The sequence below is a fragment of the Vidua macroura genome, chromosome W (genome assembly GCF_024509145.1).
Source record: "Vidua macroura isolate BioBank_ID:100142 chromosome W, ASM2450914v1, whole genome shotgun sequence".
NCBI lineage: Eukaryota > Metazoa > Chordata > Aves > Passeriformes > Viduidae > Vidua > Vidua macroura.
In genome coordinates this window covers 3,332,575-3,620,932 of record NC_071610.1, presented here as the reverse complement: position 1 = coordinate 3,620,932, position 288,358 = coordinate 3,332,575, and the positions used below count along the sequence as shown (strand labels likewise).

Sequence of the window (288,358 nt, the reverse complement as noted above, 5' to 3'; positions counted from 1 at the left end):
AAGGGGGCTTGGCCGGAATTCGAGTGTAAGGCTCGGCAGGACGTACGACCTTACCTCGGCAGGGAGACCAAGCTTGCCAAGCCTAGTAGGAGAGTCAGGCAAGGGGGCTTGGCCGGAGTTCGAGTGTAAGGCTCGGCAGGACATTTGACCTTACCTCGGCATGGAGACCAAGCTTCCCAAGCCCAGTAGGAGAGTCAGGCAAGGGGGCTTGTCTGGAGTTCGAGTGTGAGGCTCGGCAGGACATTAGACCTTACCTCGGAGGGGAGACCAAGCTTCTCAAACCTAGCAGGGTCAGGCAAGGGGGCTTGGCCGGAATTCGAGTGTAAGGCTCGGCAGGACGTACGACCTTACCTCGGCAGGGAGACCAAGCTTGCCAAGCCTACGGGGGCCGGCAAGGGGGCTTGGCCGGAGTTCGAGTGTAAGGCTCGGCAGGACATTTGACCTTACCTCGGCAGGGAGACCAAGCTTCCCATGCCTAGTAGGAGAGTCAGGCAAGGGGGCTTGGCCGGAGTTCGAGTGTAGGGCTCGGCAGGACGTTCGACCTTACCTCGGCAGAGAGGCCAACTTCTCAAGCCTAGGGGGGCAGGCAAGGGGGCTTGGCCGGAGTTCAAGTGTAAGGCTCGGCAGGACGTTCGACCTTACCTCGGCAGGGAGACCAAGCTTCCCAAGCCTAGTAGGAGAGTCAGGCAAGGGGGCTTGTCCGGAGTTCGAGTGTAAGGCTCGGCAGGACATTCGACCTTACCTCGGAGGGGAGACCAAGCTTCTCAAACCTAGAAGGGTCAGGCAAGGGGGCTTGGCCGGAGTTCGAGTGTAAGGCTCGGCAGGACGCTCGACCTTAGCTTGGCAGGGAGACCAAGCTTCCCAAGCCTAGGCGGGGCAGGCAAGGGGGCTTGGCCGGAGTTCGAGTGTAAGGCCCGTCAGGACTTTCGACCTTATCTCGGCAGGGAGACCAAGCTTCCCAAGCCCAGTAGGAGAGTCAGGCAAGGGGGCTTGGCCGGAGTTTGAGTGAGAGGCTCGGCAGGACGTTTGACCTTACCTCGGCAGGGAGACCAAGCTTCCCAAGCCTAGTAGGCTCAGGCAAGGGGGCTTGGCCGGAGTTGGAGTGTAAGGCCCGGCAGGACGTTCGACCTTACCTCGGCAGGGAGACCAAGCTTCCCAAGCCTAGTAGGAGAGTCAGGCAAGGGGGCTTGTCCGGAGTTCGAGTGTAAGACTCGGCAGGACGTTCGACCTTACCTCGGCATGGAGACCAAGCTTCCCAAGCCCAGTAGGAGAGTCAGGCAAGGGGGCTTGGCCGGAGTTTGAGTGAGAGGCTCGGCAGGACGTTTGACCTTACCTCGGCAGGGAGACCAAGCTTCCCAAGCCTAGTAAGCTCAGGCAAGGGGGCTTGGCCGGAGTTGGAGTGTAAGGCCCGGCAGGACGTTCGACCTTACCTCGGCAGGGAGACCAAGCTTCCCAAGCCTTCTAGGAGAGTCAGGCAAGGGGGCTTGTCCGGAGTTCGAGTGTAAGGCTCGGCAGGACGTTCGACCTTACCTCAGCAGGGAGACCAAGCTTCCCAAGCCTAGTCGGAGAGTCGGGCAAGGGGGCTTGTCCGGAGTTCGAGCGTAAGACTCGGCAGGATCTTCGACCTTACCTCGGCATGGAGACCAAGCTTCCCAAGCCCAGTAGGAGAGTCAGGCAAGGGGGCTTGGCCGGAGTTCGAGTGTAAGGCTCGGCTGGACATTCGACCTTACCTCGGCAGGGAGACCAAGCTTCCCAAGCCTAGTAGGAGAGTCAGGCAAGGGGCCTTGGCCCGGGTTCGAGGGTAAGACTCAGCAGGACGTTCGACCTTACCTCGGCAGGGAGACCAAGCTTCTAAAGCCTAGGCGGGGCAGGAAAGGGGGCTTGGCCGGAGTTCGAGTGTAAGGCTCGGCAGGACGTTCGACCTTACCTCGGCAGGGAGACCAAGCTTCCCAAGCCTAGTAGGAGAGTCAGGCAAGGGGGCTTGTCCGGAGTTCGAGTGTAAGACTCGGCAGGACGTTCGACCTTACCTCAGCAGGGAGACCAAGCTTCCCAAGCCTAGTCGGAGAGTCGGGCAAGGGGGCTTGTCCGGAGTTCGAGTGTAAGGCTCGGCAGGACATTCGACCTTACCTCGGAGGGGAGACCAAGCTTCTCAAACCTAGCAGGGTCAGGCAAGGGGGCTTGGCCGGAGTTTGAGTGTAAGGCTCGGCAGGACGCTCGACCTTAGCTCGGCAGGGAGACCAAGCTTCCCAAGCCTAGGCGGGGCAGGCAAGGGGGCATGGCCGGAGTTCGAGTGTAAGGCCCGGCAGGACGTTCGACCTTCCCTCGGCAGGGAGACCAAGCTTCCCAAGCCTAATAGGGTCAGGCAAGGGGGCTTGGCTGGAGTTCGAGTGTAAGACTTGGGAGGATGTTCGACCTTACTTCGGCATGGAGACCAAGCTTCCCAAGCCTACTAGGGTCAGGCAAGGGGGCTTGGCCAGAGTTCGAGCATAAGGCTCGGCAGGACGTTCGACCTTACCTCGGCAGGGAGACCAAGCTTCCCAAGCTTAGAAGAGTCAGGCAAGGGGGCTTGGCCGGAGTTCAAGTGTAAGACTCGGCAGGACGTTCGACCTTACGTCGACAGGGAGACCAAGCTTCCCAAGCCTAGTAGAATCAGGCAAGGGGGCTTGGCCGGAGATCGAGTGTAAGGATAGGCAGGACGTTAGACATTACTTCGGCAGGGAGACCAAGCTTCCCAAGCCTAGTAAGAGAGTGAGGAAAGGGGCCTTGGCCCGGGTTCGAGGGTAAGACTCAGCAGGACGTTCGACCTTACCTCGGCAGGGAGACCAAGCTTCTAAAGCCTATGCGGGGCAGGCAAGGGGGCTTGGCCGGAGTTCGAGTGTAAGGCCCGGCAGGACGTTCGACCTTACCTCGGCAGGGAGACCAAGCTTCCCAAGCCTAGTAGGAGAGTCAGGCAAGGGGGCTTGTCCGGAGTTCGAGTGTAAGGCTCGGCAGGACGTTCGACCTTACCTCAGCAGGGAGACCAAGCTTCTCAAACCTAGCAGGGTCAGGCAAGGGGGCTTGGCCGGAATTCGAGTGTAAGGCTCGGCAGGACGTACGACCTTACCTCGGCAGGGAGACCAAGCTTGCCAAGCCTACGGGGGCCGGCAATGGGGCTTGGCCGGAGTTCGAGTGTAAGGCTCGGCAGGACATTTGACCTTACCTCGGCAGGGAGACCAAGCTTCCCATGCCTAGTAGGAGAGTCAGGCAAGGGGGCTTGGCCGGAGTTCGAGTGTAGGGCTCGGCAGGACGTTCGACCTTACCTCGGCAGAGAGGCCAACTTCTCAAGCCTAGGGGGGCAGGCAAGGGGGCTTGGCCGGAGTTCAAGTGTAAGGCTCGGCAGGACGTTCGACCTTACCTCGGCAGGGAGACCAAGCTTCCCAAGCCTAGTAGGAGAGTCAGGCAAGGGGGCTTGTCCGGAGTTCGAGTGTAAGGCTCGGCAGGACATTCGACCTTACCTCGGAGGGGAGACCAAGCTTCTCAAACCTAGCAGGGTCAGGCAAGGGGGCTTGGCCGGAGTTCGAGTGTAAGGCTCGGCAGGACGCTCGACCTTAGCTCGGCAGGGAGACCAAGCTTCCCAAGCCTAGGCGGGGCAGGCAAGGGGGCTTGGCCAAAGTTCGAGTGTAAGGCCCGGCAGGACGTTCGACCTTACCTCGGCAGGGAGACCAAGCTTCCCAAGCCTAGTAGGAGAGTCAGGCAAGGGGGCTTGGCCGGAGTTGGAGTGTAAGGCTCGGCAGGACATTTGACCTTACCTCGGCAGGGAGACCAAGCTTCCCAAGCCTACGAGAGTCAGGCAAGGGGGCTTGGCCGGAGTTCGAGTGTAAGACTCGGCAGGACGTTCGACCTTACCTCGGCATGGAGACCAAGCTTCCCAAGCCCAGTAGGAGAGTCAGGCAAGGGGGCTTGGCCGGAGTTTGAGTGAGAGGCTCGGCAGGACGTTTGACCTTACCTCGGCAGGGAGACCAAGCTTCCCAAGCCTAGTAGGCTCAGGCAAGGGGGCTTGGCCGGAGTTGGAGTGTAAGGCCCGGCAGGACGTTCGACCTTACCTCGGCAGGGAGACCAAGCTTCCCAAGCCTAGTAGGAGAGTCAGGCAAGGGGGCTTGTCCGGAGTTCGAGTGTAAGGCTCGGCAGGACGTTCGACCTTACCTCAGCAGGGAGACCAAGCTTCCCAAGCCTAGTCGGAGAGTCGGGCAAGGGGGCTTGTCCGGAGTTCGAGCGTAAGACTCGGCAGGATGTTCGACCTTACCTCGGCATGGAGACCAAGCTTCCCAAGCCCAGTAGGAGAGTCAGGCAAGGGGGCTTGGCCGGAGTTCGAGTGTAAGGCTCGGCAGGACATTCGACCTTACCTCGGAGGGGAGACCAAGCTTCTCAAACCTAGCAGGGTCAGGCAAGGGGGCTTGGCCGGAGTTCGAGTGTAAGGCTCGGCAGGACGTTCGACCTTACCTCGGCAGGGAGACCAAGCTTCACAAGCCTAGTAGGAGAGTCAGGCAAGGGGGCTTGTCCGGAGATCGAGTGTAAGGCTCGGCAGGACATTCGACCTTACCTCAGCAGGGAGACCAAGCTTCCCAAGCCCAGTAGAAGAGACGGACAAGGGGGCTTGTCCGGAGTTCGAGTGTAAGGCTCGGCAGGACATTCGACCTTACCTCGGAGGGGAGACCAACCTTCTCAAACCTAGCAGGGTCAGGCAAGGGGGCTTGGCTGGAGTTCGAGTGTAAGGCTCGGCAGGACGTACGACCTTACCTCGGCAGGGAGACCAACCTTCCCAAGCCTAGGGGGGCCGGCAAGGGGGCTTGGCCGGAGTTCGAGTGTAAGGCTTGGCAGGACATTTGACCTTACCTCGGCAGGGAGACCAAGCTTCCCAAGCCTACGAGAGTCAGGCAAGAGGGCTTGGCCGGAGTTCGAGTGTAAGTCTTGGCAGGATATTTGACCTTACCTCGGCAGGGAGACCAAGCTTCCCAAGCCTACGAGAGTCAGGCAAGGGGGCTTGGCCGGAGTTCGAGTGTAAGACTTGGCAGGACGTTCGACCTTACCTCGGCATGAAGACCAAGCTTCCCAAGCCCAGTAGGAGAGTCAGGCGAGGGGGCTTGGCCGGAGTTCGAGTGTAAGGCTCAGCTGGACATTCGACCTTACCTCGGCAGGGAGACCAAGCTTCCCAAGCCTAGTAGGGTCAGGCAAGGGGGCTTGGCCGGAGTTCAAGTGTAAGGCTCGGCAGGACGTTCGACCTTACGTCGACAGGGAGACCAAGCTTCCCAAGCCTAGTAGAATCAGGCGAGGGGGCTTGGCCGGAGTTCGTGTGTAAGGCTAGGCAGGACGTTAGACATTACTTCGGCAGGGAGACCAAGCTTCCCAAGCCTAGTAGGAGAGTCAGGCAAGGGGCCTTGGCCCGGGTTCGAGGGTAAGACTCAGCAGGACGTTCGACCTTACCTCGGCAGGGAGACCAAGCTTCTAAAGCCTAGGCGGGGCAGGCAAGGGGGCTTGGCCGGAGTTCGAGTGTAAGGCCCGGCAGGACGTTCGACCTTACCTCGGCAGGGAGACCAAGCTTCCCAAGCCTAGTAGGCTCAGGCAAGGGGGCTTGGCCGGAGTTGGAGTGTAAGGCCCGGCAGGACGTTCGACCTTACCTCGGCAGGGAGACCAAGCTTCCCAAGCCTAGTCGGAGAGTCGGGCAAGGGGGCTTGTCCGGAGTTCGAGTGTAAGGCTCGGCAGGACATTCGACCTTACCTCGGAGGGGAGACCAAGCTTCTCAAACCTAGCAGGGTCAGGCAAGGGGGCTTGGCCGGAGTTCGAGTGTAAGGCTCGGCAGGACGCTCGACCTTAGCTCGGCAGGGAGACCAAGCTTCCCAAGCCTAGGCGGGGCAGGCAAGGGGGCTTGGCCGGAGTTCGAGTGTAAGGCCCGGCACGACGTTCGACCTTACCTCGGCAGGGAGACCAAGCTTCCCAAGCCTAGTAGGAGAGTCAGGCAAGGGGGCTTGTCCGGGGTTCGAGTGTAAGGCTCGGCAGGACGTTCGACCTTACCTCAGCAGGGAGACCAAGCTTCCCAAGCCTAGTCGGAGAGTCGGGCGAGGGGGCTTGTCCGGAGTTCGAGTGTACGGCTCGGCAGGACATTCGACCTTACCTCGGAGGGGAGACCAAGCTTCTCAAACCTAGCAGGGTCAGGCAAGGGGGCTTGGCCGGAGTTCGAGTGTAAGGCTCGGCAGGACGTTCGACCTTACCTCGGCAGGGAGACCAAGCTTCACAAGCCTAGTAGGAGAGTCAGGCAAGGGGGCTTGTCCGGAGATCGAGTGTAAGGCTCGGCAGGACGTTCGACCTTACCTCAGCAGGGAGACCAAGCTTCCCAAGCCCAGTAGAAGAGACGGACAAGGGGGCTTGTCCGGAGTTCGAGTGTAAGGCTCGGCAGGACATTCGACCTTACCTCGGAGGGGAGACCAACCTTCTCAAACCTAGCAGGGTCAGGCAAGGGGGCTTGGCTGGAGTTCGAGTGTAAGGCTCGGCAGGACGTACGACCTTACCTCGGCAGGGAGACCAAGCTTCCCAAGCCTAGGGGGGCCGGCAAGGGGGCTTGGCCGGAGTTCGAGTGTAAGGCTTGGCAGGACATTTGACCTTACCTCGGCAGGGAGACCAAGCTTCCCCAGCCTATGAGAGTCAGGCAAGAGGGCTTGGCCGGAATTCGAGTGTAAGTCTTGGCAGGATATTTGACCTTACCTCGGCAGGGAGACCAAGCTTCCCAAGCCTACGAGAGTCAGGCAAGGGGGCTTGGCCTGAGTTCGAGTGTAAGACTTGGCAGGACGTTCGACCTTACCTCGGCATGAAGACCAAGCTTCCCAAGCCCAGTAGGAGAGTCAGGCGAGGGGGCTTGGCCGGAGTTCGAGTGTAAGGCTCAGCTGGACATTCGACCTTACCTCGGCAGGGAGACCAAGCTTCCCAAGCCTAGTAGGGTCAGGCAAGGGGGCTTGGCCGGAGTTCAAGTGTAAGGCTCGGCAGGACGTTCGACCTTACGTCGACAGGGAGACCAAGCTTCCCAAGCCTAGTAGAATCAGGCAAGGGGGCTTGGCCGGAGTTCGTGTGTAAGGCTAGGCAGGACGTTAGACATTACTTCGGCAGGGAGACCGAGCTTCCCAAGCCTAGTAGGAGAGTCAAGCAAGGGGCCTTGGCCCGGGTTCGAGGGTAAGACTCAGCAGGACGTTCGACCTTACCTCGGCAGGGAGACCAAGCTTCTAAAGCCTAGGCGGGGCAGGCAAGGGGGCTTGGCCGGAGTTCGAGTGTAAGGCTCGGCAGGACGTTCGACCTTACCTCAGCAGGGAGACCAAGCTTCCCAAGCCTAGTCGGAGAGTCGGGCAAGGGGGTTTGTCCGGAGTTCGAGTGTAAGGCTCGGCAGGACATTCGACCTTACCTCGGAGGGGAGACCAAGCTTCTCAAAGCTAGCAGGGTCAGGCAAGGGGGCTTGGCCGGAGTTCGAGTGTAAGGCTCGGCAGGACGCTCGACCTTAGCTCGGCAGGGAGACCAAGCTTCCCAAGCCTAGGCGGGGCAGGCAAGGGGGCTTGGCCGGAGTTCGAGTGTAAGGCCCGGCAGGACGTTCGACCTTACCTCGGCAGGGAGACCAAGCTTCCCAAGCCTAGTAGGAGAGTCAGGCAAGGGGGCTTGGCCGGGGTTCGAGTGTAAGGCTCGGCAGGACATTTGACCTTACCTCGGCAGGGAGACCAAGCTTCCCAAGCCTACGAGAGTCAGGCAAGGGGGCTTGGCCGGAGTTCGAGTGTAAGACTTGGCAGGACGTTCGACCTTACCTCGGCATGGAGACCAAGCTTCCCAAGCCCAGTAGGAGAGTCAGGCAAGGGGGCTTGGCCAGAGTTTGAGTGAGAGGCTCGGCAGGACGTTTGACCTTACCTCGGCAGGGAGACCAAGCTTCCCAAGCCTAGTAGGCTCAGGCAAGGGGGCTTGGCCGGAGTTCGAGTGTAAGGCTCGGCAGGACGTTCGACCTTACCTCGGCAGGGAGACCAAGCTTCACAACCCTAGTAGGAGAGTCAGGCAAGGCGGCTTGTCCGGAGTTCGAGTGTAAGGCTGGGCAGGACGTTCGACCTTACCTCAGCAGGGAGACCAAGCTTCCCAAGCCCAGTAGGAGAGTCAGGCAAGGGGGCTTGGCCGGAGTTTGAGTGAGAGGTTCGGCAGGACGTTTGACCTTACCTCGGCAGGGAGACCAAGCTTCCCAAGCCTAGTAGGCTCAGGCAAGGGGGCTTGGCCGGAGTTGGAGTGTAAGGCCCGGCAGGACGTTCGACCTTACCTCGGCAGGGAGACCAATCTTCCCAAGCCTAGTAGGCTCAGGCAAGGGGGCTTGGCCGGAGTTGGAGTGTAAGGCCCGGCAGGACGTTCGACCTTACCTCGGCAGGGAGACCAAGCTTCCCAAGCCTAGTAGGAGAGTCAGGCAAGGGGGCTTGTCCGGAGTTCGAGTGTAAGGCTCGGCAGGACGTTCGACCTTACCTCAGCAGGGAGACCAAGCTTCCCAAGCCTAGTCGGAGAGTCGGGCAAGGGGGCTTGTCCGGAGTTCGAGCGTAAGACTCGGCAGGACGTTCGACCTTACCTCGGCATGGAGACCAAGCTTCCCAAGCCCAGTAGGAGAGTCAGGCAAGGGGGCTTGGCCGGAGTTCGAGTGTAAGGCTCGGCTGGACATTCGACCTTACCTCGGCAGGGAGACCAAGCTTCCCAAGCCTAGTAGGAGAGTCAGGCAAGGGGCCTTGGCCCGGGTTCGAGGGTAAGACTCAGCAGGACGTTCGACCTTACCTCGGCAGGGAGACCAAGCTTCTAAAGCCTAGGCGGGGCAGGCAAGGGGGCTTGGCCGGAGTTCGAGTGTAAGGCTCGGCAGGACGCTCGACCTTAGCTCGGCAGGGAGACCAAGCTTCCCAAGCCTAGGCGGGGCAGGCAAGGGGGCTTGGCCGGAGTTCGAGTGCAAGGCCCGGCACGACGTTCGACCTTACCTCGGCAGGGAGACCAAGCTTCCCAAGCCTAGTAGGAGAGTCAGGCAAGGGGGCTTGTCCGGAGTTCGAGTGTAAGGCTCGGCAGGACGTTCGACCTTACCTCAGCAGGGAGACCAAGCTTCCCAAGCCTAGTCGGAGAGTCGGGCGAGGGGGCTTGTCCGGAGTTCGAGTGTAAGGCTCGGCAGGACATTCGACCTTACCTCGGAGGGGAGACCAAGCTTCTCAAACCTAGCAGGGTCAGGCAAGGGGGCTTGGCCGGAGTTCGAGTGTAAGGCTCGGCAGGACGCTCGACCTTAGCTCGGCAGGGAGACCAAGCTTCCCAAGCCTACGAGAGTCAGGCAAGGGGGCTTGGCCGGAGTTCGAGTGTAAGACTTGGCAGGACGTTCGACCTTACCTCGGCATGGAGACCAAGCTTCCCAAGCCCAGTAGGAGAGTCAGGCAAGGGGGCTTGGCCGGAGTTTGAGTGAGAGGCTCGGCAGGACGTTTGACCTTACCTCGGCAGGGAGACCAAGCTTCCCAAGCCTAGTAGGCTCAGGCAAGGGGGCTTGGCCGGAGTTCGAGTGTAAGGCCCGGCAGGACGTTCGACCTTACCTCGGCAGGGAGACCAAGCTACCCAAGCCTAGTAGGAGAGTCAGGCAAGGCGGCTTGTCCGGAGTTCGAGTGTAAGGCTCGGCAGGACGTTCGACCTTACCTCAGCAGGGAGACCAAGCTTCCCAAGCCTAGTCGGAGAGTCGGGCAAGGGGGCTTGTCCGGAGTTCGAGTGTAAGGCTCGGCAGGACATTCGACCTTACCTCGGAGGGGAGACCAAGCTTCTCAAAGCTAGCAGGGTCAGGCAAGGGGGCTTGGCCGGAGTTCGAGTCTAAGGCTCGGCAGGACGTTCGACCTTACCTCGGCAGGGAGACCAAGCTTCACAAGCCTAGTAGGAGAGTCAGGCAAGGGGGCTTGTCCGGAGATCGAGTGTAAGGCTCGGCAAGACATTCGACCTTACCTCAGAAGGGAGACCAAGCTTCCCAAGCCCAGTGGAAGAGTCGGACAAGGGGGCTTGGCCGGAGTTCGAGTGTAAGGCTCGGCAGGACGTTCGACCTTACCTCGGAGGGGAGACCAAGCTTCTCAAACCTAGCAGGGTCAGGCAAGGGGGCTTGGCCGGAGTTCGAGTGTAAGGCTCGGCAGGGCGTTCGACCTTCCCTCGGAGGGGAGACCAAGCTTCTCAAACCTAGCAGGGTCAGGCAAGGGGGCTTGGCCGGAGTTCGAGTGTAAGGCTCGGCAGGACGTACGACCTTACCTCGGCAGGGAGAGCAAGCTTCCCAAGCCTAGGGGGGCCGGCAAGGGGGCTTGGCCGGAGTTCGAGTGTAAGGCTCGGCAGGACATTTGACCTTACCTCGGCAGGGAGACCAAGCTTCCCATGCCTAGTAGGAGAGTCAGGCAAGGGGCCTTGGCCCGGGTTCGAGGGTAAGACTCAGCAGGACGTTCGACCTTACCTCGGCAGGGAGACCAAGCTTCTAAAGCCTAGGCGGGGCAGGAAAGGGGGCTTGGCCGGAGTTCGAGTGTAAGGCTCGGCAGGACGTTCGACCTTACCTCGGCAGGGAGACCAAGCTTCCCAAGCCTAGTAGGAGAGTCAGGCAAGGGGGCTTGTCCGGAGTTCGAGTGTAAGGCTCGGCAGGACGTTCGACCTTACCTCAGCAGGGAGACCAAGCTTCCCAAGCCTAGTCGGAGAGTCGGGCAAGGGGGCTTGTCCGGAGTTCGAGTGTAAGGCTCGGCAGGACATTCGACCTTACCTCGGAGGGGAGACCAAGCTTCTCAAACCTAGCAGGGTCAGGCAAGGGGGCTTGGCCGGAGTTCGAGTGTAAGGCTCGGCAGGACGTTCGACCTTACCTCGGCAGGGAGACCAAGCTTCACAAGCCTAGTAGGAGAGTCAGGCAAGGGGGCTTGTCCGGAGATCGAGTGTAAGGCTCGGCAGGACATTCGACCTTACCTCAGCAGGGAGACCAAGCTTCCCAAGCCCAGTAGAAGAGACGGACAAGGGGGCTTGTCCGGAGTTCGAGTGTAAGGCTCGGCAGGACATTCGACCTTACCTCGGAGGGGAGACCAACCTTCTCAAACCTAGCAGGGTCAGGCAAGGGGGCTTGGCTGGAGTTCGAGTGTAAGGCTCGGCAGGACGTACGACCTTACCTCGGCAGGGAGACCAACCTTCCCAAGCCTAGGGGGGCCGGCAAGGGGGCTTGGCCGGAGTTCGAGTGTAAGGCTTGGCAGGACATTTGACCTTACCTCGGCAGGGAGACCAAGCTTCCCAAGCCTACGAGAGTCAGGCAAGAGGGCTTGGCCGGAGTTCGAGTGTAAGTCTTGGCAGGATATTTGACCTTACCTCGGCAGGGAGACCAAGCTTCCCAAGCCTACGAGAGTCAGGCAAGGGGGCTTGGCCGGAGTTCGAGTGTAAGACTTGGCAGGACGTTCGACCTTACCTCGGCATGAAGACCAAGCTTCCCAAGCCCAGTAGGAGAGTCAGGCGAGGGGGCTTGGCCGGAGTTCGAGTGTAAGGCTCAGCTGGACATTCGACCTTACCTCGGCAGGGAGACCAAGCTTCCCAAGCCTAGTAGGGTCAGGCAAGGGGGCTTGGCCGGAGTTCAAGTGTAAGGCTCGGCAGGACGTTCGACCTTACGTCGACAGGGAGACCAAGCTTCCCAAGCCTAGTAGAATCAGGCGAGGGGGCTTGGCCGGAGTTCGTGTGTAAGGCTAGGCAGGACGTTAGACATTACTTCGGCAGGGAGACCAAGCTTCCCAAGCCTAGTAGGAGAGTCAGGCAAGGGGCCTTGGCCCGGGTTCGAGGGTAAGACTCAGCAGGACGTTCGACCTTACCTCGGCAGGGAGACCAAGCTTCTAAAGCCTAGGCGGGGCAGGCAAGGGGGCTTGGCCGGAGTTCGAGTGTAAGGCCCGGCAGGACGTTCGACCTTACCTCGGCAGGGAGACCAAGCTTCCCAAGCCTAGTAGGCTCAGGCAAGGGGGCTTGGCCGGAGTTGGAGTGTAAGGCCCGGCAGGACGTTCGACCTTACCTCGGCAGGGAGACCAAGCTTCCCAAGCCTAGTCGGAGAGTCGGGCAAGGGGGCTTGTCCGGAGTTCGAGTGTAAGGCTCGGCAGGACATTCGACCTTACCTCGGAGGGGAGACCAAGCTTCTCAAACCTAGCAGGGTCAGGCAAGGGGGCTTGGCCGGAGTTCGAGTGTAAGGCTCGGCAGGACGCTCGACCTTAGCTCGGCAGGGAGACCAAGCTTCCCAAGCCTAGGCGCGGCAGGCAAGGGGGCTTGGCCGGAGTTCGAGTGTAAGGCCCGGCACGACGTTCGACCTTACCTCGGCAGGGAGACCAAGCTTCCCAAGCCTAGTAGGAGAGTCAGGCAAGGGGGCTTGTCCGGGGTTCGAGTGTAAGGCTCGGCAGGACGTTCGACCTTACCTCAGCAGGGAGACCAAGCTTCCCAAGCCCAGTAGAAGAGACGGACAAGGGGGCTTGTCCGGAGTTCGAGTGTAAGGCTCGGCAGGACATTCGACCTTACCTCGGAGGGGAGACCAACCTTCTCAAACCTAGCAGGGTCAGGCAAGGGGGCTTGGCTGGAGTTCGAGTGTAAGGCTCGGCAGGACGTACGACCTTACCTCGGCAGGGAGACCAAGCTTCCCAAGCCTAGGGGGGCCGGCAAGGGGGCTTGGCCGGAGTTCGAGTGTAAGGCTTGGCAGGACATTTGACCTTACCTCGGCAGGGAGACCAAGCTTCCCCAGCCTATGAGAGTCAGGCAAGAGGGCTTGGCCGGAATTCGAGTGTAAGTCTTGGCAGGATATTTGACCTTACCTCGGTAGGGAGACCAAGCTTCCCAAGCCTACGAGAGTCAGGCAAGGGGGCTTGGCCTGAGTTCGAGTGTAAGACTTGGCAGGACGTTCGACCTTACCTCGGCATGAAGACCAAGCTTCCCAAGCCCAGTAGGAGAGTCAGGCGAGGGGGCTTGGCCGGAGTTCGAGTGTAAGGCTCAGCTGGACATTCGACCTTACCTCGGCAGGGAGACCAAGCTTCCCAAGCCTAGTAGGGTCAGGCAAGGGGGCTTGGCCGGAGTTCAAGTGTAAGGCTCGGCAGGACGTTCGACCTTACGTCGACAGGGAGACCAAGCTTCCCAAGCCTAGTAGAATCAGGCAAGGGGGCTTGGCCGGAGTTCGTGTGTAAGGCTAGGCAGGACGTTAGACATTACTTCGGCAGGGAGACCGAGCTTCCCAAGCCTAGTAGGAGAGTCAAGCAAGGGGCCTTGGCCCGGGTTCGAGGGTAAGACTCAGCAGGACGTTCGACCTTACCTCGGCAGGGAGACCAAGCTTCTAAAGCCTAGGCGGGGCAGGCAAGGGGGCTTGGCCGGAGTTCGAGTGTAAGGCTCGGCAGGACGTTCGACCTTACCTCAGCAGGGAGACCAAGCTTCCCAAGCCTAGTCGGAGAGTCGGGCAAGGGGGTTTGTCCGGAGTTCGAGTGTAAGGCTCGGCAGGACATTCGACCTTACCTCGGAGGGGAGACCAAGCTTCTCAAAGCTAGCAGGGTCAGGCAAGGGGGCTTGGCCGGAGTTCGAGTGTAAGGCTCGGCAGGACGCTCGACCTTAGCTCGGCAGGGAGACCAAGCTTCCCAAGCCTAGGCGGGGCAGGCAAGGGGGCTTGGCCGGAGTTCGAGTGTAAGGCCCGGCAGGACGTTCGACCTTACCTCGGCAGGGAGACCAAGCTTCCCAAGCCTAGTAGGAGAGTCAGGCAAGGGGGCTTGGCCGGAGTTCGAGTGTAAGGCTCGGCAGGACATTTGACCTTACCTCGGCAGGGAGACCAAGCTTCCCAAGCCTAGGAGAGTCAGGCAAGGGGGCTTGGCCGGAGTTCGAGTGTAAGACTTGGCAGGACGTTCGACCTTACCTCGGCATGGAGACCAAGCTTCCCAAGCCCAGTAGGAGAGTCAGGCAAGGGGGCTTGGCCAGAGTTTGAGTGAGAGGCTCGGCAGGACGTTTGACCTTACCTCGGCAGGGAGACCAAGCTTCCCAAGCCTAGTAGGCTCAGGCAAGGGGGCTTGGCCGGAGTTCGAGTGTAAGGCTCGGCAGGACGTTCGACCTTACCTCGGCAGGGAGACCAAGCTTCACAACCCTAGTAGGAGAGTCAGGCAAGGGGGCTTGTCCGGAGTTCGAGTGTAAGGCTGGGCAGGACGTTCGACCTTACCTCAGCAGGGAGACCAAGCTTCCCAAGCCCAGTAGGAGAGTCAGGCAAGGGGGCTTGGCCGGAGTTTGAGTGAGAGGTTCGGCAGGACGTTTGACCTTACCTCGGCAGGGAGACCAAGCTTCCCAAGCCTAGTAGGCTCAGGCAAGGGGGCTTGGCCGGAGTTGGAGTGTAAGGCCCGGCAGGACGTTCGACCTTACCTCGGCAGGGAGACCAATCTTCCCAAGCCTAGTAGGCTCAGGCAAGGGGGCTTGGCCGGAGTTGGAGTGTAAGGCCCGGCAGGACGTTCGACCTTACCTCGGCAGGGAGACCAAGCTTCCCAAGCCTAGTAGGAGAGTCAGGCAAGGGGGCTTGTCCGGAGTTCGAGTGTAAGGCTCGGCAGGACGTTCGACCTTACCTCAGCAGGGAGACCAAGCTTCCCAAGCCTAGTCGGAGAGTCGGGCAAGGGGGCTTGTCCGGAGTTCGAGCGTAAGACTCGGCAGGACGTTCGACCTTACCTCGGCATGGAGACCAAGCTTCCCAAGCCCAGTAGGAGAGTCAGGCAAGGGGGCTTGGCCGGAGTTCGAGTGTAAGGCTCGGCTGGACATTCGACCTTACCTCGGCAGGGAGACCAAGCTTCCCAAGCCTAGTAGGAGAGTCAGGCAAGGGGCCTTGGCCCGGGTTCGAGGGTAAGACTCAGCAGGACGTTCGACCTTACCTCGGCAGGGAGACCAAGCTTCTAAAGCCTAGGCGGGGCAGGCAAGGGGGCTTGGCCGGAGTTCGAGTGTAAGGCTCGGCAGGACGCTCGACCTTAGCTCGGCAGGGAGACCAAGCTTCCCAAGCCTAGGCGGGGCAGGCAAGGGGGCTTGGCCGGAGTTCGAGTGCAAGGCCCGGCACGACGTTCGACCTTACCTCGGCAGGGAGACCAAGCTTCCCAAGCCTAGTAGGAGAGTCAGGCAAGGGGGCTTGTCCGGAGTTCGAGTGTAAGGCTCGGCAGGACGTTCGACCTTACCTCAGCAGGGAGACCAAGCTTCCCAAGCCTAGTCGGAGAGTCGGGCGAGGGGGCTTGTCCGGAGTTCGAGTGTAAGGCTCGGCAGGACATTCGACCTTACCTCGGAGGGGAGACCAAGCTTCTCAAACCTAGCAGGGTCAGGCAAGGGGGCTTGGCCGGAGTTCGAGTGTAAGGCTCGGCAGGACGCTCGACCTTAGCTCGGCAGGGAGACCAAGCTTCCCAAGCCTACGAGAGTCAGGCAAGGGGGCTTGGCCGGAGTTCGAGTGTAAGACTTGGCAGGACGTTCGACCTTACCTCGGCATGGAGACCAAGCTTCCCAAGCCCAGTAGGAGAGTCAGGCAAGGGGGCTTGGCCGGAGTTTGAGTGAGAGGCTCGGCAGGACGTTTGACCTTACCTCGGCAGGGAGACCAAGCTTCCCAAGCCTAGTAGGCTCAGGCAAGGGGGCTTGGCCGGAGTTCGAGTGTAAGGCCCGGCAGGACGTTCGACCTTACCTCGGCAGGGAGACCAAGCTACCCAAGCCTAGTAGGAGAGTCAGGCAAGGCGGCTTGTCCGGAGTTCGAGTGTAAGGCTCGGCAGGACGTTCGACCTTACCTCAGCAGGGAGACCAAGCTTCCCAAGCCTAGTCGGAGAGTCGGGCAAGGGGGCTTGTCCGGAGTTCGAGTGTAAGGCTCGGCAGGACATTCGACCTTACCTCGGAGGGGAGACCAAGCTTCTCAAAGCTAGCAGGGTCAGGCAAGGGGGCTTGGCCGGAGTTCGAGTCTAAGGCTCGGCAGGACGTTCGACCTTACCTCGGCAGGGAGACCAAGCTTCACAAGCCTAGTAGGAGAGTCAGGCAAGGGGGCTTGTCCGGAGATCGAGTGTAAGGCTCGGCAAGACATTCGACCTTACCTCAGAAGGGAGACCAAGCTTCCCAAGCCCAGTGGAAGAGTCGGACAAGGGGGCTTGGCCGGAGTTCGAGTGTAAGGCTCGGCAGGACGTTCGACCTTACCTCGGAGGGGAGACCAAGCTTCTCAAACCTAGCAGGGTCAGGCAAGGGGGCTTGGCCGGAGTTCGAGTGTAAGGCTCGGCAGGGCGTTCGACCTTACCTCGGAGGGGAGACCAAGCTTCTCAAACCTAGCAGGGTCAGGCAAGGGGGCTTGGCCGGAGTTCGAGTGTAAGGCTCGGCAGGACGTACGACCTTACCTCGGCAGGGAGACCAAGCTTCCCAAGCTTAGAAGAGTCAGGCAAGGGGGCTTGGCCGGAGTTCAAGTGTAAGACTCGGCAGGACGTTCGACCTTACGTCGACAGGGAGACCAAGCTTCCCAAGCCTAGTAGAATCAGGCAAGGGGGCTTGGCCGGAGATCGAGTGTAAGGATAGGCAGGACGTTAGACATTACTTCGGCAGGGAGACCAAGCTTCCCAAGCCTAGTAAGAGAGTGAGGAAAGGGGCCTTGGCCCGGGTTCGAGGGTAAGACTCAGCAGGACGTTCGACCTTACCTCGGCAGGGAGACCAAGCTTCTAAAGCCTATGCGGGGCAGGCAAGGGGGCTTGGCCGGAGTTCGAGTGTAAGGCCCGGCAGGACGTTCGACCTTACCTCGGCAGGGAGACCAAGCTTCCCAAGCCTAGTAGGAGAGTCAGGCAAGGGGGCTTGTCCGGAGTTCGAGTGTAAGGCTCGGCAGGACGTTCGACCTTACCTCAGCAGGGAGACCAAGCTTCTCAAACCTAGCAGGGTCAGGCAAGGGGGCTTGGCCGGAATTCGAGTGTAAGGCTCGGCAGGACGTACGACCTTACCTCGGCAGGGAGACCAAGCTTGCCAAGCCTAGTAGGAGAGTCAGGCAAGGGGGCTTGGCCGGAGTTCGAGTGTAAGGCTCGGCAGGACATTTGACCTTACCTCGGCATGGAGACCAAGCTTCCCAAGCCCAGTAGGAGAGTCAGGCAAGGGGGCTTGTCTGGAGTTCGAGTGTGAGGCTCGGCAGGACATTAGACCTTACCTCGGAGGGGAGACCAAGCTTCTCAAACCTAGCAGGGTCAGGCAAGGGGGCTTGGCCGGAATTCGAGTGTAAGGCTCGGCAGGACGTACGACCTTACCTCGGCAGGGAGACCAAGCTTGCCAAGCCTACGGGGGCCGGCAATGGGGCTTGGCCGGAGTTCGAGTGTAAGGCTCGGCAGGACATTTGACCTTACCTCGGCAGGGAGACCAAGCTTCCCATGCCTAGTAGGAGAGTCAGGAAAGGGGGCTTGGCCGGAGTTCGAGTGTAGGGCTCGGCAGGACGTTCGACCTTACCTCGGCAGAGAGGCCAACTTCTCAAGCCTAGGGGGGCAGGCAAGGGGGCTTGGCCGGAGTTCAAGTGTAAGGCTCGGCAGGACGTTCGACCTTACCTCGGCAGGGAGACCAAGCTTCCCAAGCCTAGTAGGAGAGTCAGGCAAGGGGGCTTGTCCGGAGTTCGAGTGTAAGGCTCGGCAGGACATTCGACCTTACCTCGGAGGGGAGACCAAGCTTCTCAAACCTAGCAGGGTCAGGCAAGGGGGCTTGGCCGGAGTTCGAGTGTAAGGCTCGGCAGGACGCTCGACCTTAGCTCGGCAGGGAGACCAAGCTTCCCAAGCCTAGTAGGGGCAGGCAAGGGGGCTTGGCCAAAGTTCGAGTGTAAGGCCCGGCAGGACGTTCGACCTTACCTCGGCAGGGAGACCAAGCTTCCCAAGCCTAGTAGGAGAGTCAGGCAAGGGGGCTTGGCCGGAGTTGGAGTGTAAGGCTCGGCAGGACATTTGACCTTACCTCGGCAGGGAGACCAAGCTTCCCAAGCCTACGAGAGTCAGGCAAGGGGGCTTGGCCGGAGTTCGAGTGTAAGACTCGGCAGGACGTTCGACCTTACCTCGGCATGGAGACCAAGCTTCCCAAGCCCAGTAGGAGAGTCAGGCAAGGGGGCTTGGCCGGAGTTTGAGTGAGAGGCTCGGCAGGACGTTTGACCTTACCTCGGCAGGGAGACCAAGCTTCCCAAGCCTAGTAGGCTCAGGCAAGGGGGCTTGGCCGGAGTTGGAGTGTAAGGCCCGGCAGGACGTTCGACCTTACCTCGGCAGGGAGACCAAGCTTCCCAAGCCTAGTAGGAGAGTCAGGCAAGGGGGCTTGTCCGGAGTTCGAGTGTAAGGCTCGGCAGGACATTCGACCTTACCTCAGCAGGGAGACCAAGCTTCCCAAGCCTAGTCGGAGAGTCGGGCAAGGGGGCTTGTCCGGAGTTCGAGCGTAAGACTCGGCAGGATGTTCGACCTTACCTCGGCATGGAGACCAAGCTTCCCAAGCCCAGTAGGAGAGTCAGGCAAGGGGGCTTGGCCGGAGTTCGAGTGTAAGGCTCGGCAGGACATTCGACCTTACCTCGGAGGGGAGACCAAGCTTCTCAAACCTAGCAGGGTCAGGCAAGGGGGCTTGGCCGGAGTTCGAGTGTAAGGCTCGGCAGGACGCTCGACCTTAGCTCGGCAGGGAGACCAAGCTTCCCAAGCCTAGGCGGGGCCGGCAAGGGGGCTTGGCCGGAGTTCGAGTGTAAGGCTCGGCAGGACATTTGACCTTACCTCGGCAGGGAGACCAAGCTTCCCATGCCTAGTAGGAGAGTCAGGAGAGGGGGCTTGGCCGGAGTTCGAGTGTAGGGCTCGGCAGGACGTTCGACCTTACCTTGGCAGAGAGGCCAAGCTTCTCAAGCCTGGGGGGCAGGCAAGGGGGCTTGGCCGGAGTTCAAGTGTAAGGCTCGGCAGGACGTTCGACCTTACCTCGGCATGGAGACCAAGCTTCCCAAGCCCAGTAGGAGAGTCAGGCAAGGGGGCTTGTCTGGAGTTCGAGTGTAAGGCTCGGCAGGACATTAGACCTTACCTCGGAGGGGAGACCAAGCTTCTCAAACCTAGCAGGGTCAGGCAAGGGGGCTTGGCCGGAATTCGAGTGTAAGGCTCGGCAGGACGTACGACCTTACCTCGGCAGGGAGACCAAGCTTCCCAAGCCTACGGGGGCCAGCAAGGGGGCTTGGCCGGAGTTCGAGTGTAAGGCTCGGCAGGACATTTGACCTTACCTCGGCAGGGAGACCAAGCTTCCCATGCCTAGTAGGAGAGTCAGGCAAGGGGGCTTGGCCGGAGTTCGAGTGTAGGGCTCGGCAGGACGTTCGACCTTACCTCGGCAGAGAGGCCAACTTCTCAAGCCTAGGGGGGCAGGCAAGGGGGCTTGGCCGGAGTTCAAGTGTAAGGCTCGGCAGGACGTTTGACCTTACCTCGGCAGGGAGACCAAGCTTCCCATGCCTAGTAGGAGAGTCAGGCAAGGGGGCTTGTCCGGAGTTCGAGTGTAAGGCTCGGCAGGACATTCGACCTTACCTCGGAGGGGAGACCAAGCTTCTCAAACCTAGCAGGGTCAGGCAAGGGGGCTTGGCCGGAGTTGGAGTGTAAGGCTCGGCAGGACGCTCGACCTTAGCTCGGCAGGGAGACCAAGCTTCCCAAGCCTAGGCGGGGCAGGCAAGGGGGCTTGGCCGGAGTTCGAGTGTAAGGCCCGTCAGGACTTTCGACCTTATCTCGGCAGGGAGACCAAGCTTCCCAAGCCCAGTAGGAGAGTCAGGCAAGGGGGCTTGGCCGGAGTTTGAGTGAGAGGCTCGGCAGGACGTTTGACCTTACCTCGGCAGGGAGACCAAGCTTCCCAAGCCTAGTAGGCTCAGGCAAGGGGGCTTGGCCGGAGTTGGAGTGTAAGGCCCGGCAGGACGTTCGACCTTACCTCGGCAGGGAGACCAAGCTTCCCAAGCCTAGTAGGAGAGTCAGGCAAGGGGGCTTGTCCGGAGTTCGAGTGTAAGACTCGGCAGGACGTTCGACCTTACCTCGGCATGGAGACCAAGCTTCCCAAGCCCAGTAGGAGAGTCAGGCAAGGGGGCTTGGCCGGAGTTTGAGTGAGAGGCTCGGCAGGACGTTTGACCTTACCTCGGCAGGGAGACCAAGCTTCCCAAGCCTAGTAGGCTCAGGCAAGGGGGCTTGTCCGGAGTTCGAGTGTAAGGCTCGGCAGGACGTTCGACCTTACCTCAGCAGGGAGACCAAGCTTCCCAAGCCTAGTCGGAGAGTCGGGCAAGGGGGCTTGTCCGGAGTTCGAGCGTAAGACTCGGCAGGATCTTCGACCTTACCTCGGCATGGAGACCAAGCTTCCCAAGCCCAGTAGGAGAGTCAGGCAAGGGGGCTTGGCCGGAGTTCGAGTGTAAGGCTCGGCTGGACATTCGACCTTACCTCGGCAGGGAGACCAAGCTTCCCAAGCCTAGTAGGAGAGTCAGGCAAGGGGCCTTGGCCCGGGTTCGAGGGTAAGACTCAGCAGGACGTTCGACCTTACCTCGGCAGGGAGACCAAGCTTCTAAAGCCTAGGCGGGGCAGGAAAGGGGGCTTGGCCGGAGTTCGAGTGTAAGGCTCGGCAGGACGTTCGACCTTACCTCGGCAGGGAGACCAAGCTTCCCAAGCCTAGTAGGAGAGTCAGGCAAGGGGGCTTGTCCGGAGTTCGAGTGTAAGGCTCGGCAGGACGTTCGACCTTACCTCAGCAGGGAGACCAAGCTTCCCAAGCCTAGTCGGAGAGTCGGGCAAGGGGGCTTGTCCGGAGTTCGAGTGTAAGGCTCGGCAGGACATTCGACCTTACCTCGGAGGGGAGACCAAGCTTCTCAAACCTAGCAGGGTCAGGCAAGGGGGCTTGGCCGGAGTTTGAGTGTAAGGCTCGGCAGGACGCTCGACCTTAGCTCGGCAGGGAGACCAAGCTTCCCAAGCCTAGGCGGGGCAGGCAAGGGGGCATGGCCGGAGTTCGAGTGTAAGGCCCGGCAGGACGTTCGACCTTCCCTCGGCAGGGAGACCAAGCTTCCCAAGCCTAATAGGGTCAGGCAAGGGGGCTTGGCTGGAGTTCGAGTGTAAGACTTGGGAGGATGTTCGACCTTACTTCGGCATGGAGACCAAGCTTCCCAAGCCTACTAGGGTCAGGCAAGGGGGCTTGGCCAGAGTTCGAGCATAAGGCTCGGCAGGACGTTCGACCTTACCTCGGCAGGGAGACCAAGCTTCCCAAGCTTAGAAGAGTCAGGCAAGGGGGCTTGGCCGGAGTTCAAGTGTAAGACTCGGCAGGACGTTCGACCTTACGTCGACAGGGAGACCAAGCTTCCCAAGCCTAGTAGAATCAGGCAAGGGGGCTTGGCCGGAGATCGAGTGTAAGGATAGGCAGGACGTTAGACATTACTTCGGCAGGGAGACCAAGCTTCCCAAGCCTAGTAAGAGAGTGAGGAAAGGGGCCTTGGCCCGGGTTCGAGGGTAAGACTCAGCAGGACATTCGACCTTACCTCGGCAGGGAGACCAAGCTTCTAAAGCCTATGCGGGGCAGGCAAGGGGGCTTGGCCGGAGTTCGAGTGTAAGGCCCGGCAGGACGTTCGACCTTACCTCGGCAGGGAGACCAAGCTTCCCAAGCCTAGTAGGAGAGTCAGGCAAGGGGGCTTGTCCGGAGTTCGAGTGTAAGGCTCGGCAGGACGTTCGACCTTACCTCAGCAGGGAGACCAAGCTTCTCAAACCTAGCAGGGTCAGGCAAGGGGGCTTGGCCGGAATTCGAGTGTAAGGCTCGGCAGGACGTACGACCTTACCTCGGCAGGGAGACCAAGCTTGCCAAGCCTAGTAGGAGAGTCAGGCAAGGGGGCTTGGCCGGAGTTCGAGTGTAAGGCTCGGCAGGACATTTGACCTTACCTCGGCATGGAGACCAAGCTTCCCAAGCCCAGTAGGAGAGTCAGGCAAGGGGGCTTGTCTGGAGTTCGAGTGTGAGGCTCGGCAGGACATTAGACCTTACCTCGGAGGGGAGACCAAGCTTCTCAAACCTAGCAGGGTCAGGCAAGGGGGCTTGGCCGGAATTCGAGTGTAAGGCTCGGCAGGACGTACGACCTTACCTCGGCAGGGAGACCAAGCTTGCCAAGCCTACGGGGGCCGGCAATGGGGCTTGGCCGGAGTTCGAGTGTAAGGCTCGGCAGGACGTTCGACCTTACCTCGGCAGAGAGGCCAACTTCTCAAGCCTAGGGGGGCAGGCAAGGGGGCTTGGCCGGAGTTCGAGTGTAAGGCTCGGCAGGACATTCGACCTTACCTCGGAGGGGAGACCAAGCTTCTCAAACCTAGCAGGGTCAGGCAAGGGGGCTTGGCCGGAGTTCGAGTGTAAGGCTCGGCAGGACGCTCGACCTTAGCTCGGCAGGGAGACCAAGCTTCCCAAGCCTAGGCGGGGCCGGCAAGGGGGCTTGGCCGGAGTTCGAGTGTAAGGCTCGGCAGGACATTTGACCTTACCTCGGCAGGGAGACCAAGCTTCCCATGCCTAGTAGGAGAGTCAGGAGAGGGGGCTTGGCCGGAGTTCGAGTGTAGGGCTCGGCAGGACGTTCGACCTTACCTTGGCAGAGAGGCCAAGCTTCTCAAGCCTGGGGGGCAGGCAAGGGGGCTTGGCCGGAGTTCAAGTGTAAGGCTCGGCAGGACGTTCGACCTTACCTCGGCATGGAGACCAAGCTTCCCAAGCCCAGTAGGAGAGTCAGGCAAGGGGGCTTGTCTGGAGTTCGAGTGTAAGGCTCGGCAGGACATTTGACCTTACCTCGGCAGGGAGACCAAGCTTCCCATGCCTAGTAGGAGAGTCAGGCAAGGGGGCTTGGCCGGAGTTCGAGTGTAGGGCTCGGCAGGACGTTCGACCTTACCTCGGCAGAGAGGCCAACTTCTCAAGCCTAGGGGGGCAGGCAAGGGGGCTTGGCCGGAGTTCAAGTGTAAGGCTCGGCAGGACGTTTGACCTTACCTCGGCAGGGAGACCAAGCTTCCCATGCCTAGTAGGAGAGTCAGGCAAGGGGGCTTGTCCGGAGTTCGAGTGTAAGGCTCGGCAGGACATTCGACCTTACCTCGGAGGGGAGACCAAGCTTCTCAAACCTAGCAGGGTCAGGCAAGGGGGCTTGGCCGGAGTTGGAGTGTAAGGCTCGGCAGGACGCTCGACCTTAGCTCGGCAGGGAGACCAAGCTTCCCAAGCCTAGGCGGGGCAGGCAAGGGGGCTTGGCCGGAGTTCGAGTGTAAGGCCCGTCAGGACTTTCGACCTTATCTCGGCAGGGAGACCAAGCTTCCCAAGCCCAGTAGGAGAGTCAGGCAAGGGGGCTTGGCCGGAGTTTGAGTGAGAGGCTCGGCAGGACGTTTGACCTTACCTCGGCAGGGAGACCAAGCTTCCCAAGCCTAGTAGGCTCAGGCAAGGGGGCTTGGCCGGAGTTGGAGTGTAAGGCCCGGCAGGACGTTCGACCTTACCTCGGCAGGGAGACCAAGCTTCCCAAGCCTAGTAGGAGAGTCAGGCAAGGGGGCTTGTCCGGAGTTCGAGTGTAAGACTCGGCAGGACGTTCGACCTTACCTCGGCATGGAGACCAAGCTTCCCAAGCCCAGTAGGAGAGTCAGGCAAGGGGGCTTGGCCGGAGTTTGAGTGAGAGGCTCGGCAGGACGTTTGACCTTACCTCGGCAGGGAGACCAAGCTTCCCAAGCCTAGTAGGCTCAGGCAAGGGGGCTTGTCCGGAGTTCGAGTGTAAGGCTCGGCAGGACGTTCGACCTTACCTCAGCAGGGAGACCAAGCTTCCCAAGCCTAGTCGGAGAGTCGGGCAAGGGGGCTTGTCCGGAGTTCGAGCGTAAGACTCGGCAGGATCTTCGACCTTACCTCGGCATGGAGACCAAGCTTCCCAAGCCCAGTAGGAGAGTCAGGCAAGGGGGCTTGGCCGGAGTTCGAGTGTAAGGCCCGGCAGGACGTTCGACCTTACCTCGGCAGGGAGACCAAGCTTCCCAAGCCTAGTAGGAGAGTCAGGCAAGGGGGCTTGTCCGGAGTTCGAGTGTAAGGCTCGGCAGGACATTCGACCTTACCTCGGAGGGGAGACCAAGCTTTTCAAACCTAGCAGGGTCAGGCAAGGGGGCTTGGCCGGAGTTCGAGTGTAAGGCTCGGCAGGACGCTCGACCTTAGCTCGGCAGGGAGACCAAGCTTCCCAAGCCTAGGCGGGGCAGGCAAGGGGGCTTGGCCAAAGTTCGAGTGTAAGGCCCGGCAGGACGTTCGACCTTACCTCGGCAGGGAGACCAAGCTTCCCAAGCCTAGTAGGAGAGTCAGGCAAGGGGGCTTGGCCGGAGTTGGAGTGTAAGGCTCGGCAGGACATTTGACCTTACCTCGGCAGGGAGACCAAGCTTCCCAAGCCTACGAGAGTCAGGCAAGGGGGCTTGGCCGGAGTTCGAGTGTAAGACTCGGCAGGACGTTCGACCTTACCTCGGCATGGAGACCAAGCTTCCCAAGCCCAGTAGGAGAGTCAGGCAAGGGGGCTTGGCCGGAGTTTGAGTGAGAGGCTCGGCAGGACGTTTGACCTTACCTCGGCAGGGAGACCAAGCTTCCCAAGCCTAGTAGGCTCAGGCAAGGGGGCTTGGCCGGAGTTGGAGTGTAAGGCCCGGCAGGACGTTCGACCTTACCTCGGCAGGGAGACCAAGCTTCCCAAGCCTAGTAGGAGAGTCAGGCAAGGGGGCTTGTCCGGAGTTCGAGTGTAAGGCTCGGCAGGACGTTCGACCTTACCTCAGCAGGGAGACCAAGCTTCCCAAGCCTAGTCGGAGAGTCGGGCAAGGGGGCTTGTCCGGAGTTCGAGCGTAAGACTCGGCAGGATGTTCGACCTTACCTCGGCATGGAGACCAAGCTTCCCAAGCCCAGTAGGAGAGTCAGGCAAGGGGGCTTGGCCGGAGTTCGAGTGTAAGGCTCGGCAGGACATTCGACCTTACCTCGGAGGGGAGACCAAGCTTCTCAAACCTAGCAGGGTCAGGCAAGGGGGCTTGGCCGGAGTTCGAGTGTAAGGCTCGGCAGGACGCTCGACCTTAGCTCGGCAGGGAGACCAAGCTTCCCAAGCCTAGGCGGGGCAGGCAAGGGGGCTTGGCCGGAGTTCGAGTGTAAGGCTCGGCACGACGTTCGACCTTACCTCGGCAGGGAGACCAAGCTTCCCAAGCCTAGTAGGAGAGTCAGGCAAGGGGGCTTGTCCGGAGTTCGAGTGTAAGGCTCGGAAGGACGTTCGACCTTACCTCAGCAGGGAGACCAAGCTTCCCAAGCCTAGTAGGAGAGTCAGGCAAGGGGCCTTGGCCCGGGTTCGAGGGTAAGACTCAGCAGGACGTTCGACCTTACCTCGGCAGGGAGACCAAGCTTCTAAAGCCTAGGCGGGGCAGGCAAGGGGGCTTGGCCGGAGTTCGAGTGTAAGGCCCGTCAGGACTTTCGACCTTATCTCGGCAGGGAGACCAAGCTTCCCAAGCCCAGTAGGAGAGTCAGGCAAGGGGGCTTGGCCGGAGTTTGAGTGAGAGGCTCGGCAGGACGTTTGACCTTACCTCGGCAGGGAGACCAAGCTTCCCAAGCCTAGTAGGCTCAGGCAAGGGGGCTTGGCCGGAGTTGGAGTGTAAGGCCCGGCAGGACGTTCGACCTTACCTCGGCAGGGAGACCAAGCTTCCCAAGCCTAGTAGGAGAGTCACGCAAGGGGGCTTGTCCGGAGTTCGAGTGTAAGACTCGGCAGGACGTTCGACCTTACCTCGGCATGGAGACCAAGCTTCCCAAGCCCAGTAGGAGAGTCAGGCAAGGGGGCTTGGCCGGAGTTTGAGTGAGAGGCTCGGCAGGACGTTTGACCTTACCTCGGCAGGGAGACCAAGCTTCCCAAGCCTAGTAGGCTCAGGCAAGGGGGCTTGTCCGGAGTTCGAGTGTAAGGCTCGGCAGGACGTTCGACCTTACCTCAGCAGGGAGACCAAGCTTCCCAAGCCTAGTCGGAGAGTCGGGCAAGGGGGCTTGTCCGGAGTTCGAGCGTAAGACTCGGCAGGATCTTCGACCTTACCTCGGCATGGAGACCAAGCTTCCCAAGCCCAGTAGGAGAGTCAGGCAAGGGGGCTTGGCCGGAGTTCGAGTGTAAGGCTCGGCTGGACATTCGACCTTACCTCGGCAGGGAGACCAAGCTTCCCAAGCCTAGTAGGAGAGTCAGGCAAGGGGCCTTGGCCCGGGTTCGAGGGTAAGACTCAGCAGGACGTTCGACCTTACCTCGGCAGGGAGACCAAGCTTCTAAAGCCTAGGCGGGGCAGGAAAGGGGGCTTGGCCGGAGTTCGAGTGTAAGGCTCGGCAGGACGTTCGACCTTACCTCGGCAGGGAGACCAAGCTTCCCAAGCCTAGTAGGAGAGTCAGGCAAGGGGGCTTGTCCGGAGTTCGAGTGTAAGGCTCGGCAGGACGTTCGACCTTACCTCAGCAGGGAGACCAAGCTTCCCAAGCCTAGTCGGAGAGTCGGGCAAGGGGGCTTGTCCGGAGTTCGAGTGTAAGGCTCGGCAGGACATTCGACCTTACCTCGGAGGGGAGACCAAGCTTCTCAAACCTAGCAGGGTCAGGCAAGGGGGCTTGGCCGGAGTTTGAGTGTAAGGCTCGGCAGGACGCTCGACCTTAGCTCGGCAGGGAGACCAAGCTTCCCAAGCCTAGGCGGGGCAGGCAAGGGGGCATGGCCGGAGTTCGAGTGTAAGGCCCGGCAGGACGTTCGACCTTCCCTCGGCAGGGAGACCAAGCTTCCCAAGCCTAATAGGGTCAGGCAAGGGGGCTTGGCTGGAGTTCGAGTGTAAGACTTGGGAGGATGTTCGACCTTACTTCGGCATGGAGACCAAGCTTCCCAAGCCTACTAGGGTCAGGCAAGGGGGCTTGGCCAGAGTTCGAGCATAAGGCTCGGCAGGACGTTCGACCTTACCTCGGCAGGGAGACCAAGCTTCCCAAGCTTAGAAGAGTCAGGCAAGGGGGCTTGGCCGGAGTTCAAGTGTAAGACTCGGCAGGACGTTCGACCTTACGTCGACAGGGAGACCAAGCTTCCCAAGCCTAGTAGAATCAGGCAAGGGGGCTTGGCCGGAGATCGAGTGTAAGGATAGGCAGGACGTTAGACATTACTTCGGCAGGGAGACCAAGCTTCCCAAGCCTAGTAAGAGAGTGAGGAAAGGGGCCTTGGCCCGGGTTCGAGGGTAAGACTCAGCAGGACATTCGACCTTACCTCGGCAGGGAGACCAAGCTTCTAAAGCCTATGCGGGGCAGGCAAGGGGGCTTGGCCGGAGTTCGAGTGTAAGGCCCGGCAGGACGTTCGACCTTACCTCGGCAGGGAGACCAAGCTTCCCAAGCCTAGTAGGAGAGTCAGGCAAGGGGGCTTGTCCGGAGTTCGAGTGTAAGGCTCGGCAGGACGTTCGACCTTACCTCAGCAGGGAGACCAAGCTTCTCAAACCTAGCAGGGTCAGGCAAGGGGGCTTGGCCGGAATTCGAGTGTAAGGCTCGGCAGGACGTACGACCTTACCTCGGCAGGGAGACCAAGCTTGCCAAGCCTAGTAGGAGAGTCAGGCAAGGGGGCTTGGCCGGAGTTCGAGTGTAAGGCTCGGCAGGACATTTGACCTTACCTCGGCATGGAGACCAAGCTTCCCAAGCCCAGTAGGAGAGTCAGGCAAGGGGGCTTGTCTGGAGTTCGAGTGTGAGGCTCGGCAGGACATTAGACCTTACCTCGGAGGGGAGACCAAGCTTCTCAAACCTAGCAGGGTCAGGCAAGGGGGCTTGGCCGGAATTCGAGTGTAAGGCTCGGCAGGACGTACGACCTTACCTCGGCAGGGAGACCAAGCTTGCCAAGCCTACGGGGGCCGGCAATGGGGCTTGGCCGGAGTTCGAGTGTAAGGCTCGGCAGGACATTTGACCTTACCTCGGCAGGGAGACCAAGCTTCCCATGCCTAGTAGGAGAGTCAGGCAAGGGGGCTTGGCCGGAGTTCGAGTGTAGGGCTCGGCAGGACGTTCGACCTTACCTCGGCAGAGAGGCCAACTTCTCAAGCCTAGGGGGGCAGGCAAGGGGGCTTGGCCGGAGTTCAAGTGTAAGGCTCGGCAGGACGTTCGACCTTACCTCGGCAGGGAGACCAAGCTTCCCAAGCCTAGTAGGAGAGTCAGGCAAGGGGGCTTGTCCGGAGTTCGAGTGTAAGGCTCGGCAGGACATTCGACCTTACCTCGGAGGGGAGACCAAGCTTTTCAAACCTAGCAGGGTCAGGCAAGGGGGCTTGGCCGGAGTTCGAGTGTAAGGCTCGGCAGGACGCTCGACCTTAGCTCGGCAGGGAGACCAAGCTTCCCAAGCCTAGGCGGGGCAGGCAAGGGGGCTTGGCCAAAGTTCGAGTGTAAGGCCCGGCAGGACGTTCGACCTTACCTCGGCAGGGAGACCAAGCTTCCCAAGCCTAGTAGGAGAGTCAGGCAAGGGGGCTTGGCCGGAGTTGGAGTGTAAGGCTCGGCAGGACATTTGACCTTACCTCGGCAGGGAGACCAAGCTTCCCAAGCCTACGAGAGTCAGGCAAGGGGGCTTGGCCGGAGTTCGAGTGTAAGACTCGGCAGGACGTTCGACCTTACCTCGGCATGGAGACCAAGCTTCCCAAGCCCAGTAGGAGAGTCAGGCAAGGGGGCTTGGCCGGAGTTTGAGTGAGAGGCTCGGCAGGACGTTTGACCTTACCTCGGCAGGGAGACCAAGCTTCCCAAGCCTAGTAGGCTCAGGCAAGGGGGCTTGGCCGGAGTTGGAGTGTAAGGCCCGGCAGGACGTTCGACCTTACCTCGGCAGGGAGACCAAGCTTCCCAAGCCTAGTAGGAGAGTCAGGCAAGGGGGCTTGTCCGGAGTTCGAGTGTAAGGCTCGGCAGGACGTTCGACCTTACCTCAGCAGGGAGACCAAGCTTCCCAAGCCTAGTCGGAGAGTCGGGCAAGGGGGCTTGTCCGGAGTTCGAGCGTAAGACTCGGCAGGATGTTCGACCTTACCTCGGCATGGAGACCAAGCTTCCCAAGCCCAGTAGGAGAGTCAGGCAAGGGGGCTTCGCCGGAGTTCGAGTGTAAGGCTCGGCAGGACATTCGACCTTACCTCGGAGGGGAGACCAAGCTTCTCAAACCTAGCAGGGTCAGGCAAGGGGGCTTGGCCGGAGTTCGAGTGTAAGGCTCGGCAGGACGCTCGACCTTAGCTCGGCAGGGAGACCAAGCTTCCCAAGCCTAGGCGGGGCAGGCAAGGGGGCTTGGCCGGAGTTCGAGTGTAAGGCTCGGCACGACGTTCGACCTTACCTCGGCAGGGAGACCAAGCTTCCCAAGCCTAGTAGGAGAGTCAGGCAAGGGGGCTTGTCCGGAGTTCGAGTGTAAGGCTCGGAAGGACGTTCGACCTTACCTCAGCAGGGAGACCAAGCTTCCCAAGCCTAGTCCGAGAGTCGGGCGAGGGGGCTTGTCCGGAGTTCGAGTGTAAGGGTCGGCAGGACATTCGACCTTACCTCGGAGGGGAGACCAAGCTTCTCAAACCTAGCAGGGTCAGGCAAGGGGGCTTGGCTGGAGTTCGAGTGTAAGGCTCGGCAGGACGTTCGACCTTACCTCGGCAGGGAGACCAAGCTTCACAAGCCTAGTAGGAGAGTCAGGCAAGGGGGCTTGTCCGGAGATCGAGTGTAAGGCTCGGCAGGACATTCGACCTTACCTCAGCAGGGAGACCAAGCTTCCCAAGCCCAGTAGAAGAGACGGACAAGGGGGCTTGTCCGGAGTTCGAGTGTAAGGCTCGGCAGGACATTCGACCTTACCTCGGAGGGGAGACCAACCTTCTCAAACCTAGCAGGGTCAGGCAAGGGGGCTTGGCTGGAGTTCGAGTGTAAGGCTCGGCAGGACGTACGACCTTACCTCGGCAGGGAGACCAAGCTTCCCAAGCCTAGGGGGGCCGGCAAGGGGGCTTGGCCGGAGTTCGAGTGTAAGGCTTGGCAGGACATTTGACCTTACCTCGGCAGGGAGACCAAGCTTCCCAAGCCTACGAGAGTCAGGCAAGGGGGCTTGGCCGGAGTTCGAGTGTAAGACTTGGCAGGACGTTCGACCTTACCTCGGCATGAAGACCAAGCTTCCCAAGCCCAGTAGGAGAGTCAGGCGAGGGGGCTTGGCCGGAGTTCGAGTGTAAGGCTCAGCTGGACATTCGACCTTACCTCGGCAGGGAGACCAAGCTTCCCAAGCCTAGTAGGGTCAGGCAAGGGGGCTTGGCCGGAGTTCAAGTGTAAGGCTCGGCAGGACGTTCGACCTTACGTCGACAGGGAGACCAAGCTTCCCAAGCCTAGTAGAATCAGGCGAGGGGGCTTGGCCGGAGTTCGTGTGTAAGGCTAGGCAGGACGTTAGACATTACTTCGGCAGGGAGACCAAGCTTCCCAAGCCTAGTAGGAGAGTCAGGCAAGGGGCCTTGGCCCGGGTTCGAGGGTAAGACTCAGCAGGACGTTCGACCTTACCTCGGCAGGGAGACCAAGCTTCTAAAGCCTAGGCGGGGCAGGCAAGGGGGCTTGGCCGGAGTTCGAGTGTAAGGCCCGGCAGGACGTTCGACCTTACCTCGGCAGGGAGACCAAGCTTCCCAAGCCTAGTAGGCTCAGGCAAGGGGGCTTGGCCGGAGTTGGAGTGTAAGGCCCGGCAGGACGTTCGACCTTACCTCGGCAGGGAGACCAAGCTTCCCAAGCCTAGTCGGAGAGTCGGGCAAGGGGGCTTGTCCGGAGTTCGAGTGTAAGGCTCGGCAGGACATTCGACCTTACCTCGGAGGGGAGACCAAGCTTCTCAAACCTAGCAGGGTCAGGCAAGGGGGCTTGGCCGGAGTTCGAGTGTAAGGCTCGGCAGGACGCTCGACCTTAGCTCGGCAGGGAGACCAAGCTTCCCAAGCCTAGGCGGGGCAGGCAAGGGGGCTTGGCCGGAGTTCGAGTGTAAGGCCCGGCACGACGTTCGACCTTACCTCGGCAGGGAGACCAAGCTTCCCAAGCCTAGTAGGAGAGTCAGGCAAGGGGGCTTGTCCGGGGTTCGAGTGTAAGGCTCGGCAGGACGTTCGACCTTACCTCAGCAGGGAGACCAAGCTTCCCAAGCCTAGTCGGAGAGTCGGGCGAGGGGGCTTGTCCGGAGTTCGAGTGTACGGCTCGGCAGGACATTCGACCTTACCTCGGAGGGGAGACCAAGCTTCTCAAACCTAGCAGGGTCAGGCAAGGGGGCTTGGCCGGAGTTCGAGTGTAAGGCTCGGCAGGACGTTCGACCTTACCTCGGCAGGGAGACCAAGCTTCACAAGCCTAGTAGGAGAGTCAGGCAAGGGGGCTTGTCCGGAGATCGAGTGTAAGGCTCGGCAGGACGTTCGACCTTACCTCAGCAGGGAGACCAAGCTTCCCAAGCCCAGTAGAAGAGACGGACAAGGGGGCTTGTCCGGAGTTCGAGTGTAAGGCTCGGCAGGACATTCGACCTTACCTCGGAGGGGAGACCAACCTTCTCAAACCTAGCAGGGTCAGGCAAGTGGGCTTGGCTGGAGTTCGAGTGTAAGGCTCGGCAGGACGTACGACCTTACCTCGGCAGGGAGACCAAGCTTCCCAAGCCTAGGGGGGCCGGCAAGGGGGCTTGGCCGGAGTTCGAGTGTAAGGCTTGGCAGGACATTTGACCTTACCTCGGCAGGGAGACCAAGCTTCCCCAGCCTATGAGAGTCAGGCAAGAGGGCTTGGCCGGAATTCGAGTGTAAGTCTTGGCAGGATATTTGACCTTACCTCGGCAGGGAGACCAAGCTTCCCAAGCCTACGAGAGTCAGGCAAGGGGGCTTGGCCTGAGTTCGAGTGTAAGACTTGGCAGGACGTTCGACCTTACCTCGGCATGAAGACCAAGCTTCCCAAGCCCAGTAGGAGAGTCAGGCGAGGGGGCCTGGCCGGAGTTCGAGTGTAAGGCTCAGCTGGACATTCGACCTTACCTCGGCAGGGAGACCAAGCTTCCCAAGCCTAGTAGGGTCAGGCAAGGGGGCTTGGCCGGAGTTCAAGTGTAAGGCTCGGCAGGACGTTCGACCTTACGTCGACAGGGAGACCAAGCTTCCCAAGCCTAGTAGAATCAGGCAAGGGGGCTTGGCCGGAGTTCGTGTGTAAGGCTAGGCAGGACGTTAGACATTACTTCAGCAGGGAGACCGAGCTTCCCAAGCCTAGTAGGAGAGTCAGGCAAGGGGCCTTGGCCCGGGTTCGAGGGTAAGACTCAGCAGGACGTTCGACCTTACCTCGGCAGGGAGACCAAGCTTCTAAAGCCTAGGCGGGGCAGGCAAGGGGGCTTGGCCGGAGTTCGAGTGTAAGGCCCGGCAGGACGTTCGACCTTACCTCGGCAGGGAGACCAAGCTTCCCAAGCCTAGTAGGAGAGTCAGGCAAGGGGGCTTGTCCGGAGTTCGAGTGTAAGGCTCGGCAGGACGTTCGACCTTACCTCAGCAGGGAGACCAAGCTTCCCAAGCCTAGTCGGAGAGTCGGGCAAGGGGGTTTGTCCGGAGTTCGAGTGTAAGGCTCGGCAGGACATTCGACCTTACCTCGGAGGGGAGACCAAGCTTCTCAAAGCTAGCAGGGTCAGGCAAGGGGGCTTGGCCGGAGTTCGAGTGTAAGGCTCGGCAGGACGCTCGACCTTAGCTCGGCAGGGAGACCAAGCTTCCCAAGCCTAGGCGGGGCAGGCAAGGGGGCTTGGCCGGAGTTCGAGTGTAAGGCCCGGCAGGACGTTCGACCTTACCTCGGCAGGGAGACCAAGCTTCCCAAGCCTAGTAGGAGAGTCAGGCAAGGGGGCTTTGCCGGAGTTCGAGTGTAAGGCTCGGCAGGACATTTGACCTTACCTCGGCAGGGAGACCAAGCTTCCCAAGCCTACGAGAGTCAGGCAAGGGGGCTTGGCCGGAGTTCGAGTGTAAGACTTGGCAGGACGTTCGACCTTACCTCGGCATGGAGACCAAGCTTCCCAAGCCCAGTAGGAGAGTCAGGCAAGGGGGCTTGGCCAGAGTTTGAGTGAGAGGCTCGGCAGGACGTTTGACCTTACCTCGGCAGGGAGACCAAGCTTCCCAAGCCTAGTAGGCTCAGGCAAGGGGGCTTGGCCGGAGTTCGAGTGTAAGGCTCGGCAGGACGTTCGACCTTACCTCGGCAGGGAGACCAAGCTTCACAACCCTAGTAGGAGAGTCAGGCAAGGGGGCTTGTCCGGAGTTCGAGTGTAAGGCTGGGCAGGACGTTCGACCTTACCTCAGCAGGGAGACCAAGCTTCCCAAGCCCAGTAGGAGAGTCAGGCAAGGGGGCTTGGCCGGAGTTTGAGTGAGAGGTTCGGCAGGACGTTTGACCTTACCTCGGCAGGGAGACCAAGCTTCCCAAGCCTAGTAGGCTCAGGCAAGGGGGCTTGGCCGGAGTTGGAGTGTAAGGCCCGGCAGGACGTTCGACCTTACCTCGGCAGGGAGACCAATCTTCCCAAGCCTAGTAGGCTCAGGCAAGGGGGCTTGGCCGGAGTTGGAGTGTAAGGCCCGGCAGGACGTTCGACCTTACCTCGGCAGGGAGACCAAGCTTCCCAAGCCTAGTAGGAGAGTCAGGCAAGGGGGCTTGTCCGGAGTTCGAGTGTAAGGCTCGGCAGGACGTTCGACCTTACCTCAGCAGGGAGACCAAGCTTCCCAAGCCTAGTCGGAGAGTCGGGCAAGGGGGCTTGTCCGGAGTTCGAGCGTAAGACTCGGCAGGACGTTCGACCTTACCTCGGCATGGAGACCAAGCTTCCCAAGCCCAGTAGGAGAGTCAGGCAAGGGGGCTTGGCCGGAGTTCGAGTGTAAGGCTCGGCTGGACATTCGACCTTACCTCGGCAGGGAGACCAAGCTTCCCAAGCCTAGTAGGAGAGTCAGGCAAGGGGCCTTGGCCCGGGTTCGAGGGTAAGACTCAGCAGGACGTTCGACCTTACCTCGGCAGGGAGACCAAGCTTCTAAAGCCTAGGCGGGGCAGGCAAGGGGGCTTGGCCGGAGTTCGAGTGTAAGGCTCGGCAGGATGCTCGACCTTAGCTCGGCAGGGAGACCAAGCTTCCCAAGCCTAGGCGGGGCAGGCAAGGGGGCTTGGCCGGAGTTCGAGTGCAAGGCCCGGCACGACGTTCGACCTTACCTCGGCAGGGAGACCAAGCTTCCCAAGCCTAGTAGGAGAGTCAGGCAAGGGGGCTTGTCCGGAGTTCGAGTGTAAGGCTCGGCAGGACGTTCGACCTTACCTCAGCAGGGAGACCAAGCTTCCCAAGCCTAGTCGGAGAGTCGGGCGAGGGGGCTTGTCCGGAGTTCGAGTGTAAGGCTCGGCAGGACATTCGACCTTACCTCGGAGGGGAGACCAAGCTTCTCAAACCTAGCAGGGTCAGGCAAGGGGGCTTGGCCGGAGTTCGAGTGTAAGGCTCGGCAGGACGCTCGACCTTAGCTCGGCAGGGAGACCAAGCTTCCCAAGCCTAGGCGGGGCAGGCAAGGGGGCTTGGCCGGAGTTCGAGTGTAAGGCTCGGCAGGACATTTGACCTCACCTCGGCAGGGAGACCAAGCTTCCCAAGCCTACGAGAGTCAGGCAAGGGGGCTTGGCCGGAGTTCGAGTGTAAGACTTGGCAGGACGTTCGACCTTACCTCGGCATGGAGACCAAGCTTCCCAAGCCCAGTAGGAGAGTCAGGCAAGGGGGCTTGGCCGGAGTTTGAGTGAGAGGCTCGGCAGGACGTTTGACCTTACCTCGGCAGGGAGACCAAGCTTCCCAAGCCTAGTAGGCTCAGGCAAGGGGGCTTGGCCGGAGTTCGAGTGTAAGGCCCGGCAGGACGTTCGACCTTACCTCGGCAGGGAGACCAAGCTACCCAAGCCTAGTAGGAGAGTCAGGCAAGGCGGCTTGTCCGGAGTTCGAGTGTAAGGCTCGGCAGGACGTTCGACCTTACCTCAGCAGGGAGACCAAGCTTCCCAAGCCTAGTCGGAGAGTCGGGCAAGGGGGCTTGTCCGGAGTTCGAGTGTAAGGCTCGGCAGGACATTCGACCTTACCTCGGAGGGGAGACCAAGCTTCTCAAAGCTAGCAGGGTCAGGCAAGGGGGCTTGGCCGGAGTTCGAGTCTAAGGCTCGGCAGGACGTTCGACCTTACCTCGGCAGGGAGACCAAGCTTCCCAAGCCTAGTAGGAGAGTCAGGCAAGGGGGCTTGTCCGGAGTTCGAGTGTAAGGCTCGGCAGGACGTTCGACCTTACCTCAGCAGGGAGACCAAGCTTCCCAAGCCTAGTCGGAGAGTCGGGCAAGGGGGCTTGTCCGGAGTTCGAGTGTAAGGCTCGGCAGGACATTCGACCTTACCTCGGAGGGGAGACCAAGCTTCTCAAACCTAGCAGGGTCAGGCAAGGGGGCTTGGCCGGAGTTTGAGTGTAAGGCTCGGCAGGACGCTCGACCTTAGCTCGGCAGGGAGACCAAGCTTCCCAAGCCTAGGCGGGGCAGGCAAGGGGGCATGGCCGGAGTTCGAGTGTAAGGCCCGGCAGGACGTTCGACCTTCCCTCGGCAGGGAGACCAAGCTTCCCAAGCCTAATAGGGTCAGGCAAGGGGGCTTGGCTGGAGTTCGAGTGTAAGACTTGGGAGGATGTTCGACCTTACTTCGGCATGGAGACCAAGCTTCCCAAGCCTACTAGGGTCAGGCAAGGGGGCTTGGCCAGAGTTCGAGCATAAGGCTCGGCAGGACGTTCGACCTTACCTCGGCAGGGAGACCAAGCTTCCCAAGCTTAGAAGAGTCAGGCAAGGGGGCTTGGCCGGAGTTCAAGTGTAAGACTCGGCAGGACGTTCGACCTTACGTCGACAGGGAGACCAAGCTTCCCAAGCCTAGTAGAATCAGGCAAGGGGGCTTGGCCGGAGATCGAGTGTAAGGCCCGGCAGGACGTTAGACATTACTTCGGCAGGGAGACCAAGCTTCCCAAGCCTAGTAAGAGAGTGAGGAAAGGGGCCTTGGCCCGGGTTCGAGGGTAAGACTCAGCAGGACGTTCGACCTTACCTCGGCAGGGAGACCAAGCTTCTAAAGCCTATGCGGGGCAGGCAAGGGGGCTTGGCCGGAGTTCGAGTGTAAGGCCCGGCAGGACGTTCGACCTTACCTCGGCAGGGAGACCAAGCTTCCCAAGCCTAGTAGGAGAGTCAGGCAAGGGGGCTTGTCCGGAGTTCGAGTGTAAGGCTCGGCAGGACGTTCGACCTTACCTCAGCAGGGAGACCAAGCTTCTCAAACCTAGCAGGGTCAGGCAAGGGGGCTTGGCCGGAATTCGAGTGTAAGGCTCGGCAGGACGTACGACCTTACCTCGGCAGGGAGCCCAAGCTTGCCAAGCCTAGTAGGAGAGTCAGGCAAGGGGGCTTGGCCGGAGTTCGAGTGTAAGGCTCGGCAGGACATTTGACCTTACCTCGGCATGGAGACCAAGCTTCCCAAGCCCAGTAGGAGAGTCAGGCAAGGGGGCTTGTCTGGAGTTCGAGTGTGAGGCTCGGCAGGACATTAGACCTTACCTCGGAGGGGAGACCAAGCTTCTCAAACCTAGCAGGGTCAGGCAAGGGGGCTTGGCCGGAATTCGAGTGTAAGGCTCGGCAGGACGTACGACCTTACCTCGGCAGGGAGACCAAGCTTGCCAAGCCTACGGGGGCCGGCAATGGGGCTTGGCCGGAGTTCGAGTGTAAGGCTCGGCAGGACATTTGACCTTACCTCGGCAGGGAGACCAAGCTTCCCATGCCTAGTAGGAGAGTCAGGCAAGGGGGCTTGGCCGGAGTTCGAGTGTAGGGCTCGGCAGGACGTTCGACCTTACCTCGGCAGAGAGGCCAACTTCTCAAGCCTAGGGGGGCAGGCAAGGGGGCTTGGCCGGAGTTCAAGTGTAAGGCTCGGCAGGACGTTCGACCTTACCTCGGCAGGGAGACCAAGCTTCCCAAGCCTAGTAGGAGAGTCAGGCAAGGCGGCTTGTCCGGAGTTCGAGTGTAAGGCTCGGCAGGACGTTCGACCTTACCTCAGCAGGGAGACCAAGCTTCCCAAGCCTAGTCGGAGAGTCGGGCAAGGGGGCTTGTCCGGAGTTCGAGTGTAAGGCTCGGCAGGACATTCGACCTTACCTCGGAGGGGAGACCAAGCTTCTCAAACCTAGCAGGGTCAGGCAAGGGGGCTTGGCCGGAGTTTGAGTGTAAGGCTCGGCAGGACGCTCGACCTTAGCTCGGCAGGGAGACCAAGCTTCCCAAGCCTAGGCGGGGCAGGCAAGGGGGCATGGCCGGAGTTCGAGTGTAAGGCCCGGCAGGACGTTCGACCTTCCCTCGGCAGGGAGACCAAGCTTCCCAAGCCTAATAGGGTCAGGCAAGGGGGCTTGGCTGGAGTTCGAGTGTAAGACTTGGGAGGATGTTCGACCTTACTTCGGCATGGAGACCAAGCTTCCCAAGCCTACTAGGGTCAGGCAAGGGGGCTTGGCCAGAGTTCGAGCATAAGGCTCGGCAGGACGTTCGACCTTACCTCGGCAGGGAGACCAAGCTTCCCAAGCTTAGAAGAGTCAGGCAAGGGGGCTTGGCCGGAGTTCAAGTGTAAGACTCGGCAGGACGTTCGACCTTACGTCGACAGGGAGACCAAGCTTCCCAAGCCTAGTAGAATCAGGCAAGGGGGCTTGGCCGGAGATCGAGTGTAAGGCCCGGCAGGACGTTAGACATTACTTCGGCAGGGAGACCAAGCTTCCCAAGCCTAGTAAGAGAGTGAGGAAAGGGGCCTTGGCCCGGGTTCGAGGGTAAGACTCAGCAGGACGTTCGACCTTACCTCGGCAGGGAGACCAAGCTTCTAAAGCCTATGCGGGGCAGGCAAGGGGGCTTGGCCGGAGTTCGAGTGTAAGGCCCGGCAGGACGTTCGACCTTACCTCGGCAGGGAGACCAAGCTTCCCAAGCCTAGTAGGAGAGTCAGGCAAGGGGGCTTGTCCGGAGTTCGAGTGTAAGGCTCGGCAGGACGTTCGACCTTACCTCAGCAGGGAGACCAAGCTTCTCAAACCTAGCAGGGTCAGGCAAGGGGGCTTGGCCGGAATTCGAGTGTAAGGCTCGGCAGGACGTACGACCTTACCTCGGCAGGGAGCCCAAGCTTGCCAAGCCTAGTAGGAGAGTCAGGCAAGGGGGCTTGGCCGGAGTTCGAGTGTAAGGCTCGGCAGGACATTTGACCTTACCTCGGCATGGAGACCAAGCTTCCCAAGCCCAGTAGGAGAGTCAGGCAAGGGGGCTTGTCTGGAGTTCGAGTGTGAGGCTCGGCAGGACATTAGACCTTACCTCGGAGGGGAGACCAAGCTTCTCAAACCTAGCAGGGTCAGGCAAGGGGGCTTGGCCGGAATTCGAGTGTAAGGCTCGGCAGGACGTACGACCTTACCTCGGCAGGGAGACCAAGCTTGCCAAGCCTACGGGGGCCGGCAATGGGGCTTGGCCGGAGTTCGAGTGTAAGGCTCGGCAGGACATTTGACCTTACCTCGGCAGGGAGACCAAGCTTCCCATGCCTAGTAGGAGAGTCAGGCAAGGGGGCTTGGCCGGAGTTCGAGTGTAGGGCTCGGCAGGACGTTCGACCTTACCTCGGCAGAGAGGCCAACTTCTCAAGCCTAGGGGGGCAGGCAAGGGGGCTTGGCCGGAGTTCAAGTGTAAGGCTCGGCAGGACGTTCGACCTTACCTCGGCAGGGAGACCAAGCTTCCCAAGCCTAGTAGGAGAGTCAGGCAAGGCGGCTTGTCCGGAGTTCGAGTGTAAGGCTCGGCAGGACGTTCGACCTTACCTCAGCAGGGAGACCAAGCTTCCCAAGCCTAGTCGGAGAGTCGGGCAAGGGGGCTTGTCCGGAGTTCGAGTGTAAGGCTCGGCAGGACATTCGACCTTACCTCGGAGGGGAGACCAAGCTTCTCAAAGCTAGCAGGGTCAGGCAAGGGGGCTTGGCCGGAGTTCGAGTCTAAGGCTCGGCAGGACGTTCGACCTTACCTCGGCAGGGAGACCAAGCTTCACAAGCCTAGTAGGAGAGTCAGGCAAGGGGGCTTGTCCGGAGATCGAGTGTAAGGCTCGGCAAGACATTCGACCTTACCTCAGAAGGGAGACCAAGCTTCCCAAGCCCAGTGGAAGAGTCGGACAAGGGGGCTTGGCCGGAGTTCGAGTGTAAGGCTCGGCAGGACGTTCGACCTTACCTCGGAGGGGAGACCAAGCTTCTCAAACCTAGCAGGGTCAGGCAAGGGGGCTTGGCCGGAGTTCGAGTGTAAGGCTCGGCAGGGCGTTCGACCTTACCTCGGAGGGGAGACCAAGCTTCTCAAACCTAGCAGGGTCAGGCAAGGGGGCTTGGCCGGAGTTGGAGTGTAAGGCCCGGCAGGACGTTCGACCTTACCTCGGCAGGGAGACCAAGCTTCCCAAGCCTAGTAGGAGAGTCAGGCAAGGGGGCTTGTCCGGAGTTCGAGTGTAAGGCTCGGCAGGACGTTCGACCTTACCTCAGCAGGGAGACCAAGCTTCCCAAGCCTAGTCGGAGAGTCGGGCAAGGGGGCTTGTCCGGAGTTCGAGCGTAAGACTCGGCAGGATGTTCGACCTTACCTCGGCATGGAGACCAAGCTTCCCAAGCCCAGTAGGAGAGTCAGGCAAGGGGGCTTGGCCGGAGTTCGAGTGTAAGGCTCGGCAGGACATTTGACCTTACCTCGGAGGGGAGACCAAGCTTCTCAAACCTAGCAGGGTCAGGCAAGGGGGCTTGGCCGGAGTTCGAGTGTAAGGCTCGGCAGGACGCTCGACCTTAGCTCGGCAGGGAGACCAAGCTTCCCAAGCCTAGGCGGGGCAGGCAAGGGGGCTTGGCCGGAGTTCGAGTGTAAGGCTCGGCACGACGTTCGACCTTACCTCGGCAGGGAGACCAAGCTTCCCAAGCCTAGTAGGAGAGTCAGGCAAGGGGGCTTGTCCGGAGTTCGAGTGTAAGGCTCGGCAGGACGTTCGACCTTACCTCAGCAGGGAGACCAAGCTTCCCAAGCCTAGTCCGAGAGTCGGGCGAGGGGGCTTGTCCGGAGTTCGAGTGTAAGGCTCGGCAGGACATTCGACCTTACCTCGGAGGGGAGACCAAGCTTCTCAAACCTAGCAGGGTCAGGCAAGGGGGCTTGGCCGGAGTTCGAGTGTAAGGCTCGGCAGGACGTTCGACCTTACCTCGGCAGGGAGACCAAGCTTCTAAAGCCTAGGCGGGGCAGGCAAGGGGGCTTGGCCGGAGTTCGAGTGTAAGGCTCGGCAGGATGCTCGACCTTAGCTCGGCAGGGAGACCAAGCTTCCCAAGCCTAGGCGGGGCAGGCAAGGGGGCTTGGCCGGAGTTCGAGTGCAAGGCCCGGCACGACGTTCGACCTTACCTCGGCAGGGAGACCAAGCTTCCCAAGCCTATTAGGAGAGTCAGGCAAGGCGGCTTGTCCGGAGTTCGAGTGTAAGGCTCGGCAGGACGTTCGACCTTACCTCAGCAGGGAGACCAAGCTTCCCAAGCCTAGTCGGAGAGTCGGGCGAGGGGGCTTGTCCGGAGTTCGAGTGTAAGGCTCGGCAGGACATTCGACCTTACCTCGGAGGGGAGACCAAGCTTCCCAAACCTAGCAGGGTCAGGCAAGGGGGCTTGGCCGGAGTTCGAGTGTAAGGCTCGGCAGGACGCTCGACCTTAGCTCGGCAGGGAGACCAAGCTTCCCAAGCCTAGGCGGGGCAGGCAAGGGGGCTTGGCCGGAGTTCGAGTGTAAGGCTCGGCAGGACATTTGACCTCACCTCGGCAGGGAGACCAAGCTTCCCAAGCCTACGAGAGTCAGGCAAGGGGGCTTGGCCGGAGTTCGAGTGTAAGACTTGGCAGGACGTTCGACCTTACCTCGGCATGGAGACCAAGCTTCCCAAGCCCAGTAGGAGAGTCAGGCAAGGGGGCTTGGCCGGAGTTTGAGTGAGAGGCTCGGCAGGACGTTTGACCTTACCTCGGCAGGGAGACCAAGCTTCCCAAGCCTAGTAGGCTCAGGCAAGGGGGCTTGGCCGGAGTTCGAGTGTAAGGCCCGGCAGGACGTTCGACCTTACCTCGGCAGGGAGACCAAGCTACCCAAGCCTAGTAGGAGAGTCAGGCAAGGCGGCTTGTCCGGAGTTCGAGTGTAAGGCTCGGCAGGACGTTCGACCTTACCTCAGCAGGGAGACCAAGCTTCCCAAGCCTAGTCGGAGAGTCGGGCAAGGGGGCTTGTCCGGAGTTCGAGTGTAAGGCTCGGCAGGACATTCGACCTTACCTCGGAGGGGAGACCAAGCTTCTCAAAGCTAGCAGGGTCAGGCAAGGGGGCTTGGCCGGAGTTCGAGTCTAAGGCTCGGCAGGACGTTCGACCTTACCTCGGCAGGGAGACCAAGCTTCACAAGCCTAGTAGGAGAGTCAGGCAAGGGGGCTTGTCCGGAGATCGAGTGTAAGGCTCGGCAAGACATTCGACCTTACCTCAGAAGGGAGACCAAGCTTCCCAAGCCCAGTGGAAGAGTCGGACAAGGGGGCTTGGCCGGAGTTCGAGTGTAAGGCTCGGCAGGACGTTCGACCTTACCTCGGAGGGGAGACCAAGCTTCTCAAACCTAGCAGGGTCAGGCAAGGGGGCTTGGCCGGAGTTCGAGTGTAAGGCTCGGCAGGGCGTTCGACCTTACCTCGGAGGGGAGACCAAGCTTCTCAAACCTAGCAGGGTCAGGCAAGGGGGCTTGTCCGGAGTTCGAGTGTAAGGCTCGGCAGGACGTACGACCTTACCTCGGCAGGGAGACCAAGCTTCCCAAGCCTACGAGAGTCAGGCAAGGGGGCTTGGCCGGAGTTCGAGTGTAAGGCTCGGCAGGACATTTGACCTTACCTCGGCAGGGAGACCAAGCTTCCCATGCCTAGTAGGAGAGTCAGGCAAGGGGCCTTGGCCCGGGTTCGAGGGTAAGACTCAGCAGGACGTTCGACCTTACCTCGGCAGGGAGACCAAGCTTCTAAAGCCTAGGCGGGGCAGGAAAGGGGGCTTGGCCGGAGTTCGAGTGTAAGGCTCGGCAGGACGTTCGACCTTACCTCGGCAGGGAGACCAAGCTTCCCAAGCCTAGTAGGAGAGTCAGGCAAGGGGGCTTGTCCGGAGTTCGAGTGTAAGGCTCGGCAGGACGTTCGACCTTACCTCAGCAGGGAGACCAAGCTTCCCAAGCCTAGTCGGAGAGTCGGGCAAGGGGGCTTGTCCGGAGTTCGAGTGTAAGGCTCGGCAGGACATTCGACCTTACCTCGGAGGGGAGACCAAGCTTCTCAAACCTAGCAGGGTCAGGCAAGGGGGCTTGGCCGGAGTTTGAGTGTAAGGCTCGGCAGGACGCTCGACCTTAGCTCGGCAGGGAGACCAAGCTTCCCAAGCCTAGGCGGGGCAGGCAAGGGGGCATGGCCGGAGTTCGAGTGTAAGGCCCGGCAGGACGTTCGACCTTCCCTCGGCAGGGAGACCAAGCTTCCCAAGCCTAATAGGGTCAGGCAAGGGGGCTTGGCTGGAGTTCGAGTGTAAGACTTGGGAGGATGTTCGACCTTACTTCGGCATGGAGACCAAGCTTCCCAAGCCTACTAGGGTCAGGCAAGGGGGCTTGGCCAGAGTTCGAGCATAAGGCTCGGCAGGACGTTCGACCTTACCTCGGCAGGGAGACCAAGCTTCCCAAGCTTAGAAGAGTCAGGCAAGGGGGCTTGGCCGGAGTTCAAGTGTAAGACTCGGCAGGACGTTCGACCTTACGTCGACAGGGAGACCAAGCTTCCCAAGCCTAGTAGAATCAGGCAAGGGGGCTTGGCCGGAGATCGAGTGTAAGGCCCGGCAGGACGTTAGACATTACTTCGGCAGGGAGACCAAGCTTCCCAAGCCTAGTAAGAGAGTGAGGAAAGGGGCCTTGGCCCGGGTTCGAGGGTAAGACTCAGCAGGACGTTCGACCTTACCTCGGCAGGGAGACCAAGCTTCTAAAGCCTATGCGGGGCAGGCAAGGGGGCTTGGCCGGAGTTCGAGTGTAAGGCCCGGCAGGACGTTCGACCTTACCTCGGCAGGGAGACCAAGCTTCCCAAGCCTAGTAGGAGAGTCAGGCAAGGGGGCTTGTCCGGAGTTCGAGTGTAAGGCTCGGCAGGACGTTCGACCTTACCTCAGCAGGGAGACCAAGCTTCTCAAACCTAGCAGGGTCAGGCAAGGGGGCTTGGCCGGAATTCGAGTGTAAGGCTCGGCAGGACGTACGACCTTACCTCGGCAGGGAGCCCAAGCTTGCCAAGCCTAGTAGGAGAGTCAGGCAAGGGGGCTTGGCCGGAGTTCGAGTGTAAGGCTCGGCAGGACATTTGACCTTACCTCGGCATGGAGACCAAGCTTCCCAAGCCCAGTAGGAGAGTCAGGCAAGGGGGCTTGTCTGGAGTTCGAGTGTGAGGCTCGGCAGGACATTAGACCTTACCTCGGAGGGGAGACCAAGCTTCTCAAACCTAGCAGGGTCAGGCAAGGGGGCTTGGCCGGAATTCGAGTGTAAGGCTCGGCAGGACGTACGACCTTACCTCGGCAGGGAGACCAAGCTTGCCAAGCCTACGGGGGCCGGCAATGGGGCTTGGCCGGAGTTCGAGTGTAAGGCTCGGCAGGACATTTGACCTTACCTCGGCAGGGAGACCAAGCTTCCCATGCCTAGTAGGAGAGTCAGGCAAGGGGGCTTGGCCGGAGTTCGAGTGTAGGGCTCGGCAGGACGTTCGACCTTACCTCGGCAGAGAGGCCAACTTCTCAAGCCTAGGGGGGCAGGCAAGGGGGCTTGGCCGGAGTTCAAGTGTAAGGCTCGGCAGGACGTTCGACCTTACCTCGGCAGGGAGACCAAGCTTCCCAAGCCTAGTAGGAGAGTCAGGCAAGGGGGCTTGTCCGGAGTTCGAGTGTAAGGCTCGGCAGGACATTCGACCTTACCTCGGAGGGGAGACCAAGCTTCTCAAACCTAGCAGGGTCAGGCAAGGGGGCTTGGCCGGAGTTGAAGTGTAAGGCTCGGCAGGACGCTCGACCTTAGATCGGCAGGGAGACCAAGCTTCCCAAGCCTAGGCGGGGCAGGCAAGGGGGCTTGGCCAAAGTTCGAGTGTAAGGCCCGGCAGGACGTTCGACCTTACCTCGGCAGGGAGACCAAGCTTCCCAAGCCTAGTAGGAGAGTCAGGCAAGGGGGCTTGGCCGGAGTTGGAGTGTAAGGCTCGGCAGGACCTTTGACCTTACCTCGGCAGGGAGACCAAGCTTCCCAAGCCTACGAGAGTCAGGCAAGGGGGCTTGGCCGGAGTTCGAGTGTAAGACTCGGCAGGACGTTCGACCTTACCTCGGCATGGAGACCAAGCTTCCCAAGCCCAGTAGGAGAGTCAGGCAAGGGGGCTTGGCCGGAGTTTGAGTGAGAGGCTCGGCAGGACGTTTGACCTTACCTCGGCAGGGAGACCAAGCTTCCCAAGCCTAGTAGGCTCAGGCAAGGGGGCTTGGCCGGAGTTGGAGTGTAAGGCCCGGCAGGACGTTCGACCTTACCTCGGCAGGGAGACCAAGCTTCCCAAGCCTAGTAGGAGAGTCAGGCAAGGGGGCTTGTCCGGAGTTCGAGTGTAAGGCTCGGCAGGACGTTCGACCTTACCTCAGCAGGGAGACCAAGCTTCCCAAGCCTAGTCGGAGAGTCGGGCAAGGGGGCTTGTCCGGAGTTCGAGCGTAAGACTCGGCAGGATGTTCGACCTTACCTCGGCATGGAGACCAAGCTTCCCAAGCCCAGTAGGAGAGTCAGGCAAGGGGGCTTGGCCGGAGTTCGAGTGTAAGGCTCGGCAGGACATTCGACCTTACCTCGGAGGGGAGACCAAGCTTCTCAAACCTAGCAGGGTCAGGCAAGGGGGCTTGGCCGGAGTTCGAGTGTAAGGCTCGGCAGGACGCTCGACCTTAGCTCGGCAGGGAGACCAAGCTTCCCAAGCCTAGGCGGGGCAGGCAAGGGGGCTTGGCCGGAGTTCGAGTGTAAGGCTCGGCACGACGTTCGACCTTACCTCGGCAGGGAGACCAAGCTTCCCAAGCCTAGTCCGAGAGTCGGGCGAGGGGGCTTGTCCGGAGTTCGAGTGTAAGGCTCGGCAGGACATTCGACCTTACCTCGGAGGGGAGACCAAGCTTCTCAAACCTAGCAGGGTCAGGCAAGGGGGCTTGGCCGGAGTTCGAGTGTAAGGCTCGGCAGGACGTTCGACCTTACCTCGGCAGGGAGACCAAGCTTCACAAGCCTAGTAGGAGAGTCAGGCAAGCGGGCTTGTCCGGAGATCGAGTGTAAGGCTCGGCAGGACATTCGACCTTACCTCAGCAGGGAGACCAAGCTTCCCAAGCCCAGTAGAAGAGACGGACAAGGGGGCTTGTCCGGAGTTCGAGTGTAAGGCTCGGCAGGACATTCGACCTTACCTCGGAGGGGAGACCAACCTTCTCAAACCTAGCAGGGTCAGGCAAGGGGGCTTGGCTGGAGTTCGAGTGTAAGGCTCGGCAGGACGTACGACCTTACCTCGGCAGGGAGACCAAGCTTCCCAAGCCTAGGGGGGCCGGCAAGGGGGCTTGGCCGGAGTTCGAGTGTAAGGCTTGGCAGGACATTTGACCTTACCTCGGCAGGGAGACCAAGCTTCCCAAGCCTACGAGAGTCAGGCAAGAGGGCTTGGCCGGAGTTCGAGTGTAAGTCTTGGCAGGATATTTGACCTTACCTCGGCAGGGAGACCAAGCTTCCCAAGCCTACGAGAGTCAGGCAAGGGGGCTTGGCCGGAGTTCGAGTGTAAGACTTGGCAGGACGTTCGACCTTACCTCGGCATGAAGACCAAGCTTCCCAAGCCCAGTAGGAGAGTCAGGCGAGGGGGCTTGGCCGGAGTTCGAGTGTAAGGCTCAGCTGGACATTCGACCTTACCTCGGCAGGGAGACCAAGCTTCCCAAGCCTAGTAGGGTCAGGCAAGGGGGCTTGGCCGGAGTTCAAGTGTAAGGCTCGGCAGGACGTTCGACCTTACGTCGACAGGGAGACCAAGCTTCCCAAGCCTAGTAGAATCAGGCGAGGGGGCTTGGCCGGAGTTCGTGTGTAAGGCTAGGCAGGACGTTAGACATTACTTCGGCAGGGAGACCAAGCTTCCCAAGCCTAGTAGGAGAGTCAGGCAAGGGGCCTTGGCCCGGGTTCGAGGGTAAGACTCAGCAGGACGTTCGACCTTACCTCGGCAGGGAGACCAAGCTTCTAAAGCCTAGGCGGGGCAGGCAAGGGGGCTTGGCCGGAGTTCGAGTGTAAGGCCCGGCAGGACGTTCGACCTTACCTCGGCAGGGAGACCAAGCTTCCCAAGCCTAGTAGGCTCAGGCAAGGGGGCTTGGCCGGAGTTGGAGTGTAAGGCCCGGCAGGACGTTCGACCTTACCTCGGCAGGGAGACCAAGCTTCCCAAGCCTAGTGGGAGAGTCGGGCAAGGGGGCTTGTCCGGAGTTCGAGTGTAAGGCTCGGCAGGACATTCGACCTTACCTCGGAGGGGAGACCAAGCTTCTCAAACCTAGCAGGGTCAGGCAAGGGGGCTTGGCCGGAGTTCGAGTGTAAGGCTCGGCAGGACGCTCGACCTTAGCTCGGCAGGGAGACCAAGCTTCACAAGCCTAGGCGGGGCAGGCAAGGGGGCTTGGCCGGAGTTCGAGTGTAAGGCCCGGCACGACGTTCGACCTTACCTCGGCAGGGAGACCAAGCTTCCCAAGCCTAGTAGGAGAGTCAGGCAAAGGGGCTTGTCCGGGGTTCGAGTGTAAGGCTCGGCAGGACGTTCGACCTTACCTCAGCAGGGAGACCAAGCTTCCCAAGCCTAGTCAGAGAGTCGGGCGAGGGGGCTTGTCCGGAGTTCGAGTGTACGGCTCGGCAGGACATTCGACCTTACCTCGGAGGGGAGACCAAGCTTCTCAAACCTAGCAGGGTCAGGCAAGGGGGCTTGGCCGGAGTTCGAGTGTAAGGCTCGGCAGGACGTTCGACCTTACCTCGGCAGGGAGACCAAGCTTCACAAGCCTAGTAGGAGAGTCAGGCAAGGGGGCTTGTCCGGAGATCGAGTGTAAGGCTCGGCAGGACGTTCGACCTTACCTCAGCAGGGAGACCAAGCTTCCCAAGCCCAGTAGAAGAGACGGACAAGGGGGCTTGTCCGGAGTTCGAGTGTAAGGCTCGGCAGGACATTCGACCTTACCTCGGAGGGGAGACCAAGCTTCTCAAACCTAGCAGGGTCAGGCAAGGGGGCTTGGCTGGAGTTCGAGTGTAAGGCTCGGCAGGACGTACGACCTTACCTCGGCAGGGAGACCAAGCTTCCCAAGCCTAGGGGGGCCGGCAAGGGGGCTTGGCCGGAGTTCGAGTGTAAGGCTTGGCAGGACATTTGACCTTACCTCGGCTGGGAGACCAAGCTTCCCCAGCCTATGAGAGTCAGGCAAGAGGGCTTGGCCGGAATTCGAGTGTAAGTCTTGGCAGGATATTTGACCTTACCTCGGCAGGGAGACCAAGCTTCCCAAGCCTACGAGAGTCAGGCAAGGGGGCTTGGCCTGAGTTCGAGTGTAAGACTTGGCAGGACGTTCGACCTTACCTCGGCATGAAGACCAAGCTTCCCAAGCCCAGTAGGAGAGTCAGGCGAGGGGGCTTGGCCGGAGTTCGAGTGTAAGGCTCAGCTGGACATTCGACCTTACCTCGGCAGGGAGACCAAGCTTCCCAAGCCTAGTAGGGTCAGGCAAGGGGGCTTGGCCGGAGTTCAAGTGTAAGGCTCGGCAGGACGTTCGACCTTACGTCGACAGGGAGACCAAGCTTCCCAAGCCTAGTAGAATCAGGCAAGGGGGCTTGGCCGGAGTTCGTGTGTAAGGCTAGGCAGGACGTTAGACATTACTTCGGCAGGGAGACCGAGCTTCCCAAGCCTAGTAGGAGAGTCAGGCAAGGGGCCTTGGCCCGGGTTCGAGGGTAAGACTCAGCAGGACGTTCGACCTTACCTCGGCAGGGAGACCAAGCTTCTAAAGCCTAGGCGGGGCAGGCAAGGGGGCTTGGCCGGAGTTCGAGTGTAAGGCCCGGCAGGACGTTCGACCTTACCTCGGCAGGGAGACCAAGCTTCCCAAGCCTAGTAGGAGAGTCAGGCAAGGGGGCTTGTCCGGAGTTCGAGTGTAAGGCTCGGCAGGACGTTCGACCTTACCTCAGCAGGGAGACCAAGCTTCCCAAGCCTAGTCGGAGAGTCGGGCGAGGGGGTTTGTCCGGAGTTCGAGTGTAAGGCTCGGCAGGACATTCGACCTTACCTCGGAGGGGAGACCAAGCTTCTCAAAGCTAGCAGGGTCAGGCAAGGGGGCTTGGCCGGAGTTCGAGTGTAAGGCTCGGCAGGACGCTCGACCTTAGCTCGGCAGGGAGACCAAGCTTCCCAAGCCTAGGCGGGGCAGGCAAGGGGGCTTGGCCGGAGTTCGAGTGTAAGGCCCGGCAGGACGTTCGACCTTACCTCGGCAGGGAGACCAAGCTTCCCAAGCCTAGTAGGAGAGTCAGGCAAGGGGGCTTGGCCGGAGTTCGAGTGTAAGGCTCGGCAGGACATTTGACCTTACCTCGGCAGGGAGACCAAGCTTCCCAAGCCTACGAGAGTCAGGCACGGGGGCTTGGCCGGAGTTCGAGTGTAAGACTTGGCAGGACGTTCGACCTTACCTCGGCATGGAGACCAAGCTTCCCAAGCCCAGTAGGAGAGTCAGGCAAGGGGGCTTGGCCAGAGTTTGAGTGAGAGGCTCGGCAGGACGTTTGACCTTACCTCGGCAGGGAGACCAAGCTTCCCAAGCCTAGTAGGCTCAGGCAAGGGGGCTTGGCCGGAGTTCGAGTGTAAGGCTCGGCAGGACGTTCGACCTTACCTCGGCAGGGAGACCAAGCTTCACAACCCTAGTAGGAGAGTCAGGCAAGGGGGCTTGTCCGGAGTTCGAGTGTAAGGCTGGGCAGGACGTTCGACCTTACCTCAGCAGGGAGACCAAGCTTCCCAAGCCCAGTAGGAGAGTCAGGCAAGGGGGCTTGGCCGGAGTTTGAGTGAGAGGTTCGGCAGGACGTTTGACCTTACCTCGGCAGGGAGACCAAGCTTCCCAAGCCTAGTAGGCTCAGGCAAGGGGGCTTGGCCGGAGTTGGAGTGTAAGGCCCGGCAGGACGTTCGACCTTACCTCGGCAGGGAGACCAATCTTCCCAAGCCTAGTAGGCTCAGGCAAGGGGGCTTGGCCGGAGTTGGAGTGTAAGGCCCGGCAGGACGTTCGACCTTACCTCGGCAGGGAGACCAAGCTTCCCAAGCCTAGTAGGAGAGTCAGGCAAGGGGGCTTGTCCGGAGTTCGAGTGTAAGGCTCGGCAGGACGTTCGACCTTACCTCAGCAGGGAGACCAAGCTTCCCATGCCTAGTCGGAGAGTCGGGCAAGGGGGCTTGTCCGGAGTTCGAGCGTAAGACTCGGCAGGACGTTCGACCTTACCTCGGCATGGAGACCAAGCTTCCCAAGCCCAGTAGGAGAGTCAGGCAAGGGGGCTTGGCCGGAGTTCGAGTGTAAGGCTCGGCTGGACATTCGACCTTACCTCGGCAGGGAGACCAAGCTTCCCAAGCCTAGTAGGAGAGTCAGGCAAGGGGCCTTGGCCCGGGTTCGAGGGTAAGATTCAGCAGGACGTTCGACCTTACCTCGGCAGGGAGACCAAGCTTCTAAAGCCTAGGCGGGGCAGGCAAGGGGGCTTGGCCGGAGTTCGAGTGTAAGGCTCGGCAGGACGCTCGACCTTAGCTCGGCAGGGAGACCAAGCTTCCCAAGCCTAGGCGGGGCAGGCAAGGGGGCTTGGCCGGAGTTCGAGTGTAAGGCCCGGCACGACGTTCGACCTTACCTCGGCAGGGAGACCAAGCTTCCCAAGCCTAGTAGGAGAGTCAGGCAAGGGGGCTTGGCCGGAGTTCGAGTGTAAGGCTCGGCAGGACATTTGACCTCACCTCGGCAGGGAGACCAAGCTTCCCAAGCCTACGAGAGTCAGGCAAGGGGGCTTGGCCGGAGTTCGAGTGTAAGACTTGGCAGGACGTTCGACCTTACCTCGGCATGGAGACCAAGCTTCCCAAGCCCAGTAGGAGAGTCAGGCAAGGGGGCTTGGCCAGAGTTTGAGTGAGAGGCTCGGCAGGACGTTTGACCTTACCTCGGCAGGGAGACCAAGCTTCCCAAGCCTAGTAGGCTCAGGCAAGGGGGCTTGGCCGGAGTTCGAGTGTAAGGCTCGGCAGGACGTTCGACCTTACCTCGGCAGGGAGACCAAGCTTCACAACCCTAGTAGGAGAGTCAGGCAAGGGGGCTTGTCCGGAGTTCGAGTGTAAGGCTGGGCAGGACGTTCGACCTTACCTCAGCAGGGAGACCAAGCTTCCCAAGCCCAGTAGGAGAGTCAGGCAAGGGGGCTTGGCCGGAGTTTGAGTGAGAGGTTCGGCAGGACGTTTGACCTTACCTCGGCAGGGAGACCAAGCTTCCCAAGCCTAGTAGGCTCAGGCAAGGGGGCTTGGCCGGAGTTGGAGTGTAAGGCCCGGCAGGACGTTCGACCTTACCTCGGCAGGGAGACCAATCTTCCCAAGCCTAGTAGGCTCAGGCAAGGGGGCTTGGCCGGAGTTGGAGTGTAAGGCCCGGCAGGACGTTCGACCTTACCTCGGCAGGGAGACCAAGCTTCCCAAGCCTAGTAGGAGAGTCAGGCAAGGGGGCTTGTCCGGAGTTCGAGTGTAAGGCTCGGCAGGACGTTCGACCTTACCTCAGCAGGGAGACCAAGCTTCCCATGCCTAGTCGGAGAGTCGGGCAAGGGGGCTTGTCCGGAGTTCGAGCGTAAGACTCGGCAGGACGTTCGACCTTACCTCGGCATGGAGACCAAGCTTCCCAAGCCCAGTAGGAGAGTCAGGCAAGGGGGCTTGGCCGGAGTTCGAGTGTAAGGCTCGGCTGGACATTCGACCTTACCTCGGCAGGGAGACCAAGCTTCCCAAGCCTAGTAGGAGAGTCAGGCAAGGGGCCTTGGCCCGGGTTCGAGGGTAAGATTCAGCAGGACGTTCGACCTTACCTCGGCAGGGAGACCAAGCTTCTAAAGCCTAGGCGGGGCAGGCAAGGGGGCTTGGCCGGAGTTCGAGTGTAAGGCTCGGCAGGACGCTCGACCTTAGCTCGGCAGGGAGACCAAGCTTCCCAAGCCTAGGCGGGGCAGGCAAGGGGGCTTGGCCGGAGTTCGAGTGTAAGGCCCGGCACGACGTTCGACCTTACCTCGGCAGGGAGACCAAGCTTCCCAAGCCTAGTAGGAGAGTCAGGCAAGGGGGCTTGGCCGGAGTTCGAGTGTAAGGCTCGGCAGGACATTTGACCTCACCTCGGCAGGGAGACCAAGCTTCCCAAGCCTACGAGAGTCAGGCAAGGGGGCTTGGCCGGAGTTCGAGTGTAAGACTTGGCAGGACGTTCGACCTTACCTCGGCATGGAGACCAAGCTTCCCAAGCCCAGTAGGAGAGTCAGGCAAGGGGGCTTGGCCAGAGTTTGAGTGAGAGGCTCGGCAGGACGTTTGACCTTACCTCGGCAGGGAGACCAAGCTTCCCAAGCCTAGTAGGCTCAGGCAAGGGGGCTTGGCCGGAGTTCGAGTGTAAGGCCCGGCAGGACGTTCGACCTTACCTCGGCAGGGAGACCAAGCTACCCAAGCCTAGTAGGAGAGTCAGGCAAGGCGGCTTGTCCGGAGTTCGAGTGTAAGGCTCGGCTGGACGTTCGACCTTACCTCAGCAGGGAGACCAAGCTTCCCAAGCCTAGTCGGAGAGTCGGGCAAGGGGGCTTGTCCGGAGTTCGAGTGTAAGGCTCGGCAGGACATTCGACCTTACCTCGGAGGGGAGACCAAGCTTCTCAAAGCTAGCAGGGTCAGGCAAGGGGGCTTGGCCGGAGTTCGAGTCTAAGGCTCGGCAGGACGTTCGACCTTACCTCGGCAGGGAGACCAAGCTTCACAAGCCTAGTAGGAGAGTCAGGCAAGGGGGCTTGTCCGGAGATCGAGTGTAAGGCTCGGCAAGACATTCGACCTTACCTCAGAAGGGAGACCAAGCTTCCCAAGCCCAGTGGAAGAGTCGGACAAGGGGGCTTGGCCGGAGTTCGAGTGTAAGGCTCGGCAGGACGTTCGACCTTACCTCGGAGGGGAGACCAAGCTTCTCAAACCTAGCAGGGTCAGGCAAGGGGGCTTGGCCGGAGTTCGAGTGTAAGGCTCGGCAGGGCGTTCGACCTTACCTCGGAGGGGAGACCAAGCTTCTCAAACCTAGCAGGGTCAGGCAAGGGGGCTTGGCCGGAGTTCGAGTGTAAGGCTCGGCAGGACGTACGACCTTACCTCGGCAGGGAGACCAAGCTTCCCAAGCCTAGGGGGGCCGGCAAGGGGGCTTGGCCGGAGTTCGAGTGTAAGGCTCGGCAGGACATTTGACCTTACCTCGGCAGGGAGACCAAGCTTCCCATGCCTAGTAGGAGAGTCAGGCAAGGGGGCTTGGCCGGAGTTCGAGTGTAAGGCTCGGCAGGACGTTCGACCTTACCTCGGCAGAGAGGCCAAGCTTCTCAAGCCTAGGGGGGCAGGCAAGGGGGCTTGGCCGGAGTTCGAGTGTAAGGCTCGGCAGGACGCTCGACCTTAGCTCGGCAGGGAGACCAAGCTTCCCAAGCCTAGTAGGAGAGTCAGGCAAGGGGGCTTGTCCGGAGTTCGAGTGTAAGGCTCGGCAGGACATTCGACCTTACCTCGGAGGGGAGACCAAGCTTCTCAAACCTAGCAGGGTCAGGCAAGGGGGCTTGGCCAGAGTTCGAGTGTAAGGCTCGGCAGGACGTTCGACCTTAGCTCGGCAGGGAGACCAAGCTTCCCAAGCCTACGAGAGTCAGGCAAGGGGGCTTGGCCGGAGTTCGAGTGTAAGGCCCGTCAGGACGTTCGACCTTACCTCGGCAGGGAGACCAAGCTTCCCAAGCCTAGTAGGAGAGTCAGGCAAGGGGGCTTGGCTGGAGTTGGAGTGTAAGGCTCGGCAGGACATTTGACCTTACCTCGGCAGGGAGACCAAGCTTCCCAAGCCTACGAGAGTCAGGCAAGGGGGCTTGGCCGGAGTTCGAGTGTAAGACTTGGCAGGACGTTCGACCTTACCTCGGCATGGAGACCAAGCTTCCCAAGCCCAGTAGGAGAGTCAGGCAAGGGGGCTTGGCCGGAGTTTGAGTGAGAGGCTCGGCAGGACGTTTGACCTTACCTCGGCAGGGAGACCAAGCTTCCCAAGCCTAGTAGGCTCAGGCAAGGGGGCTTGGCCGGAGTTCGAGTGTAAGGCCCGGCAGGACGTTCGACCTTACCTCGGCAGGGAGACCAAGCTACCCAAGCCTAGTAGGAGAGTCAGGCAAGGCGGCTTGTCTGGAGTTCGAGTGTAAGGCTCGGCAGGACGTTCGACCTTACCTCAGCAGGGAGACCAAGCTTCCCAAGCCTAGTCGGAGAGTCGGGCAAGGGGGCTTGTCCGGAGTTCGAGTGTAAGGCTCGGCAGGGCATTCGACCTTACCTCGGAGGGGAGACCAAGCTTCTCAAAGCTAGCAGGGTCAGGCAAGGGGGCTTGGCCGGAGTTCGAGTCTAAGGCTCGGCAGGACGTTCGACCTTACCTCGGCAGGGAGACCAAGCTTCACAAGCCTAGTAGGAGAGTCAGGCAAGGGGGCTTGTCCGGAGATCGAGTGTAAGGCTCGGCAAGACATTCGACCTTACCTCAGAAGGGAGACCAAGCTTCCCAAGCCCAGTGGAAGAGTCGGACAAGGGGGCTTGGCCGGAGTTCGAGTGTAAGGCTCGGCAGGACGTTCGACCTTACCTCGGAGGGGAGACCAAGCTTCTCAAACCTAGCAGGGTCAGGCAAGGGGGCTTGGCCGGAGTTCGAGTGTAAGGCTCGGCAGGACGTACGACCTTACCTCGGCAGGGAGACCAAGCTTCCCAAGCCTAGGGGGGCCGGCAAGGGGGCTTGGCCGGAGTTCGAGTGTAAGGCTCGGCAGGACATTTGACCTTACCTCGGCAGGGAGACCAAGCTTCCCATGCCTAGTAGGAGAGTCAGGGAAGGGGGCTTGGCCGGAGTTCGAGTGTAAGGCTCGGCAGGACGTTCGACCTTACCTCGGCAGAGAGGCCAAGCTTCTCAAGCCTAGGGGGGCAGGCAAGGGGGCTTGGCCGGAGTTCGAGTGTAAGGCTCGGCAGGACGCTCGACCTTAGCTCGGCAGGGAGACCAAGCTTCCCAAGCCTAGTAGGAGAGTCAGGCAAGGGGGCTTGTCCGGAGTTCGAGTGTAAGGCTCGGCAGGACATTCGACCTTACCTCGGAGGGGAGACCAAGCTTCTCAAACCTAGCAGGGTCAGGCAAGGGGGCTTGGCCAGAGTTCGAGTGTAAGGCTCGGCAGGACGTTCGACCTTAGCTCGGCAGGGAGACCAAGCTTCCCAAGCCTACGAGAGTCAGGCAAGGGGGCTTGGCCGGAGTTCGAGTGTAAGGCCCGTCAGGACGTTCGACCTTACCTCGGCAGGGAGACCAAGCTTCCCAAGCCTAGTAGGAGAGTCAGGCAAGGGGGCTTGTCCGGAGTTGGAGTGTAAGGCTCGGCAGGACATTTGACCTTACCTCGGCAGGGAGACCAAGCTTCCCAAGCCTACGAGAGTCAGGCAAGGGGGCTTGGCCGGAGTTCGAGTGTAAGACTTGGCAGGACGTTCGACCTTACCTCGGCATGGAGACCAAGCTTCCCAAGCCTACGAGAGTCAGGCAAGGGGGCTTGGCCGGAGTTCGAGTGTAAGACTTGGCAGGACGTTCGACCTTACCTCGGCATGGAGACCAAGCTTCCCAAGCCCAGTAGGAGAGTCAGGCAAGGGGGCTTGGCCGGAGTTTGAGTGAGAGGCTCGGCAGGACGTTTGACCTTACCTCGGCAGGGAGACCAAGCTTCCCAAGCCTAGTAGGCTCAGGCAAGGGGGCTTGGCCGGAGTTCGAGTGTAAGGCCCGGCAGGACGTTCGACCTTACCTCGGCAGGGAGACCAAGCTACCCAAGCCTAGTAGGAGAGTCAGGCAAGGCGGCTTGTCTGGAGTTCGAGTGTAAGGCTCGGCAGGACGTTCGACCTTACCTCAGCAGGGAGACCAAGCTTCCCAAGCCTAGTCGGAGAGTCGGGCAAGGGGGCTTGTCCGGAGTTCGAGTGTAAGGCTCGGCAGGGCATTCGACCTTACCTCGGAGGGGAGACCAAGCTTCTCAAAGCTAGCAGGGTCAGGCAAGGGGGCTTGGCCGGAGTTCGAGTCTAAGGCTCGGCAGGACGTTCGACCTTACCTCGGCAGGGAGACCAAGCTTCACAAGCCTAGTAGGAGAGTCAGGCAAGGGGGCTTGTCCGGAGATCGAGTGTAAGGCTCGGCAAGACATTCGACCTTACCTCAGAAGGGAGACCAAGCTTCCCAAGCCCAGTGGAAGAGTCGGACAAGGGGGCTTGGCCGGAGTTCGAGTGTAAGGCTCGGCAGGACGTTCGACCTTACCTCGGAGGGGAGACCAAGCTTCTCAAACCTAGCAGGGTCAGGCAAGGGGGCTTGGCCGGAGTTCGAGTGTAAGGCTCGGCAGGACGTACGACCTTACCTCGGCAGGGAGACCAAGCTTCCCAAGCCTAGGGGGGCCGGCAAGGGGGCTTGGCCGGAGTTCGAGTGTAAGGCTCGGCAGGACATTTGACCTTACCTCGGCAGGGAGACCAAGCTTCCCAAGCCTACGAGAGTCAGGCAACGGGGCTTGGCCGGATATCGAGTGTAAGACTTGGCAGGACGTTCGACCTTACCTCGGCATGGAGACCAAGCTTCCCAAGCCCAGTAGGAGAGTCAGGCAAGGGGGCTTGGCCGGAGTTCGAGTGAGAGGCTCGGCAGGACGTTCGACATTACCTCGGCAGGGAGACCAAGCTTCCCAACCCTAGTAGGCTCAGGCAAGGGGGCTTGGCCGGAGTTCGAGTGTAAGGCTCGGCAGGACGTTCGACCTTACCTCGGCAGGGAGACCAAGCTTCACAAGCCTAGTAGGAGAGTCAGGCAAGGGGGCTTGTCTGGAGATCGAGTGTAAGGCTCGGCAGGACGTTCGACCTTACCTCAGCAGGGAGACCAAGATTCCCAAGCCTAGTAGGAGAGTCGGACAAGGGGGCTTGTCCGGAGTTCGAGTGTAAGGCTCGGCAGGACATTCGACCTTACCTCGGAGGGGAGACCAAGCTTCTCAAACCTAGCAGGGTCAGGCAAGGGGGCTTGGCCGGAGTTCGAGTGTAAGGCTCGGCAGGACATTAGACCTTACCTCGGCAGGGAGACCAAGCTTCCCAAGCCTAGGGGGGCCGGCAAGGGGGCTTGGCCGGAGTTCGAGTGAGAGGCTCGGAAGGACGTTCGACATTACCTCGGCAGGGAGACCAAGCTTCCCAAGCCTAGTAGGGGCAGGCAAGGGGGCTTGGCCGGAGTTCGAGTGTAAGGCTCGGCAGGGCGTTTGACCTTGCCTCGGCAGGGAGACCAAGCTTCCCAAGCCTAGTAGGAGAGTCAGGCAAGGGGGCTTGGCCGGAGTTCAACTTAAAGGCTCGGCAGGACGTTTGACCTTACCTCGGCAGGGAGACCAAGCTTCCCAAGCCTTGTCAGGTCAGGCAAGGGGGCTTGGCCGGAGTTCGAGTGTAAGGCTTGGCAGGACGTTCGACCTTGCCTCGGCAGGGAGACCAAGCTTCCCAAGCCCAGCAGGAGAGTCAGGCAAGGGGGCTTGGCTGGAGTTCGAGTGTAAGACTTGGCAGGATGTTCGACCTTACCTAGGCAGGGAGACCGAGCTTCCCAAGCTTAGAAGGGTCAGGCAAGGGGGCTTGGCTGGAGTTCGAGTGTAAGGCTCGTCTGGACATTCGACCTTACGTCGACAGGGAGACCAAGCTTCCCAAGCCTAGTAGAATCAGGCAAGGGGGCTTGGCCGGAGTTCGAGTGTAAGGCTAGGCAGGAAGTTCGACATTACTTCGGCAGGGAGACCAAGCTTCCCAAGCCTAGTAGGAGAGTCAGGCAAGGGGCCTTGGCCCGGGTTCGAGTGTAAGGCTCGGCAGGACGTTCGACCTTACCTCGGCAGGGAGACCAAGCTTCTAAAGCCTAGGCGGGGCAGGCAAGGGGGCTTGGACAGAGTTCGAGTGTAAGGCTCGGCAGGACGTTCGACCTTACCTCAGCAGGGAGACCAAGCTTCCCAAGCCTAGTAGGAGAGTCGGGCAAGGGGGCTTGTCCGGAGTTCGAGTGTAAGGCTCGGCAGGACGTTCGACCTTACCTCGGAGGGGAGACCAAGCTTCTCAAACCTAGCAGGGTCAGGCAAGGGGGCTTGGCCGGAGTTCGAGTGTAAGGTTTGGCAGGACGTTCGACCTTACCTCGGCAGGGAGACCAAGCTTCCCAAGCCTAATAGGGTCAGGCAAGGGGGCTTGGCTGGAGTTCAAGTGTAAGACTTGGGAAGATGTTCGACCTTACTTCGGCATGGAGACCAAGCTTCCCAAGCCTACTAGGGTCAGGCAAGGGGGCTTGGCCAGAGTTCGAGCATAAGGCTCGGCAGGACGTTCGACCTTAGCTCGGCAGGGAGACCAAGCTTCCCAAGCCTAGTAGAATCAGGCAAGGGGGCTTGGCCGGAGTTCGAGTGTAAGGCTCGGCTGGACATTCGACCTTACCTCGGCAGGGAGACCAAGCTTCCCAAGCCTAGTAGGAGAGTCAGGCAAGGGGGCCTTGGCCCGGGTTCGAGGGTAAGACTCAGCAGGACGTTCGACCTTACCTCGGCAGGGAGACCAAGCTTCTAAAGCCTAGGCGGGGCAGGCAAGGGGGCTTGGCCGGAGTTCGAGTGTAAGGCTCGGCAGGACATTTGACCTTACCTCGGCAGGGAGACCAATCTTCCCAAGCCTACGAGAGTCAGGCAAGGGGGCTTGGCCGGAGTTCGTGTGTAAGTTTCGGCAGGACGTTCGACCTTACCTCGGCAGGGAGACCAAGCTTCCCAAGCCTAGCAGGATAGTCAGGCAAGGGGGCTTGGCCGGAGTTCGAATGTAAGGCCCGGCAGGACATTTGACCTTACCTCGGCAGGGAGACCAAGCTTCCCAAGCCTAATAGGAGAGTCAGGCAAGGGGGCTTGGCCGGAGTTCAAGGGTAAGGCTCGGCAGGACGTTCAATCTTACGTCGGCAAGGAGACGAAGCTTCCCAAGCCTAGTAGGGTCAGGCAAGGGGGATCGGCCGGAGGTCGAGTGTAAGGCTTGGCAGGACGTTCGACCTTACCTCAGCAGGGAGACCAAGCTTCCCAAGCCTAGTAGGAGAGTCGGGCAAGGGGGCTTGTCCGGAGTTCGAGTGTAAGGCTCAGCAGGACATTCGACCTTACCTCGGAGGGGAGACCAAGCTTCTCAAACCTAGCAGGGTCAGGCAAGGGGGCTCGGCCGGAGTTCGAGTGAAAGGCTCGGCAGGACGCTCGACCTTACCTCGGCAGGGAGACCAAGCTTCCCAAGCCTAGGCGGGGCAGGCAAGGGGGCTTGGCCGGAATACGAGTGTAAGGCCCGGCAGGACGTTCGACCTTACCTCGGCAGGGAGACCAAGCTTCCCAAGCCTAGTAGGAGAGTCAGGCAAGGGGCCTTGGCCGGAGTTAGAGTGTAAGGCTTGGCTGGACATTTGACCTTACCTCGGCAGGGAGACCAAGCTTCCCAAGCCTACGAGAGTCAGGCAACGGGGCTTGGCCGGAGTTCGAGTGTAAGACTTGGCAGGACGTTCGACCTTACCTCGGCATGGAGACCAAGCTTCCCAAGCCCAGCAGGAGAGTCAGGCAAGGGGGCTTGGCCGGAGTTCGAGTGAGAGGCTCGGCAGGACGTTCGACCTTACCTCAGCAGGGAGACCAAGCTTCCCAGGCCTAGTAGGAGAGTCAGGCAACGGGGCTTGGCCGGAGTTCGAGTGAGAGGCTCGGAAGGACATTTGACCTTACCTCGGCAGGGAGACCAAGCTTCCGAGGCCTAGTAGGGGCAGGCAAGGGGGCTTGGCCGGAGTTCGAGTGTAAGGCTCGGCAGGACGTTCGACCTTATTTCGGCAGGGAGACCAAGCTTCCCAAGCCTACTAGGGTCAGGCAAGGGGATTTGGCTGTAGTTCGAGGGTAAGGCTCAGCAGGACCTTCGACCTTACCTCGGCAGGGAGACCAAGATTCCCAAGCCTAGTAGGAGAGTCGGGCAAGGGGGCTTGGCCGGAGTTCGAGTGTAAGGCTCGGCAGGACATTCGACCTTACCTCGGCAGGGAGACCAAGCTTCTCAAACCTAGCAGGGTCAGGCAAGGGGGCTTGGCCGGAGTTCGAGTGTAAGGTTTGGCAGGACGTTCGACCTTACCTCGGCAGGGAGACCAAGCTTCCCAAGCCTAATAGTGTCAGGCAAGGGGGCTTGGGTGGAGTTCGAGTGTAAGACTTGGGAAGATGTTCGACCTTACTTCGGCATGGAGACCAAGCTTCCCAAGCCTAGTAGAATCAGGCAAGGGGGCTTGGCCGGAGTTCGAGTGTAAGGCTCGGCAGGACATTTGACCTTACCTCGGCAGGGAGACCAAGCTTCCCAAGCCTACGAGAGTCAGGCAACGGGGCTTGGCCGGATATCGAGTGTAAGACTTGGCAGGACGTTCGACCTTACCTCGGCATGGAGACCAAGCTTCCCAAGCCCAGTAGGAGAGTCAGGCAAGGGGGCTTGGCCGGAGTTCGAGTGAGAGGCTCGGCAGGACGTTCGACATTACCTCGGCAGGGAGACCAAGCTTCCCAACCCTAGTAGGCTCAGGCAAGGGGGCTTGGCCGGAGTTCGAGTGTAAGGCTCGGCAGGACGTTCGACCTTACCTCGGCAGGGAGACCAAGCTTCACAAGCCTAGTAGGAGAGTCAGGCAAGGGGGCTTGTCTGGAGATCGAGTGTAAGGCTCGGCAGGACGTTCGACCTTACCTCAGCACGGAGACCAAGATTCCCAAGCCTAGTAGGAGAGTCGGACAAGGGGGCTTGTCCGGAGTTCGAGTGTAAGGCTCGGCAGGACATTCGACCTTACCTCGGAGGGGAGACCAAGCTTCTCAAACCTAGCAGGGTCAGGCAAGGGGGCTTGGCCGGAGTTCGAGTGTAAGGCTCGGCAGGACATTAGACCTTACCTCGGCAGGGAGACCAAGCTTCCCAAGCCTAGGGGGGCCGGCAAGGGGGCTTGGCCGGAGTTCGAGTGAGAGGCTCGGAAGGACGTTCGACATTACCTCGGCAGGGAGACCAAGCTTCCCAAGCCTAGTAGGGGCAGGCAAGGGGGCTTGGCCGGAGTTCGAGTGTAAGGCTCGGCAGGGCGTTTGACCTTGCCTCGGCAGGGAGACCAAGCTTCCCAAGCCTAGTAGGAGAGTCAGGCAAGGGGGCTTGGCCGGAGTTCAACTTAAAGGCTCGGCAGGACGTTTGACCTTACCTCGGCAGGGAGACCAAGCTTCCCAAGCCTTGTCAGGTCAGGCAAGGGGGCTTGGCCGGAGTTCGAGTGTAAGGCTTGGCAGGACGTTCGACCTTGCCTCGGCAGGGAGACCAAGCTTCCCAAGCCCAGCAGGAGAGTCAGGCAAGGGGGCTTGGCTGGAGTTCGAGTGTAAGACTTGGCAGGATGTTCGACCTTACCTAGGCAGGGAGACCGAGCTTCCCAAGCTTAGAAGGGTCAGGCAAGGGGGCTTGGCTGGAGTTCGAGTGTAAGGCTCGTCTGGACATTCGACCTTACGTCGACAGGGAGACCAAGCTTCCCAAGCCTAGTAGAATCAGGCAAGGGGGCTTGGCCGGAGTTCGAGTGTAAGGCTAGGCAGGAAGTTCGACATTACTTCGGCAGGGAGACCAAGCTTCCCAAGCCTAGTAGGAGAGTCAGGCAAGGGGCCTTGGCCCGGGTTCGAGTGTAAGGCTCGGCAGGACGTTCGACCTTACCTCGGCAGGGAGACCAAGCTTCTAAAGCCTAGGCGGGGCAGGCAAGGGGGCTTGGACAGAGTTCGAGTGTAAGGCTCGGCAGGACGTTCGACCTTACCTCAGCAGGGAGACCAAGCTTCCCAAGCCTAGTAGGAGAGTCGGGCAAGGGGGCTTGTCCGGAGTTCGAGTGTAAGGCTCGGCAGGACGTTCGACCTTACCTCGGAGGGGAGACCAAGCTTCTCAAACCTAGCAGGGTCAGGCAAGGGGGCTTGGCCGGAGTTCGAGTGTAAGGTTTGGCAGGACGTTCGACCTTACCTCGGCAGGGAGACCAAGCTTCCCAAGCCTAATAGGGTCAGGCAAGGGGGCTTGGCTGGAGTTCAAGTGTAAGACTTGGGAAGATGTTCGACCTTACTTCGGCATGGAGACCAAGCTTCCCAAGCCTACTAGGGTCAGGCAAGGGGGCTTGGCCAGAGTTCGAGCATAAGGCTCGGCAGGACGTTCGACCTTAGCTCGGCAGGGAGACCAAGCTTCCCAAGCCTAGTAGAATCAGGCAAGGGGGCTTGGCCGGAGTTCGAGTGTAAGGCTCGGCTGGACATTCGACCTTACCTCGGCAGGGAGACCAAGCTTCCCAAGCCTAGTAGGAGAGTCAGGCAAGGGGGCCTTGGCCCGGGTTCGAGGGTAAGACTCAGCAGGACGTTCGACCTTACCTCGGCAGGGAGACCAAGCTTCTAAAGCCTAGGCGGGGCAGGCAAGGGGGCTTGGCCGGAGTTCGAGTGTAAGGCTCGGCAGGACATTTGACCTTACCTCGGCAGGGAGACCAATCTTCCCAAGCCTACGAGAGTCAGGCAAGGGGGCTTGGCCGGAGTTCGTGTGTAAGTTTCGGCAGGACGTTCGACCTTACCTCGGCAGGGAGACCAAGCTTCCCAAGCCTAGCAGGATAGTCAGGCAAGGGGGCTTGGCCGGAGTTCGAATGTAAGGCCCGGCAGGACATTTGACCTTACCTCGGCAGGGAGACCAAGCTTCCCAAGCCTAATAGGAGAGTCAGGCAAGGGGGCTTGGCCGGAGTTCAAGGGTAAGGCTCGGCAGGACGTTCAATCTTACGTCGGCAAGGAGACGAAGCTTCCCAAGCCTAGTAGGGTCAGGCAAGGGGGATCGGCCGGAGGTCGAGTGTAAGGCTTGGCAGGACGTTCGACCTTACCTCAGCAGGGAGACCAAGCTTCCCAAGCCTAGTAGGAGAGTCGGGCAAGGGGGCTTGTCCGGAGTTCGAGTGTAAGGCTCAGCAGGACATTCGACCTTACCTCGGAGGGGAGACCAAGCTTCTCAAACCTAGCAGGGTCAGGCAAGGGGGCTCGGCCGGAGTTCGAGTGAAAGGCTCGGCAGGACGCTCGACCTTACCTCGGCAGGGAGACCAAGCTTCCCAAGCCTAGGCGGGGCAGGCAAGGGGGCTTGGCCGGAATACGAGTGTAAGGCCCGGCAGGACGTTCGACCTTACCTCGGCAGGGAGACCAAGCTTCCCAAGCCTAGTAGGAGAGTCAGGCAAGGGGCCTTGGCCGGAGTTAGAGTGTAAGGCTTGGCTGGACATTTGACCTCACCTCGGCAGGGAGACCAAGCTTCCCAAGCCTACGAGAGTCAGGCAACGGGGCTTGGCCGGAGTTCGAGTGTAAGACTTGGCAGGACGTTCGACCTTACCTCGGCATGGAGACCAAGCTTCCCAAGCCCAGCAGGAGAGTCAGGCAAGGGGGCTTGGCCGGAGTTCGAGTGAGAGGCTCGGCAGGACGTTCGACCTTACCTCAGCAGGGAGACCAAGCTTCCCAGGCCTAGTAGGAGAGTCAGGCAACGGGGCTTGGCCGGAGTTCGAGTGAGAGGCTCGGAAGGACATTTGACCTTACCTCGGCAGGGAGACCAAGCTTCCGAGGCCTAGTAGGGGCAGGCAAGGGGGCTTGGCCGGAGTTCGAGTGTAAGGCTCGGCAGGACGTTCGACCTTATTTCGGCAGGGAGACCAAGCTTCCCAAGCCTACTAGGGTCAGGCAAGGGGATTTGGCTGTAGTTCGAGGGTAAGGCTCAGCAGGACCTTCGACCTTACCTCGGCAGGGAGACCAAGATTCCCAAGCCTAGTAGGAGAGTCAGGAAAGGGGGCTTGGCCGGAGTTCGAGTGTAAGGCTCGGCAGGACATTCGACCTTACCTCGGCAGGGAGACCAAGCTTCTCAAACCTAGCAGGGTCAGGCAAGGGGGCTTGGCCGGAGTTCGAGTGTAAGGTTTGGCAGGATGTTCGACCTTACCTCGGCAGGGAGACCAAGCTTCCCAAGCCTAATAGTGTCAGGCAAGGGGGCTTGGCTGGAGTTCGAGTGTAAGACTTGGGAAGATGTTCGACCTTACTTCGGCATGGAGACCAAGCTTCCCAAGCCTAGTAGAATCAGGCAAGGGGGCTTGGCCGGAGTTCGAGTGTAAGGCTCGGCTGGACATTCGACCTTACCTCGGCAGGGAGACCAAGCTTCCCAAGCCTAGTAGGGTCAGGCAAGGGGGCTTGGCCGGAGTTCAAGTGTAAGGCTTGGCAGGACGTTCGACCTTACTTCGGCATGGAGACCAAGCTTCCCAAGCCTACTAGGGTCAGGCAAGGGGGCTTGGCCAGAGTTCGAGCATAAGGCTCGGCAGGACGTTCGACCTTACCTAGGCAGGGAGACCAAGCTTCCCAAGCTTAGAAGGGTCAGGCAAGGGGGCTTGGCCGGAGTTCGAGTGTAAGGCTCGGCTGGACATTCGACCTTACCTCGGCAGGGAGACCAAGCTTCCCAAGCCTAGTAGGGTCAGGCAAGGGGGCTTGGCCGGAGTTCAAGTGTAAGGCTCGGCAGGTCGTTCGACCTTACGTCGACAGGGAGACCAAGCTTCCCAAGCCTAGCAGAATCAGGCAAGGGGGCTTGGCCGGAGTTCGAGTGTAAGGCTAGGCAGGACGTTCGACATTACCTCGGCAGGGAGACCAAGCTTCCCAAGCCTAGTAGGAGAGTCAGGCAAGGGGGCCTTGGCCCGGGTTCAAGGGTAAGACTCAGCAGGACGTTCGACCTTACCTCGGCAGGGAGACCAAGCTTCTAAAGCCTAGGCGGGGCAGGCAAGGGGGCTTGGCCGGAGTTCGAGTGGAAGGCTCGGCAGGACATTTGACCTTACCTCGGCAGGGAGACCAATCTTCCCAAGCCTACGAGAGTCAGGCAAGGGGGCTTGGCCGGAGTTCTTGTGTAAGGTTCGGCAGGACGTTCGACCTTACCTCGGCAGGGAGACCAAGCTTCCCAAGCCTAGCAGGATAGTCAGGCAAGGGGGCTTGGCCGGAGTTCGAATGTAAGGCCCGGCAGGACATTTGACCTTACCTCGGCAGGGAGACCAAGCTTCCCAAGCCTAATAGGAGAGTCAGGAAAGGGGGCTTGGCCGGAGTTCAAGGGTAAGGCTCGGCAGGACGTTCAATCTTACGTCGGCAAGGAGACGAAGCTTCCCAAGCCTAGTAGGGTCAGGCAAGGGGGATCGGCCGGAGGTCGACTGTAAGGCTTGGCAGGACGTTCGACCTTACCTCGGCAGGGAGACCAAGCTTCCCAAGCCTAGTAGGAGAGTCGGGCAAGGGGGCTTGTCCGGAGTTCGAGTGTAAGGCTCAGCAGGACATTCGACCTTACCTCGGAGGGGAGACCAAGCTTCTCAAACCTAGCAGGGTCAGGCAAGGGGGCTCGGCCGGAGTTCGAGTGAAAGGCTCGGCAGGACGCTCGACCTTACCTCGGCAGGGAGACCAAGCCTCCCAAGCCTAGGCGGGGCAGGCAAGGGGGCTTGGCCGGAATACGAGTGTAAGGCCCGGCAGGACGTTCGACCTTACCTCGGCAGGGAGACCAAGCTTCCCAAGCCTAGTAGGAGAGTCAGGCAAGGGGCCTTGGCCGGAGTTAGAGTGTAAGGCTTGGCAGGACATTTGACCTTACCTCGGCAGGGAGACCAAGCTTCCCAAGCCTACGAGAGTCAGGCAACGGGGCTTGGCCGGAGTTCGAGTGTAAGACTTGGCAGGACGTTCGACCTTACCTCGGCAGGGAGACCAAGCTTCCCAGGCCTAGTAGGAGAGTCAGGCAAGGGGGCTTGGCCGGAGTTCGAGTGAGAGGCTCGGAAGGACGTTTGACCTTACCTCGGCAGGGAGACCAAGCTTCCGAGGCCTAGTAGGGGCAGGCAAGGGGGCTTGGCCGGAGTTCGAGTGTAAGGCTCGGCAGGACGTTCGACCTTATTTCGGCAGGGAGACCAAGCTTCCCAAGCCTACTAGGGTCAGGCAAGGGGGCTTGGCCGGAGTTCGAGTGAGAGGCTCGGCAGGACGTTCGACCTTACCTCGGCAGGGAGACCAAGCTTCCCAAGCCTAGGCGGCGCAGGCAAGGGGGCTTGGCCGGAGTTCGAGTGTAAGGCTCGGCTGGACATTCGACCTTACCTCGGCAGGGAGACCAAGCTTCCCAAGCCTAGTAGGGTCAGGCAAGGGGGCTTGGCCGGAGTTCAAGTGTATGGCTCGGCAGGACGTTCGACCTTACGTCGACAGGGAGACCAAGCTTCCCAAGCCTAGTAGAATCAGGCAAGGGGGCTTGGCCCGGGTTCGAGGGTAAGGCTCGGCAGGACGTTCGACCTTACCTCGGCAGGGAGACCAAGCTTCTAAAGCCTAGGCGGGGCAGGCAAGGGGGCTCGGCCGGAGTTCGAGTGCAAGGCCCGGCAGGACGTTCGACCTTACCTCGGCAGGGAGACCAAGCTTCCCAAGCCTAGTAGGAGAGTCAGGCAAGGGGGCTTGGCCGGAGTTAGAGTGTAAGGCTCGGCAGGACGTTCGACCTTACCTCAGCAGGGAGACCAAGCTTCCCAAGCCTAATAGGGTCAGGCAAGGTTGCTTGGCCCGAGTTCGAGTGTAAGCCTTGCCAGGACGTTCGACCTTACCTCGGCATGGAGACCAAGCTTCCCAAGCCCAGAACGAGAGTCAGGCAAGGGGGCTTGGCCGAAGTTCGAGTGTAAGGCTTGGCAGGACGTTCGACCTTACCTCGGCAGGGAGACCAAGCTTTCCAAGCCTAATAGGGTCAGGCAAGGGGGCTTGGCTGGAGTTCGAGTGTAAGACTTGGCAGGATGTTCGACCTTACTTCGGCATGGAGACCAAGCTTCCCAAGCCTAGTAGGGTCAGGCAAGGGGGCTTGGCCAGAGTTCGAGCATAAGGCTCGGCAGGACGTTCGACCTTACCTCGGCAGGGAGACCAAGCTTCCCAAGCTTAGTAGGGTCAGGCAAGGGGGCTTGGCCGGAGTTCGAGTGTAAGGCTCGGCAGGACGTTCGACCTTACCTAGGCATGGAGACCAAGCTTCCGAAGCCTAGTATAAGAGTCCGGCAAGGGGGCTTGGCCGGAGTTCGAGTGTGAGACTTGGCAGGACATTCCACCTTACCTCGGCAGGGAGACCAAGCTTCCCAAACCTAGTAGAGTCAGGCAAGGGGGCGTGGCCAGAGTTCGGGTGTAAGACTTGGCAGGACGTTCGACCTTACCTCGGCAGGGAGACCAAGCTTCCCAATTCTACTAGGCTCCGGCAAGGGGGCTTGGACGGAGTTCGAGTGTAAGGCTCGGCAGGACGTTCGACCTTACCTCGGCAATGAGACCAACCTACCCAAGCCTTCTAGGAGAGGCCGGCAAGGAGGCTTGGCTGGACTTCGGGTGTAAGTCTCGGCAGGGAGACCAAGCCTCCCAAGCCTAATGGGACAGTCAGGCAAGGGGGCTTGGACAGAGTTCGAGTGTAAGGCTCGGCAGGACGTTCGACCTTACCTCAGCAGAAAGACCAAGCTTCCCAAGCCTAGTAGGACAGTGAGGCAAGGGGGCTTGGACGGAGTTCGAGTGTAAGGCTCGGCAGGACGTTCGACCTTACCTCGGCAGGGAGACCAAGCTTCCCAAGCCCAGTAGGAGAGTCAGGCAAGGGGCCTTGGCCGGAGTTCGAGTGAGAGGCTCGGCAGGACGTTCGACCTTACCTCGGCAGGGAGACCAAGCTTCACAAGCCTAGCAGGAGAGTCAGGCAAGGGGGCTTGTCCGGAGTTCGCGTGTAAGGCTCGGCAGGACATTCGACCTTACGTCGACAGGGAGACCAAGCTTCCCAAGCCTAGTAGAATCAGGCAAGGGGGCTTGGCCGGAGTTCGAGTGTAAGGCTAGGCAACACGTTAGACATTACTTCAGCAGGGAGACCAAGCTTCCCAAGCCTAGTAGGAGAGTCAGGCAAGGGGCCTTGGCCCGGGTTCGAGGGTAAGGCTCGGCAGGACGTTCGATCTTACCTCGGCAGGGAGACCAAGCTTCTAAAGCCTAGGCGGGGCAGGCAAGGGGGCTTGGCCGGAGTTCGAGTGTAAGGCCCGGCAGGACGTTCGACCTTACCTCGGCATGGAGACCAAGCTTCCCAAGCCCAGAACGAGAGTCAGGCAAGGGGGCTTGGCCGAAGTTCGAGTGTAAGGCTTGGCAGGACGTTCGACCTTACCTCGGCAGGGAGACCAAGCTTTCCAAGCCTAATAGGGTCAGGCAAGGGGGCTTGGCTGGAGTTCGAGTGTAAGACTTGGCAGGATGTTCGACCTTACTTCGGCATGGAGACCAAGCTTCCCAAGCCTAGTAGGGTCAGGCAAGGGGGCTTGGCCAGAGTTCGAGCATAAGGCTCGGCAGGACGTTCGACCTTACCTCGGCAGGGAGACCAAGCTTCCCAAGCTTAGTAGGGTCAGGCAAGGGGGCTTGGCCGGAGTTCGAGTGTAAGGCTCGGCAGGACGTTCGACCTTACCTAGGCATGGAGACCAAGCTTCCGAAGCCTAGTATAAGAGTCCGGCAAGGGGGCTTGGCCGGAGTTCGAGTGTGAGACTTGGCAGGACATTCCACCTTACCTCGGCAGGGAGGCCAAGCTTCCCAAACCTAGTAGAGTCAGGCAAGGGGGCGTGGCCAGAGTTCGGGTGTAAGACTTGGCAGGACGTTCGACCTTACCTCGGCAGGGAGACCAAGCTTCCCAATCCTACTAGGCTCCGGCAAGGGGGCTCGGACGGAGTTCGAGTGTAAGGCTCGGCAGGACGTTCGACCTTACCTCGGCAATGAGACCAACCTACCCAAGCCTTCTAGGAGAGGCCGGCAAGGAGGCTTGGCTGGACTTCGGGTGTAAGTCTCGGCAGGGAGACCAAGCCTCCCAAGCCTAATGGGACACTCAGGCAAGGGGGCTTGGACAGAGTTCGAGTGTAAGGCTCGGCAGGACATTTGACCTTACCTCGGCAGGGAGACCAAGCTTCCCAAGCCTACGAGAGTCAGGCAAGGGGGCTTGGCCGGAGTTCGAGTGTAAGACTTGGCAGGACGTTCGACCTTACCTCGGCAGGGAGACCAAGCTTCCCAAGCCTAGTAGAATCAGGCAAGGGGGCTTGGCCGGAGTTCGAGTGTAAGGCTAGGCAGGACGTTAGACATTACTTCGGCAGGGAGACCAAGCTTCCCAAGCCTAGTAGGAGAGTCGGGCAAGGGCGCTTGGCCGGAGTTCGAGTGTAAGGCTCGGCAGGACGTTCGACCTTACCTCGGCCGGGAGACCAAGCTTCCCAAGCCTAGTAGGGGCAGGTAAGGTGGCTTGGCCGGAGTTCGAATGTAAGGCTCGGCAGGACGTTCAACCTTGCCTCGGCAGGGAGACCAAGCTTCCCAAGCCTCGTAGGGTCAGGCAAGGGGGCTTGACCGGAGTTCGAGTGTAAGGCTCGGCAGGACGTTTGACCTTACCTCAGCAGGGAGACCAAGCTTCCCAAGCCTACGAGGGTCAGGCAAGGGGGCTTGGCCCGAGTTCGAGAGTAAGCCTTGCCAGGACATTCGACCTTACCTCGGCATGGCGACCAAGCTTCCCAAGCCCAGAAGGAGAGTCAGGCAAGGGGGCTTGGCCGAAGTTCGAGTGTAAGGCTCGGCAGGACGTTCGACCTTACCTCGGCAGGGAGACCAAGCTTCCCAAGACTAGTAGGAGAGTCAGGCAAGGGGGCTTGGCAGGAGTTAGAGTGTAAGGCTCGGCAGGACGTTCGACCTTACCTCGGCAGGGAGACCAAGCTTCCCAAACCTAGTAGAGTCAGGCAAGGGGGCGTGGCCGGATTTCGGGTGTAAGACTTGGCAGGACGTTCGACCTTACCTCGGCAGGGAGACCAAGCTTCCCAATCCTACTAGGCTCCGGCAAGGGGGCTTGGACGGAGTTCGAGTGTAAGGCTCGGCAGGACGTTCGACCTTACCTCAGCAGAAAGACCAAGCTTCCCAAGCCTAGTAGGACAGTGAGGCAAGGGGGCTTGGCCGGAGTTCGAGTGTAAGGCTCGGCAGGACGTTCGACCTTACCTCGGCAGGGAGACCATACTTCCCAATCCTAGTAGGAGAGTCAGGCAAGGGGGCTTGGCCGGAGTTGGAGTGAGAGGCTCGGCAGGACGTTCGACCTTACCTCGGCAGGGAGACCAAGCTTCCCAAGCCTAGGAGGCGCAGGCAAGGGGGCTTGGCCGGAGTTCGAGAGTAAGGCTCGGCAGGACGTTCGACCTTACCTCGGCAGGGAGACCAAGCTTCCCAAGCCTAGTAGGAGAGTCAGGCAAGGGGGCTTGGCCGGAGTTAGAGTGTAAGGCTCGGCAGGACATTTGACCTTACCTCGGCAGGGAGACCAAGCTTCCCAAGCCTACGAGAGTCAGGCAAGGGGGCTTGGCCGGAGTTCGAGTGTAAGACTTGGCAGGACGTTCGACCTTACCTCGGCAGGGAGACCAAGCTTCCCAAGCCTAGTAGAATCAGGCAAGGGGGCTTGGCCGGAGTTCGAGTGTAAGGCTAGGCAGGACGTTAGACATTACTTCGGCAGGGAGACCAAGCTTCCCAAGCCTAGTAGGAGAGTCTGGCAAGGGCGCTTGGCCGGAGTTCGAGTGTAAGACTTGGCAGGACGTTCGACCTTACCTCGGCAGGGAGACCAAGCTTCCCAAGCCTAGTAAGGGCAGGCAAGGGGGCTTGTCCGGAGTTCGAGTGTAAGGCTCGGCAGGACGTTCGACCTTACCTCGGCAGGGAGACCAAGCTTCCCAAGCCTAGTAAGGGCAGGCAAGGGGGCTTGGCCGGAGTTCGAGTGTAAGGCTCGGCAGGACGTTCGACCTTACCTCGGCAGGGAGACCAAGCTTCCCAAGCCTACTAGGATCAGGCAAGGGGATTTGGCTGTAGTTCGCGGGTACGGCTCAGCAGGACCTTCGACCTTACCTCGGCAGGGAGACCAAGCTTCCCAAGCCTAGTAGGAGAGTCAGGCAAGGGGGCTTGGCCGGAGTTCGAGTGAGAGGCTCGGCAGGATGTTTGACCTTACCTCGGCAGGGAGACCAAGCTTCCCAAGCCTAGTAGGGGCAGGTAAGGTGGCTTGGCCGGAGTTCGAATGTAAGGCTCGGCAGGACGTTCAACCTTGCCTCGGCAGGGAGACCAAGCTTCCCAAGCCTAGTAGGGGCAGGCAAGGGGGCTTGGCCGGAGTTCGAGTGTAAGGCTCGGCAGGACGTTCGACCTTACCTCAGCAGGGAGACAAAGCTTCCCAAGCCTTCTAGGGTCAGGCAAGGGGGCTTGGCCCGAGTTCGAGTGTAAGCCTTGCCTGGACGTTCAACCTTACCTCGGCATGGAGACCAAGCTTCCCAAGCCCAGTAGGAGAGTCAGGCAAGGGGGCTTGGCCGAAGTTCGATTGTAAGGCTCGGCAGGACGTTCGACCTTACCTCAGCAGGGAGACCAAGCTTCCCAAGCCTAGTAGGAGAGTCAGGCAAGGGGGCTTGGCCGGAGTTCGAGTGTAAGGCTCGGCAGGACGTTCGACCTTACCTCGGCAGGGAGACCAAGCTTCCCAATCCTACTAGGCTCCGGCAAGGGGGCTTGGACGGAGTTCGAGTGTAAGGCTCGGCAGGACGTTCGAACTTACCTCGGCAATGAGACCAACCTACCCAAGCCTTCTAGGAGAGGCAGGCAAGGAGGCTTGGCTGGACTTCGGGTGTAAGTCTCGGCAGGGAGACCAAGCCTCCCAAGCCTAACGGGACAGTCAGGCAAGGGGGCTTGGACAGAGTTCGAGTGTAAGGCTCGGCAGGACGTTCGACCTTACCTCAGCTGAAAGACCAAGCTTCCCAAGCCTAGTAGGACAGTGAGGCAAGGGGGCTTGGCCGGAGTTCGAGTGTAAGGCTCGGCAGGACGTTCGACCTTACCTCGGCAGGGAGACCAAGCTTCCCAATCCTAGTAGAAGAGTCAGGCAAGGGGGCTTGGCCGGAGTTGGAGTGTAAGGCTCGGCAGGACATTTGATCTTACCTCGGCAGGGAGACCAAGCTTCCCAAGCCTAAGAGAGTCAGGCAAGGGGGCTTGGCCGGAGTTCGAGTGTAAGACTTGGCAGGACGTTCGACCATACCTAGGCATGGAGACCAAGCTTCCCAAGCCCAGTAGGAGAGTCAGGCAAGGGGCCTTGGCCGGAGTTCGAGTGAGAGGCTCGGCAGGACGTTCGACCTTACCTCAGCAGGGAAACCAAGCTTCCCAAGCCTAACAGGAGAGTCAGGCAAGGGGGCTTGGCCGGAATTGGAGTGTAAGGCTTGGCAGGACGTTCGACATTACCTCGGAAGGGAGACCAAGCTTCCCAAGCCTTGTCGGGTCAGGGAAGGGGGCTTGGCCGGAGTTCGACTGAAAGGCTCGGCAGGACATTCGACCTTACCTCGGCAGGGAGACCAAGCTTCCCAAACCTAGTAGAGTAAGGCAAGGGGGCGTGGCCGGAGTTCGGGTGTAAGACTTGGCAGGACGTTCGACCTTACCTCGGCAGGGAGACCAAGCTTCCCAATCCTACTAGGCTCCGGCAAGGGGGCTTGGACGGAGTTCGAGTGTAAGGCTCGGCAGGACGTTGGACCTTACTTCGGCAATGAGACCAACCTACCCAAGCCTTCTAGGAGAGGCAGGCAAGGAGGCTTGGCTGGACATCGGGTGTAAGTCTCGGCAGGGAGACCAAGCCTCCCAAGCCTAATGGGACAGTCAGGCAAGGGGGCTTGGACAGAGTTCGAGTGTAAGGCTCGGCAGGACGTTCGACCTTACCTCAGCAGAAAGACCAAGCTTCCCAAGCCTAGTAGGACAGTGAGGCAAGGGGGCTTGGCCGGAGTTCGAGTGTAAGGCTCGGCAGGACGTTCGACCTTACCTCGGCAGGGAGACCAAGCTTCCCAATCCTAGTAGGAGAGTCAGGCAAGGGGGCTTGGCCGGAGTTGGAGTGTAAGGCTCGGCAGGACATTTGATCTTACCTCGGCAGGGAGACCAAGCTTCCCAAGCCTACGAGAGTCAGGCAAGGGGGCTTGGCCGGAGTTCGAGTGTAAGACTTGGCAGGACGTTCGACCTTACCTAGGCATGGAGACCAAGCTTCCCAAGCCCAGTAGGAAAGTCAGGCAAGGGGCCTTGGCCGGAATTCGAGTGTAAGGCTCGGCAGGACATTCGACCTTACCTCGGAGGGGAGACCAAGCTTCTCAAACCAAGAAAGGTCAGGCAAGGGGGCTTGGCCGGAGTTCGAGTGTAAGGCTCGGCAGGACGTTCGACCTTACCTCGGCAGGGAGACCAAGCTTCCCAAGCCTAGGCGGGGCAGGCAAGGGGGCTTGGCCGGAGTTCGAGTGTAAGGCCCGGCAGGACGTTCGACCTTACCTCGGCAGGGAGACCAAGCTACACAAGCCTAGTAGGAGAGTCAGGCAAGGGGGCTTGTCCGGAGATCGAGTGTAAGGCTCGGCAGGACGTTCGACCTTACCTCAGCAGGGAGACCAAGCTTCCCAAGCCTAGTAGGAGAGTTGGGCAAGGGGGCTTGTCCGGAGTTCGAGTGTAAGTCTCGGCAGGACATTCGACCTTACCTCGGAGGGGAGAACAAGCTTCTCAAACCTAGCAGGGTCAGGCAAGGGGGCTTGGCCAGAGTTCGAGTGTAAGGCTAGGCAGGACCTTCGACCTTACCTCGGCAGGGAGACCAAGCTTCCCAAGCCTAGGCGGGGAAGGCAAGGGGGCTTGGCCGGAGTTCGAGTGTAAGGCCCGGCAGGACGTTCGACCTTACCTCAGCAGGGAGACCAAGTTTCCCAAGCCTATTAGGAGAGTCAGGCAAGGGGGCTTGGCCGGAGTTCGAGTGTAAGGCTCGGCAGGACGTTCGACCTAACCTCGGCAGGGAGACCAAGCTTCCCAAGCCTACTAGGTTCCGGCAAGGGGACTTGGCCAGAGTTCGAGTGTAAGGCTCGGCAGGACGTTCGACCTTACCGCAGCAATGAGACCAACCTACCCAAGCCTTCTAGGAGGGGCAGGCAAGGAGGCTTGGCTGGACTTCGGGTGTAAGTCTCAGCAGGGAGACCAGGCCTCCCAAGCCTAATGGGACAGTCAGGCAAGGGGGCTTAGACAGAGTTCGAGGGTAAGGCTCGGCAGGACGTTCGACCTTACCTCAGCAGGGAGACCAAGCTTCCCAAGCCTAGGCGGGGCAGGCAAGGGGGCTTGGCCGGAGTTCGAGTGTAAGGCCCTGCAGGACGTTCGACCTTACCTCGGCAGGGAGACCAAGCTTCCCAAGCCTAGTAGGAGAGTCAGGCAAGGGGGCTTGGCCGGAATTGGAGTGTAAGGCTTGGCAGGACGTTCGACCTTACCTCGGCAGGGAGACCAAGCTTCCCAATCCTACTAGGCTCCGGCAAGGGGGCTTGGACAGAGTTCGAGTGTAAGGCTCGGCAGGACGTTCGACCTAACCTCGGCAGGGAGACCACGCTTCCCAATCCTACTAGGGTCAGGCAAGGGGACTTGGCCAGAGTTAGAGTGTAAGGCTCGGCAGGACGTTCGACCTTACCTCGGCAAGGAGACCAACCTACCCAAGCCTTCTAGGAGGGGCAGGCAAGGAGGCTTGGCTGGACTTCGGGTGTAAGTCTCGGCAGGGAGACCAAGCCTCCCAAGCCTAATGGGACAGTGAGGCTAGGGGGCTTGGACAGAGTTCGAGTGTAAGGCTCGGCAGGACGTTCGACCTTGCCTCGGCAGAAAGACCAAGCTTCCCAAGCCTAGTAGGACTGTGAGGCAAGGGGGCTTGGCCGGAGTTCGAGTGTAAGGCTCGGCAGGACGTTCGACCTTACCTCGGCAGGGAGACCAAGCTTCCCAAGCCTACTAGGCTCAGGCAAGGGGGCTTGGCCGAAGTTCGAGTGTAAGGCTCGGCAGGACCCTCGACCTTAGCTCGGCATGGAGACCAAGCTTCCCAAGCCCAGTAGGAGAGTCAGGCAAGGGGGCTTGGCCGGAGTTCGAGTGTAAGGCTCGGCAGGACGTTCGACCTTACCTCGGCAGGGAGACCAAGCTTCCCAAGCCTACTAGGCTCAGGCAAGGGGGCTTGGCCGAAGTTCGAGTGTAAGGCTCGGCAGGACGCTCGACCATAGCTCGGCATGGAGACCAAGCTTCCCAAGCCCAGTAGGAGAGTCAGGCAAGGGGGCTTGTCCGGAGATCGAGTGTAAGGCTAGGCAGGACATTCGACCTTACCTCGGAGGGGAGACCAAGCTTCTCAAACCTAGCAGGGTCAGGCAAGGGGGCTTGGCCAGAGTTCGAGTGTAAGGCGAGGCAGGACGTTCGACCTTACCTCGGCAGGGAGACCAAGCTTCCCAAGCCGAGGCGGGGCAGGCAAGGGGGCTTGGACGGAATTCGAGTGTAAGGCCCGTCAGGACGTTCGACCTTACCTCGGCAGGGAGACCAAGCTTCCCAAGCCTAGTAGGAGAGTCAGGCAAGGGGGCTTGGCCGGAGTTAGAGTGTAAGGCTCGGCAGGACATTTGACCTCACCTCGGCAGGGAGACCAAGCTTCCCAAGCCTACGAGAGTCAGGCAAGGAGGCTTGGCCGGAGTTCGAGTGTAAGACTTGGCAGGACGTTCGACCTTACCTCGGCATGGAGACCAAGCTTCCCAAGCCCAGTAGGAGAGTCAGGCAAGGGGGCTTGGCCGGAGTTCGAGTGTAAGACTTGGCAGGACGGTCGACCTTACCTCGGCAGGGAGACCAAGCTTCCCAAGCCTACAAGGGTCAGGCAAGGGGATTTGGCCGTAGTTCGATGGCAAGGCTCGGCAGGACGCTCGACCTTAGCTCGGCAGGGAGACCAAGCTTCCCAAGCCTAGTAGGAGTGTCAGGCAAGGGGGCTTGGCCGGAGTTCAAGTGAAAGGCTCGGCAGGACAATCGACCTTACCTCGGCAGGGAGACCAAGCTTCCCAAGCCTAGTAGGAGAGTCGGGCAAGGGGGCTTGTCCGGAGTTCGAGTGTAAGTCTCGGCAGGACATTCGACCTTACCTCGGCAGGGAGACCAAGCTTCTCAAACCTAGCAGGGTCAGGCAAGGGGGCTTGGCCAGAGTTCGAGTGTAAGGCTCGGCAGGACCTTCGACCTTACCTCGGCAGGGAGACCAAGCTTCCCAAGCCTAGGCGGGGAAGGCAAGGGGGCTTGGCCGGAGTTCGAGTGTAAGGCCTGGCAGGACGTTCGACCTTACCTCAGCAGGGAGACCAAGCTTCCCAAGCCTAGTAGGAGAGTCAGGCAAGGGGGCTTGGCCGGAGTTCGAGTGTAAGGCTCGGCAGGACGTTCGACCTAACCTCGGCAGGGAGACCAAGCTTCCCAAGCCTACTAGGGTCAGGCAAGGGGACTTGGCCAGAGTTCGAGTGTAAGGCTCGGCAGGACGTTCGACCTTACCTCGGCAATGAGACCAAGCTACCCAAGCCTGCTAGGAGGGGCAGGCAAGGAGGCTTGGCTGGACTTCGTGTGTAAAGTCTCAGCAGGGAGACCAGGCCTCCCAAGCCTATTGGGGCAGTCAGGCAAGGGGGCTTGGCTGGAGTTTGGGTGTAAGGCTCAGCATGACGTTCGACCTTACCTCGGCAGGGAGACCAAGCTTCCCAAGCCTAGTAGGAGAGTCAGGCAAGGGGGCTTGGCCGGAGTTAGAGTGTAAGGCTCGGCAGGACATTTGACCTCACCTCGGCAGGGAGACCAAGCTTCCCAAGCCTACGAGAGTCAGGCAAGGAGGCTTCGCCGGAGTTCGAGTGTAAGACTTGGCAGGACGTTTGACCTTACCTCGGCAGGGAGACCAAGCTTCCCAAGGCTACTAGGGTCAGGCAAGGGGATTTGGCCGTAGTTCGATGACAAGGCTTGGCAGGACCTTCGACCTTACCTCGGCAGGGAGACCAAGCTTCCCAAGCCTCGTAGGACTGTGAGGCAAGGGGGCTTGGCCGGAGTTCGAGTGTAAGTCTCGGCAGGACATTCGACCTTACCTCGGCAGGGAGACCAAGCTTCCCAAGCCTACTAGGCTCAGGCAAGGGGGCTTGGCCGAAGTTCGAGTGTAAGGCTCGGCAGGACGCTCGACCTTAGCTCGGCATGGAGACCAAGCTTCCCAAGCCCAGTAGGAGAGTCAGGCAAGGGGGCTTGGCCGGAGTTCGAGTGTAAGGCTCGGCAGGATGTTCGACCTTACCTCGGAGGGGAGACCAAGCTTCACAAGCCTAGTAGGAGAGTCAGGCAAGGGGGCTTGTCCGGAGATCGAGTGTAAGGCTCGGCAGGACATTCGACCTTACCTCGGAGGGGAGACCAAGCTTCTCAAACCTAGCAGGGTCAGGCAAGGGGGCTTGGCCAGAGTTCGAGTGTAAGGCTCGGCAGGACGTTCGACCTTACCTCGGCAGGGAGACCAAGCTTCCCAAGCCGAGGCGGGGCAGGCAAGGGGGCTCGGACGGAGTTCGAGTGTAAGGCCCGGCAGGACGTTCGACCTTACCTCGGCAGGGAGACCAAGCTTCCCAAGCCTAGTAGGAGAGTCAGGCAAGGGGGCTTGGCCGGAGTTAGAGTGTAAGGCTCGGCAGGACATTTGACCTCACCTCGGCAGGGAGACCAAGCTTCCCAAGCCTACGAGAGTCAGGCAAGGAGGCTTGGCCGGAGTTCGAGTGAGAGGCTCGGCAGGACGTTTGACCTTACCTCGCCAGGGAGACCAAGCTTCCCAAGCCTACTAGGGTCAGGCAAGGGGATTTGGCCGTAGTTCGATGGCAAGGCTTGGCAGGACCTTCGACCTTACCTCGGCAGGGAGACCAAGCTTCCCAAGCCTAGTAGGAGTGTCAGGCAAGGGGGCTTGGCCGGAGTTCGAGTGAAAGGCTCGGCAGGACAACCGACCTTACCTCGGCAGGGAGACCAAGCTTCCCAAGCCTACTAGGGTCAGGCAAGGGGGCTTGGCCGGAGTTCGAGTGTAAGCCTTGCCAGGACGTTCTACCTTGCCTCGGCAGGGAGACCAAGCTTCCCAAGCCTAGTAGGAGAGTCAGGCAAGGGGGCTTGGCCGGAGTTCAACTGAAAGGCGCGGCAGGACGTTCGACCTTACCTCGGCAGGGAGACCAAGCTTCCCAAGCCTAGTAGGAGAGTCAGGCAAGGGGGCTTGTCCGGAGATCGAGTGTAAGGCTCGGCAGGACATTCGACCTTACCTCGGAGGGGAGACCAAGCTTCTCAAACCTAGCAGGGTCAGGCAAGGGGGCTTGGCCGGAGTTCGAGTGTAAGGCTCGGCAGGACGTTCGACCTTACCTCGGCAGGGAGACCAAGCTTCCCAAGCCTAGGCGGGGCAGGCAAGGGGGCTTGGACGGAGTTCGAGTGTAAGGCCCGGCAGGACGTTCGACCTTACCTCGGCAGGGAGACCAAGCTACACAAGCCTAGTAGGAGAGTCAGGCAAGGAGGCTTGGCTGGACTTCGGGTGTAAGTCTCAGCAGGGAGACCAGGCCTCCCAAGCCTATTGGGACAGTCAGGCAAGGGGGCTTGGCTGGAGCTCGGGTGTAAGGCTCAGCATGACGTTCGACCTTACCTCGGCAGGGAGACCAAGCTTCCCAAGCCTAGTAGGAGAGTCAGGCAAGGGGGCTTGGCCAGAGTTCGAGTGTAAGGCGAGGCAGGACATTCGACCTTACCTCGGAGGGGAGACCAAGCTTCCCAAGCCGAGGCAGGGCAGGCAAGAGGGCTTGGACGGAGTTCGAGTGTAAGGCTCGGCAGGACATTTGACATCACCTCGGCAGGGAGACCAAGCTTCCCAAGCCTACGAGAGTCAGGCAAGGGGGCTTGGCCGGAGTTCGAGTGTAAGACTTGGCAGGACGTTCGACCTTACCTCGGCATGGAGACCAAGCTTCCCAAGCCCAGTAGGAGAGTCAGGCAAGGGGCCTTGGCCGGAGTTTGAGTGAGAGGCTCGGCAGGACGTTCGACCTTACCTCGGCAGGGAGACCAAGCTTCACAAGCCTAGTAGGAGAGTCGGGCAAGGGGGCTTGTCCGGAGATCGAGTGTAAGGCTCGGCAGGACGTTCGACCTTACCTCAGCAGGGAGACCAAGCTTCCCAAGCCTAATAGGAGTGTCGGGCAAGGGGGCTTGTCCGGAGTTCGAGTGTAAGTCTCGGCAGGACATTCGACCTTACCTCGGAGGGGAGACCAAGCTTCTCAAACCTAGCAGGCTCAGGCAAGGGGGCTTGGCCGGAGTTCGAGTGTAAGGCTCGGCTGGACGTTCGACCTTACCTCAGCAGGGAGACCAAGCTTCCCAAGCCTAGGCGGGGCAGGCAAGGGGGCTTGGCCGGAGTTCGAGTGTAAGGCCCGGCAGGACGTTCGACCTTACCTCGGCAGGGAGACCAAGCTTCCCAAGCCTAGTAGGAGAGTCAGGCAAGGGGGCTTGGCCGGAATTGGAGTGTAAGGCTTGGCAGGACGTTCGACCTTACCTCGGCAGGGAGACCAAGCTTCCCAATCCTACTAGGCTCCGGCAAGGGGGCTTGGACGGAGTTCGAGTGTAAGGCTCGGCAGGACGTTCGACCTAACCTCGGCAGGGAGACCACGCTTCCCAATCCTACTAGGGTCAGGCAAGGGGACTTGGCCAGAGTTAGAGTGTAAGGCTCGGCAGGACGTTCGACCTTACCTCGGCAAGGAGACCAACCTACCCAAGCCTTCTAGGAGAGGCAGGCAAGGAGGCTTGGCTGGACTTCGGGCGTCAGTCTCGGCAGGGAGACCAAGCCTCCCAAGCCTAATGGGACAGTGAGGCTAGGGGGCTTGGACAGAGTTCGAGTGTAAGGCTCGGCAGGACGTTCGACCTTGCCTCGGCAGAAAGACCAAGCTTCCCAAGCCTAGTAGGACTGTGAGGCAAGGGGGCTTGGCCGGAGTTCGAGTGTAAGGCTCGGCAGGACGTTCGACCTTACCTCGGCAGGGAGACCAAGCTTCCCAAGCCTAGTAGGGGCAGGAAAGGTGGCTTGGCCGGAGTTCGAGTGTAAGGCTCGGCAGGACGTTTGACCTTACCTCGGCAGGGAGACCAAGCTTCCCAAGCCTAGTAGGAGAGTCAGGCAAGGGGGCTTGTCTAGAGATCGAGTGTAAGGCTCGGCAGGACATTCGACCTAACCTCGGAGGGGAGACCAAGCTTCTCAAACCTAGCAGGGTCAGGCAAGGGGGCTTGGCCAGAGTTCGAGTGTAAGGCAAGGCAGGACGTTCGACCTTACCTCGGAGGGGAGACCAAGCTTCCCAAGCCGAGGCGGGGCAGGCAAGAGGGCTTGGACGGAGTTCGAGTGTAAGGCCCGGCAGGACGTTCGACCTTACCTCGGCAGGGAGACCAAGCTTCCCAAGCCTAGTAGGAGAGTCAGGCAAGGGGGCTTGGCCGGAGTTAGAGTGTAAGGCTCGGCAGGACATTTGACCTCACCTCGGCAGGGAGACCAAGCTTCCCAAGCCTACGAGAGTCAGGCAAGGAGGCTTGGCCAGAGTTCAAGTGTAAGACTTGGCAGGACGTTCGACCTTACCTCGGCATGGAGACCAAGCTTCCCAAGCCCAGCAGGAGAGTCAGGCAAGGGGGCTTGGCCGGAGTTCGAGTGAGAGGCTCGGCAGGACGTTTGACCTTACCTCGGCAGGGAGACCAAGCTTCCCAAGCCTACTAGGGTCAGGCAAGGGGATTTGGCCGTAGTTCGATGGCAAGGCTTGGCAGGACCTTCGACCTTACCTCGGCAGGGAGACCAAGCTTCCCAAGCCTAGTAGGAGTGTCAGGCAAGGGGGCTTGGCCGGAGTTCGAGTGAAAGGCTCGGCAGTACAATCGACCTTACCTCGGCAGGGAGACCAAGCTTCCCAAGCCTACTAGGGTCAGGCAAGTTGGCTTGGCCGGAGTTCGAGTGTAAGGCTCGGCAGGACGTTCAACCTTGCCTCGGCAGGGAGACCAAGCTTCCCAAGCCTAGTAGGAAAGTCCGGCCAGCGGGCTTGTCCGGAGTTCGAGTGTAAGGCTCGGTAGGACGTTTGGCCTTACCTCAGCAGGGAGACCAAGCTTCCCAAGCCTAGTAGGAGAGTCAGGCAAGGGGGCTTGGCCGGAGTTCGAGTGTAAGGCTCGGCAGGACGTTCGACCTTACCTCGGCAGGGAGACCAATCTTCCCAAGCCTTGAAGGGCCAGGCAAGGGGGCTTGGCCGGAGTTCGAGTGTAAGGCTTGGCAGGACGTTCGACCTTACCTCGGCATGGAGACCAAGCTTCCCAAGCCTAGTAGAATCAGGCACGGGGGCTTGGCCGGAGTTCGGGTGTAAGGCTAGGCAGGACGTTCGACATTACTTCGGCAGGGAGACCAAGCTTCCCAAGCCTAGTAGGAGAGTCAGGCAAGGGGGCTTGGCCGGAGTTCGAGTGTAAGGCTCGGCAGGACGTTCGACCTTACCTCGGCAAGGAGACGAAGCTTCCCAAGCCTAGTCGGGTCAGGCAAGGGGGATCGGCCGGAGGTCGACTGTAAGGCTTGGAAGGACGTTCGACCTTACCTCGGCAGGGAGACCAAGCTTCCCAAGACTAGTAGGACAGTCAGGCAAATGGGCTTGACCGGAGTTCGAGTGTAAGGCTCGGCAGGAGGTTCGACCTTACCTCGACACGGAGACCAAGCTTCCCAAGCCAAGGCGATGCATGCAAGGGGGCTTGGCCGGAGTTCGAGTGTAAGGCTCGGCAGGACGTTCGACCTTACCTCGGCAGGGAGACCAAGCTTCCCAAGCCTAGTAGGAGAGTCAAGCAAGGGCGCTTGGCCGGATTTCGAGTGTAAGGCTCGGCAGGACGTTCGACCTTACCTCGGCAGGGAGACCAAGCTTCCCAAGCCTAGTAGGAGAGTCAGGCAAGGGGGCTTGGCCGGAGTTCGAGCGTAAGGCTCGGAAGGACGTTCGACCTTACCTCGGCAGGGAGACCAAGCTTCCCATGCCTAATAGGAGAGTCAGGCAAGGCGGCTTGGCCGGAGTTCGAGTGTAAGGCTCGGCAGGACGTTCGACCTTACCTCGGCAGGGAGACCAAGCTTCCCAAGCCTAGTAGGGTCAGGCAAGGGGGCTTGGCCGGAGTTCGAGTGTGAGACTTGGCACGACGTCCGACCTTACCTAGGCATGGAGACCAAGCTTCCCAAGCCTAGTAGGAGAGTCCGTCAAGGGGGCTTGGCCGGAGTTCGAGTGTGAGACTTGGCAGGACATTCGACCTTACCTCGGCAGGGAGACCAAGCTTCCCAAACCTAGTAGAGTCAGGCAAGGGGGCGTGGCCGGAGTTCAGGTGTAAGGCTCGGCATAACGTTCGACCTTACCTCGGCAGTGAGACCAAGCTTCCCAAGCCTCATAGGAGAGTCAGGCAGTGAGGCTTCGCCGGACTTCAAGTGCAAGGCTCGGCAGGGAGACCAAGCTTCCCAAGCTTAGTAAGCGTGTCAGGCAACGGCGCTTGGCCGGTTTTCGAATGGAAGGCTCGGCAGGACGTTCAACCATGCCTCGGCAGGGAGACCAAGCTTCCCAAGCCTAGTAGGAGAGTAAGGCAAGGGGGCTCGGCCGGAGTTCGAGTGTAAGGCTCGGCAGGACTTCGACCTTACCTCGACAGGGAGACCAAGCTTCCCAAGCCTAGTAAGTCAGTCAGGCAAGGGGGCCTGTCCGGAGTTCGAGTTCAAGGCTCGGCAGGACGTTCAACCTCGCCTCGGCAGGGAGACCAAGCTTCCCAAGCCTAGTAGGAGAGTCAGGCAAGGGGGCCTGGCCGGAGTTCGAATATAAGGCTGGGCAGGACATTCGACCTTGCCTCAGCAGGGAGACCAATCTTCCCAAACCTAGTAGAGTCAGGCAAGGGGGCTTGGCCGGAGTTCGAGTGTAAGGCTCGGCAGGACCTTCAACCTTGCCTCGGCAGGGGGACCAAGCTTCCCAAGCCTCATAGGAGAGTCAGACAAGGACACTTGGCCGGACTTCAAGTGTGAGGCTCGGCAGCGAGACCAAGCTTCCCAAGCATAGTAGGCATGTCAGGCAAGGGGGCTTGGCTGGTGTTCGAATGTAAGGCTCGGCAGGACGTTCAACCTTAACATGGCAGGGAGACCAAGCTTCCCAAGCCAAGGAGGAGAGTCAGGCAAGGGGGCTCGGCCAGAGGTCAAGTGTAAGGCTCGGCAGGACTTCGACCTTACCTCGGCAGGGAGACCCAGCTTCCCAAGCCTAGTAGGACAGTCAGGCAAGGGGGCTTGGCCGGAGTTCAAATGTAAGGCTCGGCAGGACGTTTGACCTTACCTCGTCAGGGAGACCAATCTTCCCAAGACTCGTAGGAGATTCAGGCAAGGCGGCTTGGCCGGAGTTCGAGTGTAAGGGTCGGCAGGACCTTCAACCTTGCCTCGGCAGGGAGACCAAGCTTCCCAAGCCCAGTAGGAGAGTCAGGCAAGGGGGCTTGGCCGGAGTTCGAGTGTATAGCTCGGCAGGACGTTCGACCGTACCATGGCAGGGAGACCAAGCTTTCACAGCCTACTAGCAGGGTCAGGCAGGGGGGCTTGGCCGGAGTTCGAGTGTAAGGCACGGCAGGACGTTCGACCTTACCTCGGCAGGGAGACCAAGCTTCCCAAGCCTAGTAGAACAGTCAGGCAAGGGGACTTGGCCGGAGTTCGAATATAAGGCTGGGCAGGAGATTCGACCTTGCCTCAGCAGGGAGACCAAGCTTCCCAAGCCTAGTAGGAGTGTCAGGCAAGGGGGCTTGGCCGGAGTTCGAGTGAAAGGCTCGGCAGGACGTTCAACCTTGCCTCGGCAGGGAGACCGAGCTTCCCAAGCCTCATAGGAGAGTCAGGCAAGGGGGCTTGGCCGCAGTTCGAATGTAAGGCTCGGCAGGACGTTCGACCTTACCTTGGCAGGGAGACCAAGCTTCCCAAGCCGAGTAGGAGAGTCAGGAAAGGGGCTTCGGCCGGACTTCAAGTGTAAGGCTCGGCAGCGAGACCAAGCTTCCCAAGCACAGTAGGCGTGTCAGGCAAGGGGGCATGGCCGGAGTTCGAATGTAAGGCTCGGCAGGACGTTCAACCTCGCCTCGGCAGGGAGACCAAGCTTCCCAAGCCTAGTAGGAGAGTCAGGCAAGGGGGCGTGGCCGGAGTTCGAATATAAGGCTGGGCAGGACATTCGAACTTGCCTCAGCAGGGAGACCAATCTTCCCAAACCTAGTAGAGTCAGGCAAGGGGGCTTGGCCGGAGTTCGAGTGTAAGGCTCGGCAGGACCTTCAAACTTGCCTCGGCAGGGGGACCAAGCTTCCCAAGCCTCATAGGAGAGTCAGACAAGGACACTTGGCCGGACTTCAAGTGTGAGGCTCGGCAGCGAGACCAAGCTTCCCAAGCATAGGAGGAGAGTCAGGCAAGGGGGCTCGGCCAGAGGTCAAGTGTAAGGCTCGGCAGGACTTCGACCTTACCTCGGCAGGGAGACCAAGCTTCCCAAGCCTAGTAGGACAGTCAGGCAAGGGGGCTTGGCCGGAGTTCGAATGTAAGGCTCGGGAGGACGTTTGACCTTACCTCGTCAGGGAGACCAAGCTTCCCAAGCCCAGTAGGAGAGTCAGGCAAGGGGGCTTGGCCGGAGTTCGAGTGTATGGCTCGGCAGGACGTTCGTCCGTACCATGGCAGGGAGACCAAGCTTTCACAGCCTACTAGCAGGGTCAGGCAGGGGGGCTTGGCCGGAGTTCGAGTGTAAGGCACGGCAGGACGTTCGACCTTACCTCGGCAGGGAGACCAAGGTTCCCAAGACTAGTAGGGCACTCAGGCAAGGGGACTTGGCCGGAGTTCGAATGTAAGGCTGGGCAGGACATTGGACCTTGCCTCGGGAGGGAGACCAAGCTTCCCAAGACTAGTAGGGTCAGGCAAGAAGGCTTGGCCGGAGTTCGAGTGTAAGGCTCGGCAGGACGTTCGACCTTGCCTCGGCAGGAGACCAATCTTCCCAAACCTGGTAGAGTGTCAGGCAAGGGGGCTCGGCCGGAGTTCGAGTGTAAGGCTCGGCAGGACGTTCGACCTTACCTCGGCAGGCAGACCACGCTTCCCAAGCCTAGTAGGAAAGTCAGGAAAGGGGGCTTGGCCGGCGTTCGAGTGTAAGGCTCGGCAGGACATTTGACCATACCTCGGCAGGGAGAACAAGATTCCCAAGCATAGCAGGAGTGTCCGGCAAGGGGGCTTGGCCGGAATTCGAATGTAAGGCTCGGCGGGACGTTTGACCTTACCTCGGCAGGGAGACCAATCTTCCCAAGCCTCTTAGGAGAGTCAGGCAAGGGGGATTGGCCGGAGTTCGAATGTAAGGCTCGGCAGGACGTTCGACCTAACCTCGGCAGGGAGACCAATCTTCCCAAGCCTCGTAGGAGAGGCAGGCAAGGGGGCTTGGCCGGAGTTCGAGTGAGGGGCTCGGCAGGACGTTCGACCTTACCTCGGCAGGGAGACCAAGCTTCCCAAGCCTACTAGGGTCAGGCAAGGGGACTTGGCCAGAGTTCGAGTGTAAGGCTCGGCAGGACGTTCGAACTTACCTCGGCTAGGAGACCAACCTACCCAAGCCTTGTAGGAGAGGCAGGCAAGGAGGCTTGGCTGGACTTCGGGTGTAAGTCTCGGCAGGGAGACCAAGCCTCCCAAGCCTAATGGGACAGTCAGGCAAGGGGGCTTGGACAGAGTTCGAGTGTAAGGCTCGGCAGGACGTTCGACCTTACCTCGGCAGGGCGACCAAGCTTCCCAAGCTTACTAGGCTCAGGCAAGGGGGCTTGGCCGGAGTTCGAGTGTAAGACTTGGCAGGACGTTCGACCTTACCTCGGCAGGGCGACCAAGCTTCCCAAGCCTACTAGGCTCAGGCAAGGGGGCTTGGCCGGAGTTCGAGTGCAAGACTTGGCAGGACGTTCGACCTTACCTCGGCAGGGAGACCAAGCTTCCCAAGCCTAGTAGGGGCAGGAAAGGTGGCTTGGCCGGAGTTCGAGTGTAAGGCTCGGCAGGACGTTTGACCTTACCTCGGCAGGGAGACCAAGCTTCCCAAGCCTAGTAGGAGAGTCAGGCAAGGGGGCTTGGCCGGAGTTCGAGTGAGAGGCTCGGCAGGACGTTTGACCTTACCTCGGCAGGGAGACCAAGCTTCCCAAGCCTACTAGGGTCAGGCAAGGGGATTTGGCCGTAGTTCGATGGCAAGGCTTGGCAGGACCTTCGACCTTACCTCGGCAGGGAGACCAAGCTTCCCAAGCCTAGTAGGAGTGTCAGGCAAGGGGGCTTGGCCGGAGTTCGAGTGAAAGGCTCGGCAGTACAATCGACCTTACCTCGGCAGGGAGACCAAGCTTCCCAAGCCTACTAGGGTCAGGCAAGTTGGCTTGGCCGGAGTTCGAGTGTAAGGCTCGGCAGGACGTTCAACCTTGCCTCGGCAGGGAGACCAAGCTTCCCAAGCCTAGTAGGAAAGTCTGGCCAGCGGGCTTGTCCGGAGTTCGAGTGTAAGGCTCGGCAGGACGTTTGGCCTTACCTCAGCAGGGAGACCAAGCTTCCCAAGCCTAGTAGGAGAGTCAGGCAAGGGGGCTTGGCCGGAGTTCGAGTGTAAGGCTCGGCAGGACGTTCGACCTTACCTCGGCAGGGAGACCAATCTTCCCAAGCCTTGAAGGGCCAGGCAAGGGGGCTTGGCCGGAGTTCGAGTGTAAGGCTTGGCAGGACGTTCGACCTTACCTCGGCATGGAGACCAAGATTCCCAATCCCAGTAGGGGAGTCAGGCAAGGGGGCTTGGCCAGAGTTCGAGTGTAAGGCTCGGCAGGACGTTCGGCCTTACCTCAGCAGGGAGACCAAGCTTCCCAAGACTAGTAGGAGAGTCAGGCAAGGGGGCTTGGCCAGAGTTCGAGCATAAGGCTCGGCAGGACGTTCGACCTTTCCTCGGCAGGGAGACCAAGCTTCCCAAGCCTAGTAGAATCAGGCACGGGGGCTTGGCCGGAGTTCGGGTGTAAGGCTAGGCAGGACGTTCGACATTACTTCGGCAGGGAGACCAAGCTTCCCAAGCCTAGTAGGAGAGTCAGGCAAGGGCGCTTGGCCGGAGTTCGGGTGTAAGGCTAGGCAGGACGTTCGACATTACTTCGGCAGGGAGACCAAGCTTCCCACGCCTAGTAGGAGAGTCAGGCAAGGGCGCTTGGCCGGAGTTCGAGTGTAAGGCTCGGCAGGACGTTCGACCTTACCTCGGCAGGGAGACCAAGTTTCTAAAGCCTAGGCGGGGCAGGCAAGGGGGCTTGGCCGGAGTTCGAGTGTAAGGCCCGGCAGGACGTTCGACCTTACCTCGGCAGGGAGGCCAAGCTTCCCAAGCCTAATAGGAGAGTCAGGCAAGGGGGCTTGGCCGGAGTTCTAGTGTAAGGCTCGGCAGGACGTTCAATCTTACATGGGCAAGGAGACGAAGCTTCCCAAGCCTAGTCGGGTCAGGCAAGGGGGATCGGCCGGAGGTCGACTGTAAGTCTTGGAAGGACGTTCGACCTTACCTCGGCAGGGAGACCAAGCTTCCCAAGACTAGTAGGACAGTCAGGCAAATGGGCTTGGCCGGAGTTCGAGTGTAAGGCTCGGCAGGAGGTTCGACCTTACCTCGGCAGGGAGACCAAGCTTCCCAAGCCAAGGCGATGCATGCAAGGGGGCTTGGCCGGAGTTCGAGTGTAAGGCTCGGCAGGACGTTCGACCTTACCCCAGCAGGGAGACCAAGCTTCCCAAGCCTAGTAGGAGAGTCAGGCAAGGGGGCTTGGCCGGAGTTCGAGCGTAAGGCTCGGCAGGACGTTCGACCTTACCTCGGCAGGGAGACCAAGCTTCCCATGCCTAATAGGAGAGTCAGGCAAGGCGGCTTGGCCGGAGTTCAAGTGTATGGCTCGGCAGGACGTTCGACCTTACCTCGGCAGGGAGACCAAGCTTCCCAAGCCTATTAGGAGCAGGCAAGGGGGCTTGGCCGGAGTTCGAGTGAGAGGCTCGGCAGGACGTTTGACCTTACCTCGGCAGGGAGACCAAGCTTCCCAAGCCTACTAGGGTCAGGCAAGGGGATTTGGCCGTAGTTCGATGGCAAGGCTTGGCAGGACCTTCGACCTTACCTCGGCAGGGAGACCAAGCTTCCCAAGCCTAGTAGGAGTGTCAGGCAAGGGGGCTTGGCCGGAGTTCGAGTGAAAGGCTCGGCAGTACAATCGACCTTACCTCGGCAGGGAGACCAAGCTTCCCAAGCCTACTAGGGTCAGGCAAGTTGGCTTGGCCGGAGTTCGAGTGTAAGGCTCGGCAGGACGTTCAACCTTGCCTCGGCAGGGAGACCAAGCTTCCCAAGCCTAGTAGGAAAGTCCGGCCAGCGGGCTTGTCCGGAGTTCGAGTGTAAGGCTCGGCAGGACGTTTGGCCTTACCTCAGCAGGGAGACCAAGCTTCCCAAGCCTAGTAGGAGAGTCAGGCAAGGGGGCTTGGCCGGAGTTCGAGTGTAAGGCTCGGCAGGACGTTCGACCTTACCTCGGCTAGGAGACCAACCTACCCAAGCCTTGAAGGGCCAGGCAAGGGGGCTTGGCCGGAGTTCGAGTGTAAGGCTTGGCAGGACGTTCGACCTTACCTCGGCATGGAGACCAAGCTTCCCAATCCCAGTAGGGGAGTCAGGCAAGGGGGCTTGGCCAGAGTTCGAGTGTAAGGCTCGGCAGGACGTTCGGCCTTACCTCAGCAGGGAGACCAAGCTTCCCAAGACTAGTAGGAGAGTCAGGCAAGGGGGCTTGGCCAGAGTTCGAGCATAAGGCTCGGCAGGACGTTCGACCTTACCTCGGCAGGGAGACCAAGCTTCCCATGCCTAATAGGAGAGTCAGGCAAGGCGGCTTGGCCGGAGTTCAAGTGTATGGCTCGGCAGGACGTTCGACCTTACCTCGGCAGGGAGACCAAGCTTCCCAAGGCTAGTAGGGGCAGGAAAGGTGGCTTGCCCGGAGTTCGAGTGTAAGGCTCGGCAGGACGTTTGACCTTACCTCGGCAGGGAGACCAAGCTTCCCAAGCCTAGTAGGAGAGTCAGGCAAGGGGGCTTGGCCGGAGTTCGAGTGTAAGGCTCGGCAGGACGTTCGACCTTACCTCGGCAGGGCGACCAAGCTTCCCGAGCCTAGTAGGGGCAGGAAAGGTGGCTTGGCTGGAGTTCGAGTGTAAGGCTCGGCAGGACGTTTGACCTTACCTCGGCAGGGAGACCAAGCTTCCCAAGCCTAGTAGGGGCAGGCAAAGGGGCTTGGCCGGAGTTCGAGTGTAAGGCTCGGCAGGACGTTCGACCTTACCTCGGCAGGCAGACCACGCTTCCCAAGCCTAGTAGGAAAGTCAGGAAAGGGGGCTTGGCCGGCGTTCGAGTGTAAGGCTCGGCAGGACGTTTGACCATACCTCGGCAGGGAGAACAAGATTCCCAAGCATAGCAGGAGTGTCAGGCAAGGGGGCCTGGCCGGAATTCGAATGTAAGGCTCGGCGGGACGTTTGACCTTACCTCGGCAGGGAGACCAATCTTCCCAAGCCTCTTAGGAGAGTCAGGCAAGGGGGATTGGCCGGAGTTCGAATGTAAGGCTCGGCAGGACGTTCGACCTAACCTCGGCAGGGAGACCAATCTTCCCAAGCCTCGTAGGAGAGGCAGGCAAGGGGGCTTGGCCGGAGTTCGAGTGTCAGGCTCGGCAGGACGTTCAACCTTGCCTCGGCAGGGAGACCAAGCTTCCCAAGCCTAGTAGGGGCAGGAAAGGTGGCTTGGCCAGAGTTCGAGTATAAGACTCGGCAGGACGTTCGACCTTACCTTGGCAAGGAGACCAAGCTTCCCAAGCCTTGTAGGAGAGGCAGGCAAGGAGGCTTGGCTGGACTTCGGGTGTAAGTCTCGGCAGGGAGACCAAGCCTCCCAAGCCTAATGGGACAGTCAGGCAAGGGGGCTTAGCCGGAGTTCGGTTGTAAGGCTCAGCATTACGTTCGACCTAACCTCGGCAGGGAGACCAATCTTCCCACGCCTACTAGGCTCAGGCAAGGGGGCTTGGCCGGAGTTTGAGTGAGGGGCTCGGCAGGACGTTCGACCTTACCTCGGCAGGGAGACCAAGCTTCCCAAGCCTACTAGGGTCAGGCAAGGGGATTTGGCCAGAGTTCGAGTGTAAGGCTCGGCAGGACGTTCGAACTTACCTCGGCTAGGAGACCAACCTACCCAAGCCTTGTAGGAGAGGCAGGCAAGGAGGCTTGGCTGGACTTCGGGTGTAAGTCTCGGCAGGGAGACCAAGCCTCCCAAGCCTAATGGGACAGTCAGGCAAGGGGGCTTGGACAGAGTTCGAGTGTAAGGCTCGGCAGGACGTTCGACCTTACCTCGGAAGGGCGACCAAGCTTCCCAAGCCTACTAGGCTCAGGCAAGGGGGCTTGGCCGGAGTTCGAGTGTAAGACTTGGCAGGACGTTCGAGCTTACCTCGGCAGGGCGACCAAGCTTCCCAAGCTTACTAGGCTCAGGCAAGGGGGCTTGGCCGGAGTTCGAGTGTAAGACTTGGCAGGACGTTCGAGCTTACCTCGGCAGGGCGACCAAGCTTCCCAAGCCTAGTAGGGGCAGGAAAGGTGGCTTGGCCGGAGTTCGAGTGTAAGGCTCGGCAGGACGTTTGACCTTACCTCGGCAGGGAGACCAAGCTTCCCAAGCCTAGTAGGAGAGTCAGGCAAGGGGGCTTGGCCGGAGTTCGTGTGTAAGGCTCGGCAGGACGTTCGACCTTACCGCGGCAGGGAGACCAAGCTTCCCAAGCCTAGTAGGGGCAGGAAAGGAGGCTTGGCCGGAGTTCGAGTGTAAGGCTCGGCAGGACGTTTGACCTTACCTCGGCAGGGAGACCAAGCTTCCCAAGCCTAGTAGGAGCAGGCAAGGGGGCTTGGCCGGAGTTCGAGTGTAAGGCTCGGCAGGACGTTCGACCTTACCTCGGCAGGGAGACCAAGCTTCCCAAGCCTAGTAGGGGCAGGAAAGGTGGCTTGGCCGGAGTTCGAGTGTAAGGCTCGGCAGGACGTTTGGCCTTACCTCGGCAGGGAGACCAAGCTTCCCAAGCCTAGTAGGAGAGTCAGGCAAGGGGGCTTGGCCGGAGTTCGAGTGTAAGGCTCGGCAGGACGTTTGACCTTACCTCGGCAGGGAGACCAAGCTTCCCAAGCCTAGTAGGGGCAGGAAAGGTGGCTTGGCCGGAGTTCGAGTGTAAGGCTCGGCAGGACGTTTGACCTTACCTCGGCAGGGAGACCAAGCTTCCCAAGCCTAGTAGGAGAGTCAGGCAAGGGGGCTTGGCCGGAGTTCGAGTGTAAGGCTCGGCAGGACGTTCGACCTTACCTCGGCAGGGCGACCAAGCTTCCCGAGCCTAGTAGGGGCAGGAAAGGTGGCTTGGCTGGAGTTCGAGTGTAAGGCTCGGCAGGACGTTTGACCTTACCTCGGCAGGGAGACCAAGCTTCCCAAGCCTAGTAGGGGCAGGCAAGGGGGCTTGGCCGGAGTTCGAGTGTAAGGCTCGGCAGGACGTTCGACCTTACCTCGGCAGGGAGACCAAGCTTCCCAAGCCTAGTAGGGTCAGGCAAGGGGGCTTGGCCGGAGTTCGAGTGTGAGACTTGGCACGACGTTCGACCTTACCTAGGCATGGAGACCAAGCTTCCCAAGCCTAGTAGGAGAGTCCGTCAAGGGGGCTTGGCCGGAGTTCGAGTGTGAGACTTGGCAGGACATTCGACCTTACCTCGGCAGGGAGACCAAGCTTCCCAAGCCTCATAGGAGAGTCAGGCAGTGAGGCTTCGCCGGACTTCACGTGCAAGGCTCGGCAGGGAGACCAAGCTTCCCAAGCTTAGTAAGCATGTCAGGCAACGGGGCTTGGCCGGTGTTCGAATGGAAGGCTCGGCAGGACGTTCGACCTAACCTCGGCAGGGAGACCAAGCTTCCCAAGCCTAGTAGGAGAGTAAGGCAAGGGGGCTCGGCCGGAGTTCGAGTGTAAGGCTCTGCAGGACTTCGACCTTACCTCGACAGGGAGACCAAGATTCCATAGCCTAGTAAGTCAGTCAGGCAAGGGGGCCTGTCCGGAGTTCGAGTGCAAGGCTCGGCAGGACGTTCAACCTCGCCTCGGCAGGGAGACCAAGCTTCCATAGCCTAGTAGGAGAGTCAGGCAAGGGGACCTGGCCGGAGTTCGAATATAAGGCTGGGCAGGACATTCGACCTTGCCTCAGCAGGGAGACCAATCTTCCCAAACCTAGTAGAGTCAGGCAAGGGGGCTTGGCCGGAGTTCGAGTGTAAGGCTCGGCAGGACGTTTGACCTTACCTCGTCAGGGAGACCAAGCTTCCCAAGCCCAGTAGGAGAGTCAGGCAAGGGGGCTTGGCCGGAGTCCGAGTGTATAGCTCGGCAGGACGTTCGACCGTACCATGGCAGGGAGACCAAGCTTTCACAGCCTACTAGCAGGGTCAGGCAGGGGGGCTTGGCCGGAGTTCGAGTGTAAGGCACGGCAGGACGTTCGACCTTACCTCGGCAGGGAGACCAAGCTTCCCAAGCCTAGTAGAACAGTCAGGCAAGGGGACTTGGCTGGAGTTCGAATATAAGGCTGGGCAGGAGATTCGACCTTGCCTCAGCAGGGAGACCAAGCTTCCCAAACCTAGTAGAGTCAGGCAAGGATGCTTGGCCGGAGTTCGAGTCTAAGGCTCGGCAGGACGTTCAACCTTGCCTCGGCAGGGAGACCGAGCTTCCCAAGCCTCATACGAGAGTCAGGCAAGGGGGCTTGGCCGGAGTTCGAATGTAAGGCTCGGCAGGACGTTCAACCTTACCTCGGCAGGGAGACCAAGCTTCCCAAGCCGAGTAGGAGAGTCAGGAAAGGGGCCTCGGCCGGAGTTCAAGTATAAGGCTCGGCAGGACATCGACCTTACCTCGACAGGGAGACCAAGCTTCCATAGCCTAGTAAGTCAGTCAGGCAAGAGGGCCTGGCCGCAGTTCGAGTGTAAGGCTCGGCAGGACGTTCAAACTCGCCTCGGCAGGGAGACCAAGCTTCCCAAGCCTAGCAGGAGAGTCAGGCAAGGGGCCTTGGCTGGACTTCGGGTGTAAGTCTCGGCAGGGAGACCAAGCCTCCCAAGCCTAATGGGACAGTCAGGCAAGGGGGCTTAGCCGGAGTTCGGTTGTAAGGCTCAGCATTACGTTCGACCTAACCTCGGCAGGGAGACCAATCTTCCCATGCCTACTAGGCTCAGGCAAGGGGGCTTGGCCGGAGTTCGAGTGTAAGGCTCGGCATGACGTTCGACCTTACCTCGGCAGGGAGACCAAGCTTCCCAAGCATACTAGGGTCAGGCAAGGGGACTTGGCCAGAGTTCGAGTGTAAGGCTCGGCAGGATGTTTGACCTTACCTCGGCTAGGAGACCAACCTACCCAAGCCTTGTAGGAGAGGCAGGCAAGGAGTCTTGGCTGGACTTAGGGTGTAAGTCTCGGCAGGGAGACCAAGCCTCCCAAGCCTAATGGGACAGTCAGGCAAGGGGGCTTGGACAGAGTTCGAGTGTAAGGCTCGGCAGGACGTTCGACCTTACCTCGGAAGGGCGACCAAGCTTCCCAAGCCTACTAGGCTCAGGCAAGGGGGCTTGGCCGGAGTTCGAGTGTAAGACTTGGCAGGACGTTCGAGCTTACCTCGGCAGGGCGACCAAGCTTCCCAAGCTTACTAGGCTCAGGCAAGGGGGCTTGGCCGGAATTCGAGTGTAAGACTTGGCAGGACGTTCGTGCTCACCTCGGCAGGGCGACCAAGCTTCCCAAGCCTACTAGGCTCAGGCAAGGGGGCTTGGCCGGAGTTCGAGTGCAAGACTTGGCAGGACGTTCGACCTTACCTCGGCAGGGAGACCAAGCTTCCCAAGCCTAGTAGGGGCAGGAAAGGTGGCTTGGCCGGAGTCCGAGTGTAAGGCTCGGCAGGACGTTTGACCTTACCTCGGCAGGGAGACCAAGCTTCCCAAGCCTAGTAGGGGCAGGCAAGGGGGCTTGGCCGGAGTTCGAGTGTAAGGCTCGGCAGGACCTTCAACCTTGCCTCGGCAGGGAGACCAAGCTTCCCAAGCCTCATAGGAGAGTCAGGCACGGGGGCTTGGCCGGAGTTCGAGTGTAAAGTTCGGCAGGACATGCGACCTTGCCTCGGCACGGAGACCAAGCTTCCCAAGCCTAGTAGGAGAGGCAGGCAAGGACACTTGGCCGGAGTTCGAATGTAAGGCTCGGTAGGACATTCGACCTTACCTCGACAGGGAGACCAATCTTCCCATACCTAGTAGGGGCAGGCAAGAGGGCTTGGCCGGACTTCGAGTGTAAGGCTCGGCAGGACGTTCGACCTTACCTCGGCAGGCAGACCACGCTTCCCAAGCCTAATAGGAAAGTCAGGAAAGGGGGCTTGGCCGGCGTTCGAGTGTAAGGCCCGGCAGGACGTTCGACCTTACCTCAGCAGGGAGACCAAGCTTCCCAAGCCTAGTAGGGTCAGGCAAGGGGGCTTGGCCGGAGTTCGAGTGTGAGACTTGGCACGACGTTCGACCTTACCTAGGCATGGAGACCAAGCTTCCCAAGCCTAGTAGGAGAGTCCGTCAAGGGAGCTTGGCCGGAGTTCGAGTGTGAGACTTGGCAGGACATTCGACCTTACCTCGGCAGGGAGACCAAGCTTCCCAAACCTAGTAGAGTCAGGCAAGGGGGCGTGGCCGGAGTTCAGGTGTAAGGCTCGGCATAACGTTCGACCTTACCTCGGCAGGGAGACCAAGCTTCCCAAGCCTCATAGGAGAGTCAGGCAGTGAGGCTTCGCCGGACTTCAAGTGCAAGGCTCGGCAGGGAGACCAAGCTTCCCAAGCTTAGTAAGCATGTCAGGCAACGGGGCTTGGCCGGTGTTCGAATGGAAGGCTCGGCAGGACGTTCAACCGTGCCTCGGCAGGGAGACCAAGCTTCCCAAGCCTAGTAGGAGAGTAAGGCAAGGGGGCTCGGCCGGAGTTTGAGTGTAAGGCTCGGCAGGACTTCGACCTTACCTCGACAGGGAGACCAAGCTTCCCAAGCCTAGTAAGTCAGTCAGGCAAGGGGGCCTGTCCGGTGTTCGAGTGCAAGGCTCGGCAGGACGTTCAACCTCGCCTCGGCAGGGAGACCAAGCTTCCATAGCCTAGTAGGAGAGTCAGGCAAGGGGGCCTGGCCGGAGTTCGAATATAAGGCTGGGCAGGACATTCGACCTTGCCTCAGCAGGGAGACCAATCTTCCCAAACCAGGTAGAGTCAGGCAAGGGGGCTTGGCCGGAGTTCGAGTGTAAGGCTCGGCAGGACATTCGACCTTGCCTCAGCAGGGAGACCAATCTTCCCAAACCTAGTAGAGTCAGGCAAGGGGGCTTGGCCGGAGTTCGAGTGTAAGGCTCGGCAGGACCTTCAACCTTGCCTCGGCAGGGGGACCAAGCTTCCCAAGCCTCATAGGAGAGTCAGACAAGGACACTTGGCCGGACTTCAAGTGTGAGGCTCGGCAGCGAGACCAAGCTTCCCAAGCATAGCAGGAGTGTCAGGCAAGGGGGCTTGGCCGGTGTTCGAATGTAAGGCTCGGCAGGACGTTCAACCTTAAACATGGCAGGGAGACCAAGCTTCCCAAGCCTAGGAGGAGAGTCAGGCAAGGGGGCTCGGCCAGAGGTCAAGTGTAAGGCTCGGCAGGACTTCGACCTTACCTCGGCAGGGAGACCAAGCTTCCCAAGCCTAGTAGGACAGTCAGGCAAGGGGGCTTGGCCGGAGTTCGAATGTAAGGCTCGGCAGGACGTTTGACCTTACCTCGTCAGGGAGACCAAGCTTCCCAAGCCCAGTAGGAGTGTCAGGCAAGGGGGCTTGGCCGGAGTTCGAATGTAAGGCTCGGCAGGACGTTTGACCTTACCTCGGCAGGGAGACCAAGCTTCCCAAGCCCAGTAGGAGAGTCAGGTAAGGGGGCTTGGCTGGAGTTCGAGTGTATAGCTCGGCAGGACGTTCGACCGTACCATGGCAGGGAGACCAAGCTTTCACAGCCTACTAGCAGGGTTAGGCAGGGGGGCTTGGCCGGAGTTCGAGTGTAAGGCTCGGCATGACATTCGACCTTACCTCGGCAGGGAGACCAAGCTTCCCAAGCATACTAGGGTCAGGCAAGGGGACTTGGCCAGAGTTCGAGTATAAGACTCGGCAGGACGTTCGACCTTACCTCGGCTAGGAGACCAACCTACCCAAGCCTTGTAGGAGAGGCAGGCAAGGAGGCTTGGCTGGACTTAGGGTGTAAGTCTCGGCAGGGAGACCAAGCCTCCCAAGCCTAATGGGACAGTCAGGCAAGGGGGCTTGGACAGAGTTCGAGTGTAAGGCTCGGCAGGACGTTCGACCTTACCTCGGAAGGGCGACCAAGCTTCCCAAGCCTACTAGGCTCAGGCAAGGGGGCTTGGCCGGAGTTCGAGTGTAAGGCACGGCAGGATGTTCGACCTTACCTCGGCAGGGAGACCAAGCTTCCCAAGCCGAGTAGGAGAGTCAGGAAACGGGCCTCGGCCGGAGTTCAAGTATAAGGCTCGGCAGGACATCGACCTTACCTCGACAGGGCGACCAAGCTTCCATAGCCTAGTAAGTCAGTCAGGCAAGAGGGCCTGGCCGCAGTTCGAGTGTAAGGCTCGGCAGGACCTTCAACCTTGCCTCGGCAGGGAGACCAATCTTCCCAGGCCTAGTAGGAGAGTCAGGCAAGGGGACTCGGGCGGAGGTCGAGTGTAAGGTTCGGCAGGACTTCGACCTTACCTCAGCAGGCAGACCACGCTTCCCAAGCCTAGTAGGATAGTCAGGAAAGGGGGCTTGGCCGGCGTTCGAGTGTAAGGCTCGGCAGGACGTTTGATCATACCTCGGCAGGGAGAACAAGATTCCCAAGCATAGCAGGAGTGTCAGGCAAGGGGGCTTGGCCGGAATTCGAATGTAAGGCTCGGCGGGACGTTTGACCTTACCTCGGCAGGGAGACCAATCTTCCCAAGCCTCTTAGGAGAGTCAGGCAAGGGGGATAGGCCGGAGTTCGAATGTAAGGCTCGGCAGGACGTTCGACCTAACCTCGACAGGGAGACCAATCTTCCCAAGCCTCGTAGGAGAGGGAGGCAAGGGGGCTTGGCCGGAGTTCGAGTGTCAGGCTCGGCAGGACGTTCAACCTTGACTCGGCAGGGAGACCAAGCTTCCCAAGCCTAATAGGAGAGTCAGGCAAGGGGACTTGGCCGGAGTTCGAGTGTAAGACTCGGCAGGACGTTCGACCTTGCCTCGGCAGGGAGACCAAGCTTTCAAAGCCTACTAGTAAGGTCAGGCAGGGGGGCTTGCCCGGAATTCTAGTGTAAGGCTTGGCAGGACGTTTGACCTTACCTCGGCAGGGAGACCAAGCTTCCCAAGCCTAGTAGTGTCAGGCAAGAGGTTTTGGCCGGAGTTCGAGTGTAAGGCTCGGCAGGGTGATCAACCTTGCCTCGGCAGGTTGACCAGCCTGCCCAAGCCTAGCAGGAGAGGCAGGCAAGGAGGCTTTGCCGGACTTCACGTGCAAGGGTCGGCAACGAGACCAAGCTTCCCAAGCATAGGAGGATTGTCAGGCAAGGGGACTCGGCCGGAGTTCGAATGTAAGGCTCGGCAGGACATTCGACCTTACCTCGGCAGGGAGACCAAGCTTCCCAAGCCGAGTAGGACAGTCAGGCAAGGGAGCTTGGCCGGAGTTCGAGTGTAAGGCTCGGCAGGACGTTCGACCTTGCCTCGGCACGAAGACCAAGCTTCCCAAGCCTAGTAGGACAGTCAGGCAAGGGGGCTTGGCCGGAGTTCAAGTGTAAGGCTCGGCAGGCCGTTCAGCCTTGCCTCGACACGGAGACCAAGCTTCCCAAGCCTAGTTGGAGAGTCAGGCAAGGGGGCTTGGCCGGAGTTCGAGTTCGAGGCTCAGCGGGACTTTCGACCTTACCTCAGCAGGGAGACCAAGCTTCCCAGGCCTAGAAGGAGAGTCAGACAAGGGGGCTTGGCCGGAGTTCGAGTGTAAGGCTCGGCAGGACGTTTGATCATACCTCGGCAGGGAGACCAAGCTTGCCAAGCCTAGTAGGAGAGTGCGGCAAGGGGGTTTGGTCGGAGTTCGAGTGTAAGGCTCGGCAGGACGTTCGACCTTACCTCAGCAGGAAGACCAAGCTTCCCAAGCCTAGTCGGAGAGTCAGGCAAGGGGGCTCGGCCGGAGTTGGAGTGTAAGGCTCGGCGGGACGTTCGACCTTACCTCGGCAGGGAGACCAAGCTTCCCAAACCTAGTAGGGCAGTCAGGCAGGGGGTCTTGGCTGGAGTTCGAGTGTAAGGCTCGGCAGGACATTCGACCTTACCTCGGCAGGGAGACCAATCTTCCCACGCCTAGTAGGGTCAGGTAAGAGGGTTTGGCCGGAGGTCAAGTGCAAGGCTCGGCAGGACGTTCGATTGTGCCTCGGCAGGAAGACCAAGCTTCCCAAGCCTAGTAGGAGAGTCAGGAAAGGGGGCTTGGCCGGAGTTCGAGTGTAAGACTCAGCAGGACGTTTGATCTTCCCTCGGCACGAAGACCAAGCTACCCAAGCCTAGTAGGAGCGTCAGGCAAGGAGGCTTCGCCGGACATCAAGTGCAAGGCTCGGCAGCGAGACCAAGCTTCCCAAGCATAGCAGGAGTGTCAGGCAAGGGGCTCGGCCGGAGTTCGAATGTAAGGCTCAGTAGGACATTCGACCTTACCTCGACTGAGAGACCAATCTTCCCAGGCCAAGTAGGACAGTCAGGCAAGGGGGCTTGGCTGGAGTTCGAGTGTAAGGCTCGGCAGGACGTTCGACCTTACCACAGCAGGGAGACCAAGCTTTCAAAGCCTGCTAGAAGGGTCCGGCAGGGGGGCTTGGCCGGAATTCGAGTGTAAGGCTCGCCAGGACGTTCGACCTTACCTCGGCAGGGAGACCAAGCTTCCCAAACCTAGTAGGACAGTCAGGCAAGGGGGCTTGGCCGGAGTACGAGTGTAAGGCTCGGCAGGGCGTTCGACCTTACCTCAGCAGGAAGATCAAGCTTCCCAAGCCTAGTCAGAGAATCAGGCAAGGGGGCTTGGCCGGAGTTCGAGTGTAAGGCTCGGCAGGACGTTCGACCTTACCACAGCAGGGAGACCAAGCTTCCCAAGCCGAGTAGGAGAGTCAGGCAAGGGGGCTTGCCCGGCGTTCGAATATAAATCTCGGCAGGACGTTCGACCTTGCCTCAGCAGGAAGATCAACCTGCCCAAGCCTAGGAGGAGAGGCAGGCAAGGAGGCGTGGCCGGACTTCAAGTGTAAGGCTCGGCAGGGAGACCAAGCTTCCCAAGCCTACTTGTAGGGTCAGGCAGGGGGGCTTGGCCGGAGTTCTAGTGTAAGGCTCGGCAGGACGTTCAACCTTACCTCGGCAGGGAGACCAAGCTTCCCAAGCATAGTAGGAGTGTCAGGCAAGGGGGCTTGGCCGGAGTTCGAGTGTAAGGCTCGGCAGGACGTTCGGCCTTACCTTGGCTGGAAGACCAAGCTTCCCAAGCCTAGTAGGACAGTCAGGCAAGGGGGCTTGGCCGGAGTTCGAGTGTAAGGCTCGGCAGGACTTTCGACCTTACCTCGGCAGGGAGACCAAGCTTCCCAAGCCTGGTAGGAGGTTAGGCAAAAGGCCAATTAAGCATTTGGGCGGGACTTAGCAGTGGTCCAAGCCTAGAAAGTCCATCAAGAAATTCGAAACTTAAGCCAAAGTGCAAAAGGACAGGAGACAGTAGATGGGAGTGTGACTAGTGATTGTTCTGGCCAAGAGACAATGTAAAGTGCCAAGAAGGTAGGACCAAGAGTGGGAATTTAGTTAGAAGTGATTAAGTTTAGTCAACTGATTGAAAATACTGAGTTGGGAGGGGCCACGTGAGCTTTAGCTGCCGATCAGTATATTCCATTTTAGATAGGAGCACCATTTAAGGTATATATTTTTTTTCTTTTTGAGGCCTGTAAATGGGAAGAGGTTATAGTAAAGGAGCAAATCCTTCCAAAGCAAAAATAATTCCCCCTAACAGGCCCTTGGGGCAACTGTTAGACTAATGGGATTCTCGGGAGACCACAAAGGGTCTAGACAAGGGTAAGATGATACATTACAGTATAGAAGTATGGCTGAAGTTGGAATTACAGGGGAAGTGGCCATGCTATGGAACCCGAGATCAGTGGATGTGTAATCAGTTAAACCAACACAAAAAACCAAAAGAAAAAAAAACCAACAAAAAAACCACACAAAAAAAACCAACCCCCCCCCAAAAAAAACAAAACAAAAAAAACCCCAAAAACAAAAGCAAAAACAAAACAAACCAATAATGAGACTGAGAATATGCAAGTTACAAAGAAATAGAAAGGAAGACAAAGAGAATAAGAATAGAGAGGGGGAGACTAGAAAGGAATGGGACTCCCTTGATTGCCTGCCCCCTTCTGCTCCTGTTACTTGTCCAACAGTTTCCCCACTTGGTCCTTCAGCCCCTCCTATTGAGTCCCTGATTCCTTTCCCCTGTTTTCGCACCTCTGTTCCATCGTCCCTTCCCCTAGTTTCCTCAACCATCTCCCCAACTCCCTCTTCCCCTTCTCCAGCTGGAGTTTCCTTGCCTCCTCCCACTTGGGAGCTGAAGCCACTCTTGCCCAGTGTTGGTTCACCACCCGACATGCCCCCTGGCCTCCAGTGTCTGTCTCCACTACTATTTCCCTGCCTGGTGTCTTAGAAAAAGGGCCGTATTGTAGCACCCAGTCCAAAGCACCAAGGGTGGAGGGGCTCTTTCCCCTTAGAGGGGTTCCTGTGGGTAGAGCAGCTGGGGGAGTTAGGTTTGTGGATGCACCTTTGGCAGCTTCCGAAGTCTGGGGATTTGGGAAAGAGCTAAGAAATTTAGTGGAAGACCCCGTTGGAATATCTAGCCAGTTGGACCAATTTCTAGGGCTGAGTATTTGTACCTGGGGAGACCTGAGCTATTCTAAGCATTCTGTTCTCTCCGAGAGAGGTCCAGATGATCTGAGCGGCAGGGGTGAAGATATGGGAAAGAGAGGGTGGATTGGGGCCCCCAGGGAACCAGGGGATGCCCTTGGTTGGACCCCAACTGGAGTCCCAGCCAGCAAGAAGGTAGGCAAAATATGAGAGACTATAGGTCCCTCATGATAAGAGGTATCAAAGAGTGTCCCTAGGGGAAGCAACACAAAATTGGCCTTTGATGGTACTCAGGAGAAGGATGAGACCCCGGCAATTTGGCTTAACCGACTAAAACGAAATTTCCAGTTATATTCAAATATAGACCCAGAGAGCCCAGAGGGTCAAGTCCTCTTAAAGGTCTAGTTTGTCACCAAATCCTGGCCCGATATTAGGCAAAAACTAGAAAAGATAGAGGACTGGCAAGAAAAGAACATGAATGAGTTGCTCAAAGAAGCCCTAAGAATGTATTTGAGTGGGAAAGAAAAAAAAAAAGCCAATAGCCTACCTCTCAAAATTACTAGACCCAGTAGCCAGAGGATGGCCAACTTGCCTGCAAGTAATCGCAGCAGCAGCAGCTATCCTGATAAAAGAAGCCCAAAAGTTGACCCTGCAAGGGAAAATTAAAGTACAAACATTTACTAGTGATCGTAGATCACCTCACTCACTGGGTGGAGGCTTTCCCAACCAAAAAGGAAACTGCGCAGGAAGTTGCAAGAATAATCTTAGAAAACATCATACCACGATATGGGCTAGTCAATAACATTGACTTGGACCAAGGTCCACATTTTGTCGCTCAGACTTTACATCAAGTAACAAAAGCCCTGGGGATAAGGTGGAGGTTGCACACACCATGGCATCCTCAAAGCTCTAGAAGAGAGGAAAGGATGAATAGAACTCTTAAAAATGTGTTAACTAAATTAATTGAAGAAACAAAGATGAATTGGCTCAGGTGTTTACCTCTCGCTCTCTTGCGCATCAGAACCAGACCTCAGTCTGACATAGGGGTCTCTCCCTATGAAATAATGTTTGGACTCCCTTTTTTTTATTCACCCCTTTCAGTACAGCAGATTATCTGGAAGGGGAGGCAGCAACTCAGAAATATTTAGAGGTCATAGGAAAATCCCTAGAAGGCCTCCGAAAGAAGGGGTATCTCTCCCAAACTTCCCCTCTGGACGCCAATGCCCACAACATCAGTCCTGGGGATTGGGTGTTGATAAAGTCCTGGAACACCACCACTCCATTAATCCCCAAATTCGAAGGACCTTTCCAGGAGCTACTCACCACACACACTGTGGTGCGGGCCCAAGAAAAAGGTTGGACCCACGTCACCAGAGTCAAAGGACCTGTCCCACCCCTGGATGCCAGACCAGACCCAACCGTGTCACCCGCCTCCTCTTGTGCATGGACAGTAATGAAGAAACCAGAGGACCTAAAATTAACTTTAAAGAAGACTTGCTAGAGACTGATATACAGTAAGGTGTTAATAACTGTTTCTGAGTTAAAGTACCATAGTAAAGGTTTAAGTACTTGGTAATTGTTTAATAAGACTAAGTGTTCTTTAGCCAAAGGAGTTAAGTGAAAAAAATTTAATTAGAATATTATTAAGTCTTACTTGCTTTCCAAAGAACAGGAGAATTACCATCAGACATAAGTAAAAGCATACAAATGCCAAAAGAAGTTAGCCCTCAAAAGCCAAAGACTGTAAGTTGATGTGGGCTTAAGCCCGATCAAAGAAATAGAGGAGGGATTTGTAATGAACAGTTTCCACGTGTTCCCCAGAGATGCGGGCAGGGCCTTCTTAGTTCCCATGGCAACGCTAAAAAAAACTACTAACTCTAGCTAAGTACCGATATTGAAATACTAATTAGCTAATTGCTCTGTTTGTTTTCTCTAAACTACCTGGAGATAACTGGCCTCCCACCCCTCCACGCTGCCATTCTGGGACTAACATGCAAATAAAAAAACCCTTAAGATCATGGGAGTATTTTTAGGAGATAAAAAGGACTATAAATCAAAAACTGAACACAGTAGAGGAGTCTAGACAAATGCCCTAGCTGAGGAAGAGGGAAACACATCCCCTGATTGACTTTTAACCGTCGCCATCACCTAAGAAAGAATAGACTAGGTTAGGCTATGAGAAGCAGTGAGACAGAGACAGAGAGAGAGCCCTGGTGCTGCCACCAGGGAAGGAGCGGGGACAGCTGTTGTTCTGGACTTCAGCAACAGACTCTGCACGCCATGCCTCCTCACCCTCTGGCCACCGGTGTGCCACAAGGAAAGAAGAAGGGACAGCTGCTGCTCTGGACTTCAGTGACAGACTCTGCACGCCTCCTTCCTTTTGGCCATCTGGGAAAGCTACAACCGCGGGGGCGAGCTCCATGTCTTGCCCTCTGTCCAGCTGATCTTTTTAATAAAGAGCTGAACATTAATAAAGGCATTAGCCCTGTTCATTTCAGTGGGGAGGGTGTTTGCTTTAAATACAGAGGATCGCTTGCTGTGTTGTTTCCTTTTTTCTCTCTCTCAGCCATGTGGTCCAGAGATGGGACTCTGCCATCTTGTCTTTTGTCCTCTGGGCCACATGGGCTGCCTGGGTGGCTGCCACCTTGTTTTCTTTGTTTCTGGGGGAGGCACGTGACTCAGCACCTTTGTATAGATTGGTTATTGCTATTTTATTTTAGTAAACTGTTATTTTTTCACTCATATATTTCCACATTTGTCTCTCCTCATTGGTAGAGGAGAGAGGTTGAAAACTAAGGGGAGGTAACTTATTTCAGAGTTTCCGCCTCATAAAATTGTCTAAAATTAAGACAAGAACATAATCTCCCCCCTTCCTTGTGGTGTTTTGGTTTTAAAATACCACTGATACTTTGAGAACATGGCAGACAGAATTTTTGGAGGAGTAAATTATTTCATGAATAAGTTATTTAAGGAATAAATTTCTACCTTTCTAGAAATCTCTGACAACTGGGCACAAGTTTAATCAAATGTGATAAACACATAGTTTTGACTTTCACAAATATTAAAGTGGATGCTATGTGCTGTGCATTATAATATAATGTTAACTCTTGCAGAAGTAGCTATAGTTGTGAAATAATTAATTGTGAAAAATGCATATTTTATGATTGGCTCTTTGCAAATATTAAATTGAATACCATATGTATTATGGAGGGTTATTTTGTAATACTGTATCCATCCTTTTTAAGTAGTGTGTTAAATATAGCTTTAGGTTACAACATAATGTTAAAATAGAAACTCTGCGATGTAAGATATTTTTTTACTAGCTCAAGAAAGAGATGAGATAATCAAGAAACTCTTCACACAGAGATAACAGCAACACAAAACCTGAAGAGTTACAGCCTCCTTATCAGAAAGGCAAACATTCTTCCACCTTCTCTCCGTCTTTATGGAACCATGAGGATTAAGGGGAAGAAGTTGACAAAAACCAGAAAAATTCTTAATTTGCAAGGAATTTATGCATCATGTATGAGATATATGAATATGCAACAGGCTATTGCTTTTAAGGGTTATTCCTTTGTTCACAAGGCATGTTTTTGGCAGCTTAGTGCCCAAAAACATCCGGATGTCCGTAATTCTTTGCTTTTTCTTGTCTCGTAGTGTCCTAATCCTCATTGTCCAAATTTTTATTACTCTAATTTTATTACTATTTTTAATAACTATTTTATTACTAATAAACTTTTAAGATTTTAAAAAACAAGTGATTGGTGTTTTTCACACTAATGCTTTTATTTTTGTAGCTAACTGGCAATAATTAAAATAACCCAGACATATTTGTAAAGTAGCTGATGTTGATTTAGAGTACTTGTGGTTAACTTGCAATAACTGAAATAGCTAAACTGTCTGCGTGGTCAGATAACATTTGAGGAACCGGCGTGATGAGGGCCCCTGCTACTGACACTTCAGCTATCAACAACTCTCACCTGCTGAAACCATGGAACAGGGGGCCATTGTGGGGGGTGACACATGACCCTCAAAACCACATCCAAGATTACTGCACATGCTCTAAAAAGGCAGCTCAGAGGAGGGGCCATGCTAAAGAGTTCCTGGAACATGTAAACGAGTTCAAAGAAATGTTTGAATATGCATAATCCTTATGAATATGTATTTGACCAATGAAATAGAAAGGGTCTATAAGAAGGGTTGCTATGGTTAGCTGGTGTGCCTCTGGCTACAGCTACGCACCCAGCGCTGTGACTTTTGCTTTATTGATTTTGTCCCCTATTGTCCTTTATTAATTTTTTTAAAATTCAACTTAAGTGTGGACTTCATTTCTCATATCAAATAATCACAAATGGTGATGGATTCTAAAATATTTTTTTTTGGTTAAAATTTTGAGTTTTCTGACCTACTACCAAGCTGGTTGGAACAAAGAATTTTATAAAATGTGTAAATATTCCTATGTTCATTTTTATTTCCAACCAGTAGTTTTGGACAGTGTGGCAGGACCTTTCACCCCCTGATACAGCAAAACCTTATCTCCCCACCACATATGGCTAAAATCAGACTGGAATGGTTTGTCATGTGATGAATTATCTCTGCTGAGAACCTCCTTAGCCAGCAATACACATCCTGACTTGAATGGTGAGAAAGGAAAAACTAAAATTAGTGACTGCAGAACACAAGCATTTTTACAACTATAAAAGACCACTATGATTTTCATGAAATCAGAAATCTCTTCTACACTCTCTGAGTGTTAGAGAATTCTTCTTGATGACAAAGACAGTCACATCAAGTTACTTCCCCGGGGGATTGAGAGAAATTAGGAGATTCTCTGCACACCGCTATCATTTGTTGATAAGTGACATTGACTCTTAATCTATACTATTTCTTTACTAGTTGTAACATAAGGTACCTCTATAATCGTGCACTGTATCTTTACTAGTAGTTCTTTTTGTGCTATCCTGTGTAGTAAGTCTGTCTAAGTCTTATGTCCGTTTTCCTTGGTCTATTCAATAAATCATGTTGTAGTAGGCCTGATAAGTCATTATTAAGAACTTGTGAGCAAGAGTGGTTTTGGGGTGCTGGACGCCTCAGTAAAGCTACTGTCTCCTGCCAGAGGCATGGACTTGTCCAAGCTCTCTCCTCTCCCTTCATAACAGACAGCAAATAAAAAGAAGAGATGAGTTATGGGTATTCTCAGTTCAGTCAGAGAGAAAGAGAGAGGTTTCTAACCAGGCTGGGCCTGGGAAAGTGTTTCAAAGGAATGTAAATAATTCTCTATCTCTCTTGTTGTTCACATTGTTTATAGATATGTTCTGCCACCGTGCGTCATTCAGAGCGCACCAATGGTGTGAGATGTTTTTACTTTAAGAACAATGAAATTGGTCTGCACGATGTTCCCTATAAAAGAGCGGTGCATTTGAAATAAATCAGTTCATTTCTTGCCTTCTGAATTGGAGTCATTCTGTTTCCATCCTGCCTCAACGGTGACAATGAGTCATGCAAAACACAGAGAATTTAGTACTACTTGAATCTGACCTATTGTTTTCTATGTAGATTAAGTGGTACTGTTCAGAACTGCAGGGATGCATCAGATGGGAGATGCTCAAGGCTGACATTGAATTTGAAAATTCATCTCCACATAGAACTCTTCAGAATAAAAAAATTCTCATGAATATGAAACAAATTGATTTTCTCAAGGAATTGCACTTTCTTTGCCTGTGCTCAAAGACCACATTTAGTCTAAGCAGGAAGCACAAATCCATTAAATTTCTTCTCTACATATGTATTTCTGGCTTATAGCCATTTAAGTGCCATTCAGGTTCTGAATTTTTTCTGTACTAGCAGAAACCCTTACAAGAGAAGTAAACAAGTAAAAGAGAGATAGAAGGCTGTTGTCCAAATAATGGATAATTCTTCAGTCTGTACTTCTGTACTTATTAAATCAAAATAAGAAAGAGATGAGTCCCTGTATGGTTTCTTAAAACTAACTGTAGTGACAGACATGGGTTATTTCCAACAAATTTTGTAGTCTTCTATAATTGGGTAGAGTACTGCAAATAAGGGAAAGGTAAAAAAAAAATGCAGAAGATATTTTGGAGGAAGAGCAAGAAGGAAGTGCTTTGAAAATGAACTGACAAAAAAAAATGTGGGGGGGTTTCTATCCAAACCTGGCAGTCAAAGCCATGTGAAATGGTTTAGTGCTCATAACTACAGCTTCCAAAAGACAGGCTACCTTACAAACACAGAAGTAGGATTCTGTTTAATAGTCAATCCCGTGGGGAGGTAGAAATCAGTTAAATCACTGTTCTAGCTTTTAGGAACTAGGATACCTTTTTTTCAAAACAAAAATATGTGCCTTTCAGCACAGCTTCACTAAGTATAGTTATGGAGAAAAGCTCTTTTGAAGTCAAAACAATTTTTTAAAATAGTCACTGAAATACTGATAAAGACTTGCCATTCCATTTTTGTATTTGTCATGTTGATATTTCAGGGATGTTTTCATTATTGCTGAACAGCACTTACATGGATCCAAGGCTTTTTCTGCTCCTTGTACAGCCAAATTGGGGAGGAGACTAGGAGTATGTGGGAGGTTGGGAGGGGACACAGCCTGGACAGGTGACCCCAACTAACCAAAGGGATATTTCAGACTATGTGACATCATGCTTAGTATATATAATGGGGGGAAGAAGGAGAAAGGGGGGGACATTTGGAGTGATGGTGTTCGTCTTCCCAAGTCACCGTTCCACAGGATGGGGCCCTGCTCTCCTGGAGGTGGCTGAACACCTGCCTGCCCTTGGGAAGGGCTCAATGAATTTCTTGTTTTGCTTTGCTTGTGTGTGCAGCTTTTGCTTTCCTCGTTAAACTGACATTCTCTCAACCCAGGAGTTTTCTGACTTTTACCCTTCTGATTTTCTCCCCATTACACTCAAGGGAAAGTGAGTGAGCATCCATTTGGGCTTAGTTAAACCATGACAACGAGGCTCTTCAGTGAGTGGAAGAAAATTTGTGCCTTGGGTTCTTGCTATTTCTATCACATGAGACTTCGGAGTGCTGGGCACATAACAAAAGTGCTTGAGTTCAACTCCATTAATATCTGTCTGTGGGTCAGAGTTAAAATGTTTTATCTTTACAGTAAGGATCAATTGAACTGATCCATTCATTACCTTAGAGCATTAACACCTGCATTTAGGCAGAACATCCTTCTGTTTCACTAACACCAGATGAGTCAGACCCGATCACAATTTTTTTTTGTCATGAGCCACAAATACATTTAAGGACTATTTCAGTCTTAAAAGGTACTTTGTGTTGGAGCTAATGTTTAGCAGAATCCAATTATTTCACAGTGACAATATTCTCACTGGTGACACAACAGCAAAACAAAGGGTCCAGTTTATTTAAATTTTAAATAGCTTTTTAATGGCCACACCTCACTAAAATACTTATGCGAAATATTGTCTACGCCTACCTTTATACATGTTGGGAGCCGTTAATATAAGCAATAGAGAACTTAAAAAAATACAGAAGGGCATACTGAATCATTTATAAAAATACTTATTTGTAATTAGTTTTGTCATAATTGTGTTTTTTTAATAGCTGCAGATAATGAAAATAATAATTATTCTGCAATTTTACAGCACTGAAGTGGAAGATTTGAGATAATAATTATTATTTATTTAGATTGTGGAATTGTCTGTCTTTTCTTAAAGAGTACAATATGGTTAGTGTTAATTCTAAAACCTTGAAAATATCCCTTTGTTAGGTAAGCTATTGCAACAAGTTTCCATGTACAGAACTTGTACTCAAAGACAAAAAAACCCAATAATTTTTATAGTTATGTATGTAAAAATCTATAGCCATACAGTGAAAAAAATACTATAAGGCTATGTAAACACAAAGGGGTAAAATGTTATTGTGTCAATTACTGCAATGCAGCACTTTTTTAAAAATCTTTTTTTTATGTTAAAACCCCCCTAATCTTGGTATGTGCTGCTGTCAACAATGTGGTTCATGTTGGTAAAATCCACGACTGCTACTCAGAGACTGAGCGCGCTGCATAGATTACAGCTGCAGCCTTGGGCTTTCTATTTCAAATCTCTGAAAATAATCAGCCCATGTTATACATAGCTAACAGGAATTTGATTTGCTTCCCAAAAATTAACTCTGCTGCATTTTTTTTCCACAGCAAGTAATCTGAATGCTTGTGATAGGCAAAACAAAGTTAGATATTACTCTGGGTAGTACAGAAGGGGAAAATTCAACTCTTAACTAGTGAAAATATTATTCAATAGTCTAGAGTTAATTTTATAAGTTTATATTATTTAGTATAGCTAACAGATACTATCAAGGAGCATGTATGCCCTTTGACATATTACACAATATAGTAATTGTCCAAATCCTTTCAACTAAGACAGCTTTAGACTTCAGGTTTCTATTGTTTAATTATAATTTATTTCTGATAATTTTATTCTAATAAATACCAAACAATTTGAAATAAAAAGCCACTCTTTGCTATTGGGAAAGTCACATGACCAGGAAACAAATTGTTTATGAACAAGGAAACATCTGTATTACCTATTAAAAATAAGATTCTGTAATATAAATAGCATCAGAAATGTCTAACAGACTAGTGACAACGTCATTTTAGACTGCATCTGTTTGAAATTCTTTTTCTTAATCATTGAGTAGTTTCCTTGTGAAGTATTTTTAACTCTTCCTACTAGTAATGTGACATATCGTACGACATATTCTCAAAGTATGAAATGCCCACTATAAAAGCTGCTCCTAGCCCTGAGAAATACAGTGTTTCATCGTTTGGTACAAAAATGTCCTGCTTCCAGAACTGCAGGGGTAACATCTGTTTTTTCTGCTTCTCCCTACTTTAAGAACCTCCATTTTAGCATAAGATGTGGCTTTTTGCACGGTGAAGAAAACACCATTAATTGTGAAAACAAAATGGAGAGAAAATATTTCTGTTTAGAAAAATTTCAGTGGTGAAACAGTAAAAAGGCATTTCCCATGGGGACAATTACTAACTAGATTCTGAGGAGTTATTAATCAATTAGGTTTAATGCTTTTTCTGTACATGAGAATATTTTGGAATACTGATACTATTCCTCACAAATTGAATAATGTATTAGAATTCCGCAAGCTAGTTTAATTAAAAGTCTCCTACCACATATTAAATTCATAAAAGAAAATAAACATAAGAGAAAGCTTTACTTAATAAGGAACAACTGTTTTAGATAAACATATTTGAAAACACAGCAGGGTTTATATGTCCCTAGAAAGTTCAGTTGTTTTAGATTTTTTTGTTTGAAAATCTGCTGGTTTTGTTACTCTCTGGATAGGCAAACTGCTTGTGAAAGGCTTGTGGCAACGTAGTCAAAACAAATGCTTCTGAAAGCTTTCAGTAGTACTTTTTCAATTTACAAAATGTGAGAGCATCTTTCAATTAGTAAAAAAAATAGGCTAATATACAAACATTTTTTTAAAAAATTCATTTGTGAAGGAATGTAACATAATTGCCCAGACTCATACCCATTCACTCCTCAGATACTGGTAGCTAGCTCTTCTTGACACAAGCCTCTCTATATTAACCCAGAGAAATGCGTACATGGCCAGTTAGCCTAAGCAAAATAGTCATTCAGCTTTCCCCAAATTTAAACTATCATAAATTACCATTTGGACAGCATTAGAAAGAAATTGAAGCATACAAGGAATAAACTATATTTTCTTTTCATATCAAAATGTACTCTTGAAAATGTGTTTGGCACAGTGCTAAATCATATAGTTAATACTAAATACTGCAGGATACAATAAATCCCTGGAGTTAACTTGTGTTTACACCCTTTAAGGGATAAAAATAAAAAGATATCAGTTATTCAGAAAGCCTATAAAACTGTATAAACAATATTTTGTCTTGTTTTGAAAACCACTAATATAGTAAATTTTACATAAAAGACCGCAAAATAATATAAATGGATTTAAACAGATCTTTACAATAAGAAATTCAAATGGAAACAGACAAGTAACAAAGAGAAGTAAAAAAATTTATTGCAGTATGCATTCCACCAGATTTGCTGGGGATCCCTTTTCTTGTATTATTTCAGGGTGACCTAATACATCAAAATCTACATTTACAAAAACTCCTCCTGCAGATAGGTCATAGATACTGCATGCGGGTTTTTTTTCCCTCAACAGAAAAAATTATATATCCGGGAGATTCTGCCAGTTTACAGCCTGTAAAAACAATGCTTCCCTGGAAACTGGGCTACGCTAAAGAAAGCCATCCGCTGCTAGGTTAAACTCCAAGAACACTTTATTAAGAACATTAACAGACTAATTTCCAACATTCACTTGTTTATTTTTTTTAACAGAAAGGTTTTTTTCAAGGTATAAACAATTTTTTAAACTATAATACAGTGGGAGTAAAAATGAACTGAGAAGTTTCTGCTGCACAACAGCGAAGGAAGCTCCCACATAAATGTTTACCAAATATTTCCTTCTTTTTTCTTGCGTCCCAGATTCCATTCTTACTCTTCATTTAACTGATTTTTTTTTTTTTTTTTTTTTTTTGCCAGAAAGTTGATATCTCAAGTTTTTCTGTTATTTCAATTCTTGTAAATTTGGCTGTGTGTACAAATTCATTAGCTGGTAGTTCCATCCTTGGCAGCATACAGCGATCGTAAATTTTGAACAACTTTATTAGTCAGCTTATTAGCACTCGTTAGAGCAATTTTTTTGTAAATAATGTCTGACTCTTTAATAGTGTCTACCCAAGGCACCAGTTTGCGGCCATCACGGCGCTTAGCCTCAGTCCAGGAGCCACTGTAGGAGCCTGCCATCCACTGAACACTGAAGCCATTGCTGGTTTTCTGTACTACTCTTGCAATTTGTGGTCGGTCTTTGTACTTTGGACAGCAAATAGCGATGACATCCATGACATCAACACTTTCATTCATCTGTGCTGCCAACTCTGTAGAGTCTGAATTTCGTTTTGACCTTCTCAATGACTAAAACATTGGGGGGAAAAAAGACCAAGTGTTACACAAAAGAACTTTAGTGAAATTATTGCTTTTATTGCTTTTAATCCCTTGACGCCGGGAGTTGGGATTCCCCGGCACACATTCCATTGCCGGCAATGAGACGCACCGCGACCGCCAGCGCCAAGGGGTTAACATATCCTTGTAAAACCACATACTCTTAATTTGTACCCGTGTCTTTATCTCTTATTGATATATAAAATTATATATACACACGAATCATAAAGCTACATAAAAACTTGGCAACAATAAAAAGGATAACACACAGTACATTCCAAAGGAAAATTAATAAATTTTTATATGGGATAAATCTCATTTTCTAGTTTGTGTTTTTTTTATTGTCTTTTCTGTTAAACTTTCTACAAAACTTGTATAAATGGTTAAGTAGAGAATCTCTATCTACAAAATGCTTTTTTTCATGTTGATTACATTACTTGGTGTACATTTAATATAATAGACTGACATTTATAATCACATAAAAATAATTTTACGTAATACGCTGTGAAATACGTTGACTCCTCCTCCGCCTCACCCCTGAAGTGCCTCCTCCTCTATCCTCCCCATCACTTTCATCATCCTCTGTCTCAGCTGCATTGTTTTTAGGGCTGCCTCCTCCAAGAAGTGAGGTAATTGCTTTGTTCCGAGCATTTGTGCTAGCTGACACCTCTCCATCTTCTTCCTCTTCATCAGGATCCAAATGTTCCATAAGGAGCTTGAACTATTAAATAAACCCCCCAAAAAACAGAGAAGTTTACATTCAAACTTTAGAACCAGACATTCATATCACATGACATTAAATAAAAAACAAATGAAAAGTTAAAGAAACAGTGTAAAACAAATGGCAGAAAATGTCCAACTTCAACAGCTTGTGTTTTGTTCTACAAATATTTTACTTTCATTTTCTAGTAGATATGTAAAACCTTTCTTCCTGTGTTTCCAAAATTGCAAGTTTTCTCTAGTTAATATTTTAAAGAATTGGAAAAGAAAAAAGAAAAAAAAAAAGGGTAAATACACTAGATCTAGTCTCTGTTCCTATGACAGAAACAGTCAGGGATAAAGTGAACAAGTTATATGGTAGAGTTATACAAGATGGATACCAGAAATTAGAAAATACTCTGCAAAGATAAATATCCTTCAGTTTAAATTAAGTTTTATTGTGTTTAACTTTATTAGAATACTTTGAAAGGTAATATTGTTAAACATCCTGAAAGGAAATTGCGAGTTATCATAGATCCATCACAAAAGATTACCAGAAATGTAACATTTTGAAATCTTCTTCCAATACATCAGCATCTACTTTCAAGTTTACACTGTTACCTAGTTTGAAAGGATTTCAGATTTTCTGCAAAGCAACTTTACTTACATCTAAGTACTGTTTTACTATACTCCTCTTCACTTCTTCGGTGATCTTAGAATTAGCCATATCACTCCGCAGAAAATCCAGAGTTTGTTTTGGATGGAAATGTACTCCTGTCTTCCTGTTTATAGCTTTATCATACACTTTTGCAGATTCAGATGGAGAATATTTCTGAATTTTACTGTTTAAAGAAAACAAAAGGGAAGAAAGAGCTTTTAAGCAAAGTCCAAAATTATTTCAAGGAAAAGTTTTTTAAAATATTCAATATAAGTAGTTATATTTTAACCATTCTGTATGTAATAGACATCCTGGTAAGAAATGAAATCATTACGTTTTCTAAGCCAGTTTCATTACATCCAACCAATTCTATTTATGTTTTTCTCTTATACAAATCTACTGCAATTATTAACAATCAACTAAACACCTCCCTCCAACTTCTTCCAAACTTAATCCTTACAAAGAACTCACTAGATAACAAGACGGCCTATTGTCTAAATATCCTTACCTATCAGAGAATCCACAGAGGTTCTTTAAATGCTGTTTCAGCATCAAAAGTAATAATATGCCTTGGGAGACATTTGCAAATTCAATTAAAGGAGCTGAATTTTCTGGTAAACATTTCATCACAGCATTTATATCATTTTCTTCATCAGAATCTGAATCAGAGTTTACTCGTTTCCGTAACCTCCGAGGCTTAGAAGCTTCCTCCTCACTTTTGCTCTCACTACCACTGTTACTGTCACTGTCAGTCTCCTCGTCTGATGAAGGCTTTCTTTCCTTTTTTTTGTCTTTCACCATAGACTGTGAGACAGAGAAGTTAACACACATTCCAAAATTAGGGTAAGTAGCATCATGTACATTTCTAAAAAATCATTATTGACTTAAATTAGGAAAAATTCCCTGAACAATGTTATTAATTCATAACTTGATTTTCATAACTTTATATTCAAAGATTAAAATAATTTATGACAAAAAAAAAGCTGAATTCAAGGTCCCTGAAAAATTGATCCAAAGTCCACTTTTTTTTGCAAGGTGGTTACAGAAAGAACTGAAGCAAGAAGTACTCCACTGGTATGTTATTCTTAAAAAGACTGCTCAAGTTTGTTATCGGAGACAGTAAAATGAAGTAAAAGCCAAATAAAATAAATCATGAAGAAAATTTCTTTTTTTTTCACCTGAATATAATTTTTGCATGTTACATATATTTCCATATGTACATTGGTACAAACTAGTCCAAGCTAGTTTTAATCCTAGTCTCTGTTAAAATCCTATGACACTAATTACACTGCTGACCAGAGAGCCCCTCAAATCAGCATATACAGTATTAATAATATCCAGTTCTACTACTTGTAGAGCTACAGAATTTCACACCTGCATTATTACTGCACATAGTATGCTTTTTCATAACACAGAACTTAAGATGTCCCAAGCAGGATTTCATCCTCTACATACTGGTCCCCCATCTAAAAGATGTGCTGTCTTTTTCTAGCAAATTAAAAATTGACTTTGGTAGGGTGAGAATTCAAAGCAGTGTTCTTTCCAGGTATCAACTCTGACTTGTACTTACTAGTCAGATTCGAAATTCTAGAAATGGGTTTGTTTCCTGACAGTTTGGACCTTCTACTGTTAAAGTTGTCCAGGAAATGAAGACACTGAAGTCTTTAAGAATCACAGAATAAGGTCCCCTGACAGATGACTTCTCTTGAGGCTGAACAGCCCCAACTCCCTCAGCCTTTCCTCATAAGAGAGGTACTCCAGTCCCTTAATCATCCTCACAGCCTCTGCCGGACCCACTCCAGGAGCTCCATATCTCTCCTGTCCTAAGCAGCCCAAAACTGGACACAGTACAAGAAACAAAGGCCTTTTTCTTACAGGATTGTGTATTGCCATAGCAACAGATGCTATACCATTATTGGGGTTCTTATATGCTACCTTAAGAAAATACATATTGCATACTCTTTTCTTGCAATAAATAATGTATTTAAATTCTCCTAGGTGACACACGTGGCACTGCCATCAGCTACTTGACAACAAAAGAAAAAGAAAATGGGATTTTGTTATTAAAATTATGCATGCAATTATTATTAATTCCAATTCAGAAATATTAGGGAATTATATAATTTAATATTAATATCTCAAAAAATGTCATTCATTTTTAATAACATAAGCAGCAATATAAGGAAAAATTTCAACTAGTGTCTGCCAGATACAGGTCAGAACAGAAAGGGTTGGTTTTTAACTACCAGTTACAAACTAACAATACTGGTCCATATCATAATAATGGTACTGTATTCACTGAAAAATTGACCAAATTATATAGAAGCTTATGCTGCCACCATAATAAATATACTAAAATATAAATGCACATACCTCTTTAAATGACTGTAGTAGGTTGCTACCAGAAACTGATAATGTAATGTCTATATGATGCATTATAAACAGTGGCTCTTCCTGTGTTTGATAAGGAAAACAGGCTAGATTGTCTGCTATATACAAGAGCATATTCACCTCTGTTTTCTGGAAGTTAAAAAAAAGTACATATAAATATACATACAAATATCTTATTATACACTTATCCTGTGTTCCTAACAGTTTAAAACAAAACAAACAAACAAAAAACATCACAAATTTTATTCTACATTCCCCCCAAATGCACTCTAAACAACATATATATATGTGCAAAATTTAATCATACCTAAAGATACATTATTCCTAAACAACCTAAACTGAGTACAGAAAGATATTGAATGATGCAAAAGTGAGTAATGCATTCTATTAGGTAAATACCTTATATTATAAAGCAAAACAAAGTACCTTAGAGAAATAAAGCTATCAATAATTATGTCATAAAAATATATTACAAAAGGAGAATTTAAGCTTGCAATGGTATTTTTTTAAGTGAAGGAAATGTGGTGCTTACTGCAGTATCATCAAAGAGGTTGAGTAAGGAAATGAGAAATGCTCGTCTGTGTTGACGGTTCCCTCGAATCATGGAGTATAGGTGTGAACACAATGCATTGGATGATTCATCATGTCTAAAACCTCTCACAGGATCCTGTGGGCAGGTATTGATTGCCTGTTGTACCTGGTAAGACATCTTCATACCAGCCACTGCTTTCATCTGAAATGGAAAAGTACTTATTTTTATTTAAATCATTGCTTTCAAGCAGTAACACTGAAAGTGGAAAGTAAACAAATGACAGACAACAGAAACTTCTAGCCACTTTTTAATCTTTTTTCCCTTTAAGTGGTTCCTCATCTGAAGTTTAACTTTTAAACACACACTGATGTGCCTTTTGAGAAAGCATACAGATTTAAACAGAATTTGTGGTAGAGATCAAAATGTATTGTGAACTGCTTCTGTGTTAGAAACATACAGATGATCTGTTTACCAACTACAGCCAGGTACCCAAATTTAAAGAATTTTCAAGAATCATAGATTCATAGAATATCCTGAATTGGAAGAGACTCACAAGGATCATCAAGTCCACCTCCCGGCCCTGCACAGGACACCCCAACAATCCCACACTGTGCCTGAGAGTTTGTCCAAACAGTTCTTAAACTCTGGTAGTGTTGGGGCCATGACGACTGCTCTGGGGAGCCTGTTCAGTTCCTGACCACCCTCTGGGTGAAGAACCTTTTCCTACTATCCAACTTAACCTTCCCCTGACACAGCTCCAGGTCTTCCCTTAAGTCCTGTCACTGGTCACCACAGAAGAGAGATCAGTGTTTGCCCCTCCTCTTCCCTTAATGAGGAAGTTGTAGACTGCAATGAGGTTTCCCCTCAGTCTCCTCCAGCTGAACAGACCAAGCGCCCTCAGCTGCACCTCATATGGCTTCCTCTCAAGGCCCTTCACCATCCTTGTGCCCTCCTTTGGATGGTCTCTAATAGCTTTATATCCTTATATTGTGGTGACCAAAATTGTCCCCAGGACTTAAGATGAGGCTTCCCCAGTGCAGAGCAGAGTGGGACAATCCCCTCTGACCTGCTGGTGATGCTGTGCCTGATGCCCCCCAGGACACAGTTGGCCCTCCTGGCTGCCAGGGCACCGCTGACTCATATTCAACTTGTCAACGATCAGGACCCTCAGGTCCCTTCCCACAGCTGCTCTCCAGCCTCTCATTCCCCAGTCTGTCTGTACATCCACAGTTGCCCCATCCCAGGAGAAGAATTTGGCACTTGCCCTTGTTAAACTTCATATGGTTGGTGACTGCCTAGTCCTCTAATTGGTCAAGGTCTCTCTGCAGGGCTTCCCTGCCTTCAGTGGGGTCAACAGTTCCTCCCAGTTTTGTATTGTCTGTGATCTTGCTCAGTATCCCTTCCAGTCCTGTGTCCAGGTCATTAATGAAGATGTTGAAGAGCTCAGGGCCAAGGATAGAGCCCTGTGGAACCCCACTAGTGACAGGCCGCCAGTCTGATGTCACTCCATTCACTATAACCATTTGTGCCCCACCCGTGAGCCAGTTGCTCACCCAACCGCATGATGTGTTTATCCAGCTGGGGTCTGGACATTTTGTCTAGAAGGATCCTGGGAGAGACAGTATCGAAAGCTTTGCTCAAATCCAAAAAGATTATATCAACTGGCTTCCCTTGATCAACCAGGTGGGTTACCTTGTCATAAAAGGAAATCAGGTTTGATAAGCAGGACTTTCCCCTCATGAAGCTGTGCTGGCTGTGACTGATGACTGCACTGTCCTTCAGGTGCTTTTCAATACCTCCCAGAATAATCTCCTCCATAACTCTACAAGGCACTGAAGTGAGACTGACAGGCGAGACTGGAGGCCTCCTTCTTGCCCTTCTTGAAAATCGAGACAACATTCCCCAGCTTCCAGTCAGCTGGGACCTCTCCAGATTCCCAAGACCACTCACAAATCATTGAGAGAGGTTTTGGAATCACATCAGCAGCTCTGAGTAGCCTGGGATGAATCCCATCACACCCCATAGACTTATAGGGATCCAGCTGGAACAGCAGAACCCACACATTTTCAGGGTTGACTGGGAGTTGATCATTCTCACAGTCATGGTCCTTCAGCTCAGGGCACTGGGACCCCCTTGGTCTGTCACTGGTGTTGAAAACAGAGGCAAAGAAAGCATTAAACATCTCTGTCTTGTCCATGTCCCTGTTTGTGAGGTGACCATTCTCATAATGGAATGGGCTGATGTCATTTTTGCGCTGCCATTTACTACTGACATTTAAAAGGGCTCTTTTTACTGCCCCCCACAATCATGGTTTAAGCCCAGCTGGAAACTAAGCACCATGCAGCTGCTTGCTCAACCCCTCTCTCCACCCCCACCCTGGTGGAATGGGAAGGAGAATCAGAAGGGTAAAAGCCAGAAAACTCCTGGTTAGAAAGAAAGTCAGTTTAACAAGAAAAGCAAAAGCCACGCACACAAGCAAAGCAAAACAAGAAATTCATTGAGCCCTTCCCAAGGGCAGGCAGGTGTTCAGCCACCTCCAGGAGAGCAGGGCCCCATCCTGTGGAACGGTGACTTGGGAAGACGAACACCATCATTCCAAATGTCCCCCCCTTCCTCCTTCTTCCCCCCACTTTACATACTGAGCATAATGCCATATGGTCTGGAATATTCCTTGGGTCAGTTGGGGTCACCTGTCCAGGCTGTGTCCCCTCCCAACTTCCCATTCATCCCCAGCTCCCTCCCCAGCGTACAAAGAGCAGAAAAGGCCTTGGCTCTGTGCAAGCTCAGCAATAACAAAAACATCTCTGTATTATCAACTCTGTGTTCAACACAAACCCCAACACAGCCCAATGCCAGCCTCTGGGAAGGAAATTAACTCTACCCCAGCCAGAACCAGCACAACTGTCCAACTCCAGTTGAGCTTTGGCCACAAAGATTTTCTCCCTACAGTGGCGAGCAGCATCTCTGTATTCTTCCCATACCACCTGACCTTGCATCCACTGGGTACACACCTTCCTTTATAGCCTTATTTCCAAGAGAAGATTCCTGTTCAGCCACGCTGGCCTTCTGCCTTGCCTGCCTGACTTCTGACATCTGGGAATTGCCTGCTCCTGTGCCCTTAGGACGAGATGCTTAAAAAGTGAGCAGCACTGATGGACCCAGCACCTGCAAAAGTATTTTCCCAGGGGACCTTACTTGATATTTCCCTGAGCAGCCCGAAGTTTGCTCTCCTCATGATTAGAGTTGAGGTTTTGCTGGCACTTTCCCTCCTGGCAACAGAGATTTTAAACTTGATTGCTGAGTGGTCATTGTGGCCAAGATGGCCGCCAATCACCACTTAATTCACAGAATCACAGAATATGGTGAGTTGGAAGGGACTCACAAGGATCATCGAGTCCAACTCCTGGCCATGCACAGCACCATCTCCAAGAATCACATCATGTGCCAAGAGAGTTGTCCAAATGCTTCTTGAACTCTGTCAGGCTTGATGCTGTGACCAGTTCCCAGTGGAGCCTGTTCCAGTGCTTGACCAGCCTCTGGGTAAAGGACCTTTTCCTGATATCCAACCTAAACCTCCCTTGACATAGCTCCAGCTGTTCATTCGAGTCCTGTCACTGGTCACAAAGAGATCAGTGTCTGCCCCTCTTCTTCCCCTCACAAGGGAGTTGTAGACTGTGATGAGGTCTGACTTCAGTTAGGTATCTCTTTAGATGCCATGAACAATGCAATGCTCAAATTTCAGTGGAACACAATTAGATTTATAAAGTCCCACAATGTAGTATACACACTGAACTAAGACTGAGGCCTTCTGAAATAAGGAGGGGGTGCTGCAACTCAATTTCAGATCTTTAGCAGAACTATCGTCACCATGCCACAACTCCATAAGTCTTCACTTATCCCTCAGATTTTCCTTTCAGCAAGATCCCTCAGTTCTTAAAATCTTCCTATGTTCCTTCTGCTTAGATTATAATTTATAAAGCATTGATGTCTTAAAGTTTTAATACATATATATATATACTGACCTCTACTTTTACAAAGTGCTCTCTCTTAATACAGGAAAATCATTGCTAAACATTATGAAACAGCTGTCCTTATCTCTTATCAAATAAATGCTCTTAACATACTATTCAGTGAGGAAAACACTACTGTGGATTATAAATTAAAGGAATTTTTAGACTGGAAGAGATGCTTCAAATTATTATATCCTTTCTATTTCTACAAACAGAAATCTCCAATCAGGGGAAAGAGCTGGGATCTTCTTTACAACTGCTTATAGTTATTGTTATTCTTTGTTATTTATATTATTTTTCTGCAGCTGAGGCCTATCCAAGTGTTGAGTCACCAGAGAATGCAACAGTATTTTGTAAAATGATAAAAGAATTACTTACATGAATGAACCCAGCATACTTTTTGTCTATTTCCACCAATTGCTGGTCAGCTTTGTTTCGCATAGAAGGCTCTGGATCTGTGCCCATAGCAATTAAGTACGGCACACACTTGAAAAAAAACCAAATGAAATTATTATTTAGAGTCATTGTATCTTGTCTTTCTCACTCTTTGCTCTTTTATTACAGTATTTTTTATGTTATATTCTGACTACTGCAGAAACTAGAATAGGAAGCTTTATGCAACTTACTACCTGACTACTTTTTTCAAGCAAATAGTACAAAATACACAAAATACCAGTGTTATCATAGAATCATAGAATAGTTTGGGTTGGAAAGGACCTTAAAGGTCATCTAGTTCCAACCCTCTGCCATGGGCAGGGACACCTTCCACTAGACCAGGTTGTTCCAAGCCCCGTTCAACCTGGCCTTGAATGCTTCCAGGGATGGAGCAGCCACAGCTTCTTTGGGCAACCTGTTCCAGGGACTCACCATCCTCATAGGGAAGAATTTCTTCCTAATAGCTAATCTAATCCTACTCCCTGTCACTTTGAAGCCATTTCTCCTCATCCTTTTACTATATGCTCTTGTAAAAGTCCCTCTCCATCTTTCTTGTTAGCTCCCTTCAGGTCCTGGAAGTTCACAGTTAGGTCACCCCAAAGCTTCCCTTCTCCAAGCTGAACAATCCCAATTCTCTCAGCCTTTCCTCATAGCAGAGGTGCTCAATCCCTCTGATCATCTTGGTGCCTCCACTGGACTTGCTCCAACAGGTCCATGTCCTTTCTCTGTTGGGGACCCCAGAGCTGGAGGCAGCACTGCAGGTGGGGTCTCACCAGAGCAGAGGGGCAGAATCCCCTCCTTCTCTGCTCCCCACACTGTGGGATCAGTCCAGCCCACAGGGGGTTTCTGAGTGCCAGCACACACGGACGAGGCATGTCCAGACTCTCACCAACCAGCACCCCCAAGTCTCTCTCCCCAGGGCTGCTCTCGATCTGTTCATCCTCCAGCCTGGATTGATCCTGGGGATTGTCCGACCAAGGTGCAGCACCAGCACTCGGTCTTGTTAAACCTCATGAGATTCCAATGGGCCACTTCTTGAGCTTGTCCAGGTCCCTCTGGATGGCCCTGTCCTTCAGGTGTGTCACCTCCACCACTCAGCTTCATGTCATCTGCAAACCTGCTGAGGGTACTGTCAATCCCTTTGTATGTGTCATTAATGAAGATATTAAATAACACTGATCCAAATATAGACCTCTGAGAGACACCACTGGTCACTGATATCCATTGAGACTTGGAGGCATTATAAGTGACAGAAGTTGTGTGAAGTTTCAGGTAGTATTTCCAGTTCTCTCAAACTCTAAAGTCAATTTACACTACAAAAAATGCCATTTAAAAAAAACCCAAACCACACACCACCAGTTATGACTGAACATGTACAATGGTTGTGTTATAAACAAATAATTACAAAAATATTATGTAAGCAAAGAATAATGGTGATGATAACTCAAGTTCTGACATTGACTCTGGAATTCCATAGTGTTTGGAGGACATGGGAATTGAGGTGGAGACAAGCTGTCACAGTTTTCAGGATAAAGAATTAAAGAAAAGAGCTTGGCATACACATGAAATTCGTAACAGAAATATGCTCCAATGTACATTTGCACATGCACTTCAGGCACTCGCTGGGCTTTTAGATCTTGATCCAAAGACAAGAAAATACAGCATTTGGAATCTAAATTTCAAAATATGCTTTCTGTAAAGGCCCCTTGCTACAATAAGAGATTACTGTAACATAGCTGCAAGAGAAAAACTAAATATATATCTAGCAAGTGTAAAAAGCCCTGAAACCTGAAGACCAAAAAAAAAAAAAAATCCACATCATAAAAGGTTACCATACCTGAACAGGATGGATGAGACCCTGGTTTAATGTCAATGCAATGACATTTAGAGCAAAGTGGCGTACACTGGACTGGGTATGAAAGAAAGCCTCAAGGACCTGTTTGAGATATAGCTGCATGATGGAACTACTCATCCCTGAGGAAATATCACCCATTTCTTTCAGATCTTCCTGCTTTGCTACTTTTTTCCCTGTAAAAAGGATGAAAGCAATAGCACACTCACCACAGTATAATAATTTACTTTGCTATTATTTGATGCATACTTATCGTTAAGCTTTATAATACAAAGACATTTCAGCCATCTTAGAATGGGTTTATGATCTCATGAAACATAAAGCAGTCTGATAGCAAATATACTTAAAAAAATTAAAGTCACACAAATTTAAAGTCTCGTTCCTCGATAAAGGTTTTATTTTTTACAATTTCTTATTTTGTATCTGCTAATTAACCTTAGAGAATATTTTGATAAAAAGTATTACTACCATCATTACAGCAATTATGCATTCTGGATTGCTTTCAGGATTTATACATCCTGAAAGTAAATAATAAGCTACATACCTCAATATACCTATGGACATAATGAATTCTTGAAAATTATTCTAAGATATCTTGTGTACAATATTACTAATTAGATAACAAATTACTCAGTTCATGTATATAGTAATTGTATGCAAGAAAGTTAGATTTTGCCTGCCTCAGCACAGAAGAACTCAGCACTTACAGTCTCTGTCTGCCTGCTGCATACGTGTATCCTCCTCCTGCAAGTAGGTCTGAAGGTTTTTTAACACCTGGATTTTTAAGTTTACTGAACAGTTCTTGTCTGAAAGAATGCTGTTGTACAGGGTCTTCACTTCCTGTTCAAACATTAAACTTGGGTGTTGTATAAATGCAAATCCTAAGGGTGGAAGAAAAAAGGAAATATTCCATATTATTAACTAGAAATTGTATTTCTGCTTCTTAAGTCTTTCTTCAAAATAGAGGTATGAAATTTATCTCCTCCCAAGTGTAGTGCTAACAAACAATATTGCTTTTTCATATGGACACCATTCTAAACTTATAAGGAGTTCTATTATCTGTCTGATAGATAAAGATGGGGTCTCAACCCAGGGCAGTTGAACTAAGAGTTATATAGGTCTGGAAGCATGTCCAGTGTACTGGTCTGCATCTCAATGACTAGGAGGTCTCCCAAGAGCAAGGGAGGAACATTGCTAAAATATTACTCATTGTTTTTCTAACACATTTGGAGAAAAACATTGTGCTGAAGCTATGAAGAGTTATTCATATGGAGACAGAGAAAATGTGGAAAAATTTCTAAATATCCTGGGTATTTAAACAATAAAATCTTAAAAGAAAAAATATACCAAACACAATAAAATAAAATTTAGACCTCTCGCTGTTATTATTCATATACCTATAAAGGTCTTGTCTTGAAAATTACCTGAAGCATTCCCAAGACTACATCTGTTAGAAGATACACACTATAGAACTGCTTTTAGCTGCAGCCTTACCCTTGACAAAGAACTGGTTATTCTTAGTCAGGGAAGTCTTTATTTCATAAAAAGTTTGATCTAAATATGTAACAGCATATATAATTTTAGATCACATATGTAGATTTAGGAGTGCTGCCAACAGACTCTTATAGAGTATCATAAAAAACGGTAATGGGAACATAACTTCCCAATTTAAACTATATTTAACTACTTGATTAATTTTTTTAAGACTGTGAGAAAAGCAAATATTAAGTGTATTTTTCATGACCATAGGAAACTAAGATTCTGAATGAACACACAGAAAACATAAAGATAAACATAAAAGAAGAATGGGGGAAAAATGAAAGCAAATAAAATTATGTGAAAGCAATGTATAAAAGTGGGTGTAACAAAGGGAAGACTGAGTCAGGTTTTTAAAACTGGCTCTGTGCACACAGAAAAGACAGTGTAGGTAAAGGCTAAGTCTAGGGCAAGACCTAAGTGCATTTAAGATCTCATTTCAATTTCAAAACAGGAAAAGGAAAGAAGGCAGGGGAGATGGAGGGGAAAGAGGTGAAAGCAAAAGGAATGATGTTCCTCTTTGAAGTACGTAGTATAATTGTCCACTCTATACAGGTGTATTTTGATGTTTATAACTTGACCACCTCTGAGAAAGTCCAATCAATTTCTTAAGTTTAATTTTGAAAATGGAAAGCACTTGCATGTATGTGTAACAATCCATAACTCTCTTTCTTTCATTCACTTATTTAAAAGAATCTAAAACCACCAGTACTCTTAGGGAAATTATTATTTTTCCATCCCCTGTAAGCAGGGAAGAAATTTTACTTGGCATAAGAATTTGTCATAGGGGATGGAAAAAAGGCAACTGCTGTGTTCATTTAAGGACTGACTTCACATCTTGGGGCTGCTCTCACACAACTTCTCTTCATACCTTTGTTTTCACTCTGTTAAGGTTAAGCACTGAACTTGGCTGAGTAAGACATTACCTGTTAGCTACTAACAAAATTTTTTATCCTCAATCTGCCTTGCAAGTACACATCTGGAAGAGAAGCATAACCATAACACTTTATGGTTAAACTCAATCTCTCAACAGCAGTGACACATCCCAAAGCAAAGGTTAAAACTGTTGAGTGTCCTTACTGTAAGGACACACTAATAATTACCAAAAGGAAAGTACACACTCTTCATCTGATGCCTTCAGTGTGTATAAATTTTGAATTAGCTTGTTAGTAATTTTCACCTTATTGCTGCACATAAATGTTGAATGCATTTGACAACTTGATTCAGTATTACCAGCCTGTAAAACAGAGCTTTGCACTGCCTACTACATCTCTGTAAACCCAAGCAGCTACCTTCAAAGTGGAACCAGTACTTAGATGAGACTAATATATCACTGAAAACAGTTGCCTGAGGTTTAATTAAGATAAAGACTGACATGTTTACAGGCAGAGAAAAAAGAATTAAAAAATCTGAAGAATGCCTACTGATAGTCACTTCTGTTTTCTCCTCTTCCCCAAACTGATCACAGTTCAGTCTGTAATTCAGGAACATTTCTGATGAATACAACACTCAGCCTCCATGAGTAAAGCAATCATGTCTATGGTTAGGAAGGCAGCCCCTATCCCATGTGCAATATTTTGTATAGAACAATTAAATTAGAATGGACTACAGTAAGTGTTGTGCATCTTGATACAATGCCTAGAAAAACCTCCAGCTAGTTGTTAGCACCATAGCACTGTTCCTGCAACAGAGGCAACTCTAAAGCCATTAATCCCACTCAGCTGTCGGCAATGGTTTCCTCACAGAATATCAAATCAAGATTCAGTCTCAGTCCTTATCCTCAGTCCTCCCTAGCCTGAACTGTACCAGGCTATCTAAAAAGTCACCTAAACAGCGGCATAAGGAGGAAAATTAACAGTTAAACCATACAATGCAAGCTCACACACATAGGAGACAACTTTCTTTAGACTAAGCCATAACCATGAACTGAACTCTTCCAGAAACCAAGGCCTACCTGTCCAAACAAGATGCTCTTACATGTACAGTTTTGGTCCTTGAGCAGAGGATGAACATGATACACACCACTCAATGTCAGTTCATGCATTACTGTAAGTCACTGAGATACTATACTAATGCCTTCAGACAAAGAATCTATTTAAAATTGAAATACTGCCAAAGACCCAAAATAAGCCACAATATTTAGACTATGGCATCATCTCAATGCGTCATGAAATTTCACAGAGCATCTCTCAGTTGGTATAAACTGCCAGAGCTTCCTCAATTTCTGTGGAATTTCTGCCCCTGCACTTAAAATTCTCAAAGTTTTTCCATCATTTTTTCTAGTTATTCTTTAACCATACCTTGAGGACTGAAAAACAATATTTGGAGTTACAACATATTTGCATATGGGAAAAAAAACCCATCTCCATTTACTTTGGAAACTTGATGCTTTTTAAGACTCGGTCATACATCAAAAAGGTATTCACTGTCAAAAGCATCCACTCCGCTGCAGAAGTATGCAACTTCCAAGTATCCCTTTCACTACATTCCTATAGCCAGGTCTCAAATAAAACATGTGGTGAACTTTGATTTTAAACAAACTTCCCTGCCACTACACAAATAAATGCATGGATTTCTACAACAGCAGAATAATAAAAACTATTAATATTTCTTACCAAGGCCAATAATGGCTTTTGTCTGTACTTCTTCATCTGAATGCTTTGTAAAATACATCAGCAGTTCGAGTACTTTATCCTTAATGTTAACCTGAGGAAATTAAAACACAAATAATAGCTATTTGAAGATGAAACAGATATTTTTAATCTCTTATAAAAAGCATATATATCAAAATGGAGAAGCACAATCTTACTGCATTGTCTTTGCAAAACCATGTATTTACAACCCAAAAATGATACCATATGTATTATGAAGAAATGCATAGCTTTGAGGGCCTAGGAATACTGTGTTCTCAAATTGAAGTGGAGCATTCAATAGACACAAGGCATGGAGAATAAATACAAGTTATTTTACCTTACTGTTGCCCTTAAAATCTTCTTGATCAAAATCAAAATGTCGACACAGTGCTCCAACAGTGAAAAGTGATCTAAGGAGTGCTGGTTTATTGGCAGTAAGTATTGTACTGTTGGGGTCTTCTTGGTGTTGACTTTTTAATTTTGAAAGCGCACCTACAGTAAGATAAAAGTTTTGATCACAGTATTTAATCATGGTGTACCCCTAAAATAAGACTTGTAGGCGAAACTGAAGAGTGACATCTACATCTTGTGATTTTACTTACCATAGTATCTATTAAAACAGGCCCACACAAATTTATAGTTCTGAGTGACCTTGTTCACAACAGCCCCAAGACAGCTCACACAATGCTGAACAACCTAGGTGCAAAAAAGAACAAATGAATTATATATTTAGAATTTAAACCTGAGACTTTTGTGATGTTATGCAGGGAAAAGGTATGTAGAACTAAAAGTAACTATCTAACAGATGCAATGTCCATCTCCTAGACTGCTCTGAAAACATGCCCAAACTTATAATTGTTAAAATATAGCAACAACACATACAAACACAAGTAAACCAAGAACATTGATTTTTCATGGCTCAAAAGTTATCTTCATAATGAAGACAGACTTTCTTTAAACCAAAACTATCTATTTCACAATGTGAAATGGAATTAACCGAATAGTAGCAATTAAAAGCTTACTGTCATGCCATATTTGATGATGAGTTTCATAAGGTCTTCCTCAATAGTGGCAAGAAACGTCTCACTTGGGTGTTCCATTAGTGGCACTACAAGTTCTAAGATTTTTGCAACATTGCAGATCACCATGAAATCATTCTGGGTCTGAAACAACAGCATTTATAGCATTTAACATTTCTGGCTGTGTTACCTCTAAGTATTATTAATATGTATTATGCAATACATATATAATACATATTAATATAATACAATTACATAATAGTATGATACAATTATGTATCTTATGCAAGTTATTTGGTAAAGATTTTAAATAATATATAGTTTACATCTGCTTTTAAGTTACATACTATTTTGAAAGCAAGTTCTTGTTTTCTACAGAACTTTTGTAAAAAAAAAAAAATCAGTAGAAGCAGAATTCACCTGTCATCAAGGCTGTGACAGACCCGAAAACTTTTGGTCATGAAAATTTTTTGGAGTCCTAAAACAAATTGAGGAACTCTTCCTGACACACACACAGTACAGAATGCACAACACCTGGCAACAGGTATTGGCAGCAAGTAAATAATCAGATAACCTTTTCCTATACTGTTTGATCAGAAGCAGCTCTACGTCTGTTGTAGATATGCCTAGGGAATGCTCTAGGGCTGAAACTGTAAAATTCTAGTCTATACCTGCAAGCTAAGCTGATAACAAGCATTCTCAGGCCTGCTCTTCCCTGGGCAGCTGACCTAATGTAATGGATTGCTGCGCCCCACTCAGTCAAGCTCCTTCTTGAGCCATGGCTGCATGATCCTGCTCTGCTCCTGCCAGATGAAGGGTTCATCACAACTTTCACTGAGTCAACTGTGCTAATCAAAATAGAAGAAAGCAATGCAATGTTTCAGAGGAGGGGGCCAATTTCCTGGACTGGGGGGATTCAGCACTGTAGCTCTCTATCATTTCTGTGAGCTAAATTGTCTTACAGAGAAATACAAAAACACCAGAGCTAGGGTAGAGAGAGGTGAACTGCTGAAGAGGATAGAGCAGGACATTTTCCTTCTAATATTTATGCTATATATTAAATCACTCTATCTTATGGAACCATACCTTTAGTCTTAAGATTCATTTATTAAATCTTAACTACTTTTAAGACTGTGACTATAAAATAAAACAATTTTAAGAACTTATTTCATAACAGGTGGAAAACTGTGTTTTAGTCTTTAAGAGAAAGAAGTACAGGTTTCAGTTTCATTTGAGTGTAAAATGTGAAGGCAGAGGGTGAGGAACAGCATCTTGGAAGCTATAGAGATCATCAAAGGACCTAATATCTTTAGAAGATATGATCATGAATCATAGAAACATAATTTTTATTTCTCTTTTCCTACCTTCAATTTCATCAAGCATACAAGACAGCCATTAATTTCCATGCTTAATTATCTGGGAGAAAGAAAAGACTGATTTTCTAATTTTCTCTACTTACACTACATTTAGTGGTCAGGTATGGCTGCATGGTCATGGCATGTTTGACCATTAGCTGGGGCCTGATTTTGCTGAATAAGAACAAAGTGGTTATGCAAGCAACCAAGCGACCAGAATTCACACCTTTGTTGTCAGAATCTGCAAAAAAATTAGAAAATACAAACCGTAATGTTTGAGCAATGAAAAACATATAGCAAAAACATCATATGAATATCTCATATCTTTCAAGATCAATACAGAATATTATTATTAGATTAGAGATGAGAACATAATGTGCTAACATTTGTATGTGATCACAACATATGTAAAATAAGCAAAGATGCTTCAAAAATATCACTAGTTTTTAACCTAATTACTGTACACAGAACACTGGCCTAGCCAATGATTCCTATTACAACTGTAGAATGTATTAATACAAATAAAGCTTGACATATTTGTTTTGTTTTTAGTGATCTAGAAGTCTGAAAAAGTTATTTTAAAATTAGCTCTGTTATTGTGATTAGCTAGAGAAAATTAGGAAAGCTTTATTATTACACAGTGCTCAAAGGTTCACAATCAAAATAAATGCAATAACTCATTACCATCAGTTTTGTAACAGGAATTCTGTAACAGTCACTTTACACAATAGTCATTTGAACCACCACTGTTACAGTATCATAAAATTCAAAGAAGCTACTGGGTTGTAAACACTATTACCTGACAAGGATTCCTCATATTTAAGAATGTGCTCAACCAAATTGTCAACAAGTTGAGTACAGGCTTTCTTCACAGGTTTATATGAGGCGTCCTCTTCTGACTTCAACAGCTTTAGCAGATTAAACAGAAAATTATTTAGTATTCAGGGTGCATTCATTTACATTGGATATGTACTGGTTTTATAAAAATTACTACAGATACACAAGGATTTTGCACTACAAAAATATTTAACTTCTCCATAAAAGTTACACCAGTGGAGAATTAAAGAAAGGTCAGATGTTTAAAGGGCATGGATTGAATTTGTTTACTGTAAAGGACTGGTCTTGCAGTCTCCCTTCAATATGTTTTAGTACCAAAAGAATTTTTAAAATTCTTACAATGATTGTGCCATACATTCAAAATTCATTACTTACATTTTGAAGAAGCTGTTCAAACCAATCATAGCCAGTATCTCTACAAGCTGCAACCTAAAAGTAGTTTTGAGAATAAACTGGTTAAAAAAGGCATCTGAAGAAAAATTACTTCAATATAGATGCCATCTTAAAAGATCAGTAAACATGCTCAGATATATTTTCATAAATATTTGGTACGATATCTTTGGAGACCAGAAACTTTTTCCTGCATTTGAAAAAGAGTTCTCACCATTTAAATGATCTCAGAATTTGTATCTCATATAATACAAGGCCTATACATTTTCCTGGAGATTGCTACCTCTAATGACAACCACATTTTTGGTTCATAGAACATTTTGTACAGATTAAAGCACAAATACAAGTCTGACATATTAAAAATGAACATATATATATATATATATATGCATGAACATATTTTTATATAAACAAACTAAGCCTTCACTGGTATCATGCGTCAGGAACAGCTCAGAGATGCTCCAAAAAAGAATTGGCAGGAGAACTGAGAATTAAACTGAAGTCAAATAAAGTGACTGGTCATTCTGGAAAAATGCACAATACACTACAATTTAGTAAAAATATTAAAAAGCAGTTTTAACTCATATCTTTAAGTCATGAGGAGAGTACTTTTATTTGATATTTACATCTTGGTATAATTTATATTAAAATACCTTTTCAGTAAAGTGGCTTTATCAATACATTTTCACTACAAATGCAAAAGCATTTTATTTGAAACAGATTTTTGAGACATGCAATTTAATTTGCTGCTCCTAAAAAGTAGATAACATTATGCAGATACTGGTTTACCTTGGGTGAGAACATGACCTTGCATTTGATGAAACAGCTTGATAACTTTTCAAAATAAATGTTATCAAGTGCGGAAATTTTTCTTTTAAGAGACTACTTCTTAGTTAGGGTTAATTATATGCTGCTACTAGCATTTCCTGGAAAATGTTAAATATAACAGAAACTTGTGGTGGTTTAACTGAACAAGTATTTTCCACAACCTGAATATAATGTGGTCTCAGTTATCACCGCCAGCAGATTAGTGAGCATTTAAAGTTTCTTATAGCCTGTTCCATCAGATTAATAATTCTAGCATGTATTCAATGTCAGGAGACATATAAAAAATTAATCTGATAATTAAATTACTTGTATATTTCTAAAATACTACAGACAATATTCCAAAGATAATAAAAACATAATGAATTTTTACATGCAACTTAATTAAAATTTGTTTAACATACCACATCAGTGATGTTTAGTATTTTCCTAGTCATTGCTTCTTTGTCATGATGTAGAGTTGGAGTGAACCAAAGTTTCTGGAATGTCTCATTTACTAATTTCTGAAGGAAAAAAAAAATTAGCAGAAATAAATATTTTTATCTTTTCACATAGGTATTATTACTAATACATCCGTACAATAAATTTTTTTACAATATGTGTCCGTAAGGAATTATTCAACCTATGTGATACTGTTGTAGAGAATGTTATCTGAGATAGATCCAGATTACTATTACAGCAGTTATACTGGTCTCTAAGCAAGCTTCACTAAAATGATCACTGGGAAAGTGATGCTACAGGAAATAGAGTTACCATTTTCCTGCGCTAATCTGCATTCCTCAGGAAAGCATAGTACCCCTGAGAAACTGACAACTGAACACAAGACTACAATTTCTAGAGCAGAATTAGCAGCAATTGTAGATTACTTTGGCATTTTCAGAACAGCTGTGACAAGGCAAAGAAGAGAGAGAAGTCAAGTCTCTCTACCCAAACATAGGAAGTTGGATCCCTGACAATGTTTTTGTATAGAGGAAAAGATGGAATAGAATGAAAGTGAACTATTCCCAAATTACTTATAAAGCATATGCTTGTAGGAAGCATTCCTCATCCATGGAGACTTAAAAAACCCATTGCAGATACTGCCTCATCTTTATGAGGTTGTTGGAAAGGCAAGGGAAAGGTCATCCTCCTTTCCTAGCAGCATCTTAGATCCAGCTGTTCATGTACTTCTTGATTAACAGTCTGCCCTGAAAGCCACTTGGCATTAACATATCTCAAGTGGTAAAATTATATGTTGCAGCTTTAAAGTTCCAGACTTCAAATCCCACTGAAAGTGTGATACAAAATTATTACAGGTGTATTCTTAATTACCCAACAATTTAAAAATTATTTTTGCCAAATCAAACAAAAAACATCAGTGTCAGGTTTATGATTCAACACATAATCTTAGGTTTTTACCCTTCTGCATATACATCACACAAAGATAATATGATGACATAAGTAACATTTTAGGGGGAATAACTGATTCATTAAACATACAGAATTAATGCAAAAGTTTCACAGATTAATACTTTATATTTTTTATATGCAGAACTTATAAATCTGGCATATAATAACATCAAGTACTTAATTTTGACTTAAAGTTTATTTTGTTTTCAGAAAGGAATTTTATATACTAATTTTACTTGTTAGAAAAGTATCAGAGACAATACTTGCAAAGAGAAAAAACCCCAAAACTCTAGATAACAACTTTTAAAAATCCTTTGAGTGTCAGCAAGAACTTGAAGAAAATAGAAGAAAGAAAACCAAGTCAGACAGCAATGTAGAAAGCTATTTGCTCTTAAAAATTAAAAATAAATAAAAATAATAAAAATTACAAAGGAGCAATGAAATACTCTTTTGATTGTTTTTGCATCAAAATATAGAAACCAATTATGATAATTTAAATCCTGAAGGATATGTTTCATTCTACCTTAATGCCTTCTTCATCATTGACTCTCCGAATCATTTTTACACACATCTCAGTAATTTTGGGAAATGTTGGTTGTTCAATGCAGATATCCCTAAGTATCTTTATGACTCTTTTTCTGACACTGATACCAGTATCCTGTGAGGAGAAAAACGTTATGCTCTTGAAAAGAAATCAGACATATTATTAATGTATTATATAAATTATATTTGAAGATCACATAATCTGACCTGAAAAATGCATTCAGAAAATGCAGGTAAAATATTCTGGAGTATATTTATATGAAAGGTCAGCATAATTTTATTTGCAACAATCCTAAAGGTTTGGGCTGAGTCCTCAAAACATTGAAACACTTCCTCCATTTATATAATCCCAATTAGGAACTCATGATGTTGCAAATGTATAATGCCATTTCTTAATTCAAGATCTTACAAGCTAGATGCGCTGATGCTTTAGCTACTGTTTATGAACACCCAAGACACTTTGTAAGTCTGGACTGTAATACTTCAAAAGCCTTTGAATAAAGCTTATGGATGATATGTGCAGCAAATATTTTCCATTTTCCTAGGCATCATCTAAGGAGAAGGATGAGTAGCTTCATTTCATATTACTTAATTCAAAATATGTTTAATCTAAATGCCAGGATGAGCGCCTTTATGCATGCTCATATGGACATTTCCAAAACACATTACAAACATGTTTTATCATGTAACGCTAGCAAATGAGTAGTATTTGACTAAAAACCTAACATGAATGCTAAAAGCTAGTGTTATCTTAAATTAACACAGTATTTTATCTGATCATTCAGGCAAAACCCACTTTTTATACAAAAACTCTAATAAAAAGCCTTTTAAAGCACTAAAACATAGCATAAAAAAACAAAGTAGTTTTATCTTTTATTTTGTTTTGGATTACAAATGGCAACTTTAAATTACTATGTTATAGACTCTTTTCATCACCCACACTACTGAACTGCCCTCAATAACCCATATCTGAGACTTCAGAGATGTGGCAAAATTCCTCATTTCATCTAATCTGTGCCTCAATAAAGGAACAAAAAGGAATATAATTCTGGTTCTGTTGCAGTACAACTTTCTATGTATATTTACTTATTGATGTATATGCTGGTTCTGGCTGGGGTAGAGTTAATTTCCTTCCCAGAGGCTGGCATTGGGCTGTGTTGGGGTTTGTGTTGAACACAGAGTTGATAATACAGAGATGTTTTTGTTATTGCTGAGCTTGCACAGAGCCAAGGCCTTTTCTGCTCTTTGTACGCTGGGGAGGGAGCTGGGGATGAATGGGAGGTTGGGAGGGGACACAGCCTGGACAGGTGACCCCAACTGACCCAAGGAATATTCCAGACCATATGGCATTATGCTCAGTATGTAAAGTGGGGGGAAGAAGGAGGAAGGGGGGGACATTTGGAATGATGGTGTTCGTCTTCCCAAGTCACCGTTCCACAGGATGGGGCCCTGCTCTCCTGGAGGTGGCTGAACACCTGCCTGCCCTTGGGAAGGGCTCAATGAATTTCTTGTTTTGCTTTGCTTGTGTGCGTGGCTTTTACTTTTCTTGTTAAATTGACTTTCTTTCAAACCAGGAGTTTTCTGGCTTTTACTCTTCTGATTTTCTCCCCAGTCCTGATGGTGGGGGTATTAGTGAGCGACTGCGTGGGGCTTGGCTGCTGGCTGGGGTGAAATCACAACAGTGTAACAAAGCCTCACTGACAACAAGCAATGCATTTTAGAAGGTTGGTCTTAAAAGCATGATGCTCCCCATTAAAATAATAACATATATATAACATACTCTTGGAATCATCATTCCATATTATTAAACATCTAAACTCAGTTGAAAATAAATTTTCCAATGACACATCATACATAAGCCACCATACCAATATTCTTTCAATCAGCATATCATAATACTGCTCAGCAAGCTGAGGACGACAGAGCACAAATCGGCCAAGAAGCTCCACTGCTGCTTCTCTTACACTAGTGGAGTTATCCATTAGCCGCCCATGAACTCCTCGTTGCATATCCAGCTAAAAAGAAACAAATAAAACACAAATCCAAAATAAGAATTAAAGATTTGTTTTAAGTGTGACAGAAGAATGCATATACGTGATGGATATTTCAGATTTTTTTACCCTGGCTAGAATACTGGGGTCTACAGCAACAACCTCAGACAGACACTTCATGGCTTTTGTTCGAACAGCAATTGCATTTTCACCAAGTACACGCAGAATCTAGAAGAGAACAAAAACAAAGATTCATTTGCTTTGGGAAGGTAGCAAATTGTTTAACAGGCAACAATGCAGCAGAATAACATGCAAATGAAGTAACTAAAATAAGAAGTCCCTTAATTTTAAACTCTACTTTTGCCATTCACTTGTGGCTTTTCATAGTTCTTTCAATGGAAGAGGTGGATTTGGGCACTATCATTTTAAGAATGGTTGTGTATGCAGATCACTATAAGCAACAGAACCTAAACTAAGCTAAACCAAACCAGTACTGGAGTCCAAACATGTTGCCATGACAACACATTAGTGCTCTTCTCCCAGAAAAAGGAAAGAAAACACACTGGTTAAACAACAGCTTCCAAAGTGACAGTAACATGCATGGCAAGCAAGTAGCTAAGCTGGCTTGTATTTTCAAATTAAGATCAATTTAATGAGTTAATATCACCAGATGAGCATGCATTTGGCAGAAATTGTAAGAGATTTCAACATTTTGCAATTATTTTTTTACTGTGTACATCTAAGATATTGATTTTGCCATCTACATCCATTAACAAATAAAATAATGCACGTACAATATGACATATAAAATGTATGCAAGAAAAAGAAACATAAGCACTTATGTCATTAATACAGAAAGCACATGGTGTTATTGTGGCCTGTTAAATACCCATGCTCAACAATGAACAGATATGGCACACTACCACAAAAGTGTTTGGAATCAGAAACCAACTGCATTTCACTGTACTAAGACTTTCAGCACAGTTTACCTGTGTCAAATAAATATCGAAGCTCTGGGCAAATGGCCTCATAGAGGCCAAGTAGCGAACAATCAAACATGCATCTTCATAGTCCACAGTATCAGAATTCATCCTGCAACAAATTCAAAGTTTTAATTAGGACATGTTTATCAAAAACTATTAAAAATGTCAAATGCATGTTTAATAAAGCACCGGTGCTCAAACGTACTTTAATGTACTGAACTGAGATGGAGCAGTTTTAATGATGCTGCGAAGAAATGTTTTGCGGCTTTCCGCTCTATGCATGATCTGCCCCGTGGTCTCAACATCTTTTGCATGATGAGTTCCTTCAGATGAATCCTCATCCTTCTGAGATTTAATTGCTTTCTCTGTCTCCATAGTTGTATCACGGAACCACTGAGCTATATAAAACTTCCGAGAAAACTGGAGAAATACAGCAGGATACACAAAAAACAAAAACAACAGAAGTAGAAGAGTGAAATTAATGGATATATGAGATTGAGTTTAATGCATCAATCATATTTCAGAAAACACAACCAACATTATACATTAGGGTGACAATTTAATTGAATCTCTAATATGCATGACCAAAAATAGTTTTATTCAGTGCATGTTACTAAAATTATTTTTATATAAATTTGACATCAGAAAGCTGAAATTTACCACTAAGGATGCATCAGTTTCTGTGTTCTCATCTAGATAATCTAGCAAAGCCTTTTGCAGCTGTTGAATTTCATCTTCTCCTCCTGAAACCTATCGGAAATAGAAAGATAGTTTTAAAATAGAATATTGCACAGTGGTGAATATCATCTGAAAATCTGTATGTCCACATATAAAATACACTGAAGTTAATGTTCTGCAATTATAAATATAGCTAATAATTTTTTAATCAATTACTTCTAAACTTTATAGAGACTAAACCAAATTAGACTGTAGCTCCAAAGTCAAAAAAATATTAGCGGCAGAATAAGACATGTTTTAAAACAGACTGACTGATTTGATTAATGTTCATTCTATGATCTTGGGTGAAGATCCTCTGTTCCCAAGGAAAAACAAAGGGCTGAAATCACACATAGTAGACTGAAAAAAGTTTTAACCTATAAAAGACATCATTAGCTCTCTCAACAATATTAAACACTGAAACAATTACTTTATAGGTGAACAAGGGATAAAAGGCAAAAAAGTCAAATGAACATAAATATGAAACACAGACAACAGTAAAAACATATGGGAAGTGTCAAAGAAATAAAAATAACTTATCCCTCTGCAAAATATTTGGTATAACTGTTTTCAGGTTTAAAGCATCGATACAGAGAAAGTGCAGCAAGTATGCTCAATTTATTTAGCAAAGAACTTACAGAGGTTATTCCCAAACACCCCTGAACTCTAGCACTAAAGAATCATACTCTCTGAGACTCAATTAAGTTTCTATCAGGTCAAAAACCTTGAGAACAAACATACATTTTATAAAAATTCCACTTAGTGCATAAAGTCTATCTACAGAATAGGACAATATTAATTTTCCTGTGAAGCACTTTTAAGATGCACAAAAAGGATTACATATGAAATATTATTCTGAGAACTATGCATCAGATTTGTAAATATCTAAAATGTATGAATGTTAAAACCAGAATATTTTTACAAGAGGCTATTTTATAGGAAATATGTATATCCTGATCTCTTAAATAATTCTAGCCTATGTAAATTGAACAATGATTTTGTATATGACCATCAGACAATGTACTTTTCCCCATATAGAGGTTAGAGATCAAATCAGTATCAATTAACTTGTTAATGAATCAGAAATTAACTTTCTCAACACCTACAAGACAGCATAAACCCAAAACCATAAGCCACTCTTTTTTCCTTAGTATTATACTGAAATGTGCAGGTCCTTGCAATCACTGATGCTACAGCAAAAAAAAAAAGGGGTTTTTTTTTCCCCTCAAATTAATGAGTTCAAGAATTCAAAACACGTCTACAGTAGACATAATGCTAATGTAGGTTTATTAATTTATATTTGGCGCCCTATGACATGTACAAATTGTGGTTTGAAAGTCTGGCCTTCAACCAATGTTAAATTCTGTGGATAAAAAGGCTGAGAAAGTTGCTTGATGAACCTTAACTGCCAAATTATTTTAAAAAGTAAAAAACCCAGAACAAACAGAAAGAAACTGTGAAGCCCACAACAAATCATATTCAATACTGATAATAAAAGTAGAAGAATCATTTCTGGCTTAAACTTCTTCAGCTACAAAACATTTTTCTTCTTCAGCAATAAAACCTATAACTTCTAACCATCAACTTCTGTATGAACAGCATAGATTGAGAATCTTGTCACAAATGTAGCACACAATATAGCTTGCAAACAACAGCAAGTGGAAAAAGGTACAAGTCCAGAAGATCAGGATATCAAGAGATAAATTAATGAAAACCATGCACAAGTGTTCAAATCAACTTGACAATCTATGACAGATGTCTATGAAAAAAATCTGTTAAAAAATGTCAAAACAGAACAGATTTTCTCTTAAATCTAATTATATAATTCATGAGTCCAAAGCACAACAGACAGAGTCATAAGCACTCATTGATCATTGGGGATTATCCTGGTAATGATATCAGAGGGTAGAAGGAAATATCCAACAGTCGAAGTATTCAATTCAGCAGGAAAGAAAAATCTGTAGAGATATATGTTCATTTCTGAATGAAAGGAATAATTTAAGATATTTCTAATGACTAAAGCGGAATATGTCTACCAATGGATCTTATTTTCTTGCCATTTGAGCAACAAAGTGAAGCTTAGGTGTCATGCACATTTTCAAGTAGTTATTTGTTCGTATGTTACAAATAATTTATAAACAACACAGTCTACCCTGAGTGATTGTACTGTATAATATACACTTTTCACAATGCCATCATTTATCTTAAGCTTCCTGAGTAACTGAAAAAAGCTTTTAGTGCTCAATTGCCCACAGCTATTTTATTTTCTGCGGATGCCAATGCCTAGTTTCTGCCTGATCCTGTAAAAAACTCAAAACAAATAGAAAAATTCAGGTCACCACTCAGGTATGTATCTTTTTAGAATATCTTTCAATATTATTAAATAACTTGTGGAGATAAGGAAAGAGAAAAGGATTCTTCTAAAATATTTCCCTATGAAGTCTAATGTACAATTGTCAAAATCACTGCAAACGGAGAATTACACCCCCTTAGCACAAAGAAGTATAAATTATAATAAGCCATGAACATAAAGATTTGACACTATACATAGTAAAATTTTCCAATTGACAAAAGTCATGGGAAGTATCAGCCTCATGGAGTAGATGAATTTTGATTCTTTATCTGAATGCCTGTAAATTGCACGAGTTTTACCTTCAAAATAAGTCTGTAACAGTCACCATAAAATACATATAGTAGATCTGGAGTCTTTTCAGGTTTTCAGGGAAACCAACGTGATATGACTACTCAACTTTAGATCTCACCATGCTGAGAACAATTAGTAGTTCAGAAAGAAAAGTATTGCATCCATAAGAAATGTAAAAGTTCACATTTTTAAAAATACCCATAAGGCCCAAGATTTTCTTAATGTACTATAGAGAGCTCAAATGCACATACTGCTTTGTTAATTGCTGCCAATCTTGCAGATTTGGAAACATTTTGATAAGGAGCATTAACAGAAATGCAAATATGTATTCTCCAATGAAAGATATATGCAATTCCAGTAAAAAAAACCCACAAAAATAACAACTCCCCCTACACACACAACCAATACCAGTTCCATCACATAAAAACTAACCTTATAGGCCTAACAGTTTAACTCTCAAAAGTCTCTATATGAGTGCCATAAGCTCAATTACCATTTTGCAATAGCAAATGCACATACATGCATACACACACATATATATTTTAAGGCCTCTTAAGATATAATCCAACTGTCACTCCATTATTTCATCTACATCCTCACCAGAAAATTGGTTTCACCATTTTAATTAACCATTTAAAATGATCACTAGGAAGATGGTGTGAGAAAGACATGAATTAACAAATGTGATACTTATAAACTGAGTATATTTGATTCAGAAATCTGAACAACAATGAAAACTCATTCCCCATAATGCCAGTTTTTCACACATCTTTAAAATGTTTAGGCTTTTAAATAGATACATCTCAATCCAACTGGCATGGGATCTTTCACACACCTGTTTGAGTATTCTGGCTATAGAACCTTGATCCATTTTGCTAGTGACTGCATCTTTCCTGAGCCTTGCAGCTACAGTTCCAAGATAGTCAAGCGATGCAACTCTTAATGCCATTTCTGTAGATTTGTTACTGAACTGGTGAACCTAAGAAAAGCAGAATAAGCTGTTATAAAAATTATTTATTTCTGCAACTGAGATTCTTCTTACAAGACAGTTTGACCTTATTAAAAAGTCCACCTAATTTCCATGCTGCTTAAAGTTATGTAATTTACTATTACATCACAGATACAGTCCTTACTTTACAATAATGTTTTTTTCCTTTATTGAGTATTTTGCTTTACAAATATGCCTGTTATATATATTTTTAAAAAACTAAAATAAACCAGACATCTAGTAAAGCAGATATCCTTTGCAATAGCATAGCACCATAATACATCTTCCTCATTATTCACACAAGTATAAAGAAAGCTACATTTTACCAGGAACATGACCAAACATATTTTCCAAATAAAAAGCTCAAAGTACTGTATTAATTGCATTTTAATACTGAAGAACAACTCTCAAAAAAAAATTACTACAAAAATATTCACATTCTGTAAAATGTCACAATCTGTAAGTAAATGTACCACTTTAAGACCAAATTTATAAAAGACCAAACTACTTAATTGTTTTCAGGTTCTGTGCTAAAGGAATAGTCCAGAGAAGTATGGGACTGGGAGAGCAAAGTCCCTCCCATTCTAAGTGAAGATGAGGCTCATGACCACCTGAGGCACCTGAATGTCCATAAAACCTAAGAGAACCTTCCAGTTCCTGAAGAGGGCCTATAAGAAAGCTGGAGAGGGACTATTTGCAAGGGCATGGAGTGATAGGACAAGGGGGAATGGCTTCCCACTGCCAGAGGGCAGGGTTAGATGGGATATTGAGAAGAAATTTTTCGCTGTGAGAATGGTGAGGCACTGGCACAGGTTGCCCAGAGAAGTTGTGGCTGCCCCTGGAAGTGTTCAAGGCTAGGTTGGACAGGGCTTGGAGCAACCTGGTCTAGTGAAAGGTGTCCCTGCCTGTCCACTGCAGGGGTGTGGAATGAGATGAGCTTTAAAGTCCCTTCCAACCCAAACCATTCTATGATTCTATGAATAATTACAAGTATTAGTCTGACTTTATTCCCAATGAATATGAATGAAACTATTGGATAGCATCCAAAGGAGGGTAATGAAGATGGTGAAGGGTTTAGAGGGGAAGCTGTACAAGGAGTGGCTGAGGGCATTTGGTCTCTTCAGCCTGGAGAAGAGAAGACTGAGGTCAGACCTCACTGTGGTCTACAACTTCCTTGTGAGGGGCAGTGGAGGGGAAGACACTGATCTCTTCTCTGGTGACCAGTGACAGGACCTGAGGGAATGGTTGGAGCTGTGTCAGGGAGGTTTAGGTTGGATATCAGGAAAAGGTTCTGTCCTCAGAGGGTGGTCAGGCACTGAACAGGCTCCCCAGGGAAGTGGTCACAGCACCAAGGCTGCCAGAGCTCAAGGAGTGTTTGGACAATGCTCTCAGGCACAGGGTGGGATTGCTGGGGTGTCCTGTGCAAGACCAGGAGTTGGACTCAATGATCCTTGTGGGTCCCTTCCAGCTCAGCATATTCTACGGTTCTATGAATATATGAACTTATTAGATGCTATAGAATGGCATTTTTTAATGTGGAAAAAGTCATGGAGTATTAGAAGAGGACATTAATGAGAAACTGTATACATATGACCTTTACTAAGTTCCATATCAATGATCTTCTGACCTAAATTTTATTTTCCATGCATTACGTAATAGTGATACATGTAAGAATATCCTTACATGCTGCATGCATGTGTCAACAATCAGAAAACACTCCCGCAATAGTTTGAGCTGAAATAAATACGTTTCATTGTAATAAGAAATAAATTAATATAATAGTTAAGAACAAGTATCCCTTACCAATAGCCTTCCTAATAAGCTAAGTAGCAACTCTGCAGCTGGCCATTCTGGTTTATTGACTGTGGAAAGAAGATCTTGAATAAAGTTCTCAAACAGTGGTCTGTAATCTTCTTCTCCTTGTTTACTGCCACACCTGTTTAAATCAAAATGCACATTTGCAAGTGAATTTAAGAGGCATTTAAGCTTTTCTTCTGATGCAAAGAGAACTAATCCTATTTTTAGCCAGAAAAACAGTTTTATGCGATTAAAAAAAAAATCCAAAAAATTAGCAGAATTTTTTTTTTCCATTTACAGACAAATAATTCAAACATTTTATCACTCCGAGTTGCACTGCAAGTAAAGCAGTTAATCCAGGGTAGTAGAATTTTGTTCCTAAGTTTTTTTATTTATTGTTTTGAGGTAAAGTCTGCATTAACTTGGCTAAACAAAGAAAGTAAAATTTCAAAGCTCAAGTGAGAGTGGGGTATTTAGAAGGTATTGTGTCCTTAAACCTGGTCTGACTTAACTCACAGTGATAAGGCATCTCAGTATTATGTTCCAGAAAGGTTAAAATGAGAATGTTAAAAAAATCAAAAGATAACATATGTGATAGTGTTTCACCTATATGTGGCATCCCTAACTTTAATTATACTAGAAGTATGCAGAGAAATGGCTAGATAGCTCATAAACAGCATTTTGACTTAACAACAGAAATCAACATAATAAAAACCTCAGGACTTCTTACAAATCCTTTGGTTATTCAGGTTTGTTGGTTTTTTTTTTCCTGCTGAGCTATTGACATTCCTAACTTTATCTAAATGAAAGTAATTTTAGGGTTTTTATATTTTGGTCATTTTGATGACTGAAATAATCTGGTTTCATCACTTAAATATTTACTCAGCCTTCTCCTCCATGTTTCAAATTAGTAAAAGATCCCTGATAAAAGGATCCTATATAAATTATCAGACAAATTCTTAAATGTGTTCTTAAACTCTGCAGACTGTTACATAATTTTTTTTTCCAGACAGGTAGCTCTCTCAGAGATCTATAAAATATATTGTTATAAGTAACTTTATTAGTAGTCGTTTAGGATTGCAAAGTGGTTTGGTTTGTCTTAAGGTGTGACATTTTATTTGGAGTTGGCTTCATCAATACACTAAAGAATGCAACAGTACTTACTTCTTAAGGAAAATAGAAAGGAAGTTTTGTGCTGTTCTCATGGCTGTTTCATATGAGTTAGTCATAAGCACATCTTGATCCACCTAAAAATAACAAGATGTATTTTTCTAATATTTTAGCATGCACAGAAATATAATTTCCAGACCAGCATTTCTCATTCATCAAATAATTAGAGTTGACATAAAATTAAAAGGCTTGATTAGTAGAGCACCATCATAAAATATTATACCTACAAAGTAATTCCTGTAGCAAAAAAAAAATAAATTATGGCTCTTTAAAAAAAAAAAAACTTACTTTTTTGTTTGATTCCTCCTCTGAATTGGAATCTTTTTCTGTTGATGGCAAATGTACCACACACTGAATAAGCTGCAGAACTAGTGCTGTTACCATCTGAATATACATAGGCTCTCCATCAGTGTCACTGCTGTTTAATCTGTTAATAAGACAGCATTAGCACTAAAACTAAACAAAAAAAAAACCCTAGAAATTTTTTGTCCTAAATAACATCTTTCTAAAATAATAATCAAAGCTAGGAATCTGTGTTATACACATTTATCTTGTCATTTGCTTCTCTCTTATGCAGTGAAAGATTTGGTCTAGCTAAAATGGTAAGCAGTATTCTCAGTCCAAAGAGATGAACTGAAACAGCTCACAGAAGGGACATCAGAGTGTCTGTGAAGTTCAGCAGCAGAAAAATCTTCAGAAATATTTAATAAATCAAACACATCCATGCAAAGGCACTTACTAATAGGCTTATTCTATATAATGCCATATCCATTTCCAACACAACATTAAAAAAATAGACCAAGTTTGTAATAATAATTTATTACTTATAGATTATTTCATGTATCTTAAATGTGCAGGAATTTTAAATGAGAAATTAGTGACCATGACCTAGACTGGCTTCTACAAGAGTTATACCTATGGTAATCTCAGGTAGTGCAACAGACAATAAACTTCAGCATGTAAGACTGCCTTTTAAGTTGGTATGACCAGCGTGAATACATTCTACGTCACATTTCTCCCTTTCCAAGTGATTTAACCTGATAAATAGTGTGGTGTTTACTACCCATATGTACATCAACACAACTTAATGCTGCCTTTAACAATATGAAAAGGTGATAATCTCTGACATCATTCTCCCTAAATTATCAAAATAATAACTAGACACAAAACAGATTGCAATTATTATCTTTATGAAGTTATCTCTAACTACTTGTACAGAGAGAATATTTTCCTATAAAATTTTAGGTAAGCTGCACCCTTCATGACTATAGCCACAGACAGGGAATGTCCTTCAACAAGTTAGAGCTAGGACTCTAGAGATAAGCAGTGCAGTCACGGCCTTGAGACAGTAACTTCCTTATAGTAAGGGTCTCAATTCAAAGAGGGTATCTACCATTTATGCTCCTATGCCTAACACCTTCCTATTTACTAGGTCTATCTGATGTCTATAAACAAAACAATAGGAAATACTAGGAATAAGCACTCATGTTAACATTAGAATTGCTGAATTCAACTTCAAAGTTTCCATGAATTTATTTTCCTGGATATTTCCTGTTCATCCACCCTGGGTCAGACAACCTATTTCATTGACAACTTGTCTGTCTCCAGGGAAAAGACGTATGGAAGCAAGGAAAAAAATCAATAGTAAAACCAAATGTTTTAGAATAATTTGCAGTGTCCAACCTCAATTTTAACTAAAATCCATCCCAGGTCAGGTTCTTTCTCTAATTTAACCTCAATCTACACTATTATTCAGAAGATGAACTGAAGTCCAGCTGAAGCACTTAAAAGACAGTTAAAGCGAACTGAGTAGTTTCTAAATGAGACTCATTCAAAAGAGTATTAGATTGATTTCATGGAAAGAGTGCTCTGAGCATGTCCTCAAAGAAATTCAGCCAGAATTTTCCTATTAAGCTTTAGCAATGACATTGTTTAAAATCTATATAAACAGAACCAAAGAATTTTCCAATAAAAAACGTTTGAATTCATAATAACATTACAGTCATTTACATACTTAGATAAGATATTGCAATTAGTTTGTCTTGGGGTTTAGGATTCTTCTGTTTCTTTCTCGAGAACTTTTCCCCATATGTGTTGCTAGGAGACAATAACGACCGTGTACTTAAGAGAGACAAAAGAAGTGGCCACAGATCAGGGTAGGGGTGGAGCTGGCTACTCTCTCTTTTTACCTGGGGGTTTCTCTGAAAAGGGTAAGAGATACCGCGAGAATCGGGGTGGGGAAAAGGGGTTGGGTGCAGCCCCTAGCTCTCTTGTGCTCTCGGCATTCGGGGGGGAGAGAGGCTGCTGTTGCTGTGGGAGAATTCGTCACCACTGCGGGGTTCCGTCTCCTGCTGCCTTTCTTCTACTGTGAGTGGAGCTCTGCTTGTAAGAGTGGCCCCTTGCACTGGGACCTCATTAACACTCTACTTCACCAAACAAAGGACCCCTCACTATCTGCTCAGGTGCCTCAGGGGAAAACCTGGGATCCCCGAGCCCCTTCCCCCCCAAGGGAGCCTGCTGTGCTCAGGAGCGGGGCTGTTGCTGCCCAGCCCCCTGCCGTATCTTTGCCACTGCTTCAGGTTTTTGCTACACTGTAGCCCCCGCATCCCCTGCCTGCCAAGACGTCCCAGCTACAGCTGCGGAGTTTCTGATACATCTCATCTACCACCCCGGGATTTTGCTTGTTCCTGCCGTGTCAACTTGCTACTTCCGAGAGTCCTGCTGGGGCACCGGGATTGACTGCTCCTGGGGGTTTGTAAAGCAAGCCCCTCTCCCATCCCTTCCCGTCTCGGTCAAGCCGCCATTACTCGTGTGGTCTCCAAGCTCGCATCACAGCGCCCCCTGCAGCCGCGGGGAAATCATCACATCTGCCCTGCCCACCGGGAGCCACCAGCGCCCCTGCCGGCTGTGACCAATACTACACCAAAGGGGAAATTGTTTAAAGAGCAGGGAAGAGACAGTTTATTGGGTTTTCTGTTCTTGTTTGTTGTTGTTACCATTGTTGTTGTTTGTTTGCCTTGTTATACATATACATATTAGTAAAGAACCGTTATATTCCTTTTCCCATATCTTTGCCCAAAAGCCCCTTAATTTCAAAGTTATAATAATTTGGAGAGAAGGGAGTCATATTTTCCATTCCAAGGGAGGTTCCCACCCTCCATGGCAGACACCTGTCTTTCAAACCAAGACATTTTGGAAGCAGGCATAAATATGATGGCATAAGAAAGTGATTATTACAAAATACATTTGTCAGACAATTCTGCTCTCACTGTAGAGGTTTTGAAATATCAACCTCTAACAAAACATAGCTCATGTAGTCACAGATTTTTAAAGAACAAGTTAATACTGAAGCCTAAAATCCTACATCTAAAAAACTGTAAATGTTGCTGTCTACAAATTATTAATCTATGTCAGAATTTACCTGAAATTTCTCAAACTCCTCTTGCTGGTTGGTAGTCTTGCGAGGGAAGTGAAAATTTCTTCTAGTATTAGCTGTCTATGTTTTTCATACCTGGAGAACACCTATTTAACAGTATCAGAATTGTTAAAAAACTATTTGTTGTTACATAAAATATCACTTGTTAAACAGATTTTAAAATTATATATAGAAAAATACTGTTTACGTGACATTTAAATAAATTATATTTAATGCATACGTTGCTTTAAATGCATTGCTTTGTTTTTTCAAAGCAAGCATTTCTTTATAAAATACATAAAACCCTTTTCAAATATAGCTTTTTTAATCTTCAAATAGCATAAATGTGTAATAGCTCTTAAAAATATAATGTGTTTTAAATTTTGCCGCCAATAGTACAATACACTGAAAGTCAAACAGTGTAAGGCTACACTATCAGACTCCAGTATAGAGCAAAAGTCTGTGGTAACATACATTATATGTGAACACATGTATAGTTTTAGAGCACATTTGAGAAAACTAAGCTTTGATGTTTGCCTGACATGAAATATTAATTCATTTTATGGGGTCAAGATTGTAGAGTTTGCTTCTCCTTCTGTTCAGGCAGAATTACTTTTATAAATACTGGAGTACATAATCCTTACAAAGATGAAAAACTTTCACTTGAACAAACACATCTGTGTTGCACTGCAGTTTTCCTGAAAAAATATTTTATTTGCCCCATGAATTTTTCACATAGCCACCTCTTCTGAGGAAAAGGACTTGTTCTATTATATTTTTTATAGAACTATCCTACTAGTTCTATGGCTTATACCATCACATAAACTAATCTTAACAAAGGAGGTAAGAAAAATCACACTGTTAAGATTTCTTAAGACAAGAAAGAACAGGTAAGAGGAAGGGGTTTGTGTTTACACTTTAAACGGCATAATCAAAATTAAGTAAATTCCTTGGCTTATATAGGCTATTTCTTCCTATAGAGTACTCTGCAAATGGGAAAAGCTCAAGTAGCTTTAATATTGTTCCTAGATTTTGATACCAAACTGTAAAAACATGCAAGAATAAAATTAGTTCTAAGCTCCAATTCTCTATCAACAAAAATATAGCCTATTTAAATGCCCTAATAACTCTCAGAAGAACATGAAACTACTGCAAATTAAAAATTACTTACTGCAGTCACTAATTTGATGGCACATAGCTGTAGTTCACTGACATTTTCTACAAAGAAAGGTGTTATTCCCATAGATGATATCTATCAACAGAAACAAGTTATTGTAAGTATATTTGACTATTAAACTGTTATTTATGCATTTTCACAAGTAGATTATTCATTCATCAGGTAAGGTATTCAACAACATGTATTCAATCATATGGTTTACAAATAAAATTATTAAAGGATATTTTAATACGATCAGATTCAACTTTTCTTAAGTGTACAATAAAAGCTATTTAAGATGTGAACATTACTACAGAACAAACTAGTCACTGCTGTTAATAATTCAAAAGTTTGTACTGGTTTCATATTTCATGTCATTGAGACAATTACACTTTACAGTCACTCTGGAAAAATAAAAAATTCTCAGACAAAATTTTTTCTGATAAAACTTACTTGAAGAATAGTTGTATCAGTGAGAAGCTGTATCTCTAGCAATTCTGACAAACTGCTGACAATGTCACAAACTTTGTTATATAACATCACTATAACTCTTTGCTTGTGGGTGGAACACTTGGCACGTTTTGCTTTTGAACTTAAAACACCGCCTAGAAAATAAAATATATCTTTAATTTTTTCAGTATTTCACATCAGATATTAGAAAGATGATCATCTTCTTCAAAAAATGTCTCCAAAACAAGTCCATTACTACAGCTTTGTAAATGAAATTTTTTACAAAAGAAAAACTATTTAGTAAAATCAGCTGGAAATCAAAAATTTCATAATTTCATAATTGCTTTGAATTCTGGATCCAAGATTCTTAAAACCGTTCTTGAATACCTGCACCTCAAGATATGCATATGACAACAAAATGCAAAACATTTAGCATACTAACCACCATGAGGATCCACTCTATAAACAGGATCATACTGAGGATAGAGAGTGTTCTGCAAATGAAATTTTGTGTATTGAATAACTCTTTCTATTACATCTTCAATATATACAGCTTTTGGCATATTTGGTGATGTCATAATATTGATAGCAGTAAGACAAGCATCAGCAGATTTTGTCACTCTCTCCATAATAAGATCTCTCCATAATCTCTCCTCATCTTCAGTGTCATTGTTCTGTAATAGGTGATAGAAAACAAGACTGTAAACAAGTTAAATTTTTTTCCTTACCAAGTAAAATATAACATTATTTTAATACACTTACACACACACATACAAAATGCAGTATTACCTTTATGATACAAAAATAGTTTGGTTTAGAAATCAACAAATGTTTGTTTTACTAGCAAAAGGTTTGTAACCCTCCGGGGGGTTAGGTTTCTTTCCTTTTGTTCCTTTTTACTTATAGCATTTTTTTTCCGTTGCTAGGAAACACTAACAACTGGGTACTTCAGAAAACAAAAGAAGTGATCAAGCTCAGGGGAGGAGAGCATCTGGTTGCACTTCTCTTATCTGGGAGTTTCTCTCTGAGGGGTAGAGATACTGCGAGAATTGGGCAGGTAAAAGAAGGGGCTGGGGCAGCTGCTAGCGTTTTCTCTCTCTCGGCTTTGGAGGAGGACGGTTGGAGGTGCTGCTTGGGGAAGGGAATTCGCTGCTGCTGCTGGAGCCTCTGCTTGTGAGAGCAGCCACTGAACTGGAACCATATTAACACCTACCTCACTAAAAGAGGGACCTATCACCGTCTGCTCGGGTGCCCGGGATCCTGAGTTCGCCTCTCCCTGCCCTGCTGAGAGCCAGGCTGCCACTTCCCCGCCCCCACTGCTTCTTCGGCACTACTCCAAGCTTTTCGCTGCACTGTAGCACTGCATCCCCTGCTTCCCGAGACATCTTGCGGGCCCAGCTTGGTGCTTCCAAGAGTCCTGCTGGGGCACTGGGATCGGCTGCCCCAGGAGTTTGAGAAGTGAAGCCTCTCTTCCATCCCTTCCTGTCTCGGCCGAGCCGCCATTACTGCGTGCTCCCCGAGCTCGCGCCACAGTGCTCCCTGCAGCCGCATGGGGATCATCACACCTGCCCTGCCCACCAGGAGCCACCAGCGCCCCTGCCGGCTGTGACCATCACTACACCAAAGGGGAAAGTGCCTGTGGCTGAGAAGGCTGTTACTGGGTTTGTGGTTCTGTTTGTTGTTAATGCCGTAGTTGTTGTTGTTTGTTTGCTTTATTATACATACTAGTAAAGAACTGTTATTCCTATTCCCATATCTTTGCCTAAGAGCCCCTTAATTATAATTAATTCGGAGGGAGGGGGTTTACATGTTCCATTCCAAGGGAGGCTCCTGCCTTCCTTAGCAGACACCTATCTTTCAAACCAAGACAAACCCTAAGTTACAGGTCTTCAATATCTCACTGTGTTCTTCTGGTAAATCACAAAGAACCTTTCTGTGTATCATTGAGAAGCACTATGAAGGAAGACTGTCACATTCTCTACTTAAGAATGATGTACCTTAATCAAAATCTAAACTCATTCATCTAGTGTTTTCTTCAGTGGCCTATACATACCAGTTGCTGCTTTGATCAGTCTAATTTTTGCCACTAGAGAGAATCCTTACACAAAAAGACTGTTAAGTCACACAAAACTCATGAGAATACAACTTTCTCCAGAGACCAACTCATCTATATCAATGGGTTTAAAACATGTCTTATCAAATATGACCATATAAGGACTCCATGATCCTTGGGGGTCTCTTCCAACTCAGCAGATTCTGTGATTTAGATTTAGCACAGGGTATGGAATCTCTGTATTTCTGTGTTTGCACAAGTCATAAAACATACATAAGGTTAATTATGACCACACAGCACTACTGAAATATTGTAATAATGTTATTAATAGCAAAACCAGGTGAATTTTTTAATAACTTCTCTGGTACAGAGAAAAATAATCTTTCTTGCCTGTATAAAAACACAGGCTGTTATATTTCTTCCACTGTGAAAGGAATGTTTTATGGACACGTAGAAAAAAAAATGCCCAATAGTGCAAGTTACAGCAGTTACCATGAATATTTCAGGATGAAACTATCATATTTAAAATTAGGTCCAAAGATAACCTAATTGCTCTGAATACATGTTTACTATAGTAAAACATACTGAAATAATATAAACAATATAATTTTACTTCAAATCTTAAAATTTGGCAATCTTTTAAGCACATACATATTAAATCAGGAATTCCTTTCAGACACACGCAGTATTTGAAACTATCACTATATGGGATTCAAGTGAAGAAAACCCTATTCTACACAATGGTGTGAAACGATGTAATTTGAAAACTCACATGGTTAAATAATGTGGAAAGTTTTGATCCATCTTGAATATTCTTCTCCAAAATATTCAAGACTTTTACTGTTTTATCTGTTGAGAGCTAAAACAAGAAACAAAACACATCAAACAACTGTAGGAACATCAAGGCTTCCAAATAGCGGAAAAAAAGTCCAATCTAAGTATTGGATCATGATTTGTCAGGTTTCTGACATAGCATGATTTAGAATGCTGATAATAGAATTAAACTAGTGAAAATATGTTCTAAGACTGCAATCAAACTTCATTTTCAACCAGAAAAATACATAGAAATGTATTTAAAATTGCATAACTGTAATTAATGTTGTATAGTTATATGCTTTTGCATTTGCTTTTAGAAACAGAAATTTACCAAATCCGAGTATCAATCCCAAATTCTAGCTGACTATATAGATCTTTATTAAGACAAAATCCAAGTTCTATGGACAAGCAGAAATAAAATTCCCTGATACTTGAGTTCTAATAAAAAGGAAACATATTCTCAATAACGGTTAATTTTAAAAATTAGCATGTTGAAAAAAGTAGCTCAAATTTACTTGCTGATGTTCTACAGAATTGCGATTCAATAATCTGTAGAATACGCTAAACTCCAGGAGAATCAGTTTAATTCATCCAGATACTATTGGTGCTCACCTTTAGAAGCAACAAAATTCTGTTTTTATGCATACATGTAAGTATGTATGTGAATAAAACAGGTAACAGAGGTTAAGGGTGAGAACTATCAGGAAACAGAAACACTCAGGCTAATATCATGCTACAAAGGAAGGTAGAGAGAACAAAGAAAGAGCCATGAAGAACATCTAAATCTCAGACTAAAGAAAACCCTTCAGTGTGACTTGTATAAGTGGCTTCACAGACACTTCATAAACATAATAAATGGTCATGAGGAGGCAAAGTAAGAATTTAATACAAGACTGCCCAAAGCCAATAGTTCTAGGAAGATAAGGAAAGCAAGAATACTGTTTCTAAAGGTGTGATACCAACAGTTTGTGCCAACAGAAAGTTCCCTTGAAAAGAAGGTGGAAAGAGTATGGCAAAGAAATCACAATATGCAGTCTACAAAAAATTAATCTTATTATCAGCTTAAGCATTAAATCTTTTAAGTTTGAAAGGACTCTTAGGAGAGAGGAAGGGAGTGGGCAACTCAGTGTGATGCTGGATGGACATCATATATTTACATTGCACTAATGGCATATATCAGCAAGGGTGGACTTTTTGACTTTGCCAGCAGGTTCTTTACTGTGGTTGCTCAACAGTAGCTGTAAGGAGCAAATTATGTGCTTCTGTGAAAGTAGATTAATTATTAGATTTTACTGCTCAGGCATGTGTTACCTATTGGCATATAGTGCTCCGAGTAAGCCCTAACACAGAAGACCATTTAAGTCTTGGCTTCAGAGACAGTAACAGTTAAGATGTGGGAACTTTTTAAGCACTTCAGCAGAAGCACAACTGTTCACAGTATTTGTCACAGATACACCTGAAGAGGATGGAATATTAGAGGGGGTACAAGTTTTTGTATGTTTAACAAAATTAAATATTCAAGAAGAGTTAAATACTATGAAGATGTACCTTGTCCATAATTCCCATTGCCTTGATTTTTGCAGATTCACTCCCCAACTCACTAAGCTGATGCTTTCCCAGTAGCAGTTCTTGTGGAATCTCATCATCATCACCTTAAAAGAAATTAATTAAAAAATATCAATCACATTTCTAATAAGACTTCAAGGAAACCAGTATTTTACAGTCAATATGAAAAAGCCAACTGAAGAAAAAGAACTCATTTTCCAAATAGCTAGCATATCGTAGTTCCATCTAATGAAGACTGATGATGACAACTTTTGGTGGTGCTAAAATGACTACTTGTTAAATACGACTGAAAGTCATAGATTAAAAATATTTTTAATCCAAGGATGTAGACACCATATCTGTAGTGATTTGCTTATTAAGTTGCTCCCTTTGTTCTAGTTCTAAAAAAATTAACAAATGATCTGTTATCCATTTCAAAATAAAGTCATGTTGGTCAACCTGAATTACTTCATCAGACACTTATGCTAAATTGGCTTAGTTTCTACTGAAATGGATAAGGAGCATATAGTGATTCAGTGCCCCATCCCTAAGAGAATAAGCACTCTGCTGCTGAATTGAATAATCAATCTCTGTCGGACCAAAGGCCACAACAGATGCAAATTTATGTGCCTCAGAAATTACCAGTGTATTTGGTGTATATGTCCAGGTTTTGGTAGTGGGGGGACTACAGGGGTGGCTTCTGTGAGAAGCTGCTGGAAGCTTCCCCCATGTCTAACAGAGCCAATGCCAGCCGGCTCCAGGATGGACTTGCCACTGGCCAAGGCTGGGTCAGAGATGGCAGTGATGCCGCGGGGATAATGTAGTTAAGAACAAAAAAAAGTTACTGCGCAGATGTAATTGGGGCGAGAGGAGAGTGGGGTGAGAATATGTGAGAGGAACAACTCTGCAGACACCAAGGTCACTGCAGAAGTAGGGACAGGAAGTGCACCAGGTGCCAGACCTGAGATTCCCCTGCAGCCCATGGTAGAAGACCATGGTGAGGCAGCTGTGCCCTTGCAGCCCAGGGAGGGCCACAGGGATGCAGAGATCCACCTGCAACCTGTGTAGGAGCCCATGCTGGAGCAGGGGAATGCCTGAGAGGAGGCTGTGACCCTGTGAGATGTCTGTGCTAGAGCAGGGTCCTGGCAGGGACCTGCAGACATGTGGGGAGAGGAGCCCACACTGGAGCAGGTTTCCTGGTAGGACTTGTGACTCTGTGAGGGACCCACACTGAAGCAGGCTGTGCCTGAAACCAACCCCATGTAAGAGTGATCCATGTTGCAGCAGTTTGTGGAGAACTGTAGCCCTTGGGAAGGACCCATGTTGGAGAAGTTCATGGAGAACTGTCTCCCATGGGAGGGACCCCATGCTAGAGCAGGGGAAAGACTCCAACTCCTCTCCCTGAGAAGTGGCAGGAACAATGGACAATGAACTGACCATAAACCCCATTTCTGTTTCCCTGTGCCACTGGGAGGGAGGAGGCAGATCTGAGAAAGTGGGGGAAAGGTGTTTTTAAGGTCTTATTTTACTTCCCATTATTCTGCTCTGATTTTGTCAGCAACAAATTCAATTAATACCTCTAATTCAAGCCTGTTTTGCCTGTGATGGTATTTGATGAGGGATCTCTCTTGGTCCTTATCTCAACCCATGAACCCTTTGTTGAATTTTCTCTCCCCTGTCCAGCTGTGGAGGGGAGTGAGAGAGATGCTTTGGTGGGTGCCTGGCATCCAGCCATCTTACATTAGCATTCTTTACAAAGATATGTTTGACAGAAGATACCCTAATGATGTCCCAAAGAGGTATCCTTTCCACTCCAAGGGACTATTATTTGTCTCATTGTGATTTATGTCCCTTTTGGATTCTGCAGGGAGGAAGGAGGATATTCTTCCTGTAGTAGCAAATGAAATTGGAAAGGTAAAGGCCTCCACTAAAGGTAGAAGCCATATAAATGCGGTATACTGCAGTGTGTTTCACAGGCTATTAAATCACAAAGAAGGAAGTTTGAAAATACGGAGATGCAAATTCCTTTCTTGTGTTTTTAACTGGGGGAAGCATTTTGAAAATTTTTGCCATATTACCAAAAGCTGTAAAATCCATGTCTTCTAAATTTTCCAAAATATTCTCTATTGAAGCAGCAAATCTTTTGAAAGTAGAAGAATCCATCATTTCTGGTGAAAAAGAAATGTATATATAATTATTTTATATACAAACCAGAAAATACAAACTGTAGAAAATAAATATTCTAGAATTACCTTCAGGTGTTAGTTTAGGTTCATAAGCTTTCCTCTTCTTTTGTTTTTCTTTTTTCTTCATTTTTCTAGCTACTAATTAAGAGAATAAAGGATTGTTTACACTTTTTATGCTTATATTCAATACTGCATATAAACATGTTTATTTTGAAATGTTTAACATATCCTTTAAAAATTAACTAGTGTTATGGAAGAAATTATTTTTTTTAAACAATCAGTTACCCTCACTGAGGCTAGGAAGAGGAGAACAATCATCCATCTCAGAGTCATTGGGACTGCGATTACGATAACGGCCACTACCAGAAGTCCTCCTTGCTTCATGACAATAGCCACTTCTCCTATGGTCACCAGAACTTCTTCTATCATGTTCTTCATACTCCCAAGCTTCATCTCTATCCTTTTTATGTCTTTTACGAGAAGCTAGAAATAAAATGCATTTTCATTATAAGGACAAAAATTCTACTTTTAATAGCTAAAATTTATACATTTGCAAGTTAAACACTATCATATAGATGTTCTGTAAAACAAGCAAACACTCTAAAACTATCATATAAAAATCTGTTATGGCATTATTCTAACAATTTCTACAATTCTAACAATTTTGAATTACATGAAAAAAGTACCTAAAACTGGGAAAGATGAGCAAACATTTAAAAATAAAAATTTATAGGGCATTGTCTTTTTTTTACAAAGGAAAGTAGAACAAATCAAAATAAGTTGCATCCTTTCATAAGAGAACACTAAGGTTGTCTAAATTCTATTATCTCGTGTCCATGTTCCAATTCAGTGATTGCCCATCTAACACAGTGAGGTCCAATGAGACTTGGTAACCTAGTTACTTAAAGATATTCTGTTTTGCCAAGACAACTAAAATTTTGTCTTGATATATATTGCAGGAGATTCAGTGTAAAGGAGAAAGATGGAGTCACAATCCTGGGCCAGGCAGCAAGTATATACCACAGAAGGTTATTAAAATCCGTTTTTAGTTAGGATCAAAAAGCCTTGCACAACTGAATGTTGAAAGACTGGGATAAATGTTCTATACAAAACCAGAAACTTGATGGAAATAAAGTGTGTGTGTAGAGGAGAATGGAGATTTCTTTGTTTTCAAATATAGTCCTGAAGGGCAAAGAGTGCTAAGATGTAATAGAAAAAGGATATGGAGAAAGGAGGTAATTTCATCCATGAAATCAGCCAACTCTCCATTATTTAAGGTAACAGGAAAGCAAAGAGATGTCTAATGCAGACTTTGCTATGAAGATCAAAATGGCTCCAAAACATTACATTCTACACTAGAAGAGTTTATTATTCATGTGAACTTGCATATAACAGCCCTGACATCTCTGTGTCTCTACCAAAGCCTCCTGAAGTTTAGAGAGGTATGACTGTACAGTGGGTTGTTTCTGAGTAAAATGGCTCCAAGCATTCAGACAGAACTGGAACAGAATTGACAAGTCCTTTCCACAACCTCAGTTTATTGAGAAGAATAGGAAACATACCAGGATATAGTCAATAGTCAGCCCAGGCTCAGAACTAATGAAACCAATATTAAGAGGTGATAGTAATGCTCTGCACTGCACCCTAGAGGGCTTCCACTTTTGAAAACTGCACAGAGGTGGTTCAAGTGTTAAAGGTAATAACTTAGTTCATGTTTTTGAGGTGTTCTGCTTATGGATCAGACTTGCTTCTGGAGACAGTATAGTCATGTACACAAGGCCTGAGCTACTAACACTCAATTTTAAAATGTTTGAGAGTTAACTGCAACTGAAGAAACAAAGAGCTGTCTGGGATAACTGAAGTGAGCATATTGGAGAAGAAAAGTAGGGGGTTTATGGGAAAAGACTTAACACATTTCAACTGATTCTTTTCCCTCATGAGGCAGTATTTTGTGGAGGTAGATTAAATCTGTCTCCGGAGTTTACAAATCATCAGTATCAATTTATGCTCTGTAGGACAAATTCTGACCCCAGCTATATCTCCATGAGGAAAGTAACTTCCAATATTGCTTTCCAGCAGAAAGTTAAACTGATCAGTTTATCAATGCTGCACAACAAAATAGAACGTGTTACAGTTGTGCTGGCTCTGCAAGGCAAATACCATGAACATGGGAACAGCTATTCACAATCAGTTATTGCTCTACAAAGTTTATTTTGAAGCAGATAAAAATGACTAAAATGTAAGTACTAATAATATTAAATAGTTAGCATTAATTTTTATATGTAAAGACTACTCAGAATATAAACATCCAATTTCCTTCTAAACTTTGCCAAACATTTATGCAATAACGCAGTTATCACTCATTGAATGAGATTTAATCAATTTTTAATTCTCATAATTTAATTTAATGAAATGCCCTTTCTTCATGAGATACTCAAAGAAATTTATCTGCTATAACAATAACTATTCCATATTTTTAAAGTTCAGTTTTGGACAACCAAAAGAATTCTGAAATACATATTTGTAACACTACAAATCTATTCAGTGTACTTGTCACAGATCTTTCATTCTCTTAATCATTTTGTCTTGTTTTACCTGAATTCAGTTTTACAGTATCCTTTGAGAAATATTATAATTTATTTTTAACCCAGATGTCCTCAATGAATTGTTTAGAAAGTTGACCAGATCTCTTGAGTGGTTGCAATGAACCTAGAATCCCTTAAAGCATATAATTACTGTGAAAGTTTTCCGTAATTTACTTTACTCCACATATAAGAATTTCAACAGCCACTGGGGCTTACATGTATTACTTACATTCAAAAGCTTCTTCACTGTCATTGTCTTCATCAGAACTGATTTCAGCATATTTTGGTTTCTCATTAACCGTGCTACGTTTGCGCTTGTTCATTTTCACACGTTCACAAAGTGGCATGGTGGATTCAATTTCTGCCAGGAGATCAGGAGGTAATTCCTTTAACACTGACTCATCTATGCTACCTATTAGTGAAGAGTAAGAAGAACAAATGTGAACCTGAAGATAATAATAAAGGCTCAACACTACAGTCCTTTCTCAGGAGCTGCTTAAAGTATATCCACTAATAAATAATAGTACAATGAGATATACTTGTATGTATTTGACAGCCCTTTCTAAAGTTACATTTATTGTTCACATTGCAACTAGAAATTAACACAATACATTGCATACACATCTCCTTCAATAAAATATTTTGTTAGGCATATAAACAAATTCTAATTGGTGAATTTCCTTTGTAAAAAGACATTCTTGCTCTATTTCCACAAAATTTAGTCTTATTTTGGTTCATTCTCTGAATTCAGCAGGTTTTCTAACAGTGTATGTAATTTAAGGATTCATTATGCCTAATTAACAGTTCTGTTTATTCTCATTCAAATTGTTTAGTGCACACAAGACAGTAATCTTCCTAGTTCCAGCAGTCAGAGACAATCTATGGCAGAATCCGTGGGGTCTTATACCTAAATACAGACAAAATCATTGACATTTCAATCTCTGCTTCAGATTTTTTTTCTTACCTCTTACTAGTAGTTTTATAATGCAACCCAAATTTTTGCTTGATTTTGTTACAAAGCATAATTGAAATATTTTCATTTAATATAGAAAAACAGCAAGCTGAAACACATTGGGTTTCTTTTCCACAGAGGTAAATATTTAGATATCATCACATGATTCTCAGCACATTTTGAAACTATGATTAGGCCCATTTGGTCACTAAAAAGGAATTTGCAGTCAAAATATTTTACAAGTGACACAAGGAAACCAAATTAATTCAGAAGTATTTATTGGGGGTTTGTTTGATGTCTTTATTTATCAAAGAACCTATTGCACAGATTTCAAGATTATTGGACTAAACTGTTAACCTTTTTCCAACAACAGAACAAATGTCTTTGTCATAAGTGCCTCTCTCTCCTTCCCAAGAAATAGAGAGAAAATCACCTGCCAATTGCTATACTCACACACAAATTCTCCAAGAAATCATCTTCTGGATGATAATTCACTTTTTAAATTACATTAACTATATCACTAACATAACTTTCTAAAATTTACTTAAATTTTTAGACAAATATTCCATCTTCTAATCCAAGTTTAGTTTCTCCCCCACTTTAAACAACTTAAACTGGAATTAGAAGAGCCTGGATAAGAGAAAATAGTTTCCAGCAATAAAATGTTTTTAAAGTCTCATATATTACTGGTTTCACATATCTCTACAATGAAACTAATGATCAGAACATTATTTTTCTACAATTCTCAGGTATATTCATCAAGTCATCCAATTTAAGTGCATTTAAAAAAGGATTTAACTTAAAATATTGGGGTTTTCAAACTGAGGTAGGAAAAGTTATTTGAGGATAGCAAAAGTTGTTCCTGCTTCCCCCATGCTGTAGTCACTCGTTTATTTGCTTTAAATTTCCATCCTTTGATAGTCACCACCTGACAAAGTTCTAAAATTCATAATATTGCTTTTAAAAATGCTAGAAAACATTTCAAAGTGTGGTTTACCATGGTGCTTTGAAATGATTAGTCTTTGTGGACTGAACACTAGATTGAAGGTCGGCAGAAATAAGACAGCATTGACAGATCAGTTCCTCTGTGCACATCAGCAGCTGACTGGATGCCAGCCAGGTCTAATCTGGATGCTGCGTAGCCATGTCTGAGCAGTGGTATCCCTACATTAATACTCTTTGCATGCCTATGCAATGTCTGAAGAGAGTTAGCATACATTCAGCCTCAGACTAGAGAAAAATTTGCACATACATGTTCAAGACAATTTCTACAGGTGAAATTGCTAGAGGGTCTCAGATTCTGGGTTATTTTAACATGGATTCTCCATGCACTGTTGGTAATTTCATTGAAATCAGGGGGACAATACACAAGAGCATAAAGCCTATAGGAAATCTGACCAAATATACTGCAAAAACCAGCTGCAAGGAAAGGAACAAAAGTTGTGTTATGATTCATACAGATGCTTAAATGCTAGATGGGCTACATGTACTTACACTAGCAGGAGTATTTTTTTACAAATATATCTTTAAGCCTCTCCTAGTCTACAATGAAAAGTAAATTTAAAACCAGAATAATTAGTAAGACAGATTGCTTGGAAAGGAAATAAGAAAAGGAAACAAATCAGTAATGGATTGTATACCAATCTTGGCAAGAGTTCCATAACCAAATTCTAATTCAATTCAATTTCAAATTCAGTTTTAAAACTATGCCTGAATGTTTCATGATGTAATTTTAAGATTGTGAACATTTTGAGGAACTGCTAGAAAAGAATTCATTCTTATTTTCTTTATACCATGCACAAAGAACATATCAGTAAAAAATTATATATTTTAAGTAAGAAAACCCAAAAAACCCACTCATCAAAACAAGAAGTAAAAAATCACAAGCTACTACTCTCATACCTCCTAGGAATATCTATTCTTGTTTTCCTTATTGATTTTGTTCTGGAGGTAGAACACTACTCAGTCTTTAAGCCAATTACCACAGTGTTAATTATACATAAATGAAAAATAAAAATGCAAGTACTGTAAATATGTGGAAAAATAACTTTATTTCCTTTTCAAAAGTTATAAGTATTCTATGTTCTCCAATATAATTTAAACTAATGCTTAAACTGTACTCTCTCCTGTTACAGATATTTCAGATGACAGTATAAGCTTCTTCCTTTTTCTTTTATTAGGGAATATGAAAAGCTTTCTGGAATAAAGAAGGAAATAGCAGAAAAGAGAACAATAAATTATTGCAAAGAGCTCCATAATCTATCTATAAAGTGTTTTTGTCACATTGCTCCCTGGAATGAGTCTGCTGAATGCCCAGTTTCCTTAGCTGCTGAGGACTGTAAATAACCAAATCTAAAAAGTGTTTTACTCATGCAGTACACATGAGTTGAGCATGACTGCATATGTATGAACAATTCTGATATACATGGGAAAGGACTCCCTATCTTTTCTGAAGAATTTCAGGGATACTATATACTGTGAAACTTTAGTCAAGATTTTAAAAATATTTTACTTTATTACTTATGTTATCTTGAGTCAGGGCAACCCAATCTTCACTAGAAACATCTTACTAAATTCCATTTTTATAGCTCCATATTTTATAATAAATGTACTATTTGTACAGAGTAATATAGAAATACTTAATGTATCCAGTTCACCATAAGAATCCAGTCACATGGCAACAAACATTAGGTTATAAACCCCATACTAATGTCTTTTCATTTTACAGGATATTTTTCAAAAACATTTAAAAGACAATAGAACACAAAACCATTTGAAGGCATCTATAAAAACATGTATGATCAACTTAAGTTTTTCAATTTGTTTAATAAGTTTGCGAAGAGCTGGTACCTACTTTCCTGTTACTCTACTTTCTGAAAAATTTTCCTTGTCAACAGAATAACTCAAATTTTTGCAATGTGCGTGATCAGCATATATGGTATGCCTGAAATGGACTATAGGCATCAGTGTTCTTCAGACATCACTTCAGTATACTCTCAGTGCTGCTGCTATTATTAAAATAAACAAGCAAAACCCACAAAGAATGCCATCGCAACCAAATCTTTGTTCCACTGTAAGGAATCACAATGCTGATAAACTCCACATTAGTGAAACTGAAGGATGAATCACAGAGTAACTGTAAGAACAGTTCATATTGACGAACCACGTACATCAACAACCACTTCTTCAGTGCTTTTCTAAACCTATGCAATGCTGTTCATGACTTACTAGTAGCTTGCTGAAGGAAGAACATATGTTTGGTTTTATTTGATTGCTATTATAAAAAGATTTCTTAGAGAAGATATTCTAGAATCTTCAGCTGTTAGTGACTATCCACTGACCATCAAGATGCTTGTTGCTCACCAAGCAATCCTTGACAAAATATAATACAGCTAAAAACCAGCCAGAGAAACTCAGCTAAAAATGAGGTCTGTAAACCTCCTCCCATATTCTATTTTAATCTGGGAAGCTTTTCAAAGGGTTTTGCCATGTACAGTGAAAAGAGTTCTATAAATGTCTAGTGGATATAGTATTTCCCTTCTTCATGTATGGCTTAAAAAAAGAATGGCAAGGCAAGGATCTAATTCAAAGTTCAGTATTGCTTTTTGTTCATAACTTGATGGATGGTTTCAAGTTTGTACAACAGTCTTTATCTAATATTTATGCAAATCTAATCTTTAGAATGATCCAAAATATCTTTGCCTTGAAGTCAAATAGATCTCCCTGATTCAAGCAGATGCACCCATCACCAGAATGCCTTCAAAAGATGTTGAACATAAAAAAACCCCACCAAAAACCTAACATTATTTTGGACATTTATTAGATCCATTCAGTATGGAAAGCACAACTATATTCTGACATAACAAATAGTGTGTTCATATTAGTTTCACCTGGCTTGATATGGTAACTTCAAACAAGCAGCTATGGAAAAGGGGATGATGTTTAGGTCAGCTTTCCAGGATCAGAGAGGCTGTTCCTGCCATAAAATCAAAACCAAATCTTCTCAGTAATGATTTATTTTGCTTTTCAAACTATGGAAAGCAGATGTATGGTTTACATTCTGCTGTAATTTCCTATTAACTGACAAGTCATCAAGATTCGTAAATATTTATAAACTTAAACTCTGATTTGCTACTTCCATAAGAGATGGTTAGTACAGTGGAAACAATCCATATCAGTTTGCTTATATGATTACTTTGAAATAACCATGACATCAAAATTTCCTGTTTGCACATACATCTATTGCAACAAATGAACAAGTGCTTGAAGAAAAACTGCCCCTGAAGTTAAATTAAAAACTAAGATTATGTTAATGAAATCTTTGGTATAAATTAGCTTCCCATAAATGCTCTTTTCTCTTTCTGTGTGCTAATACTTTGTAATAAGCAAAGCTGCAGTTAATGCAATTTCATATTTTTAATCTATATATACCTTGTATTTTAAAGTGCAAATTTTTCCACATATCAAGACATTATAGAAAAGAACACACAAGAGTTTAAGAAGGAACAATGACACCTGTTTGGGGTGTGGATATGAATCTTAATTTTGTATATCTCAGTGTTTAGAAATTTAAGTTTAGCCACTCCCCACATTCTGGAACTTCAACACTAATGAATTGCCACACATCTTCATTTGGACATTAATAATGAAAACTTACATATTACAGCTCAGTTTTGCTCTCCCCTCACTCCTTTTTAGTCACAGAAGACATTAAATGCTTACTGGACTCTTTTTATTTTGCCAATGCCTAGTATATCCAGTCTTGCCGTTCTTCCCAGATACCAAACTCACCTTACATGCCCTCTCTGAGCATTTGATAGAGGATGTTCCAGTGATTTTAAGTCTACCTCTCTTATGTATGACTAGGTTACTGTCTAACTCTTTCAAGTCATTTTGGCTCATCATTATAACTACACTGATAAAACATCCCGTGTCAGACATATATACAGGAAGGAAAGCAGTTTCTTTCTGGATTAGCTCACCAAACCTTCAAACTCTGCTAAATCAAATAAAATATACTCTTACTCCATAACAAGAGTGCCACCTTCTTGTTGTTGGATAGCCATATAATTGTAACTACAACAGCACAGACTCACAGCTTAGGTCTATTACAACCACTTGTGCAGATAAGGTTCTATTTTAGATTAAGAACTAAAAGCAAAACGATGGGATAAAAGTACTTCCCTGCTTTATATAGATGTTTGGAAAATAAACACTCTTTAAAAATAGTTAAGTACTGTTACAGTATAGCACTCAGTGCAAAGGGCCACATGACTACCTGTGATTGATGAATAGCTTACTGGTTAAAGCTGAAAATTTTCAGCTATCCCTTAGTGTGAAAATTTAATTACATCCTTTCCATTGTGCTCTCCCTTAAAATGCTCCATTACGTCTTTACATCTCAGTCCGTGGTGATCAGAGTCCCCTGCTCAACAGCATCACACGACTCCAAATAATTCTGTGCCCTGGAGAGTTTTAAGAACAGAAGGGGAAACACAGGGAAAAAACTATCCTTTTATCAAAATGGAATTTAAGGCATGAGGAAAGTACATCTGCTCATAAGACAGAAGTTACACTTTTATCTCAGTACCATATCATCAGCTGAAACACACCATCAAGATGAATACTGATGAAAATTATCTGAGTAGTCATGCATTTACTTTTCTCTTTTCCATTCTCTGCCTTAAGGATTGTGGAAGGTGTGGAAAGTATGGCAGGAGCATCCCTATATAATTTCATAGAACCTGCTTGAACACATCTTTCAAAATAATTTTTCCTCATCTACCCTAATACTGACACAAAAGGAAAGCTCTAAGCCTCGAGATAAGCAAAAAGAGAGGTTTAAGCTCTCTGGTTATATTCCAGTCGTTACCTCTGACTTTAAGAAATGGGACACGGTCAGGTTGGTGGGTCAGAGAAGAATCTGGACACAGAAACGGAATAATTCCATGATGTAGTAGATGTCATCATTACCCATGGCTAAGCAGCACAGATTAAAAAAGGATTTTCCAATTGCACAAAGTACTCTTAGAAGAAAGAAATATTTGACAGAGGGAAGAGGTTTCCAAAGAGCACCCTGAAGGATTCAAAGATCAAGGAATATACCCAATACATATTCTCCAAAGATGCCAAGAAGCATGAGAACTCACTTTACATCGATATTAATTATTTCCTCAAACTGATTTCTGCAGCAACTATAGCCACGAGTTATTTTATTCCTTATTGCTATTCCTTGACTTCTCATCTTTATAAAAATTGATAAAAGAAGGCTAGAGTAGTTTTGCAAGATACTTCACAAAAAATATAGCAGTACTCAGCAAAAATGGAGCAAGGTCAACAATTTAAATAAATGCAGTGCTGCACAAAGAACCTCACTTTTATGAATCTACTATTAATGCTTGCAATCTGGAATTTATGACTGATGCATTTTCCCAACCATGTATTTTGATTAATTTAAAAACTGAGATATGGGGCCTCACCTAAGAAAAAAGATCTTCATTAAATATAATCAAATCAAACCTCAATTTTTTTTTCTCATCAAACTCCTATATAATCAATATAATACAACCAAGATCTTTGCAGAGAACAAGCAAAACAAATTCCATTATTTATATCTGTTTTGTGACTATAGGCACATCATCTGCTTTTACCTTGCTCTATCATGGAAAGATTCTCATACTTTATCACTGAAAATATCACATCTTGTTTTACTTCTTCAAAGTAACTTAATTATATTAACAACAAGAACAAAAAATTGCTGATATTTTAGATTTTAATATAAAATACTACAGGAAATACTCAAAAGATAATTAAACAATAAGCATATTTAAGCAACCTTTATTTGATGCAAACAACAATTTGGTAATTTGAAGAACAAAAAAGGTCTCATCTTTTTCTTTTCTGTTCATTGGTAATATTACCATGAAGCAAAAATAAATTGCAAATTTCAAGTAAATAGTTTAAATTTTCCTACACAGAAACAGCCACTTTAAATGGTTGAAAATGTCGAGCAACAGAAAAGTTCATTTACCAGAAGCAAAAGTGAGGGTTTTCCTTATTTGTATTTTGCCAAATTTACCCTTTGTCTAGAAGAAAATTCATTCCAAAAATTTTGATCACATATCCCTGCACATATGCCAAGAAATAACATCCATATTTAGATACTTACTTATGCACATTAACAAGTCAACACTGCATATTGTAATATCAAACAAATTGCTGACCCACATGTTTACATATTGCAGTGCATTGTTGCAAAAATTAATTATGCAAAATAGCTTCAGCTTTTCCCAAAAATAAGAGGAACCTGATCAATCATCCATACCCATGAACCAAAGGCAGTTTCAGACTTTCAATAAATTGCTGACAAATTAGACAATAAATTTCTATCACTTACATGCACCAAAATAATTTTTCAAAATTGAACTAGTTAAACAATGCATTCCTAAATCTGCAAACAAAACAAAATATTTCAGATGAACCAAAGAACAATGAAATTATTAGATTTGGTCAAGTTTACTGTTGCTGCTAAGAAGTAGATGTGCAAGAAGTAAATTTCACTCTTAGTATCAAGAGAAGACTTAAGAACAACTGTGAGAGCAAGAATCAAAATATTTACCTTAGTGGCAAAGACAAAAATAGGAAATAATTCAAGCAACTTCCAGGCAAAGCAGTGTGCTGAAAACGTCTCCTATTGTACTGGTAACAGATCAACACAAGAAAGGACTCCAGTGTGCAACTGCTAAATTCCTTCTGTCTACCTGATATCAGTTTATGCAACATCTACCAATAGTAGCTTATCCAACATCTATTTCTGAAAAACTGACATCAAAGCCAAAGGCCCCAGAGAGTATGTACAATGCCCACACATCCCAGCACACTTTTTGGAATAGAAGAGATGCACCATACTTGAAAAAATCCCTGCAAGTGGGAACAATCCATGCTAGAAAACCAAGATCTTCCCAGACTATTGGATTTAACTGATGTTTTATATATATATATATATATATACACCTCAAATATTTTTCAAACCATGAACCTATTCATTCCAGAAAGGAGAAAAAAATTGAGCTAAGTGAACAAAGAGTATATTAAAATGGATACTTTGAAAACCCAACATACCTTTAAATAGTTCTAATGTTGTGAGGAACAGCCAGCTTCACTTCTAGACTAGTTAAGTTGAAAAGAGGTAGTCACCAATTCCTCAGAAAACAGGAAAATCAGGAAAATTGTATAATTCTCATGAAAGTGATGTTTATTCTACAAATTCAGTTAAATTTAGAGTTTAAGGGAAGCTTTAAAGACTTCAGCTGTAAACCGTTAAATATATCCTTTACTTCTTTGAAATGTGGCATAATTTACTAGAGAATATCAAAGAAAGTTTTAACATGCTTGATCCATGTGGTAGTATATGCACATGCAAGATGCCCAGAGAGTTATTCCTCTGGCCCTCCCAAATGCAAATGCAGTTGCTACCAGGAGCTCTAAGAGTGATTCCAAATTTCAGATTTGTGGAATTAGGATGTTCCCAATCGTTATCTTTACAAAAGGACAATCTGTAGTAAGCAATCTGAGTTCCAGGAAATATGCTTTTATTCCAGTTATTTCTTAGCAGCACAGCTGCTTGCCCCACTGATTTCAGTAAGTACAACAGTATGCCTCTTTCAGCATCAAGAGATAGTTATTTTGAAAATAAATTTGAGTTGAACTCTAAAGTTTTCTTGATGAGTTAATATCCATAAGATATTTTTCTCAAAGTTTTGTCAATTTTGTCTTTGTAGAAGTCCTATACATGAAGGATTTAAGCAAATGTTTAAAATTTATTTACACTCCTTTTTTGTCTAGTTTTCAGCTGCACCAAAAGTTATTGGTGAGTAGCTCAGCTGTGCTGTCCAGAGGACTGTAAGAAGCATCAGAAGTTTGCTCACTGAGCCTTTCTTGTCACTCCTATCTAAAAGATGAGGCCTAACTGGTTACTCTGCTTCACAAGTGAGACTTTTCAGCAGTACTAGAACTCAAAGATGGGCCATCACATTACACAAATGCCATGGAACTGCACTGCTACAGCCTGCCACTGACTACAAATTATAGTTACTATAGGCTCTGAAAAAGTATTCTGGAATTAAAAAAAAACCCAAACACACAAGCATAGAACACAGAAATATCTAAAAGCACTGTTTCAACCCTGTGACATAAAGATGATTAAGCAGCAGTAAATTTTTTAGCTGCACTTGAAAAATATGAAGAGGACCTTTGAAGAAATGGCAAATCTTCATTCATATTTCATATTATAGCAGCAGAGAGCACAGAGACCTGTAGTGATCAATGAAAACCTGTGTTTAAAGTTCTGCACTGACAGATAATGAAATACTAGAATAACAATCTACATAAAGAAGAAATAGCATTCAGCATTATATTCTGCAGTGAAATTATAACTTTTTCTTTTTAAATAACGAAGCCTTTTCAGGTAATATTTGAAGACTCAAAAGGTGTTTCTGCACAAGTCTTAAAAACACACACTCATTTGTCCTAGAACTAAAATATGCAATTATATATGTGGTGCTTATTTTAGAAAGCTAATCCTTTAAATATATTATAAGCCAACTCAGACATCTCCTTACCACACTTAAATTTTTCTCTCATTCTCTGTGGATGTGTCTACTCGGACCTTAGTAAAGCCTTGACACTGTCTCCCAGAGCATTCTCCTGGAAAAGCTGGCAGCCCATGGGTTGGACAGGTGCTCTCTTCACTGGGCTAGGAACTGTCTGGATGGTCAGGCCCAGAGAGTGGTGAAGAATGGAGCTACATCCAGTTGGCAGCCAGACACCAGTGGAGTTCCCCAAAGCTCAGTATGGGGGCCAGTCCTATTTAACATCTTCATTGATGACCTAGACAAGGGGATCAAGTGCAACCTCAGTAAGTTTACAGAGGGCACCAAGTTGGGTGGGAGTGTTGATCTGCTGGAGGACAGGAAGGCTCTGCAGAGGGATCTGGACAGGCTGGAGCAATGGGACAAGGCCAATTGTATGAGGTTCAACAAGGCCAAGTGCCAGGTCCTGCTCTTAGGTCCCAACCCCATGCAGCTCCAGGCTGGGGCAGAGTGGCTGGAAAGCTGCCCACAGGAAAAGGACCTGGGGGTGCTGAGCGACAGCAGCTGAACATGAGCCAGTGTGTCCCCAGGTGGGCAAGAAGGCCAATGGCATCCTGGCTTGGATCAGAAATGGTGTGACCAGCAGGACCAGGGCAGTGATTGTCCCTCTGTACTCGGCACTGGTGAGGCCACACCTCAAGTGCTGTGTCAAGTTCTGGGCCCCTTTCTGCAAGAAAGACATTGTAATGCTGGAGCGAGTCCAGAGAAGGGCAACGGAGCTGGGTCTGGAGCACAAGAAGTGGCTGAGGGAGCTGGAGGTGTTTAGCCTGGAGAAAAGGAGGTTCAGGGGGGACCTTCTTACTCTCTACAACTCCCTGAAAGGATGGTGGAGCCAGGTGCGGGTTGGGCTCTTCTCCCACTGAACAAGCAATAGGACAAGAGGAAATGGACTCAAGTTGGTCTAGGGAAGGTTTAGATTGGATATTTGGAAAAAAATCTTCACAGAAAGTGTTATCAAGCCCTGGAAAATGCTCCCCAGGGCAGTGGTAGAGTTACCATCCCTGGAGGCATTTAAAAAACATGTAGATGTGGATCTTGAGGACATGGTTTAGTGGTGGACCTGGCAGTGATGGGTTAATGGTTGGACTTGATGGTCTTAGAGGTCTTTTCTAACCTAAATGATCTTATGAACTGTAAAACTGGTAACATGTTTAATCTGACAATAATTGATCAGTATAGCTATAAGCAGCAGACAAGGTATTTGTTGAAGCTCTGAAATGAAAGCATAGCAAACATGACCTCTTCATTGCAGGCACAAACTTGAAGGGAGAAGTTTAATGCATTCCTCAATAACATACATTTACATTAAAACCAGGATTAAAGGGATTCACAGATGTTAAAACCAGAAGCAAAACAAAAGTGCTATAATTAATTCTGACCTGCAAAAAACAGGCCATAAAAATCAGCATAAGACCCCTTAACAAAAGTACTGTGAAAAAACTTCTGTAACTTTCCTCTGAGCTAGAGTGCATCTTTCAGAAAAATGTTCAAAGATCAGGAGAGAGTAAAAAATGTTGCTTCTTTCTTGCAAATGCCAAAAGGGACTGTTGGGATGGGTCAGTCTTAACAATCACATACTACAGTTTTCCCAGTCATATAATAGCCTAACGAACTTTCAAACCTGTATATAAAATTTGCTTTAAATGCTACTTGTTTTTTTTTTTACAGTAGAATGCAAGGCTTATCCACGTGCACAATAACAGGATGATTTTAAAATTTAAAGTTTACTGAAACAATTCAACAAGCTATATATACTTTCAGTATATGTAGTATTAATTTTAGCTTAAAATAAGTCGATTTTACTGAGTTTTATAATCAATGGGCATTAGTCCCTTAAGACAGAGTAACTATCTAAATGGTTTTTGAACTACCCAAACTAATCTTAGTTTAAACTGGATTTCAGATAAATCACAGCAATGATGTTGTATGTGACAAAGCCAGGAGAACACATTTTCTTAGTGAAGGATGAGAAAGGAGAAACAAAGGACAAGAAATACATGGAGGTGAAAGAAGGAGAGATAAAGCTAAATATACTAAGCTACATGGAATGGGAGGGATGCAAGAAGAAATGGAATAATGATGCAAAAAGGCAACCCTAGAAAAGATTTGCTAAAAACTATTAAGAAATATATGACGAACTAAATAAAGAATGTTAATGAAAATTACATCTTCTAGTGTAGTAAAACAGTTATAAGTAAAAATGGCATGGAGTAAAACTGGATGCTATTTCTCTCAATTTGAGTGAGTACATTGTGGAAATGACATGAATATTTTCTATCAGTTATTGACAAATAGACCGTGGCTTATTAAGAGATATCTTTATGAATTATGAAACCTAATTTATGAACACTGGAATCCACTTAATTATATCCTAGAAAGTAGGCTACCAGGAGGTTGGGCAAAAAAATGTAAAACTAAAAATACACATGAAAAAATCTGAAGTTCAGACACTTTCTCCAAAATCTGCATGGATGAACACTCAAAACTTGATTTGTAAGAGAAGCATAGTTATCCTTTCCATGAAACTTATTTCTAGTATCATTGTAAGATTCTTATTCTAGATACAACAGCAAAGAGACTGATATCACATTCAAACTTTTTTTTCCCCTGGAAACTATGTCCTAAGTTATTTCAAAATATGTAAGAAATATATGACTTCATAAAACACAAAATACACAAAAACACTGCAGAAAAGCTATAAATCTGAATTTAAAATGAATGCATTGCTCATGTGTGACACTTCTAGTAGAGTCATGCCAACTGGATTAGAGTCAATAAAACCTTTCCGCATTACTAAAATATACTATATAAATAACCACATACAATACAGACTACAAAAAAGCCTACTTCAGAAACATTTTAGAAAGCATACATACACTGTATATAGCTCTGAGGGCTCTAAATTTACCAGTTTTCTGCACATAGAATTGTGTGATTTCAAAGTCTATCCTTAGGAGCTGAACTCCATCAGAAAGTTTTCCATATGCCTTATAATGAACATGAAACTTTCATCTGAAATCTTTAGACTAAGTGACAGCAAGGATGTCAAATTTTTCTATCTGACTCTAGATACCTATTATTGTTAGAACTGGAAACTTTACCTGTTCTGAATATCAAAAAAGGGATAGTAGTGGAAATGTTCATATTTCCAGAATAGAATATATATATATATATATAAATAAAAGAAAATATTTAACAAGAAGGCTAACATTTTACAAATAAGCAATACTCATGCTGAATTGTTAAGTCTTTAAGGGTCAATACAATCAAGTTAGTAGAGACCAGACATAGCAAAATAAATTCATCATACAGATATCAACTCAGTACACATGCACATAAACTTAGCTATACATTCACAAAGATTTCTAAATCAGTTCTTATCAGATAAACATTGTAAGAAAACATTTTATTCTCAAATTAATGAGCAGTGATATACCCAGAACTGCATTCATAAATAATCCTGTATACAGTTAAAATCCTCTCCTCTGACACTTTATCTGCCTATTTTTGAGACATGACAGCTCTATAAACATAACTACATAAGAAATCTAAATGCTAAACAATAAAAAAGAACCCTGACCAGTTAGTAACATTGATTTCACAATGTGAAATTATCTACTTCAGTCTGAAACCAAAGAAACTAAAATTATAGCACCAAGAATAAAAAGCATTAAATCTGCAGAAGAGACAATCAAATATCAAACCTACAATCTGTTATTAATAAATTCCCGTTTATAAGACTAATTTGATAATGCCAGTCTACTGTTTACATTTCTTTACTCTTTCTGCATACACTGGACCATAAGAGACAACACTATCTGAATTCTCCTAAAGATAGAACTTTTTAATAATCTTATTAAACACAGCCTAAAGTATGGAGGCTTCCCAACAGAGCTGTATTTATAGTATAAGAGGCAGATGGGGCTTTGTAACTGCCTTCTTATCTCATCATGTAAAAATATCCCTTAGAAAACCACATTTCATTTCATTTCCAAATAAAAACATAAAGGAATCTTAGGGCTTGTATACATAGTATTTCACAACACTTCAGCTACAACAATTTAGTTACAGTAGTACCATTCCCTTATACAGACACACCTAATCATTCATATCATTGTTATGTTTAGCTAGATAAATTACCAGATTAAACTCATGTAACTGGAGTACATTTTAAGACTATTTAAGTGTTCCCACATTAGGAACTTGCATTGGAATAAACAAATCATTTTAGTTACACTGTAACAAGATTTCCAATGACCACAACCCCATAGACAAATTTCACTGTTTCCCAAAATCACCATATAAGCAAGACTATAAACTATCAAACATTTGTGTTTAATTTCTAACCATAGGAGTAGCAAATCTAAAAGAACAGGCATGTACAAGATATAATGCAATTAACATTAAAAAAGACAACTTACCTTTATTAGATTTGGATGACTTGTTCTTGCTAGGTTTAAAACAAGAGCCCCTTGATTTATCTTCTCTATCCTTAATAAATTTCTGCACATCATCCAGTGAAAGTTTTTGAAGGACAACTATAGGCTTAGCTCCTTTATTTAGATCTTCAACTAGCCCAATCTTCTCTACTTTGTCCTGTTCACTTTTAAATTCAGTTTTCCTTGATTCCTGAGTGACATTGACATCTTTATCACGCTTGATTTTTGGAATGACAAAATGTTTCAATGTGCTAGATCTTGCCCCCAACAAATAACTGGGAAACTCTGCTTTACTGTCAGCATGTGCTTTATTACTGTTTACTTTACTCTTATTACCATCTGTCCTTTGTTCATCCTTGCTGTTTTGTGATTTAAAGCCAGGTTTATCAGGTCTTGATTTATTAGAATCTCCTCTACCTTCCTGTTTAATGCGAGGGCTGTCAGGTCTTGATTTCTGATCCCCAGAAGAAAACCTTTCCTTTGATTCACCAGACTCATGTCTATGTTTCCTCGTAAATTTCTCAGGTTTTGAGCCATCAGATTTAATACCATGTTTAGAATCATGTTCATTTTTGTTTGAGGATCTCAAATATTCAGGTCTTCTGATCTTGGATGGATCTCCTCTGTATCTCTCTGACTCCTCCCTGTCCTCTGATTTTTGTTTGAGGCTATCATGGTCACGCCTTGGTGTATCAGAAACTGAGCGCCCATCAGGCCTCAGTTTTGTTGGATCGGGTCTACTTTCAGATTTTATCCTTGAAGGATCAGATTTCACATCTATTTTATGCCTAGATATTTCTATTTTCTTATCTGATACTGGTTTACTTGAGTCCCTTCTGTTATCATGTCTATGTTTTGGCATTTCAGGCCTGCCTTCATTCTTCTGTTTCAGTGTTTCAGGCCTCTGCCTTATTTCCTGTTTGCCATTATTTTGTTTTCCCTCATTTTGTTTCATCTCCATTTGCCTGCTCTGGTTTTGTTTTGATTCTGTTTGTCTGTTCTCATTTTGTTTCACTTCCATTTGTCTGCTTTCATGCTTGCTTTCACGTTTAGCTTCTACCTGTTTCTTCTCATTCTGTTTACTTTCCAACTGCTTGGTCACATTTTGCTGAAATTCCATTTGTCTGTTTTCATTTTTCTGGATATCTGTCTTTTGACCCCCAAAGTCTGACATTTTCCTAAAAATCTCAGGATGGTTTTCAGGTTTAAATTTAAGAACTCCAACAGTGTCTTCTTGGGGAACACACACAAACACGTCATTATACTGCTTAATTTCTTCAGGTTTTTTGATGATGTCCAGCTCTTGAGTTACTGTTGCCTGAGAGTCTGCTCTTCCTGCTTGCTGCAGATCAATACTAACCATCAGCGCTGGCCTTGCCTCATTTCCTGCAGAACCTGTCTCCTGAGAAGCTGCTCTATTTCCTCCAGTAGCACCTCCAACCTCCTGTGGTTTGTTTTCTTGTTTTCGCTTCTTCAGAGGCTTATCTACAAATTAAAAGAGAAAAATCACAAATGCTATATATTAGAAATAGGCAAATGTCTAAGCAAAAATGTCCATTCCCCTCCACTCCCACCAATTAATCCTCCTCCACATGTATGTGCACACAAACAACAAAATCCATTGAATTTAAAAACAAGAATAGAACTTCTCTAATACTTTTTAATGTGTTCATTATCAATCTACCATATGTGCCAATTAATCATTAAAATACATCTTCAAAACATATGAAATGAGTTCCTGTACAATTCCCAAGAGAACCATCTAATATAGAAGCTGCAATAATGGCCAAAAAAAATCATTTACAGTTGAAGCAAGTTTTGAGGAATACTACTATAAAAGATTCTCCTTTGCAGATTAAGTCCGGTTCATTATACATGAACTATGCAAGGATCTGCAATGATTAGGAGACAGAGCTTCTCCCTACTTGATTCAGTTGGGCTTTGCATATATTGTAGCCAGGGGACACATGAACAATGAACAAAAATTATTAAAATAAGTCCAACACTCCACGCTTCTCTTTGAAACAAGGAGTATACCAAGAGTTGGAGCCTATACCATAGCACATATGAATAAGTGGGGGGGCCACTACACACTTAAAAGCTTCAGTATTTTCCCCTTGCAACCATAATGCTTTTCATGGATGAAATAAAAAATTCACTGATAATTTTATGTAGTGTCAAGAACTTGACTCTACAATAATCCTTTCAGTTTACATTAAAAAAAAGATTAAAAGTAGAATACAGAAAAATAGAAAGTGAGCCAAGTACTCCCTCCTGTAATTTGGTAGAATTCATAGAAATTAGAAGCACATGAAAATATCTATTCATTTAAAACACAACCTATTTATATTACCAACATGATACTCTAAAATTAATTTCTACCATGAAACTCAAAAGACCTACCTGCACTAAGGCTTATATTCTCATTTTGTAGTTTGTCAATAAAATATTTTCTCTGTAATCAGAGAATATGATTTTAAGTCTAAGTAATGACCAAACACAGGTTGAAAATTCTATCAAAATGTCTAGACCACAAATACAATATAAGAAAAATAACTTATTTTGTGCTTAGATTTATGGTGCCTTTTCACCAGATGCAATGAGTCAGCTCTCCTTTTGGGAGCAGGGGAAAAGTAAGGCGGATGCAATCAAGGAAGAAGGAATTAAACTCTTAACAAAAATACCCCCAACCTCTCAAATTGTAAACCAGAATTATGACTTCTAATTTCCTCTATACTTGTAGAAGATTCTGATTAGGAAGAATTAAAATTTTTAAGGATCATCTCCAAAATTAACATTAGAACACAGTAACAAGTAGTAAGATAGTCAACTCCAGTGATGTGGAACAGGTTTGTGGGTTTTTTCTGTCATTTTAATTCTCAAATCTATTTGTATATCTCTAACTTCCTAAAACTCCAAAATTATGTATAACATTTAATGTCTGAAAGACAGTAAAGACAAATACAATAAACTCCACATAGAAACTGGTCAACTGCAAATAAGGAACTTTTCAAAGTAGGAACACTTGCCAACTTTATGATAGACATGTGAACCAAAATAAATTTGAGTAATTGAAAGTGCCGCTTTTTAGCATGGCAGTTTTTCCTTTTTCTGTCCAACAACAACAAAAGCTGTTCGATTCATATGAGAGCTTATATAGATTAACTTCCTTACACTACTTATTAAAACAAATGTGGGTTTTTTTTGAAACCTTCATACAATGACAAAAAATATTTTTCTCCCTGTGAGTAAGAGGGCTTTGACCTCACTGAGCTTCATGGCAGGTCTTAGGAATGACCATGAAGTAGAAGCTTCCAAACGGAGAGATTTCAAATTTGATTATTTTTTTAAAAACACATATATATTAATATACATACATACACACACATATCACTACCTTATTTCTCAATTAAAACTGTTGAAATTTTGAAACACAAATTGAGAAACTTGTGTTCTTATGAAAAAGTCAGTCAACTTTTTCATTTTAATACAGAAATGTCAGTCACACTGAAAAAGTCCTGTAAAGCTCTGATGGTGGATCTAGCTTTTAAGACATTACTGTTACCAGTATCACCTGTAGCAGAAGGGAACACACATTCACATTTCTACAAGTGTGTTTCATTGTCTAGTGCATCAGATTACAGCACTAGTGAAGATGGTTTGCATTAACCTAACCAGACTGAACAAGCCAGCTAAGAACTAAGCAAAGGTTTTCTTCTGCTACCCCTACTATAGGAGCAAGGCAAATGATAAAGAGATGTGATGCCTTAAACTGGTGTAGCTAGATCAACAACTCACCTTTCAGAGCCCTCATGCTGAGGGCTCTAAGATTAAACAACCAAAACAATTCAAGTATGACCAATTTTCTCTCTTGAACTTCCATGGGCTCAAAATGCTGCTGTTCACCATCACCCAAAATGTCAAATTTTAAGTTGAGAACATATAAATAGATGATTGCATCATAATTTGTCACATTCCCTCTAAATACAGAGCTCATTTGATGCACCTTCTTTGCTTGTCTTGACAACTCGGTACTGATGTTTAGTAAGTTATAACCACAACCTGTTGATATTTCATGTGAGAAGAAAGGGGTGCCTTCAATGTTTTCTTTTATTAAATGTCAAGGTGATTGCAGATGGAGTTACAGATTATTCAGAGATCTCTTGATATTTCCAGTGCATGTTGAGGGTGGTCCTCAGAACTAGAGTTAATAATGACAGTTTTGCCTCTATGAAAGTTCTGGACCTAGGACAAAAAAGCTGACCCAAGTATATGAAAAGAAGCAAGTTTGCAGACAATACAAAACTAGCAGGACTTGTTGACGCCCTTGAAGGCAGAGAGGCCCTGCAGAGAGACCCAGACAAATGAAGGGGCTGGGCAATCATCAACCATATGAAGTTCAACAAGGGCAAGTGCTGGATTCTGCACCTGGGATGGGGCAACCCCAGATGTACGGACAGACTGGGGAATGAGAGGCCTGAAGAGCAGCTGCGGGAACGGACTTGAGGGTTCTAGTTGATGACCAGTTGAACATGAATCAGCAGTGCCCTGGCAGCCAGGAGGGCCAACCATGTCCTCAAGTACATCAGGCACAGCATCACAAGCCAGTCGAGGGAGGGGATTGTCCTGCCCTGCTCTGCACTGGTGCGGCCTCACCTTGACTACTGGGGGCAGTTTTGGGCACCACAGTATAAGGAAGACATTACACTATTGAAGAGTGTCCAAAAGATGGCACAAGGATGGTGATGGGCCTGAGGGGAAGCCATGAGGAGCATCTGAGGTCACTTGGCTTGTTCAGCCTGAAGAAGAGATTGAGGGAAAACCTCACCAGAGTCTGCAGCTTCCTCCCAAGGGGCAGCAGAGATGCAGGCGCTGAGTTCTGCTCTCTGGTGACCAATGACAGGACCCGAGGGAACAGCTGGAACTCTGTATGGGGAGGTTTAGGTTGGATATCAGGAAAAGGTTCCGCCCTCAGAGGGTGGTCAGGCACTGAACAGGCTCCCCAGGGAAGTGGTCACAGCCCCAAGGCTGCCAGAGCTCAAGAAGCACTTGGACAACGCTCTCAGGAAATGGGTGGGATTGCTGGGGTGTCCTGTGCAGGGCCAGGAGTTGGACTTGATGATTCTTGTGGGTCCCTTCCAGCTCAGGATATTCTATGAAAATATCAGGTTGAACTAGTGCATTAAAGGTAGGATGAGTACATAGTACCACTATCTTCACTGAGCATAATGGAAAAACTCCACTGAATGGGCACAGATACTTTTTTGGTTGCCATCATAGCTGCAGAAATATGAAAGTTGAAAAACACCATTGGGCTTTCTCAAATTCTGAACTCACTTTGAACTATATGAGAATAATCAATAGAGTATCAGAGAAGTGAGGAGAGTAATTAACCTCTGAAAACAGATGCCTTCAAGTCTTCTCTTTTACAATCAAATATATGCAAGTTTGCATAAATCTGTCTTGTTAAGGCATGAGTCCCAAGACCCCATAGGGTCTTAATGAACAGATGAACTTAGGAACTTTAAAATATCCATTCAAATATTCTTCATAATCTTCAAGACGTCAGTATCCAAGCTTCGTACACTTCATTCCGTAGATGACAGAATTTATTATCAGGATCTAGGAGTTTGCAAAAATATCAGACTAACATTTTTCTTTCAAATCCTGCAGACCGAGGTTAAGAGCTTGCCACAGTTCTGAACAGGTAGGCTCACATGCTCTTGAGACCAATTAAGTGTGATCAGCATCTTTTTGCTTCACTCTTTACAGCAATTTTTGTAATAGAAGGAATATGTAGTAAGCCACAGAAGAGCTTTCTGACTATATTATAGATCAGGTACCCAAGTTTGTTGTTCTCAGATTATTTTCTTTTTGAAAATATTATTCACTCCTCCCCCTTCCCTGACTCCCAAGAACACAGATATATCAAAAATGTATCTACATTTTGTTCAATTACTTGAACAAATTTATGACAGTTCAGAGTACAGTCTCATCCCAGTTGTTCTCCTATGTGTGCATTGGTTTGTCTTGGCAAATTTGCATGGACATTTGCTTTACATTGCAATATGCTCGCCAAAAGGCAGTACCTTGGTACTCAGAGCAAGATGATAAACTATCTAATTCTAAAAAACAGCAGAGATATTCTGTCAAATTAAATGGGTCACTGTGGTGCAAGAAACAAAATATTACAGGAACCACAAGTTTGAAATGGATTTCCAAGCAGTTGTGTCTCACCTGTCCTGTTATGAACAGTATTCCTGGAGACAGGTTGTGGCCTTCATCTTTGGAAATATCTGCATGTCAAAACAATGAGTACTTTCAGATTTAAAAATTAACTACTGCAGAACCTCTGTGCAAAAACACATTGCACTGGAATAACCACAGATACCTTTGAATATATTTCTGATGAAACTGCAAGTCAATTGTGATTTGCAGCATATCCATGCTGAAAATGAATATACTTGGAAGCTGATGTATTAGGGACAGTAGCTGGATGAGGGGAGCTGCATTAAAGAAGTATCTGCATTCTTCCATTTAACCTGAAACCTCTCCAAAGCAGCAGCCAGACCACCACCAGTGCTGAAGTCTACAATGTTACTGATTTCTTGCAAATATGATGATTGTCTTAAGTCTCAGATTAAACTTCTTCAACAAATTAGTATAATAGGATGATAGCCTAAAAACCTCTAGAACTGCATGTCCTAGTAGATGGAAATGGGTGTTGTGTAAATACTTGTGAAAAGGTAACAAGCCTAAATAAGAACCACATGCATGGTTGCTGAGCTTTGTTTTAACAGAATGGTAACACTCTGTTCTATTAATATTGTTTCGTAAACTTTAAAATCCAGAGATTGCTGATTTATCTTGAAGACACAACATATAAATTACCACTTCCCCATTTACACCTTGTAAGGAATTCAGTTAGACTTCATATCCAAGATGGATAAATGTGAATGTACTCCTCTTCAGAACCACAAAGATTCATCCTCTAATGCTGAATTCTGTGTGAACCATTTTGATTACTCCAGTAAAAAATTTTGCATAACAACTAAGAGTCTAATATTTTAAAGCTCTAACACTCTTCAGAGATTATTGGGATATGCCTCCACTCATTTAAAATATCACTTAATTGCATTATTGAAATCAGCAGTGAATCAATTTATCCCAAATATACCAGTCCTAAGCAGTTATTACTTACTGTCAAACCTTCCATTTTTGAACATCAAAGACAAGTCAGCCAGAGGCAAATTATGAGCTTATCTTATTTAAGCTAACAGTCAAGACTAGGAATTTTCAACAAATAACACATAAGCATATGCCTAAATAACAAACCTAGGTTTACTGGGGCCTGAACTCTGCAGCCAGAGGAATGGAGAAAAATGCTTTGGCAATGTCAATAGTGGCATACTACTTTGCTGCCTTGGACTCCATCTCATACTGGAGCTCCAGCATGTCTGGCACAGCAGCGCTCAATGGTGGAGTCACTTCATTCAAGGCACAGTAATCCACAGTCAATCCCAATTCTCCTTCAGATTTGTGCAGAGGCCAAATGGGACTGTTGAAGGCTCAGTGGGTTTTGCTGACCACCCCTTGGCTCTCCAACTCACGGATCATCTTCCGCCCAGGGGGAGGAACCAAGCATTCCTACCTGGATATAATCTGAGGTTTTGGAACACCACAGGCAGCCTTACCTACTGGATTCCCAGAACACAAGAGCTACAGAACCACCACTGGACCTTCAGAGAAAGACCAGACCCTTCTACAGGATCACCGCTTCAACAGAAGCACATCTATCACTTCAACAGGACTGCAGCCACCATTTAATTGGACTGCTACCACCACCCTGACCAAAAGGGTGTCAGGTTATATCCTGATTCTGACAGTTTAAGCCAGTGTTTTCTGCTTTTATCTTAATTTTTCTACTAAATTATAGTTCTGACTTAGAGTCTCCCACTGGTTTGTTTTCAAACTAACACATATTTTGGCACCCAATGTGTGGCGGTCCAGAGAGAAGTCAGAATTACAATTTTGTATTAACAGAAACCTTATCACCATGATGCTCAACATGTTTACATGGGTATTGTACCTTGCTCTCTATATTTTCCCACACACGGGGTACTATTTGCCAGTCGTGACGCTTCATTTGAGACCAGGGAATGGTATGAAAATTGCTTTATTGGTTTATTATGTCTATTGCATGATAACCTCCGAGGCAATGAACATCATTTGGAATATATACTCAATTTTGTTTGCCTGTCCTAGTCTGGGCTGCTACGTCTGGGGCCTCCTCAACAATTGCACCCATCCCCAAGGGGGAAGAGTAGAGAATGGTTTCTTCCAGCCTTTCAGGCCAGACACCCTACTTTTTGAAAATACTGCGTTCTTTCTGGATATCAAGGATGGCATAATCTTGGTGTTAGCTTTTCTTTGTCTTCTCTTTATGGCCTGCACTGTGTGCACCATGCTTATTGTCAGGACAGTGCTTGGTATGGTACATCTTCAGGACGAGGAGGAGAAAAGAAGCAAAGCAATAGGCACCATGTCTATGTGAACCATCACTAAGCCAGAAGGACAGCCCAAGCCAGTAGCAGTTGCCCTCATTCAGAAAAAGAAACTGAAAAGTAAATCAGTCCGCATAGTGACTGATGAAGAAGCGACTGGACCTTTGCACCCAACAGAGGAGACAGAGCCGGAAATCAACACTCTGTCTCGATCCCTGGGTGAGCTGCGTGACCTGCGAAGGGCATTCACCCGCCAGACGAACGAGTCCATCCTGACCTGGCTGCTCCGCATCTGGGACGCCGCAGCTAATGACACCATTCTGGACGGAAGTGAGGCCAGGCAACTGGGATCGCTGTCCCAGGATGTGGTCATTGACCAGGGGATTGGGAGAACCCAGGAAACTCTCAGCCTCTGGCAGCAACTGCTGGCAAGTGTAAGGGACAGATACCTCTGTAAAGAAGACGTCCAGGTGCACCAAAGAAAATAGAGCACAATGGAACAAGGTATCTGATGCCTAAGGGAATTAGCTGTGCTGGAGATAATTTTTTTGGAAGATGAGAGATTCCCTAAGAGCCCAGATGGTGTCCAGTGCACGTCACAAATGTAGTTGAGATTCGTACAGCTTGGACCAGAGATATAGTCCCATTACCTAGCAATGCTGCAATGAAGGGAAGGAGAGGACAAGGTGGACACGTTGGTCAACGAACTGAGAATTTACGAGGACACTGTTACTGCCCTGTTATGCACCCATGTCTCGTCCATGGAAACAAAGCTGGCTGAGCAAGTCTGGAGCTTGATTGAAGAGGGCCATCAGAAACTGAGAAACAAAAATAAGGAAGGAATTCACCACATATCATAAGAACCAACAAGAGTCTCTGCCATTAGGAGCAGATGTCCCCCAGCCAAGGAGAGAGGATACACTCCACAAGGTAACCTCTGTTTTTTCCTTCAGGAGCATGGAGAAGACATGAGGAAGTGGGATAGAAAAACCACCTCCTCCTTAGCAGCCTGAGTACATAAATTGAAAAGAGAAACATCTACCACAAGAAGCTCATCTAGTGTCAATGCTGCTCTGGTTTCTCATGGAGAGAACTCCAGACAGTATAGAAGCAATAATATGACCTATTCTTTTGAAGGGACCTCAGGAACATATTTACAGGAGGAGAGCAACATGTACCATGACCAGGATTAGAGGGGCCCTGCCTCTAGCCAGGTAGAGGAAAGGGACAATCAGATCTTTTGGACTGTGTGGATCTGATGGCCTGGCATGTCTGACCCACAAAGATATATGGCTTTGGCTGACACTGGCGCTCAATGTACCCTGATACCATGAAGGTATGTAGGAGCAGAATCCATTTCTATTTCTGGGTGACAGGAGGATCCCAGCAGCTGACCATACTGGAAGCTGAAGTGAGTTTAACTGGGAACAAGTGGCAGAAACACCCCATAGTGGCTGGCCCAGAGGCCCCATGCATCCCTGGCATAGACTCTCTCAGGAGTGGGTATTTCAAAGACCCAAAAGGAAATCATTGGGCTTTTGGGATAGCTGGTCTAGAGACCGAAGAAATCAGACAACTGAATATCCTGCCTGGTCTCTCAGATAATCTCTGATGTGGGATTGCTGGAAGTGGAAGAACAACAGGTACCAATCACCACAGCAACAATGCACTGTCAGCAATACTGCACTGACAGAAACCCTGTGATTCCCATCCATAAGATGATTCATGAACTGGAGAGCCAAGGGGTGGTCAGCAAGGCTCATTCACCCTTCAACAACCCTATATGGCCAGGGCGTAAGTCCAATAAAGAATGGAGACCGACAGTAGATTACTGTAGTCTGAATGAAGTCATGCTACCATTAAGTGCTGCTGTAACAGACATGCTGGAGCTTCAGTACAAGCTGGAGTCCAAGGCAGCAAAGTAGTACACGACCATTGGTATTGCCAATGCCTTTTTCTCCATTCTTTTGGCAGCAGAGTGCAGGGCCCAGTTTGCCTTCACCTGGAGGGGCGTGCAATTGTCATGGTTTGACACTGGCGCAATGCCAGCGCCCCCATGAAAATGCACCTTCCCCAAATAAATGCTGTGAGATGTTATCAGGAACAGAGCAGAGCAGGCCCAAGCTTAATAACAAAGGGGAAAAACTTTATTAAACTACTACTAATACAGAAAACACATAAACTAAATCTAGGATGAAGACCTTTTAAAACACCCCTCCTCCTCCCAATTTCCAAAAACACCCACCATGAAACATCACCCGAGATTCCTGATCAAATTACCACCCTTCAGATAATCAATACTCAAACTATCAAGGGAGAGAGAAGTCTCTCTTGCACCACAGACCCCCCAGGAACCACAGTTGCCACACCCTGTGTTTCCCTGTCACACATGGCAACCGCCCGGAGAAAATCTGCCAGTGTGACACTCTCCTTTCCATGTCACAGTGCTCTCACCACCATGCATGGACAGACTGCTCATAGGGCTCCTTTAAGGATGCTTTGCCATGGAGCAAAAGAGACAACAGTTCAGCTCCTCATCTTGGGACTACCGTCCCCCCCATTTTCCCCTGGGGCCAAGGGTCCAAGAACAGAAAATCATCTTCTTTCCTGAAGACAGAGGGCATCACCATTCCCTCCTCAACTTTCTTCTGTTCTTGCCATTCCTGTGCTGTTAGAAGCTGAAGCAGGTCTCCTTGGGTCACCACTGCACCCCCCTAAAATGCAGTCTCTATTGCAGGAGATTTTGGTTCACTCTATGGCTAACAAGAAAAGTCCAGCCAAAAGCTACTTCATCATCTCCTCCCACCTAAATATTTCTTCTTCTAACATCTCAGGTCCCGGACTATCTCTCTTCCACTACAAATCAAGGAGGAGTAATATTTTACAAAGCCCTCATTTCCTGGAAAGGGTTAAAAGTTCAGACTCCCTGGACGGCTGATATCTCGGTCCAGCATCCCGTCTCCCACGCTGGGCAACATCCCCCCCCCCCCCCCTTTTCTCCTTCTCCTCTGTGGGCAAACTTCCAGGTGCTGCCAGGCTCTCTGTCACTTTCCCTCTGGGGGGGGGGGGGTGTGGGAACAAAGGCATCTCCGCTTCTCTCCACCCTTCCGTCCAGGAGCTGGCTCGGTTCCAGACCCTCAGCCCCTCGGCCTACCTGGACAAGGCCGCGTGGCTTCCCCTCCCCCACCCTGCCTGAGGCTGGGCAGGGGAGAGTCTGCCCTCTCTGACAACCGGAACCAAAAAGAGACAGTTCCCCTGGGAGTTCTTGCTTTTAACCCCCTGTGTTCTCAGAGGTGTGTCCATACTTTCAGTGGTCACTCCAGGTGCCAATATCCAAACCTGACCACTGATTGGTTTGACCCAACTTCCTGGAAAAAAAATTCACTTCCATGTCCAACCACGACACAATACACCTGGAACTGACTGCCCCAGGCGTGGAAGCACAGTCCCACCATCTGCCATGGACTGATCCAGACTGCACTGGAAAAGGGCAAGGCTCTGGAACACCTACAGAATATAGATGGCATCATTGTATGGGGGAACACAGCAGGAGAAGTCTTTGAGAAAGGAGAGAAGATTATCCAAATTCTGCTGAAAGCTTGTTTTGCCATTAGGCAAAGTAAGGTTAAGGGACTTGCTCAAGAAATTCAGTTTCTAGGAGTCATGTGGCAACATGAACATTGCCAGATCCCGACAGAGGTAATCAACAAAATCACCGCTGTGTCCCCACCTACCAACAAGAAAAAAACTCAGACTTTTCTAGGAGCCATGGGCTTTTCGAGGATACATATCTCGGAGTAGAGCATGATTGTAAACCCTCTTTATCTCGTGACTGTCTTGGGGTGATTTTATGATGATGCTTTATTCTCTGTCTGCTTTACGCCCAGAAAACAACTGCTGTAGCTTTAAGATGGACCAGGGGGGTGGGGCGGGGAGCCTTGGACTCCTGTGCAGGCTCTGTTCAATCTCTCTCTCCCCAGCGTGGTCAGCAGCTACATGGATTGTTACTTCATTGCCTTTTCTTGCTGGTTTCATTTTTGCCAATGTAGGCAAGAAGCTTCTGGGTTTTTTGGTTCTTTTTCCCTTCCCCTGGTCTGGAAGCTTTTCACTGGCAAATCTTTTCGGCAGGTTTGTTTTTTTTCTTGGTTTTTTTTTGGTTTTTTTTTTTTTTTTGTTGTTGTTGTTGGTGTTTTTTTTTTCTCTCCGGCCCAGGGAGCCTGCGGGGCCACTCTGGCCGGTCCAAACCTCGGAAAGACTGAGCCAGCGAAAGAAGGGACATTAAACTCCATCAACTTCACCAGCTGTGAGAAGACCCACACCAGAAATCCAACAGGTTCCCAGCTGCTGCATGAACTCTGTTCTCCTCCCCTCACAAAGACGGGCGGTCGCCATATTTGCCTCTCAGCCACATGGCAAAGTGGGGGAGGGGTGTAAGGTTCAATTTTCTTTTTTTCCTGTGCTTTGTGGGTATCTTACTTTGTTAATAAACAGTTTTCCTTTTTTTTTTTTTTTACTTTCATCTCCTGGTATCCATTTCTCTCACTGGCAGAAGAAAAGGGAGTTATTGAAGCCCTCTCTCTTTAGAGAAAAACACTAATTTTAGAGCATTCTTCTCCTAGAATTTGTCTCCAAACTGAGACAGTGACACAAAAGAGAAATGATTTCCAGTGGGGCCCTGAACAACAACAAGCATTCAAACAAATTAAGCAGGATATTGCCCATGCAATAGCCCTTGGGCCAGTCAGAATGGGGCAGGATGTGAAGAATGTGCTCTACACTGCAGCCGGGGAGAATGGTCCTTCCTGGAGCCTCTGGCAGAAGGGACCTGGAGAGACTTGAGGATGATTGCTCAGGTTCTGGAGTCAGGGATACAAAGGATCTGAGGCCAGCTATACCCTAACCCAGAAAGAGATTCTTGCAGCTTATGAAGGGGTTTGAGCTGCCTCAGAAGTAATTGGCACCAAAGTGCAGCTGCTTCTGGCACCCAGACTACCAGTGCTGGGTTGTATGTTCACAGGAAAGGTTCCTGCCACCGACATCACATGGAGCAAGTGGATTGCGCTGATCACACAGCGAGCCCGGATAGGACATCTTAATCACCCTGTGATTCTGGAAATGATAACAAACTGGCCCGAAAGTGAGACTTTTGAATTATCTTCTGAAGAAGAGGAACAAGTGACACGTGCCAAAGAAGCCCCACCATATAATGAGCTACCAGAGAGTGAGATGATATGCCCTCTTCACTGATGGTTCCTGCCGAACTGTAGGGACAAACTGGAAATGGAAAGCTGCTGTATGGAGCCCCACATGACAAGTTGCACAACTACAGAGGGAAAAGGTGGATCAAGTCAGGTCACAGAGCTTAAAGCCATCCAGCTGGCTTTGGATATTGTTGAATGAGAGAAGTGGCCGAGGCTCTATCTCTACACCGACTTATGGATGGTAGCTAATGCTCTGTGGGGATGGCTGGATCATTGGAGAAAGGCCAACTGGCAGCACAGAGGGAAACCCATCTGGGCCGCTGAGATTTGACAGGACATCGCCACCCAGGTAGAGAGGCTGACTGTGACGGTTCGACACATGGAGGCACACCTACCCAAGAGTTGAGCTAATAAGAGCATTGTAACAATGAGCAAGTGGATCGAGCTGCCAAGGTGAAGATATCACAGGTGCATCTGGACTGGCAGCACAAGGGAGAATTATTTCTAGCTCATTGGGCCCACAATGCCTCTGGTCATCAGGGGAGAGATGCAACATACCCATGGGCTCATGACTGACGGGTGGACTTAACTATTGACAGTATCTCACAGGTCATCCACGGCTGTGAGACCTGCTCTGCAGTCAAACAGGCCAAGCGGGAGAAGACTCTGTGGTACGGTGGACAATAGTCAAAGTATAGGTATGGAGAAGCATGGCAAATTGACTACATCACCCTTCCTCAAACCCGCCAATGCAAGCACTATGTGCTGACCATAGTGGAAGCCACCACAGGATGGTTGGAGACCTACCCTGTGCCTCACACTACTGCCCGGAACACTATCTTGGGTCTGGAAAAGTAAGTCTGGTAGAGACATGGCACCCCCGAGAGAATCAAGTTGGACAATGAGACCCATTTCAAGAACAGCTTTATAAACGCCTGGGCCAGAGAACACGGTATTGAATGGATATATCATATCTATTATCATGCACCAGCTGCCGGGAAAGTTGAACTATGCAATGGACTACTAAAGACCACCCTAAAGGCACTTGGCGGGAGGACCTTCAAAAATTGGGAAGTGAATTTAGCAAAAGCCACCTGGATAGTCAACAAACGAGGCTCCATCAATCCAGCTGGTCCTGCCCAGTCTCAACCATCGCACACAGTGGATGGAGATAAAGTCCCTATGGTACACATAAGAAGTATTTTTAAAATTACTGTTTAGATTAGTCCCACCTCAGGCAAAGGCAAACCCATCCATGGGATTGTTTTTGCTCAAGGACCTGGTTACACTTGGTGGGTAATACAGAAAGATGGGGAAACCTGCTGTGTATCACAAGGAGACCTAATTTTAAGTGAGAGCTGTGTGTAAAGTTTTATTGTGTATATATATATAAAGTTGATTTTAAAGAGGGTATTGATTTTGGTATGATGTAGATGGTAATAGAATAAGGGGTGGATAATGTCTTAGATTACAGTGTAAGATGCAACCAAAAGTATGTATTCTATCACCATTTTCATAAGCTGTTAAAAACAGGTGGGGCAGTGTTCTTCCATGACTCATCCCTGATAACTCTTTCCAGGGGATATCTTCTGCTAATGGGCCATCAAGTCTCACTGCATGTCTCAAAATTACATCATCCCATTGTGAGAAGCACCACCCAGGGGGAGGAACCAAGCATTCCTACCTGGATATAATCTGAGGTTTTGGAACACCACAGGCAGCCTTACCTACTGGATTCCCAGAACACAAGAGCTACAGAACCACCACTGGACCTTCAGAGAAAGACCAGACCCTTCTACAGGATCACCGCTTCAACAGAAGCACATCTATCACTTCAACAGGACTGCAGCCACCATTTAATCGGACTGCTACCACCACCCTGACCAAAAGGGTGTCAGGTTGTATCTTGACTCTGACAGTTTAAGCCAGTGTTTTCTGCCTTTATTTTAATTTTCCAATTAAATTACAGTTCTGACTTAGAGTCTCCCACTGGTTTGTTTTCAGACCAACACACTCTCCTTTGAAGGAGAGACTCAGCAAACTTAAGTCAAAAATTTTAGTCTCACTGCTTGCTCCCTTACAGAAGAAACTGAGAATGTAGTCATGAACCTGGTATAGGAAGCTTTATAGAACAAACATAAATACAAAGGCTCCAAAGTAGAGACCAGAGGGCTTCTAGCTGCTGCAGTTCAGAGGAAGGGATTCCCAAGAATCTGAACAGAAACAGCTGGTAATTTTTAGCAATCTGTCAAGGGACTTTATCAAACTTCTGGTCACTATGCAAAAAACAAAGTCCATCAAGAGGGATGTCCAAACTCATTCAGGAAATAAACAACCACAAACCAAACCAAAACCAAAACATCTAAAAGGACTACAGGAATCTCTGACATGCCTTAGGGTGTAGCACAATTCATAATCTTCATTTTGGTAAAGTTCTGTTTGTTTTCTTGAGTATGACAATAATGTAATCAGCATAACTGGAGGATAAAATATGAACTTATGAATTTTTCTGCTTAAGAATGTTTGGTAAATCATTATTCCCTGTCAACGATATTAATACAAAAGAAATATTATACTAGATAATAACAAGAATTGAACTACAACAAATTATAATCAAGCATCTCCACTTGTTTAAAGACTGGAAGCTGTAATTTAACCTTCCTGAATTGTTTTTATAAACAATATGATATAAATTTATCTGTGAGAAAGATTTTTCTGAAACAAATTCATGGTTTTATCCATATGATTGCTTTGAGAAGAATTATAGTTTTGTAAATTCAGTTGTTAAAAAATCTGAGAAAAACCTGAAGTGTGAATACTTTTGAAATACATAATGTAGCACCTAACTTTACAAGAAAAAGGCAACACACTAACAGTAGACTTAATAACGACTAATTATTTCATGTATCACATATAGATTAACATTTCCAGTCAGTTTCAAATTCATTTGTAGGAACAACAAACTTTAGAAATAAGGAAATTACTTTAAAATTTATTGGTGAACACTTTTAATCTCCCTTCCAGATGTTGATTTTATTCTGACATCATACCTTGCATTCAAAAGTATTCTCAATTAGCTAGATCCAGTAACATTTATATAGGATGATAATGAAAAAAAGTCTGTGTCAACATCTTAGGTTGATGTTGGAGTGAACTTAGTGACTATGAGCTACAGAAATGCTGAGCTTAAACTGTTAATAAAGAACAGTATGTATAATTAACAAAGCTTATCAAAATTTAAATCCATTATAGAGAAGTGACTGTCCCAGAACAAAATAAAGTCATTACTGGGTAAGTAATATTATAAATCCTCCCATCCATTTAACAGGTACAATCAAGGGCATACACTACATGTATATTATGCTTAATTATTTTCTTAGTTCATGCTATAAATAAAAATAAAATACACTTCTTACTAAACTGAGTTTTAGTTATTTCTTTCACCTCCTTACAAGAGCAGGTTTTTGCACTACCCTACATAAAGCACAACCTGGATAAATGTGGGAATTCATTTTCATGTTACACAAGAGCACCAAAGGAAAGTAAACACCATTAAAAATACACCTTCTCTTTTCAAAAAAACGTGCTTTTCAGTATTACATTCTTAAAAAATATAAAAGAAAGCAACTTTCCCTAGATAGCTGGAATCACTGCAACACTTAATTGCAATTTCGCTAGATAGAAGAGAAACTTCTTCCCTTTACTTTTCTTAAAACACGTCTGAACATAAAACAAAAAAAGTCTTTCACCTATAGGAAGTGGATTTTGCAAATCTGCTTTTTCTCAGGAAAGTTACATTGGGTGCCAGTTTCATCTATTACATAACACTACAAAATGCAGACCTAATGAAAGTTTGCATACACAAAATACATGGTACCCAATTGTCACACCATCCTACTACACAGAGACATAATAATTTGTATTTTACACTGTCTCATTTCATGTTCTGGTATTAAATGTAATCTTTAGCAAGATTACTCTACAAATAACTACACTCATATCTCTATTTTAAAGTAAACAACCCCCCTATAACATATTTTTGAAAATGAATGGTAATATACTGGCTATAATTACACATTCTGTCATTTCATTCATTGGCTACATAAAACTAAATGTAAACAAACTTAATTCTCGATAGTGTTCTTCTATCTCTTTTTTGTGGGACTTTTGGGGGGAGATGGGTAATGGGGGAAAAGGTAAAGGAGCTGAATAAGAACTTTAAAGGTAAGAGAAAAAGTTTACTTACCTATAATGTTGTTTTGAGTTTTGCTCCGGCAGATTCACACTCTTGGGATGGGTGTGTCTGCTGCTATGGGCTTGGAATGAACTAAAAAAAGAAGGGCCCACAGCAGGCATCCAAATGCCCCCTAAGTGATCCAATTATTGGAAATAAAATTATTACAGCTTCACTTCTCCCTAATTCAAAGAATCTACAGTAAGATCCCAAAGTAGGTAAAATGGATCCTCAAAGGTAAAATACATAGGGGGGGAAAAGCCCAAAGAAATTAGTAAGTTTGTCTCATTTAAAAAATGCTTCTAATCCTTTTAAATTTAAAATATATATATTAGCCTCACAATTAAGTGGTGAGGAATGATTTCATGATTTTTCTTGCAAACACCAGAAAACAGTGCCTTTTACAAGTAAAAGTAGAACTCCTTAATCTGTTAAGATAGCTGCATCATATAAAGGGTCTTTGAAGTAGCCTAAATCTAACAATGAACACACAATACCATGTATGGAAGAGCTCAAAATAAAATTTAGCAAATCCAAATAAAAAACTAAAACAATCTGAAAAAGTCTCTGAAAAAGAGATGGGTTGCTTTCTGTTTCTTCAAGTAATTTTCAAGATTATCTTCCCTTTTCCTCTTTCTAGAAGACTCAGAGCTCCTTTTAACATCAATATCTTAAATATTTTTGATTCACAGTATTTGGGAGTTTTAGAAAAGCATGAAAAATCTTGAGGTAGAAACCTTGAACCTAAGGTAACTAATTAAGTAATAGATTTAAATCTTAATTAACAAGAAGAACTTAATGCAATGTTCTGGGAAAGGTTTAGACTGAAAGTGACTGACTAGTTTTGAATTACTTTACTATAAACAAAAATGTGACTACTGACAGTGATTAGAAGAAAGTGTGCATGAAGCTTCATTATTTCTAATTTCTTTAGAAAGGTATTGTTAAGATAACTTTACTGTCTGACCATTCAGGAGCCACTCTGGGAGTCACACTAACACCACTAGAGACTGTCGCTGATGGGACTGAAGTCCCTTCATAGCAGGCAACTCCAGTTAACCAACGGGTGCCCCGTTTGACTCCCTACCACAACACAGAGTCAGACAAGTTTCCCTCATTGGCCCGGCCCCAGGCTTCCCGCAGCAGAGTCCCAGACACCTGGTTCCTTTGAGTAATTGAATCATGTTGCAGTGATATCATAACAGCTCAAGCTGGAGCCTCCAGGAAGGGACCCCAACAAAAGAATCCCTGGACTTTGGTACCCTCACAGTCTGTGCCCCGATAGTCTGGAGTCTTCCTGCTGAGTCATCTGCTCCTGCTGAGTCTCTGAGTGGCTGGTCACTCGGCTGGCTCGCAGGTCCTCATACCCTTTGTTAGGTAAAGGGTCGGCACCAGTTCACGGCTCCTTACATGGGGCTCCAGTCATTCCCCACCACCCAGAGCACATTCTGCATCTCCCACTGCAGCTGCACACCAAGCCATCAGCAGTAGTGGTATTCCTCAACAGTATCCTCATGTACCTAGGCAGAAGATGGTTTACTTCCTGTCGACTTGTGGAAAAAATAATCCCTTTCTGTATTAATCCTTCTGAATTGCTTTTTTTAAACTCAAATAATCTGAGTCTTGATAAACAATAGAAGGATCTATCTGTGATATTACACATCCTTTCAAAAAAGACCTAGCATTGATTAACAACTTGTATCTGATGAGGGTATAGAGGCCACTGTGAGGGGAGGCAATGGGAATTGAAAACCTGAGCCTTATCATGTGTCATGGACTCATTTGTTCTGAAGCTATTAAACATAATAGATGCATTAGACTGTAACTTTCAGAGCCTCGATCTCCAAACTCTTCAATCATTCCTTTAATTAACAGACACAGACAAATTACTTGCAAGTTTAATCAATACAGAGATACTTCCTTGATGGAAAAAGCAGGAAGAGATGGATTCTTGTCCTTCCACACAGAGGACAAAACCAAATTTTCAAATTTTACACCCCTCTATAATGAAGAAAAGACCATATAATCCACTTAATCCAAAATCCAAATAGATCAAAAGGATAAAACAAAAACAGAGTTCTGAAAAGCACTCAGATGTGGAGGCAAAAGGTCTATATTCTAAAATCTCTCCTTATGCATATCTGATAGACATTAGATCAAATCTGAGAGATTTTGCATTAGTGATTTTTGCACTAAGAATTCCTTTTTCAGAAACCAAAGGCATAATAACAATAAGGTTCCAGAAAAATACACTGCTTTTCAAATAAGTCAGCACTTTTCAAAAGCCCTGTATTAGTTTCACCTAAGGGGACTGCCTCCCTACTTTGAGAGACTTTGGTGGGAGCTAAATATTTCAATAGTTTTGTTAGAATCAGGAATTTATTACAGACAGTACTATAATTTCCAAAGGACTGCAATCTCCATTTCCCACCTCTACCAAACATTATAAAGGCATCTCAGCATTAAAAAAAACCCAAAACTTTAGCATTGCCTTAGGCAAGTGTAATAGTTGTATAAATTTTAGCAAGAACCTCCCCCCCCCAAAAAAAAAATCTCTGCCTCTCCTCTGGAATAAACAGTTCCACCACACTAATGGTTCCCAACCTCAGAAAGAACATGTCATATCCATGCAAAGTCTTACTGTTAAAAAAGAAGCATCTGAAAACCTCTGATGAAGCATAGTACTGTAGAGATTTCATGTCAGCCATACGAGGAGCAGCTATAGTCACTTGGCTTGTTCAGCCTGGAGAAGAGGAGACTGAGGTCAGACCTCATCACTGTCTACAACTTCCTCACAAGGGGAAGAGGAGGGACAGGCACTGATCTCTTCTCTGGTGACCAGTGACAGAACCTGAGGGAACAGCTGGAGGTGTATCAGGGAAGGTTTAGGTTGGATATCAGGAAAAGGTTCTTCACACAGAGGGTGGTCGGGCACTGGAACAGGTTCCCCAGGGAAATGGTGATGGTGCCAAGACTGACAGAGTTCAAGAAGCCCTTGGACAATGTTCTCAGGCACATGGTGGGATCGTTGGGGTGCCTTGTGCGGGGCCAGGATTTGGACTCAATGATCCTTGTGGGTCCCTGCCAACTCAGGATATTCTATGGTTCTACAATTCTAAAAACAATGACACAAGAGATCACTAATCTTCTATCAAAACTTGTGAGTACAATTCTACTCAAAGTAATTTATGGAAGACAACAACACATGCCTACACAGAAAGTGTAGTGTGACTGTAATATGTATTCCCATGCCTCAATTACAAAAGCAGCAATGCTTTCAAAAGCATATGCTTTCATGCAGATTTTACCATGTGCTAGCACCTAGAGTAAGATCTTTAGAGGGACACTTGCTATGTACATCATCAGCTAGCACTACACATTCCTGTTCTAATTAGACTGAGTGCATGCTACAAGCATGCTCTTTTCTTGACGTAATGTGATCTGAAGTTACAGTAGATGTACTAAAATGCACAAATGCCGGGCTTTTGCATAAATACAGTAAGCAACTTGACAAAAATGAATGGCATATTTAGGAGTTACTGGATGTTTTTCTAACATATTCCCATAGGAACAATAGAGGAAGCTTCTTCCTGCAGTCACACCAAACCAAATTACTATAACTAGAACAATCCCTGAGCATATGAACTTGTAGACATAGTACAAACTTACAGGCAGTGGCAAAAGTGTTACCAAAAAATAAGAATCATATTTCTCCAAGGTAAGAATTTTTCAGGAAATTTGTCCCAAGACTGCTAAAAATCCTTTTACTCAATATTATTAATTCACAGCTGAAACCTCAGCAGCTAAAGTGAAAAGAACTGCTGTCTGGCATAGGGGCAACTTACTACCAGTGAATAAATGGTGGTCATTTGTCCCAATATAAGGCAACAACTCTTGCACCTGATTCACAGCAATTGCAGGAACTCAAGAACTGAGACTTGCCAGAGGATACAGGTGGAAGGAAAGCATAAGGTTGGAATCCTTAACTGGTAAGATGGATATTGAAGAGTGGTGAAAGGGTGACATCACATTCTATAAAAATCACTTCTTTCCCCAAAAGAAACACATCAGAGTCTGCCCATGGCTATGTAATTACGGTTTACAAAATTCACAACTCATGCTCAATATCTCCTGAAAGCCAGAACAAAACAGAAAGAGTGTTTTAGTCTCACTCTAAGTGCTTGAAGATTGCTGTGCATCATCAAAAATACAGTGCATTTTTTGAGATGCTTCTTAGCTAAAATGTGCTGGAGAATCTACTCAATGTATGGGGATATAAAAGTAGCTTTTTAAGTAGTAGAAGACAAACAACAAACTCTCCATAAATAAACTTAAAATTAGTAGAAATATAAGCAAAGTAACCAATTTCATCATTTCATTAAATCAAAATTAAAGGCAGTAGAGATTTCTTTTAAGGTGAGCACCCTTTTTCTTTGTATATTCACAATGTTTTCTAACAAGACTTGATTTAGTTACCAAATGAGAAATACCTAAAAAGTTAACTCTTTTAAGTAACTGCAACAAGAACATTTACACACACACACAAATACAACAAACACTCTTTATCTTCAGGCATCTTTAAAAACAGAAAAAAAATTATCTTTGAATGGGGAGAAAACTTGTTCACTCTCTGATGGTTAAACATCCAAACCATGTGTAAATTAAGTTGCCTCCATGCAAGTACATCCAAAATAGACCATTTTTACCTATGAACTTCTAGAATCAGAATTTATGCTGTTTTCCACTCTGCAAATTTTTATTTGGAGTATCTAACAAATTAGCGTTATACTATAATGGATTTTTTTTAGAAGTAGTTAGAATGCAGAGGAAGCTTCTGAAAAAAATTTATACTAACCTATCACTATCTACTTTAAAAACCACATCTTCAAGATTTACATGTGGGTTTGCATCCACTTTTGATATTTCTGAAGGCTAAGACCTTCAAACCAGCTAACAACAACAAAAAAAAAAAAAAAAAAGGGGGGAAAGAGAAGTAGGAAAAAAAGAAAAATTAAAAAAAAAAAAGGAAAAAAAAAATCAAAGAGGATAGATTGACAGATTGAATGTAATCAGTTAAGACAATCAGTACAGCTACTGAAGTGAAGAGCAAACATTTCACAGGCTTATCTGGTTCTGTGCTAGAGCCCATATAGATATATGGTAGATCTCTAAAACTTGGAAAGCCTACATAATAATGAATATCCAGTTGAACAAACACTGGAGACAATATAGTAGTATATATTACCCAATCATTACAGTGCCTTTAAAAGAATAGATATGATTTTAGTCTAACACCTCCTTCTCATCAGGTTCAAATTGGGATATGAATAGAAATGGCATAAAAGAGCTTCCCTTCATTTTCTTAAATTAGTTATTTTTCTTAAATACTTAATACTTTAACCACCAAAATTTATTACAAATTTTAAATTATGGTACTGATAAGATTTTGGAACAACATCAATTGTATTTCACTCAGTCTCATGGTTCAAAATAAGGATAGCTTAAAAAGAATGTTGAAACACAAGACTTTCCCTTTCCATCCATTAAGATCCCAAATAAAGAATGCTAAATATTTTTAAAATGTATATATGAGAGATTACAATTCATTCTTTTAAGGGGAATGGTGATGAATGTCATAGAACAACCTACACTGAGTAAACAGAATTGTACTATGTGACAATGACAGGAAAGTTTATATATGGGGTCTATATGCATATATATACTTTTATAATATATAGTGTATACACACACACAATCCTTTTACCTTTATCTTGCACTTCTTTTGAAAATCGTTCCCTTTCAATAGCTGATTCACGTTCTATCCGCTCAATTTCAGCCAATGCATCCAATTCTACTTCATCATATGACGTTATAGCTCCTTGTTGCGAAACCTGTTGCTGTGTCTGTACCACAGGAGTTTGAGGCTGTTTTGCAGCAACTGAAGTGTTCTGTTGTAAAACAGGCACTTGTTGTGCCTGAAGGAAAGCTGTCTGTTCATGCTGCAGCAAACACTGAGAAGTGTTTAATGGGCGGTTAACATCCTGTGGAGTAACGGGTGTTTTAGAAGTCTGTCCTGGGTACTGCACCTTAAAGGGAATATCACCCTCTGACACACTGCTGTTTTCCAAACCAGAAAGCATATCATCCTGCTGGTCCATATCCGAAGATCTTACACGAGACAGTCTTAATGTAAGCTTAGTGGAGTCCTTGGAAGGAGAGCTAATGATATCATACATTGCAGCTTTTTCAGTCTGGTCTTTTTCATCCTTGCCTAACTTCATTTTCTTTTGTTTCTTTTGCTTTCTTTCTGGAGAATCTAACAATATGTCTGGGGGAACATCTCTAGGTGATGAATAAGGTGGAGGTTGAGATTGTTGGATTAAAGGTTGTCTTGATCCTAGAATAATAATTCAGAGAAACTGAACAGTTATGTTGTTCCATGTTTATATAAAAACACACTAAATATAACTTTGATACTTTTATTATGTATTTGTACATATATCTGTGTTCGTAAAAAGTCTAAGTGAGATTGGCAGGAAACACATCATTCCTAGATCAAGATGTAATTCAGATAGTTGCAGTGCATTTCCTAGGAATTTTAGCAGTCTGCTGCAGGTAGATAAGGGATCATTTCAGAGAAGATGAAACAAAAAACACACCACCAAAAAAGACTACATAAAATTGTACCTGCAGGTTTAGAATATCAACTATTAGAAAGTAGTCAATGAAAGCACACTGACTACAGAAAAAAGAAATATCAAAAAGATTCTTAATAAGGTCCAGTGATGAAGATTTAATGTTCAGTGCATAGGCATTAGCCATTTCAGCCACACATTTTCAAGTAACCAAATATATATATATATATATATATATATATAATCAAAACATACACAGCCTCCTTAACTTTCATTCTGACAGTTAATTTTCAACTTTTGTTTTTTTGGGGTTCTTATTAAATTTCAGGTAAACTCATTGCAACCTCCCCCACACATTGCTATCTAAAAAACACTAATTGTCTTAGAATATTTTTTATCATTCCCTGCCTTGTCGCCACTCTTTTTTTTCAATATATGAATTTCTATTCCCACATGCACCCGTTTCAGACTTTGAGCACATCTAGGGAAATTTTTAAAAGAGAACATTTTTTGTTAAAAACAGTCTTTGTCACATCACAGTTGAGACAACCACGATACACAGAGTATCATCATACAGTTTCAGAAAGCTTCAACCCCAGAGTAACACCACCTCAGAAGGCTTCAAGCATCTGCCCTTCTATTGTAAATGCAGGTGAACCCAGTGGGAAAAAATGATGATGTCTGACTCCAGTTCAGACAGCTAAATGATTTCTTTATTACAACTATACTATAATACATTAATATACTATTTAAAGGAGATACTAAAACTACATACCTACTTTTCTAACTACCATCTCTAACTAACAACTCATGACCCTCTTGTGAGAGTCTAGACACAGGTGGATTTGATTGGCCATCAGGCTCAAACAATCCTCACCAGAATCTAATCAAGCAATCATCTCAGGTAAACAATTCTCCAAACACATTCCACATGGGAAAAACAAGGAGCAGAAATAGAAATTGTTTTTCTCTTTCTTCTCTCTGTGCTCCTCTATGAAAAAATCCCGAGAGAGAGAGAAGAATGCACCTACTACACCCTTCCTGTGCTTTAGCCCAACCTTTTATACCCCTCATGTTCATGCAATGCACCTGTGTGCCTTCTGTTTCCTTTTGTGATTGGTCAGTACACCTCAGCCCTCCATGTCTCATTGCTTTCAATACTGTTCACCTGCTTTTCACAGTTGTAGCCCATTAGGGATGAGGCTTGGCCGCAGCCCCACTCCCAATTACCACAAACTGTGTACCTACAAGTCTTCAATTAATCACATGACATTTTTTGTTCCTCAAATTAAACCAGCTCCCCATAACTGTTAGTCCAGAAAAAGTTTTGAAAAACAGAGAAACTTTTAAACATGTCTCATTTATAACTGAGCTATAGTTTTTGGCTTAAAAAGGAGTACTGGTATGGAAAAAAAAAAAAAAAAGAGCTTATTGCCTGGACCAATAGGGCCAGCCTCCTCTTGTTAAACAATGCAAACATTTCTCCAATCTCATTCATCCACTGAGGAATACTGATCTTCAGAAAGCAGTGCCTGAGATTATTATTAGTCATTCTGTTTTAGGTCATCATAGGTCAATACTTCTAACAACACTCAAAAACTAATTGAAATACAAGTCCCCATGTGCTTTATTCAAGATATACCACTAAACAAGAAAGTAGCTTTATTCTGAAGCTCAAATTTCTATCATATATTTTAAGAAATATTAAGAATTATTAAGCAATGTACTGACTTGTAAATGAAAAGGAGAATGGATACTTCTAGCAAAGCTTCAATTCATATAAAAGGTGTGCCGTTACTGATGAATTCTTTGCATAGACTACTATGCTTATTTTCTCTCCCTAGTATGTTCTGTCAAAGTCCTATAACTTCTGTATGTAGAGCGCAGGGTATGAAACGGATTTATCTTACCCTTTTTCTTGACCATCAGCAACAACTCCATATTATGCCAATTAAATCCACAATTTTGGGAAGCCCTGTTTTGTCTCATCCTGATTCCCAAGATCTTTTCACTACTCAATTTCCCCTCTTCAGATTAGATACCACACTCAATCACTAGTACTGAAGACCTGGCTACACCCTGTGAAGATCTCTCACTTGCCTTCAACCAGAGATTCCGATTCTTGTGATGTCCCCTCCACACACACACACTTGTAATTGCTGTCTCTTTAGACAATAATTTACATCATCTCAGTATACTGTACAGCAGAAACTGTTTGCTATTAATTTTTTTTAAGGCAATGACTACCACTCACTGGAAATACAGGCTGCATTTTTGTTTCTACAAATATTAGAGGCAACTCAAAACTTTTTCGAGATCTTATTGACATCTTACTCTTGATTTATTTCCTAAATAAATACTTAAGAAGTTGCAGCAATAGAACATTTACTGTTTTTCACAGCTGCACTTCAAATAAAGGAGACATTTGAGTCTCCCTTGTCAAAAACATTTAAGTAAATTTGACAAGGTTGTTATTAATTGTGTTCATTTGGTATTTCTCATGCTGAAAAATAACACTGCATCAACAGATAAGGTGTTTTTTTTTTTTTATCTTTGGGTAGACTTGAGGAAGTCAGAAGGCACGGTAAGTGGCGACAGCAGGAGCCACAACTTCGGCATATTCAAACAGCTCCAGGGAGCCCTGGGAACAGGGTGGGCAAACAGGGCGGGGCACAGCAGTTTGCACGGCAGGATGCGCAGGAAGGGCTCAGTCCCCCTACTAGCTCCAGAGCTCAAGTGGTGGTCAAATGCCCTCTCAGGAGGAGCCTGGGTATGGGTAACCACTCAGTGGGAACTCATGCCCTCTGCAGTCGCCAGAAAGGATGTCGCAACACAAACAAAAACATGCAGCCGTCCAAGTCTCAGGCCCAACTTAAACACCTCTATGCAAACACACACAGCATGGGGAATAAACAGGAAGAATGAGAGACGTGCACACACCTACAATCTTACTGGCATCATGAAAACATGGTGGGATGACTCCTATGACTGGAATGCTGGAATGGAAGGATACAGGCTCTTTAGCCTGTATCAGGAAGGACGGACAGGGAAGACAAGGAGGCAGTGTTGCCCTCTATGTCAATGACCACCTAGAATGTACGGAGCTCGGCCCAAAGATGGATGAGGAGCTGACGGAGAGCTTATGGGTCAGGGTTGAAGGGAGGACAGGAACAGGTGATTTTATAGTGGGGGTCTGCTACAGGCCACCTGACCACAAAGATTGAGCCAATGAGGCCCTCTACAGACAGATAGGAGCAGCTTCATATTCACAAGCACTGGTGCTCATGGGAGACTTCAACCACCCTGACATCTGCTGGAGGGACAACACAACAGGGCACAGGCAATCCAGGAGGTTCCAGGAATGTGTTGATGACAACTTCCTCCTCCAAGTGACAGAGGAGCCAACAAGGAGAGGTGCTATGCTGGACCTTGCTCTCAACAACAAGGAGGGGCTGGTGGGGAATGTGAAGCTCAATGGTAGGGTTCAAGATCCTTAGGGCAGCAAGGAGGGCACACAACAAGCTCACTGCCCTGGATTTCAGGAAAGCAGACTTTGGTCACTTCAGGGAGCTCCTTCATAGAGGTCCATGGGATAAAGCTCTGAAGGGACAAGAAGCTCATGAAAGCTGGTTGTTATTCAAGGATCACCTCTTCCAAGCTCTGGAGTGATGCATCCCAATAAAGAGGATGTCAGGCAAAAATGCCAGAAGACACCTGCATAGATGAACAAGGAGCTCCTGGACAAACTCAAACACAAAAAAGAAGCCGACAGAGGGTGGAAACAGGGACAAGTAGCCTGGGAGGAAGACAGAGAGATTGAGCATCCAGGGATCAGGTTAGGAGAGCCAAAGCCCTGAGAGAATTAAACCTGGCCAGGGACATCAAGGGCAACAAGAAAAGGTTCTAAAGGTACATTGGTGATAAAAGGAAGACTACAGAAATATGGGCCCTTTCCAGAAGGAAACAGGACACCTGCTTACACAGAATGTGTAAAAGGCTGAGGTACTCAATTACTTTTTTGCCTCAGTTTTCACTAGCAAGTGCTCCAGCCACACTGCCTGAGTTGCAAAAAGGTAAAGGCAGGGACTAGGAGAATGAAGAACCACCCACTGTAGGAGAAGATCAGGTTCAAGACTACCTAAGGAACCTGAAGATGCACAAGTCCATGGGACCTGATGAGATATATCCAAGGGTCCTGAGGGAACTGGCAAAGAAAGTGGCTAAGTCACTATCCATCCTATCTGAAAAGTCATCTCAGTCCAGTGAAGGTCCCACTGCCAGGAAAAGGGGAAACATAACCCCCATTTTTAAAATGGAAAAGCAGAAGACCCAGGGAACTACAGGCCAGTCAGTCTCACCTCAGTGTTTGGCAAGATCATGGAGCAGATCCTCCTGGAAACTATGCTAAGGCACATGGAAAATAAGGAGGTGACTGGTGACAGCCAACATGGCTTCACTAAGGGCAAATCATGCCTGACAAATTTGGTGACCTTCTATGACAGGGCTACAGCAGTGGTGGATGAGGGCAGGGTGACTGATGCCATCTACCTGGAATTCTGCAAAGCATTTGACACTGTCTCACACAACATCCTTGTCTCTAAACTGCAGACATCGATTTGACAAATGGACCACTCAGTGCATAAAGAACTGGCTGGATGGTCACACTCAAAGAGTTGTGGTCAACAGCTCAATATCTAAGTGGAGACCGGTGACAAGTGACCTTCCTCAGGGGTCAGTATTGGGACCAGCACTGTTTAATGTCTTTTCTGCTGACATGGACAGTGGGATCAAGGGCACCTTCAGCAAGTTCACTGATGACATGGAGCTGTGTGGTGCAGTTGACACACTGGAGGGAAGGAATGCCATTCAGAGGGACCAGGAGAGGCTTGAAAGGTGGGCTTGTAGGAACCTTATGAAAGTCAACAAGGCTAAGTGCAAGGTCCAGCACAGAAACTGGAAAAGAAAAAGACTAGAATATACATATTGCACTCATGGATGGTTGGTGTGTTGGATAAAATTGAGGTGATGACAGATCCTAAGAAACATACACACACTACTGCTAAATAAATTTAAGAGACTTCGAGCTACAATGTGTACATGTTGTTTTGGTTTTTAAAAATTTAATACAATCCTATTTACCACCTTCATATAAACTGAGTGTTTTCATGGAAATGAGATCAGACAAATTCACCCTGGAACCCTGGCTAAATCAGTCTCAGAACTGATAATAATAACATTCAGAATTTGTGACTCCACAGCAGATTCAAAAAGTGAAATACAGTTCCTTCAAAAGGATGGTAAAGTGCTGCCCACAGTATTACATATTGTCTGTATGATTTCAGTACATACTAGAAAAAATATTTTACTATAAGGATTGAGATAATAAAGAGGCAACATTCCAAAGTGAATTTGTTAAGAATAAGTACCACCAAATCAAAACAATTTTATTCCATAGAGCAATGTCTTGTGGATTACAAACTGAGTGTCATGTTTCAACTTTTTAATGACTTTCTATATAGCTTCTCATAACAATTTCACTAACAAGCTGTAGAAGTATGCTCTAGACAAAAATACTGCAAGACTGCAGTATACCCTATTGTAAAACTTTCAAAATATCAGTTGTTCTTGGTAAAAATGGATGTACAGAACAGGGGTGAACAAAAGCAGCTTTCCAGAGCACTGCCTTAAGAATAATACCATAAAGTATTTGTCATTAACAACTTTTTATGTAACATAATTATTTTATTAATCTAATGATCATAATGAGCTTTTGGTGTTGAGTGTTTGAGGCCCACAACTGCTTTTAAAAACAGAATCAAAATTTACACTTTTCTTGAGTAAGTGGAATAATCTTTTTAAACAAAAGAAATTCTGTAAGAAGCAACACAAACTTTTTATTTATCTGAGAAAGAGCAACTGTAACAACATGAGAAGAGAGGTAAACTCTACAGAAAGACAGCAATGTTTATAACAGCTTGCAACACGAATCTAAATTATCACCAAAGGAGCAGCTATATTCATATGACACTAGTATACAACATCATCTACAGTACTTTTCTGACTACTCGTCCTTCTGAGTCTTTAAATAGAGTTGTATCTATGACTTAGGGTGGTACAACATCAAGACAAATGCAGACCAATTAGAATTCAGATAAAAAAACATCAAAAACAAAAGCTCAGAAATTACTACTTATACAAAGATGATAGAAAGAAATGGTGCTGTTCAGTTTGTAGAAGATTAGATAGTTGCAAGACACAATAACATTTGATATGTAAATGATTGCTAAAAATAAAAAAAATCTATGTTAATTGTTTGTCCTTTCCCATTGGAAAGAAGTTAAGAAGTGTCATGCCTAACTGCAACAAAATTATTTAGGCTAAGCATTAGAGGAAAACCTTTGTAGCACTAAGAATTTGAACAGGTTTCATGGCAAGAGTAAGGAAACTCCATTACTGACATTTTAACAAAAAAAATTATATGGAAGTTATTCAGAGGGATACTGGTACATCTCATCCAACGTGAGATTAAGAAGATGGGAAGCCCCCAAGCCCTTTACTGATGTATTTTCTAAAATCACAGAATCTTTCTCTGGAAATCTTCCTAACTATTGTACTAGATATAAAGAAAATATTACTTATTTTGATTAACAGACTATATTGACATTTATTTTCAAAGAGCATAACTTGAAATTCAAATTTAAAGGGATAGCATATTACACAAAGAACAACATACATTTGTGAGGTTTTTCAGGACATATTATATTTACTTTCCATACACTCTCTGAATATTTTTCAGGGAAGGGTCCCACCACTTTCTCCAGAGTTTTAAATGTCTCATGAAAAACCTCAGCTTTGGCTGTTCCAGCTTAAAACTGCTGCATTCAGAAGCATCCTTGCATAAAAAATGTTACGACTTAAAGAAAGAAACAAGAATGAATGCTTATTTTGGCCCTGTGAGAAAATATCTTTGAATAAATTTCTTCCACCTTTGTTCTGAATGACAGAGAGTGAGATGTTAATTTTTCTTAACAAGTACCTCTGAGAGCACTGAAGTCTGTACTACAGATTTGAGAAGGTTGCTAATTCTTCTTGCCAACCACTATACATGCAAGGACCAAGTGTAGAGAAATCTCCATGGAGAGTTCTTATAAATACCTAAGAAAATAAAATCAATCTTTCCAAATTATTCAGAAAATAATAAAGTACTTATTAATAATTTCTGGAAGAAATACAACTTATTTCTGGAAAAGAGTACAAAATCATATAATTTCATAAGGGTTGTTACTATTTCTTACAGATGTTTTCCTAGAAGAACTATATGGAAACAGGATGGTAAATATATGAATTCTTCTCTTTGGAAAGCAATGGACTAAAAATATTGTGGAAGACTTTTCTCCATATAGATCTTTAGAAGTTGTCTTAGGTTAAAAAAAAATTCCAGTATTACATAGTATTGGGAAAGTAGAGCAAATGAATAAAGGATTTTGATAAGTAATCGGTCTAGGGTAATGGAGACCACAAAATATTTTATGAGCTCAACAGAAGTAAAATGCATGTTAACTTCTTGTAGAGGAATTTATAGAATATTTTTTTTTATGAAAGGAGATGACAGCAAGAAAACAGAGCAACTATTCTGTTTGCATATCTAAAAATATAACAATTCATAACAAAGAAAGGATAAAGTCCAGCCGAGAACTTTTGGATAAAACTTCAGCTGCTCTGGTACCTTTACTGGAACAGAAGTCAGGGAAAAAATTCTGTAGCAGGGAAATTTTACTCCATTGAGTAAGTAAATAACCAACCAAAACAAAAAATATACCTTCTGTCATCTCTCAAATAATTGCCCGAGTTGCAAACAAAACTTCCTCTTTCAGATTCTGTTAATCAGACAGGTCTCATCCATAAAATGTCCTGAGCTGGAAGAGACCCACAAGGATCATTAAGTCCAACTCCTGGTCCTGCACAGGACACCCCAACAATCCCACCCTGTGCCTGAGAGCATCATCCAAACACTCCTTGAGCTCTGGCAGCCTTGGGGCTGTGACCACTGCCCTGGAGAGCCTGGTCCAGTGCCTAACCACCCTCCATGTGAAGAACCTTTTCCTAATATCCAGCCTAGCCCTCCTGACACAGCCACAGCCATTCCCTCAGGTCCTGTCACTGGTCACCAAAGAGAAGAGATCAGAGCTGCCCCTCCTCTTCTTCTCAGAAGGAAGCTGTAGACTGCAACGAGGTCTCCCCTCAGTCTCCTCCACACTGAACAAACCAAGTGACCTCAGCTACTCCTCATTAGTTTTGCCCCCAGGGTCTTTCACAGAATCACAGCATCATTAGGGTTAGGAGGGACCTCTGGAGATCATCCAGTCCAATCCCCCTGCCAAGGCAGGGTCACCTGGAGCAGGTGACACAGGAACACATCCAGATGGGTTTGGAATGCCTCCAGAGAGGGAGACTCCATGACCTCCCCAGGCAGTCTGTTCCAGTGCTCTGCCACTCTCAATGGAAAGTTCTTCTGCATATTGAGGTGGAACTTCTTGTGGTTTAGTTTATGGCCATTGCTCCCCATCCTGTCACTGGGCACCACTGAAAAGAGTCTGGCACCATCCTCTTAATGCCTACCTTTGAGATATTTATATGCAATAATGAGATCCCCTCTCAGTCTTCTCTTCTCCAGACTAACCAGGCCTAGCTCCTGAAGTCTCTCCTCATCAGAGATGCTCCAGATCCCTCATCATCTTCGTAACCCTCCACTGGACCCTCTCCAGGAGCTCCTTGTTTTCTTGTACTGAAAAGCCCAGAACTGGACACAAGCACTCCAGATGTGACCTCACTAGGGCCAAGTAGAAGGGGAGGATCACCTCCCAGAGCTGCTAGCCACACTCTTCCCAATGCACCCCATAATACCATTGGCCCTCCTGGCCCCAGGTTGGACTACCAGCTCATATTCAACTTGTCATCCACCAAGACTCCCAGGTCCTTCTCTGCAGAGCTGCTCTCTGGTAGATCAGCCCCCAACCTGTGCTGGTACTTGGGGTTATTCCTCCCCAGGTTCAGGACCCTACACTTGCCCTTGTTGAACCTCATTAGGCTTCTCTCTGCCCAACTCTCCAGCCTATCAAGGCCCCACTGAATAGCAGCACAGCCTTCAGGTGTATCAGCTACTCTCCCCAGTTTTGTATCAACAGCAAACTTGCCGAGGGTACGTTCTATCCCATTGCCCAGGTCGCTGATAAACAAGCTGGATAATATTGGACCCAGTATTGATCCCTGGGGAACACCGTTGACTACAGGCCTCCAACTGGATTCTGCCATGCTGATCACGACCCTCTGAGCTCTGCCAGTCAGCCAGTTCTTGATCGACCTCACTGTCTGTATTGGGTCTGACTGAGATAGAGTTCATTTTCTCTTAGCAGCCTTCACAGTGCTGTGCTTTGCATTGGAAGCTGGAAAGGTGTTGAGAACACACCAGTGTTTTGGCTGCTGCTGAGCAGCACTGGCACAGCATCAGTGCTGTCCCTCAACATTCCCCCCCCCCCGCCCCCATCAAGGGGCTGGGAGTGAGCAAGATCCTGGGAGGGGACACAACCAGGCCAGCTGACCCAAATTAACCAAAGGGATATTCCATACCATGTGACATCAGCTCAGATATAAAACCTAAGGGAGAGAAGAGGAACAGAGGGACATTCTTTATTCTACAGTGTTTGCCTTCCAGAGCAACCACTATGTGTGCTGAAGCCCTGCTTCCTGGGATGTGTCTGAACATCGTTCACTGATGGGGAAGTAGAGATTAACTTTTCCCTTTGCTTATGCACACACAAACTTTTGCTTTTCCTTTTTTTGCTTTAGTAAACTGACTTATCTCAACCTACAAGTTGTTCTCCATCTTATTTCCTTGCCTTTGTCCCACTGGGGAGTGATAGAACAGTTTGATGGGTACCTGGTGCCCAGCCAAGGTCAAACCACTACACTATCCATTCATCCAACCCACATTTCCTGAGCTTACCTACAAGGATGTTATGGAAGATAGTGTCAAAAGCCTTGATGAAGTTGAGGTAGACAACATCCACTGCTCTCCCCTCATCGACCCATCCTGCCACACCATCACAGAAGGCTATTGAATTGGTCAAGCTTGATTTCCCCTTGGTGAATCCATGCTAATTACTCATAATGACCTCCTTTTCTTCTACAGGCTTGTTGATGACCTCCAGAATGACCTGTTCAATCACCTTTCCAGGGATGCGGGGGAGGCTGACTGGCTAGTAGTTTCTTGGGTCCTCCTTCTTGCCCTTTTTGAAGATGGGAGTAACATTGGCCTTCCTCCAATCATTAGGCACCTCTCTCATTTTCCACAACTTTTTCAAAGATGATGGAGAACCACAGAGTAACAACAGTAACAACATCTGCCAGCTCCCTCATCACCCATAGGTGCATCATGGGCTCATGGATTTATGGGTGTTGAGTCTGTTTAGCCAGTCTCTAATACAACCCTCTACGACCAGGGGAAGTTTCCTTTCTCTGGCCTTCCTCTCTTACCTCTGAGGTCTGCGACTCCTGAGAGTCATCCTCAGCAGTGAAGACTAAGGCAAAGAAGGCATTCAGTAATTCCGCCTTCTCTGTATCTTCCATTACCAGGACACCCATTGGATTCAGCAGAGGCCCCACATTTTCCCTAATCTTCCTTTTGCTGCTGATATACTTGTAGAAGCTCTTCTTTTTATCCTTGATGTCCTTTGCCAAACTCAATTCCAAGTGGGCCTTGGCTTTCCTTGTTGTATCCCTGCATACCCTGACAACATTCCTATAGTCCTCCCACATGGCCTGTCCCTTTTTCCACATCCCAAAAATTTCTTTCTTGTGTTTGAGATTTGCTAGAAGCTCCCTGCTCATCTGCCCCCTTTCCCTGATTTCTTGCTCATGGGGGTACATTGGTCTTCATCTTGGATGAAGCAGTGCTTAAATACTGACCAGCTCTCTTGAACTCCCTTCTCTTCTAGAGCCCCATCCCATGGGATTCCTCTAAGCAGGTCCCTAAAGAGGCTGACATTGGCTCTCCTAAAGTTTAGTTTAAGGTTCTAGTCCTGCTGTTTTTCTTCCCTCACACAGAATCCTGAGTTCCACCATCTCATGGTCACTAAAGCCAAGGCTGCCCCCAACCTTCATGTCTTCAACCAGTCCCTCCTGGTTTGTAAGTACAAGGTCCAGCAACACACCTTTCCTTGTTGGCTCCTCCACCACTTGCATCAAAAAGTTATCATCAATGATCTGCAGGAACTTCCTGGACTGTGTGTACTAGGCCATGTTGACTCTCCAACAAATATCAGAGTGATTTAAGTTCCCTGGGAGAACCAGGGCCTGTGAGTGTGAGGCTATTTCCAGTTGCCCATAGAAAGCCTAAACAACTTCCTCCTCCTGATCAGGTTGCCTGTAGTAAACACCTGCAACAGTGTCACCTATATCAGCCTGTCCCTTAATTCTCACCCATAAACTCTCACCTTGTTTGTCTGTCCCTGGGTAGAACTCAATACATTCCAGTTGCACTCTCACATAAAGTTCAACTCCACCACCTTGCTTCTCTGACCTGTCCTTTCTAAAAAGTACATACCCATCCACAACATTCCAGTCACGTGAACTGTCCCACCATGCCTCTGTCATTGCAATGAGATCATGGCCCTGCAACCGCACATAGATTTCCAGTTCTTCCTGTTTATTACCCATGCTGCATGTGTTTGTATACAGACATTTCAGAGAGGCAATCAGGCATGCAGGTTCCCTAGAAGGGGTATAAGAGGATTCACCATAACCATAACCACCTTCAATGTGGTTTTTCCTTTGATCCTTACCTTGAGGGGCAGTCAAGGAACATCATTCACTGCAATGCCTGGTATGACCTACTCCCCAGGAGGAAGCAATGGCATGAGTATTGACACTTTGGACCATATCCCCGAGTCCTTTGGTTTAAAGCCCATCTCACCAAATTGGCCAAACTGCTGCCAAAACTTCTTTTGCTCTTTTAAGACAGGTGGATCCCATCCCTCCCTAACAGGCTGCAATCATTAAAGCACAACCCACTATCATAAAAGCCAAAACCTTCTTGATGGCACCAGCCACAGAGCCAGACTGATCTGCACTATGTGTCTGCTTCTGGCGATCCCCATTTCTCTGACCAGTAGGATAGATCAGAAGATGACTTGGGCACGGATGTTTTTCACCTGCCTCACCAAGGCTTTATAGTCTTCCTTGATACTACCTACTTTTTGGCTTGCAGCATCATTTGTACCCACACGAAAAAGTAATAGCAGGTAGTAGTCTGTACTCTTGACAAGTTGGGGCACTCTTGGCAACATCATGGATATCAGCCCCCAGTAGGCAGCATACCTCTCCCAGCTCTATCAGGCTGGCAGATGGGGCCCTATAACAGTGCCCCGTAACAGAGTCACCCACTATGATCACTCAAAATTTCCTTTTACGGTAACTACCATGCACTGCTGCTGCAGGTTCCCTTTGTTGGCCTTGCTCATGGACATCTAGTCTTTACAACATCATATCTTTTTGGGACACCTTCCACTAGATCAGGTTACTCAGGGCCCATTCCAACAGTCCCAACTCTCTCAGCCTTTCCTCATAGCAGAGGTGCTCCTGCCCTCTAATCATCTTGGTGGCCTCCTCTGGACTTGCTCCAACAGGTCTATGTCCTTCCTATGCTGGGGACCCCAGAGCTGGAGGCAGCACCACAGGTTGGGTCTCACCAGAGCAGAGTAGAGGGACAGAATCACCTCCCTCAACCTGCTGGCCACTCCTCTTTGGGTACAGCCCAGCACACAGGGGGTTTCTGGGTGCCAGTGCACATGGACAGGGCATGTCCAGCCTCTCACCAACCAGCACCCCCAAGTCTCTCTCACCAGGGCTGCTCTTCACTCCCTACAACTGCCTGAAAGGTGGTTGTAGTCAGGTGGGGGTTGGTCTCTTTCTCCAGGCAGCAACTGACAGAACAAGAGGACAGAGTCTTAAGCCATGCCAAGGGAAATATAGGTTGGATGTTAGGAAAAAGTTTTTTACTGAAAGAGTGATAAAGCACCGGAATTGTCTGCCCAGGGAGGTGGTGGAGTCACCATCCCTGGATGTGTTCAAAAAAAAGATTGGGTGTGGCACTCAGTGCCATGGTTTAGTTGAGGTGTTAGGGCATGGGTTGGACTCAATGATCTTAAAGGTCTCTTCCAACCTAGTGATTCTGCGATTCTTAATCTGTTCATCCCCCAGCCAGGATTGATCCTGGGGATTGCCCCGACCCAGGTGCAGCATCAGCACTTGGTCTTGTTAAACCTCATGAGATTCCAATGGGCCACTCCTCGAGCTTGTCCAGGTCCCTCTGGATGGTCCTATCCTTCAGGTGAGTCACCTGCACCACTCAGCTTGGTGTCATCTGCAAACCTGCTGAGGGTGCCCTCGATCCCTTTGTGTCATTAATGAAGATAACACTGGTCCCAATACAGACCCCTGAGGGACGCCACTGGTCACTGATGTCCATTGAGCCTCAGAGCTGTTGACTACAACCCTCTGGATGCGACCATCCAACCAATTCCTTCTCCCCTGAAGAGTCCATCCATCAAATCCATCTGTCTCCAATTTAGAGAGAAAGATGTTGTGGGGCTCCATATCAAAGGCTTTACAGAAGTCCACAGAAAGGACATCTGTAGCCCTTTCCTTGTCCACTGATGTAGTCACTCCATCAGAGGAAGCCACTGGGTTGGTCAGGCAGGACTTGCCCTTGGTGAAGTTGTGCTGGCTGTCCCAAATCACCTCCCTGTCTTCCATGTGCCTTAGCAGAGCTTCCCGGAGAGTCTGTTTCATGATCTTCCCAGGCACAGGGGTGAGGCTGACAGGGAGGTGGTTCCCAGGGTCCTCCTTTCTACCCTTTAAAGATGGGGACAATATTTCTCTTTTTCCAGTCACCTGGGACTTCACCTGACTGCCATGCCTTTTCAAATATCATGGAGAATGGCTTGGCAACTACATCAGCCAATTCCCTCAGGACTCTGGGATGCATCTCATTGGGTCCCATAGACTTATGTACATTCAGGTTCCTCAGATGGTCATGAGCCTGATCTTAAAGTAGAAGGGACTTTTCTCCCCCAGTCCCCATCCTGCTGTCCATCCATTTGACAGGTGTGGGAAGAGAGGCTAGCATTGAAGACTGAGGCAAAAGAAAATTGTAGAGTACCTCAGCCTTCTCCTTGTCCATTCTTAACAGTTTTCCAGCACTGTTTATCAGGGGGGGTAACACCTTTGACTGCTGACAGACCAGTAGAAGTCCTTCCTGTTATTTGCATCTCTTGCCAGGTTCAGTTCAGCTTTGCCTTGGCCTTCCTGACCTCATCCCTACACAACTGGACTGCATCCCTATACTCTTCCTAGGATACCTATCCTTGTTTCTATGGCCTGTGCATTTCCTTCTTACCCTTTAGTTTGACCAGCAGGTCCCTACTCAGACATGCCCATCTCTTGCCTTCCTTGCCCAATTTCTTGCTCCTGGGGATCACTGGCTCTTGTGCTATATGGAAGGCTTCCTTCAACATCTGCCAGCTCTATTCTGCTTCCTTGTCCCTGAGGGCAGTTTCCCAGGGGTTCCTATTGACTGACTCCTAGAAGAGTTGGAAGTTTGCTTTCCTAAAGTTCATTGTCCCAACTTTACTCTTCCTCTCCATAATTCTACCAGGCACTCAAGTGAGCCTGACAGGCCTGTAGTTTCCAGGATCATTCTTCTTGCCCTTCTTTAAAATTGGGACGTTTGCCAGCTTTCAGTCAGCTGAGGCCTCTCCAGATTCCCAAGACCATTCAAAAATCACTGAGAGAGGCCTCGTGGTGACATCAGCAGCTCTTTGAGGAGACAAAGATGGAGGCAAAGAATGCATTAAACATCAAAGAGATCACTGTTCAGCTATGCCTGGCTTTCTGCCTCACCTGCTTGATTTCCAACATGGGGCAGTTTCCTTCTCCTGTGCCCTTAGGAGGTGATGTTTAAAAAATGACCAGCACTGATGGACCCCAGCATCTTCAGAAGGTTTTTTCCCAGGGTACCTTACTCACTAGTTCCCTGAGCAGCCTGAAGTCTGCTCTCCTCATGTCCAGAGTTGAGGTTTTGCTGGCACTTTTCCTCCTGTCAAGAGATTTTAAACTTGATCTCTTCATGGTCACTGTGGCCAAGATGGCTGCCAATCACCACTTTGCTCATGAGATTCTGTGTTGACCAGCAGCAGATCAAGGAGGGCGTCTTTCCGAGTTGGCTCCCTTAGGACCTGTTCCAAGAAGTTGTCATCCAGGTGTTTTAGCAATCTTCTGGACTTGTTTGTACCAGCTGTATGATATTCTCAGTTAACAACTGGCAAGTTCAAGTTCCCCATAAGGACAAGGGTGGCTTATTTAGAGGTGTTCCTCAAAGAATAATTCATCGGTGTCATGGTCCTGGCTAGAAGGTCTATAAAAGATTTTCACAATGACATCCTCATTATTTGTTTGCCCCTTGATTCTTACCCAGAGGATCTCAACCATGCCGTGGCCAACTGTAAGCTCCACACATTTCAGTCCCTCTATTACATAGTGCCACACTCCCCCAACCTTACCTGCCCTTCCTATCCCTCCTAAAGAGACTGTAATCATTCATCATGACGAAGTAATTCAGAGCTGTACAATCACAGTCTCCAGAAGTCCTTGCTACTTCCATCTCAGAAGTACAGAAATGCAGTCTGTAAACATACCTTCAGTAATTGTCTCACATTTCTATGTTATATAAGAAAGATTAGATATAACATCCTTCCTGTGTTTTTTCTCTGGACTGGTGTCTAGGGCCATTTGTTTTGTCCTCCCAAGCAAACAATTAGTTATTTTGCTAACTTTCTTTATCAAAGTTTGCAATTTGTCAACCAAACTTTCAAGGACAAATGATAGTAGCAACAAAAAGCTCAGTGTAGATACTTGCTGTTTGTCACTGGAAAACTTATCAGCATAACCAATCGCTTTCACTCCAAATTATAGGCAAAAAACCTCACTGTCAGGGATCACATATTCTAAATAGCACTAATTATCTATACCTCTTCAATACATTTCTAAAATGCAAGATTAGAGGAAGTACACATCTGGCAGGATTCTTGCAGCATCAAGAACTGGTTCTCTCAATCAGGGTTTATTAATTTCTTGAAGAAGTCAAAATGGTAGCACCATTAGTAACAGTATTTCAGTTGTGTGCTTTATCAATGAGAAAAGTAAAGCTAACATACAGGTGAATCAAAAAGCTCCTCTTCCACCTTTTCAGCCTCTCAAATACTGAAATGTTACAATCTGAATTGTACAATCAGTTGTTTTCAGAAATATTCATGAAAGGTATACCTTCAAAACAAGTTCCAAGACAACCAATTGAAACAGCAGCAACTTTAACCAGAAAAATAATTCAAATATTCTTCTGGCTGAGTGGTTACCGAACAAGTTATATTTCTTTAAGAATAAGTCTATGCAGCAGTGGAGGAAGATGTCAGAAAATTCTTTTAAATTTAGCACAATACTATGTGATCCCTATATTAGTGGTTAATGCTTAGTTTTGTACCATACAGTGCTTAGTACAAATGCCAGAGATTCCTGTGGCCTTGTGTTAACTCCCTACATCTGTGACTAATAAGTCTTATGCCAGCTAATGCTTTCTTGTTTACTTATATCAGTGATTAATATGTACTAGCAGATATCTTAGTTTTGAGAACAGAGGGAGAGTACTGGAGTAAAGAATGATAAGGGAAGTGCATTGTGACCTGACCACATATTTGAGATACTCTCAAGGAGGAAAGATTCATCAGGGGAACATAAAAGGGAATTTAAAGGAATGGGATGTTCCCAAACGACCACCAAAGACCCTCAAAAGACCCCTATTCATATACAAAGATGTTTGTGGAAATACAAGCATGTATGCACGTATTTGGGAAATGTGATGAAAATGTAATAGACATATGATGAATATATATTAGTTTCAGAATATAACCTGGTCTGTTAGGTTACTGGACATGCATGCTTTGAGGAGAATTCCCCATGCATCCAGTGCTGCTGATAAAGCAATGTTTGCTTCCTAACATTAAAAAATTGTTTTGAATGTTTATTTCCCAGTTTTAGGTGACAATGGTAATTATATATTTGAGTGGAAGTAGCTTAGATTCACAGTGTTGTTAAACTGATAAGCTCAAACATCAATTTTGTGTAAAGAGTTAAAGAAAAACAACCACATTTAGTCTCTGCCATTTACACAAGTCTCACAAGTCCTTTAACACAAAACCTCCTAAAATACTGATGCTGGCATGCTATACAATTACTTCTCACTTGCATTTGAGCCACGTTTCTTCTATCACTATTTACCACAGTATATGCCTGCAGAAGATGAACCACAGTGATCATTTAGCAGTCACAGGATCATAGAATAATTCAGTTAAGAAGGAACCTCAGGAGGCCGTTAGTTGATCCTTGCGATCAAAGCAGGGTGAGCAAGGCCATGTGTCCTGGTTCTGACCAGGACAGGGTTAATTTTTGCAGTAGCTGTGAGGGGGCATGGCCAAGACCCAGAGGTTATTCTGTAGTACCTCACATCATTACTGGGGGCAAGGGGAAAGGGAGTGTCTTCTGGGGAGAAGGGGCTCCTTCCAGTGGAGTAAGTGGGGCAGAGGAAGCCATCCAGCCATCTGCTATTATAGGGGGATTTCCATGTGAATAATTTCCTTTCTTGTACCCTTTGTCATTAGTATTGTTGCTGTCACTGTTCCTTTTCTTATCTCATTGCTGTTTCCAGTAAATTGTTCTTATCTCAACCCATGATCTTTGCCCTCTGTATCTCCAATTCTCCTACCCACCACCCACCACAGCAGGAGGGGGAGGGGAAAATGGGAGAGCAAGAGAAGGGCACATAGTTTGGGAGAGTCTTGGTGGGGGCACTGAATTGGGAAGTATCACTCCTAAACCAAGGCACCATGTTATGCAGGGCTAATCCAGCCACGTCGTGAAAACATCCAAGAATGAAAAATGCACAAATTCTCTGGGCTTTTCCAATGCTTGACTGTCCTGATAGTGGAAAAGGTTTTTCTTATATCTAGTCAGAACCTCCCATTTCAATCTAAGTCCATTGTGTCTCATCCTTGCTCCACAACACTGTGGAAAGCCTGACTCAAGTCTTCCTGATAATCTCATAGGTATGAGGAAACTGCTCTAAGGTCTGCCTGCCCATTGTGTGTCATCCCATCTGTGTGTCCCTGTCATCATCATCATCTACATCCACCCTCAAAGACTTGTTTTATCCAGGCTGCACAACCCCAATACCCTCACCTTCTCTGGAATCTCTCCTATCTCCTCTTCTCCCTCTCCACCTAATCTGACCACCCATAAAGATTTAATTTTGTTTCAGGATTAAAGAGAAGAAAACACTATTGCTTCTTTTTATTATTGCCATGTAAATACATCAGCACTGAATACTTAAATTAACAAGAATATGCCCAAACCCCTACCTTACTAATCTCATCTATCTCAGTCATTGCTTCTTAGGGAGAATATTAAAAACAGCAGTATGCATTACATATTTTAGCACAAAGAATTATTTTCTCAGCTGACTCACAGTTTACCCTATTCCTTCTCCACAGCTAAGGTTTTCAGGCTTAATTTATGCTAGATATATTGTGTTCATTGAACTACTTTTAATTTCATGTTCATAAAATTTGATGATTGCAATCAAGAAAAGCATTTCATGTTAAAACACTTTTGAGCTGGTTAAGAGTTCAATACTTGTAATGCTGCCTTTAAATAATTTCTTATGTAGAGCAACTGAAACCATTCCTTTAAAGAATTTAATCCTCATATTGGAAAGGATTTAAAATTATTCTGTCCTTCATGAATTTGAGCTTTGTTTTGAAGTATGATTAGTCAATTTTTGAACATTCAGAAATTTCTTCTGAATCAGGGCTCAAAATAATTTTGTATCCAAAAATTAATGACATACTCTTTAGTACTATTGGAATACAGAAGTTGGGAGAACTAACTTTAAACTCTGTGTTTTAAAACTGGAAAAAAAATACATTTATATATATATGACTGCTAGATTACCTTTAAGGGTTCCATCACTTCCAGATGGAGAGCAGACTGACTGTGGTGACCTCAAGGAAAAAGATGCAGCATTCCTTACTGAAGGATCGCCATCCTAAAGTGACCATGATAAAAAAAAAATCATGAACACTTCATAAAATAAAGACTGACATTAGTACATATACTGATAAAATGGACTGGATGAAAAAGTATAGAAAAATATTAGAAAAATATTTATTTATATAAAAATTTTGTCATTTGGACTGCTATTAGACTACTATATAGGCAAAATTATAAAAAACAATCAGCCTTAAGAATTTAGAACCAGAACATGCACACAAAAATAAATCCATGTATGTCTTCCAGCTAAAAAAGCACTTTTGGTTGACATTAAGATTTCATTTAGAAGTTTTTTGTTACATATAGTAAAGACCTGAAAAACAGAAATATGAACTTTCTACAATACCAACTGAAAGAAATTGAGTATAATAAGTAGATTTTTCTCATTTTTAAACAAATTGAGCATTTTTAAATTAGCCTACCCTTAAAGTTTATTAGAATGCCATCTTACTTTTACAGTTAAGCAAACCAAAACTTTGTATTCATACCCTCCAACATAAACACATCAGGATTGAACAAAATCTGTAGCACAACCATTGTGGCAACTGAGATACATGGATGTCAACTACACACTCCCTCTGACAATGGCCAAACAGCCAATTTCCACACACATAGCAGTAGATCAGCCACTGCTTAAGGATAAAGAAAATAGTTTGATATTTATGGACTGAAAGTGCTTACAAGGCAAAGAATATAAATTCATAAGAAACCAGATTTCATCAATTTCATCATACATAGGCATTTACAAAACAATTATATTAGATTTTTTTCCCCTCCCACAGCAAAATGAATCGAAAACTCATGATATGCTATTAATTACACTTATTTTTCTAACTGCTTGCAAAAAGACTTGTTGCCTGGTGAGAAAGCCTCATGTATAAAAAAATCTAATATTCTGATTCGATGCAATAAAAACAACTATACCTTAAACTAACATGCTTTTTATTGCAAGACAAAATGAATTAATTTGCTGATGTAACAGTTACTTGTTTATTTAATACACTGAAAGTAAGGAGATTATTTTTTCAAACATGAGTTATCTTTGAATTATAATAAATCTCAAACCCACCAAAATACTGGGGGGAACAAAAGCTTAGTAACTTTTATAGATATATTTTTTATTAGAACAGGAGAGGTCCTCTACCCATGGACTGCCAAGGACAAAGGCAAAGATGTCTTTTATTATATTAACTGAACTAACTAACTAGGTAGATGATCTTTCAGGTACACACGTGCCATTCCTTAAAATTTGTCAGCTACTGAAGAAGTCCTCATTTACTGTTTTCTAGATGAGAACTTCATCAAATGGTGAAATGTAAGCACAAACTTGTATTCTGGGCATGTTCTCACATGCACATACTGCCCAGAAAGCCAACTGCAGCCTGGGCTGCATCAAAAGCAGTGTAACCCAGCAGGTCAAGGGAAGTGATTCTGGCCCTCTACTCTGCTCTGGTGAGACCCCACCTGCAGTACTGCCTCCAGCTCTGGAGTCCCCAGCACAGGAAGGACATGGACCTGCTGAAGCAAGTCCAGAAGAGGCCACCAAGATGATTAGAGGGCAGGAGCACCTCTGCTATGAGGAAAGGCTGAGAGAATTAGGACTCTTCAGCCTGGAGAAGAGAAAGCTCCAGGGAGACCTTAGAGCAGCCTTCCAATAGCTGAAGGGAGCCTGTAACAGTCAGAGGACTCTTTATCAGGGAGTGTAGCAATAGGACAAGGAGCAAGGGCTTAAAGCTGAAAGAGGGTAGATCTAGATTAGATGTTAGGAAGGAAGTCTTCCCTATGAGTGTGGTGAGGCCCTGGGACAAGTTGCCCAGAGAAGCTGTGTCTGCCCCATCCCCAGAAGTGTTCAAGGCCAGGTTGGATGGGGCCTGGAGCAACCCGGTCTAGTGGAAGGTGTCCCTGTCCACGGTAGGGGGTTGGAACATGATAGTCATTAAGGTCCATTTCAACCCAAGCCATTCTATGATTCTCAGGTTTCTCAAAAAATGGTCCTTTACTTGAGTATGCGCACAGTGAGCCTTCAAGTATATGCTTGCTGATTTAGTAGAATCAAATATTGCAAACACACAATATCCTGCAGACATTCATAACATCTAAAGAAGAAAATCCTAAAGCTAAGAAAAAAGATAAACAGTTTTACATTTTATGATTTAATATTCCTTGTTCGTAACTATTTCTGCCAATGTTAACACTGTTTTTTAAAAAGGTGCAACATTATGATTAACGTGATTGTTCATATATAAATGCAAAACTTGAATTACTTCAACTTGTTCAAACTGTTTTCTGCAGGATGGCTACTAAAATCAGTTTTTAAAGGTATACTTACTTTTTACCCTTGGTCTTTTTCCCATTAAACCCAACCAATGCTTTATGTTTTCATAGTCGGCCAGTTTTGAATGAGTTTCATAGAATTGTTAAGGTTGGAAAATATCTTTAAGATCATCAAGTCCAACCAATAATGCAGCACCACCATTATGTTGACCATTAAACCATGTCCCCAAGTGCCACATCCACACATTTTTTTGAACACTTCCAAGGATGGTGACTCAACCAATGCCCTGGGCAGTCAGTTCCAATGCTTAACAACTGTTTCCATGAAGAAATTTTCCCTAATATCCAATCTAAACCTCCCCTGGAACAACTTGAGGCCATTTCCTCTTGTCCTGTCTCTTGTTCCCCAGAAGAACCCAACTCCCATCAGGCTCCACCCTCCCTCCTTTCAGGGAATTGTAGAGAGTGAGAAGGTTATCCCTGAGCCTCCTGTTCTCCAGGACAAGCCCCCTCAGCTACTCCTGGTGCTCCAGACCCCTCCCCAACTCCATTGCCCTTCTCTGGACTCGCTCCAGCACTGCAATGTCTTTCTTGCAGAAAGGGGCCCAGAACTGGACACAGCACTTGAGGTGTGGCCTCACCAGTGCCGAGTATAGAGGGACGATCACTGCCCTGGTCCTGCTGGTCACACTATTTCTGATCCAAGCCAGGATGCCATTGGCCTTCTTGCCCACCTGGGCACACACTGGCTCATGTTCAACTGCTGTCACTCAGTACCCCCAGGTCCTTTTCCTGTGGGCAGCTTTCCAGCCACTCTGCCCCAGCCTGGAGCTGCATGGGGTTGGGACCTAAGAGCAGGACCTGGCACTTGGCCTTGTTGAACCTCATACAATTGGCCTTGTCCCATTGCTCCAGCCTGTCCAGATCCCTCTGCAGAGCCTTCCTGTCCTCCAGCAGATCAACACTCCCACCCAACTTGGTGCCCTCTGTAAACTTACTGAGGTTGCACTTGATCCCCTTGTCTAGGTCATCAATGAAGATGTTAAATAGGACTGGCCCCCATACTGAGCTTTGGGGAACTCCACTGGTGTCTGGCTGCCAACTGGATGTAGCTCCATTCTTCACCACTCTCTGAGCCTGACCATCCAGACAGTTCCTAGCCCAGTGAAGAGAGCACCTGTCCAACCCATGGGCTGCCAGCTTTTCCAGAATGCTCTGGGAGACAGCATCAAAGCCTTTACTGAAGTGCATGTAGTCACACACACAGCCTTTCCCTCACACACTAGGTGGGTCACCTGGTCATAAAAGGAGATCAGGTTGGTCAAGCAGGACCTGCCTTTCCTAAACCCCTGCTGGCTGGGCCTGATCCCCTGGTTGTCCTGCACATGCCACATGATCACACTCAAAATGATCCGTTCCATCTTCCCAGGTACTGAGGTCAGGCTGACAGGCCTGTAGCTCCCCGGATCCTCCTTCCGGCCCTTCTTGTTTATGGCTGTCACACTGGCACCTCCAGTCACTTGGGACCTCCTCAGTTGTCCAGGACCACTGGTAAATGATGGACAGTGTCTTGGTGACCTCTTCTGCCAGCTCCCTTAGTACTCTTGGCTGGATCCTATCCAGCCCCATAGACATGAGGGGGTCTAAGTAGCATACAAAGCCTTTTCCTCATCGTTTGTCACTATGTTTATCTCCACATCAAGTACAGGATGGAGATTCTGCTTGGCCCTCCTTTTGTTGCTGATGTATTTGTAGAACCACTTTTTGTTGTCTTTTACAGCCGTAGCCAGATGAAGTTCTAGCTGGGCTTTGGCCCTTCGAATTTTCTCCCTGCATGACCTCACAACATCCTTGTAGTCCTACTGAGCTGCTTGCCTCTTTTTCTGGAGGTGATGCACTCTCTTGTTCTCCCTGAGTTCCATTCAAAGCTCTCTGTTTGGCCAGGCCGGTCTACCCTGCCGGCTCGTCTTTTGGCATATGGGGACGGCCTGCTCTCCTGCTCCTTTCAGATTTCTTTTTTAAAGCACATCCAGCTTTCCTGGAGCCCTTTGCCCTTCAGGACTGTCTCCCAAGTGACTCTCTCAACCAGGCTCCCAAACAGGCCAGTCTGCACTCTGGAAGTCCAAGGTGGCAGTTCTGCTGATCCCCCTGCTTACTTCTGTGAGAACAGAAAATTATCATTTCATGATCACTGTGCCCAAGATGGCCTCCAGTTATCACATCCCACACCAGCCCTTCTCTGTTCACAAACAGCAGGTCCAGTGGGGCACCTCTCCTGATTGGCTCACTCGCCAGCTGTGTCAGTTCTTCCACACACTCCAGGTACCTCCTGGACTGTTTCCTCTGCTGTGCTCTATTTCCAGAATAGATCTGGTAAGTTGAAGTCCCCCACGAGAACAAGAGCCAGCGATCGCAAGACTTCTCCCAGCTATTCATAGAACATTTTGTCTTCTTCATCCTGGCTGGGTGGTCTATAGGAGACTCCCTTCAGGAGATCTGCTCTGTTGGCCTTCCCCTTGATTCTTACCCATAAACACTCAATCCTACCGGTACCATCATCAAGTTCCAGACAATCAAAACACTCCCTAACATACGAGAGGTATCTAAAGCCTCTCCTTCCTTGCTGATCCCTTATAAAGAGTTTATAACCATCCATTGCAGCTTTTCAGTCATGCAATTCATCCCACCATGTCTCCATGATTGCCACTGTCATAGTTTCCCTGCTGCACCATGGCTTCCAGTTCCTCCTGTTTGTTGCCCATGCTGCATGCATTGGTGTAGATGCACTTCAGTTGCATGTGCTGATGATACAAAACTAGGGGGAGTGGCTGATACACCTGAAGGCTGTGCTGCCATTCAGGGGGACCTTGATAGGCTGGAGAATTGGGTGGAGAGAAGTCTAATGAGGTTCAACAAGGGCAAGTGTAGGGTCCTGCACCTGGGGAGGAATAACCCCAAGTACCAGCACAGGTTGGGGGTGACCTACTAGAGAGGTAGTAGTTGGGGGATATATGTTCATTTAATGCCAAGAACAGCTTCTTATTTTGAAGAATTTGCATTGCTGAAGCAGAGACTGAGAAAAATACCTGATGAGATTGTGTATTATGATAGATTCCTTCATTACAAAACTCTCTTGTTGAAGATATCACTTCTTAGCTAATAATTTTTCATCAGCGCAATTCTTTCATTTAAAAAGAGAAGACTAATAAAACTAATAACTCTCTTAGAGTTCCAGTGTACTAATCCCTGTAAGGAATTTAGGTAGTCTGGTGTTATCAATACACTTGTTGAATACAACAGTTTTTTGCTTCCACAAGCTAATTTAGGAAGACAGGAGTTGCCCCTAGTTTTCATAAGGTAAATTAAGTACATCTTTTAAAAAAAGGTCAAAAAACAGCCTGCTTGTCACCAGGTTTTGATCAAGTTTTGTAACTGTTGTAGGCATCACTAAGACCACATAGTTCAAAGAACTAAAAGCAAAAAATAAAAATTAAACTTAAGTGCTGTCTCCTTAAGAGGTGTTAAGAGACTGTGTGCCAAACTTGTAAAGAAGAGTCACAACATGCTTCATACAGAGGATGAAATGCTCATTAAGAAAATGAAGAAGTTGAAAACACCATGGGAGAAAGTTGCTGATTTTTTTTTCACTTATATTCAGTACTTTAGCAAAAATTTCTCCCACGTGAACTCAAGTCACTAGGAAAACATATTATAAATAAACCAGGCCATAAAAGCACATAACAGATCTGTAAGAAAAAATGCTAAAAGCAATTTTTGCCTTTGACAACACTACTATATTACTGAATAGGTTATGCAATTGTCTCATCTAATTGACAGTTAGGGGAATCTTCAGAAAGACACGTTAACTATAAACCTATTTAGAATCTAGTATTGTTTACATCAATATATTGATACAATAATTGCAGAGAGAGTCTACCATCTCTTTATAATAAACTCACATGAGTAAGATTTTTTACTTTTCATACTTTCATCAGAATCAGTGTTACAAACTGTTCCAAAGGAGAGAGATCTAGAAAAATCTTAAAACTTGCACATTAAAGTTGCACAGTTGAGTGCATACATCTGAAACCGAAATATATTTTCAGTGGTTTTATTCATCAACAGCATCCTCATAAAATATCTGACCTTTAAGGCAGCTAAACACATACTTGGTTCATCACAGTAAATATTTGTTTTATCATCATAAACTGATCTAGGTAACATACATCACTACTTATCCTGTGCACCATCTGTAGATAGTCTTCATTTGAGCCATGTCTAGAATTATCAGCATGATGATTAGCTGAATTTCCAGACAATTGACTTGAAACTTTATTTTCATGGAGATTTCTCATCCCAGCTGTGACAATGGGACTGGATACTGAAGCTGAAATACAGAAAAATAAAAATAATTATACCAATATATTCACACAATCATTAACTCTAAAAAAAATCTCACAGAAAAGGCCATAATATTAATGAGTTGGATGCAAGAGGTCTAGGATTGGAACAAGAATCCCAACTTTCTTCAATTAATCCTTTTTCCACAAATACCTTGAATAAAATTAATATCTAAGTTTTACATTTTCAAGAGACTCTTAAACCTAAATTCCATGTACAGATTAGCCAAGCTTCACTCCACATCTATCCTAATTACAGTCAGCATCATACTCATAGGTTATAGAAAACTTTATTTTCCTCTATATAATATGCATTCACTACCTATAGTAACTTCCAAGGTATTCATGAGACACATAACATTACACACAGAACAGCTATATAAATTCTAAGCACACTGCTAAACTTTAGGAACAGATTATTTAAAAGAATCTAACAAGAATTCTACTTCCAAGAAAGGATAATGCCTAGATACTTAACAGTGTTCATGTTGTTCAAGACTGTTTTTAGAAAAGGGAAAAACAAACAAATCCATTAATTCTGAAGGTCATCTCTGCCAGTTACTGCATACCTTGAGAATAATTCTAGCCAACTTAGCCTAGCCTACACTGCAAAGGTTTGGTAAAGTTAAATAAGCTGGCAGCAAAATTTACATTACACTGGCAAAAATTATGTTTTTGCCAGTACAGATAAACAATTGCCATAGCTAACAAATTAAAAGTTTTAGGGTTTTTTAAATTTTTCTCTTGTCACGTATATGTGACAACTATGCAAAATCAGTGTACATAGAGAAGCATTAATGCCAAGGTCACTGGTTCAATCCCTATATGGGCCATTCACTTAAGAGTTGGATTCGATGATCCTTTTGGGATTTTTTGAAATAAAATAAATACTACCACTGTACAGTCAGGAAAGCAAAGCTTAAGCATACCCAAAAAATTCCCTACCAACTCCAAAATTTGCATTAAGCATGTGACTCCTTCAAAGAAATTAGAGAGCTGTGAAACACACACATGAAGGTAAAGCTGACATGAGATAGGAGAATAAAATAAATATCAAAGACTTACCTTGCTGCATCTGAGGATGTGGTGTATAACTTGGAGGATGTGAATATGGCATGTATCCTGCAGGACTTTGAGGAGCATATGGACTAGGCACTGGACTGTTCTGTTGTGCCAAAAACCTGTTACCAGAGCTTGTTTGTGGTGGCACAAACCGGCTAAAAATAAAATGAAAAAGTTTGAAAAAGTTGGAAAAGGAAATTTATACAAATTTCTTATTTCTTTTAGAAGACTGAGGGAGCAGGGGGTGTTTAGTCTGGAGAAAAGGAGGCTCAGGGGACACTTTATTGTTGAAAGGAGGTAGCAAGCAACAGGACAAGAGGAAATGGGCTCAGGTTATTCCACGGGAGGTTTAGATTATATATCAGAAAAAAATTCTTTACCAAAAGGTTTGTCAAGCACTGGCACACGCTGCCCAGGGAAGTGATTAAGTCACCAACCTGGAGATATTTAAAATGTGTGTACATGTGTCAGGGACACGGTTTAGTAGTGGACCTGACAGTGTTAGGTTAATGGTTGGACTTGATGATCTTAGAGGTCTTTTCCAACCTAAATGATTCTATAGGTACATGCTACTTGCTGACACTCAAAGTTTGAAAAAGAACCTGAAAGTTGATGAGAAAGCTGATGGAAGACTGGCCAAATTACTAAGCCTATCCTCCTCTGAGCAGCCTTTTGTATAACTGTTACAGCAGTATTCCATGTTTTTACAAGCCTTCTTTCCCACCCACCCTTCTGTCACATTGGTAATGTTATACATGCTGGAACACATAGCGTCTTCTCTCCTGTTCTCCTGCCACAGGTAGAAAATAGCTGTAGGGGTGTCAGGAGGCAGGGGTATTATTTTAGCACGAAAGAAAGTTTGCCAAAATTATGTGAGGGAAGGACAGCAGGGAATCCTGACTAATCAGAATACAAAGATTACTCACTAGCAAAAACATGTTGCTTTGCCAGCTGAAGAAACTCACCCTGCTGTCAGACAAATGCAAAATAGATCCTGACACTGATCACCTTCCATTCGCATACTTGCAAAAAGAATTGACTGTCACTGTACATAGAATTTCAGTTTGCTGCCCATGCCACCCCATTTAAAAGAGAATGTTACCTGGAAGGGCTATGTGAGATAGTGGTTTGTTGATAATTAGAAGATGCAGGACTACCTCTCATGGAGTTCTGAGAAATATTAAACTGCGACATCATCATCCCTATTAAGAAGATAGCAGCATTACTTTATATGCATTTCCTTTTTAATCAATGAAGTCTCTCATTTCAGAAATTATATACAAAGAGATGATAAAATTTACAAACATTGACATCTTCTACCTACAACTGTTAGAAAACATTTTAAAAAGATTGATTTCATGTAAGATATCCATTTTACACCATGACATAAAAAGAATGTTCCCTAAAGGAGTATTAATTCAATAATAAATATCAACGGTAGTTCCCTCCTCTGTTCCTTAGCCAAAAACCTGCTAGTAAATAGTAACATTTTATAACAGGCCACATACTCTGCACCCCAGACTTGTGTGTGGAGTACTTCAATGTGCCAATAAGATTTGAAAACTTCACAACAACTCAGAAGAACACAGAAAATTTATCTCCCATTTTTAGATCAAGTACAACAAACAATCATCTTGGGCTGAGTGGTGCAAGATATTCTCCCTGCTCCCCTAATGCCCTAGTGGTTCCTTTCTACCCAGGGACAACAGCTTTCTATTCCACCTCCACCACACTTAAAAGGAATGTTATCAAAGAAGGTGCTGAAATATTTTCAGTTGCAAAGAACCACCAGTATCCCATCTGTAGTCTCCAACAGTCTGTAGATTCCCACAGTCATGCTTTGAAAATTCAAGAGTTGTACTAGATGGCAAGCCACAAGTACCAATGGGCCTGGAACTAACTTGCATCTTTATTAGGGAGAATTTAAATGAATCTTTTTTGTTTTCTCTCTTCCATACAGATATAAAGAATTTCTAAACACCACATAACACTAGAAGTTGAAATGGTACAGGTACACAAGAACTTATGACTTTTAACCAGGTGATTTTAATGATAGAATTTAATGTCTTACAGCTAAAACAGCATCAGAATTCACATACACACTGCAGCTTGGGAAGCCACAGCAAGTGATCCAAAGCCATGGGTAAAAGCACATCAGCAATGCAAATATTTAAACCTAAATTCAGATAGACAGCTGACTAATCCAGAGTGTTTGGGAGTCATCAATCTTTGTATTACTATCACTGATTTCAATTACTGCAATATTCACACAAACAAAGCTAGTTTCAGAAATCCTTCCTGTCATCCTCTTTTCTCTTCCCCTCTCCCCAACAAAGAAGTGATGGAATAATCCCCCAGGAATTAAGCCATTACTACCTCCTGGTAGGTATGAAGTGCTGCATTCCAAGTATATTAGCCCAGACAAACTAGCCCAGAGCAGGAGTGAAATTCTCATATTGTGCTGAAAAATAAATAAATAAATAAAATAAGAGACCTCCATACTTTAGTACAGAGGACATTTCATTGTCCAGAGTAACAGAAGTGGACTCCTCAACTCCTGCAACATTTGATTAAATGAACACTGGTTGCCTTGCACAGAGGCAAGTGAGGAGGAAACTCCAGAGGTGTTGGAGGCAGCATCTGGCATGCTCACTGCCCACTCACCTCTCACAGGCACTCTCACCACAGCTAGGTAGTAGCTAGTCAAACTACTAACCCTTAACATTCATGTACAGAAAGCTGACAGAATGTGCCAGTATGAGTATGAACTATGCAGAAGTTTCATTTTATGCTCAAAACAAAGACTGCACTTTTAAAATACTTGAAAAATATATCTCTTTTCTCCTCTGTAAATTTAAAACACACTTTTGGTTTAAAAAAGTATGACAGAAAATATAAAAAGTAATACATTTTAATGCCATTTTAAAAACCTTAAAACTTATTCTGTGATAGGCAGTTCTCACCTCTTTATCTCTGTTAGGGGAGACAATCTAGATAACTCCAAAAAGCCAACCAAACAAAACACCCTAAGTCCCCAGTGCCCATCCCCCTCCCCTCACCCCACTAAAACCCCCCAAGCAACAACAAACAACCAAACAAAAAAATCCCCTACCACAACATTGTCTCTAAAGTTTTCAGACAGATAACAAGTCTGTCTAATAATAATGTAATGAGGAGGGAGTAAAAATAAGCCCAAACATTTAGTCTAAAAAGGAGTTGAAATTACTCTGTGGTCATTAACACTAAAATATCTTCTAGTACATTTTTTACACTGTTGTTCATATCACTAAGCAGCAGATTTATGGCTACACTGTGCATCTCCATACCTTAAAATACTTAAGAATTTCTTTTAAATGTAACTTTAATTTTGATTGTTGGTAATGCTCAGTTTTGAGAAAATATCATCCTAGTAATAACATTCACACAATCACAGGATATGGGTCAAGTTGGAAGGGACCACAGTGGGTAATGTGGTCCCACCTCCCTGCTCAGAGTCATCCCAAAACACACAGCACAGGATTGTGTCCAGATGGGTCTGGAATATCTCCAGCGAGGGAGACTCCACACCCTTTCTGGGCAATCTGTTCCAGTGCTCGGTCGCTGCACAGAGAAGTTCTTCCTCAAGTTCAGGTGGAACCTCCTGGGCATCAGTTCCTGCCTGTTCCTCTTGTCCCATTGCTGGGCCCCACTGAGCTGAACCTGGTCCATTCTCTGACCCTTCCCTGCAGACACTGACAGACATGGATGAGGTCCCCTCTCAGCTGTCTCCTCTTGAGGCTGAACAGCCCCAACTCCCTCAGCCTTTCCTCATAAGAGAGGTACTCCAGTCCCTTAATCATCCTCACAGGCTCTGCTGGACCCACTCCAGGAGCTCCATGTCTCTCCTGTCCTGAGGAGCTCAGAACTGGACACAGCATTGCAGGTGTGGAGAGGGGCAGGGTCACCTCCCTGACCTGCTGCCAATGATCTTTCTAATGCATCCCAGGATTCCATTTGCCTTCTTCGTCAAAAGGGCACACATTGTCCATCAGGAGCCCCAGGTCACGCCCAGCCTGTACTAGTGCCTGGGGTTGTTCTTCCCCAGGTGCAGAACCCTGCATTTGCTTTTGTTGAATTTCAGACAGTTCTTCTCTCCCAGCTCTCCAACCTGTTGCGGTCCTTCTGAAAGGCTGCACAGCACTTGGGGGTATTGGCCAGCTTTGTATTCTTAACATATACTCCCAGTCTTGAATGTAATTTTGGCTCAGAAAAAAAGGGATATGCGTAAATCCATTTTATCATTCCTACTGCCAAAGAATACAAAATCATGGCTCCAGATCACAGAAAAGGTCTTGTATGATTAAACTGTATTACAGCATCACGCATGCTTAAGCAAGGATTGCTCACCAACAGGCAATTTTTCAGTTAAATATACACTCTTATTGAAAGCATATGTCTACAAAGTTTTTCCCGTTTATGCATTAAAATGTGCATTTTAATTCTTCTATAGATGAAAAAAAAATCAAAGCAACTGATGCTTAGGAAAATATGCATAAGATTTTAATCCTCAAAAATGCACAAGTAAATAGTTTAAAGTGAATTTTAAGTCCTTTCTACATCCTAAGCTATGCTATGAAGACTAACCTATTGCAATATGGTATTTTAGCTGATCTTCTAACAGATATCTGCTGAAAGACAAAGCCAGTGTTGAGAAGAGAAAAACATATTATGGAAACTGAAATTAAATAATAGCCTAATTTTAAATAAATAATTATTATAGCACCCAGAACTTTCTCTGTCATTTGATTAAAAAGGTCTATAAATAAAATTAACATGTTGCCCTTGTACTGATGCTGCACAGTGATGTGATGCAGTCTGTTCAGACAACCGAGTAATACAAAACAGTCTAAAAACTCCAATTAAAAATCTTATCTGTATGAACTCTGTTTCAACAATGGAGCTATTATTAAAAGACATGGAATAAAGGTTTGAACACTGCTGCTACTTTACCTGAAACAAAATATGCCAGCAGTTTGGGGGGGGGGGGGAGGGTGGTGCACCCAGGATACAAAACAAGTATTCAGATAATACATCTTTCTTGCACTATTTGTTAATCATAACTAAAAACAATTCTTGCTCTAAACTTAGTGTTGAGCTACAAATCAATATGACTGTGGAAAAAACATCAGCACAGAATTCTGCTTGTGCTTTACCTTATATTCACATGTATTCAACACATAATATTTAGCTTTCTGAAGAGGCCTTTTTTTCCTGATAAATTGTACTGAACCAAGACTTTTATTCCACATTTACTGTAATTCTTTAGCCAGGTGGTCTTTCTGATCTTGCATTAGAAAAGAAGGTGTTGTGGTTTGATATGGAAGTGAATTTTTTCTAGGAAGTTGGGTTAAATTAATTAGTGGTTAGGTTTAGATATTGGTATTTGGAGTGATTATTGAAAGTATGGATATGTTTTTGAGAATATAGGGGGTTAAAAGTAAGAATTTTTAGGAAATTTTTTTTTTTAGTTTTAGTTGTTAGAGAGTGTAGATTTTTTTTGTTTAGTTTTAGGTTGGGTGGGGGAGGGGAAGTTATGTGGTTTTGTTTAGGTAGGTTCTTTTATGTTTAATCGTTTTTTAATTCCGTACTAGTACCTCCCTTTAAGCATAGGCAAAAGCACATTAACTAAAGATAGGTGGTTTTATTTCAATAAGGATTATTCTTAATCTATCGAATCAAGCAGCAAAAGTGTTTCCCCCTCCGAAGCACATAATTAGCAAAAATTAGAAAGAAACTACTTTGTCTTCTTTCTTTCAAAAGCCTCTGCTGGAACAAATAATTTCATAAATAATGCCTCCCTTTTGCACTGGAAAATAATTATTTTACTCTACAAAACTGGTAGGAAAATGTGTGTTATCAACATTATTCTCATACTAGATCAAAAAATCACACCACTGTACCAGCTATTAAGAAAAAAATGAACTCTATCCAAACCAAAACCAGGACAAGCATATGTTCTTTGAGAACCACTAAGCAAAAACTGTCAGGACAGTCACAACTCTTCCAGCAGCTGGAAAAAATTATACTCTGCAACAGCTACCTCCAAACCCAGAACCTGGAGACCCTTTTCATAGTTTAAATTTCAGGATATATGTATCAATGACCTACTAAATATTTAGCATTGCCTTTCACATTTTCATTTGTGGAAATTTTTGCATTCTTTCAAGGAACATTATGTGTTCTGTCCTTAGCAAGTTCTTTTCAAATGTTGTATTGCTTTTTACTCATTAGCCTAGGTGAATGAACTTAATAATCAATATTTTTTCCCCTTCCAAAAACACCCTAACACTTTCTGTTCCCTGTGGACTCCAGTAACACTTCTATTTATATCTCTACAATGCTAGCGAAGCTTTATCCTCACATTGTGAAAACTCTGAAAACCCCCCTACTCATTTCACAGTTTAGTATTTAAAGAATATATTTCAGGTGCAAATGAAGAAGTCTCCAGATCTACAAGTAGAATCTGTCCGATAAATCCTGTGCTTGGTCTCTCCACTTCTCCATCTTTGCTATCCAGCAGTATATCTCACTAAACCTCAGAAAAGAATTAGCTATCAAAACAGTAAAATCTGTAGGGCATGACAAATTGCTGAGAAGAGGAATGGCAAGGAGGAGATGTTACATATGGTTCATTCAACCTTATTCTTTACCTCAGGACTATCAAAAACTACCACTACAATGATATACTTTAATTGTACAGATTTTCAATAGAGAACAAGGCATCTTTTCCCAACTTCAATTTACTAAAACAAATAAATAAACCTACCTATAAAGAAATTCAAATAAAATTACTTAAAAATAAAACCCAATCACTTATCCTAGAAATTAAACTTTGTAGAGAAATTCAACATTATTTTTTACAAAAACACCTAGTAGAGTGTCTTTCTGTGCTTATTCTAATACTATCACTCTTAGAAGATGTCATGACACATAGCTTTTTATCATTATCAAATACAAGATAAGGCATAAATATCACAGTTGTGCTCCCTACATATTTGTGGTTAGCATCAGCCCCCCAAACTTACAGAACAACATAAAAATCAATCAATCAATCAATCAATCAATCAATAATCAATCAAAAATCCTTACCGCTTTGCACCCCATATCTGTTTTGCATGCTTTTCTCCCTGAAAACATTAGGATTCCTTGCCAGGACAGCCTGCAGCAAGACTGGTATATCTCCCTCTGGATCATCACTGCCAAGGTTATCTTTCAATTCTCTGGAATTGTGGAAGTAAGTAAATAAAGAGGCAAATGCAATTTCAAATTATAAGAAACCATGAGTCAAGTAAAAAAACCCAAACAATCACAACCAATCAAAACCAAACCAAATTACAGCATTTTACTGGTAAAATACAGGAAAAAAACCCACCAAATCTGCACTGCACCACTGTTCTCTAAATCTACTTTTTTCCTCTCATGCTAAAGGAATGGTAGAAAAGGTATTCCTACTAGTCTTCAAAATTATTTTCTGTTAATAAACACTTATATATACATGGCTGTCAGTTTCAGACTATTATAACGCTTCTTATGTCCATTTCTGTATTGTGATCTTCTCCATAAAAGAAGAATGCTTTGTCATAACATCCAGAAAGTACTATTGTAGAAGTGAAAATAAGATAAGCATAAATGCATAACATTCACATTGCAGCCCAACATTTTGAAAATCTTTTATTTTAGAAGGGGAAATTGGCATATCTTTGACAGCACAGGATTCCCTTTGAACCTTCAAAAAATTTCTGTAAATGCATCCATATTTTCACTTTTTCTTTGCATTGATGACTTTGAAGAGCTACTTTCATTTGATCAAAATAACAGATTGGAACACATAGGAAAAAGACAGGGCTGTACACATAAGACAATTCAAAGAACACCAGTGAAAAATGAAAAAACCAAAATACTTGCTGGTTTGATTCTTAAATATTTTAAGTTCAATATCTAATCAGAACTTACATAGATCTTGCATGGGTGTCTCAAAAAAGTATCTTTTTGTGTAATACTGGGTATAAAATTTGTCAGTGCACACAACTAACGAAAGTGAAACACAAATGACTTTTGCACAATCAATACCACAAAGTTTGCACTCCTAACTAGCAAGAATAGAACAAGCAGCATACCTATTAAAAACAAAATTAGTTATGCATAAGGGCTGTCAGACAATTACTAGCATTCCAACGGAAACAATTGATCCTTATACTGCAGTAATCTGCTAAGCTAGCCTAATAAAAAACCTGCACCTTCTAATTTTCAGATACTAACACCCTTCTCAATTCAGTTCAGTTTAATTTAAAGTAATAAGGATGGTGATCTGATATAGTTGAAGTTCAAAATACATACATGTGATCTGTTGACACCTGATTGAGACTGTGGATGAGCTGTGAAATCAAGTTTTCATCCCTGCAAGCCAAAAGGCAGTTCACCTCTTCAGCTATCCGTCCATTGAAAAGCAGGCTTTTTGTTGTGGTAGCAGGTAAAGGTGATGGAAGAGGCAGCTGGTTCAAAACTGTTATCAGAAAATAGAAAGGGGTTCAGAATTATTTCATGAAACACAAGCATACAAAGATGGACACCTTCTTACTCCCTCATGTGATTAAGAAAGAAAATCTGACAACTACATTATTTGCATTAATTACCTTGAATGTGCCTTGAAACTTGGAAAAATTAGCAAGATGAGCAAAACATTTATTAAAACAGTATAAATTCAGCTAGTTAATTGAGCCTACTGCCTCTACTCATCAAATCCTCCATGTTTTTAGGGCAACAGGACTTGTCAATTCCAGTACCTTCTTCTCACACAGAGAGAAATAAGGTGAAGCAGTGACATGCCTTTCTCTTTCATGCACTCCTGACTTTCTGAACATCAGAGAAATATGACAGAGAAATAAGCAAACACACCTAACACAAGGGCTAATCCCACCAAAGGTAATCAGTGTTTTAAGAAACTCTTGCACCAGAAGTCTGGCCAGTGACTTCTACTAGTTAAGTATTTTGACTTGAGAACCATACCTGCAAATAATTAGTGCTGGAAAACTGTCCATAGCCCAGAAACTTATGATTTGCATCCTGATGGACCATTATTATACACACATAATGGTACATATATACACATATAAATACATAAGCAGCATCTTCCAGTTTAATAATTCAGAATATCAGAAAGACATGAAGTGTTTTTTTTTCCCCCCATAGAATACATTTGCTTTTTTTTTACTATAGGCAATTAAATTCATTTGCTGGGTATATACTTTCAGTGTCTCTTGAAAAGTCTTCAAATTTCAACAGCATAATAATAAAACAAGAGCTCAGAATAAGCACTTGGATCACTGAGTCCAGTTATCCTCAGACAGACAACTGAGCTATAAACTCTTGCTTACACTTTATAAAAAATATGCATCTTTGTCCTGATTTCTCTTATTGAAATGGCTGTTGTAGGACTTCATTATAGCAATGATAAATCCCCTCTAAGTTTCCACTAGAAATTTATTTTTGGTCAGATTATAACCATTTGGGTTTGTGCCAGCATCAGCTTTTAATGTCAATAGTTCTTTTTCTTTCTTTGCATTTTGTCTTCCTGACATATTTAAAGACAGTACACACACCTCATTTACTCACAGCCAAGAAACAAGCCTCATAGGTTCAGCTGCTTATTTCCATTCTAGCAGCCACTCTTTGCACTTGTTAATTAGAGCAACTTTTTTGTACTTTGTCCAAAACTAAGGAACTAGGTTTCAAGTATATTCAGAACATTCCACAACTCTCTATCTGAACATCAGTCTAATCATCTCTCTCTCTCTCCAGTGAAGATGATGATATGTATGTTTTAGAGAAGTATTTCATCATCTATATGTTTTACTTTATTTGTGGGGTTCGCAGATATGTTACCAAATGATATTCCAAACAACGAATTCCTATATTTTTTTGTTTTGGGTTTACTTAAAGGTGTTTCTTTTAACCTACGTGTTTCAATTAGCATATTTTGTTTGAATATATTTTTAAAATTCTAGCAAGGACAAGAAATGTTTTAATACCAAATCTGATTTTGAACAGATTTACTTTTAAGAACTTTAAAAATAAAACTATTTTTAGTATTTTGAAAATGCAGGTATATTTAGTGAAGAGGTAGAAGGGAACATAGCAAAGACAAAAAAAAAGAGTACTTACGGTCTGTAAGACTGGCAATCCCTGCAAGAGTAGTGATGGGAACATGAGGCATATCCCCATTCATCCTGAAGTTCTGGGATGGTAGCGACTACACAGATATTTTAGTTCAGGTGCCAGCTATCATTACTTCCCATCTCCCAAGCACTAAAAAAAACAAACAAAAAACCAAACAAACAAAAAAACCAAACAAACAAAAAAAAACAAAACACAAAAAACACACACACAAAAAAAACCACAAAACCAAATTAAAACTCTCAGTTTACTTAAAACAATTTTAAATTCAATAACATAAATGAAACATAGACCATAATCTCAGATGCATAGTAAGCAAATTTTGTCAAAAGTTGGCGGAACAATGTAGAATTAAAATATCAAATAGCATTAAGCAATCAAAAGGCAAGCTTCTGGTTTCAGAAGCAGAGTCCGCCACCAAAAAAGATGCAACATAAGGCAATCAAAAGACAATTTGCTCAGGTTATACAATACCAATGCAAAAATTGGCAACAAAACTTTTTGGCTCATAATGCAGTGGACAGCACTTAATCCATAATCAGTTTAAGCAATTAGCTACTATATTCACTTCCCAGTTTTGGAGGAGATATTTTTCATATAAGAAGTTAGCAAACACAAAAGGAATAATTTACAGGTGCAAATGTCAAACAGTAAGCAAAGTGACAAATACAAAATCTTAGTATATTTTTGTCATGGTTTAACCCCAGCCAGCAGTTGAGTGCCATTCAGCTGCTCATTCCCACCACCCACCCACCCCAGGTGGGATGGGGAAGAGAATCAGAAAAAGGCAAAAACCCATGGGATAAGAACAGTTTAATAATTTAAATAAAGTAAAATATACTACTACTGCTACTAATTGTAATGAAAAGGGAGATAAAAAAGAGAGAGGAATAAAACCCAAGAGAAACAAGTGACGTGCAATACAGTTGCTCACAACCCACTGACCAATGCCCGGCCCATTCCCCAGCAGAGATCGGCCTCTCCCGGCCAATTCCCCCAGTTTATATACTGGGCACGACATTCTGTGGTGTGGATTATCTCTTTGGCCAGTTCAGGTCAGCTGTCCCAGCCATGCTCCCTCCCAGCTTCTTGTGCAGCTCCTCCCTGGCAGAGCATGAGACACTCAGGGTAAGCAATACTCAGCAACAACCAAAACATCAGTGTGTTATCAGCATTATTCTGTACTGAATCCAAACCACAGTGCTGTACCAGCTACTGAAAAGAAATAAACTCTGTTCCAGCTGAAACCAGGACAATTTAAAAAATTGCAGTATTTCAAAATTTATCTGAAAATATCTCTCTAATATTAAACACACTCTGGTCAAACTATTACCAGGTACTGTTTCATCCCCTCCGCAGAAAGAAAAGGTTTAGTCACCACTGAACTAGTTTATTTCCTATAAAACAACATAGTTTATATTCAACTACTGAAAAGGAATTTGTTAAACTAGTTTTTACGCACTATAAAGATCCCAATTGTAAGGAAGTCCACACTATTTAAAGAAAACAAACAAAAGAACAAAAAAAAAATCCAACCACCACCAACCCCCTTGTCATGGTTGGACGCTGGCGCAATGCCAGCGCCCCCATGAAAATGCACCTTCCTTAAATAAATGCTGTGAGATGTTATCAGGAACAGAGCAGAGCAGGCCCAAGCTTAATAACAAAGAAAAAAAACTTTATTAAACTACTACTAATACAGAAAACACATAAACTAAATCTAGGATGAAGACCTTTTAAAACACCCCTCCTCCTCCCAATTTCCAAAAACACCCATCCATGAAACATCACCCGGGATTCCTGATCAAATTACCACCCTTCAGGTAATCAATACTCAAACTATCAAGAGAGAGAGAAGTCTCTCTTGTACCACAGACCCCCCAGGAAACACAGTTGCCACCTCCTGTGTTTCCCTGTCACACATGGCAACCGCCCAGAGAAAATCTGCCAGTGTGACACTCTCCATTCCATGTCACAGTGCTCTCACCACCGTGCATGGACAGACTGCTCATAGGGCTCCTTTAAGGATGCTTTGCCACAGACCCAAAGATACAACAGTTCAGTTTCTCATCCTGGGACTACAGTCCCCCCCATTTTTCCCTGGGGCCGAGGGGTCCAAACAGGACTCATCTTCTTCCCGAAGACAGAGGGTATCACCATTCCCTCTTCAGCTTTCTTCGTTTCTCGCCATTCTTGTGCCGTTCAAAGCTGAAACAGGTCTCCCTGGGTCACCACTGCATCCCCCTAAAATGCAGTCTCCATTGCAGGAGATTTTGGTTCAGTCCATGGCTAACAAGAAAAGTCCAGCCAAAAGCTACTTCATCATCTCCTCCCACCTAAATATTTCTTCTTCTAACATCTCAGTTCCCGGACTATCTCTCTTCCACTACAAATCAAGGAGGAGTAATACTTTTAAAAAACCCTCATTTCCTGGAAAGGGTTAAACGTTCAGACTCCCTGGACGGCTGATATCTTGGTCCGCCGTTCCGTCTCCCACGCTGGACATTCCCCCCGCTTCTCCTTCTCTTCTGCCGGCAAATTTCCAGGTGCCGCCAGGCTCTCTGTCTCTTTCCCTCTTGGGGGGGGGGGCAAAGGCATCTCCACTTCTCTCCACCCTTCCGTCCACAGGAGCTGGCTCGGTTCCAAACCCTCAGCCCCTCGGCCTACCTGGACAAGGCCGCGTGGCTTCCCCTCCCCCACCCAGCCCATGGCTGGGCAGGGGAGGTCTGCACTCTCTGACGACCGGAACCAAAAGAGAGAGTTCTCCTGGGAGTTCTTGCTTTTAACCCCCTGTGTTCTCAGAGGCGTGTCCATACTTTCAGTGGTCACTCCAGGTGCCAATATCCAAACCTGACCACTGATTGGTTTGACCCAACTTCCTGGAAAAAATTCACTTCCATGTCAAACCACGACACTCCACCCTTCGCCTCTGAGAACACACATTTCTAAAATTATTATCAAAATTACATTCAACACACTTCTACATAAAACAATAACCTACACTAACCCTCCACCTCTATATTGGCACCATAACCTAATACATGCTTTGCTCTTATTCCTTTTGATCCCATCTCACAGCTCTCATCTTATCTTCATCTCATCTTGCCCAGAATTCGATTTCCCGGTCAGGGAACCAAAAAATGTCATGGTTGGACACTGGCGCAATGCCAGCGTCCCCATGAAAATGCACCTTCCTTAAATAAATGCTGTGAGATGTTATCAGGAACAGAGCAGAGCAGGCCCAAGCTTAATAACAAAGAAAAAAAACTTTATTAAACTACTACTAATACAGAAAACACATAAACTAAATCTAGGATGAAGACCTTTTAAAACACCCCTCCTCCTCCCAATTTCCAAAAACACCCATCCATGAAACATCACCCGGGATTCCTGATCAAATTACCACCCTTCAGGTAATCAATACTCAAACTATCAAGAGAGAGAGAAGTCTCTCTTGTACCACAGACCCCCCAGGAAACACAGCTGCCACCCTGTGTTTCCCTGTCACACATGGCAACTGCCCAGAGAAAATCTGCCAGTGTGACACTCTCCATTCCATGTCACAGTGCTCTCACCACCGTGCATGGACAGACTGCTCATAGGGCTCCTTTAAGGATGCTTTGCCACAGACCCAAAGATACAACAGTTCAGCTTCTCATCTTGGGACTACAGTCCCCCCCATTTTCCCCTGGGGCCGAGGGGTCCAAACAGGACTCATCTTCTTCCCGAAGACAGAGGGCATCACCATTCCCTCTTCAGCTTTCTTCGTTTCTCGCCATTCTTGTGCTGTTCAAAGCTGAAACAGGTCTCCCTGGGTCACCACTGCATCCCCCTAAAATGCAGTCTCCATTGCAGGAGATTTTGGTTCAGTCCATGGCTAACAAGAAAAGTCCAGCCAAAAGCTACTTCATCATCTCCTCCCACCTAAATATTTCTTCTTCTAACATCTCAGTTCCCGGACTATCTCTCTTCCACTACAAATCAAGGAGGAGTAATACTTTTAAAAAACCCTCATTTCCTGGAAAGGGTTAAATGTTCAGACTCCCTGGACGGCTGATATCTCGGTCCGCCGTTCCGTCTCCCACGCTGGACATTCCCCCCCCTTCTCCTTCTCTTCTGCCGGCAAATTTCCAGGTGCCGCCAGGCTCTCTGTCTCTTTCCCTCTTGGGGGGGGGGGCAAAGGCATCTCCACTTCTCTCCACCCTTCCGTCCACAGGAGCTGGCTCGGTTCCAAACCCTCAGCCCCTCGGCCTACCTGGACAAGGCCGTGTGGCTTCCCCTCCCCCACCCAGCCCATGGCTGGGCAGGGGAGGTCTGCACTCTCTGACGACCGGAACCAAAAGAGAGAGTTCTCCTGGGAGTTCTTGCTTTTAACCCCCTGTGTTCTCAGAGGCGTGTCCATACTTTCAGTGGTCACTCCAGGTGCCAATATCCAAACCTGACCACTGATTGGTTTGACCCAACTTCCTGGAAAAAATTCACTTCCATGTCAAACCACGACACTCCACCCTTCGCCTCTGAGAACACACATTTCTAAAATTATTATCAAAATTACATTCAACACACTTCTACATAAAACAATAACCTACACTAACCCTCCACCTCTATATTGGCACCATAACCTAATACATGCTTTGCTCTTATTCCTTTTGATCCCATCTCACAGCTCTCATCTTATCTTCATCTCATCTTGCCCAGAATTCGATTTCCCGGTCAGGGAACCAAAAAATGTCATGGTTGGACACTGGCGCAATGCCAGCGTCCCCATGAAAATGCACCTTCCTTAAATAAATGCTGTGAGATGTTATCAGGAACAGAGCAGAGCAGGCCCAAGCTTAATAACAAAGAAAAAAAACTTTATTAAACTACTACTAATACAGAAAACACATAAACTAAATCTAGGATGAAGACCTTTTAAAACACCCCTCCTCCTCCCAATTTCCAAAAACACCCATCCATGAAACATCACCCGGGATTCCTGATCAAATTACCACCCTTCAGGTAATCAATACTCAAACTATCAAGAGAGAGAGAAGTCTCTCTTGTACCACAGACCCCCCAGGAAACACAGCTGCCACCCTGTGTTTCCCTGTCACACATGGCAACCGCCCAGAGAAAATCTGCCAGTGTGACACTCTCCATTCCATGTCACAGTGCTCTCACCACCGTGCATGGACAGACTGCTCATAGGGCTCCTTTAAGGATGCTTTGCCACAGACCCAAAGATACAACAGTTCAGCTTCTCATCTTGGGACTACAGTCCCCCCCATTTTCCCCTGGGGCCGAGGGGTCCAAACAGGACTCATCTTCTTCCCGAAGACAGAGGGCATCACCATTCCCTCTTCAGCTTTCTTCGTTTCTCGCCATTCTTGTGCTGTTCAAAGCTGAAACAGGTCTCCCTGGGTCACCACTGCATCCCCCTAAAATGCAGTCTCCATTGCAGGAGATTTTGGTTCAGTCCATGGCTAACAAGAAAAGTCCAGCCAAAAGCTACTTCATCATCTCCTCCCACCTAAATATTTCTTCTTCTAACATCTCAGTTCCCGGACTATCTCTCTTCCACTACAAATCAAGGAGGAGTAATACTTTTAAAAAACCCTCATTTCCTGGAAAGGGTTAAATGTTCAGACTCCCTGGACGGCTGATATCTCGGTCCGCCGTTCCGTCTCCCACGCTGGACATTCCCCCCCCTTCTCCTTCTCTTCTGCCGGCAAATTTCCAGGTGCCGCCAGGCTCTCTGTCTCTTTCCCTCTTGGGGGGGGGGGCAAAGGCATCTCCACTTCTCTCCACCCTTCCGTCCACAGGAGCTGGCTCGGTTCCAAACCCTCAGCCCCTCGGCCTACCTGGACAAGGCCGCGTGGCTTCCCCTCCCCCACCCAGCCCATGGCTGGGCAGGGGAGGTCTGCACTCTCTGACGACCGGAACCAAAAGAGAGAGTTCTCCTGGGAGTTCTTGCTTTTAACCCCCTGTGTTCTCAGAGGCGTGTCCATACTTTCAGTGGTCACTCCAGGTGCCAATATCCAAACCTGACCACTGATTGGTTTGACCCAACTTCCTGGAAAAAATTCACTTCCATGTCAAACCACGACACCCCTCCAAAAATAGATCATCACAAGAATTTGAACTGTGTTTCCAAAACAACAAAAATTTACAAATACCATACATTACAATCCACTATTGTTATAGTAATGAAATGAAAAAAATTGAGCATGATATCTTCTGAAGACAAAATAAATTAAAGGAACTTGTTGTATATACATTTACCTCTAGTAGACAGGCTCCTGTATTAACTCATGAAATAGTAAGACTTCTTCTGTCAGCATTTATGTTGTTTACTTAAGATTTGTTTATACTTACTTTACAAGTCAACAGTTTTACAAATTACATATACAATACATATAAACCAAAATATCACTGTCATTTCCTTAATAATCTTTATCTCAGTCTTTCTTATGCCACACCAATGACAATATATAATACCACTGCTAATACATTTGTACAGATTCTAAGCAAAACAAAGAAGTAATATTCTAAGTATTTTTCCTGCACAAAGTTTTCATGAACCAGTGAAGTTAAGCTTTCAGTGTTTCCCTATCTACACACAACTAAATTATTTTGGGTGGGAGTGGGGGTGGTATGGTGTGACAAGGGACAACACAACCAATACACAAAAAACTGCCACCCAACACTGAGTTAACTTCCTTTGTTGCACCTGCCACAGGCTCATTCCCACCACTAAATTACATTTGCTTGTTAAAAATATAATACATTACAGGTGCAGAAATCTAGTTAAGGAAACTGCTGCAGATAGATATATGCTGTGTGGGTTGCTGTGTTTAGGGTTTTTTTTAATCCAGGAGAAAACAGCCTTCAAACACACAGAGCGGTTTCAAATGCTACTTGATACTGAAGCTTCTTTACCTGAAATGAATACCAATATACAAAGAATTTCAGTTGTTTCTTACTTCCATAAATAAGCAATTCGTAAAGAAAAAAAAGGGACCTAACTTTTACCACAATGAGTCTGCAACAGCAAAGCCACAAGAGCTAACAACACTTTTAGAACTTAAATTTTCATGTAAAGGTAAGAAGTTAAAGAACACCTTTCACACATAAGTTGTACATACAAGAGACCATGTCCAATGAACTCTTCTCTCCTGACTTAAACTGCATCAAAAGTGATTAAGGTCACATAACTATTTAGTATTATTGGAAATTCCATATGTAACACAAAGACAAGAGGAGGGGGGGGGGGGGGAATTTGTTTACTTTCCCTTCCTGTTCACCTTGGAAAGCTGTAAACATCAGAGGCAGTCACTAATAATGCAAGTTCTTTCCTGGTATTACTGCTACACTAATTATACAGATATTAAATGGAAAAAAAATCCCTCCAAAAATAGACACTTAAATTAGATACCTTCTCCACAGATACATAAGAAACATGAACTGGCAAGACCCAGATCCAAGAGTGGAACAAGTGCAGACAGCTAGCTAGGATGGTCAGGGAAAGACTAAGTTTTCCAAGAGGAGAGTAGAAGGGGTTGGTTTGTTTAGCTAACAAAACCAAGGTCAGGAGGGGATGTGGTTGCTATGTCTAGGGCAAAGAAGGTTACAAAGGAAGAATGCTCAAAATATCGAGCAGTTAGAGAAGAAAATTGACAGCTCAAGACATGTTATTTCACACAAAATATCAAAATATCATGCAACAATTAAGGGCTTGACAAGTCAGACAAGTCAAAACAAACAAGTTTTGTTGTGCTTTGGTTTTTCATTCCCAACTCTAATGAGTCATTTATCAATATTTAGAAACTTTTGTATTATCAACTTTGCGCAGCAGCTACTACCAGTAGTAGTGCGGCATTTCTACCTATAGACTGAAAAAATAAATCTGTTACTTTATGTCTTGGGGATAGTTTTAATCCCATATCCATTTGTTTGTTTGTTTGTTTTTTTTTGTGTCCGGAATGGTCACTGCCGCCTCCTCCACCCCACCCCCCCCCCGGCTCCAGGAGTATTGTGATGGGTGAGAGGCAACCCGGAATCCTGTGATGGTTGGGGACCAGGGACTGCTGCTTCCTTCCAGTGGGGTGATAGTCTCAGCAGCCATGCGGCACGGACGTCTGACTGGATATCCTGTTGCCCTGTGTTTTTTGCATGTTTCTTTTTTTTTCCCCTTTTCCTTTGGCACTGTGATTGGGGCTTGCCAGCTTGCTTCTCTGCTCCTCTGCTTGCTTGGGAGCCCAGAGAGCAGTGCGTGCTAGGCCGGGAGCCCTCCCTGCCAGGCTGGCCCGACCCCAGGACCAGCCATCACCAGTGAGCTATCCAAGGGAGCGATCCCCCGCCAGCCCTACCGTTTTCTGCCACTGTATCAGGGCTTTTTGCTATACTTTAACCCGACACGCCGTGCCCGCCCAGACACCCTGTGGCTTCTGACACGGCTCTGGAGTCTTTGCTACACTTTGTTTGCCACCCTGGGTGTGCTCGCCTCTGCTATTCCAGCCTGCTGCTCCGAGGTTTCCTGTTGCAGTCCATTCAGCTTCCTGAATGGCACTTAGACCAGCTGCTTCTTGTGAGTTTGCAAAGGAAAGCCCCTTCTCTCTCTTTCCCACCGGCTGAGCCACCATTAACCATGTGGAGAGGTGGCTGAGCTCGCACCACAGCACCCCCTGCAGCCGCGGAGGAATCACTGCACCTGCCCTGCTTGGCCAGGAGCCAACAGCGCCCCTGCCGGCTGTGACCATAACCACACCAAAGGGGAAAGTGCTTGACAGCCAAGAAGGCTGTTTTTGGGAGGTTTTTTTGTTTGTTGTTGCTGCGGTTGTTGTTGTTTCTCTTGTTATACATATACATGCTAGTAAAGAACTGTTATTCCTTCTCCTATATCTTTGCCTGAAAGCCCCGTAATTTAAAATTTATAGTAATTTGGAGACAAGGGAGTCATATTTTCCATTCCAAGGGAGGTTTCCGCCTTCCTTGGCAGACACCTGTCCTTTAAACCAGGACACCTTAATATTAGCTGAATTAAGGAAATCAAAGAACTGTTGCATTGAAAAGCTTTTAAATGATGCATCATTGTTGCAGTTCAAAGAGAGAAGTAGAAACCCAATTTACATATATGCAAAGAGAGACTTGCATATTCAGTATATACATATACTCTTTCTGCTTTATAAGAAAAAAACAGATATTGTAAAAGACATTCCAGGGAGGAGGAAACCACAGTGCACAAAGGAAGTGATACAAAGAATCCCTTTGAGATAGGGAAACAGTGAAAGGGCAGCAGATACTGAGAATAATGTATTAAAAACTATAATCATAACATAATATACAATAAAAAAATGTGAAACCAAGATAGCAAGGACAGTAATATTGAAAATATTATGCTACAGGTAATAACTACACATTTAAAGCACTACTTCTGTATGTTATCTTCTTCCCTTTTTTGTTGTCAATTATATATATTCTCATTTACTGCAAATTAACATTCCAAAGAAAATTCCTACTGAAATGTTAAATTTTAAATGTTGTTCATTGGTTGGGGTTTTTTAAAGCGTATTGTGGTTTAACCCAGCTAAGCACCATGAAGCCAGTCCCTCACTCCCCCTTCCCCAGTGGGATGGGGGAGAGAATCTGAAAAAAGGTAAAACTCATGGGTTGAGATAAAGCATATTGGGTCTGGCTAAACTGGAGTTCAGCTATGCATTGGTAACTAGAAAGGTGTTGAGAACACACCAGTGCTGAGCAGCGCTGGCACAGCATCAGGGCTGTCTCTCCAACATCCCCCCCAGCTCAGATAGAAAAGCTGAGGGAAGGAATAAGGGAGGGCATTTGTTGTCCTACAATGTTTGCTTTCTGGAGCAACCACTACATGTGCTGAAGCCCTGCTTCCTGGGAAGTGGCTGAACATCACTCACTGATGAGAAATAGAGAATAAAATATTTTGTGCTTTTTTCCCTTTGCTTGCACACAGGACCTTTGCTGTTGCTTTAGTAAACTGCCTTATCTTGACCTACAAGGGGATTTTTTCATCTTATTTTCTCCCCTTTCTCTTTCCTCTTGGTTGAAATACATTCTTGTCCCCTCAACAAAAATGCCTGTTCTTCCATGGCTTAGCTATGGACATTCACAAGAACATTGGAAAACAAAATAAAGGGGAAAATCTGTTTATGTGCAGTAATACACAGGCTCAGTAGCAATGGAAAGATAAGTAACACCTCAGGATTCAGAAATTTAGTATTTACATTTCAGTGTTTCATTCCCCATACTCCAGAGTATTCTTTAAGTTATATCTTTAGATTTAAAAAGTAACTTTGTAGTGGGTTGACCTTAGCTACCTCAGATAACTAACCTAATATATTTCTGAGAAAAAAAAAAGATAAAATTAGATGAATTAAAATTAAATTTTAAAGAACTGCTAAAATATCATGTCTCTATAGCTTTATTTTTCTAAAACATTGTATTAAATAGAACATGCTAAAGACAGTTCTGTTTTATGTAGTTTATATTATGAAATCTTTAGTTTCGATGAAACTACTTTAAAAATTGTTTTAATTTCTTATATGTTGAATAGCATTGTACTGCTATAACCACAGCACTATGCTCAAAGTTGAATTCTGCAGCTGCACAATGTAAACCAGTACAACTCATTTATTAGCTACTTTATAATTTAGGTAAGCAGTGAACTCTTCTTTTAAAACATAAAACATGCTATTATAAATTTAAGAAGACTTGCCTCAACCAGTTTTAAGCTTCCACATTTTAGAATAAACTACTACTCTTATTAGTTATTACATGAAGCTATGCTAGTTATCAGTTCATAAACTGTCCTTAAAAAATTTTAAATCCCCACACTTAAAGAATGAGAGAGGCAGAAAGAGAATGAATTATTATCCTCTCATTCTCATTCAAATAAGATGCCATGATTGAGTACATCAGACAGATTTAGGTACAAGCGGGCAAATTTCTGGTTTCTATACCAGAGCTACAGTTTGATACAATGGCAGTACTTTTGCTACAAGTTTCCTGAATTAAACGCTTATAAAAATACTTTTAAAAATACTAAGGAAGGAGATAGGGTTGCCAAAACATAGTCTAAAACTTAAGTTACACAGAAAAAAAAAGCATAGGCAATCACAATATAAAGCATTTTAACATTAATTCAATCTCAGAAAAAGTCAGTATTGGAAGTGAGCAGTAATCAATCACCAATGCAGCTGCCTAAGGTAAAAATAGTAATGCAGTGTTATGTGTAATATGGATAATTCGCGCCTATAGGGTGATACATGGGTAAAGTTTTATATGATTAAAATATAGACATAAAGCATGCGAGCCAGAGCCAGGGGGTTGCCTCACATATGTTGAAACCATTGCTGATAAGGCTTCATTTACAAGTTAATACATGTAGCTCGTCGTTTCTCGAGACGATCTAGGAACTCCCAGGCGATGATGGACAACTACCCGAGATTGGGATCACTGGAACCACCAAAAGATACATCTCAATGCCGGGTTCCTGTAACTCCATCATCAATGTACATCGCTTCCCAGACCTCGAATTGTTCAACTCAGCGCAGAGAAAAGAGACTTTATGAATATGTGGGACTTTGAATGGAAAGAAAAGGCTGATCACCGAAATCCCGGCCTCGAGCAAAATAAACTGTATAAGAACCGCTCGCGAAGGACGGTTGGTGTGAAGCATAGGAGACCCTCTACTGGAGCGGTCAAACCTGTGTCTCACCCAGCGCCGATCCCGGGCTCGGCACTGTCCTTTTCTTTGTGGCTGGCTCAGATAGAATTTGATCACTATAATAAAAATTGGTTTTTTTCATTTTTAATTTGGCTGGGTCAATTTTTACCTATAACATGCAGGAAACCTGATATGAAGCTAACTTGAACAACCAAAAAGAAGGGCAGCATGTGGGGGGAGGCTGAGAGAAAGGGGGGGGGGAGTATTATCAGAAATCAAGAAGAATCATTATTACTGATAAAATCCCATGAAACACATCAGCATTTATAAAACCAGAAAGTTTATGGCATATACAGAATAGTCTCACCTACAATACTGGCTACAAAAAATTAAGTTTGAAAAGACAGATACAGAAATCCCAGAAGCACAAAAAATGAAATTCAGTGTACTAGTGAAATTAATATGTTTAGTTCAAAAAGTGATCAGCCAACAGACTGAATAATGCTGACAAAGCAAGTGAAAAATTGAAAAGCTTGAGATAAAAATTATTTAGCATAACTTCTAAACCAGTATTAGCATAATGTTTTTTTCCTAAGGCTATTCCAATAGTAGCTGCTCAAATCACTACAGCTACTGTAAGAAAAGAAATTTTAGTGAAAAGTACTGTACTGGACCAAGTGAGAGTTGCTTCTGAATATAAAGCAACCTTTAGAAAAAAATTTTAGAGCAACCAGCTTCTTCCTCTGTGGCTATTGTCACACTGCTTTGGCCTCTGCTGTTCTATTCGATAACAATGACACTGATGCCTCTGCTGCCTATGTGCTAGTAGTGTCAGTGACACCACAGTAAATGGGAAGAGAAGCCACAATAAAGGTGGTGGAAGCATACAAAAAATTAGGTCTGTGGATTCAAGGAAAGATGTCCCCTAACACAGATGTGCACCCAGTTTCTACAAGGGTAGACTAACATAAAGCATAATTTTGCTTTGTACCTCTAATAACCCTTCCCTGAGGAGGTAAGGAATTGACACGAGCAAACAACAACAAACAAAACCAAACCAGACTAAGTCATGTGCAGAGAGCAGATACCTACAGGTAGTATGCAGCTTCCCTGACCTATACTACATGAATGTCTAGCAGGAAATGTTTATTTTTCTTGTTACCTTGGAATCACAAAGGGTAAAACTTCATTAGAATAGTTTCCCGAAAAGAATGAACAGCATTAGCATCTTTTTCTGTTAAAGCCATTTTCTTCTTGTAAGCACAGGAAGCTTTTTGTTTTTAATTTTATTTTCTATAAAAGTTAAAAAACACTTATAAACAATGTTCTCTACTTTAAAATAGCATCTCAAATATTTAGTTCAGGTGCCTTAGCACTAAGAACTCTTTAAAATGAGGCCATATCACATCCTTCATACACAAATCAGTTATGCATCAAGAAAAAGCCTATTCATTAAAGCAACACAACCTGTCTCAAAAATTTGCAGAAAATGAAATTATATTTACAAAACATTGTGATGATCAGCAAGTGTACATTATTTCAGGCAAAGAGGAAAATGCAAATCTTAGAATTACTGATTTTCAAGGTAACTGCCCAATGCATCATTGAAGCTATACCAAAAAAAAACCCAAAAAACCCCACTGTTCTACGGGAAAGTGTATTTCCTGCTATTTCATTAGAGAACTAATGCAAAACAGAATCTGTTTTAGGAGCCTTACTTTTGAGACAGCTCAGCTGTTGCCTTAAAACATGGGGATTAAATTTAAGCAAATGGAAAGAAATCTTGCACCTGGTTTCAAAATAAAATACTACTGGCTACTTCTCATTAAGAAAGGGGTACCAGATCAACTGATAAGGTAGCAAAATCTAAACCAAAAATTGGTATGTTTCAAAAACTTAAGCTATATAAAATACACATTAGTTTTGCAGTTATGTTCACCAGTTCTGCAAAAGAAAGCAACTAAAACTATCAAGGAGAATCGAGTTATTCAGGAAATTTATTACTGCTCCTTTATATATTTTTAAACAATAAGTATCTTCTTTATGAACCTTTCAATATCAAAGATACTGATACTACTGAGAGCTACTGAATTATTTTTGTTCTGCAGAAGTGAACATAGAATTAAACTGTAAAATCATAACTTTGCTTGGAAGCAGTCATGATACTAAGCTTAACTAAGAAATTCAAACATAAAGGGAAAACCCCAAGCTACTTCAGCAGTTCATACATTTATTATTTCCCATCTGTACTACATATTCTTCATGCAACTTCCATTGCAACAAAAATTATATCTATAATTATACTCTTTTTGGTGAGCACAGCCTTTTCAATGTTTCAAGCAGCAGCTGATATTAGATACAGTCCATTATATTCAAAAATGTATAGAAGAGCATGAGCTATTAAAAGGGTTTGGTAGGTCAGCTCTGTCAAATGGAAAGCATTTTAAGTTGCAACACGCATCTTTGTTAACAAAATAGTGATAGAGAGGAAGTAGTAACTTGAGTTTTTTTCAAATTCTTGACTGTCATTTGTTAGCTGGTAATAGCATTACCCTTTTCTAAAAGAAATTGTGTACTTAAATTACTTACATTTTAAAGGCTTTTAATTAGGTTGGATCTTAACCAGGCTGAAAACTTAGTGACTAAACACTGGACCAAAATCTATTCAATTCAGGAGTCTTTTTCAACTTTTAATCTTGCCCTTCCGTCTTTGAACATTCTCAGGTGATTCCTAACCTTTATAAAACAAAATTGGCAAGAAATATACCTGTTGATTAAATAGCCGATTTTGCACAAAACTTGACATCACACCATTTTTGCCTCTTTTTTGGATTTGAAAAACAATTAAAACACCTCTAAACCTCTTTAATACACACTAAGAAAACCGATGCACACCTGTAACATTTCTTTAAAGATCTACAATAAATGCCAATGGAAAATTCTGTATTTCTGAATATCTCCAATGATGGAAATTCACTGAGAATTTTTTTCCCTTTAAATCCAATCAGTATTTCCCTTACTGCACACAGCAACTGTAGCTTCTTTTGTTATGCACCTCAGACATACTTGTCTTCATCCTCTGTATAAACACTCATTAGCTAGTTAAAGGCAACATTTCAAGCCCTCTTAGCTTTTTTTTCACCAGGGTAAACAAACCCAGCTACCTCAGATTCTTCTGTCACCCTACTATACAAAATAACTCATGCACTCACACTAAGATCTAAAAGAAGAAAAAGAGGAAGTTTTATTTCTGACTTTGTAATATATAGAATTCTAAAAGTGATAGTGGATTGGAGGGTGAAATTGCCACCTCTCCAACTACACTGGTTAAACTAACAGTCTATCAATTTTCTCTTTCCACAAAGAAGAATGTAAAATAATCATTATTTACATGAACAGTGCATGAGAACTCTAGTAGAAATATGTAAACATTAGAAGGCATAGAAAACTTTTAAAAGAACTTTAAAACTTTCAAAAGAACAGAGTAAAATTCTTCCTCTACATTTCATGCTCCAGCCCCCTAACCATTTTGGTGTCCCTCTGTCACAGTCCCTCCAGTTTGTCAGCATCTTTTTTTTTTTTTTTTTTTAACTGATCATGTCATTAACATTCTGGTTTCAGACCATTTTTGTCCTCACAGGCTACAGCATACTTCATTGTTACAATTGTCTTCTCGGCATTTTGAGTCCATTTTTTCATATTTTCCCTTCAACCAGCTTCCATTTCTACCCCACTATCTTACAGCTTTAAGACTTGGCATAGCTTTTCCCCACTTGATACTACATATCACTTACACACTGTCTCACAACATGCCACATTCCACCTCCTCCATGCCATCAATAAAGCCAGTTCCCTCTGTGATCAGCCCCCTTCACACTAACAGCCAAAAGCTTTGTTCTATCTTCTGTATACAAAGTACATTTCCAAGATTTACCACAAGTCCTTTGCATCCTTGTTGTGGTTTAGGAATGGCACTCCAAAACTACAAGCCACTCATCCCCCTGCCCCTCCAGTGAGAGAGACAAAAGGCAGAAATTATGGGTTGAGATAACAATTTACTGGAAACAGAAATGAGATAAGAAACAAACTGTAACAGCAACAATATTAATAACAAAAGTATACAAAAAGAGGGTGATTTACCTCCAAAAAATTCTCACCCAGCCTAAACCCATGAAGTGGGCCCCAAGAGAATAAACAAAATGGCAGAGAGACCCTCTGTACCCATACTTTTTCTCCCAAGCACCAGCCACACACCCTTCTTGTAGGTAAGAATTCCTTACTTCTGCCCCCCAGTGATGATCTGAGTGGTATAGAATAACAGCCTAGACATGCCTACATGGCTCCAGGCTTTGCCCCCTCACAGCTACTGTGAAAAATTAACTCAGTCCTGGCAGAAAATCAAGACAATCCTCCACCCTGAAATCTCTTGTGAACAATATTCTCTTTGAAAAGCATGGAACACTTGTTGATTGTCATACACAAGGTACAACTTGTATACCCTACTTATATAAACTTGTAAACATAACTATACTTACCTACTTCATGTATCCACAAATTATCCCATCTTTCCTGAGACTGAAAGGTTATTGCAGCTTTCAGTTTAAAAGGCATTTACACAGCTGAAGTAATGATCTACTCTCTCATTATTTTTGAGAACTGCTAAATTCAGGAATTGATTTTATTATTTTCCTGATGAATTGCTGAATGAGTTTTAATTTAGCTTGGTACAAGAACTGTGGTCATCAAGATTTTCTCTATCCATATATTGTCAATATTCTAGCTTAGAGCTGCTCTTCAGGCTACTGTGCATCAGGTAAGCTAACTGCATGTGACTTCCTGAAGCTTTGCAACTGAAAAACAGAAAAAGTAAAAATACACCTCTATCAATATTCAAAACTATTATGCTATCACACATTGACAATGGAAGTTTAGCGCTAGAAAACATCTGCTTTATACATCAGCAAGCTTTCCATTTCATTTACTTTATGCTGCCCCCCTCGAGGAAGCTGTGGACTGTATGAGGTCTCCCCTCAGTCTCTTCCAGGCTAAACAAACCAAGTGACCTCAGCTGTGACTTGTAAACCTTGCCCTCAAGGCCCTTCACCATCTTGGTCTCCCTCCTTTGAATGCTCTCTAATGGCTTTATATCCTTTTTATATTGTGGCACCCAGAACTGCCCCCAGGACTTGAGGTGAGGCTACCTTAGTGCAGAGCAGAGTGGGACAATCCCCTCCCTTGACCTGCTGGTGATGCTGTGCTTGATGCACCCCAGGACATGGTTGGCTCTCCTGGCTGCCAGGGAACACTGCCGACTCATATTCAACTTGTCATCGACCAGGACTCCCAGGTCCTTTTTCATGGTGCTGCTCTCCAGCCTCTTGTTACCCAGTCTGTCCATATACCTGGGGTTGCTCCATCCCAGGTGCAGAATCCAGCAATTGCCCTTGTTAAACTTCATATGGCTGGTGGTTGCCCAGCCCTCTAGACTATCTAGATTGCTCTGTAAGGCCTCTCTACCCTCAAGGGAGTCAACAGCTCCTCCTAGTTTAGTATCAATGGAAAGCTTAACATACATTTAACTCCTGTATCCAGATAATTTATAAAAACATTAAAGAGCACCAGCCCTGAAATATGTATTTCATATTGTAAGTTTGGATTTCATAAGAGACACGGGAATCTGAATCACCTCACTGTTATTTTTAGACCATTCACAACATAAATTAATTGAAATTTTCTAATATATTGTGTACATAAACAGAAAAGTGGGAGCAAAAGTTGTATGATCAGTTGACAAAAGTTAGTCCCAAGACTTTCTCTAAATTAATGCATCAGGAAATAGGAAGAGCAAACAGAAAGTAATATAAAAAACAATAAATGCAGGACAACCTGAGAGTCAGAGATGCTGAGTGAAAGTAATAGCACTACAGGTGCTGACACAAAGCACAGGAAAAATTCAAAGTAACAGCTGAACTGTTTGAGTGGCTTACTGACACTGAAACCTATGGTTTTCACACCACTCTGATTTGTTATTCATTTCAATGAGAAAGGATAATATAGTAAATAAATAGGAGGGTTAGGAGATGGCCTAATCTTATTATGAAAGGGGGCACTCAAAAGAAATCTATATATTAAATTTCTCATGCAAGTAAGGGTTGTATTGAGAAACAGGAAAAAACACTAATAATTTCTTTATTTCCCTTTGCTGCTTCCTGTGCATTTGCAACTGCTAAAGCAAGAACAAATATGCCTCCTTTCCTACTACTGTTGCTACTGCCAACTGTTCAAAAATAGTATTTTGCAAAAAACTTTCCTCAAATTCACATATTCTGTCTTACTGATTTCCTTTTCTCTCAGTTCTATTCAGTGGCCAGGTTTCTTTCTATACTATCCCCACTGCTTCATGCAAAGATCAAGAAGAAACTAGGATTAATCCTGCTCCTTCTGCTCTCTCAGGACAAGAGGGCAACACTCTGGTTTACTCAACATAAGTATTAGTAGAAACAGTGGTGACAAAGTGATGAAATCTTTGAGAGCACAGATGTGCTAAATTCTACTGTCCAGCCTGCTAGTATTTCCAAATTCCTAAATATTATACAGTAATAATTTAAACTTGAGATGTGTACCTGACTCCAGATATACATGGGCAAATAGCTACAAAGAAAAAGAAAAAGAAGAAGGGAAAAAAAAAGACAAGGAAAAGTCATGGGAACTTGATCGTCAACAATGAAAATTATTCGTTTATGAAAGGCATCTCATCTCCAAGTACTATAGAGACTATTTGGTGATCTAAAGTACATTTTTTTGTTTCACCTGTTGCTACCATCTTATCAAGAGTTGGTCTACATGGGAAAATTGGTCACTTCAAACACTCACATCCAAATTTTCAGTCCACTGTTAAGAACCCTGCTGGTCCCATGTACCAGACAAAAGCCTTCAGCTATTATAGCCCAATCCTAGGGATACCCATACCTCTAGCAGGATAATTTTATAATGACAAGCATCAAGATGCCAAAAATCACATGCAACAACAATGTAAAATAAGCTGAATTTTAAATAAAACCATATATGATATCCACTTTAAAATAAAGATATACAGTTACTATTACATCCACTATTCAAATTGACTTAAGAATTTCTAACACATTGTTGTGCAGTCCACAAAACCTTACCTTACACCTTCTGCAATACAGCAGCATAACACTGGCAAGCTCTGGCTTTTTTCCCTGGTACTACTGCAGAAAAAAAAAAACATCTAAGACTTAAACAAGTTACTAATATTTATATTTTTATACTGTATACAAAACACCCCCGTTGGTCTCTGGAGAACCAAACTCCAGCTGATGTTTCAGTTGCCCTCAAACCCATACCAGTAAATTGAAAGTTTTGGTCTACTGAATACACTGACTGAAAAAAAAACCAACCTCACTAGCTGACCTCTAAAATATCTGTATATATGTAGATGGTTAACCCATTATCTAACACTGTATAGACAGCACTCATGAATACATAGCATACTTCAAATTGAATCCTCACTGTCCAATGAAAATGGTTCATTTTGTACAGGCTCCTATTTCAGATATTAAGGGCAAGCTCTTCTCTAACTTGAATTCTATTTAGTGAACATCCTGACCTCCTAATCCAAATTATGCATACATGCCTTCAAAGCAGTAAGGGCCTCTGGGTGAAACTTCAGGAATATTTGGGCAATGCCTCCTACACTGTCAGGTAATCCTTTTCAAAAAGCTAAATGACCCAAGATGATTTATGACTCATGAATAACATCACTAGTAAATACTAGAAAATAAGTAGCACTTCTATGAAGAGGGCCAGGCTTCTGTAGCAGTACTTCCCAGAAATATTTATGGGTCTTGCAGACCTGTTCACTGGCCTGTCAGGGAATAGAGAGTTGTCTGGGTTTTAGAAGGTAACAGGCAAAGATGCTCAATCAAGATAAAATGTAGACAGGGAGAAACACTTGTCCATTAAACTGCAGTAGTTGTTTCCAGCTTTTAGCAAAATGCTTGAATTCTGTGAACAAGGAATAAGGTTAATACAATGACAGTATCCTTAAACCTCTTTTTCCTTTCCATCTTTTTATAAATTACCTTCACAAAATTAAACGTATGATCAAATTTCTGAAGAACAAGCAGTTAAAAATTCTATAATTTCTGATGTGGTTTGGTTTTGCTGCCTTTCTTCCACTCAATTACAAAGGGATAATTTTTGAACATAACATGCTAACTGAAAGTTGCAATATAGAAATATGAAAAAAACTTCTAATTCTTATAATTAAAAAAGCCGTAGAAGACATGACATCACCATGTCAATAAGGATAGCAAAGGGGGGGAATCAAATTTAAATATAGCAATGACAGGAAAAGCCAAAGAAATATGCAAGAAATTAATATTATACATTCATAACAGAAAATTTAATGTGTCTAGGTTGTCTATTTATATTCATAACTTTTTTTCTTAAAAGAATTTTTACTCGCATTCTCTGTCTAAAATCATCAAAGCTGTAAGCCACACTAGTGGCAGAAGCAAGAATAAGCTATTTCAAGTAAATAATTTATTTCTAGATTTGTCACCCCACCTAAATAGCTAAGTGGTCTCACATTTGATAAATGATAGAGCAATCAAAACTAAATGATCACACCCTGCCTTAAATGACAGCAGCCTGTCCATACCACTAAACTAAAAATTACCATATGATTCTGCCCGACTGGACCTGCTGTTTGTGAACAGAGAAGGGCTGGTGTGGGATGTGATAACTGGAGGCCATCTTGGGCACAGTGATCATGAAATGATAATTTTCTGTTCTCACAGAAGTAAGCAGGGGGATCAGCAGAACTGCCACCTTGGACTTCCAGAGTGCAGACTGGCCTGTTTGGGAGCCTGGTTGAGAGAGTCACTTGGGAGACAGTCCTGAAGGGCAAAGGGCTCCAGGAAAGCTGGATGTGCTTTAAAAAAGAAATCTGAAAGGAGCAGGAGAGCAGGCCGTCCCCATATGCCAAAAGACGAGCCGGCAGGGTAGACCGGCCTGGCCAAACAGAGAGCTTTGAATGGAACTCAGGGAGAACAAGAGAGTGCATCACCTCCAGAAAAAGAGGCAAGCAGCTCAGTAGGACTACAAGGATGTTGTGAGGTCATGCAGGGAGAAAATTCGAAGGGCCAAAGCCCAGCTAGAACTTCATCTGGCTACGGCTGTAAAAGACAACAAAAAGTGGTTCTACAAATACATCAGCAACAAAAGGAGGGCCAAGCAGAATCTCCATCCTGTACTTGATGTGGAGATAAACATAGTGACAAACGATGAGGAAAAGGCTTTGTATGCTACTTAGACCCCCTCATGTCTATGGGGCTGGATAGGATCCAGCCAAGAGTACTAAGGGAGCTGGCAGAAGAGGTCACCAAGACACTGTCCATCATTTACCAGTGGTCCTGGACAACTGAGGAGGTCCCAAGTGACTGGAGGTGCCAGTGTGACAGCCATAAACAAGAAGGGCCGGAAGGAGGATCCGGGGAGCTACAGGCCTGTCAGCCTGACCTCAGTACCTGGGAAGATGGAACGGATCATTTTGAGTGTGATCATGTGGCATGTGCAGGACAACCAGGGGATCAGGCCCAGCCAGCAGGGGTTTAGGAAAGGCAGGTCCTGCTTGACCAACCTGATCTCCTTTTATGACCAGGTGACCCACCTAGTGTGTGAGGGAAAGGCTGTGTGTGTGACTACATGCACTTCAGTAAAGGCTTTGATGCTGTCTCCCAGAGCATTCTGGAAAAGCTGGCAGCCCATGGGTTGGACAGGTGCTCTCTTCACTGGGCTAGGAACTGTCTGGATGGTCAGGCTCAGAGAGTGGTGAAGAATGGAGCTACATCCAGTTGGCAGCCAGACACCAGTGGAGTTCCCCAAAGCTCAGTATGGGGGCCAGTCCTATTTAACATCTTCATTGATGACCTAGACAAGGGGATCAAGTGCAACCTCAGTAAGTTTACAGAGGGCACCAAGTTGGGTGGGAGTGTTGATCTGCTGGAGGACAGGAAGGCTCTGCAGAGGGATCTGGACAGGCTGGAGCAATGGGACAAGGCCAATTGTATGAGGTTCAACAAGGCCAAGTGCCAGGTCCTGCTCTTAGGTCCCAACCCCATGCAGCTCCAGGCTGGGGCAGAGTGGCTGGAAAGCTGCCCACAGGAAAAGGACCTGGGGGTACTGAGTGACAGCAGTTGAACATGAGCCAGTGTGTGCCCAGGTGGGCAAGAAGGCCAATGGCATCCTGGCTTGGATCAGAAATAGTGTGACCAGCAGGACCAGGGCAGTGATCGTCCCTCTATACTCGGCACTGGTGAGGCCACACCTCAAGTGCTGTGTCCAGTTCTGGGCCCCTTTCTGCAAGAAAGACATTGCAGTGCTGGAGCGAGTCCAGAGAAGGGCAATGGAGTTGGGGAGGGGTCTGGAGCACCAGGAGTAGCTGAGGGGGCTTGTCCTGGAGAACAGGAGGCTCAGGGATAACCTTCTCACTCTCTACAATTCCCTGAAAGGAGGGAGGGTGGAGCCTGATGGGAGTTGGGTTCTTCTGGGGAACAAGAGACAGGACAAGAGGAAATGGCCTCAAGTTGTTCCAGGGGAGGTTTAGATTGGATATTAGGGAAAATTTCTTCATGGAAACAGTTGTTAAGCATTGGAACTGACTGCCCAGGGCATTGGTTGAGTCACCATCCTTGGAAGTGTTCAAAAAAATGTGTGGATGTGGCACTTGGGGACATGGTTTAATGGTCAACATAATGGTGGTGCTGCGTTATTGGTTGGACTTGATGATCTTAAAGATATTTTCCAACCTTAACAATTCTATGAAACTCATTCAAAACTGGCCGACTATGAAAACATAAAGCATTGGTTGGGTTTAATGGGAAAAAGACCAAGGGTAAAAAGTAAGTATACCTTTAAAAACTGATTTTAGTAGCCATCCTGCAGAAAACAGTTTGAACAAGTTGAAGTAATTCAAGTTTTGCATTTATATATGAACAATCACGTTAATCATAATGTTGCACCTTTTTAAAAAACAGTGTTAACATTGGCAGAAATAGTTACGAACAAGGAATATTAAATCATAAAATGTAAAACTGTTTATCTTTTTTCTTAGCTTTAGGATTTTCTTCTTTAGATGTTATGAATGTCTGCAGGATATTGTGTGTTTGCAATATTTGATTCTACTAAATCAGCAAGCATATACTTGAAGGCTCACTGTGCGCATACTCAAGTAAAGGACCATTTTTTGAGAAACCTGAGAATCATAGAATGGCTTGGGTTGAAATGGACCTTAATGACTATCATGTTCCAACCCCCTACCGTGGACAGGGACACCTTCCACTAGACCGGGTTGCTCCAGGCCCCATCCAACCTGGCCTTGAACACTTCTGGGGATGGGGCAGACACAGCTTCTCTGGGCAACTTGTCCCAGGGCCTCACCACACTCATAGGGAAGACTTCCTTCCTAACATCTAATCTAGATCTACCCTCTTTCAGCTTTAAGCCCTTGCTCCTTGTCCTATTGCTACACTCCCTGATAAAGAGTCCTCTGACTGTTACAGGCTCCCTTCAGCTATTGGAAGGCTGCTCTAAGGTCTCCCTGGAGCTTTCTCTTCTCCAGGCTGAAGAGTCCTAATTCTCTCAGCCTTTCCTCATAGCAGAGGTGCTCCTGCCCTCTAATCATCTTGGTGGCCTCTTCTGGACTTGCTTCAGCAGGTCCATGTCCTTCCTGTGCTGGGGACTCCAGAGCTGGAGGCAGTACTGCAGGTGGGGTCTCACCAGAGCAGAGTAGAGGGCCAGAATCACTTCCCTTGACCTGCTGGGTTACACTGCTTTTGATGCAGCCCAGGCTGCAGTTGGCTTTCTGGGCAGTATGTGCATGTGAGAACATGCCCAGAATACAAGTTTGTGCTTACATTTCACCATTTGATGAAGTTCTCATCTAGAAAACAGTAAATGAGGACTTCTTCAGTAGCTGACAAATTTTAAGGAATGGCACGTGTGTACCTGAAAGATCATCTACCTAGTTAGTTAGTTCAGTTAATATAATAAAAGACATCTTTGCCTTTGTCCTTGGCAGTCCATGGGTAGAGGACCTCTCCTGTTCTAATAAAAAATATATCTATAAAAGTTACTAAGCTTTTGTTCCCCCCAGTATTTTGGTGGGTTTGAGATTTATTATAATTCAAAGATAACTCATGTTTGAAAAAATAATCTCCTTACTTTCAGTGTATTAAATAAACAAGTAACTGTTACATCAGCAAATTAATTCATTTTGTCTTGCAATAAAAAGCATGTTAGTTTAAGGTATAGTTGTTTTTATTGCATCGAATCAGAATATTAGATTTTTTTATACATGAGGCTTTCTCACCAGGCAACAAGTCTTTTTGCAAGCAGTTAGAAAAATAAGTGTAATTAATAGCATATCATGAGTTTTCGATTCATTTTGCTGTGGGAGGGGAAAAAAATCTAATATAATTGTTTTGTAAATGCCTATGTATGATGAAATTGATGAAATCTGGTTTCTTATGAATTTATATTCTTTGCCTTGTAAGCACTTTCAGTCCATAAATATCAAACTATTTTCTTTATCCTTAAGCAGTGGCTGATCTACTGCTATGTGTGTGGAAATTGGCTGTTTGGCCATTGTCAGAGGGAGTGTGTAGTTGACATCCATGTATCTCAGTTGCCACAATGGTTGTGCTACAGATTTTGTTCAATCCTGATGTGTTTATGTTGGAGGGTATGAATACAAAGTTTTGGTTTGCTTAACTGTAAAAGTAAGATGGCATTCTAATAAACTTTAAGGGTAGGCTAATTTAAAAATGCTCAATTTGTTTAAAAATGAGAAAAATCTACTTATTATACTCAATTTCTTTCAGTTGGTATTGTAGAAAGTTCATATTTCTGTTTTTCAGGTCTTTACTATATGTAACAAAAAACTTCTAAATGAAATCTTAATGTCAACCAAAAGTGCTTTTTTAGCTGGAAGACATACATGGATTTATTTTTGTGTGCATGTTCTGGTTCTAAATTCTTAAGGCTGATTGTTTTTTATAATTTTGCCTATATAGTAGTCTAATAGCAGTCCAAATGACAAAATTTTTATATAAATAAATATTTTTCTAATATTTTTCTATACTTTTTCATCCAGTCCATTTTATCAGTATATGTACTAATGTCAGTCTTTATTTTATGAAGTGTTCATGATTTTTTTTTTATCATGGTCACTTTAGGATGGCGATCCTTCAGTAAGGAATGCTGCATCTTTTTCCTTGAGGTCACCACAGTCAGTCTGCTCTCCATCTGGAAGTGATGGAACCCTTAAAGGTAATCTAGCAGTCATATATATATAAATGTATTTTTTTTCCAGTTTTAAAACACAGAGTTTAAAGTTAGTTCTCCCAACTTCTGTATTCCAATAGTACTAAAGAGTATGTCATTAATTTTTGGATACAAAATTATTTTGAGCCCTGATTCAGAAGAAATTTCTGAATGTTCAAAAATTGACTAATCATACTTCAAAACAAAGCTCAAATTCATGAAGGACAGAATAATTTTAAATCCTTTCCAATATGAGGATTAAATTCTTTAAAGGAATGGTTTCAGTTGCTCTACATAAGAAATTATTTAAAGGCAGCATTACAAGTATTGAACTCTTAACCAGCTCAAAAGTGTTTTAACATGAAATGCTTTTCTTGATTGCAATCATCAAATTTTATGAACATGAAATTAAAAGTAGTTCAATGAACACAATATATCTAGCATAAATTAAGCCTGAAAACCTTAGCTGTGGAGAAGGAATAGGGTAAACTGTGAGTCAGCTGAGAAAATAATTCTTTGTGCTAAAATATGTAATGCATACTGCTGTTTTTAATATTCTCCCTAAGAAGCAATGACTGAGATAGATGAGATTAGTAAGGTAGGGGTTTGGGCATATTCTTGTTAATTTAAGTATTCAGTGCTGATGTATTTACATGGCAATAATAAAAAGAAGCAATAGTGTTTTCTTCTCTTTAATCCTGAAACAAAATTAAATCTTTATGGGTGGTCAGATTAGGTGGAGAGGGAGAAGAGGAGATGGGGGAGATTCCAGAGAAGGTGAGGGTATTGGGGTTGTGCAGCCTGGATAAAACAAGTCTTTGAGGGTGAATGTAAGATGATGATGATGACAGGGACACACAGATGGGATGACACACATGGGAGGAATGGGACAAGGCCAATTGTATGAGGTTCAACAAGGCCAAGTGCCAGGTCCTGCTCTTAGGTCCCAACCCCATGCAGCTCCAGGCTGGGGTAGAGTGGCTGGAAAGCTGCCCACAGGAAAAGGACCTGGGGGTGCTGAGCGACAGCAGCCAGTGTGTGCCCAGGTGGGCAAGAAGGCCAATGGCATCCTGGCTTGGATCAGAAATGGTGTGACCAGCAGGACCAGGGCAGTGATCGTCCCTCTGTACTCAGCACTGGTGAGGCCACACCTCAAGTGCTGTGTCCAGTTCTGGGGCCCTCATTGCAAGAAAGACATTGCAGTGCTGGAGCGAGTCCAGAGAAGGGCAACGGAGCTGGATCTGGAGCACAAGAAGTGGCTGAGGGAGCTGGGGGTGTTTAGCCTGGAGAAAAGGAGGTTCAGGGGGGACCTTCTTACTCTCTACAACTCCCTGAAAGGAGGGTGGAGCCAGGTGAGGGTTGGGCTCTTCTCCCATTGAACAAGTGGACAAGAGGAAATGGCCTCAAGTTGGTCTAGTGAAGGTTTAGACTGGATATTTGGGAAAAAAATCTTCACAGAAAGTGTTATCAAGCACTGGAAAAGGCTCTCCAGGGCAGCGGTAGAGTCACCATCTCTGGAGGCATTTAAAAAACATGTAGATGTGGATCTTGAGGACATGGTTTAGTGGTGGACCTGGCAGTGATGGGTTAATGGTTGGACTTGATGATCTTAGAGGTCTTTTGCAACCTAAATGATACCATGATTCTGCCCCTCTGCTCCACTCATAAGACTGCACCTGGAATACTGCTTCCAGTCTGGGGCCCCCAACATAAGGACCTAGACTTGTTGGAGTGACTCCAGAGGAGAGCCATGAAGATGTTCATAGGGCTGGGTCACATCTATTAAGACAGGCTGAGCGAGCTGGGGCTGTTCAGCCTGGAGAAGAGAAGGCTCTTGGGAGACCTTAGAGCACCTTCCAGTACCTGAAGGGAGCCTACAAGAAAGCTGGAGAGGGACTATTTACAAGGGGATGGAGTGAGAGGACAAGGGGGAATGGCTTCAAACTGAAAGAGGTTTAGATGGGATAGTGAGAAGAAATTCTTCATTACTGGAGTGGCGATACACTGGCACAGGTTGCCCAGAGAAGCTGTGGCTGCCCCATCTCCAGAAGTGTTCAAGGCCAGGCTGGATGGGGCTTGGAGCAACCTGGCCTAGTAGAAGGTGTCCCTGTCCCTGGCAGGGGGTTGGAATGAGATGGTCCTGAAGGTCCCTTCCAACCCAAACCATTCTATGATGCTATAAAAGTTTAGTATAATAGAACAGATGATTCTAGGAATTGCTTATAACTGCAAAATTTTCATAGGATATACTGAAGTTTTTCTATATTACAGATTATGCCTTAATAACAGTTTTTAAGGAACCTGCCAGGAATAACAAATCATCACTGGGAATACTAGTAGAAAAAAAAAGAATCATTACCTTTTATTAAAAAAAAAAAAACAGAAAAAAAAAAAAACCTAGCATGTACTGTAGTAAAAAAAAAAAAAAAAAAACCAAACCAACAAAAAACCAACAGTCTCAGTTTGAACTAGGAGTTTAACAGACAAATCATCAGGCAGATTTTTAATTTTCTCTTCAGGAAAAAAATATAAAATCAAACTGATTTTAGATCTGCACAAGGCACTGTCCATGAATTCTCATCACAGTCTTATTAGTCTTATCAAAATTTTCCCAGTTTATAGACTGCAAAAAGCATGTTTCAGCTTATTTTTTCGACACATGCGAAGGTAGTTACTGTATGCAGCATCCAATGAAGGATCTCTAAATTTTCACCCATCCTAGTTTTGGCCAAGGACTGGCAAAACCTGGAGTCGTGTGGGCGTGTCTAGGTTGTTATTTTATACCATGCACATCATTGCTAGGGGGCAGAAGTAAAGGATTCTTACTTCCAAGAAGAGGGCGTGACTTTGGGGAAAGAAAAAGGTGGCACAGCAGGTCTGTAGCCCTTCTCTTCCTCTTCCAAGGGAAGCGAGCAGCGAATGGAGCAGTGGGGTAATGCTGGACCTGACCAGAGGGTTAGTCAGCCATTGTTTTTCATTGTCTCAGGCTTGGGGGAAAAACATGCGTGCAGAAGGTCTGGGGGCAATTTTGTTCTTTGTCTCGGGGGCGTGCAGTGCCGGGTCAGCTCAGGCTTGGTGAGCATTTTTTGGATGTAAATCACCCTCTTTTTGAAAACTTTTTGTATACTTTCGTTATAAATATTGTTGCTATCACTGTTAATTTTTCTTATTTCATTGCTGTTCCCAGTAAATTGTCCTTATCTCAACTCAGAATTTCTGCCTTTTATCTCTCTCACCCGGAGGGGTGAAGGGAGGGGAGCAGCTTTGTGGGGCTTAGTTTCCAGCTGGGCTTAAAGCACAACATCCCCTATCATTAATATCCAGAAAGCATATCTGGAGAAAAAGAGGAAGCAACATAATTAAATGGAAAATAACACACAAGACAGTGGAACAGTCTCTATCAAAACCTAAGATCTGAAAATAAAATTTTAAAAACAAAGTACTCATTACCTAATCCTCTCTGAGTGCCTGGTCAACACAGAGGAGAGATTGTTAGCTCAAACATGAGAGATAGTGCAACCCTTATCACAGATGTGTTTACATTCAAGAAGCTTGATAAATTACATTCTTTTTAAAAAGATAGAAAACAATCAGAACTATAAAACCAAGCACTCAAGTATGAAGAAATGTGAAAATTATAGTTACTTACACCTACAATTCAGTCCCTTGTGCATTATAATAGTCATTCATTCAATGATCATATATTGGTTTTGTTATTCACAGGATCCCTGCCTCATATATGGCATGACATATATATCATTTAACAAATCAGAATTGCACAAAAAAGGAGATGCTTTCTTTGGGACATTACATTTTTTTACTAAGGAAATTGAATAAAATGGTTAACAGATCAAATAAATTTTAAAAAGATTTCTATCCAAGAGAACTTTTGCTGGAAACTGACAATTTGTAAAAAAATAACTCTTCTTAAAAAAAAATAATTTTCTATCACAAGGAAAGAAACAATTTTAAATCCTACCTGTTCCATAATATACCCACAGCCTCTGGGTCATGCCTGGAGCACATGATTAGAACATAAAAAGACAGATGGTGGAAGAAAAGCTCAACAACTTCTCTGTCTGATACAGATTAGACATTTGGACCTGATCTTCCTACGTCCCAAAAGCAATGTTCTGGTTAGGAACATGCTTACTATACCTGTGAACACTCTTGCTTTCCTAAAAGAGCCATACAGCAGCTGGACAACAAATTGACATCAGAATGAAATAGTCTGACCACTAGGCTGCAGAAGTTTCCATTCAACCAGTTTACAACAACTACAACAACTATTTGTTTAAGAGGATGAGTTCTGTGGCAGCAGCTATCTGGCCACAGAGAGCAACAGGCACAACTTTCCCAGGCATTGTCCTGGGGCAGGCTGTGAGAAGATCAGAGAAAAGAATGAGAAACAATTCTTATCTTTACTTGCTGCACCTGTTGTTGTGAACATGTGGAATGTGTTATGGACACTTGCTTACCAAAGGGTGATTTCTTAATTGGCCAGTGGTGATGGTGTTTGGATTCCTGGACCAATTAGGTAAAACTGTATCAGACTGTCTGTAAGGGCAATGGGTTTCTTAATATGTATAGTATAATAAAGTGACTGATTAGCCTTCTGGAATCATGGAGTCAATGCTAATTATTACCCGGCCGGGGACGCCCTGCTACAACAAGTGGTGAACCCCGACGCTTGGTGCAGCTTTGGCTGAAGAAACAGGACCCTAATGGATCCAGCCGAGTTCGCAGCCGAGGCTGAACACGGGGGGTCTGCTGAACCCTCACAGAAATCGCATCTGGCAACCCTTCGTGGAGTCGCAGGATGGGCGGAGTCGCCTCGGGACCCCGCCGGGACCCCGCCGGGACTTCATTGGGATTTCGCCGGGACGTCATCGGGCCCCCGCTAGGACCTGCGGTGCCCCGCGCAGCCTGCTCATAACCAGACACCTGCTTCCCCGGAAAGGTAACATTAACCTTTCCTTGCGTCTTCCTGGAGAAGATCTGTCCCTTGGGACCGCGTTTTGGCCTCGTAGCCTGAGGGCTGGGGCGCGGAACAGATTTCCCAACAATAACACTGCCTGCGACCCGGGGTGGGCTTGCGGTTGGGAAAAGGTGCCTGCAAAATGGGCATCCAATTTTCTATGTCAGATGAGGAAACCCTTGCGGTGTGGAAACTTATGATGATTCGTCATAAGAGACTCCCTATGTCAGAAGAGGCTCTCTACAAGTTTTTCAGTTGGGCAAAAGTTCATGGTTTCCCCTCGCTGGATCCACCGGCCTGGGACTCACTGAGTCTCTGTCTCTGGGAGGGACTCAGGAGGGGAGATGCGAGTGTACCTCGACTACTACCCATTTGGTCAATGCTTCCCAGAGCACTAAGGGGCCGGACCCCATGGGAAAGAGAATCCACCTCGGTAGGCACGTCCCAATCGGACTTGGAGGAGCGCCTCCCCCCAGGCGGGTAGCCATCGGCCTCTCCACCGCAGCCAGCCGGGGAACGATCCTTTCACGGACGGCCGCCGTTGGTTCCTTGCCTCTCCGCACCGCGGGGGTGGGCGGCATTGCCCACAGGGGACCCAGAGCAGCTATTTCCTGGTTTCCTGGCGCATGCGCAGGAAGGACCGAAGCCTTTAGCGGCTCCGCTTTTACGGTCAGCAATTGCTCCGACAGGAGCTGCGGTCGCTCCTGCCCCTTTGTCTTCACCAGCGCAAACGGGACAATCGCCTCGTCCTCCTTCCCCCCCGTGTGGCATGTGGATTGGCCCCGCCGCTGGGTTTCCCCCATCCTGCACCGCAGGAGAGGGTGGAGCCGCCTCCGCAGCCGACAAGGGAGGCAACCGGTTCCACGACAGCGGCCAGCCCCCCCCCTCCCCCCCGCTGGAGAGCACATCCAGCCCCCCTGCACCGCAGCCTGCAGCCGGTTCATCAACAGCGGTGCGCGCAGCGCCGGCCGGGGATGCTTCCCCGCCGGCCCGGCTCCCATCCGGGACGCGAGTTGTGGCGCTGAAGAAGATCCCCAGCTCGCCTCGCCGCTCCCATCTGGTCCGCCCCCCGCTGCTCCCTTCAAGTTGCCAGGGAACACGGACAGGGACAGCAACGAGCACCAACAGCCTGTCCCTCAGCAGGGGCGGCGTGCCCTCGCAGCTGGGTGCCGGCCCGACCGTGCCGCGAAATCTGAAGATCAACATTCCTCTGGAATCAGCACCTTCCCTGCCATGCCTTGGGGCACCCCGTGTGTCCCGCTCCCATTCGCGGAGCGGACGGAGCGGGGTCCTGAGAGGCTGTGGCTTGGCCACTGCCCGAGAGGGGCGAAGGAAGTGCGAAACGCCGGGGGAATTGCCAAGACATTGGCAGCTCGGTGGGGGCGGGCGGTGAAGGAGAAGGCGGAAGTGAATCGCTCGTCCTGGGACGAGAACGGGCTGTCCCAGGGACCCCAGATGACACCAGTGCAAAGCTGAGGGAAGAGAACAAGCCGAATTAATCTGAATCTGGGCTCGGCAGCGGCGGTGTCGCCGTCCCGCCCGCCGGGTCTGGGTCCCTTGGCCCGCCCACTGGGGCTGGGTCTTCTGGCCCGCCGCCACTGCTGGCCTTCTGAAAAAAAAAAAAAAAAAAAAGGGAAAGAGCTACCGTCTTCACTGACAGCTCAATGTGCTGGAAGGCCACGAGTCAGCCTCGGCCCAAGTGGTTGAATTAAAGGCTGTGGTCATGGCATTCCAGAGATTTTCTCAGTACCCCTGAATTTGATAACAGTTTTACACAGAAACATATATAGAAGTAAAGGATATCTCAACCATTTATTCACTCATAACGGTTTTTCTTAAGAACCTTGTTTAGGAAATGTGTCAAATGACACTCTCCAGTTAGGGCTTGGGCTGTGGCCAGGTCCTTCCTCTACCTGGATGGGGATGATTGACTATCAAACCAGATGTTTTCTGCAGCCAAAGGATTCAAGTCATTTTGGCTTGGCAATATGACCACATATATATGACAGCTGAGCCTACTTTCAAAGGGAGTTTGGAAAATCATGATCCGGACATGATTGCAATTCTCTGCTGAGTTGAGGTTTATCAGCTGTTGCAGACTCTGGGATGACAGTCAGTGCTATAGTGCCTGATAATTATATAATGTCACATGTGTTACTGATTATGTGCATTATCTGATTGATTTCTAATTGTTGTTAGTAACCTTCTTCAGCAGTTCTCTGTTTCAGGACCAAGAAGGACATTCAGTGATGTCAAAGATCAACATCTCCAGTTAATGGACCTTCTCCTGAAAGCTGTTTGGACTTTAAAACAATGATCATTCAGTGCATTGTTGTTTGGTTTTCTAATATTGTAAACCTTGTCTCAATTATATGATAGAAATAGATATTCTACAGGTAGAGAATCTCCCTGACCATTCTAAGAATCTCCCTGACCATTCTAAGTCAGCATCTGATTGAGGTTCTGATTGACAACCAGCAAATTGCCAAGGGAACCTCTCAAGCTGTGTTTGTTCTCCTTCCTGCAAAAGGCCCTGCAGAGGACTACAAACACCGCCTTTTTTTTTTAAACACAAAAGGGTGAATTGTGGCAGCAACTCTCTGGCCACAGAGAGCAACAGGCACAACTTTCCCAGGCATTGTCCTGGGGCAGGCTGTGAGAAGATCAGAGAAAAGAATGAGAAACAAATCTTGTCTTCACTTGCTGCACCTGTTGTTGTGAACATGTGGAATGTGTTATGGACACTTGCTTACCAAAGGGTGATTTCTTAATTGGCCAGTGGTGATGGTGTTTGGATTCAAGGACCAATTAGGTCAAAACTGTATCAGACTGTCTGTAAGGGCAATGGGTTTCTTAATAAGTATAGTATAATAAAGCAATTGATCAGCCTTCTGGAATCATGGAGTCAATGCTAATTATTACCTGGCAAGGACCCATGCTACGACAGAGTTCTTTTCCTAACAGCCAATAACCAATGCTTAGGATTCTCTCCAGGGTTGCTAGTTCCTACTGGAAATTAATCGCTTTCAATATTGCAGACACACCGTTTAATTACTTGTGAGATTTGGGTCACTATCTAGTTCTTGTCTCTGTTCTTACTGACAAACTTTAAGAGATTTTGGTTTCTTCACAATATGGAAGATGATTCTTTTTAATTTTTCAGGACAGAAAATTTATTCTTGTCCAGCTCTTGACATGATCAAGACAGCTGAAACTGAGTAGATGTTTTAAGGCCATTGGCAAAAACCCCATTCTCTACTTCTTAGGAATCCACCATGAGAAACAATGAGCTTGATATGTTGAAATGCAGGGCATTCACAACCACTAAGAAACAATGCTATGAACTTCCTAAGTGCTCTAAAGTAACTCTACAAATCTCAAGAATAAAGCATATCAAATTGAAAATTACTTATAAATCTTGTGTTAACTTGCTATTTGACTCAGTTTGTCTTCCATCTGTAAAATGAAAATATTTAACAGATGTGAAAAAAAAACCTCCAATGTTTCTAAAGTACAGATATGTATTTTGAGATCATTCCTACAAATTCATAGATTGAAACACTTCAGCATTCGTGAACTATTTGTATGGCATACAGCAGGTAAAGCAGTAGGCTGCACAATTATGAAGAAAAAAATATATCAAGTGGGTTATAACAGTATACCAGTCAGCTATGATTTCCCATGCACTGTATGAAGCACTGAACTGGGACCAGAAAGGTAAGGGGGAAATACAGTAATGTAGTTAAAAGCCCAGAGTACAGGGAAGAGAGCTGAATTAAGTTTGTTTCTGCAATTATAGTCTGCTGTTTCCTTATCAGAGTCCCTGACTGCAGCCCAGCATTTTTTAACTGCTCCTGTAAAATACATTGCCTGTCTACACATACACATGCCTTCAGGAAATAAAGTGCTTCAAATCAAGACAGAGAAATAATCGGAAAAAGAAAATATCTAACCACTTAAAGAATTTTGAGATCTCCAATTGGAAAACCACTTAGAACCAACTGATACACATACTAAAAGCAATAATTTTTTTTCTATAATTTTTCTCAACTTAGAGAGTTTAATATGAAAAAAGATTTTCAATGTTTACTTTTTTAGTTATTTAGGAGTATAATTTTGCTTCTCTAATGCCGTTCTGTTTCGCCAAAATCAAAATGTTAAAAAATTATTTTAAAAAAGAAGTATAAAAACAGCTTTAAAACAAAGTTTTAAAGAAGTAAAGAAATAAAATCTGTACACAGGAAACATTCAAACTGTACACAGTAGTCAAAAGCACAAAATAAAAATAGCAAGAAGAAAATATTTTCCCCTTTCAATTGAAATAATTGCTACAACTAACACCTCGAGAATAATTCATTTTGTATTTCCATAACATGAATAAAATAACTACATTCTCATTAAGCAGTTCGCTTTTGTGATAAAGAGTAGACCAATATAAACTCCTAACACTAGGGCAAAAGGAGTATGAAAATGATGGTTCTTGCTTCGCATACACACACTCTTTAAATGTGCTAAAAATACGATCTAAACAAAAAAAAAGTCATCTTATAAACATTTCCACATCAAGTATTTCTGCATGCTAAATATATTTTTATGACAAAAAAATTTACAACTACATAAACTGTGATGGTGCAACTAATTCAGGATTAACCACACATGACTCAGAACAAATAAACCAAAAAACCTCATTACAAATAGGCTTCATCTTAAGTTTCCTTCTATAAATACACCTATTTTTCATACCAGAAAAGTGCATGTTTTCTGATTTAAGAAAAAAAGAGCACATCATAAACACAACCCAGGCAAGATAAACTTGACAGGAACTACATAACTACAGTAGGTTATTTCCTGCTCTTATATATATTTAAAGCAAACCTCCTTAAATAAGTCAGAAAAGCTCAAACAATGGCTTAGCTAACCCATTTTTATTAAAATGAAGGGTGGACAAAAGAAACAAATGAGTTCATGTCCCTTCTTGATGATGAAACTACCCAAGAACTAAAACTACTTTCTGTCCTGCAACCAAAAGAAAACAGCATTGAGGCTACACACAGAGATAGAGGCAGTTAGAAATAACTAATAGCTCCCTCTGCAATTCACAAAGTTTAAAATTAAAAAGCTGCTTTTTCAAAGTGTAAATGGTTCCCCTCCACACACATAGGCCTGAGGCCCTGTTGCAGTGTTCAACAGGACCAGGCAGCACAAAGACAGGAATGGGAGATGGGAGGGAGGGAGGAAGGAAGGAATTGGGGCTCAGCAGGATCTTCAGGCTTTTTAAAATTCAAACTGCTCTCTGACCAATACAAATCACAGACACGCTATTGAGTACTACATGGATTTACAGCATTAAAACCACAACTTCTACATGACAGCTATATTGACTTCACCCTTTTAAACAAGTATATGGGTACTCAAAGACACAATAGCAGAGTTTATAAGACTCTAAACACAATATACTAGAAATTCATTACCACTTATTATTACAAGATCTGTCTAAACAACTAAAAAAATTACTGAAAAATAGACAAATTCTGTTATGTTGATACTTGTTTGCCATTTACAAATTTCTATATGGAACTTGGTATCTTAAAATTTCCCTCAATTATGTAATTTCTGTATGAGTATTTTTATTAGTTCACAAGGTGTTTATTTTAAATCTACCTCAACTTTTAATAACACTCTGAACTGTACCACACAGTAAGTCCAAGATTTACCTTACTCTAAATTAGCTACCATTTATAAATAAAGAGCTGACATTTACTCAATCGTCATTTACAAAACACATTTGACCTGTTCAAATGACAACTAATTACATACTTAAACATCATGGACACAAACAGCCAATAACGACCTCAGGATCTCAAAGGAATATGGCCTGATTAAGAAATGATGACACTTTTTAAACGTTCCTCACTTTTCACTTAATTAAATTTACTACTGATTCTCAAATACTTAGGCTAAGATCTCATCTTCACCTTGACCCCTGAAACGTCATAAACATAGTACTCTACACATGACCCCTCTCCCATTTTCTGCTTGTTAAGAGTATAAAATAGTATTTCATCTGCATTTAATACATATGCCTGTAATGTATACAGCACGTGCACATGGAGATTGTGTGGAGTACCAGACACAATATGCTTGTCTATCTGTATTTTCTAGGTCTGCGGGCATCCGTGTTATGTCAATCATGTCACAAGCGCTAGCTTTATGCTATAAATAGTCAGTGATTAACACACTAATCAATTGCTATATTATGTAGAAATTAAACTTCTACATTATAAAACCATGTGCCTTCGAAGTTTTAAATGTTCAGAACAGAGTTGGTAAAAAAGAGAAGGTAATAGGGAAAAGAACTGGTATTTTTGTTCCTGGGTATTTACATTGTCTCTCTTTCCCTACTCCTCCACTTACTTCACCCCCGACTTCAGAAGTTGTAAATATGGCAAAGGATCAGTGCACATTTGCGGCTAATTGTATTGTTTCCTCCTCCTGCTCCTCTCCAGATTGAGGCCTGTTACTGAGAAACTGCTTCGTCTTTCTAATCCCCGAACTGGAGTAAATGCGCTGGCCGTCGGGCCTGCGCCCTCCGCCGGGCCTGGGCCTCCCGGTAGCCCGGAAAGAACTAATCTCCTCCGCCAAACCCGACGGAGCAGGAAGGAGGGCTGCTAAATAAACACCTCCGGTCACCACTTACTCCCCTCTATCCCGGATAGCAGGTAATCCCCTTTGCTCCAGGCAGTGCTGGGCCGGGAGGCCCGGCCTGCTGCTAGAGAAGGCAGAGAGAGGAAGGGGAGATGAATGGGGATTACCTGAGCAAATCGGCGTCTGAATCCGACGAGAATCCGAGAGAGGGGGAGAGAAATCCGCCCTTTCCCTCCTCAGAGGAGCTGTCGCCGCTGCTAGGCCGCGGCCGCCGCCACCGCGGAGCAAGAGGAGGATGGGAGATAATATAACAACAATAATCCGGGCCGGGAGGGGGGCTGTCTCCTCTTCCGTCTCCTCCTCAGTGCAGCGAACATGTAGAGCCAGGGGGTGAGCGGCCAAGACAAATCCCCCTTTCCCCGAGCCTGCTTCACAGCATCAACACGGGCCGAACCAAACCGGTTCCGAGACACATTCCAAGCCTCCGGGTAGGGGTGGGGGAGGGGAGGGCAGGGCAGCTGCCAAGGGGCCGCTGCTCCCTCCGTACATGCGAGTGCAGGAGGATGGGGGAGGGAACGGCCTGAGCGGAGTAAGCCGTGAGTCGGTACCGGGGGGGGTGGGGGGGGGGGTGGGAAGAGGAAGAAGAAGAAGAGGAGGAGAGGGGGAAAGAAAAGGAAAGGATCCCCTGTGTGTGTCTCTCGCTCCCTCTCAGAACAAAATGCCGACCGGAAGTGCAGCTGCAGGAATTACTCCCTCCACCGGCGCCAAACACCAACAACTTCCCCTTTCTTACTCACTCAACTAGCGTCGCTTCCGCCGCCGTTACTGCGCTGCTCCCTTCGTAGCTCTGCTACAGCTGGAGTGATTCCCTCCGCCTTGCCTCGCCTAGCAGCAGCGGCCACAATTGAGTCTCTGCTGCGTGACTCTCTCCCCTTCCCCAGCACTTCAACTACTGCCTCAGTTTCTTTCTTTTCTCCCCTTCCAGTGAAGAAGACCGGAGTTTATGCTTAAGCTTGCGCTGAAAGGAAGGCAGCTAGTGCTTTGTGATTAATTGACCGTTGAAAAGAACACGTTTTAGGTTTTATTTTTGCCTTCCTTAAGGATGATAGGAAGGAGGACTGCAAAATAACACCTTCTAGGAGGCGGGCTTAAAAAGGCGTCTTAGAATGAACTCACAAAGGTGGCAGTCCCGTCCTCCTTTACTTCCCTGCCCTCGTGGATGAGATATGTCAGATATGAAACGCTTCCTGGAGTTACTGTTACCGCTCGTGTTCATCTGTGTGGGTGTAATTAGGCCGCATCGCAGGAACTGAAACACCCGATCCTGAAAGCGTTGCCGGGGTGAGGAATTTACAAGTGGACGTACCGAAGTGGAGTGGCTTTGAAAAACAAGCTTTTAGGACGAGCACGGGGAGAAATGCTGATGTTTGGATGAAGGGCCCTTTGCTGGAGGCTGATGCTCTCTGCCATCAGCAGACTTACTGGAAATATTTTAATTGTGGATTATGAAGGAGTGTTTGGTGAAAGAGAATGTCCTAGTCTGAAAGTTTTTCTGGTTTTTCTCTGTACAGATAAAACTGTGAACAATCACAGAACAGCTTAATAGCATTTCTATCTGATTAATTAACTATGTCTTTTCCTACTCGTTTTGCTCATCAGTACTTGGACAAAAATCTTTTGATTTTTAGAGGAAGCCTTCCTTGTCTGTGGACTTCAGGATTCAGCCATACAGTTGAACACAGCTAGCTTTAAATATCCTGTGACATATAAACACACTCTTTCAGCACTGGATGGATATTATTTGCACAAAGGAAAAATATCTTGTACCAATGCACTTAAATCTTTTCAAGTCTTAGGATTTCCTGAATAACACCGTCTTTAATACAGATTTAAAATGCTTCCCTCAAGCTTAAAGAGCTATTAAATCTATAATGTTGGATGAATCAAAGTTTGTTTTACAAGTGTATGTGGTTTTGTTTGAAAGTACAGAAATGAAGATGGTACTAGAGAATGCAGTATTTCAGTACTGGAGATATTAATATCTAATGGGTACATAGTCATGTAAGTTTAATGAAGACAGAGTAAACTAGGCTCTGAAAGAAATGTATTATATACTTCTGTTCCAAGTTAATACAAAAGGTCCAAATCCTATAATTGTTTATTCATTCACAACTTCAAGCTATCAATTTGCAATAAAGATAAATAATTAATGTAGTAAATGAAGTACGTTCTTAAGTCTTTGTGCTTAATTTAATACAGTGCAACTCTGTAAGTCAAGGGGGAAAATATCATATTTTGATAACAAACTGAAGTTTAATAAACTACCATTTTAGGATTCACATACCCATATGTGTGTGGACATATATACCTATGAATTCAAAGGAAAATGGAATTCTAAAATTACAAAGTTGGCCTAGGAATACTACTTAATCTGCTTCTGATTGTTACCAATTCATGTTGATGGAGTCCATAGGTGATTTTAGTAACTTTATATAACTATTTTTTTCCTTAATTGATGATTTAGTGTGTAAATAAAATGTAAATACTGAAATTTTGCTTTTCAAATGCTAGATGTCTTCTAAATCTGTCTTGGTTTGAAAAGACAGGTGTCTGCTAAGGAAGACAGGAGCCTCCCTGAAATGAAAAATGTAAACCCCCTCCCTCTGAATTCTTATAATTTTGAAATCACAGAATCACAAGGTTGGAAGAGACCTTCACGATCGAGTCCAACACATGCCCTAACACTTCAACTAAACCATGGCACCAAGTGCCACATTGTTGTGGGTTGACAAGGAAGTGAGTTTTTCTCGGGAAGTTATAGTCAAACCAATCAGTGGTCAGATTTGAATATTGACATCTGGTGTAACCACTGAAGATATGGATATGCCTCTGAGAACACAGGGGGTTAAAAGCAGAGAACTCCCAGAGGAACTCTCTTTTGTTCCGGTCAGTGAAGAGTTCAGACCTCCTCTGCCCAGCCACAGGCTGGGCGGTGGAGGGGAAGCCATGCGGCCTAGGCTGAGGTAGGCCAGGAGCCCGGACAAAGAAGGGGGATGAAGGGAATGGAACCGGGCCGGCCCCTGCAGGACGGAAGGGTGGAGAAACACTGAGATGTCTTTTGTTCCCCCCCACAGAGGGAGAGAGAGAGAGAGCCTGTGCCACCTGGAAATTTTATATATTTTTTTTTCCTTTATATCTAAGCTTCAGCCTGCTCTGCTCTGTTTCTGGTCACATCTCACAGTAGCCATTTGAGAATAATATATTTTCATGGGTGCACTAGCACTGCGCCAGCACCAACCCATGACATACATACAGTCTTTTTTTAAACACATCCAGCGATGGTGACTCTACCACCTCTCCAGGCAGACCATTCCAATACTTTATCACTCTTTCTGTGAAAAACTTCTTCCTAATATCCAACCTATATTTCCCCTGACGCAGCTTGAGACTGTGACCTCTCGTTCTGTCAGTTGCTGCCTGGAGAAAGAGACCAACCCCCACCTGACTACAGACCCCTGAGGGACACCACTGGTGACTGGCTGCCAGCTGGATGCAGCACCATTCACCACTCTCTGGGCCCGGCCATCCAGCCAGTTCCTAACTCAGCAAAGAGTGCTCCTGTCCAAGCTCTGGGCTGCCAGGTTTTCCAGGAGTGTGCTGTGGGAGACAGTGTCAAAGGCCTTGCTGAAATCCAAATAGACAACATCCACAGCCTTTCCCGCATCCACCAGGCAGGTCACCTCGTCATAAAAGGAGATCAGGTTGGTCAAACATGACCTACCCCTCCTAAACCCATGCTGGCTGGGTCTGATACCCTGGCCATCCTGTAGATGCTGCATGATGACACTCAGTATAAATTGCTCCATTATCTTGCCAGGTACTGAGGGGTTCTCAGGCAAAGATATGGGAGCAGGAATAAAAGTTCTTTATTCGGGAAGAAAATAAAAATAAAATTGAAAATGCAGTAATATAAAGAACACTGACAGAGTCAGAATACGATCTGACAATTAAATGGTGGTTGCAATTCTCCTGGAGTGACAGATGTAGTTCTGTTAAAGCAGTGATCCTGTAGAAGGGTGTAGTTTTCCTCTGAAGGTCCAGTGGTGGTGTAGATGGGCCTGGCCTTGCTCTGAGAATAGAGTGGAGAAGACAACTGCTCCTCTGGGAATCCAGTGGTGAAAGGCTGCTGTGGTCTTCCAAAATCTCAGCTTATATCCAGGTAGGAATGCTCGGCTCCTCCCCCAGGGCGGAGCCTCTCACAATGGGATGATGTAATTTTATCAGTCATGCAGTGAGACTCAATCTTAACAGAAGATATCTCCCTGGAGGGAGGATTAGTTGTGGAAGAGATAAAGAAAACTGCCCAATTAACAGAAGATAACTGCTCCACCTCTAACAGATGATAATAGAATACACACCCCCACCCACATCTTGCAACCCAGGACAATATAAAATATGCTTATCCAGTACAAACATAATGGTAAAACATAACACATTTGACTACTTTTTTCCCAATGAAAACCTCACTGGACCATTTTATGTTTTTAAAGTCTTGTTCAACTAAAAGAATTTGTAGAAGTGACTATTTTGTTTGAGTATTATATTATTACCTGCACAAGAAAACAACTAATTTAAATTATTAGTTGTTTTAGAAGTTGGTGTTGTAACACACATGAGTAAATTGGGATTTTTTTTTCCATTAAATGAAATTAAATACTTAGTGTGATTTGCTCCATTAGGTATTACTGTAATCCACTTTTAAGAAGCATAGTGCAAATTCTTCACACCTGACACCATGCTTTCTTAGAGGTTGCTTGTTTCATAAGGACTGATATAATATACAGGTACCTGTAATTTTGTTAATGGGATGCACAAACACTGTTTTATTTGCCTGTTAGTAATTTATAAGCAGTATGTACTTCTGTGCAGAATTTTAAAATAAAAGTGATGTGTCAGTAAAATATTTTTAAAAATTAAGATCACGATGGTATATTTTTTCAAAATAATTGAAAGGAAATCAGCTTCTTATCTGAATGTAATATAGTAATGCAACATATAACTATCATCCTAAATTTAAGTATTCAAATGATTGGGAATCTGGTGTTAAGGCTGAGCTACAACAGTGAATAGAAAGAATGTAATGATGAATGCTGTATAACAAAATGAAAGTTATGTTCTCTGCATTGACTTTAGTTCAAAGGAACAAACAATAGCACCTTGTAATTAATACACCAGGTAATAGTCATCATTAAAAGTAAGCCACCTAAGTATCAGATGAAGCCTTCAGTGGTAGAGGTAAAATAAAATAAAATAAAATAAAATAAAAAAAAAAAAAAAAAAAAAAAAAAAAAAAAAAAAAAAAAAAAAAGAAGCTGAGGAAGCCTGAAGGTTGAGCAAAATATTTGTATAGGTACTTGCTCTAAGTTTACAACTTGATGGTGACTATGGATTTTTTTTTTTTTTCCCGGTAAGCAAGACAGAGTTTTGTGGAGTTTTTTCTTATTCTAATAATTTAGCATATTTTGCCAAAAATAATTTAATATGGAATGAAATTATACTATTTAATTCATTTTTTTCTAAGTGATAAACTTGCATTATCTCTACTATGTTAAAATGTGCTTCTGTTTGTATGAAAAAGGGATATGAATTCTATGTCAGCTATATCTTTTAAAATGTATACTTGTAAAAAACAGTTCTCTGGAAGAAAAATGATAGAAGGCAAAGCTCTAGTATTTTCATTTGAATGTTACAGTCAGTTTTTGATTATGCAAGACAGTAGGGATTCTGAGTAAATTTAAAATATAGATAATTTGAAATATTTAATTTAGGCTATAAAATATATATAACAATGACATACATTATATAACAGGAAAATAAATCAGTGATAGATTACGATTACTCTGCTGGACAAGTAGATTGTCCCAGTATTGTTATATTAGGTCTGTAAGAACAGACCTAATAACAGTTGTTTTTGTAGGGAAGATAAATGATGAGTTATATATTATCATTGAAAGAAATTTGAAATCTGGCTAAAGATGCTCCTTGGGCTCTTTTCTGTAGGTCCACTATTGGTGAACTCCAGAAAGGAAGCAGGAACTATTCCTGCTATAACTTCCTGAACTTCCCACAATTATTTTTGCATTTAATCTGAGCCTCATATGACTTTATCCTCTCAAAAGTCTTGTTTTGGACAGATACTGGGAAAGCAACTTACTGTCATGTTTTATAATAGAGATATAGAACTGCATGTCAGTTACATAACAAATGCTGTGCAATTTCATACAAGAGCTGGGAGGACCGCTATGGATTAATTTAGGAGATTAATATAAAAGCATTTGGGCATTTTTAATTTTCACTTTTTAAGGTGCAAAGGTAAATTGATATAGCTTCATAGGCCAGAAAGTTAATTTGGACATTCTTCTTCTGGCAAAGGACAGAAATTTAAAAATGGCCTAATGGACTGTTGTATTCAGCACAAGCTGATGAAAGCCACACTTCTATGGATTAAAGAAATCTGAAAGCATCATATCGTACTTTAAATGCCTTGCCACTCCCTTTTTAATGGGTTTGCCAGTAAAAAGATTTAAGACTGAGAGAGAATTATCAAAATCTTGTATGTTAAAAGAGCTTCTTGGGCTTATGCCTTTTAAAACAGCTTCTTTGAAAAAAACCCAGAACTTTTCCATTCTTCAGATACTTAAATGTCAGCCATCTCAGCTAAAACATTCAATGGCCACATATAAACAGTCCATACCTAGGACTGTTCTCTGGCACTGTGGCTGGTAGTCACACAATATTTTATGCCTTTATTCTTAAAGCCTTTTATTCTTCAAAACAGGATAGTCACATGCATCTACTGCCTATTAGGAATGGTTCCTGACTCACACTCCCAAGCTGTGTCCAGAAATTGTTTGAGAAAGTGGTAGCTGGCATGCTTTTAGCCTGTGTCAAGGTCTGTTTGAACATTTTAATGCACAATTTGTAGACAAATTATTTCCATTTGTCTGTGAATTAAACCATCACAAAACATTTGCATTGCATTTTACAAACACACCTAATACAGTCTTCTTGGAGCAATTAGCCAAAAGGAAGGTAAGTAAGAGGAAACTGTGGTCCTCTACTGTTGCAGTTGGACACCAGCCAAACGCCAGGCACCCACGAAAGCTGCTTGCTCACCCTTCACTGCCACAGCTGGGCAGAGGAGAGGAAAAAATTTAACAAAGGGTTCATGAGTTGAGATAAGAACCCAGAGAAAGCACTCCAAAGGCAAAACAGGCTCAGCCTAAAGGTACAAAGTGAATTTCCCACTAACAGAATCAGAGGAGGATAATGAGAAGTAAAATAAACCCTTACAACACATTTTTTTCCCCCAGCCCTTCCCTCCCTCCCTCCCTCCCACTGACAGGGTGTGGGGGTTTGGTCAGTTCGTCAGTCGAGATCTTCTTCTGCTGTTCGGGGAGAGGAGTCCTTCCCCTGCTACACCATGGGGTCCCTTCCATGGGAGACAGTTCTCCATGAACTTCTCCAACATGAGTCCACTCTCACGAGCAACAGTCCTCCCAAAACTGCTGCAGCATGGGTCACTCTTCCACGGGGTGCAGTCCTCCAAGGACAGGCTGCTCTGGCCTGGGAGCAGGGGCCCCCTCTCTCCACCGGGTCTCCCACTGGATCACAGCCCCCTCCAGGCATCCACCCGCTCCTGCATGAGTACCTCTCCCATGGGCTGCGGGTGCATCTCTGCATCCCCTGTGGATCCCCATGGGCTGCAGGGGGACAACCTGCTTCACCATGGTCTTCACCACAGCCTGCAGTGGAATCTCAGCTCCAGCGCCTGGAGCACCTCCTCTCCCTCCTTCTCCACTGACCTTGGTGTTGCCATGTTGTTTCTCTCACATGTTCTCACCTCTTCCTCTTCTCTGACTAGAAGAAAAAAACTGTGCCCACTTCGTTTTGATTTTCTTCTTAAATATGTCATCACTGAGGCATTACCAACCTCTCTCATTGGCCCAGCTTTGGCCAGCAGCATGTCCATCTTCAAAGCCATCAGGGATTGGCTCTGCCAGACATGGTGGAAGCTTCTAGCAGCTTCTCACGGAAAGCCACCTCTGTGGCCGCCCCACTACGGAAAACCAGGCCATGCAAAACCAACACACCTACTTAGAGATTAATTGTCATAGCACGGCATCCCTGGCTGGGTAATAATTAGCATTGACTCCATGATTCCAGAAGGCTGATCAATCGCTTTATTATACTATACTTATTAAGAAACCCATCGCCCTTACAGACAGTCTGATACAGTTTTACCTAATTGGTCCAGGAATCCAAACACCATCACCACTGGCCAATTAAGAAATCACCCTTTGGTAAGCAAGTGTCCGTAACACATTCCACATGTTCACAACAACAGGTGCAGCAAGTGAAGATAAGAATTGTTTCTCATTCTTTTCTCTGATCTTCTCACAGCCTGCCCCAGGACAATGCCTGGGAGTTGTGCCTGTTGCTCTCTGTGGCCAGAGAGCTGCTGCTACAATGAATCACATTCATATTTCAAATTCAATCTTTATTAATGCAATTAGTCACCTTTTTTTTTAAACCAGAAACCTGAAAAAAGAAAGTTGATTGGAATTTGGCTTATCAAGTTAGATATTTTTTCATGTGAAAGCATTTTAGAAAGTCCTCTATAGTGACTAAACTAGCCTTCTAACCTGCAGCAGATAGCCCTCTTAGACATCCTGTGGCCCTCATGAAAAGACAGTACAGTGAGAACAGAAAATACATGTGCAATAAAATTAAATAAACACAAGTAACTCTTTAAATTATAGCTGTTAACATAAATTTGTAATGAAATGGAAAAGGAATAAGGATAAATATATCAGTGGATGTTTTCTAAATGCTGAGTACTCCTCTTATAACTTTAAAAAAAATTCTCTTTTCTACCTGGACACATATTTTCAACTTGCTTCTCAGTGTGGTCATAGGGACAAACATCAGTCTATCTACTTTGTCAGCACTTCAGAAGATGTTTGGATGCTCCATTACTGAGCCAGAAACCAGTATTAACTTGTTGTGATTTCATTTCTTACAGACTTGCAATAGCATGTATTCTGATGCACAAAGCCTTTTTTTAAAACTTTTGATGTGGACAATAACTGGTCCATAAAATTGAATTATTGACTCAGAGAAGCTTCCCATGGTTTTACAGTGCAATTAAGTGCAGATAAATGTCTCTGCCTGGGTGATGCAACTCCGTTATAGTGTAAAAAAAAAGATTGAGTCAAGAATACACCTTTTAGGAATGCTTAACATGAAATTTTCAAATAGCCATATGTAGGGTGTGAGATTTGTTGTGGTAGCTCAGGATAGTTCACCTCCCCTGCCTGAGTATGTAAGAGTCCTGAGCACATCCTATCTCATCATCACGGTAACCCAAGATAGTTCGCTTTCCACCCCACCACAATTGCATATATCCCTGTATGGGTGCCAACCTGGCAGCCAGCTGAGGATCTCAGAATTCAGACAACAATACCTGCATTACATCTGAGTTCGCTAATGAACAAAACAAGACATTGCATATATATTATATGTTAATCAGTGCAAGTTTTATTATCCACCCCTGTGATTTCCTTTGAGCTTCACTTCCTAGCAGGGCTCCACTGTGTCAGGTTCCCATTTGATTAGAATTGGTGTCCCAGGGCTCCCGCCATGGTAATGCTGCACTTTCATTAAAGCCAATGATTTCAGTTGCTGAGTGTTATGCCTCATACCTGGGGAAACTGCACCTGCTTTTTGCTCATAACACCATAACTTAAAAATCAAGTCAAAATTATCTATTAATGAAAATTAACCTTTTCTGTCTTATGATGAATTTAAATTCTAGGTTTCAATGTTTAAATTTCTCTATTTGTCCTCCCACTGTTTTAAAATCCTACATGACTTCCCTCACATTCCCTAAACATAATTACCCTTTGAAGACAAGAACAGCATAGAAAACCTTGGCCTAAGAGGTATATATTTTGAGAAATAATGGAATAAACCTGAGCAGTTTTCTTAAAGGTTTTGGATAGGTATATGGAAATTGTTTACAAATCTTGACTAAAAAAAACACTAGTGTGCACAGCATTGTTAATTTATGTCAATTTATAGATTAGAGTTACTATTGAACATTTTACAGGTTTACCAACTTCCTTTACTGTATTCCCAGTAAATATTTCAATACAGTGCAAGTACTCATGAAAGATCATGTAGTGACTCTTCTAAAGTGACTCATGTAGTGACTCTTCTAAAGAGGCCTGTGCTTTTGCTAGTACGTTTTCCATGCAGAGTTCAATGTATTAGGATGGCCTGTTATCCATAATTTTGTTGTTAGAGAAAACATATTACCACTAGTTATCATTGACAATGTTCTTTAAAATCACTATAAATAGTTAAACTTTCTGGAACAAGAACAGCCTTCATGAGAACATGAATACATGTCACCACCCAAAACAAAGGCACATGTATGTGTCATGTGTATTATTGAATATTTTGAGGATAGGCATGTGTGAGAAAAAAAGAAATAACATGCCATAGAAACAGATGCAGAGAAGATACTGTCTTGGTTTGAAAGAGAGGTGCCTGCCAAGGAAGGTGGGAACTTCCCTTGGAATGGAAAATATTACTCCCTTGTCTCCAAATTCCTATAACTTTGAAATTATGGGGCTTTCAGGCAAAGATTGGGAAAAGAAATACAGTTCTTTACTAAGACAGATGATATAGATATAGATATAGATATAGATGTAGATGTATAACAAGACAAACAACAACAACGGCAGCAACAACAACCAAACAAAAAACTCCCAATAACAGCCTTCTCTCGGCTGACAAGAACTTTCCCCTTCGGTGTAGTTAATGGTCACAGGTGGCAGGGGCGCTGTTGGCTCCCAGGCAGGCAGGGCACGTGCGATTGTTCCCCCGTGGCTGTAGGGGGCGCTGTGGTGTGAGTTTAGCCTCCTCTTCACGAGGTAATGGTGGCTCAGCTGGTGGGAAGAGATAGAAAAGGGGCTTCCTTTGCAAATTCTCAAGAAGCAGCCGGTCTCAGAGCCCCTCAGGAAGCTGAATGGACTGTAGCAGGAATCTGGGACCAGCAGGCTGGAACACCAGAGGTGAGTGTTATATGTAACAGGTATAATTCGCGCCATTTTTTTGCATGATATATATGATATTAAATAGTTGTTAGAATGTACCCTTTGGCATTAGAAGCCCCCCCTTCTCAGGCAAAACCAGGTGTGTGTTGAAACCCGATTTACAAGCAAAAGGATGTGGCTCGCCAGGAGATGGGCCTTATCTGAGGCGATATGGAGATACCCAGGCGCTGATCATCGCGTGAACGACCCGAGATGGACATCAGGAACATCCCCCCGGGCCGAGACGTGAATACTGTGTTCCTGTAAATTTCATCAAGAGTTTCAACGACACCGGACTTCGAATTGTTCTGCCTTGTCACCGAGAAGGAAATCTCATCAACTTATGGGACTTTGAATGAAACAAAGGACTGAATGCCGAAATCCTGGCTTCAGGCAAAATTTTCCCTATAAAAATCGCTTGTACCAGGATGGTGGGGTGGGAGCATAGAGTGAAACCTCTGCTGAGGCTGATCTCTGTGTCTTGCACCCAGCGCCGATCCCGGGCTCGGCACTGTCCTTTTCCTTGTGGCTGGCTAAGTTAGATCTCTATTGCTAAAATACATTTTTAATTTTTTTTTTAATTTGGCTGGATCATTTTTCATTTATAACAATCTTGGTGACCCCGACGTGATCCGGTTTGGGGTATCCAGGGGGTTCCCTATCCTCGATCCAGGTGGCGCCTCGCTGAGTTCAGCAGCCGGACGGGAAGGAGGAATCCCACGGAACCAACCGGATTACGAAAAGCCGCAAAAGCCACGGTAAGGAAAAAAAAAGGTGGGCCCAGAGCTCTCGGAATTCGGAGCCTAAGTCTCCGAGGCTGCAGCAGAAATTTTTTCACTCATAAAATCAACGTGCACGAAGAATCCACGCGGGAAAAGGAGCCGTAAGTATCGCGTGGTTGAGTGAGGCGTGAGTGGGTGTGTGTGTGAGACGTGACCTCATCACGGGGCGAGAGCGAGCCCAATAAACCGCAGTTTCACTATCCCGCAAGGGAAGTGGTCGGCTACGGGGGAAGCGAAAGAACTCGGGTACACTCACAACACGCATACGACCTGAAACTCGGGGGCGTTACGGGGATCCACTCACGGACAGGTCGGGGGAGGGAACGTACGTTCTCGTGGGTTCGAGAAATTGGTAAACCTCACCGACTTCTGGACTCGGGGAGTCCAGGGAAACAGGTAAAAGAGAGATCACCCTTCTTCCAACTGAAAACCCACAGAGCGGTTCACTGTGCGGCTACTAAGTTGGCAAGGCTCAGTCGGGGACAGACCGGTTTAAACATTTGGTAAGACTCAGTCCGGGACAGGACTGGAGTTTAGACTCGGTCCGGGACAGGACTGGAGTATACATTTAGCACACAAGTAACTGACTTCTTGGAACGGCTTGCGGACACCGACTCGGAAACACGGTAAGGAAAAACTTTAAACATGGGACAAAGGAACAGTAAAGTCCAGGGGAGAACTCAAGAGAAGAGTTCTAAATCCGAAAAAGGTAAGAACTTAAAATCAGGGAAAAATAAATTGGGAGAAGGGAAAAAGGACGGGTTGCCTGAAATTCCGAGGGAAAGTCCCCTGGGCTGGATGTTAGAACACTGGGAAGACTGCTCCTTGAGGCGGAGGAAGTCCAAAGAAAAAAATGATACACTACTGTGTAGAGGTATGGGGAAACAGGGAAATTGGAAAATTCCTATACTGGCCCATTTTTGGTACCTTTGAAAGTAAGTTTTGCCAAGCACTCTCTGAACACTTATACGAAGAAGGGGAGTGGGATGATGAGGAGTTGGGGTATGCCAGGCTGTGGGAATATGCTAGCGCGTGGCTGTTCCCTATTAAGACCTCCAGCAGCAAGGTAAGTTCAGGTAAAACTTGGGAACCCCTGGAAAACCTACCACCCCCATACCAAGTTCCTCCATCACAAGCACAGGTCCCGGCCGCCCCACCAACAGCACCTCCAGCTCAGTCTGCATCGCCACCTAATGCCCAAATACTGGCTGCAGATGCACCGGGACCTTCTCAACCCCCCCTCCCCACACAACATGGGGACACACACACACAGCCGCTTCACACTGGGGAAAACTCATCTCCTCCTGCCAGTAGAACTCGGCGTAAAGCAAGGAGAGAAAATATGGAGGATAGTGATGATGAAAGGGACAGACCTAATCTATACCCTTTAAGGGAAGTCCCAACCGCCCCCGGAGTCATCGGATTTGTAAACATTCCCATCAATACGGGGGATGTAAGGGCTTTTAAAAAGGAGATGGGGAAACTAATGGATGACCCGTTGGGGGTGGCGGAGAGGTTGGATGAATTCTTGGGAAATAGTATATACTCATACGATGATATCTCAGCCATATTAAGATCCTTGTTTAATGCAGAGGAACAAGATATGATAAGGCAGGCTGCCATCAAGGATTGGGAATTCAGAAACCCCCAGGGAGGGAGCGGGGTGGAGAAGTGGCCGGAACAAAGACCATAATGGAACGCTCAGGCGGAGGAGGATTGGGCCAAAATGATCGGACTAAGAAACATGGTAATACAAGGTATCCGGGGAGCAGTCCCCAAAGGACAAAATATTAGTAAAGCACTAGGGGAGTGTCAAGGGAAGGACGAAACTCCCACAGAATGGTTGGAAAGGCTCAGGAAGAGCCTTCAAATGTACTCAGGTACTGATCCCGAATCCCCTGTAGGGGGAATCCTTTTAAAAACGCAATTCGTTGCAAAATCATGGGAGGACATTCAGAGAAAATTGGAGAAAATAGATAATTGGCAAGAGAAAAGCCTACAAGAATTGTTAAAAGAAGCGCAAAAGGTATATATGAGGAGGGATGAGGAGAAACAAAAGATACAAGCCAACGTGTTGGTAGCAGCAGTCAGGGAAGCAAACAAACAAGAGCAAGTCCAAACAATGGGAAGGCCGGCACAGGCTCGAAAGCCCCAGGGAAAGCCGGGACCTACACAAAGGAAGGACAAACAGGTAAGTGCCCCTGAATGCTTTTACTGTAAGAAAAGAGGACACCTCAAGAGGGACTGTAAAAAAAGGATGAAAGATGAAATGATTTTTCAGGAGGATTAGAGGTGTTAGGGGCTCTGTAATTTGGGGTCGCGAACATCTGGAGAGCCCTTGATAAAATTAAAGGTTGGACCCCAAAAGCAGGAGTTGATTTTTTTGGTTGATTCAGGAGCAGAAAGAACCACAGTCCGGCAACTACCTCCTGGGTGCACAAAATGTAAGGATTCTATGACCGTAATTGGGGCAAAAGGGGAACCCTTTCAAGTCCCTGTCTTGAGGGATGTAGAAATAGAATCTGAGAATAAAATCTGTGTGGGGGACATCTTATTAGTAGAAGAAACAGAATACAATTTACTGGGAAGAGACCTGATTGTAATGCTAGGAATAAGCATAATTACGAAGGACTCAAGACTCATGGTAAGTTTTATATAAGCTGACCACCGAGGATGAGGAAAAAATTGATCCCAGGGTTTGGCACACTCCGGGGGAAGCTGGAAAATTAAACATGGAACCAATCCACATCAAAATTGAGAGACCAGAAGATCCCATAAGGATCAAACAATATCCCATCCCTTTAGAGGGAAGAAAGGGATTGAAACCAATAATTGAGGATTTAATAAAGAGAGGCACATTAGAGCCTTGCATGTCAAGACATAATACACCTATCTGGCAGTTCAGAAACCGGATGGTAGTTACCGATTGGTACAAGATTTAAGAGCAGTAAATCTAAGAACAAAAACCTTATTTCCCACGGTCTCTAATCCATATACTTTATTGAATAATATCTCCCCGGAAAATATATGGTATAGTGTGATCGACTTGAAAGACGCCTTCTGGACTTGCCCCCTAGCCGAGGGGAGCCGGGATTTCTTTGCCTTCCAATGGGAGGACCCGGACACACTAAGAAAACAGCAATTGAGGTGGACTTCCCTCCCTCAAGGGTTTGTGGATTCACCTAATCTTTTTGGTCAAGCCCTTGAAAGACTGCTTAGTGAATTTGTGCCAATTCCTGGGACCAAACTGTTACAATATGTAGATGATTTATTGGTAGCTGGTTCTAATGAAGAGGAGGTACGAATGGGAACTATAGCTTTATTGAATTTCCTGGGAAAACAGGGGTTGAAGGTATCAAAGTCCAAATTACAATTCACAGAGCCCAAAGTGAAATACTTAGGACACTGGTTAACAAAAGGGAAAAAGAAATTAGATACAGACCGGGTGGCCGGAATAATTGCACTGCCTCCCCCGAAAACAAAAAGGGAGGTTAGGCAGTTGCTGGGACTTTTGGGTTATTGTAGGCAATGGATTGAAGGATACAGTGAAAAAGTAAGGTTTCTCTATGACAAACTTACCACGGATGGGCTCAAATGGACCGAACAAGATGAAGAAGGCTTCAGGGAATTAAAGGAGACCCTTATAGCAGCCCCTGTATTGAGTCTCCCTGATTTAAAAAGGCCCTTTCAGCTTTTTGTAGATGTTAGCAATCATACTGCCCATGGAGTTCTAACTCAGGACTGGGCAGGGGCCAAGAAACCGGTCGGATACCTATCCAAGCTCCTGGATCCTGTCAGCAGGGGGTGGCCCACTTGCTTACAAGCAATTGTGGCCGTAGCAATATTGGTAGAAGAAGCCAAAAAGGTAACATTCAGGGCTTCATTGACCATCTACTCCCCCCACAATGTAAGGAGCATTTTACAGCAAAAAGCTGACAAGTGGCATGTTGGGGAAGATGAAATAGCAAGGCCCTATAAATATGATGGCCTGGCAAAAGAATCAGAGAATACAGATATTGAGATGAAAACGAGGTTTGAAATACCAAACCTTAATCACTGAGCATCTCGAAAACAATAATGCAGCCAAGCTGAAAGCAATCCCCCCTTCTGATAGATCCTAAGGTCAAATGGAATGTCCTGTCTCACCCCCCAATGTATGGTTCATCCCATACCTGTAACCCTCCCCTGAAGTATCCGATGTCTGTAACCCCATTGGCCCAAGTCCTGTCCCAGCCCACCTTGAAGCCCCCTGATAAGGTGTGGCCGAGGGACCAGACGCTCTCTCTCTTGGATCTTCCTGCTGGGACACCCACCCGGCACCATCTCTCTCTCTCCCTCTCTCTCCCCCCCGCTCTCCCCGGGCCTGCCACGAGTTGCAGCTAGCAACTCTAAGCAGGGCCCTTCATCCTTTACAATAAACCATATGCTCTAAAGACCGGGCTTCAGAGATCCTTCGCCACCACCCATCCAAACCGTCCTGGAGTCCAGCTATCCCTGCAGTGGCTGACAGACGCTAGGCTTCTGAAATACGAAGCCATTTTAATTCATTCCCACGACTTGGAGCTAAAAACCACCCCGGCACAAAACACGGCCCAATTCCTATTTGGGGACGCTCCAGGTGACCTGTCTCATGATTGTGTTGAGATGGTGGAGCTACAAACCAAAAAAAGACCGGATTTAGAGGAAGAAGAGCTCGAGGAAGGGGAAAAATGGTTTGTGGACGGTTCTGCAAGGGTAATAGAAGGCAAAAGAAAGTCGGGATATGCGGTCATTGATGGGCAAACGGGAAAAGTGATAGAGTCCGGACCCCTGAATGCAGGATGGTCGGCTCAAGCCTGTGAGCTATATGCCATATACAGGGCGTTGCTGGGACTTGAAGGGAAAAAGGGGACGATTTTCACTGATTCCAAATATGCATTTGGGGTAGTACATACCTTTGGGAAAATTTGGGAAGAAAGGGGACTGCTAAATACCCGGGGAAAGGGGCTAATTCATGAAGAAATAATTAAACAAATATTAAAAGCTATCAGAGGGCCAAAGGCAGTTGCTGTAGTCCATGTAAAAGGACACCAAGCCGGGATGCACTTCCGAACTCGGGGGAACAACTTAGCCGACAAAGAGGCAAAAAGTGCAGCTTTGTTAAAGGTAAGTATCCCGGAGGTTGAAAGGGAGGAAACCCAGGAACCGTCCCCCCAACCCTCCAAAAAGGAGATAGATTATCAGAAGATTGGGGGGCGTCTGGAAGGAGGTAAGTGGAAGTTGCCAGATGGGAGGGAATTATTATCGAAAGAATACACTAGGAAGATTCTAAGGAGATTACACCAACAAACACACTGGGGGGCCCAAGCACTAGCCGAGCAAATCCTGAGATTCTTTGGCTGTAAAGGGATATATGAACTGGCTAAGCAAGAGGTACAGGGGTGCATAATCTGCAAAAAAATAAATAGGTCAAACTCCCGGAAACTAACACTGGGGAGTCACCCAGCAGCTTACCGACCTTTTGAAAGAATCCAGGTAGATTTCACTGATCTACCTAAGGTTGGGAGATACAAATTTTTACTAGTCATAGTAGACAAACTAACCCACTGGGTGGAGGCTTTTTCAAGCTCCAGGGCTACATCCCAGACAGTATCAAAGTTCTTATTGGAGGAAATTATACCTCGATACGGGTTAGCAAGCTACATTGATTCGGACCAAGGAACACATTTTACTTCAAAAATTATTAAGCAATTGGCAGATACCTTAGGTATCAGATGGGATTATCACACCCCGTGGCACCCTCAGAGTTCTGGGCAAGTGGAAAAGATGAATCAAACATTAAAGGCCCAACTAGCCAAACTAATGTTAGAAACAAAAATGTCATGGATAAAAAGTCCCCCATTGGCCTTATTAAACATAAGAACTATGCCTCATTCTGAAACGGGGCTTTCACCTTTTGAAATGTTATATGGGATGCCTTATACTCATGGTATGCCTGTAGGGCATCTGAAATTAGAGGATGAGCAAATACAACCATACCTGATAACATTAAATAAGAATCTCGAGGAATTGCGAAAGCAGGGTGTAATCATGCAGCACAGCCCCCTTGGCTTCTTGATACATAAGATACAGCCTGGGGACAGGGTTCTCATAAAAACATGGAAGGAAGTTCCACTATCCTCTCATTGGGAGGGACCCTATATCGTCCTTTTAACTACAGACACTGCTATACGCACTGCAGAGAAGGGGTGGACACATGCGTCAAGGGTGAAGAAAATTGACCTTCAGGACTGAGCCCTGGAGTGGAAAGTCACCTCCTCCCCTGGAGATTTGACGATAATTTTGCGCCGGCCTAGTAAATGACCGAGAGTAACTTGGTCAGATGTTCTGTACCAGATTGTAACTGTTACCCCTTTGCATATTTCATTCGCGAATACTGTTATAAGAAGTGGGTTGTTCACTGTCGGAGAGGAATAAGACCTAGTGGGCTGTGTGCAAAGTGCTTTAAACAAGAACAAAACCTGACTAGCCATTTTCTGGTATTGGCCACCAGGCTGAGACTGATTCAATTGGATTCAATAATTTGGTTTCGTCTATATCAGAACGGATTGAGGGGGAAATTACAAACAAAAGCTAAAATCATTACTGTTGAGTGCCGTAGGTTGAACAAGGTACCCTGCAGTGCAGATCCTGTTGAATTACGCTGGT

The 288,358-nt window shown here is 46.5% G+C and overlaps 1 protein-coding gene across 2 annotated transcripts; it reads right to left on the bottom strand.

Annotated features, from left to right (window-relative positions):
- Positions 1-109,715: 109,715 nt before the first annotated feature.
- LOC128821384 (nipped-B-like protein) lies at positions 109,716-270,322 on the bottom strand. 2 transcript variants are annotated; one of them, XM_054002369.1, is made up of 47 exons: positions 269,895-270,322; positions 233,063-233,206; positions 231,239-231,404; positions 229,991-230,121; positions 223,965-224,064; positions 222,866-223,017; positions 221,627-221,787; positions 215,028-215,121; positions 195,041-195,673; positions 171,320-172,822; positions 156,526-156,708; positions 153,997-154,194; positions 153,778-153,849; positions 153,604-153,693; positions 151,529-151,632; positions 149,937-150,023; positions 147,554-147,785; positions 147,115-147,266; positions 146,677-146,757; positions 145,512-145,612; positions 142,379-142,517; positions 142,085-142,167; positions 140,927-141,059; positions 138,971-139,114; positions 135,435-135,524; positions 134,980-135,194; positions 134,781-134,883; positions 133,921-134,019; positions 133,669-133,815; positions 131,781-131,915; positions 130,273-130,371; positions 129,029-129,082; positions 128,616-128,724; positions 127,921-128,057; positions 126,465-126,605; positions 126,045-126,138; positions 125,780-125,934; positions 125,425-125,515; positions 121,981-122,154; positions 121,259-121,449; positions 119,365-119,472; positions 114,977-115,177; positions 114,427-114,573; positions 112,562-112,857; positions 112,063-112,237; positions 111,232-111,417; positions 109,716-110,669 (listed from the first exon to the last, which is right to left on the bottom strand). In XM_054002369.1, exons 2-47 carry the CDS (start codon positions 233,124-233,126, stop codon positions 110,304-110,306), a joined length of 8,316 nt encoding a protein of 2,771 aa, XP_053858344.1. In that variant the 5' UTR covers positions 233,127-233,206; positions 269,895-270,322; the 3' UTR covers positions 109,716-110,303. The 2 variants fall into 2 exon arrangements, with proteins under 2 accessions (XP_053858344.1, XP_053858345.1); XM_054002370.1 differs by lacking the exon at positions 109,716-110,669 and having other exon boundaries at positions 110,711-111,417.
- Positions 270,323-288,358: the final 18,036 nt, after the last annotated feature.

Coding starts and splice junctions, on each gene's coding strand:
- LOC128821384 (XM_054002369.1), bottom strand. CDS start 233,126: ATGAATGGGGATATGCCTCATGTTCCCATCACTACTCTTGCAGGGATT. Junction 133,816..133,920: donor ACCCCAGTATTCTAGCCAGG/GTAAAAAAATCT, acceptor GTTTCTTTTTAG/CTGGATATGCAACGAGGAGT. Junction 112,858..114,426: donor TACTACAGTCATTTAAAGAG/GTATGTGCATTT, acceptor TCTGTCTCACAG/TCTATGGTGAAAGACAAAAA.